This window comes from Camelus ferus, chromosome 6, assembly GCF_009834535.1.
Source record: "Camelus ferus isolate YT-003-E chromosome 6, BCGSAC_Cfer_1.0, whole genome shotgun sequence".
Lineage (NCBI taxonomy): Eukaryota > Metazoa > Chordata > Mammalia > Artiodactyla > Camelidae > Camelus > Camelus ferus.
In genome coordinates this window covers 3,878,179-4,121,971 of record NC_045701.1, presented here as the reverse complement: position 1 = coordinate 4,121,971, position 243,793 = coordinate 3,878,179, and the positions used below count along the sequence as shown (strand labels likewise).

General features: G+C 41.9%; 3 protein-coding genes across 4 annotated transcripts; 1 reads left to right on the top strand and 2 right to left on the bottom strand.

Moving 5' to 3' along the window:
• Positions 1-705: 705 nt before the first annotated feature.
• ZNF609 (zinc finger protein 609) lies at positions 706-184,541 on the top strand. 2 transcript variants are annotated; one of them, XM_032480954.1, is made up of 10 exons: positions 706-846; positions 22,030-22,903; positions 130,279-130,504; positions 173,638-173,725; positions 174,438-176,778; positions 177,664-178,030; positions 179,461-179,636; positions 179,868-180,084; positions 180,585-180,648; positions 180,921-184,541. In XM_032480954.1, the coding sequence occupies exons 2-9, from the start codon at positions 22,157-22,159 to the stop codon at positions 180,641-180,643; spliced, it is 4,221 nt and encodes a 1,406-aa protein (XP_032336845.1). In that variant the 5' UTR covers positions 706-846; positions 22,030-22,156; the 3' UTR covers positions 180,644-180,648; positions 180,921-184,541. The 2 variants fall into 2 exon arrangements, with proteins under 2 accessions (XP_032336845.1, XP_032336843.1); XM_032480952.1 differs by having other exon boundaries at positions 707-846; positions 180,570-180,648.
• Positions 184,542-186,631: 2,090 nt separating this feature from the next.
• On the bottom strand, positions 186,632-199,417 carry OAZ2 (ornithine decarboxylase antizyme 2). Its single transcript, XM_032480963.1, is given in 6 exon segments — positions 186,632-187,886; positions 188,125-188,210; positions 188,995-189,170; positions 190,410-190,490; positions 190,492-190,567; positions 199,202-199,417. Coding segments are annotated over 6 exon segments (570 nt in total). The 5' UTR covers positions 199,222-199,417; the 3' UTR covers positions 186,632-187,755.
• Positions 199,418-217,247: 17,830 nt separating this feature from the next.
• On the bottom strand, positions 217,248-241,746 carry RBPMS2 (RNA binding protein, mRNA processing factor 2). Its single transcript, XM_032480961.1, has 8 exons — positions 241,358-241,746; positions 226,795-226,872; positions 226,176-226,214; positions 225,390-225,452; positions 224,917-225,067; positions 224,259-224,404; positions 218,645-218,714; positions 217,248-218,400 (listed from the first exon to the last, which is right to left on the bottom strand). Exons 1-7 carry the CDS (start codon positions 241,442-241,444, stop codon positions 218,652-218,654), a joined length of 627 nt encoding a protein of 208 aa, XP_032336852.1. The 5' UTR covers positions 241,445-241,746; the 3' UTR covers positions 217,248-218,400; positions 218,645-218,651.
• Positions 241,747-243,793: the final 2,047 nt, after the last annotated feature.

Genomic DNA, 243,793 nt, shown 5'->3' with positions numbered 1-243,793 from the left:
GAAGGATTAGCAATGGGTACTTTGAAGAGGAAACCTAGTGATAATCCTAAAAAAAAAAAAAAAAAAAAAAAAAGAAAGAAAGAAACTGGAGAACAAAGGATAAAAAATTAGGGGGTTGATAACTTCGCTGAACCAAGGGATAAAATGGATGAAGCCACCAAGAGCTGGGCTCTTCTGTTTTTGTGGATGTCCACGTTCAGACCCCTTACCGCCCTTTCCTCTCCCCACGGTTGGACACCTACAGAATTGCTGTCTTCCGTGTTTAAGATATGATACTTCCCCAGAGACCTCTCTGCGAGGAAGTCTGGTCCAGCGAGAGTTCTTTGCACGAGGAGAGAGCGTTAGGTTCGAGCTCTCCAACCCAGGTCTCCTCGAGTTTATCTCTGTTTTAACCGGCTCGCCGGGTTTTCCAGCATTCCCAGAGCTACGAGTCTCTAATCCGGGCTCCCTGTGACCGTGCATTCCGAGACCCAGGATTTGGCTCCTTCATCCAGGTTCCGGGTTTCCCTTGTGCTCTACTGCTCCAGACTCCACACCAGCCCGGAATCCAGATCCGGGGGCCTGGTAGTCCAGTGTCCGGGTCTTCCGGGCGGCCCTGGTTGTCCCGGATCGCGGCGGCGGCGGCGGCGGTGGCGGCGGCTGAGGGACCCGCGGCCCCGGACACAGCGGCACCGGCCGGGCGGGGCGGAGCGGCGCGAGGAGGGGGCGGAGAGCCGGAGCCGAGGCGGGGTGGGGTGGGGGGGAGGGGCCGCGGGAACGGATGGCGGCCTGGGCCCCGTAGCAGTGGCGGCTCTACGGCCCGGGGCCCGGGCGGCGGAGGTGGCGGCTCCCGGGACCGGCCGCGCGGTGAGTCCGGAGCTTTGTGTGGAGCCGGGGCTGGGGGAGGAGAGAGGCGGCGGCGCTGAGGGGGCCGGGGCAGCGGCGCCTGACGGAGGAAGTGGGGGTTGGGGGGCCGGGGCGGAGCGAAGGGGAAGGTGTGTAAAGGCGGGGGTGGGGGGTGTCGTTGCGTGGGTGGGGGAGGGGGCGTCGAGGGGCGCGGGGTGAAGTTCAAAGCGTGGCCGGGGCCGGTTCAGGCTGAGGTTAGGGGTGCCCGAGAGGGGATGAAGGTCTCGCCAGGTTGTGGGGACAGGCCAGAGAGTTTCAGAGGCGAGTCTGGGTATCTTGAGGGGGCCCAGGGCGACTGGGGCTAGTCAGGGAGTTAGTGGGGTTCAGAGTGAAGGGCTGGGAGCAGGACGTGTGCGCGGCCCAGGAGGTGGGGAGCAAGGTGGCTGGGAGTGTGCAGTAAGTAGGTTGTGGGTGTGTGCTCCTTCCAGTCTTCAGGTCACATTTACTCCTGTCCTTTTCTTCAAGATGGAGGGATCCCTGGGCCTGGCCCTTAACTGCTGTCCTTGTACCCCCGGGAGGGTTGGTGACCCTGTCCTGTTTGGAAAACCCATGCTGCCCTCTTTTCCCTTTATGTGTAATTACGGTTGGATCATCTCTGTGCTTTGCTCAGATTCTCCTTCCTCCCTCTGGGGTTGAGGAGGAGGAGACACATCTGACCAATTAATGTGTGTTTGTGAAACAGGCAGCAGCAAACAGTCATTTCAGCTTCTAGGAATTAGGCTCACACAGGGTGGAGAGAGATCAGAACCCTTCAGGGGGAATATTTCTGAACAAATCACAGATGATTAAATTCTCTAAGAAACAGCTTTCTACCTAAATGAGAGTGAGAAAGATGGGGGAGAAAGCCTGTCTGTTTCCAGCCATGTGTCCAGAGCCCCAGGGGTTGAGGAGAGTCCCCAATCCCCCACAGGCCTCTCTTTTCTGTATTAGGCTTTGCTCTGCAGCCTCGAGTTAATTTCACCCCTGCTGCTTTGTCTTGGGGGAGGGAGTGCTGGTTTAGGCTGTTGTGAGGAGATGACTGTTCTGCTGCCACACACAATAGTCGTGTCATTTTATCGGGAGTGCTACCCCAGGGCTGAGAACTGCTGCTGCAGAGATAAACCCGTCCCTCTCACCCGCCTATTGTGTACACAGTGAAGGTCATAGGTTCAAGTCTTGTCTGAGAGCTTTGGATATGCTCCATCTCCCAGGCTCCTCAGTGCCATTTTCTTCCTTTTCCAGACTGGGGCTTGCCATTGGAGGAGGCCAGACAGAAAGGCTCTTCTTTTTGAGTGAGGAACAATGCAGAGCTCATTGGCACACATTTTTCAGAAGAATAGGGAATGCCAGCCATGTTGTGCCTGCCTCTTTGGCTAGCCTGTACTAAGTTGTGGAGGGATGGTGGCTGGGAGACTCAACCCTGATGTTTGTGTCAGATCTTTAAGGAAGAAGACTCCAAGGGGAGGGTTTTACTCTTGTTTGAGCCAACATATTTAATTCTTATTCTTATAGAGGTGGGACACTCATCCAAGGATTTTTGTTTTATTTGTTTAGGAATACCACTAAAAACCTGTGCAGGGTTAAGATGGGGAGTCAGGGACCAGGTACCTTTTTAATGGTGACTTCCTGGTCAGAATAATTGCATAAGTAAAAAGCCACAGAATTTGCCTATCTGGGTAAGGGCTGTGGAAACAAAACAACTTTCCTTTTAATCTTTGATTCTGATGAAAGGAGGTGACTTGCTCGTGCAGAAAGTCCATATGTGTTTCTGTATTAGGGGGAAATTTGCCAGAGAGATGAATATTTAAAAAAAAATCATTTGAGGTCTTGGAGGTTGTTAATGAGGGAAGAATGAGGACAAGCTAGAAGGAACCCTATCCTTATATATATTGCATAGAAGTTCCCAGATGGTATTTAGGTACTATAAATTGGGTAAAAAGTTTTTTGGGGCTGGAAATGAGGTTTCCATTTAGGACATTAAAGAAGACTTAAAAAGAGATGAGAAATCAAACTTATTGTGAGAGGGCAGTGGTACACAGTATACACTGTACGTGATAGCCAATCATTTCCTGTAGGATATTGTTGAAGAAGAACTTTAGCCTTTAGTTGTAGTAAAGGTCTTTCCAAGGTTCTGAGTCTGACTGTGTTGCCACCTTTATCTCTTTATTTCAGTGAGTTTCTTAAAAATGATGCCTTGCCACTTAGGTGTTGGGCTTTGTTGGGAGGGAACAGGTTGTTCTGACCTTCATATTTCTTGATGACAGGACTGTCTCAAGGTCTTACTGGAGGTGTTATCTGTCTTTAGACTGTTTCCAACTATATGTCCTAGGTCTCTGAGTGAAGCCTCAGCTAAATGAGTCCAGAGCTTTTTGCTCTTGGGCTTTTGGCATTCATTTCTGAATCCTGTCAGGTGACAGTGAAGGCAGAAACCTCAGATTAAATTTGCCCTGATTGGATTTAGTGGTTTCAGAGTTGGGCCCTTGCCACGAGTAGTCTTATGAATCTTCTGACTGTGACCATCTTTCAGAGAGCACTTTGGATTTTTCCTCCAGCTTCTTGTTAGAAAATGTTTCCTTGTGAGAGGTCTAGATAGCTGGGCAGATTAGTGCTTATTTTGTGAGGATATGGAAGCATAATTTTGGCTCCTGGTAGTAATTACGTTGCAATTAGCATATAGCAACTAAATGACTGGAACAGGATAATTTGTTGAGGGGTTTACTGATTGCTCTGTCAAGTAGAAGTGCCACTCCTTTCTTATTTGACTCAGAGCACCACTGCCTGGGCTCAGCCATGGAGACTTAAGTGCAGGAACGATGTGTGGTCTCCAGAAGTTCTCGCTCTGTTCTCACTCTCGTCACATAGCACCTTTCTAGTGCCACTTTCTCCTGCTCCAAAGGTAGCTAAGCAATTGTTAGTTCCCTTCTGGAAAACTAGTCATGGATGGGGATACTGCCAGACAGATGGGGCCACTCTGAGATGAGGCAGCCGTATGTTGTGTGGCAAGTTTTCTTTTAAGCAGCTTAATTCTGATTTTTAAAATTTATTTTCCTTTAGAAAAACAAAAAAAACCCCACCAACACTGAGGGGGGGAAACCCACAAAATACAAAATACAAAATCACACAGTGTACTAAATATGCCTTCATGATCTCTCTCATAAAGTTTGGCTATGACAGGCAGAATGAAGATAGGCGGTGCTGATTGGCAGGTTCTGGGCCCACTAAGTGTCAGTGAAGGACTCTTTTCACTGGGGAACAGGTAATTCACCAAAGCACCTGCCTAGCTGTGCTTGTGGAATTGGTAGCAGCTGTGCAGCTGCAGAGGGATTATTGAGCAGGTGGTTAAAAGAATCACATGCCACAGTGACAAGAAAATACTTGGTCTTCTGTGGTTTAGGTTCAGTTCATATGTGTGAAATTCCTCTTTGTTTCACATTTCTTAATGCCTGATACTGGTTTGTTACTGAGATGGTAATGGAATACAGAAAAGAGATTCTTCCTTCCCTGTGTTTCTTTTAGGTTACTGAGCAGCATGCCTTAGACATGGTCCTCAGCCCTATTGTATTTCTGTGAGTTCTGGCTTTATGCCCTGTGAATGGGAAGGAAATAATGGTAATTCAGTGTTTCTCGCACTTGTTTATTAGGGAGAAATGGGAAAGAGAAAATTCTTTGCTTTTAGTGTGGTGAAAAAGATTTAGCCCACTGGGAGGATATCCAGCAGGTTTTATGCGAAGGATGTTAATTGCCTTTTTGTGTTAGGTCTACCTGACATGCCTTACTCAGGACATTTGCATGTGTTTTTATTTTATGAATGTAAGTCTCCACATGAAGTTTGTGTCTCTTTGGTTGTTTTATTCCATTTTTAGTTTCTCCTAGCACCTTTATCATTCTTTTTTCTGGCTTTGAAATTAACATCACTTGTTAGAATCAGATCACCAGACGGTCACAACATGTTAAGGAAGTATTTCAACTAAATATTTATCTTAAAAACAAGTATAGTGTTTCCTATAACTTGAAGGAGGACTTTCTATTTTGAGGTTTTCTGCAAATTTCCAGATTTTTCTTCTCGGTTATTATCATCATCTTCTGTTAATATGATTTTATTTTTCTTTCACATGTTCATGCTACTATAGTAGCAGTGCCGTAGAGCCTAAAATTTAGAAGCAAGTAACTTGGTGTTTATTTTCTGACTTTTTTAGTGTCCTCCAGTCATTTTCTGTATTAGACTAAGCTGTGTGCTCCTTCTGTTGAAAAACACACACACGCAATCTAATTGAATTCACACGGTGTTAATTAACTGTTGATTGACAGGAAATAAGTGATATTAACCGTTTTAGAGTTCAGAAGTCTCTTTTCCAAGTGGAGTGAAGGCTCTGATCTGTTAGATCGAGACAGAGATATGGATGAATGGATGGGTGGGTGGATGGATGGATAGATTGATTTAGGGGAAAGGGAGGCAAATTGTGTGACTTTGATGCCAGGACCAGTGGGCCACTGCAAAGGTAGGGACATTTGCAAGAATCTGTTTAAACCTAGTTTGTAACCTAGCTTTAAGTAGGAGTCTGGTGGTTATCTGTATAGTATTCACTTCTTTATTTCCCCATATGAGCCATCATAGTTGGTTGTTTGTTTTAAACTGTTCGCAAACCACCACATATTTTCCTAGCATTCTCAGTAGTTTGCTTCCTCATGCTTTCCCTCCTCCCCCATCGCCCATTCTCGTTCTCTGCTCTGAAGACTTCTCTAGCAGCTTGGAAACACTCTAATTACTGTAGCTATTATAGTCACAACCCAGATCTTCCACCTCCTTCCCACTCACCCCTTTCTATCTTTCTTGCCCCTCCCTTTGCTCTAGCAGCAGGAGTTGAACTGCAGTCTTATGAGCACAGTCAGATCTGTGAATGAGCTTTATATCTTGTCAGGGAAGAACTCCAGATCCAACAGGGCTGATTTTCATGGTTCTCTTGCTGTTTGTTCTTGGATCAGAGTCCCAGAAATAAGAGATGACAAATACCTATTAGGTCACGTCTAATCTATCACTCAGGAGCAAACCTACGATCTTTCTCTTGTCTCTGTGAGAATTTTTTCCTTCTTTATGTTGCAGGTGAGAGCTGTCTGATGCCGGGCAAGCTCTGAAACTGCCTTCTTTTTATTGTGCTCTCTGGTCATTAATGTCAGGCCAGCTTTGCTCTCTTGGATTTTAATTCTTATCTCATTTTCAGGATTACTTCTTCCCAGCAAAATCTTTATCCCTTCAACTTCGGTCCTCTCTTCTTGATTGTTGGCACATTTGTGCTCCTTTTGTACCATCAGTTATGTGTGCCAGAAGTTACCACTTTTCAAACCTTTGCCACAAGGGTCATTGTGGCATCCTCTTGAGGAGGTGTGTTTGATGGAAGCACAGGACACACATCTCAGCAGGTGGTAGTTAGTAAGAAGGCTCAGGAAATATGTGCGAGGTTGTACTCTTAAGAAAGTCCTGTATTGTATGAACGAATACTGTTTCTTTCTCTTTGATTTGGGGCACTTCCTGTTCTAACCCTTGGTTCTCTTCATATGGATGAATTTTATTTTTGTGTGGCTTAGCTACAGTTCCAATTAAGTTATTTTCTGATTTAATAGTATAATATGTTTTATTTGTTAATGTAGCTTTTCAAAGCTTAGAGGAAAAAGCACAGAACTGGGAGTCATAAAACCTAGGTTCTGATCACTGTTTTGCCTCTAACTAGCTGTGTGACCTTGTGCTAGTCACGCCTGTGTTTTTCACTTTACGTATATGTAAAGTGAGCACATTAGACAAGATCATCTAAGGTTTCATTTAGTGTTGAATTTTATGTTAACAAGATTGTGATGGAAGAATGAGACAAAAGTGGTTGACTTAAGTGAGCAGTTTTCTATTGTTGTGTCCATATTCAAAGGGGCTTAGTTCCCGGGGGTTTGATTCTCACTCCTCTTTCTTATGTTTGTAAAGTTTATGCTCTGCTTTATTTTTTTTAAACTAGGCTGTCTTCTTTTGGAGGGTCTTTGTACCCTGCTTCTGCAGGTTCACTAGTTTACCAGGTGTGTCCTTTTCTAGCCTGCTCAAGCAGGCCAGGGTGGGGATCACAAAGCTGCAGAAAAAGAACCTCAGTTTGTGAGAAGGAAATCAAACCTGGAAGGATTTGCCTGATATCAATAAGAAGTAATTTTATGCATTTAGTTAGGAATCTAAGACCTTTAAATCTCTTATATCTGAAATCTTGAGCCAAATGGAACTGATTGTGGAGGTGGGTTAGGCATTTTTCCATTTTTGACCAGTTAGTGGAAAACCTACTTTGAATTAACTTTTTGGAATTGAGTAAGAGTTGCCCACTGTTTTGTTTAGGAAATAAAATTGTTATTTTTAATGCTCAAAATGCAAAATTTGGTGAAGTTTGACCGATGAGGGGATTTTCTGAAATACCCTGTAAAGGGGACTAAGCAATGGAAATGGTGGATGACTGTAGGAACTTTGAAATTGACAGTACAGGTGACCCTTGAACAATGCAGGGGTTAGAGCACCCCCCATCCCAACAGTAAAGTAAAAAAATCCTCATATAACTTTACAGTTGGCCCTCTAGTATCCGAGGTTCCAACCAACTGTGGATCATGTAGTACTGTAGTATGTATTTATTGAAAAAAATCCAGGTATAAGTGGACCTGGGCAGTTCACATCTGTGTTGTTCAAGGATCAACTGTAATTTTAGGAAATCTTTGCTTTCAAGCAGTTTAAAGGAATAAAATTGCATAACCTAGTTGTTAATTCCCCAAGTTAAGATTTTTACTAGTATTTCTCAGTTATTTTTTGGATTTGGAACATCCAGTAGCAGCTCTTTATTGAATGTTAAGAGGATGATGGTCTTTTCGTCTTTCTTTTTTTGGTGGGGGGCAGGCAGTGTTAATTTAGGAAAATCACATGTTTAATCTACCTTTGAACATTGGAAGAAATATTCATTGTTGTTAAATTTGTCCTTAAGACATCCATCAGTCTGTAATAGAAAAATTTGGTGGCTGCAACTACTGTTTATTTTTGACTCATAAAAAGTCCTGGGAGTGTTTTGCTTTATTTGCAGCCATCTGTAGCAGATTACTGATTTTCAGGTAATCTAAAGGTTATTTTGGGAAGTGCTTCACTTTAATGTGAGATTTTTTGAAAGACTTATGTTAGAAATATAAGTGGCTTTTGTAGGTAAGTTCATTCGTTCTTTCTTTCTTTCTTCCTTTCATCCTTTCTTCCTTTCTCTCTCTCTTTCTCTCTTGTAGAATTTTTATTGGAAAGTGGCCAGAGTAGGTGCCATGCAACCTTTGGAAATCAAACCATACCATGCTTGAAATCCAGATCTGGCAGTTACGCCACATTGCATGCTGGTACCACATTGCATACTGGTACTTGTAGTTTCTTGGGCTGTAGTTCAGTATTTATAGAGGAAGGCAGAAGTGTCTGCTCTAGTCTATGTACAAAGTAAAGCCAGTGGGTTTTTGGTATGTTACCAGAGTGTTCCTAGTAACATTCCTAGATGAGGACTTTGGATTTGGTTAGGATGAACTTTTATTTATGTGAGCAGAAATGAATGTTCAAGAATGTGCCTTGTAAACTTTAGTTACAAATTCTGAGGTTTGGTGTGAAACTCAGCATATATCTTTGTTGTGGAACTACTGCATCTAGAGCAGAGTCTTAAAGAATGGCATCAGAAATGGAACTGTAGGAAGAGGAATTGGAATTGTGAGGTTCATAGGGTGTATGAATCTGAAAGGTATAGAGGAAGGGGGAAATTTTTTCTACTTGGTGTCTGCTTTCAGATGTACCTCCAGTCCATCATTTCTGAAACTTACCCTTTTCTCCCCTAAGCATTATAGTTCTTCCACTTGCCATGGTACAAAACTTTGGCTTTGTATTTGTTTCTTTTTTCTTCCTCACCTCATCTAATCATTTACTAAATTTGAATCATTTAGATACCTTATCATTTAGCTTCAATTTTTCACCTGACCTCGTTCAGGCCTTTATCTGTACATTATTGCAGTAACCTCATGGTTAATGCTTCTTTCTGTGTTCCGTACTACAGACTGCTGCAATATTATTGTAATTTTTGTTTAGTTAATACAGGCATACCTCACCTTACTGCACTTCGCAGATACTGCGTTTTTTTCAAGCTGAAGGTTTGTGGCAAGCCTGTGTTGAGCAAGTCTCTTGGCACCATTTTCTCCAACAACATTTCTTCACTTCATGTCTCTGTGTCACGTTTTGGTAATTCTCAAAGGTTTTAAACTTTTTCATTATCACTATATTTGTTATAGTGATCAGTGATCTTTGATGTTACTGCTGTGACTCACTGAAGTCTCAGGTGATGGTTAGCATTTTTAAATTAAGGTTATGTACTTTTTTTTTTTTAGATATAATGCTATTGCATACTTAATAGACTACAGCATAGTACAAACATAAGTTTTATATGCACTGGGAAACCAAAATAACTTGTGTGGCTCTGTTTACTGAGATACTGTCTTTATTGCGATGGTCTTGAACTGAATCTGTAACATCTTCGAGGTATGACTGTGCTTATTGAGCACATATGTGCCAGGCCAGACATGATCCCTGTCCTTTCAGGACTTACAGATCTACTTGGGAGACCAGTGGTCAACTAATGAATGTATGGTTAGAAACTGAAGTGCTCTGAAAGGAAAGAATTTGGTTCTGGAAGAGTGTGCGGCAAGGAACCCCAGTGTAGACTTTTAAATAGAGTTCCGATCATTTCACTTCTTGCTGAACAACCTTTAGTGGCTCCTTATTGCCTGATATAGGCCAGCACCCAAGATCCCCTATAGCCTGACCAACCCTGGCCTCCTTCAATCTTATTTCATGTATTTCCTGTTCTTTTTACAGTCATTCCTTCTGCTTATCCTATACTGTTCAGCCTCAACACCTTAGTTTTTTTCTTTTCTTTTTTGTTGCAATGCCCTTCCCTGCTCCAAGGTATTCAGCTTCAAATCTAACCCTTCCTTTAACCTGCCAAAAAAATTTCATCTCCTTCCTGAAGACTTTCTTAACTCTGTTCTTCCCACCGACCTATATCTCCAGAATTGATTTCATAGCCCTCTGTTTCTCTTTGACTCTTTGCAGGGATCTCTGTCACAGCATTTTATCACACCTTGTCTTTAATTATAATTACATGTGAATATATTTTCTTCCTCTCTCATTCTAAACTCATAAGACACCTGTGTCTCCTCTGTTCCCTATGGCTTCCAGCCCAATGCTTTGAATATGACTTTATGCTCAGTGCTTTCTGAATTGAATTGGAATTTGATTTTTGAAAACAGAAACTTACCGTGATTTTTTTTCAGACCTCCTTGTATGTTAAGGTAGCCTCTGTTCAGCACATTTTATCCCAAACTGAATAACCTAGGAATAAGACACAGACTATGAAAGCCTTCAGAAATCCTTCAGACTCAAGGACAAGCATTTGTCGCCTTTAGTGCCTGCAGCAGTCTGTGGTTCCATATTTCCTAGCTGATGGAAGACTTGCAGGGAGGGGGAGAGGTAATATGTTGCAGACAGAAGCAATGTAGGTCAGTCACGGGAACCAGACTGATTCTGTTAGAGGAATATAGGCATTATTGGGCCCTCTGGGTGTTGTTGACCTCCAAGAGGTCTTTTTAGTTTTTCTTATTTACGTCTTTCACTCCATAAATATTTATTGGATTCCTACTATATGTGAGGTCCTCTCCTCACTGCTTAAAATCTATCAGTGACCAAGATAGACAAAAAAATCCTACTTCTGTGGATCTTGTTTTTTAACAAAAGGAGATAGAAATAAGCATAACAAATAAATAAATATATAGCATTAAGAGGGTGATGAATGATATGGGAAAAAATAGAGCAGAGTAACGGGAATTAGGTGTGTGGAGGAGGGGTAGGTGGGAGACGTGGGAGGTTTGCAGCTTTAAATAAGATGGTCAGAGTGGGCCCCTTTGAGAAATGTGGTGCCAGTGTGTTACTGGGTTGTTAGGCACTTTCCTGAGGTTGCAGAGTGCCCTCCTGCCTAGCAGAGAGGAAGACGCTGTGTCTGCGGTTGTTCCAAAGAGTCTAGCTGACACTGAGCGGGAAAGTACGTTCTTTCCTTCTGGCTGCTCCTCTGGCTGGCATTCCTGGAAGTTAATCATGGTGAAAATTGCAGTCATGTCTGGAAGACGCCAAGGGTAGAACTGGAAGCCTGGTAGCCAGTTCTCTGAGGAGTGGGGCTTACTCTTCTGCTGACTGGGCCTGGGGTGCCTAGAGTAATGGGTGAGTTAGGCCTCTTGAGTTTTCTCCTTCCTCAAAGGGAAACGCCCAATATTGTGACCTTCCCTTTTTCTAGCGAGACCTCAGCAACTTTGTTTGGTGTAGCTCTTTAAAAATAAGCTTTCAAGGACTGTACACTTTGCTCCCAGCCTAAAAATTGAATTTTAGGGTTTGTGGTATTTTGACTTCCTCTCAATACCTAGCTAGCTATGTTCTGGAAGTCTCAGTACCTAATTCATTAGCCTGAGGATGAAGATGTCTTCTGATGTCTAGATGCTCTCTTTTTTTGTTTTAATTTTTTAATTTTTAAAAAAAAATTATTTTGGGGGGGAAGTAACTAGATTTACTTAGTTATTTATTTTTAGGGGAGGATTGAACCCAGGACCTTGTGTATGCTAAGCATGCAGTTTACCCCTGAGCTATTACCCTCCCCTCTCTTGTTGGACTTGTGTTTTGTAAATTTTCTTATAATTTCCTTACTTGCTCTTTTCTAACCCTTGTACTACTTCATGATTTTTCCTGTTACTGTTCCCTTTTTTCTTTACATGAAGCTGATAAACAGAAATACCTTAGGCTAGACTGCTGTTTTGGTAATTGGCTGGAAGCTAAAATTCCTACCTAATATATAAGAGATGGAATGTCTAAGTTTTGTCCTTGGGTTATGTAGGATACAACTTATGGATGTCAGGCTTTCAGCCTGTGCGTTACACTGTATGTTATTTGAGGTAGCTGAGGTGCAGGGTACCTGTACATTCTGTTTTTAGTTTTTTATACCATCAGGCTGTGCACTTGCAGGACACAAGGAGACTTATTTGCCAGCCTTGCTGATGTATTATTTAAGAATAAAGGTTCTTAATGACCTTGGAGTTGATGCTGAGAAAAATCTTACTTTTAGGCAGATATGGTTCTAATTGTTAGGTGAGATTCTAGGCCGATTTCACATTACTTTTCTTGGTAAGGATTTGCTGCCTATCAGACTTGAAGTCATACATTCTCACCACATATGCTTAAGTGGTACAATAACACGTTACTGATATTGTGAACTTTAAAGCCAGTGACTGTTAATTCAAATGTGTGTTTTTGTTTTTGTTTTTCTTCAGTGGTTGAAAGGATCTCAGTTTAACTGAGATTGCTTTATTAGTAAAAGTGCTTTCACATAGCTTGCCTTGTTAGTGAAAGTTGTTTTTTCAGTAGTAATGTTTCTGTGGTTTGTATTAGTAGGCCCTTCCAGTCCTAGCAGAGCTGGAAATCCTAGCAGTGTGGATTTCAGATGAGTTCCATAACACTGTCTGACAGAGAGGGAAATGGAGGCCAGTGTCTGATAATATTCTTTTTCTTATGGAGCCTTTCTATAAAAAAGAAATTCAATTTTACCAGGGTCACATTGGGGTAGGTGATATAACAGTGAAGTGACATTTTCTTCCAACAAGTCTATAATATATTTTACCTGAAGTTGTGATTGAAGCATTAGATTTATTTAAGTGTTACATAAACATGGTGAGTGCCATTTCTGGCATCCTTATATAATTTTTTCCCCTTCTCCTTTCTTGGTAGGCAAAATAATGGTATAATGATTTAATTCACATCTCAGGTACTTGATGGAAGGAGACTGTTGAAATGTGGTGCTGCTAGGCTCTTCACTTCGCAGAAATGATATAGACTGCAAGAGATTACATTTTTATAAAGATTGGAATCCTTGCTTAAGTAAAAATGTCACGGTCCTAATCAAAATAATGTGACAGTTGAAAATGTTAAAGGAGATTGGAGAAGCTGCAAAATTAGGCCAGATAATAATAATGTGAAGTTTATTTACCTTTACATACATTGGTTAAATACTTTATGGAGAGCAAATGTGAAGATGTGGTTTTGAGTGAGACAAACTACTTCGTAGAGTTGGCAGTTTTAGAACCCACAAAGCAAAGAAATAACCTGGATTTTGCTTTGAGGAACAAATAAGAATTGATAAAGATTTCTGTAGGTCAACACTATTTGAGAGTAATCGTATCGTGATTAAGCTCAGCATTCTTCAGGGAGAGGAAGAATAAAATCTGTCATATGGGGATTCAGTTTTAAGAAATTGGGCTGCAGTCAAGTATGTACATTAGGAAAAGTGGAAAGAAAGATTTTAAAAAGCAAATAACCCACTGGAAGTTTAAAGACTTAAAAACCATTTTATTATAAAGGAGAGGATCAAAAGGACCATACAAGACAGATGGTCATTTGGCATAGTCTCAGAGACTGTGGAGAGGAGAAAAGCATTTTTTTTTAAAAAATTGGAAACATAAAATTCAAGGCCAGAGAAGCCCCCAAAGTAATAATGGTTAGTTACGTGCTACCTAGAAATTAGATGAAAGAATAAAAGATGAATTCGATAAGCTCTTTGCACAACTGATGGTATGAGTTTTATGTTTGTTTTTGCTTTTTTAAAAAAACATTAAAAAGGGAAAGGCAGCTAGGAGATAGGTAAGACTGCCTGATCATGGTGTGAAAGATCCCTTCAGGGATAAAAACATTAGAGAATTTCCACTTCTGTTTTTTGCCCCCTTCCCAAGCAGAGTAAAGCTTCTTGGTCAGATGATGATAGGTGCTTGACTTATTTTTTTTTTAATTAGGACATGAATTAATCTTTTTTAATGCACAAAAAGTATAGAAAAATGTATAGAAGCCCCAGGAATTATCCCAGAAATTAGTATTTCAAACATGTTTTTTCCTCCTGACTGCCAAGGCTTTTCTTGATCAGATCAGTACACTTAATAAGATTAAATTTATCTACCCAAGAATTTAGAAAGAATTCAAGGATAAACTGTAACTTTTAGTGAAAGTATATAAGTTGTAAGTGGCATGGTCATTACACTAAGAAACTGGCATAGATTTCAGATGTGATTCTGTTCATAAGAAAGGTCCGGAGGTGGAGGGAATAAAATCTATATTGGAAAATTGGTGAAGTGTAAATCAAAAATTGAAATGACTTGGTATCATTCATATAACTTACTGGGGCCAATGTGATGGGTTACTTTACTTAAGGAGAAGTCACATATGACATTAACAGTTGTGTATGGACGGAGTTGTTACCAATGGGCGTTGTTTAGTTTTGAAAGACTTTTTTAAAACTCAAACCAAAGACTATTTAAAAATTTTTGTCTTGGAATGGGAGAAAATGTTTTGTTGTGAATTAGCAAACTGACTTTCTGATAGTAAACACTTCTGTGTGGGTCCACAGCCCCTACTTTGCAGTTCTGAAACACCAAAGCTCTGAAAATGAAGTTTTCTTGTAAGATAGGCACAAACCTGACTTCAGCTAATGAGGCTATTTATATTCCTTTTTTGTTCTATTTCAGGTATGTATTTATTCATTTTGTTGTAGGAATATTAATGAGTTTGATGTCAGGGTGCTGTTCCAGTTTCTACTGAAAGTATACTGTGTATGGTATATTAATTATCTCAACCTTTTATAGGTGAGATAACTGAGACTCATATAAGTTCAGTGTCTTGCCCAAGATTCTTACACATCTAGGGGAGAGTAAACGGTAGAATTAAACTTTTCTTGCCTCCTCCCTTGCACCCACAAGTTTCCCTTATGCTTCTTCCCAGTTAGTAACCTCCTCCCAGACACTATCACTTTTCTGACTTTTGTCATCTTTGATTCATAGGTTTTTAGAATGTGATAACTGGATGGTTTACATCTGATAGAACATATCATACATTTAAGTATGAGGGCTCCCAGAGGTTTGTTATGTCCATGTCTATGATTTGTGGACTAGCCTTTTTTTGGGTAGCAATTGTGCATGGCTGAGACTGAAGGCTGAGAATACTCTGGAGCAATAAGGCTTTTTTTTTAAGAGATCTGGCAACTGCATTGTTTTGTAACTTTCCCTCTAGACTCTTAATAAATCTGTATCCTTGATCTAGAGAAGAGAGAGGAATCCAACACTCTGATCTAGTAAGTTTGAAGACTGTCAGGTAATCGATCCAGTTTATAACTATTGACAAATTAAACTCAGGTAAGAATGGAGAGGAGAAATGGCAGCCTGGACACTGTTATGATTCTGCCTATTGAAGAAAGCAGTGTTTATTCCCTCATTCATTGACCAAAATATTTATTGAGGGAGGACTGAACCAAACACTGTTATTAGGATACAGTGCTGACCAGAAGAGACACAGCCCCTTGTCCTCAGGGTGCATGCAGTCTAGTGGAGGAAACAGTTGTGAATCAAATCAGTACACACACTGGGAGGTAGGATGTGAGCAGGGAATGTCTTTGAGGTAAAAGCCAGTGAGACAGGAAGGTAGGCATGGGGTGCAGAGGACAGAGTGTGGCCATGAGGTGAAGCTGGAGAAGTTGATAGGGCTCAGATATCCTAAAGGGTGTGGTGTGTGAATTCCACCATTTTTTTAATGGTTAGTCTAACAGTGTAGATATGATTTTTAATAGAGAAGGTTTCTTTGTACACTCTTTAGAGTTACTATAGAATAGTAATTTTTAAGTAAGAGATTCAGGAAGGGAGGTGAGGTCTAGAATATAAAAATCGAAGTAATTCCTCGTTTTCTGAAAAATGCTTAGGTTTTTTTCCTTTCCCTCATCCCTATGAATTTGACCCATATTACTCTTGTTTGAGAGATGAGTAGATTGAGCTATACAGAAACTTTGACACAACAGTTCTGTGTGGAGGGCCAGTTTATTAGGTCTCCTGATTCCTAAGCTATCTTCACCATTCACTTTTTTCTTGAGAATTTGATGTCACCTCTCTCTCTTTAGTACAGAAAGTTTACCTCTGGGGCAAAGAACTAAGTTATAAAGGGTTACATAGCCCTTCAGTTTTTAGGAGAGGGGAGATGGTAGAGCTTTCTTGTTTACCTTAGATGATCTTTGCCTTCTACTTCTTGGCTGTCTTATACACAGACCGTGGTAAGAGTTTTCTCTGTAAACCAGTTCCACCAAATGAATCCCTATAGGGTTATTTACATGAACTGTTTAGCCTATTGTGAGATGAATGCTGGCACAGAGCAGTGTCAGCAAACACCAAGGCTCTAAACCTGAGCCCTGTTGAATAGCTATGTCTAGTGGAAGTGTCAGTTGCTTATGTAAAATGAAAAAGGTCAAGCCTCATAATCTTTGAGAACAGCAGCCTGTGAGAACGATAAAACTATTCATGAGATGCAGCATATAAACACTCAGGGACTGAGAGATGCTACACTTTTGCTGTTCTGTCCTTAGGTGACACATGGTCAGATGAGACCTGTTGAATTGGATCCATCTTCTCAAATTGGCACTGTTAGTCTGTCTTTATCTGATCCCCATTGAAGATATAAGCTGAGAGCTATGGTACTTGAAGAGATGACACAGTTCCTTTGTTACAGTAATTAATGTAATAAATTAAGGGAGAGACCCAAAGGAAAGTTGATTGTTTCTTGTTAGAGTCCTAGTTGGAAATTCAGTTGATTAGTGAGCTCTCATGGAGTGTGGCAGGTGGAGAGGGAGATGCCTGTTATTCCAGCTGGGTAAACTCAAGAGTCACCAAGGATGGTTTACATGCTGTACTAGCCTCACCTGAGGCTGCCTAAGTACCATGTGATTTCGGGGTAGCATCTGGAATTCAGGGAAAATGGTATAACATGCTTTTCTTCTGGCAACTTTGTTTTATCCCATTGGTTTATTGACAGTTCCCTAGGGCATCAAACCCTGTGAACCTCAAAAAGTTTAGATTTGAAGGCCTGTCAGAGGGATCAGCAACCTAGTGGATTGGAACAGTTGTTAAAAGAGATAGTCCAGATGTTAAAACCATGAACCTTGAGATTGGTACCTTAGCTCTGAGGGATTTTTGAAGCAAGGTGGAATCTTTCTGGCATGATAGTGTAGGGTTTTATGAGCCACATCTGAAGGTAGGACTAGCCTAAAGGGAAAACAGTTCGTGAGAGAAGATAGGATTGCCATTTTCTTTCATGGAACTCAAATAGATATCAGTACTACCTGTAATTTAATTTGTTAATTTTTTAAAGTATTTTTTCTTTATTTTAAAAATACTTTAGATTTCTGTACCATAATAACCATGAAACAGTTCTCTTTAAGTTCAGACACTAAAACATTATGAGACTCTTTAGGTCATTTTATATTTCTGAGTTGTCTTTTCCAGATTTGGATCCTCCTAATAGAACCATGATGGATTCTCCCTCCATTTTATAATAGGAAAATTAATATTTAATGAAATAACTTGGCTAACCACCTGGCTTGGGTCAGTGGAAATTTGAGTCCAGAAATCACATCTCTTGATTCTAAGCTCAGTGCTCCTTTTTCTACACCATACTGCCTTCCTAGAATTAAGTATAGATTTTTTCCTCTTTGTCCATACAGCTTTTGGTGGGAACTAGTTAGCCAGACTCATCACCCTCGCATTCAAAAGTGTGTGACCTGTGTGGTCCCAAGCAGATTATGCACGCTCAGACACAACTGTCGCTTGCTCAGACCAAAGCCTGTAAGAAGATTGATCCAAAACCCATAAGAAGAGGGGAGGACAGATAAATTTAGTGGTGCAGCATTGGACAGTTTGCTGCTTAGACCAGATTAGCTGTAGGTAGTTGTCAATTAAAGAGGAAAATATATACAGAAGCTCTTGCAAGTTGACAGTGCCTTGTGGTCTCTGTAAGGTATTGGTTATCCCGATTCTGTACTTTTTCTGCCGTGGAGGTAAGAGGTCAGTGCTTTTCATTTCCAGCTACCATGTTAGTTACCCTACCTCCTGTGGTTAAACATCTCTTCAGTGACCTGTCAGAGAGTTGATTATTAGCTGTATAAAGCCAGGGATGCTGGAGGGAACAGATGGAAAGTGGTTTGGCTGCTGCAGCCAGGCTGATTAAAGAATGCTTGGCAATTTTTCAGTATATCTTTGGAAAGGTACCACCAAAGTTACTATGAGACCTGCTGGGTTTGGAAAGCTGAATTTCTGAGAAGTCACCTGGTTGAAAAGTGGTCATTATGAAAACTCTTAACACCCTCAGAAATAGGAGGACAGTGACTCTGTAAAGAACATCAGGACAACTAAATATCATCCGTCAGGATATGCTTTCTTTGTTTGCATCCTGGTCATTCAGAAATTCTAGGTAGTTTTCTAGTAGGGAAAGCACTTTTTCATAGATATATTAATAGAATTTTAGATTTGAAGAAGGCCATAAGCGTGTCCAGACAAACCCTTACCACACATAGAGGAAATCTTTATCTAGTTTGCTTGACTGGTGATTATGCTTTTTCTGCTCACTACTTTCAGTGATAAAGATATGGTTTCATTAAGCATTGTGGGTCATTGTTGGAAATCTCAAGTTACTAAACTTTTTCCTGAGTTAAACATCCGTCTTTCTGTAACTTCTGCTAGCTGGTTCTGTTTGTGCCCGAAGTATCACAGAATACGTTTCTCTCTTGCACATTGGAAACATCATATACTTGAAGGTAACCAGCCTGACTCCCTTCCGTTAACTCCTTTCCAAACTAAAGAATACCCGGTTCTGAGACCTTTCCTCTTATGAAATGGCCTCTTGGTCTTGGTCTTTTATTATACCCTTGGGCATTCCTTTATTCAGTGAATATCTCACTTAAGATGTGGAACCTGGAAATGAGCATAGACCACAGATGTTCTTTTCATCTCCAGCTCCCTTTTAAGAAGAAGCACAATTAGAAAGAAAATGTGCTGGAAGTATTTCTTGCTTACTAGGAAAAACAGAACAATTTGCCGTGACATATGGAATTGGGACAAAAGAAATTTGAAGAAGTGTCTTTCCTTACTGGTGTTAAGACTGAACCTTTTGAGGTTCAGCATTATGAGAAGCATTGATTTTTGCCTCATCTCTTTAAAGAATGTCTGCACTGTTGCTCTTCACATTACAAAAAGCAGCTGGCATTTGTGTTTATAAGAAATTATTTGAATTTATGCTACACTGAACTGAGTTTAGTACTTCAGATAGTTTTTTAAATTTTTAACAAGGTGGATATATTTGTGTTCTTACCTAACTGAAAGTCTGTTGTTTTTACATGTGACAAACAGCTTGACTCAGCGTAAGACTCCTGACAGATAACCTTTTCTCTTCAAAATTCTGTAGATTTTTCATTCTCTTTTAACACTTAATATTGCAGAGCAGTCTGAAGTTGGGCTAATTTTTGCCCTTTGTAATTTAAAAATTTTGCCAGAATGTACACAAGTTTGGCTTTTTAAATTGATTTTGCTGAAAAAGTAGTGAACATTTTCAAGATTTTTTTAGCTCAAAATATTATTCATTTATTATTTCTTGATGGGTTGCTTTTCTCCCATTTGTCCTAGTCTCCTTCCAGTTTTGCTTTCAGTGCTGTTGAATACTTTTTCTTTCAGTTTCTCTTATTCTTTTCTTTTTCTTTTCCTTTGCCTTCTGGAAAAATATCTCAAGTTTTCTTGTAGTTTACTAATTCATTTTCCTCAGTTTTAGCTGTGTGCTTTTTAAATTTCTGTATGAATTTTACTTGGTATTGCATCTTTATGGTTTCCTTGCCTCTTCCTTCTTTAAAGATACTACATTCTTTTGTCAAAGTTCATACCTTTTCATTTCAGCCTAGTAGCTTCTTTATGCTTATTCTTCCTTACTGTCCTGCTCTGTTTACCCTGCTTCTTACAGGTCAGCCAGTGCAGTAGAGTGAGAACCGTCAGAGTCTCTCAGTGAGCACTAACATTTTAATGTCATAAATTATATCCTTTCCTTACTGTACCCTCCTAGAGTCTCTTTTCCATTACCATTCTGTTTTCTAGAGGAAGAGTTTTTATTTCTTTGTTTGTTTTTTAGAGGAAGGTCTTTTGGCAGTTGTATTGTTTTTCCAAGAATAAACAAGCATGGGGTAGTTCTACTGGTTAAATTACATACTGATGACAGTGCCGCTCTAGAGGAAGTAGGTAAGCCTCAGATGAAGGTGGGTTATACTCTCAGCCTAGCCACAGTCGCAGAGATTGCAGGAGTAAGAAATTAAGATGTTGGGAAGAACTATGCTGTAATAAATCCTCTGTAGTACAGATTCAATTGGCATTCCCATTTTTAGAAGGACCCTCTGCCCTCATGATAGAATTATTTTCAGTACCATGTTCCACTGCCTTAATTCACTCTCATTTGCTGCTGTATTCCCAGCACCTTGTTTAGCGCCTGGCACAAAGTAGGCAGTTTATACATTTTTTTTTTTTTTGGAATGAATGAGTGTATAGTATAGAGAATTCCAAACATTTTACTAAAGATTTCTTCAGAATTCGACATCATTTTCAAAGGTATTATTTCTCTAATTCTTGAAGAATTATGTTTACTTTACCTTGTGGCTGGCATTCTTTTCATAGTTCTTACATCATGTTTCCTCTCACACAGTTTTCCATCCTTTTATGAAGTAAGATCTATGTGGACTCAGTGCCAGCCATAGTTGGTTGCCGTTGGCGCTAAGCGTTCTACTTGGGTAAAGGATGTATTTTCTTCTCAGATCTGTAGCTAAATGGCAGATTAATGTGCGCTCCTTTCTCTCTTAAAACCCTGTTGCTATCAGGCATTTACTTGATATAGATAGCTCTGCTCTCTTAGGATGACATCTCTTCTTGTAACTGCACCCTTGTTCTGTGATGCTGCCTTGAGAGAGTAGGTGAAAAAGTACAATTTGTTTTATCTTTGTCCTATCTGTAGCATTTCCCTGTTAGATATTTACTTCGTAGGATTCATTATGTCACTACTGGTTTCCTCTTCGCTCCTTTAGCTTATGAGAGTTGTATTCTAAATGGTTATAGGAAGATGGTAAACAGAGGAGTGAGCAAGAACAGCACTCATTTGCTTTGTCATAAAGTAATACCTGGATAGTACATGTTGGCTGCCAGGTTTTCTAGATGGTAAACTCCCCAGGAGACTGGAGAGGTATAAATTGCCCTTTTTACCACCCAACCCACCCAGCCCCCCTTTTTAGGCCCCTCTGTTCCATGTGGTGAGGCCCTGGTATTTATCAGTACAGTGCCACCAGTCTTATACTATATGAGTGTGAAGACTTATCCTACAATCCAGTGTTAGGTTTTTTTTTAGTATTGTTCAGTTATTGGTAGTGTAAATTTTGATTCTCCGTGTGTTTGTGTGTGTGTGTGTGTGTGTGTCTTCATGGGTATTTTAGTGAGAAGTGGGGAAGATTATATTAAATTCTGCTATTTAGACATAATTTGAAACCTAGAGTTTAGTAAGTCTGGTTTAACTTAACGTAAGCTGATTGGTTGAGCCCTTTCTGAGGATTGTCTCTTCTAATTTCAGTTTTTGCCCCTGATCCTGATATTGTATTTTTCCCCTGTTCTGTTTGCTTTTCTCTTTTTTTTCTTGCCTACCCACAATGAGACCTCCTCCACCATCACACCCCCCACCCCAGGCAACAGTGAAATGACAAGGAATCTGTATTACTGTTAGTAAGGACAGGCCCTGTTAGTAGAAGGCTTCCCTTGGTCCAATGTTCTTTAAGAACAAGCAAGGAGGAAAGAAGTGTGTGTAAACTTGTGCTAGAACTTGAATCTGGGATGTGCCAGGGCCTGTATTGACTGAGGGAGGCTTGCCAGCTGGCAGTGGTAGTAGAAATCAGTCTCCTGGGAATGGGAAACTAACTCTAGAGGATTCCTAGTTAAGACTTACCACAGAATCTCTGAGCACTTGGAAATACCGTGCTCTCCCCTGGGGAGACGGAGTGGGAGTCACCTTTTCCCTTGGTCCAATGTGACTTGGTTAGAAATACAACTGAACCTGTTTGTCTTGTCCATTGTGATGTGATAGCCCCATAGGAAGGATCTGTTTTGTGTGGGAGTTTATTTCAGGCTGTCTCTTTGCCTGTATTGTTTCCTTTAACAGCTCTTTAAATTTTCTTTTTCCAGCAATGATGTTGTCCACTGGGCATGTACTGACCAATGTGGCAGGTCTGAGAACATAGCTGAAGCTGAAAATAGGAAAGCTGGGGGCAAGGAAGAGCCTTGAATCTTGAGGTGGGACGTTGACTCTAAGATGTCCTTGAGCAGTGGAGCCTCCGGAGGGAAAGGAGTGGATGCAAACCCGGTTGAGACATACGACAGTGGGGATGAATGGGACATTGGAGTAGGGAATCTCATCATTGACCTGGACGCCGATCTGGAAAAGGACCAGCAGAAACTGGAAATGTCAGGCTCAAAGGAGGTGGGGATACCAGCTCCCAATGCTGTGGCCACACTACCAGACAACATCAAGTTTGTGACCCCAGTGCCAGGTCCTCAAGGGAAGGAAGGCAAATCAAAATCCAAAAGGAATAAGAGTGGCAAAGACACTAGCAAACCCACTCCAGGGACGTCCCTGTTCACTCCAAGTGAGGGGGCATCTAGCAAGAAAGAGGTGCAGGGACGCTCAGGAGATGGTGCCAATGCAGGAAGCCTGGTTGCTGCTATTGCTCCCAAGGGCTCAGAGAAGGCGACTAAGGCATCCCGCAGTGTAGCCGGCTCCAAAAAGGAGAAGGAGAACAGCTCATCTAAGAGCAAGAAGGAGAGAAGCGAAGGAGTGGGGACTTGTTCAGAAAAGGATCCTGGGGTCCTCCAGCCAGTGCCGTTGGGAGGACGGGGTGGTCAGTATGATGGAAGTGCAGGGGTGGATGCAGGAGCTGTGGAGCCACTTGGGAGTATAGCTATTGAGCCTGGGGCAGCGCTCAATCCTTTGGGAGCTAAACCGGAGCCAGAGGAAGGGGAGAATGAGTGTCGCCCGCTAAAGAAAGTCAAGTCTGAAAAGGTAAGAGGTGGCCAGACCTGGCTGCCCACTGCCAGTCAGAACTGCTCTGGACTAACCGCCAAATGCTATGTGTACTCTGTGGGAGGCTCATTAGTTTGTGGGTAATGACCAATTACAAGGTCAGAGCAGCTGGTAATGATAATGTGGTTTTGTTCCAAATTAGGGATTCCCTACAGATTCTTTAACAGCAGGCCTGGACATTTTGGAGAAGAATATCTGTTGTTGGGGGCAGCTGCTTGATAGAATGAATTTTCAATAAGTCAAGAACCTCCCACCTTGTTCTTGTCCCACCTCAGACATTTGTTACCAGAAGCTGGCATCAGCCTTGATGTGGTTCCCAGCTTGACTGGCATTTCATCCTTATAGTCATTGATAAACTTAAGAACAAATTGATAAACCTAATATGCTTTCAGATGAGTGCTATCCTAAATGGGATAAATGGTGCTGCTGGGTCTCTGAAAGAGAAAAGGGTTAAATAAGTTTCATGACGTGATATCTACCAAGTGTTCTATTGGTGGCTGCCAAAGAGCAAAAGGACAGTTTGGGGCAGATAAACAAGGGAGCAGGAGGTACTGATTATACTATGAGGTACGTAATCAGGTCTTATAAATTAGTGTTGTGACTATGAAAGTTTGGTCTTGAAAGAGATTCTTTGGCCACAAAAGTATAGCTCTTGGCCAGTTATCTCCCTCAGTGATTGGAAATCAAGGTATCCTGGTGGTTTAATAGCTGCCAAACAGTGTAATGATACCTTGCCTTCTGCTTGGCTTGGAAGGACAGGTGCCTGCAGCCCCATGAGGGGTTCTCCTCCTCTGGGAAGATGATCTTAGTTCATCTCTCAGTAAATGGAGCTTGCAGGGCTGGAGCAGACTGGATGTGAGTCTAGGGTCAGCTCAGGCTGCCTTAAACTTCTGCAGCTTACAGTTTCCTGCAAAGCAGCTGGCCAGGTGATGAGCTGTTCATTGGCTCTTGATTTTCTGCTCTGTGTTCTGCTCACCCAGCGCTTTCAGCTGATCCCAGCAGATGCAGTATAAATTGATTTCTCTGTAATTACATCAGCTGCAACAGGGAGTGCCTATTTCCATATGTAAGTGTTCATAAATAGAGGCTGGATGTGTATGTGTGCATGGTGGTGTCCTCCTCTTGCCGGGATTCCAGTGGTAGCTTGCACTTTATTTGCTGTAGGTATTTTGGTCTTTGCCTCTGGCACATCTGTCGCTCTTAGCAACATCTGGACTTCCCTGGTAACAGGGCTGTGAATTTTTTTTCCACTAATAACACAATAGTTTGTTCCCTTTTACCAGTGGCAGCTGCCAGAGAGGCTGCCTGTGTTTAGGTGGCAGATGCTACAGTCCACCTCAACAGAGTCACGTTCCAGCTGGTTACTGGCATGGTGCATCCTGTGCTGGCTGTGATTTACCAATTTTCTCTGAGGTGCAGATGGATAATACTGTTTTAAAGAGGCCTAGGAGTACCAGGAGTTCTTGCTTCTGTTCCAGGCCCATTAGACTGTTCCCTACATCTGGCTTCAGTAAACTCTTGCCATATATCCATGTTCATAATCATTGTTCCTCCTGTGCTGAAAAGCGGCCACTTCTGAGGATGGCCTTCATTTTCCTTTCTGTTTAGAACTCTTGACTCGTTGCAGTCTTCTAAGCCCGGTAGTGTTTTGTGGGTGAAGGGATAATGATGCTTAGATTCATATTGGATTTAAGTCTAAATGTCCATGATAGTCTCCAACAGAGAAGCAAATGAAACCCGTTTTCTCATATGGGTCCAGGGCTGGATGAGTGGCTGCCCTTAAGATTATAACTGGGCTGAAAGATGCAGTCTGTTCAGCTAACAATACACCTTGGTGCCAGGGAGGATTGTCCCTTAATAATGTAGTTGTGTTACATTCCTTGTCTCCCCAAAAGACTGAGAATAGAGCAGTGGAATGGAAGAGAAAAGGAAGAGAGACTGTTTTTGTTCTTGGAGGGAGGATAAAATTGCTGAGAAGTACTTTTAGAAGAGAAAATTTGCTGTGCAATTTGATATTACCGTAAGCAAGAACCTGCCTTCTCAATTCCTTTCTCTGTTTCCTTAATTCTTTTGAACACTCTGATTCTTGGAGTGCCCTTCCATAAAACATCTGACCATTGAAATAAATAATTTAAATAAATGAAAGTTACTTGGAGATGAAAAACACTGTGCAGGGAGACAAGAGTTTCTGGAATGGGAGAGAAAGAGAAGATGCAAAAGGGAAAGGGAGGCTAGGAATCTTGGCCAGGAGCAGCTTTTGAGAAAGAAGAACCCCAGGGTTTGGGGCATAAGAGGTGTTCAGTCAGTGCTTGATGATTAGTACTACAGCTTATAAGCCCAGTCTTTGAAAACTTCACTAAGATTTCCTCTCTGAGATATGGACTTGCCTATGGCATAACTGGTTTGGAATGTTCCTTCCGTGTGGAGACAACCAACAGAACCAAAACAGCCAAACAGATGTTTTGATATAATCTAGGAATTGCATACTCTGAGCTGGAAACTGTCACAAAGAGGGAAAACTCATAAAATTTGAAGTGTCTTGGCTGGAGTCTACCCCCCATCCCCACCCCCTTACCCCCGTGGAGACAGGAGAGAAGACAAATGCAGTTTGTAGTGTAGGATAGAATTGTCACATGTCTACCTCTAGCTAATGAGGGATATTTGAATATTCAAATTATCTACCTCAAAGCCTTCTTTCTTATCAAGGTAGATATCTTAGTTAATGGCTCAGCAAATTTCTATCAGCCAAGGATGTGGACTTCCCTTTGTGAGATCCCACTTTTGCTCCACTACCTCTGGCAGGGCTCTCTGTGCTGTTTCCTTGAGTCCTAGGAGAGACCAGAGATGGCTCTTAGCAACTCCTGCTGCCCTGAATTGTTATTGAGCACTCCTGCCTCATACTTCCTGCCAGCTGAAGAGATGGAGGAGGGAATGTTGAGGAATAAACAAGACAGAGCCTTCTGGCTCCTGTCTGTTCCCTTGCCTTTGGTTTGATTGATAGGTTGCTAAATTAGGGATGGAAGGGGAGGTAGGAAAGAGGGAGAGTGCCTGTCTGAATGTCCCCAGCTTAGTGCTCACCTTGCCACTCTGACAGGCAAGAAAAAAGAATTTACAAACTACAGAAGGCAGTGATCTGTCTGTGTCGGCTCTGAGTTGGGGCTTAACCCAGGAGTTTAAGGTGAGACTCCTTTTTTTTTTTTTTCAAATCGTATAAAGCAAAGCTCTCGTGGCTAAAAGATCTAGATGTTTGCAACCAGCTCTCCTTGCCTTTTTAGCTGTACTTTTGATCTTGCAAGGTAGAAGCACTGCACTGTGCTTTCTCCATGTCTGTGTCTCAGCTTCTGCTGCTCTCAGAATGCTGCATACGTGTATTTAACACTTCCCCCATTAGTTTTGGATACAAAGAAAATGATAAAGAGTGCTCTTTGCTCTTTCGCCTTCTGATCATGCTTGCTGTCATATCCTGTGTTCTAAGAGCATCTTCCTTTGCCCTTGGATTTGTTTTCTTGCCCTAGTTTATGCTTTCCAGCTCAATTCTCTCATGTTGCAATCCCTCATTGCTCAACCAAGGTCAGGTCTCTTATTTCTTCTGATCCAAGGCTTTCTCTCTTAACGCCTTCATCCTTCACTAGCTGTTCTTTCTCAGCTATTGATGACATAGCAGTCAGCCCTACTTCCTGAAGCCAAATGTCCTCAAGCATTTTCCTTCATGGAAGAAATGAGAAGGAGTTGATATTTATGTAGGACAGAGATGCATTCTGTAACTACAACGAAGTCTGAGCTTTATTTTTCCTTCAGCGTCTCTGTTTCCCATCTGGGTGTTGTAATTCAAGGAGGGCTCTGAGAGAGATTATCTTGTCCAATCTCCTCACTATAAAAGAGGAAACTGAGAAGGGGGAGGTCATGTGACTTGCCTAAACTCTCACAGGTAGTGCAAAGCTAGGTTTTTATTTATAGAGTTCTTATGGCATATTGTTACTCTCAGATTCTTAACAAATCCTTCACTTTCCCCACATTAAAGACTACAGCAGAAACATTAGATGTAAATGTCCAATGCTCTTAAGACCATTGTCATTTGTTTTTTACATCAATTTTAACATTGTAGATACTCAGTAAACAAAGGATCTTTGAGTTTAGCTTTCTTGGGTAAGGTGATGTTTACAAAGACCAAATATTAATAGCTGACCTGAGCCTTCCCCATTATACATACAGAGGGAAAGTTGCTTTTAAACTGCTACTTTGAGCTTGACTTCTTGAGGATGTGTGTAAGTGTTCTGGAATATTGCATTCAGTCAAATTTTCATTGTAATCATCGAGGCATTAGCCAGTTCTCTCTTTGTTTGGCAGTTGCAGATATGGAAAACAAAATAAAACAAAACAAAACCAACCCTGCCTTTGTGCTTCTTAGTCTTATCACTAGTAGACAGACCTTAAATGTATTGTGGGTATTAAACTGTTTTGTAAAGAGATGTTGTTGGATACCATTATCATCTTTCATTCATTCAGTATATTAATTGAGTACTTTTTAAAAAACTATTTCTTTCTGTAAACTTTTTTTTTAATTGAAGTACAGTCTATTACAGTGTGCCAATTTCTGGTGTACAGCACAGCGTCCCAGTCATGCATATACATACATGAGTGCATTTTAAATCCCAGGTGTTGTGCTTGGTACTGGGTATACACTGGTGAATAGAACAGAGATGGCTCCTGCTCTTTGAGGAGCTTACAGTGCACCATCTAGAGCAGAGTTCCTGAAATTGTGTTCTGTAAAACCATGTGCATCACATCATCTGAGTGTTAAAAATGCAGATTCTTGGACCCTAGCTCAGATGTGCTAAATAGGTTTTAGGAGTGGGGGCTCAGAAATCTGTGCTTCCAAAAAGACTCCCCAGATAATTGCTATATACTTTAGTGTTTGTGAATTTCCTTTAACCATTGTTAATTTTCTTTATAAGGTGGGCACTGGGAGCCACTTCTAACCTGAAACACCAGTCTTCTAAACTTAAATTGCACATCAACTCTTTTGTATAAATTTATAAACTGTGGAGCTGGACTGGACTACCTGGGTTTGTATCCCAGCTTTGCCACTTATGAACTGAGTGGTCTTGAACAAGTTACTTAACTGCTCTACCTCAGGTTTCTCATCTGCAAAATGAGGAAAACAATAGTTCCTAAATAGGGTTGTTGTGAGATTAAATGAGTTAATTCATATAAAACACTTAAAACAGTGCTTGGCACATAGGGAGCATTCAGTAAATATTAGAACAAAAGAAAAACATGATTTGAGTAAAAATATGTCTCATTTTCCTCTAGGCAATAATGCGCTGAAATATAACAACATTCCACCTATACAGGAAGCCCAATATGAATAGATAAGCATGTTGGCTAAGACTTTCAGAAGTGCCAAACCTGGGCTGGGAAATTTGCATGCTCGTAATATGTTCTAAAGGCCCTGATATTTATAGTGGAGCTTGGTGGGGTAGAAGATGAGAAATTGGCTTCAAAGGATGTTGAAGTGGCCTGTTGAATTTCTGATTTCATATGAATTGCGTTTCCTTTCTGGCCATATCCCCGGTGTGGGGTTGGGTGTGTTGGATAGATGTTACCATGGGTTTGCCAGCATGTGCAATCTCATGTATGCTGGAAGAGCACTAAATGTTTTTGTTTCTACACAAGAGTGCATGGAAAATCTACGTCCTAGCCCTTAATCTTCCTCCCCCAGTGTGAACTTGTGTTTTTGCCATTTGGGTATAAGAGCTTGTACCAACAGAGCTCATCCAGGGAGGCAGCAGGGCTTGGGCTTTCAGGCTGGAGGTGGCAGTAACATGCACAGCTGAGATCCTGCCACTGCTGGCTGTCGGAGCCCTCCTCTCTGTGGTTTTCACTCTTCAAGCCATGCTTGAGTAACCCGCCTCCAGAGCTGCTGACAGGGCCGTGTTCAGAGGCTTTGGAAATTACACTGTTCATTTCCTTATCATCTCCTGACCTGCAGTGCAGAGCCTTCTGGTGCAGGAACAAGGCAGAAAAAAATCCAGACGGCTCCCAGCTAGCATGTGTCAAGGGCTACAAAGAAGGAAATTGGACTTGCTCACTTAAAAACCACGGGGTTAGGCTTTGATTTTTGGCTCCTGCCGAGAGTTATTTGTGTGTGCGCGCATGTTCTACCTCTGTGTATGTGTACAGAATGAATCTGTGCACGGCAAAGCTGGGGAGGAGGAGCATCTGAAAGTAGAGCAGAGGGAAGGTTGCCTTTCTCTTCAGTTAATTTCCCAGTTGTGCCATTGGGATGGCCCTGGAAGGATTAGCATCAGGAAGGTGCCAGGCCATATTAATATTTGAAAATATATTTCTCTAGGTACAGTTTAGTCATGGTTGAGAGCACTCACCCAAGTAAGAATAAGAAGCTTCCTGGACTGGCTGAGGAGACATTCTTAATGAATCCTATTCTCTGAAGTTGTTCGTCCTAGGTGACATAGGAAGTACAGACTTTGGGGCAGCCTTGGGTAAGAGGAAAAGCTCTTTTGAGATGGAGGATAGTGTGATAAAGGAGAGATAGGAGGAATTTATAGGGTTTTGTGATTTTTTTTTTCTGTTTACAGGGCAAAATTCTATTACATTTTCAGAACCTGTTGTTGTGTTTTTAGTGTTATGAAACAATCTACTTCTTTTTTCTTTTGGCATTTTTCTTGCCCTAGGAGACCCAAAGAAAACACCTTTCAGTCTGAAGAAGTAATATGTAGATGGTAAAGTTCTTGAGCAGAGTTTACGATCATTCTGACCTTAATTTTCCTTTTTCTGGATTTCCACTGTGTTAATGTCATTGGTGACATTGGAGCCTTTGTGAAGTGGGGGAAAAAAGAAGTCTTTTAGCTTGCAGGTCCTGGAAATGTTTTTAAGTCCTAAGTGTCTCTCTTGTTGGAAGTATTCTGCAGAGAAGTGTTTGGTGGGAATGTAAATTGGTGCAGCACTGTGGAAAACAGTATAGAGGTTTCTCAAAAGACTAAAAACAGAACTACTATATGAACCGACAGTTCCATTCCTGGTTATATATCCGAAAAAAACAGTTTGTTTTAACATTAGCTCTCCCGTTGATCATGATACACACTATTTGAGATCCACTGTTGTAGAGCACATTTCCCTCTTAATAACGAAGATCAAACTCACCAAAATCTTTAAGGGGTACAAAGTAACTCTGAACAGTTAGATATGATTTTTTTTTTCCCTGAGTGATGTTCAGAAATATCTTTTCTCTTTTTGGGCAGCCTGACAGAAACCTAAAATTGAAAAAAGTACTTAAGGGTTTGGGACTTTGAGAGCAAAAGAAATACTCAAATTATTTATAACTTTTCTAAGCCTCACTTTTATCATCTGTAATGTGGAAGTGAATAGTAGTACTGACCTCATAGAGTTATTATGAGGATTAGATTAGATAAAGAAGGTTAAGTACTCAGCACAGTGACAAGTATATAATAGTAAATACTGTATAAATGTTAGCTGTTGCTAATACAGTGTTATTAGCTATGAGGTGCAAGGCCATTGTGAGATTAAGGGGAAAGGCTATCCTTAGGGACTTTGAAGAATTAAGCCCCTGGAAGTTATAATAGCAAGTATTCTAAATCCTACTGATTTCCAAGAGGGCTTGGGGAGATATTGATTCAGAGCATTTGGAACCATTAAGGTTTGTGATTTTATCATTTGATTGGGTTTGTTGGACTCTTATTGGTACCAAGCTGATCTCAGGTTAAAAATCTTGCTTAGCTACTTCCCATTAAAGTCAGTTTCTTTGGTATACACTCAGGCCTTCTGAATTATTTTTCTAAGGATTAAAATAACATAATTGTTTTAGTTTAGAAAGTATTTTTCCTTCTGTTAGTCCTCAGAGAGTGCAGACTTTAGCCTTTTGAAGAGGTTAAAACTACAGGTCTAAAGAGTCAGGAGAAGAACAAGGATTGAGACTTCTTTTTTTGTGTGAATTCGTCACTAGTCGCAGGAAATAAAAAAGCAGTTCTCAGATTTTTAGGAGGTGGTGAGTTTTCAGCTTGAAATATTGTCCATTGGGAGAGTACAATTCGACTGTGTGTCTGAAAAAATACTAATTGAGTATTTTTGAACTTGAGACCACTGGGTTCCAGCCTCAGTGACAAATACTAGATTGGTTTAGATGAGCCAAACCTGACCATTGAATCCTTTCTTGGCCTTTTAAAAAACGGAGGTATAGTTGACATAACATATTAGTTTCGGGTGTACAACATAATGATTCAGTATTTGTGTATGTTGCAAAATAATCACTTCAGTAAGTCCAGTTAACATCCTCATTGTTACAAAATTTTTTTCTCTTGTGATGAAAATTTTCAGGAGTTACTTTCCTGTGTACTTTCAAATATGTAACACAGTATTATTATCCATAGTCACCATGCTATACAATGCATTCCCATGATCTATTCATTTTGTAATTGGAAATTTGTACCTTTTGACCACCTTCACCCATTTCATCCACCTCTCTGCCCTCTACCTCAGGAAACCACCAGTCTGTTCTCAGTGTCCATGAGCTCAGGTTTTTGTTTGTCTATTTGTTTTTAGATTCCACATATAAGTGAGACCATATGGTATTTATCTTTTTCTGTCTGGCTTATTTCACTTAGCATAATGCCCTCAAGGTCTATTCATGTGGTCTCAAATGGCAAGATTTCATTCTTTTTATGGTTGAATAATATTCCTCTGTGTGTGTATATATACAGACACACCACATTTTCTTTATTCATCCACTGATGGACGTTCAGGTTGTATCCATGCCTTGGCTATTGTAAATAATGCTGTGGTGAACGTGGGGGTACATATGTCTTTCAAATTAGTATTTTTGTTTTCTTTGGATAAATATCCAGAATTAGAATTGCTAGATCCTATGGTAGTTCTGTTTTCAATTTTTTGAGGAATCTCCAAACTGTTTTCTATAGTGGCTGCATCAATTCACCAACAGTACACAAGGGTTCCCTTTTCTCCACATCCTTGTCAACTCTTGAGGGGTTTTGTGTGTGTGTGTGTGTGTGTGTGTGTGTGTCTTTTTAATAATAACCATTTAAACAGGTGTGAGGTGCCATGTCATTGTGGCTTTTATTTGCATTTCCCTGATGATTAGTAATGTTGAGCATCTTTTCACATGTTTTTGGCCATCTGTATGTCTTCTCTTGGCCTCTGTTTTTGTTTAGTAATGGGTTCTCTTTATTGTAAAAAGTTTTTTATAAACTGGTGCCCACCACACTCAGCTCAGAGTTCATATTCCTAGTTTGTATGATTCTTAAGAAGTTAAGTACTTAACTCTGCACTGAATCAAACCTTAGTGAAAGGTACAGAGAGTCTTATAGAAAGGAGGTGTACATATTCATCATATACTAATCAAAGTAGTGTGAGGTTAGAGAAATTACCATTCAGGATGAAGAGTCTCTTGATGCTGAGGCTTGTCAACTGGAGGTGCACATCAGAATCCCTTTTGAAGTTTTTACAAAGTAAAAGTGTCCCCCTAAAGTAAAATCTTTAGGGCTAGGAACCCCAAGCATATACATAGTCTTTAAAATTTCAACAGGTACTTTTAATATACCTCTTGGTTAAAAACCACTGTCATTGCAGAAAGGACTTTGATTTCACTATAGAGACTCTGTAAATCCCTGCTACTCACCCTTAGACAGGGAACTTTTAAAGCTGTCCTTGCTTTTTGCCATTTCCAGATGGAGCAGTGCACTGCGGTTTAGATATCACATGATCCTCAAGTGTTTTACAGTGTGCTCAAGATTCTCCTCTAACTCTTCTTTTTCATTGCTCAGTTACTGTGTTGGGGTCAGTCATTTAGGAATATAGCTATAATGAATCTGACTTCTCATAACCCCTTAATTAGGAGAACTAATTAATAAATTTTTGATGGTTACAGCCTTTAAAGTAGAACATCCGTATCAGTGTTACTGATTCAATTTTAAATTACTGTTCCAGAATTTTTAAGGGAAATTTAAGCAAAATTCCTATGACTAGATACATTTTGCCATAAATAGGCAACTTGTGGTATTTTTTCTGTGTAAGTTAGAAGGGAGCAGAAGACAGGTTTAGATTCTCTAAATTTATTGCTAATCCAAAAGCAGCTTCTTTTCTCTTTAATTTGTGAATATATTTCTGTGCTTATGTTGGACAATAGGTGTTCTTAATTTTCCAGAAATCCATGACACCCCAAAATAAAATAATGCAGCTTCCCAGTAAAGACCTTACTCATGAGCCTGCTTCTAGACACATTCAAATTAAACATGCTGTTTTAAGAAGAGAGAGCATCACTTCACAGAAATAGTAGGGATTCCCTAAGTTCTTTGCTCTTTTTGTAAACAGATTATTTCTTTGAAGTCAGGAAGAGAATTAAATGTTTTTGAGTATAAAGTACCTCCCTGCTGGAATTTTAAGTCTCATACCTAAGGGAGCATAATTAGAATGCTTATTGTTGTCAGAAATGAACCCATACTTGAATATGCTGCAGATTTGTAAAGTCACTATGGAATGTCGTGTTTGGGGCAAAATTACAATTACATAACCCTAAAATTTCATATAATAAAATTTAAAACACGGTTTTTACTACTGATACATGTATTATCTGTGCTTTCAAAATTTGTTAATCTATACTTTAAATGGATCTTTTTAAACTTTGGGATATCTCAAATGCATATACCACTGCAAAGAGGAGAAAAAATTGGCAAATGTGGGGAAGAAGTCATCATATAAAGTGACTACGCATTTATATGCACCATATTAGACTGGATCTTAGTTCTATCAGTATGCAGATTCCTAAACATCTGGTAGAGTGTCTGTTTTAGATAAAATATGCCATAAGGCATTTTTCATTTTGTTTATACATATGTGCTTAGATTGAGAATGTGGGGACTTGAAGTCAAACAAGCTGATTGCTTATTACAATTTCAGAAAAAGGTTGAGAAATTCTTTCATTTTTGTTTGCCTATGGTATCTCTCCTGTCCATTCCCATCTCTTAACAAGGATCAGGTTCTAAAATCAGTACGGAGTACTTGGTCAGAAAGTACCCTTGAAAATTACTTAGAATGATGCCATGTTGGAGATTGACATACTGGCTTCAACACATTTTTTTCTTTAGCATTGAAACAAGCCATTATTTCTTCAGTTGAGGTCTCATGTAACAGCTGGCTTGTGTTTAAGGACTGTATTGATGAAATATATGTATTTGTAAATAGGAGAATTACCCTAACCCTGGCAAAATGCTTATACTCTGAGGAGACACATGGGAATGGGAACCAGATAAGTGAATAAAGCCAGTTCAAGTCTCCCGTCTCTGGCTCCCTCCAGACTGTATACTCAATGGATGGAATAACTGTGAGGCCTAAACCATTCACATTCGTCTTTCTTTTTTCTTTTTCTTTTTTGCCAGTCACATAAAGTTGATTGATTACATTAAATGTATATATCCAGTATATAAAAGTATTTTATGACAGAAGAAATCTTGGGATCCAGATTCTCTCTGTAGTGGAAATTTACAGGTCCATGGATTGAGTCCAGCCTAATATAATGATTATTCTTTGGTAGCATTTACTTTTCATTCCTAACTTTCATCTTCTTCATAATACCCATGAAATCCTTCTCTTTAGATTCCCCTGACCACTGAAGAAATAAGACCATTTCTGTATGCTAACGTCAGGCCTTACCCTGGAGTTACAACAAGAACCGTCCTAAGGGGCAGGCAAACTGAAGAACAGAGCTGTTCTCATCCTACCATCATATATCCTTGAAATTAGTTTCTCTTTCTTAGGCCCTGTGCCTTTGAGAACTTCTTTGAGCTACTCTTCACTTTCTTTCCTTTTCTGACTTTCATTTGTAATCTAAATCACGCTTTTTAAAAAATCCTGTAGTTTTAATAATTTTTTTGTTATGTTTCAGAGTCATTTTTACATTTGTTGTTGGTCCTGTCTTAACCAGATGGGATTATATTTAGTTATGGAAATTTAGAGAGGGGCTTTTCTCCTCCTCCCCTATTGAAAATAACTAACCAGGAAAAAATAGTCATTTTTGTGTGTTCTACCATGAGCATTCATTACAGTCTGGGCATAGCATTGGTTGTATCAAGAAGGCCACTGTACTATTGACTGTAAGTTTTTACCCATAGTTTGAAATTGCTGATTGCTGCTAGTTAGAGATGATACTGCTGTGAATAGGATACCTTATTTGAAAGCTTGGTGCCAGTGCTATGCTTTTAGCTGTGTGCTAGTGGCACTTCTTGGACAGAACATTGCAACTGTCCTATAGGACTGGAGAGACAGAAGTTTTCCTGTTGAAGAGCTAAGTAAAAATAATTCAGGGTATAGACCAATACATCACTGAAGAAAAAGAAAAGTACCTTTTTTTTTTCTTTTTTTTAATTGAGTTATAGTCATTTTACAGAAAAGTACCATTTGCTTCTCCCTGATGCAGTTTGGCCAGGGCATAGCTCCCAGTAGTGGAATTCTAAGCTTACCGATTTGGGAAGCTCTAGGTTTTTGCCTTTCAGCCTTTGTGAACTGGAGCTTTTCAAAGCAGGGGACAGGATGGGATGACTTAAAGACTTAAAATAATGTCACTTCCCAGCTCTATTCAACCCTTTAGAACTGAGCAGGTAGGTGTCCTCAAATATCACACACCCAGGAAAAGACTGTTGTTTAGAGATGAAGTTAGGACGTTCCCTAGCTTCTGCTGGATCAGTGACCTGAGGTGGCATTCAGAGCAAAGTCTGGGAAGATAATGCCTGAATGACATTTTTATATCTGACTAAAATTTTCAGATTTTTCATTTGCTTTTATTGCTAGTCACATTTCATCTTCCATTTCATATATAATAACCAAAAAGCAGGAACAAAGGGCAGGCAAATCCCACTTTAATCGTTCCCATTCCCTTGTCCTCACAGAGCTTTGATATTGGTAAAAGCTTGTTGAAACGAACTGGGAGCAGCCTGAGAGGTATGTTTGGAAGGTTGTGGCAGGAAAGAGCTAGTAGGGTTGGACTTTGAGATGGTGGGGTGGGGAATGAGTGCTTTAAATATAAACTTTGATGGTTTTTATTTTTAACAACAAGTAAATCTCAGTACTTTCCCTGTTACCTGTTTACTTGCTCCTGGCAAGCAAAACAGCAAATGGCTGGTTTATCACCCTTTAGGGATGGTTTTGGCCAGGAATATGAGATTAGAATAGTTTGGGAGTTGATAGCAAGAGATGATACCTTTGACCTAAATAACACCTCCCAAGAAACAAACTTTTAAAGGAAACTTAGATTTTAGTGTGGTGCTTACTTAGTAAAAATTATCTTTTCTTAAATGTTCTTGTATTGATCTTATCTTAGGGGAAAGATTACATTTATCCTGCTTATCTTATGTTCTTCTACATCTTTCAAAACCATTTCCAAAGTTCAACTTGCAGACTGCTGAATAATAAGTCTAGTTGGAGAGACAGAATGGAATCAAATAACCACGTGTGTATCAGGGTCAGGGTCAGAGAAAATATCCATGAAGAAGTTTGAGTAAACATCTGAAGAATGAATAGTAGTTAATTTGCCAGAGAGAGTTAAATGAGCGAACAACCAAGTGGAGATGTCCCTTAAGGTCTGGAGGTTATGAGAGAGAACTGGAAATCTAAAGATGTATTCACATGAACAGATAAATGGTAATTGATGCCATAAAGGTGGATGAGCTCACCCAGGGAGAATGTGTCTGTTGAATGAAACAATAAGAAGGGGACCTAGGATAGATCCCTGAGGAGCACCAAGAATGTGGCTAACTGAGATGGCATGTTGGGCAGTGCTTCCCGTGTAAAGGAGGGCATATAAAAAGTACAACTGGGCACACATGTCTACAAAAACATTTTATTTAAAAAAATTTTTTTATTGAAGTATAGTTGATTTATAATGTGTTAGTTTCTATTATACAGCAAAGTGATTCAAAGATATATGTATTATTCTTTTTCATATTCTTTTCCATTATGGTTTATTATAAGATATTGAATATAGTTCCCTGTGCTATATATAGGACCTTGTTGTTTATTTTGTGTATAGTAGTTTCTATATGCTAATCCCAGACTCCTAATTTATCCCTCTCCTACCCCCTTTCCCCTTTGGTAACCATAGTTTGTTGTCTATGTCTGTGAATCTGTTTCTGTTTACAAAAACATTTTAAAATTCTCTGAAAGGGGTTATAGAACTTTCTTGGTTCTGTAGTTATATTTGGTTTACTGGAGTGAATCATGCTTTAAGGAAAAGTTCCTTTCCCTATTTTTTTTAACCACTTTCAATATTTTTTCTACTTTTCACAGCCTCTTCCAAATAATTCCTAACTTCCATAATGGAATTAAAATGAAAGCACACACTTTGCAGTTAGACCTATATTTGAACCCCAGCACTGCCACTTAATATATGTGGAATCTTTCAGATTACCTCTCTGAATCTATTTTCCTTAAAATTTTATATGGATTAGAAGTATACTGTAAGTGCATAGTTTATGGGACCTGGTAGTTGTAAGCCAGCAACAAATGTTTGTTCTGTTTTCTTTTTTCTTCCTTGCAGCCTCTCCTGTTTTTCCAGACAGGTGAGTTTTTTCATCTGTGATCACTGAGGCTCTGTCCCACCTCCTTAAGACACCATGATAACAGCAGCTTTTCTACTAGGGCCAAAGAGTTTTGCATTTTAGTGGTACAAGTCCTTTCTGGATAGGAAGTAGAAGGAGGGTTTCTGGGTTGTTGTAAATCCAGGGTTTTCGACAATGGCACCATTGGCATTTGGGGCTAGGGGCAGTCCAGTGTAGTATAGGATGTTAAGCAGCATCTTTGGCTTTATGCTCTAGGGGCCAGTTGCATTCCCCCCAAGTTGAGATGACCAAAAATGTCTCTAGACACTGCCGAATGTCCCCTAGAGGGCAAAATCCCATTTAAGAACCATTTGCTAAAATACTTTTTTCTTGATGTGGGTATTACTTACATTGCTGTTTATGTGATTTTATGTTTATGAAAATGCACTGAGTTGCATAATACATGCAGCTTTCTGTTGTCAATGTTGTTTCCCCCCCTCCAAAAATGTTTTAAATCCTTTTTCACCAAGGGCAATAGACTCTAACCCATAACTGTGTCTGAGTATGTCTAGGTTTTCAGTCTCCCTCAATCCCTGAAAGATGGGGTAGAATTACGGGGAGAAAAGGATTCTTGGTAGGATGGAAAGGTAGCAAAAATAACTAAAAATCTGGCTTCCAAATGTCCCTTTTCAACTCCTAGTCAGTGGGGTGTAGAATGCTACCTAGGACGGTTTCCATTACAAGATTTCAGAAATAAGCTCTGGACACAGGACAGAGTTGAACTATCAGCAAAACAGGTATCTTCCTTCTCACTCTCTTCTGTACTGTGACAGCAAAGGAGAGGGTCACCTGATTTTGGATATTTCCACTCTTGTGACCCCCTTTTTGATGACCACTGAAGTTACTTCTCTTTAATATAAAATCTGCCAGTGTTTTTCTACTTTGTATGGGTGGGTAAAATGTCCTTCCATGGTGCATGGTGTTGACGGCTCTCTGAGAATATAGTCCCCAGAGAAGTCCTTGGATAGGGCCTAAGCTGGAAGCAGTAGGTAACCCCACCTCTGTCTTGAGAGGAGTCCAAGAAAAGATTCCGTTTTGAAGTTTGAAAGATCCTGTAAAGAGAGGGCAGGCCTTGGGCCAAGCAGCCTTTGAGGTGGTAACCAGCTCATAAACAAGAACTGGCATGTGCCAACAGAATCTCTCATCCTGGCTCCAGAGTTGGCTGAGGAGAGAAATGTGTGGAAGGCTCTGTAAGTGGGAGGATTGTTCTTGGCTTTGGCTGTAGTGTGGCTGGAAAGGGAGCAGGGAGGGAGCTTGGACCTAGTCTCCGAGTCTGGGCATTGCCCTGAGAGGAAGGTTTTTTCCCTTCCTTTTCTTGCTGCTGCTGTTTTTGTTGCTGTTTTCCCCTCCCCCACTCCCCTTACTATTAACATTTCAAGGTACAGGAAATGATTGGATATTGAGTGTTTTGCAACTCTTCCAGCACAGCCTATTGATATTCTGATCTGCCAAGATGAAAGCCAGAAGGGATTTAACTAGGTAGAATCAAGGCTCATAACTTTTATGAAAGTGCCCTGAGCAAGGTACCCTCAGTTTATTTGAAAGTGTTTTACTAAAATCCCATCATTCCAGCCTGTTTTTTTTTTTTTTAAGAGGATTGATAGCAATGGTGGCTAAACCAAGGAGACCAGTAAGACCTGAAGTTGGCAGCAGTGTTAACCATCTGAGACAAAAGGAGAGCGTTGGTATGGGAAAGAAATGCAGCTATGCCTCTGGACCCCTGTCCCCTCATTATTCTTTACTGGCCCTGGCAGCTGCCAAAGCTTGCTCAATAGAGTTGTGGGCTGGGGATTGTTTCTTAATCCCTGCAAGGAGTACCAAACTTCAGCTGTGTTATCTAGGCTCTGAGCCTCTGGCACTTGGCTAAGGCATCTGGTGACTCTAGACAAAAGCCTATTTTGTCAGTGAGAAGATTGGGGCAGAGTACAAGCATTATTATCTCTGACGCCTGCAGGGCAAACCGTCTACTTGGCAAGTGGGAGAGTCTTGACCTTGTGATTTATAGCAACTTGTCCACTTGGTTTTAGGTTTCTTTGAGATTATTTTCTACTATAGTGAAGTTTCCGCATTTAGGCATTGAAATCTACTATCAATGCTTTTTTTTTAAGTGTTAAGTATCATAAAAGTAGTAAGTGCTTTATTATAAGGTATTTGGAAATGCAGAAAGGTAAAAGGAAGAAACAGAATTTCTACCATATATACTTTCTTAACAGAAGAATTTATTTAATGTTGTGGAACAGACTGAGGTTCCTGGTTTTTAGGGCTGGCTTGTGCATGTCTATATGTCATGAATCTCAACCCTGTTCTCTTAAGCATCTTTTATTTTCCCATTTGAGAACTGACCTACATTTGATGAAATCTCACTCTGGAGTATGAAACTATTTTCTATATTTAAGTTTCTATAGCTTGTCTCAGGCCAAGTTTTTATCTTCATCTGTGAGTGCCTTTAGAAGGCCAGGTGTTTTTTATTTTTTAATGGCGGTACTGGGGATTGAACCGAGGACCTTATGCATGCTAAGCACACCCTCTACCGCTGGGCTCTACCCTCCCTCCAGGGTGTTTGTTTTTTAAATTAGTGGTGATGAATGAATGTGGAGAGGGGAATAGTTCCGTTATTTTTAAAGACTAGATGTTGACCTGCTTTCTCCCCTTTTTGGAATGAGGTGTCTGTGGTGTCAATTAACATGATAATTTGCTTTCATTGATGAGCTAGTCAAGAAAGTCTTTTGAGGTTTCTTGTTGTCTAAAAAGAAAAGGGCTGTTTTTCATGGAATCTTGAGACAAACCAAACTATAGGGGCTTTTTCTTTTCCCCAAGAGCAACATTTTAGTTAAGGTGACCTCCCAGACAGTCTGCAGAAATGGGAGGAAAAAATCCACTTCTTTTTCTGTATCACTTTCTATCTGGATTTGTATTAACCAGCCTGGCGCTTCTGCTTATTAGATGTTTACATAGATATTTAGATTCTCATTTAACTCTTAGAGGTTTGTGGTAAGGAAAATGGAAATCTTGTCTTAAGTAGGGAAATACATTTTGGACTTATTTTGTTCCTTTTTAATGTTAAAATGAAACAAGGGCTATCAGACACTGGTGTCTAAAAGTCTTTGACGTTTGCAATATCAGGTCCCAGAAGAGACCTTTACGAATATCCCTTATGATTTTTTGACAGGACAGAAATTGGGCGATATGCTAGTTGGGTATATTTTAATTTATATTTTCTGAAAGTATGCATTCTATACTGATGGGTTATTATTGTAGATTTTATTTAACATATACTCTCTCCATACAATAGGGGAGAGGGAGCTTCCAGTCAAAACAATTACTTGAGCAGCTCTGAGATGAATCTTTGGAACTGTTAGTGCTTTGAGTCTTTCAAATTTTGGTTTGAAGAAATCAAATCAGAACTGACTACCTAATAGTAGACTTTGACCAAGAGCCTGACTTAAGAATTTAAGGAAATCTGGGAAAATCTTTGAAAATCTTCCATGTGATTAACTTAAATTTCATTTGAATGAAACGTTGAGAAAGTTGTCTAGTAGTCCAAGCAGAATTTCTGCTTTTAGCATATTTATCATATGGTCTTAATGTTTCTGGCTTTACTTACTTGTTCTCGAAAAGGAGAATTTATCTATTTCCAGAACCCATTAATGACTGATAGATAGAAAATTTGGGGGGAAGAAGTAAGCTAAACAGGTGTTATATGGGAATTTTTTTTTCCTTATACAAGTTTTTAAAAATTAAGATAGTTACATTTATTTTTTCAAGTGCACAACTCTGTGCTTTTATATTCACAAGGTTTTTGTACAACCATCACTGTTACTTAATCCCAAAATATTTTCGTCACCCCCTCATTAGCAGTCACACACACACACACACACACACACACACACACACACACACACACTCTACCAGTCTCCCTTTCCCCCACCCACTGTCACCCACTAATCTACTTCCTGTCTGTGGATTTGCCTATTCTGTACATTTCATGTAAATGGATTCGCACAATATGTGACCTTTTTGTGTCTGGCTCCTTTTACCTAGCATAATGTTTTCAAGGTTCATCCATGTTGTAACATGTATCAGTACTTCATTCTGTTTTATTGCCAAATAATGTTCCATTGTATGGATATACTACATTTGTTTATCCGTTCATTATTGATAGATGTTTGGGTTTTCACTTTTGGCTATTATTAATAACGTTGCTATGAACATTCATGTACAAGTTTTTGGGTAGGCATATATTCATTTCTCTTGGGAATAGGCCTATGAACAGAATTGCTGGGTCATATAATAGCTTAATGTTTAACTTTTAGAGAGACTGTCGAACTTTTTCCTAAAGCAGCTGTACCATTTTCCATTCCTACCAGCAGTGTGTGAAGATTCCCATGTCTCCACATCCTCACCAGCACTTGTGATTATCCATTTTTTGATAGTAACTATCCTGGTGAATGTGAAGTGGTATCTTATTGTGGTTTTGATTTGCATTTTCCTAATGGCTAGTGATTTTGAACATCATTTCATGTGCTTATTGACCATTTGTATATCTTTGGAAATATATCTATTCACATTCTTTGCCTATATTTTAACTGAGTTATTTGTCTTTTTATTGTTGAGTCTTTATTCCAGATACTAGTCTAGCCCCTTAACAGATATATGATTGACAAAATTTTCTCCCATTTCTGTGGACTGTCTGTTCACTTCCTTAATAGTGTTCTTTGAAGCACAGAAGTTTTAAATTTTGAGGAAGTTCAATTCATCTTTAGTTCAATTTCACCTTAGTTGCTTGTGCTTTTGGTGTCATATCTTAAAAAAAAAAGTCATGAAAATTTACATTTATAGTTTCTTCTAAGAGTTTTATGGTTTTAGTTTTTATATTTAGATCTTTGATCCATTTTGAGTTAATTTTTATACATGTATGAGGTAGAAGTCCAACTTCATTTTTTTTACATGTGGATATCCTATTTTCCCTGTACCACTTGTTGAAGAGGCTGTTCTTTTCCCATTGGATTGCCTTGACACCCTTGTAGAAAATGAATTGCCCATAAATGTATGGGTTTTTACCTGGGCTCTTCGTTCTGTTCCACTAATCTACATGTATATTCTTATGCCAGTATTGCCATCTTGATTACTTTAGCTTTGTAGTAAGTTTTGAAATCAGAAATCGTGAGTTTTCTGATTTGTTCTTCTTTTCGAGAGTTTTTGCATTCTGAATTCCTTGCATTAACATATGAATTTTAGGATCAGCTTGTTGATTTCTGGGAAAGAAAAAAAAAAGCCAGCTAGGATTTTGACAGAGATTGCGTTGAATCTGTCGCATAATTTAAAGAGTTTTGCAGTCTTAACAGTTTTAAGTTTTCCAATTCATGAAGATGGGATCTCTTTCCATCTATTTAGATCTTTAATTTCTTTCAGTGATGTTTTGTGGTTTTCAGAGTACAAGTCTTGTACTTTTGTTAAATTTATTCCTAAGTATTTTATTTTAGATTTTAAGTAGAGTTGTTTTCTCAATTTCATATTTGGGTTATTTATTGCTGTGTATAGAAATACAACTGATTTGTATTTATTGATCTTGTATCTTGCATTTTTGATGAGCTCATTTATTAACTCTAATAGTTTTTGTGCATTTTTAAGGATTTTCTATATATAAGATTATGTCATCTGCGAATAGAAATACTTTAATTTCCTTTCTAAAATGGATGTCTCTTTTTTTTCTTGCCAATTGTCTTGGCCATAACCTCATTTATTGAACATCCAGTTTGCTAGCTATGTCTTTGAGGATACAAGTGTAAAAAGACTGAAGTCTTTGTCCTCAGATGAGTTTACACTCTGTGCCAACAACCTCAATTTTTTTTTTTAATCTGTGAAGATGGAGGTGCTGGGCATATGTTGATTTGTGGGCATGAGTTAAGGCTCTGCTTATTTTCAGAGTTCAGTATGGTTTCAGTGTCAAGACTGGCCTTATATGTAGATAGCATGAGTCCTACTTATGTGTCAGTCTCTTATACTCTTATTTTTTCAAACTACTGTAGTCACAGCAATGACTCCCAAATCTTTGTCCTCTGCTCTGACCTCTTTCTGAAGTTTGGCCTTGGTTTCCAGCTGCCTAGCAGATTTCCTTGATTGGTTGTCCCAAGTATACTTAAAATTTACAGTGTCCAACCAAAATTGTTCCTATAGCTCATGCTTTCTCAGTTTCAGTAGTGAGAATATTTCCTTCTGTTTATCCAAACTGGGGAACTTCTGAGTCATCCTTACCTTTTTCTCTCTGCTCACATCTAGTGTATCACAAAGGCCCTTTGAGAGACTATCTCCTATACAACTCTTGTTATGTCCCCTATTCTCTGTACTCGTTGCCACTTCTCTTGTTCAGACCCTCATCATTTTTTTACCTGGACGGATTCTACTCTCATCCCCTTTCTTTCCCACTTGGTAAATCAATTGTCACTGAGGACCCAGCTTAAATATACTTCTTTATGGCATATTCTTGTTAGCCAGCTCCTAAGACTTTGAAGTGAAATTAAACACCTTTCTATTAATATTATGGAAAATTTGAATATTATATAGGTATTAATAATGTAAGTTGTAGAATCATACAGACTTGAGTTTGAATCCTGGCTATTAATAGCTGTATGACCTTGAGCATATTACATAGCCTCTCAGAGCCTCAGGTTCCTATCTTAAAGTAAAGCTAGTAATTATGTCATAGAGCAGAAGTGAAGATTAAAGGTAATGATTATAACTATCATGGCCACAAAACATTGAACATCTGTTATTTGCTAATAAGCATTGAGCTAAGTATGATACTTGATACAAATTGCTCATTAAAATCAGTTTGCTTAGTGCCTACTGTATAGCAGACATTCAGCAAACAAAAGCTAGCGTTTTCTGAGGTGCCTTCCACTAAGCAAGAACCACGCCTTGTCTTTATGATTGACAGTATAGTAGGTCATCAATAAACAGTTGTTAAATTTGAATTTATTTAGTGTGATTTGACAGAATGCTAGAAGGTTTTATAAAAGAGCATTCCCTGCAAACTTGACTGCAGTTCCCTTGGGATTTAAAGGTTTTGAGTTTCCTGTTAAAGTACACATACCCCTGGAGAGAGAGAATACCTTGTGCTGTTGTCAACAGCTATTCTGCGGGAATTAGTTGTTTATCAGCTGCTTTCTAATCTGCGAAAGGATCTTGCAGGACGAGACAGGGTAGGGAAGAAGGGGGAGAGGAAAAGACGAGCACACAGTATAATGGGGAACAAAATTGCTATTTCCCATTTACCTCAGAATTACTCTTTTCTAATTTGTAATGAACTTCACGCCACCTAATATACACGGGCAACGTTTGGTAACCTTGGTTCTGCTGTAGGCCCACAGGATTAGACCATGTAAAAGTGAGTCATTTCTATTACTTGAAGGTCTGAATTAGTTATCACTTTGTGACATTACCGGCATGATTGCAGACTCACTCCCTGTGTATAAAGTTACTAGTTTCATATTGAGTATTGAAAAAGAATATTCTAGACATGGTCCCTAATTTTCACCAGCTGTTTATAAATGAATGCCACTCTCGCCTATCATATGAACTTCCCAGAGGATTACTGAGCACAACATGGGATGATAAATGTGAAAGCACTGAAAAGGCTACACAAACGCAAATTGTATTATTCCGGACTTGAACACATGACTTTGGGAAAATCATTTAACTTCCTAGGCCTCAGTTTCCTAATCTCTAAAATGAAAGACTTGGAAAAAATTGTTTCCAAGGCTCCTATCAGTTCTTAAGTTCTGGGAGACTTCATTCTGTCTTGCCTTCTAACTGATATCCCTTGCTTCCATGCAGTCTCAACATACCAGCCATAGTTATTCTTTGAAAAACTTGTCCAGTCAGTATCATTTCTTTCCTCAAAACCCTCCATTGGCCCGTCATTTCATTGAGAGAAAAAGCCAATGACTTGTCAAAGCCCTGATAGATCTTCTCCTTGCCATCCTTCTGTGTCCTTATCTATTTTCCCCATCTCAGCTTATTTCCAGCTGTTCCTTGAACATCTCAGGCATGCCTTAGGGCTCTTGCACTGAAAGTGTCAGCTTCTAGAATTCTCTTTTCCCAGATAGCAGCATTGTCAACTCCCACATCTCCTTCAAGTTTTTGTTCAAACATCACCCTGTTTTAAATTTGCAACAACCTCTGCACTGCCTCCCCCACTCCTTTACCCTGCCCCATTTTTTCTCAAAGCAGGTGTCGCCTTCTAATTTACTATGTGCATACCTAATTATTATGTTTATTATTTATTGTCTGACTCCATCTGCTAGAATATAAACTCTATTCACCCTTGTTTCCCAAGCACCTTTAATCGTACCTGGCCCATATTTGTTAAATATGTGGATGGGCTGTGCAGTGTGGTGAATACTAATCTTATTTTTAGCTGATATTAGCCTCAGATGACTCATTTATGAAAAGCTGGTTTTGATCTCTTATCTTTTATGTTAGAGGCTTTCCTCAGATACTTGATAGTCCTTGGCTGTCTGCTCATGTTTTAAACATCTTTAAGATGGTGCACTGAATGATTGATTGGAAGCTGAGTTCATCAACAGCATATTACAGTAGAATTCATGGTGAGATGATTGTTAAGTTGGCAAACCCTAGATTTCCATATCTTTAGGTCTTTCCTCATGGGTTTACCATATTCCTTAGAAAAGCTTCTTCTAATACTCCTGGATAGAAAGGACTTAGTGCCAGATTTCTTTGTGCCAAGTGGGCGAAAAAAAAAGAACTGGGGGCCTCATCCTTCAGCATTCAGTATTATTAAGTCCACATTTAATCTTCTTGTTTCAGGTATGTTCCTCATGTCCTGTCTCCCCACCCCACTCCCCGCCCATGCCTGGAGCACCCTAGTCCAGAAATCCTCTGACCCTTTCCAGAGAGTAAATCTCTATAGTCTTCTGAGTTGCAGAGGGTATCTGACTGAGAAGAGGGATTAAGGATATAACTGCTTCTGAAGTAATTTTCAGTCTTACTCATACTAAATCATCAGGCTAACACCCATCCACCCTCAGCTTGAGTTATCTGGTGCCACCAGTTCCTAAGCTCTTGGAGGGGAAGACTCTGTGGTGTTGATTGGCATAGTTGGAAGTTTTCTCTGTTGCAGGGTTTGTATTCAGCATTCTTTTCTTATGTTGACTTAGTCAACATACTTTCATTTGCTTTCTAGATTTTAGAATATTAACTGTTGCCTCCTCTTCTTCCCTTCCTTGTGGGTTTGTCTCTTAGGAAATCCTTCAGTGTACTTTTTAGTGTGGTTTTGTCTACGATATTTATTGGATCTACTTTCCTGTCTGTCATTTGTCTTTTGTTTTTAATTGACATTTTTATTGAGATAATTGTAGAGTCACATGCAGTTATAAGAAATAATACAAAGATCCATTGTACCCTTCACCCAGTTTTCCCCAATAATAACATTTTACAGAACTATCATGTAATATCAAGATATTGACATTGATACAATCTACCAGCCTTATTCAGATTTGCCTGGTTTTATGGGTGTGTGTTTGGTGGGGTGGGTTGCTGGGCACTATTGTGCTTGTTTCTATACAATCTTATCACATGTGTAGGTTTGTTTTTCCATCACCACTATCAAGATTCTTAAGCTTTCCATCACCACAATTAGCATAATTTTCTGAAGATTCATCCAGGTTGTTGTGTTTATCAGTAGTTCATTCCTATTAATTGCTGAACTTGTATGGTATGGGCATGTATGTGTCATAGTTTGTTTAACCAGTCAGCTATTGAAGGACATTTGGACTGTTTTCAGTTTTGGGCTATTATGAAAAAAGTTGCTATGAACATTCATATACAGGCTTTTCTGTAAACATAAGTTTTTATTTCTCTGGGCTAAATGCCCAACAGTGCAATTGCTGGATCATATAATAATTGTGTATTTAGTGTTTTAAGAAACTGCCAATTTTTTTTTCCCAGATTGGGTGTACCATTTTACATTCTTACCAGCAGTGAAGGGGAGATCCTTTTTTTCCCCCAATCTTTGCCAGTATTTAGTATTATCACTATTTTTACTTTAGCCATTCTGTTTGTGATATTTTGTTGTGGTTTTGATTTACATTTCCCTACTGCCTAACAGTGTTGACTTTTCTCACATATTTGTCATCAATATATCCTCTTTAGTGAAATGTCTCTGTATGTCTTTTGCCCATTTTATAATTGTTTGTTTACTGTTGTTTTTAGAGTTCTTTATATATTCTAGATCCAGTCTTTTGTGAGATATATGATTGCAAATATTTTCTCTCAGTCTGTAGCTTATCTTTTTAATACTCTCTATATGAGCTTTCACAGAGCAAATATTTTTAGTTTTGATGAGGTCGACTTATCAATTTTTCTTTTTATAGATCGTGTGTGTTTTAAGGAAATTCTAATTTTTTTAATAAAGTATAGTCAATTTACACTGTTGTGTTGATTTCTAGTGTACAGCATAATAGTGACTCATTTGTACTTACGTATATATTCCTTTTCATATTCTTTTTCATTATAGGCAATAACAAGTTTGTGTTTTTTCTGTGTATATATATATATATATTATTATTTATTTATTTATTTATTTATTTATTTATTTATTTATTGAAGTATAGTCAGTTTACAATGTTGTGTCAACATTACAAGGTACTGAATGTAGTTCCCTGTGCTATGCAGTAGGACCTTGTTGTTTATCTATTTTCTATGTAGTGGTTAGTATCTACAAATCCCTAACTCCCAATTTATCCCTCCCCACCCCCTCTCCCCACTGGTAAGCATAAGTTTGTTTTCTATGTCTGTGAGCCTGTCTCTGTTTTGTTTGTTTGTTTGTTTGTTTGTTTAAGATTCCACAAATAAGTGATATCATACATTATTTTTCTTTCTCTTTCTGGCTTACTTCATTTAGTATGACGATCTCCAGGTCCATCTGTTGCTGCAAATGGCATTTTTCATGGCTGAGTAGTATTCCATTGTGTGTGGGTATGTGTGTATGTGTATCACAACTTCTTTATCCCATCATCTGTTGATGGGTATTTAGGTTGCTTCCATGTCTTGGCTATTGTAAATATTGCTGCTATGAACAATATAATCTACATGTATTATAGATCATGTTTTTGGTGTCAAGTCCTAAGAATCTTTGCCTAGCCCTAGATCCTGAAGATTTTCTCCTGTGTTTCTTCTAAAAGTTTTATAGTTTAATGTCTAATACTTAAGCCTGTGATCTATTCTGAGTTAATTCTTACACAGAGTATGAGGTTTAGGTTGCAGTTCATTTTGTGTGTGTGTGCCTATGGATGTCAATTGCCCTAGCACTATTTTTGAAAAGGTTATTCTTCCTTCATTGAATTACTTTTGCACCTTGGTCAAAAATCATTTGAGCATGCTTGTATACATCTATTTCTGGGTTCTCTGCTCTGTTGCATTGATCTCTGTCTACCCTTCTGCCAGTTAGCACCACATTGTCTTGTTTACTGTACAAGCCTTAATGTAGGGTGAGTGATTCCCTTTATTTTTCTTTGTCAAGATTGTTTTAGCTTTGGCTTATCTGTATCTGCAACAAACCTTGCTCGGATTTTGATAGGAACTGCACTAAGGGGAGAATTGACATCTGTCTTTTAAGTTTAGTTAAGTGTTTTTGGTCTTATAGAAGTTTATATAATGAAATTAGTAGGTTTTCTTTTTTTAAAAAGACTCCTGAATTTCATGTCTAATTTAAATAGAACTTCCTCTCCCCAAGATTATAACACTATTAACCTGTATTTTCTTTACTCGAAGTATTTTGGTTTTAAAATTAGTTTTTTAAACCATCTGGTATTTATTTTGGTGTCCTGTAGAAATCTAATATGCTTTTTTTTTTTTGAACCCCATTGGAAAGTCAATTGCCTCATCATTTACTGATTATTATTCATAGTGTTTCATTGATTTGAGATGCCATCTTTGTCATAACCTAAATTGTTATATATATTTGGATTTGTTTCTGGGCTGTCTTGTCATTCCAGTAATCTATTACATCATCATATCACACTTTTAATGATCTGTTGTGAGCCTATGAGACATTGTAATGTCTAGAAGGAGGCATATCATGATAGTTAAGAGCTTGACTTGGTTAGACTGCCTTGTTGAATGCTAGTTCCACCTTTACCAGCTAGATGACTTAGTGCGAGTTATTTAAATTCTCCAGAGTTCAGTATCATCTGTAAAATGAGGATTATAATGTTACATACATTATAGGGTTATTGTGAGGATTAAAAACATTAATATATGTAAAGCTCTTAATGCTATGTAACATAGTAAGTGTCATGTAAGAGAGTTAGACTGTTGTTAACAGGACAAAGTTGTGCTCACATTCCTTCTTTCTAGACTAGCTTTAAAAAGATTTTTTATTCTTCCCGAAATCCAATTCAGCTGTTGATTGGAATTACATTGGCTTTATAGATTTAGTTTGAGGGAGAAATGGTCTTTATAGTAACATCATTATTGTTATCATTGTATAATACTGGTTTACTACCTAAGAACATGGCATAATATCTTCATTTTCTCAAGTATAGGGTCTTGTGTCAGTTCTGGCTTAATAGATAGAATATTTTTTGTTCTCATACAGTCCAAAACAAAAAGAGAGAAAATTATTGACATTATTGGCTTGCTTTTTCCCTAGAAGAGCAACAATAGAAAAGTCTGATGCCATAGACTACATCACTAGGTGATATATAGATGTTTCAACCTATGTTGGTTGGTTAACACATCTTCTCAGTGTTGTCTCACATTTCTTTATCCTCAAGTATGTGAGTGAGTGAATAAAGAAGAAAAACTCAAGGAATGTTCACCTTTGGAATGGTAATAATAAAGCTCAGAATGTATGTGAAGAAACATGTGTATATATATATATATATGAAAATTATAAGCTTACAGCTCAGTGAATTTTCATGATTTGAACACACTCATGTGTACCAAGATGAAGAAATAAAACATTACTAGCCCCTGAAAACTTCCTTTTTGCTGCCTTCTAGTCACAAGCCCACTAAGGTTAACCACTATGCTGACTTCTAACAGCATATGTTATTTGCCTGTTTTTATTTTTTTATTGAGGTATAGTTAATGTACATTTTATTAATTTTAGTTGTATAGCATAGTGATTCATAGTTTTTAAAGGTTATACTCCATTTATAGTTACTATAAAATATTGGCTATATTCCCTGATTTATACAATATATTCTTAAAGCTTACCTTATACATAGTAGTTTGTACCTCTTAATCCCCTACCCCTATCTTGTGCTCTGTTCCTTCCTCCCATTGGTTCCCACTAGTTTGTTCTCTGTATCTGTGAATCTATTTCTGTTTTGTTATAGTTACTAGTTTGTTGTAATTTTTAGATTCCACATATAAGTGATATACAGTATTTGTCTTTCTCTGACTGACTTGTCTCACTAAACATAATACCCTCCAAGTCCATCCATGTTGTCATAAATGGCAGAACTTCTTTTTTATGGCTGAGTGGTATTCCATTGTGTGTGTACGTACCACATCTTCTTTATCCATTTATCTATTGATGGACACTTAGATTGGCAATCGTAAATAATGCTGCTATGAACATTGGGGTGCGTGTATCTTTTCAGATTAGTGTTTTCTTTCTTTCTTTTTTTTTTTTTTTTTTTGATATATACCCAAGAGTGAAATTACTGGTTCCTATGGTAGTTCTATTATTTATAGTTTTTGAGAAACCTCCATTTTGTTTTCCACAGTGGCTGCACCAATTTATGTTCCCACCAACAGTGTATTTTTATTTAAACAGACTCATACACTTTTGAGCCTGTGAGAGTCATACAGTTAATTGCATGTAGTTGTAATTTGTTCACTTTCATTGATCTATAGTGTTTCATTGTGAGAATGTCACAATTTGTTTAACCATTCTGTTGATGAATAACTTTTCAGGGTACCTCTCACCCATTTTTTAATATTACAGGGACTATGAACATTTTCTGAAATATACTGATGAGGAAGTCTGAAAATTCTTATTTTAGTACAGAATTGTTTATCCCTAGGCGTCTATTTGGATGTACCTACGGCTACTTTGGGTGACAGTATTTAGATTTAAGTTACTGAGAAAAGTCAAATATTACCATCCATATATAAAAATAATTGCTGTTACTTCTTTCTGTAATACTTGTGTTATTTTAATTGAATATAATTTTTGTTTTCTTCTAAGGTACTATGCTTTTATTTAGAATGTAGTGTTTTACATAAGTATGTCTTTAATACTTTGGAAGATGGAATAATTCAATACATATAATGAACTTTTTTTTTTTTTATGCTGCCAATTATATGAGCCTCTGCCCTTTGGGGAATTTCCTCACCTTATAAGTCCAATGTCCATGGTAAAATCAGAAAATGCCAGATGCTTACTTTACCCTCTGTTAACAACAGGGTTTTGAGACCTTGACCCAAGACTCACCAACTGATTATGTCGTTCCTGATATTTTCAATCAGTCCCTGATGGCAGGGGACGATGGAAAATTGATTACAGTGGTAGAGGCAACAGTGTCCTTATCAGACTGATAATGTGGCATGATTTTGTAAATGGTTCTGGTTATGTAGTCCCTTCCTGTGCCTGCTTGTTTTCTGAGCCTAATTCTTCAGACTTTCGGGGAGTTCTGTGAATCGGCCACTTTCATCTTTTGCTCAGATCAGCCAGTTAGTTTCTGTAAGTAACCGTGAACCATGAGTAATACAGTAAGTAGCTGAATTTTGAGAGCAGAAACCACAGTACATGTTATTGAGAGACAAAACTCAAGAAATAGTAGATCTTTACTACACAGAAGTATGATAGTTTATATAACACAGAATATAAGTGATATAAAGAGGAAAACCAAGGGAAGAGTATTTGAAACAAGTTTATAGAGAAGGTGGAACTCAAATAGTGGGTAGAATTTGGATAGAAGAAATGTTAGAAAGATACATGTCTGTCAGGAAAATGTAATGTTAATTATTGTCACTGAGAACTTTTGATAATATTTAGGTAACCCTGCTTCATCCTGGGTGAAAATAGGAAAGGGGATATGTTAGGATTATGTGTTAAATAGGCCCGAAAAGTGTGTACTTTCACTATTAGTACTTCTCATAACTGTGTATAAGTGGGAGTGTTACAAGTCTGCCTGTGGAAGAATATGTAGACATTGATTTTTACAGAATTTTTTGTTTTCAAGTTCCCTGAAGCCTATCAGATTTTTTTAAGGTCAGGTAGATTTTGCTCTTCTCTCCTTTTTTAAACTTTAAAACAACTATTTGATGTGTAATTTACTTTTGAAACTCATACTCCCTGAAATCTCTTCATAACTAGTAATCTTTTTGTCCATCAGGTGTCCTAAGTCTCAGGGAACATATTGAAGCCTTCTCTTACTTCATTTTGTAAATATGTATTTTTTGAGTTTTTAAAATTGAAGTATAGTTCATGTACAATATTATATAAATTACAGGTGTACAATGCCGTGATTCACAATTTTTAGTTTATACTCCATTTATAGTAAATAATATAGTAAATATAGTGAATTTGGCTGTGTTCCCTGTGTTGTATAGTATATCCTTGTAGCTTATTTTATACATAATAATTTGTACCTCTGAATCCCCTACCCCTACATTGCCCTTCCCCTCCTCCCTCTCCCTACTCACTGGTAGCTACTAGCTTGTTCTCTGTATCTGTGAGTCTGTTTCTTTTTTGTTATATTCACTAGTTTGTTGTAGTTTTTAGATTCCACATATAAGTGACATAATACTTGTCTTTCTCTGTAAATTTATTTTTATAATTGACTTTATCCAGATAAAAGTAAAGCTTAGTTGAGGCCTGTTCTTCTGCAGCAACTGGATTGCAAATGATATCCTTTTTCTTTGCTCACATGATTATTTTGTACACTTTTTTGTAGCACTGATTTGTCTTATTCTGTTGTAATTTTTATTTTTATGTCTGATTCCCTCCCCTTCCGAACCTCCCCCATCCCTGTCTTTGAGCTATTTGATAAGGACCAGGACTCATTTATCTCTGTATCTCCAGTGTCTGCCTTATCATTGGGCTCTATAACTTTTTTTTTTTAAGATGTAATGAAATATTTCCTTTAAATGCTCTTTGGTAGGAAGTATGAGAAGAATTAAGATTTCCTTTAGCTCAAAGTTATCATGGACATTAAGTATTGTGTAGCTGACCTGCTATGCTTGTTTGTTTTTGTTTGTTTGAAAGATTTGAGAATTTAAGATACCTCAGTCAAATGTGATTTGGATGTCTAGCAATTTCTAACAATTTTTAAACAGATTTTTATCTTTTAGAACATCTTTAGATTTACATAAAAATTGAGATGATAGTAGAGAGTTCCTATATACCCTACACTCAGATTCCCCTACTGTTAATATTTTACTAATTAGTGTGGTACATTTATTAGTATTACTGAACCAGTATTAAAATGTTATTATCAACTAACTTTCATACTTTATTCAGATTTCATTAGTTTTTGCCAGATGTCCTTTGTCTGTACCAGGATCCCATCTAGGAGACCACACTGCATATAGTTATGTCTCCTCAAGCTCCTCTTGGCTGTGACAGATTCTCAGATTTTCCTTTTTTAATGACTTTGACAGTTTTGAGGCATAGTAATCAGATATTTTGTAGAATGGCCCTCAGCTGATATTTGTCTGATGTTTTTTCTTATGATTAAACTGGAGTGATAGGTTTTGGGAAGAAGGACCAGAGAGGTAAAGTAGCATTTTCATCCTATCACTTCAAAGGCAAAATACAGCTTACATGGTTTATCACGATTGATATTGATTTTTTTTCCCTTGGCTGAGATAGTGTTTGTCAGGTTTTTTTCACTGTAGTTACTCTTTTTTCCCTGTTTCTGTAGTCGTTGGAGGGAAGTCACCATGTGTGGTGACTTGAGTGGGGAGTCAAGTGCTCTACCTCTTTGAGGACAGACTATAAACTATTTGGAATTTTCCTGCGTGGGTGATTCTGTTATGCTTTTTTTTTTTTTTTTAGTGTTTGCATAACTTACTTACTTCATTTATTTATGTATTTATTTATTTTCCTGTTACGCTTTTTGATAACTGATTTATGGTGGTGGAGGAAGGTGAAAAGCTACATGGTGTTTGACAGAACTCCCTAACTCCAAGGATATTGTCCCAACATTCCTATTTCTGTAGATAAAGTCACGTTAGGTACTGTAAGTAAACACTGTTAGGCTGTGATTCATTTGTTGAACCTCTTTTTGCTGCCTTGACTTTCCTTAAAAATGATATTAGTGAGCCTCTGGAGAATACTGAGAACTTTGTCTGTGTACCTATGTCCAAAAAAATATACCTAGGGCTCTGATGGTTTCCAAAGATTTAACTTCAGTTTTAAGAAAGGAAGAGGAGGTTTTAATGACTACATAAAGCCACCTTGAACATTGAAAGAAAATATTTGTTATACTGCTTTAGGAGGCAAAGACCAAGATCCACTGGAGTGAATGAAAGAAGATATATCTTCATTTTTCCTTAAATGTTAATGTGTGATGCAGTCTCAATAACTACCGTAAATATTTCACTGGTTACGTCTATTAGTTTAGATCAGTGGCCCTCAGAGTGTGGGCCCCGGATTAGTACATCACCACCATATGGAAGCCTGTAAGGAATGCAGGTTTCCATTTCCGTTCCCAAATCTACCATCTTGGAAGCTCTAGGGTGAGGCCCAGCAATCTGTCAGTCTTAACAGACACACCCCATAGTGATTCTGATGCCCTCCAAAGTTTGATTATCTGGTCTGGCTTATTGAGTGTGCATGGTAACCTGGATAGCAGTTTTTAGGGCATGTTGGCTCTTAGTAGCATTTGCTTTTCTTACAGGGCCGTGAAAATCCTCTTTTTAATCAGGGTGCCTGATTTCTGAGGTGTCAGTTTATATTCTTTTCCCTTAAGATCATATTTGTGAGCTGTTATATCTAGAACAGGGGTTGGCAAACTACAGACTGCAGGCCAAATCAGAGCCACCACCTCTTTTTGTACAGTCTGAGCTAATTGTTTTAACCTTTTTTTTTAAAAACAACCTTATTGAGATATAATCCACATACCATAAGTTTCACCCATTTAAAGCATTCAATTCAATGGTTTTTAGTATGTTCACAGAGTTGAATAGTTCACCACTATTTCATTTTAGAACATTTTATCACCCCAAAAAGAAACCCAGTACCCTTTAGCAATCAGCCTCCACCTGTCCCATCCATCACCGCCACTCCCACCCTACCCTCACCGCCCTAGCCCAGGATAACCACTAATCTTCTTTCTGTCTCTATACATTTACTTTTTGTGGACACTTCATATAAATGAAATTATACGATAAATATGTTGTCTTTTGTGACTGGCTTCTTCCACTTAGCATAATGTTTTCAAGGATCATTCATGTTAATAGTATGAGCCAATATTTTATTCCTTCTTATTGCCAAATGATATTCCACCATATGGATATTCCAATTTTATTTGTCTCTTTGTCAGTTGATGGACATTTGGGTTGATTTTTACATTTTTAAATGGTTGAAAAAAATCAGAAGAATATTTTATGATGTGAAAATTACAGGGAATTCATATTTATTGTCCATAAATAAAGTTTTGTCGATATACAGCCACAGTTATTCCTTTATGTATTATCTGTGGCTGTTGTCATGCTCCAATGAGAGAGCTGAATAGTGACAAACTGTACAGCCTTCAGATCCTGAGTATTTGCTGTTTGGCCCTTTGTAGGATAGGTTTGCTGACCCCTGATTGTGAAGTGTCTCTAAGCCTTTTTCTTCATTATTATTTCTAAGGAGCCTTTTTAGACTTTTTTTTTCCCTACTTGCTTTCCTCCCTATGCAATTTTAATACTAGAGATACACTGTGTATCTGTTTGTGTACTGATGCCCTTTGGTGGGACAAAAACCATCGTACTATCCTATGATTTTTTGGTGTGTTTTTTGTCCTCTCAGGGATGATATTACCCTAATTGAGGCTGTCTACCCTAGAGTAGTGTGCTGGTTAGGTTAACCTTCCTTTGTTACATTAGGAGGTGAAAATATTTTTCAGATGGCTTAGATTTCCCTCAGAAATATTTCTAATGTTGAGGTATTTAAACAGTATGTTGTAATCTACTGTTAGATCTCTAAGCTAAGAGGTTTGTCTGCATAGCACACAAGATATTACTATATTGGTGTTTTTAAATTTGGGGAAATTTTGATGACTCTTCACCAAAATATTTGAGGCTTTTGCTTTAGTTCATAGATTTGTTTATAAGTAGATTTGGCTATAGGCAGAGACCAGAGAGTTTAATTTTTTAAAATTTTGTCTATATCTCCTCTAAAACAAACAAACAAATAAGTAAACCTAATTACCCCTCCAAAAATAAAATTTAAAAAATAAATAAAATTTCTCAAAAATTTTTGTCTGTAAAATGAGAATTTTTATTGCCAGCTAGCGTGTGATGCTAGCTCTCTGCATCTCTCCTCTGCCTTATAATACATTAGAAAAAAGATTCTTTTCTCTTATCTTCCTCCACCCCTCCTCAGCTTCTCTTCTTCCTTTGAGTGTGTGCTCTTAGAGAGGTAGGAGTAGGCAGGGCTTTGTGAGGATTTGAAGGCTGGAGAGAAGGGCTGGTCAAAAGAGGAGACTAATTTAAAGCATTAGAACACTAATGCCAGTTGCCTCTTTTCTTTTTGTCAATTGTTCCCTCCCCCTTTTTTAAAAAATTAAGGTATAGTCAATTTACAATGTTGTGTCAGTTTCTGGTGTATAGCATATTTCAGTCATCCATATACATATGTATATTCCTTTTCATATTCTTTTTCATTATAGGTTACTACAAAATATTGAATATAGTTCCCTGTGCTATCCAGTAGAAACTTACTATTTATCTGTTTTATATACTAGTTAGTATCTGCAAATCTCCAACTCCCAATTCATCTCTTCCCATCCCCTTTCCACCCTGGTAACCTTAAGTTTATTTTCTATGTCTGTGAGTCTGTTTCTGTTTTGTAAATAAGTTTGTGCCTTTTTTTTTTTTTTTTTAAGATTCCACATATGAGTGATATCATATGGTATTTTTCTTTCTTTTTCTGGCTTGCTTAGAATGACAATCTCCAGGTCCACCCATGTTACTGCAGATGTTTTTGTCAGTTGTTGATGGCTTTGTGTTTAGTAATCCAGAATAGGCCATTAATCTTTATGAAAACAGATATGTTTGTTAAATGTAGATTAAAAAAAACAAAGCAGCAAAAACCAAAATCCAGTTTAGTCCCCTTCGTTCTCTCCACTACATAGGATATATGAAAAAGTAGAAAGGAGTTGCATTTCTTTGGAAGGAGAATACTTGGTGAAATGGAACATTGCAGATGAATTGCACTGGGACATTAACTGATTTTATGCAAAGGGAATTGTTACCCGGGTGGAATCTCTTCTCTTTACCCTTGCCTTTTGGATCCTACTATTTACTGAACTTCAGTTTGTTTCTTCTCTTCAGTTGAAGTTTCTCTTGTGAAAGATGAGCCCAGAACTTACTCCCAAATATATGTTTTCTAAGCTTTATAAGAGTAGGAAAACTTAAAAATGGTCTAAAACCACTATTCCTCAGACTTTGAGCTTGTCTTCCAATGTTCATAGGTCTGTTGGGCAAAATTTAAAATATAATTTTGCCTAAATTTTTTAGAATTGTTTCACAAGTAGTTACTGTGAGAAACAGAAGAAATGATAACCTTTTTCAGGTTCAACTATGAGATTTAAACATTTTTTTTTCTGAAATTTCCTTCCTGACTTAATATTTCTCTATGTTATTTTCTCCCATCATCAAAATGAAGCTTCAGCCCTGTAATACTGAAATAAAATTTAAATATTGTCACCTTTCAAGGTTCTGTGTGCTACATTTCCAATGCTCATAATATTTTAATCAGCATGTCTAAAATAGTTATCTTTCTACTTAAACTTGATTATCTATTAATATTTCATATCTTGGTGATGCGTAGTGCACCATCCACTCAGTTGCTGAAGCTGAAACAGAGAATTTTCCTAGACTCTCTCCTTTTCACTTTTCCAGAGGTCACAAGTCCTGTGAATGATTCCTCTTAAAAATATCCTCTCTCCTCCTTTAAAGCACACAGTCCTTCAGAATCCCATCCCAGGCCTCTTTTCCCTAGCTTCCTCTTCTACCACGCCTGCTTTTTTTCAGCCTTACCAGAGTACTTGCAGTTTCCTAGACATGGTGTGGGGTTTTATGCCTCCTGTTGTTCCTGTCATTGTGCCTTTGTGTATACTTTGTCTCTGCCTAGAATACTTTTCTCTGCCATTTTTGATCAAATAACTTCTAGTTCTACATCGCAAATCAGTGGAAGTTTTACTCTGGGGATGTTTCCCAAGACCGCATATGTATTTGTGTGATAACATTTATCACACCATACTAGATGATCTGATTCTCTTTTCCACCTACACTGTACAATCTTTTCAAGGGCCAGTGTTGTGTCATCTTTATCTTAAGCTCACTGACTGAATCTCATTCATGTTAATAAGAGAAGAATTTCAGTGGAGCAGAAATGTTTTCAACTTGACCTTTGAACCCATTTATTCCAAGTAATATTTATTAGACCCAGAGTTCAACAAAATCATAGAATTTGAAAGGACTTGGGGCCTTTTGAAGTGTAATTTGATGTGCTTTATACGTTCACTGATTTTTTGGTATTCAGATTCATGCAGAATGTGATTAAGGTAAATTCTGTCAACCAGACAAATGATGCTGAGATTGGAAGTTCTCCTTTCAGGCTGGTTTTCCTTCCTTTGTGTTGAAAAAGCAGGGAGCATTTTTATTTTATATATATATTTTTTGTTTTTATTTTTTTGGTTATATTGAAGACCTGATTTCTTCCACAACTTCATCTGAAACCCCTTTCCAAGGCCATGGGTTACTGTCATACTTTGCTTAGAGTTTTCTCAACAGCAGTGCCAGGACTAATCCCTTCTCGTAAATCCTCTGAGCTCTCAGTAAACAAACCCCTTCTTACCAGTTTAGCATGAAATCCATGAGCTAGAAATACAGAGCAGGTACATGGTTGTTAAAGGGCAATTGGTTTTCAGTCTCTAGATTGCCAGTCATTGCTTTCTCCTCTGCTGTTGGGCCATCCATCAAATTGTAGGTGTTGTGCTGCGTATTTCAAGGTGGCCCTTAAATGTTGAACAATTGCAGATAGCTGTGATTTCTTATTATGAAAGAACTATGTACGTGTGGTTTCTGCCACTCTGATTAGTAGGTAAAGGAGAGTAAGACTGGCTGCTTTCAGGATTAAGTGAGACTATAAACCCACTTCTTTCTTGAAGCTTTTGTGTCACTCTTGGAGGTACTTTCAGCCCTTACTTTTGCAACCAGATCTGCTTGACTAGAGGAGGGAGGGGAAGGGGTTGGTATGGTAAGAAGAGGATCCAGATAATCAGGATTTTAAAAAATCAGTTTATTGAAGTATAATATCCATACAGTAAAAATTACACATTTTAAGTACACAGATTGATGATTTTTGACAAATGAATGCATCTCTGTAACCATCACTCAAAGCAAGATGTAGAACATTTTAATTTCTTCAGAGAGTTCTTTTGCAACCAACCCCATTGCAACCAACCACTAATCTCATTTTTTGTACTACAGATTAGTGTGCATTCCAGGATTTTGCATAAAAGGAATTACACAATATCTACTCTTGCTTGTTCACCTGTCTTTGAAATTGTCCTCATTGTTGCATACATTAGCAGTTTCTTTATTGTTGAGTACTGTTTCATTGTATGGATAATGGATATACCACAATTTGTTTATTCATCAATTAAAGAAATGTGATAAATTTCTAACATTGGGCTTTTATAAATGAAGCCGTAAATTGCTTTTTATGGGTTTCATTTTTCTTGGATAAATACCTAAGAGTGGGATTAACTGGGTCATATGCTAAGTGTTTATTTAACTTTATAAGAAACTGGCAAACTATTGCCCTGAGTGGTTGTCCTGTTTTATATACTGATGAACGGTGTAGTAGAGTACTAGTTGCTGCAAATCCTTGCCAAAACGTGGCATTATCTTTTTCATTGTAGCATTCTAGTGGGTGTGAAGGTAATATCTCATTGTGATTTTAATCTTTCATGTTTTTATGCTGTTCTAAATGATATTTTTAAAATTTCATTTTCCTTTTTTAGTATATAAAAATGCAGCTGATTTTTTTATATGACCTAATATCAAAGTCATTTATTTCTTCTAGCAATTTTATGTGTGTGTGTGTGTTTTGTTTTTAGATTTCCTAGGATTTTCAATATAGCCAGTCGTGGTGTTGATATTACACTTATTTTATCCAACTTTAGGCAGTAAGGATAGGATCCATATAATCTGGATTTTTGGCTTATTTCGTTTTCTGGATATTTGAAGGCCTTTTCTTTATAGGTCTTCGCATACATGTTAGGATGACATAATTGAAGTGTGAAGCATGAATATGAGGTGGATAATACTTACATGTAGTGTATAATAATTATATGTAGAATTGGCATGGCAAATGGTAAAGAAGGGTATTTTGTTGAAAATTTGAAAAGAGGGCTCTTTTTTCTAAAGAACAGTAAAATTGGGTCTGGCCTAAAAGAAGCACTTCCTAAAACCTGGTTACATCGGAAGATATTGGCATTCCCTCTGGCCATTTGTAAGGCTGTTTACCAATTCATTCACTGGACAAATATTTAGTGAATTATGGGGGCAGTATAGCTCAGTAGTAGATTGCGTGTCTAGCATGCACGGGATCCTAGGTTCAATCCCCAGTACTGATATATATAGATATATCTATATATATCACACACACACACACACACACACACAAACCTGATCACCTCCCCCCAGAAAAATAAAAATTTTAAAAAATGCAATGAATGCCTACCTGATACAAGGCATTGTTTTGGTACTTGGGATATCCTAGTGAACAAAACGTTAAAAAAAAATGTCTGTTTTGACTACATTCTTGTTGGAGAAATACACAGTAAACATTAAGCATAAAAATCTGTCTTTCTGTCAATTTAGAGTGAACCGGGCTTTGGAGAAAAATGAGGTAGAAAAAGGAGTAGGGGTATATAGGAAGTATGTTAGTTTGTTGTTTTTAAGGCCCTTATAGACTCCTTGATTAAAACTAGAAAGGCATAAGATTCACCCCAAAACCCAAGTAGCTGGAAAAAAGGTTAATTCACAATTAATTATTCAGTCAATGATGATCTTCTGATGAGGACTGTCTCAAATTTAGATATGTTTTCCCCAGTGGTTTTCTTCCCAACTTAATTGTCTTACTTGCAAAGAGTTTTCAGAAGAAATGGTTCCAAGCAACTACACTAATCCCTCATCCCAAAACATCTCATTTTCACAGAAAAAGATAGGCATTTTTTCAGCATCTACAAACAAAATAAGAAACAGGTCATAGCCTTACACAGTTGCAGGATTGTTTATTTTACCATCTTGTTTAGAAATGATCAATATTGTGTTTGAGATCAGTGAAGAAAAGGAAATAGGAAAGATGCCACTTTTGAGTAATTCTACTTGTGGACTTTGTGAAACATGAGGTGCCATAGAAACAACCCTACATAGAAAGCTGTTAAATCCATACTTTTCATTTTAGATTGATGAATCAATAGACATTAGTAAATGTGCCCAGGTAGCAGTACTGGTTAGAATCTCCGAAGAGAAATTCCTAAAGCATTGTTTGTTCTCTGCGTATCTGCTGAAACAAACTATTTGAGATGAAATACTCAAAATTGTAAATGAAATCTTAGTAAAAATATAATATTATGGATATCTTTCCTCATTTTGTATAAATAAATGGTAGTTCTACTTTATATGAAGAGTTCACCCGATAACCTTGAATGCAAGCACATGAATTGTTTTGTCCAGTTTTGCATAGGAGAAACTCCATTTTGCCTGGAGACCCGACTTCCATATTAAATTGTATTTTCAAAATGGTGACTCTAATAATAATAGCAAACACTTTAAACTAGTATTCACTGTGTGCTAGGGCTGTTGTGAGAAGTTTACATATATTTACTAATTTAATCATCACAACGATTAATGATGTAGGTACTATTAATGTCATCCCATCTATAGCTCAGCAAATAAGGCACAGAACAGTTAGGTAATTTGCCCAAGGTCACGTAACTAGGACATGGCAGAGCCAAGATTCGAAGCCAGGAGATCTGTTAACAAAGTCTATACTCTTTAAAAAACAATTTTTTTGAAAAATTGTGGTAGAATATACATAATCTAAATTTGTCATCTAACCATTTTTAAGTGTACAGATCAGTAGTGTTAAGTGCCTTTTGTTGTGCACCCAATCTCCAGAACTCTTTTTATCTTGCAAAACTGAAACTATATCTTTTAAATAACTCCAGATACTTTTCTTCTGCTGCTCATGGCAACTGGTGTTCTACTCTCTGTCTCTGTGAATTTGACTACTCTAGGTACCTCATATAAGTGGAATCACAGCGTGTTTTTTTTTTTGTAACTGGCTTATTTTATGTAGAATGTAAAATGCAATCTTGAATGTCCTCAGGATTCATCCATGTTAAAGCGTGCGTCAGAATTTACTTCCTTTTTTAAGGCTGAATATATTTTATTGTATGGATATACCACATTTTGTTTATGCATTCATCTTTCCATGGACACTTGGCTTGCCTCCACCTTTTGGCTACTGTGAATAATGTTGCTGTGATCATATGTGTGCATATATTTGCTTGAGTTCCTGCTTTAAATTCTTTGGGAGTATATACCCAGAAGTGGAATTACTGACTCTTGTAATTCTGTGTTTAATTTTTTGAGGAATTGCTGTATTGTTTTCCATAGCAGCTGCACCATTTTTTATATTGATACTAACACTGCACAGGGGTTCCAATTTCTCCTCATCCTCAGCAACGTTAGTTATCATCTGTTTTGTTTTGCTTTGTTTGATAATAGCTGTCCTAATATGTGTTAAGGTGATATCTCATTGTGGTTTTGATTTGTATTTCCCTAATGAGTGATGTTGAGCACCTTTTCATGTGCTTATTCATTTATCTTTGGAGAGTTGTCTATTCAAAATTTTTTGCCCATTTTTGAATTGGGTTGGGTTTTTTATTGTCATTGAGTTGTAGGAGTTCTTTATTTATTTGGATATTAATCCTTTATTAGGTCTATGGTCTTCAAGTATTTTCTCCCATTCTTTTCACCTCTTGATACATAAAAGTTTTCAATTTTGATGAAGTCCAGTTTATTTTATATTTTGTTGCCTGTGGTTCTAGTGTCCTAACCAAGAAATCATTGCCAAATCCAGTATATCCCCTATGTTTTCTTCAGAATTTTATAGTTTTAGCTCTTATGTTTAGGTCTTTGATCATTTTGAGTTAATTTTTGTACGTGGTATAAGATAAAGATGCAACCTTTATCCCATGGCTTAATTTCTGGCCCATTGTTTTTCCTTTCAGGTGTACTTAACCCTCAATTTAAAGAGTTGGCATAAAAGATTTAGGAGAAGTGGATGATAAGAAAGTGGCAGTAGCAAGTATAGATTACTCATTTAGAAATCTTAGTAGTTAGAAGCAGGAGAAAAGAAAAAGATTGCTGTTTTTTAAGGAGGGAATTTTTTTTGAGTTTTTTTAATTGAAGTATAGTTGATTTACAATGTTGTATTAGTTCCTGATGTACAGCAAAGTGATTGAGATATATGTATGTGTATATGTATATTTTTTCTTTTTCATATTCTTCTCCATTATGGTTTTTTAAAATTGAAGTATAGTCGATTTACAGTGTGTTAATTTCTAGTGTATAGCATAATGTTTCAGTTATACATATACATAAGTTCCTTTTCATATTCTTTTTCTTTATAGGTTATTACAAGAAAATTGCACATAGTTCTCTGTGCTATACAGTAGGACCTTGTTTATTTTATGTATAGTAGTTTGTATCTGCTAATCCCAAACTTATTTATTCCTTAAGGAGGTAATATATTTTTAAATTACATTCTCATTGAAAAAAATTTGGGGAAGTCAAAAAATTATTAAGAAAAAAGGTAAACAACATGGATAACAATATATAATGTTTATGGATACATAAATGTATAATAAATGCTTAAAATCTATGCTTGGCAATGATAAACCCTGAATTAATAATAGTGGTTTTTCATGAGGTGTGGGCAGATGGAGGGGAACAGGGTGAGGGGAGGGTACATAGGAAGCCTCCATCTGTAATGTTTTAATTTTTTTAAAAAAGAGATGTCTGAAATAATATAATACTGGGTTCAACCAGAGTGATTGATAGGTGGAAGGGTATTTATGTTCTTTATTCTTATCTGTTTGAAATATTTTATAATAAAAATAACTTAAATTTTAAAACAAGCAACACAGAAGAATAAAGCCTAGAAAGTTTAGTTACATCAGAGGGAGGATTAGATCTTCCTTTAAGATAGAAGCGGGTGGAGGAAATAGACAGGAACTTTGAACTGAGAAGAACAGAAATTTAAAGGAGCCCAGGTCAGATAATCTTAGTCTCATTTTAGTGGCAAATCAGTTGCTGAGGGTAAGGTGGGAGTACTGGGATAGTTTGGGGAGTTCCAGGTTGGTTGGAAAAATTTGACAGATTCAGGATAGGGAGACATGTAGAAAGAAATAAACTGATTGCTGAATAGCATTAAAGGGCTACCGAAGGGTGGTTGTCAGGAATTTGTTGTTGAGCAAGATACCACAGTTATGTGGATTTATTAGCATTGCACTATATAGCCAAGGAGAAAAGTAAAAAGAATGAAAAGAAAACAAAAAGTTGAATGATAAGGATTGGATAAAGTTTATATTAGAAATAATTGGATTGTGAAGAAGAGAAGTCCGCTCTAACAAAAGTCAGTGGGGGAGTTATTGTAAGGCTTCAGGGCACAATCATGAGGGCAACCAAAGACAAAAGTGTAGCTAGACATCTGTTAAGTACATTTATCTCTGCATCTTTTCTCTCCTCTTTCTTGACTGGCCTGTTCTGCACTTGGTGCTATGCATGACTGGCATATAGCACTTTGCATAAGTCCCCACCCTCCTCATGAATTGCAGATTTGGGCTATAAAATCAGTTGAGCTGGTTGCAGTCAGCATTTAAAAAAAAAGAAATTCCATATAATTAGTAAGGTGAAGTTGTATGTGTTTGAATGCTTACTTATTGCAACCTAAAATTAATTCATCCCTCTTAGTGCCGACTCTGTGCCAAACAGGGATACATTAGTAAATAACATCAGATCCCTGTCCTTTGCTCCCTCCTGCTCAAGAACCTCTCAGAATAAATGGCAGAGTAGGCAGAGTTCATTAGCTGTACAGGGCGCGAAGGGGGTCAGCGCAAGGGGTAGGGATAGAAGGAAAACAGAGGTTGTCTCCCACTGGGGTAAGCTCCACCGCTGAAGTTCAGGTGCATGTGGCCTGCCTAAGACTGAAACTAGAGGAAGAGAATCCTGTTCGCACCACTAGCCTTACACTGAGTACCCTGCAACCGCAGTCTGCCACTGGGGCAGGGGCAAGAACATGGAGAGACACCTGCTCCTTGGCACAGGTGTTTACGGCCTGCTGAAAACTGAGGATGGAGCAAGAATTCAGTGACAAATTCTCCAGCTCAATTTCTTGCCCTAAAACATAAGGTGTATTGTCAGTTTACCATTAAGAATTGGAACCCTGTGGTGCACTGAAGCTAATTAAAGCAACAATAAAACCCAAACCCAGCTCACCTACTCACTAGATTGATTCAAACCCCACCCTAATGGCCTGGAAGAAACACATGTCCTTATTTCCAAGCATAAATATTGTTTTCCTCAATCCCTACTTTTCTTTTAGGCACACATTAGGAGCTACATTGAAAAGCAAGAAAAAGCAGTGCAGAACATAACCAGACCCAGAGGTTGTCCAAATGGTGAAATTATGACATAGTGATTTTAAGTAACTGGTAAAGAACCTAGAGGAAAAATTCCTGCCTTTATGGAATTTATTATCTGATGGACAGAGAAAGACAGCAAAATAAATGAATGTGTGGTGTGTTAGATGGTGATGAGTGCTGTGGAGAAAAATAAAACAGAGGAGAAGATATGGGGGATTTTTGAGGAAGCAGAGCAGAGAAGATGCCGTTTGATAAATGACCTAAAGGAGGGTAAGAAAAAAGCTGAGAGGATGTCTGGAGGGAAAATGTCCTAGGGGGATTAAAAACAGAAAGTGCAAAGATACTGAGGTCAATGGGTACCTGCACATCCAAGGAACAACAAAGGAATCAGTGTGACTTAGAGTTAAGAATGTTGGGGAGGTAAGTAGTAGGAGATATATATAGTCAAGAAAGTAAGTGGTTGGGGTGGAGTACATTACAAATATTTAGCTGTCTGTTCTGAGGTTGGAAGCCATTTTTATTAAATTTTTAGAAACATTTAAACATTTTAATTGCTTTGTTATAATTCAATGAACATAATAAATTATACATATTTAATGTGTACAGTGATATTCTCGGACATACATATATACTCATACGTAAATATACCTGTGAAACTCACCACAGTCAAGATAATGAATATATCCATTACCCAAATAAACTTCCCTGTGCCCGTTTGTAATCTTTTCCTTCTTTCCCTTTCTGCTTTTCATCAGTCCCCAGGTAACCATGGATCTGCTGTCACTATACATTAGTTTGTGTTTTCTAGAATTTTATATAAATGGAATGTATACTTTTTTGTCTAACTTCTTTCAGCATAAATAATTTGAGATTGCATGTATCTATAGTTTATTCGTTTTTATTCTGGAGTAGTATTCCATTGTATAAAATATATACTATGATTTGTTTTTCCAGTTTATTACTGGGCATTTGAGTTATTTCCAGTTTTTGGCTATTGCAAATAAAGCAGCCCTGAACAAGTACAGCTCTTTGTAGGGACATATGCTTCTGTATCTCTTGCTAGTATTAGAATGGCTTGGTTACTTGGTAGTTAGTGTATGTTTAACTTTCTAAGTAACTACCAAATTGGTTTGGGGGTTGGTTGTGCATATCACATTCCTATCAGCAGTCTGTGAAAGTTCCTGTTGCTCCGTATCTTTGCAAACACTTGGTATGGTCTCTTTGTTTTTTGGTTTTTGGGTTTTTTTAAAGACATTCTAATGGTGTTTAGTTGTATTTCTTTGTGATTTTAATTTGTATTTCCCTTTTCACTAGTAATGTTCTCTTTTTATGAATTTGCTTACTGTATTCTGCAAGGAAATGTCTCTTTAAAATCTTTTGCTTATTTTTAATTGGGTTGTTTTCTTATTACTGATTTTGGAGGGTTCTTGACATATTCCAGATACAATTCCTCTATCAGATCGGTGATTTGCAAATATGGTCTCCCAGTCTGGCTTGTCTGTTCATCATTTGATCAGTGATTAGAATGGCTTAATTAGAGCAGAAGTTCTTTATTTTGGTGTTCAGTTCATCAGTGCTTTCTTTAATGGGTTATGCTTTTAGTGTCATATCTAAAATCTCTGCCAAGATTACAAAAATATTCTCCTGTTTTTCCTTCTGAAAGTTTTATAGTTTAGGTTTTATGTTTAGATCTTTCATCCATTTCGAGTTAACTTTTATATATAGTGCACGATATGGATCGAAGTATTTTTGTTTATGTCTATTCAGTGTTCCAGCACCATTTGTTAAAAAGACTATTCTTTTTTTCCCACTGAACTGTATTTTCACCTTTGTCAAAAATCAACTGACCATTAATGGTTCCATTAATAGAACCATACATGTGTAGTTCTATTACTCTATTTTGATTCAATTTATTTATCTTATTGCGAACGTTACATTGTCTTAATGGCTGTAACTTCATAATAAACCTTGAAGTCAAGTGGTGTAAATCCTCCAACGTTTTTCTTCTTTTGCAAAGTTGTTTTGGCTCTTCTAGGTTCTTTGATTTTCCTGTTAATTTTAGAGTCAGCTTATCCATTTCTTTCAAAAAAAATCTGCTGGGGTTTTAATTGGAATTGCATTGAATCTGTTGATAAATTAGGGGACAGTTGACATGTTAACAATATTATCTTCCAATCCATGAATACAGTATCTCTCTCATTTATTTTAAGTCTTTAATTCCTCTGGGCAGTTTTTTGTTTTCAGTGTATAGATTTTGTACATTTTAGGGCAGTTTTATTATTAAGTATTTCATATTTTGATTCTATGGTAATTCCTGAGTGTTCATTGGTATGTAATAGAAATAAAATTTATTTTTATAAATTGATCTTGTATTCAGCAACCTTGCTAAACTCATGTATCAGTTCTTAGTAGCTTTTTTGTAGATTCAATAGAATTTTCTAGCTAGATCTTCTTCAAATTAAGATCTTGAGTTTTACTTCTTCCTTTACATTTTGAATACTTTTTAATTTCTTTTTCTTGCCTTCACTGCACTAACTATAACCTCTAATGCAATGCTCAATAGAAGTGATGAGAGTAGCCATCCTTACCTTGTTCCCCACCTTAGGGAGAAACCATTCTGTTTTTACCAGTAAATATAATGTTATCTGTAGGTTTTTCATAGATGTCCTTTATCAGATTAAGAAAGTTCCCTTCAATTCCAGGTTTGCTGTGCATTTTATCAGGAATGGATGTTACATTTTGCCAAGTGCTCTTTCTACATTTACTGCAATGATCACATATTTAAAATTTTTTTTTTCTCTCTTGGTGGTGAATTACATTGATTAAATTTCAGATGTTCAAATAGTAGATTCCTGGGATAAAACTCAATCATGATGTAGTAACCTTTTTATATATTCTTGGATTTGATTTGCTAATTTTTCAAGAATTTTTACATCTATAATTATTAGGATATTGACCTAAAGTTTTTATATAATGTCTTTGGTTTGGATACCACAGTAATTCTGGCCTCATAGAATGTGTCAGGAAGTAGTCTCACCTCTTGAATTTCGTGGAAGAATTTGTGCAGAATTATATTATTTCTTCCTTTAATGTTCAGTGGAATTTACCAGAGAAGCCATCTGGGCCTAGAATGTTTTAGGTGGCGGACAGTTAGGGAAATAGGAATGGGAATGCTTAACAAAAATTTTGTTTAGCTGATGGAGGACTATTCAGATTATCTCTTTCTTCTTGAGTGAGCGTTAGTAGTTTGTGTCTTTCAAGGCTTGCATTGTTTCTGTCAAATCTATGGTCACCCTTATGTTTGTTTCTCTGTATGTGAGTCTGCTTTCAAATTTTAAATAAAATTTGAGCAAATTTAGGGATTAAATATTTTCAAGCTTGGCTACTTTAAAATTTTTTTTTTAAAATCACTCATTTTAATGCGGTTGATTTTGATGTGGCCTTATGTGTTTTCTTCATGCTTCTTGTGCTTGGGGTTTGTTGCAATTCTTGTTGTGAATTTATGGTTTTCATCAACTTTGGAAAATTTTCAGCTATTATTTAAATATTTTTTCTTCCCCTCTTTGCAGACCTAAATTACATATGATTCTACTTGAAGTTGTCTTTTTTTTTCAGACTTTTTTTCCCCCACTGTATTTTATTTTGGATTATTTCTGTTGCTGCATTTTCAAGTTCACCAACCTACCTTTGTTGTTTAATCTGCTATTAATCTCTAACAGTGTCTGTTTCATCTTAGACATTATAGTTTCATCTCTGAAAGTTTTATTTATATCTTTTGTATTTACAGAATTCCACTTAACATGTTTAATCTTTTCTCAAACTTCTTGAATGTATGGAATATTAAAATGATTATTTTAGTGTACTGCCTATTCTGTCATCTCTGTCATTTCTGGATTGGTTTTGTGATAGATTAATACTTCTCCTCAGTATGGGTTATATTTTCTCACTTTTTTGCATGCCTAGGAATTGGATGCCAGGTGTTGTGCTGGATTTTTTTTTTTCAGTACTTTAAATATTCTTGAACTTTGTTCTAAGTTGTGGTTAGATTTCTCAGAAATAGTTTATGTCTTTAAGCTTCCTTAGTCAGGACCAAAGCAGTGTTAAAGCAGGGCTGATTTTCTCCACTACCATAGCTAAACCCTTATTGGATCCTGTCTGATTCTCTGTGAATTATGAGGTTTTCCTCCCTGGTGGTAGGAATAGGTACTGTTCTTGTCCTATGGGCTACAAGTATCTTTCTCCCCTAATTCTTTTGGGTAGTTCCCTTCCTAGCCTCCTAGGTAGGGAAGTAGTAATGAGGATCAGGGAAAACATGGAATATGATGGAGAAACCGAAGTGTAGAGTTCTCCAGTGGCTGAAAGCAAGGGATTGTGGGGACCTATCGGACCAAGGGCCTAGAGAGAAGGAATTAGAATTATAGTCAGAGGGATTTTGTCATTTAATATCGTAAAGGTGAGACAGTTCAGAGCGATGATGAAATCCATAGCATAACAATGTTTGTGGGGATAAAAGACATTGTGAAAATTTCACTTTATAACTTGGTCCTTTTTTCTTTATTTGATGAGGCTATAGACTGTTGGGGCTAAACCAGGTTTTTTTAGTACATGTCTAAAACAAGAAAAGATCTCTTTACTTCCTACTGACTTTTGATGAAATCTAAACTCAGGATAAAATATTTGTTTTCTCTCCACTGTCATCTCATTCTTGCTACCTCCTTGTTCTTTAAAAAGATGTTTTTATTGGAAGTGTACTCCGTGTAGTCTGGAAAACAAGTAAAAACTGTCACTTCAGCTTACTGCCAGCCATACAGTTGTAGGTCCTAATTGATTTTGGTACAGCCTTTTTTTTTTAATTTAAAAATTTTTATAGACATTTTTAGTTGTTACTAAATATTCCAGAGTCAGAGTATGTCATAAATTACCAACTATTCCCTTAACTTCGTAATGTTAAGCTTTTAGAGCTATCTTCAGCTTTTTATTTATAAATAAAATTTCAGATTCTTTTACTAGACAATTTTATCTACATTTATTTTGTGGATAGATTCTTAGATATAAATACATCCAGCTGACATCCTGTTGTGTGCATTTTCATTTACATCTATTTTCTTTGTTGGGTAGATTCTAAGAAGTAGAATAATAGGGTTAAATAATTTTTCAAATGTTTTGTACTTATTTATATTTTTTCTTTTGTGAATTCTGTTTTGATTTTTCATTTGGGTTTTTGGGTTGTTTTGTTTGTTTCATCTTTGAGACATTGTGGATCTCAGGTTGATTGTTGTAATTTTTTGTGAGAGCTCTTTATTACGACTACTAATCTACTATCAATAACAACAACAGCACTTGTTAATTGCCAGGTATTATTCTAAATTCTTTGTGTGCATTAACTTATCTAACCCTCCTGATAATCGGATATTGTATTTTTATGGAAAGGTTAAATAAGTGATCAGTTTCCTAAATAAAAATTTAACATAGAAATCTTTGTCTTTCTGTCCTAGCCACTAGCACTAATAACACTGCAAGTCTTTGGCATTACACAGCTGTGTTTCATTTGTTTATAACCTCATGACATCATGTTGACTGGTACTCAGTTGTTATTATATATAATGTGTTTAACATCTGTAACGTTAGCTAGGTCTATCGAGATTTTTTTCGTAATGACTAGATTTAGTATACATTTAAAGTTATTCACCACTTGCGAGAATTTTAAAATTATTATTTATATCATATCTGCTTTGGCAAGAGATTTAATGTAACTTGCAATAAATGAGACATACAGTAGGACCTTTAATCACTTAATATCCAGAAACTTTAAAGAGGGGAAACAGGATAACTATACCTAAAATCTAAGTAAAATCTAGATTTTAGGTATAGTTATCTAGGGTCATTTAATACTAAATTTAGTTCTTCCTGACATTTTTGGTAAGAATAAAAATCTGTCTCTTGAGGATAGCTCAGATTTATTCATTTGAAATAATAATTTGGTATGTCATATTATTCTAAATGCTAAAATATATGCCACTGAACAAACCTGAAATGTAGTTTTTAACATACTTTCCATTAGCTGGTGGTCAAAGTTTTTTAATACATGTAATGATTTTAAGGAGCAGTGAAAAATATCAAGGAGCTGTTTCCATAGATTCATTCTTCATCTTCTGTACCCCCTCACAGAACTGTGAAACTGTACAAGTGTGATAAATATATTTCTTGCGGTTGAAGTATGACACAAATGTGAAATTGAAATATTTCTTCCAAATTTTTATTTAGCAATGAGTGTTTGTTCCAAGAGCAAAGAGTAATTCTGTCTAAGGCCCAAATTTGTGGTTGGGATTGATAGGAAGCAAAGTTTCAAAGAGAGATAGAAGCTGTTTTACAAAGGCTCAGTGATTTGAAATGATCTGTAGTCAACCAGTGGAGTGCTGCCAAAGACTTTTTGAACAGGGTAGTGATATCTTGAAAATGGTGTTTTAGGAAGTTAAATTCTGGTGGTTATATAAAGAAGATTGTCTCAAAGGAAGAAACAAAAGAAATAACTTAATAGCCCACTGCTGTAATATACACTAATGATTCTTGAGTTTGATATTACATGCCTTAATCCAAGGTATAAGGAGCCCCACTTTAATCTGGTTTCTCTTAAATTTCCATTCTTAACCTCTTCCAGAAGCCCACTGTACTGAACTTCCTTCAGTTCTTGCTATATCTTTTCTCTTCTCCAAGTTTTAATGCGTGCCTTTCTTTGTATGTTGCACTTTCATTTCCTCTTTTCCTTACCTTCTGTTTCCAACCCTCCCCACTCCTGTCCTATCTTGAGATAGAGATAGAGATACAGGCTCTAAAGTACCTTGGTTCTAATCCTGGTTCTGCCCCTTCATCGCAGTGTGACTTTCGCAAATTGTTTAATCTCTCAAAGCCTCAATTTCTTCATCTGTATGAGATAGGTAATAATAGTAGTTCCTACTTCATAAGGTAACTAGGAGAATCAGTGGGTTAACAGGGAATATATACAATACTTGGCACTTAAAAAGCACTATATAAATGTTATTGTTGTCTGGCTCATATTCATTTTTCTGATCTCACCTTAGTTTTTTTTTTTTTTTTTTTTTTTAATGGAGGTGCTGGGAATTGAACCCGAGATCTCGTGCATGCTAGGCATGGGTTCTACTACTGAGCTATACCTACTCACCACAGCTTAGATTTTACTTCTAGAAGTCTTTCCTGACCCCTAGCTGGGTTAGATAGTACTCCCTTGTGTTCCCACAGATACCTTTACTTCCCTTGCCATGTTGTATTATTATTGCCTAGCTGTTTCACTACCACATGTTCTTTTTCGACTACCATCACAACGTATCCTCCTTGACTGGCACATAGTAACTGCTCAATAAAAATTTGTTGTCTAGCACACACATTCAGCTCAAATGCAAAACTACAATTGACTATAATGTAGGGAAATTTTGGTATTTGAAGTAAACTATTGAGGTTTATTTCAGTGTTTTATTTTACAGATTCCTTTCTATAGCTTTGAAAGTTTAAAACTTTCCTTTTTTTCTTTTTCTTTCTTTCTTTTTTCCTTTCCTTTCCTTTCTGCTCTTTTTTATCTTTTTTCTTTTTTCTGTCACCGTTTTCTTTTAGTCAGCAAATCTTTCATCTGGACCTTGACCCAAGAAGTTAAGGTTTTTCAGTTTTACCCTATTTCCATCACCGAGTCTGAAATCAAGCTATTGTACTAAGTGACCTTTTTAGCATCTATGGGAATTCATGCATTTGCAGTTGAATTCCCCCCTTTACCTTTGACTGGAGTATGACAAAATGCTCAGGGGGATAGCTCCCAAGCTGGGGCCCTAACCTCATGAATTATTTAGCATGGAACCTCAAAGAAATTTTTCATTTTAGATCATGGAGGTGCTTGTTATTCTGCCTTAATTGCAATGTCTGTTTTGGAAAGAAAATATACCTCAGCTGAAAGATGGAATCAAAAAGTGATGCTTGTAATTTTCAAGTCCTGGAGCTAAAAAGTGAAGAGCCACAAGTTGATCTTCTTGGTTAGTCAGGCAGGGATGGGGTAGAGGAAAACCTCAAAGATTAAAGTAGCTAAGCGGCAACAACCAAGAGGAAAGGAAGATTGTCTGAGGTCCTGAGGTCTATAGCAAGAAGGAGACTGACTGGACCACTGGTAGCCAAGTCAGGACCCTGCGGTTGAGCACTGGAGAAACCTTGTGGGAAATATTCCTAACACTGACATTTATTTGTAATCTGCTGTGTACCAAGTACATTGGTCATTGTTAGCGGAGATTAAAAAATGATATGGACTCCTAGAGAATTTCAGAATCTGATAGGAAAGATGGATATATAATGAATTCATTATATTAATAGCTGCTAACATTCCTCACCACTTCCAAAAATATAAACTCTGTGAGAACACAGGCCATGTCTGTTTTGTGTCTGGCACATAGTAGTTGCTCAACAAATATTAACTGAATAAATGAATTTAGTTATTTAATCTTTCCCAGCTTACTGATATCTCATTTAGTATTATACCTTTCTCTCCTGTTCACCTACTTTGTGGTGTGCGCAAGATGGATAATAGTATCCATAAGAATAATAGTATAACGTAAGACAGAATAAACTGAGTTAGATAGAAGTTTAAACATGAGACTATAAAGAAGAAAAAGTTAATTCTGGCTTGGTAGGGTCACAGAAAGCCTCTCTAAGGACATAGTCTTTTTACCAGGCCTTTTAAGGAGAATAAGGTTTTGATAAACAGAGAATAGAGGAAAACAGGAGCTTATGTAGCCATAGACTCATACCATGTGGGTGGTTATATCTCTGTCCTGGATCTAGAGTAACCACATACTATAAATTTCATTTATTATTGTTCTTGTATCACTAGTGTTTTGTTTTATTTTTATCAATAAAGGATCATTTGGCTTTCTACAATCCATCAGATGCTGTTCCATCTAGATAGAGTTTATATATTCATTGTTCATATTCCTCTCTTACCACTGAATCCCTTATTTCCTTTTCTTAGAAGTGAAATACTCTTTTGTACTCATGTCGATTCTAACATAGAAAACCCAGGGACCTCCCTACAGGGTTATCTCTTACATTTTCTGTGCATTCATATACATGAGCACGTGATTGGAAAAGGGGGAGTAAAGAATGGAGATGGAAAAGATTTTGAAGTATGATACTTGGCAAAAAGGAATAAATAAATGATGATTATGAAGGAAATATTGGCAAGACTTCTTAACTGACTGGATTAGGGGAGCAAGGAATAGAAACAGGTCAAAGACGATTGAAATCCATAGAATGTGCATTTTAATTTAAGTTTTAAACTTCCTCTGTACGTTTTTCATGAACTTTGAACGGCTTTTTATGAACCTGGGAACTTTAACCTAGGAAAACAGCATCTTTAGATTTCAGTCATAGTCTCAGTGTCATGAATTTCTCTGCTTAAAAATCTTCTAGTGACCCACCAAATTAGGATAAAATCCAAATTCTTTTACGAAGGCTAAAAAGTCCCATATATCTGACTGTGACTGCCTATTTAAGTGAGTTTAGCCACTGTTGTGCATTTGTGTACCAGCCACACAAGCTTTGTATCTGATCTTTCCTCAGAGTTCGTACACTTGCTTGTCTCTCATTCTGGTTGCGCCTCCCTAATACCTGGTTTACTCACCACTCAACCATCAGTTCTTCCAGAACCAATTCCTTCTCCATATATTCATAATATAACTCATTATCTTCTTTAATTTTTGTAGTAGCACTTACCATTTTCTAAAACTGTTCTACTTACTTTCTTGTCAGTCTTTCTCTTCTAAAGAAATCTTTTTGGGGGTTGGTACTTGTCTGTTCTTCACTGAGTGCTGGAGTCCCATTGCCTAACCTTCTTATTGTATCAGTCTTAACACAGCAAGGTAAAATAGAGTAGATCTTAATTTAAAAAAAAAAAACAACAAACAACTACTTACTGAGATTTGATTACTTCAGACTTAAGATTTCTGTTTTCTACCTCTCTTTTTATAATGAAAAATGAATTCTCTCATAGTACTTTTCATTCCTGATTATTTCATAACTGATCTCCAGAGAAAAACTTGTCCCTACCGAGGTCTCGAGGTCTTATGGCCAAAAACCAATCCTAGGTAACAGATCAAGTATTGACATTATGCTTCCTCTCCTCTGAGGACTTGGAACTAAACATTGTTGTGTTTGGGTATTGTGAGGATGAAGGTCATTCACTTAGTTTTTTTCAGGGTTACTTAATGCGTGCCATTTTGTTAAGCTACCTTAAGAACTGGAGTTTGTGCTCAAATTTAAGTGAGATAAAAGGTCTACTACTGCTGCCTATGAAAATTTTGATATTGTGTTTAATAATGTATCATCTGACATTTGAATTATCTTTTTGAGTTTTATAAATCTCCCAACTTCTTATAAACTCCTGAGAATAAATCCCAGATGCTGGTATAAACCCTAATAATTTCACATCAGCCTTTTCATTCTCCAAGGTCCACTTTTCATTTTTTTAAGTACAATCCTGTTTATCAGTTTGGCATAGTACCAAGGATATTGATGAAAGTTGGTTGCCAAATAAATGTAAAAAAAATCTCTTCACTGAAAGTTATTGTAATTAGTTAATAATAGCAATCATCTATTCTGAGTGCCTTCAAAGTAGACTGTGCTAGGCAATAATTTATCTTGATAGTCTCACAACTTTGACAAGTAGGTGGTAACGATTCTCATTTTACATTTGAAGAAACTTTGGCTTAGAAACATTTACTTCCCCAAGATCACACAACTAGAAAGGAGCAGAAGTTGGTTTATCACCTACGTCTGTGTGTAACTTCAAAGCTGGTCATCTTACCACAATGCTTGGCTGCCTATACTGTTTAATTTGATGGAGGCACTAATATGACACCCACACTGGGCTCATATGTTACTAATAATCCCTCTGTATCACAGCCACACACATTCTTGGAGTTTCTAGCTGAGATAACTCTATAGAATTCTATTGAATTTCTCAAATTTAACTAATGGTGCTAGACAAATAGGAAGTAGTATTCGTTTATTTGTGGTAATCTCATGATTATTATAATTAAACAGTAACGTGAGTTTATGGTTCAGAAGCAGAAGCCAGCAAAAACTTAACCTTGATGTTAAATTAGCAACTTCGTGTGTGAGAGAGAGAAAGAGAGCACGCGAGAGCCTGAAAGGAGAAGAGAGAGTCGTTACTATGCCAAGTAAGAGATTTAAAGTCTAATTATCTAACAGGGTCGTGGGGTGGGGGAAATGAACCTATATTTATAAAAGGGATTAAGAAGATAACTAACTATATACTAAACAATATATGGCCAGATGAGTGATAGTCACAATAACTGCCCCAGTGGTTCAGAGAAAAGTGAGCCATTGTGGTTAGGGAAGCTGCTTGTTACAAAATCCGCTATGGTGCAGTATAATCCTATAAGAGGAACTGCAAGCATACTGAGCGTTGTGGCTTCTCTGGTCTTATTTAAGTTGGTGTCGTCATAAGGGAGAGGTTAACATTTAGAGGCTGAGAGCAAACAGTGAAGGTTTATTTTTACTTTTTACAGCACTTGAAGTAAAATGCATTTTGTTTTGTTCTCAGGCATAATGATATCCATCCCTTAGTTAGAATTGATTCTCCATGGTATTTTGTCATACCAGACGTATGTTTTGTTGTAGCGCAAGTGAAGAGAAGAATGCACGTTTCAGTGTGGCTTCATTCTGTATGACTCAAGTTTGATTAAACTGGTTGTATATAAGAACATGGCAAACTCAACCATTACCCTTCAACCCACTTAAATTACAGTGAATGACAGTATTATCACTGATCCATTGCTGTGCATATTGCTCCCTCAATATATCCTTTTATCCACTAGTAATTCCTTAATTTTCTAAGTCCTTGTCTCTTTGCTAGGATAAAGTAAGTTCTTTATTGATAATTTATAAAATTGCTCTATATTTACCCTTAATGTCTACTTAGGCTACTAAGATAAGATTGCCCACTAAGTTACATAAACATTTTAGTAAATGAATTTAATGACTTGAATTTTAGAAGCACTGAATGCAAGAAGGAAATTGGCAAAAGTAATTCTGGCAGTTTTGAAGTCATCACTGTGGTGGTTTTGATCATCTCTTAAGAGAACCAAAATACTAGAATAAGCAACCTTAATATTGAGCTAAGTTTCTTTTTTGTGTCCCTTAAAATTCACCATAACTTTTTTTAAAGGAAGGAGGTCAGTAAGTATCCATTTAACACTGACTTATATATTCATTTAGGTACCTTTCTGTTGTGTTTTAAATGAGTCTCCTGGAGGTAGCCGTGGAGGAAAGAAGTAAGCATGACAAGTCAGTGGCTGACATTTGAATTGTCTAAAAAGTGGACTTGATTTTATAGAAATTTCAAACAAGACTCTGTAGGTGGATACTTTAGAATATGTGTGTATGTAATAGATGTCAGAATAGGTGGCCATGATATGATTTGAAGAGACTGCTATGAGCCAGAAATTCTAGCCATTTCTTAAAAGGCCAGTTAGTGAGTGAAACATATTTAATTAGAATTATTTAGTTGACTCACAGTTTAGAATTAAATGAACAGATACAGAGGAGACAGGGAAAGGTTTAGAATTGGAGCATCCCAGGCTGCCAGTGGACGGGAGTGGTAGAGAGTATTGCCTACTTCCCTGTTTTACCTTGGGTGACCGTAGTCACAGTTGACTAGTTCTGAGCTGCTTTTGAGAGCTAGTAGAGAGAGATCGTATTACAGCCTTGCAGTATGTGAGTCACTTCTACTAGAGGCCACCATACTCTTCCAGGTCATGGGTGGTATCACTTAGTGTCATTCAGAGGTGAGGACTATTTCATGGCAGGCAGCCTGAAGCTGCTGATAGGCACAGAGACCTTTAGTGGTAAACTTTGAGAAACCTGATGCCCATAAAGAGTAAACATCGTAAACTCTGTGGAGTGTGTAAGTTTCACTTACTACGTAGTTAGAAGGAAATAACAGGCTAAAAAAGGATCTGGCGCAATAGAATTGAGAGAAAATATTTATAAACAGACTAAATATTTTAAAAGTAGATTTTTATTTTATACTTTGAATAGAGATACGGCGAACTAGCACCTCCTTATAAGAGCCTAGCATTCCAACTGAAAAATTACCAAGACAGCTTTTCAAATATAGTGGACTAACTATATCGTGGCAAGAGATTTTCCCTCCCCCAGCCTTTTCTTATGAACAATTTTAAATATACAGAAAAGTTAAGAGGAGTAAATGATCACCCATCACCTAGATTTAATAATTGCTAAAGTTTTGCCACAATTTGCTTTGTCCATATATGTATGTTTCATTTGTTTTGTTGAACAGTTTATAAGTTTGAGGCTTTATGATGTTTCTCTCCTAAATACTTTAACATTCATCTCCAAAAAATGAAGGCATTTGCTTATATAACCAAAATACCATAACTATATAATACAATAATTCCTTAATATCATCTGTTATCCTTGTGTACAAGATATTTTATATAACTCCTTATTTAAGAATGTTTCTCCTTACTCAAATAACTCTACTTCCCCCAGGGCCTTATTTTTCCTTATCACTTCGCCATGGACCTGATGACCAGCAGCAGTTGATGAATTGTTTTCCTATTCATATGGTTTTAAATTTGAAAATATCTACAACAGTGGTTCTCAGCTTGGGATGCACATTAGAGTAACTTGGGGAGCTTTTAAAAATTTGAATCCCCGTTCATCCCAGACCACATACATCATAATTTCTGGGGGTAGGAGACTCAGGTAGGAGGCTCAGGTATGAGTATTTGTTAGTTTCCCAGGTGATTTCCAGTGCATGGCCAAGATGGGGAGTCACAACTATAGATTCTGCTAATCTTCACTGAGACTGTTGAGAGGTATTTGAATGGACAGTTGACATTTTTCTGACCAGTACAGAAATGAAGAGTGGTATGTGAAGTTGTTTAGGCCTTTTCTTTTTCTTTCAATAAACATTCGCTAAACATGTACAGTGTTTAAAGCACTGAACTAGGTTCCATTCATAATGATGAATAAGATATATTAACTATGGTGTTCTGGAAAGATCGTGGACTTGGGGAGGACATACTTATTTGGGGTTCAAGTCTAGTTTTGCTGGGAAACAAGTTGTGTAACTTTAGCTAAGTCCTGAATCTCAATGAGGCTTCAATATGACCTAGCTAGCTTTTCTTTCAGAGGTTATCTCTACCACTTCTGCTACCTCTCTCTACGCTCCAGCAACACTGGCCTTCCTTCTGTTCCTCAAGCATATGAAGCTCATTCCTACTCTAGGACCTTTTTACTGGCTTTCTTCCCTGACTAGTACTGCCCCTCCCCCCCGCCCCCAGCCTGCAGCCTGGAACACAGTCTGGCCCTTACTAGGTTGTCTAGGTGTCAGTTTAAATGAAATCTCCTCAGTGAGGCTTCCCTTGACCACCTGATCTAAAGTAACCTCCCAGATAGTCCATATCACATCATCATGTTTAATTTTCATTTTGGCATTTACCCTTCTAGAAATTTTATTTTGTTTGTTACGGACTCCCTCCCTTTTCTACAATGTAAGAACACTATGAGAGCCAGGACCTCATCTGTTTTGTTTCCTGTATTCCCAGTAACTATGGGAAAATGCTTGAAATATCAAGGGTACCTAATGAACATTTGTGGAATAAATGAATAAGTAAAGTGGTTACAGTAATCCTACCTTAAGTTTGAGATAACTTGTAAAAAGCTCCTGGGGACATCTCCTGTCAGTCCTCACATGGCCTTTCCCGAAGGAGCATCTTTTCTAATGCTGAAAGTTTAGCAATTCTAAGCAGGTGGGGAGTTTCTGCTGAATGTGTAACGGAGTATGTTGGCTCTGCCATGTCAGTAGCCCCTTCCCCAGACTGGGGTTATAGTTCTCTCACAGTGAATCTCCTTATGAAAAGGCATCAACAGGAATTGTGCTATCTTGATGCTTCTCCCTCTGAACAGGAACTTGCTGTTTAACCTTTGGGTAATGCTAGAGAAATAGAACGTATTAAGCCAGTCTTTCTTTGTATATCACTAAGAGTCAAGGAGGCAGCATTAGTCAGCTAGTTAACTTTCTGTGTTGTCTTTTCCAATCTAAAAAGTAAATGTGTTACACGCAGAGATAATGTTCTTGACTTTTTTTCTCTAGAGTATTTTTTTAAGCTTTAATTTATTGGTCTTGTTAACCAAATGATTAAGACACATCTCACAACATACCTATGAGGTAGGAACTATTTCGTATTCTTATTTTATTTATGAGTCTTACAAAGTTAAAAGGAATTTGCTCTAGTTGGCAATTTATAGAATCAGGATTAAAATCCAGGTAGTTTGACTTTATATTCCACAGTTTTAACCATACTGCTTCCTATTATATCCTTTTCTTGCCTACTCTTTATCATTTAAATATTTCTGTAAAAGACATTTGACATGGCTCAGGGTAAATTTATGTAAGAAAGCAACAGATACCAGGATAGCAGTTCCCAGTGGCCTTGCTCAGAAATCATGTTCCATTCAATCAAGATTCTTGAAAAATAGTAGCATCTACATTTTTTAATGTGTGTTAGTGGGTGAGTCTAAAAATAGAACTGAGTTTTTGGACTTCCACTTTCTTTAAGCCTTCTGATTATTTTTTGGTATCTGTGGTGTTTAATGGAATCTAGGCTGTGTTTAGCAAGGGATCTAAAAGGAACATTTATATTTTGAGATACTAATATTATTAAAATGAGTTAACTCCTGTTATTCTTATGTTACATTTTGTGGGATTAAAATCAGCCCAGATTTGTTTAAATCATCAACTTTGTTGCTAAGTTTAGTTTAACATGAGGGAAACCAGTCTTGTGTGACACTCTGCTTTCCGAATATCATCTTGCAACTTGTGTGTGTTTGCGTAGATACTCAATTCAATTTTTTAAAAATATAACTGTATGTAAGAGAAAATAGGTATTTATGGTTTTGAGTAGGACAGTCCAACTAAAAGATGAAGAAGAGTGAAACTCAAGAATATATGATCCTTGTGCTAACAACATCTAGTTCCCCTTCAGTATCAGTGAATTTCCTGATCTTGCATGTTAACGTTATTTTTCACTTCATTTCCACAAACATTTATTAGAGCCTATCACTGTCGTGAGTGCTGCACATCTCACTATACTTCAGAAGCTCAAATTTAATCGTAGTGTTCTGTGTCAGATGTTCCTAAACTTTCCTGGTTGTCAATGTTCTTAATGTCTTGATTTTTTTCATAGCACACATCTAGGTCAAAAGACATATGTATTGGCCCTATATATCAAGTATTAAGTCTAAAAACTTAATAAGTATTTACATTCTAACAACATAGTAGTCATTTGTAAAAATAATACCCATAAACTTTAAAAATAAATTTTATTTCATTCTTAAATAAGCACAATTACTTAACCTAATGAGATGTGTACACCTGTTGGGATGTGCACACTTCTGAACTCTTGGAGTCAGATTAGATGGACGTCACCAAACTCGTTTCCCATCCTCTACTGATTTTCATGTACTTGCTATTTATCACAGTGGTTAAAAATCCAGTTTTGTAGAGATAAGACGTCAGCAAAGTGTGAGTATCAAGTGATCTTGTGTTGAAACTATGAACTGCCTCATTTGTGTGGTGAATTTGGTGTAGGTTGTGTGGTGTCCCACAGATATTGAGCCATTACTGTGGTTCCCTCAAAATTTTTAAATATTCAGCAGTACCTTTCTGAGTTTTTTGTGCTGCCCCAGGACACCACAACACATAATAGGTAAACACAGCCTTATACCAAAAAAAAAAAAAAAAAAAAAAAAAAGCTCCTCCATAACTAATTTTATCTTGAAATGCTCCCCTGCTGAAACTTTCTACTTCAGTTCCCCCAGAATTAAAAAAAATTTTAAATATTTGCCTGTATACCCCATTTCTACCTCTGGTATACGCCATTCTTACTATCTCACACTCACCCTTCTTCCTCAATCTCCTTTCCCCTTCTTTTCTTCCAAACCTTATTTCTTCCATCCTGAACTCTAAGACCTATGTCTTTAGACTCTCGTTACCACTCCATCACCATTTTTCATATTCTACTGTGGTAGGCTGAAAAAAAGTGTCCCTGAGACAGCCACACCCTAATCCCTGGAACCTGTGAGTGTTACCTTATATGGAAAAAGTGCCTTTGCAGATGTGATTAAGGATCTTGAGTCAGCAAGGTGATCCTTGATTCTAGGTGGTCTCTAAGTGCAATCACATGTATCCTCACAAGAGAGAGACAGAGGGAGATTTGAATACACACAGAGAAGGTAATATGAAGATGGAGCAGAGATTTGAAAATGCTAGCCTTGAAGATTAGAGAAATGCAGCAACAAGCCAAGGAATGCTGGCAGCCACCAGAAGCTGGAAGAGTCAAGGAACAGATTCTCTCCTAGAGCTTCCCGAGGGAGCTCAGCCATGCTGACACTTTTTTTTTTTTTAACTTTTTTTTATTGATTTATAATCGTTTTACAATGTTTTGTCAAATTCCAGTGTAAAGTGCAATTTTTCAGTCACACATGAGCACGTGTGTATTCATTGTCACCATGCTGACACTTGATTTCAGCCCGCTGAACCTGATTTCGGACTCTGGCCTTCATAACTGTGATACAAAAATAATTTGTTGTTTTAGGCCACTAAGTTTGTGGTAATTTGTAACAGCAGCCACAAGAAACTATGCATCTGTCGTCTATATTAATTAGCACTCTTGCATATAGTATGTCTAGTGTATTTATTCTTTATATAGCCCAAACCTAAGAAGTTCATTTCCATGTTGACAAAAGTTCACTTTGATCAGATTGACTTGCCTTGAAAAATGAACTTATATCTAATTGGTTAGTTACTTCATTTATTTACACATTCATTCAGTGAATTTTTGAGAACTTGCTATATGCCAAGCACTGTGCCAGGTATCATTTTCATGACTAAATATTTCCTGAAAAAGACATCCACTTATAGGTGAATTACTGTACTCATTTATTATAAATCATAATTAAGCCTTAGTAATTAATAATCCAAGCTGCTCCTTTCCCTCTCTTTTCTCTTGTTTTTCAAACTGATAGAAAGCTGATCCTACTGGAGCTTGTTTAGAAGGGAAAATAAGTTGTTAATCCTGAAAGGATGTAATGTTCTTTTCTGTATTTGGCTTCAAATCCTATATTGTTAATGCTGAAAGGCACCTTAGGAATAATTAGCCTAACCCTTTCTTTTTCCATGTACAGGAGCTGAGTTATAAAGAGAAAAAGTGACTTGCTTGAAGTCATAAAAATAATGGCAGATCTAGAATTCTATCCCAGTTTATCCTTCTTCCCACTACAGACAGAACTAGTTTACTTTAACACTGCCTTAGAATTTTTATTTAACTCTGGGAGTTTTGTGCTGATGGGTGTTTTCCCCAAAATGGGGCGATTATTTCATTACAGCTTTTAAATTTCACACCTATACACTCAAATACTTCACTCCTCTGGATTCAACTCTGTTGCCTTCTAAGCTTTAATCTAATGTTAAAAGCCTAAAAGTTCCCAAAATTGAAAGTTTTGTTTTAGACTGTATTTCTTTCTTTCTTGATTTCATTCCTATTAGAGTTACACTATTAGAATAGATTGAGGAGAGACCTCGTCTGTGATGAACAAGTTCGGTTCCCTTATTCTCCAGGTGGTCACTTTGATCTGGTGGTTCTGTGGAGTAATGGGAAGGGTGCTGGGCTGGGAGATGAGAGATTTAGATTCTGGTTCCACGTCCATAATGAACTAACTATGAGTAACAAGGCAAGTTGGCAAATAACTTCCTTTCTCTGAACCTCATTTTATTCATGTGTAAAATGAAAGACTAATCTGGATAACCTCTAGCATTACTACTTGCCCTCTAGAGACTTGCAAAGTATATGATACATAAGGACAGTCTTACGTCTTTTCCTTTTTTTAAAGTCCATGCCATTGCCAGGAATGAGAGATCATTTGCACAGAATGAGTGCTGAAGTAGATATATATAAATTCCTTCTATAGACTATTAATCCTAACAGGAAAATAAGGAACTTTTGGGCATAGAACCTTCAGTGGAGCAGAAAGTCAAGCAGAGTGCCTAGATACTTCAGTAGAATAACTCATAATGCCCCTGATGATGGTAATAATGAGAATCACAGGCAGCATTTCTTGACTGTGAGCTAAATAGAGTGCTGAGCACTTTAAATGTGTTAGTTGAATGGATTAAATGAGTTAATAAATGTAGAACACATAGACTAATGCCTGGTACATGGTAAGAGCTGTATAAATAATCATTGTTATTATCATTTTTATTGGTGCATTATTGTAGTGGTGGTGGTTGTAATTAATCTTCACAGCAGCCCTATAAGGTAAGTATTATTTTTACCCATTTTGCAGGTGAGGAAGCTAAATGCCAGAAGTTAAACCAGGAAATAGAATAGAATTCAAACTGTATTCTATGTAGTTGAGTCTTCATTTGGTTAGGAATACCTAGGGATATTGGGTAGCTGTTTACTTAAAGCAGCCAGGGTGAAAACCCCTTTTAGGAGGTGACATTTAGGCTGAAATTGAAAGATAAAAAGCTAGCCATGCAAAAATGAGGGTGGGTGCACCAGGAGGCATTCAAGGCAAGTGCAAAGGCCTGAAAGGGAGAATGGGGTGAAAAAGTCTCTAAAGATAGAAATGTCACCTTCTCAGTGAGTATTCTAAAATTACATGCCTACACAAACTTTATATCCCCTCTTATTTTCTCCCTAACACTTCTCATTGTCCCACAGACTATGTAATTTATTTTGATTTTGTCTGTCTCCCACACAATGGGATATAATGTCCATGAGGGCAGGGAGTTTTGTCTGATTTGTTTGTCACTGTTCCTAGATCCTCTCTAGGCCATGGGGCTCCTTTCAGCAAATTAGAAAAAAATCTCCTTTCTAAGACGTTGCATCCCCATGCCAGGGCAGGCAGCTTAGCTTGAATAGCGTGATCTGGACTTCGGCCTCCTCCTGCTTCTTCAGCCAGGAGACCTTATACAAGACATAACTGAACAGCCATTACATGGCAGTCCTGTAGGCATCTGTAGTACCTACAACAGAAGTGTCAGCATGTAGCAGGCACTGAATAAATATTTGTAGAATGTCAGAATAGTTTAGAGTGAAGGGGTTTATGAGATGAGAAGATAGTCAGAAACCAGATCTGGGAAGGACTTGTAAAGAAAAAAAATTTTTTAATCTAATAATCAGCGAAGACTACTTTTAATTGACTCTAATCTTCTGCATTTTTAATAAGCAGTGCAAGTAGTTCTGTAGTAGAGAAAGGCCTAGGCCAAGTTAGTTGAAATCCAGCTTTGAATACTCTTGGACCTTGGCCTCGGAAATCTGTCTCCTGCCTACTCTAGCCTTGTCTGTTTGCCATTGCATTTCGCCTGCGTACGTATTTTGGTTTATCATGTTATATCAAGATCTGTGTGAGGGGCTTTGGGATAAGCTATATATAAAATAATCATTTTTCTTGCAACCTCAGATCCAGACACAGTAGGATAGAACTTTTCAATCAGGGCTATTGCAGAAGACCCAGGACCTCTGATCCTTATGATTGAATAGTGACTGAGTGGGGAAATGCGGGTATCTGAAAATTATCCTATTTAGGAACTTCTTATGTGAATTAGTCGAGACCATTCAATTTTTCATAAGTTCCCACCCTCACCCCACAAAAAAAACCCGCCAACCTTCACAGATGTAATTTAGGGCTCCCTGTTCACTGAGGAGATGACAGCTGGAATCTTGGCACTAAATGACCGTTTGAGCTTTTGTTTCTCTCTCCTGCTGATGTTTTTTTGGCACCCAGGGCCACATTTGAGAGTTCACTTTCTCTCTGAGAGGTTTTTGTTGGCAGTTTTTATCTTACTGCCTTTCTCTTCTTTGATAGGCTAAGGATATATCTTGAAAAAGAAGGAAACTTGCAGGAGTTTATTGATGGAGTTCCTGCCCCACTGTGCCCAGGCCTAGGATGTGCATGTGTCTGATGAATCACTGCTGCTAGTATTTGGTATTTACTGATCTTCATATCCTAGTATTGTGCAAAAGCACAGAATCTGTCCAAGGGACTTAATAGCTGAATAACCCACTTGATCTCTTGGCTTTCTCCCTCTCTTATCTTTGTTGGTGGCTACAGGGAGGAATATGGGAGGTATGAAACTGTAAGCAAGAGGAAATCTAGACTATGTAGCTTTATTGCTGCCTGGGAAGTGGCCTGGGAGTTCACATGCAAGGATTCGATACTCTGTGCAGCTGCCATAAATAACCTGTTCTCACTGGGGTGAGGATGAAGTATTTCCACATGGTTGCTCAAGTCTCTTTTCTCTTTGCCCTGATGCTTTGTCTCTTTCATTAATTGCTTAGCAGTTGCTGATGCAATTAAAATGAGATGTGTCTGCAGCCTCTGTGGTTTGCTGTCAGGGCCCTCTCTCTAAGGTCTTCATCTTGCTGCTAGGGATGGGTGAACATCTGATTTTGAAGCAAGAGGAGGCAGGGACCTGTGGCTACAGTTAAATGGGTTTTTCTAAAAGCAGCAGCTTGCAGAGCTAGATTCCTCCTGACACTCTAATCATTTTACCAAGCCAAGCCCTAGTCCCTTGTGCTGCTCATTAATGGAGCCTATGTTTGGCAGCACAATATACAGAAATGAATTCTGCTGAATTGCTTTTGTTGGTGATACAGAAAGTGCTTTTCATTTTTAAGTAGGTGAAAGCAAGATGGAAACAGCAGTCTCAAAGTGCCGAAGAGTCAAAACCTAATCCCCGGGTTTCTATGAAAAACAAGAACCTGGAGATGTTAAGAGCACTGGATTGCAACACTCAATTTGTTTGAGGTCACTGGGTAGAATATACACTACACCTGCTGTTATGTATGTCTCTCTACTGCCAGCATTTTCAGCCTGCCTCTGACTTCTGTTCCTTTTTGCTTATCTTCGAAATTGCTAGGAAAAGCTCAGAGAATCTACCCATTTTCTACTCAGTTTCTGGTAGAGGAGGGTTGGTTAACTGCTCTTTACCAGTGGTGCTTGATAATCTTGCAGCAGGTGGGTTGTTGTGAGACATGAATTCTCTATCTGCTTACTTGCACCCCAGACTACTGTATAGAAGTACAGTCAGTTACAGTGTGTCAATTTCTGGTATACAGCACAATGTCCCAGTCATGCATATACATACATATATTCCATATATTCGTTTTCAGATTCTTTTTTATTAAAGGTTAGCACAAGATATTGAACATAGTTCCCTGTGCTATGTATGCATTTGACATGTTCACAGAGGAATCACACTGCCTACCATGGTAATACTCAAACTTCAGCATGCATGAGAATCACCCGGAAAGCATGTTAAAACAGATTTTTAGGCTGAACACACCAGAGATTCTGACTGAGTAAATCTGGGGTGAGGCTATTTGGCATTTTTAAGAATCCCCGGGAAATGCTCATGCTCCCAATCTGGAGAACATGCTTAGAGTCGTATTGGCCTTTACACATAGCTAAGACTCAGTGTTTGTTGATTTGATTTGATTTTTCTAGTAGTTAGTTCTGTCTTAGGATGTGATAGATTCCAAAGATTTTTATATGCTTTTACCCTCTAATGTCTATTGAAATTATCTGAATTTCTGACTTTCAGCCACCCTCTGGCACAGATCTCTTACCAGATCATCCATGTTTGTTGCTAGCTGTATATCTGTTAGGGTGCTTGATTCTGTTATGCAAATATGTAGTTACCTGGAAACTTAATATTTTATATGTATTTATGATTAGACAACTGATCTGATATTATGTGCCTGGAAGACAGGTTTTAATTTTTTCCTAAGGTAGGAGAAATATGCCACGTGTGTTTTTTTGTGAATTCTAATTTGTTGAAGTCCTTCACCCACCCTGATTTGGTCAGATCACATTCTGACCTGGCAGCAGAGATCATTATTATATTTTCTTTTTCATAGACCTTTTTTAGAACCATTTTAGATTTACAAAAGAGTTGAGAAGACAGTATAGAGAATTCCCTTATATGCCTGTACCCAGTTTTCTTGTTAGTAAAATCCCGTATTATTAGATGACGTATCTGTTACAATGAATGAGCCAATATTGATTTATTATTATTAACTAAAGTTGGCATCTTATTTAGATTAAGTTTTCCTTTTTCTGTTCCAGAGTCCCATCTAGAATACTACATTTCATTTAGTTGTCATATTTCTTTAGGCTTCTCTTGGTGGTAGCATTTTTCCAGACTTTCCCTGTTTTTGATGACTCTGACAGTTTTGAGGACTATACTGATCAGGTATTTTGTAGGAGGTCCCGCTATGGGAATTTATCTTGTTTTTCTCATGATAAAACTAAGGTTATGGGTTGTTGGGAAGGTAACCACAGAGGTCAAGGGCCATTTTCATCATGTCATATCAAACATACATACTATTAACATGATTTATCACTGTTGATGTTTAGCCTTGATCATCTGGCTGAGGGTTGTCAGGTTCTTCACTGTAATGTTACTTTCTTTTCTTCTTCTCTTCCCATATTGTACTCTCTGGAGGAAAGTCACTAGGCATAGTCCACAGCCTAGCAGGTGAGAAGTTACACGTCCCCTCCTTGAGGGCAGAATATCTACATAAGTAATTTGAAGTGTTCTGCATGGAAGATTTGTCTCTTCTTTCCCTTTTATTTGTTTATCCAATTATTTATTTCTATCAGAATGGACTCATGGATATTTGTTTTATATTTTGGGTTAATATCCGATATTATTTTATTTTGCTGCTCTAATTGTTAGAGCTTTGGCTATTAGAAGCACTATTAGTTGGTTTCCACATTCCTTTGACATATTATCGTGTGTGTGTGTGTGTGTGTGTGTGTGTGTGTGTGTGTGTGTGTGTGTCCCTGCGCATACAGGGTCATGCATTGTTATTTGAGCACTTTTTCACTCCCTGGTGCTGTAATATGTGGTAGACTCATCTTATATATTTCCTACCCCAGTCCTAGAATCAGCCATTTCTCCAAGGAGCCCTGATTCCTTTTATTAGAGAATGGTTTTAAAAAACAAGATCTTGGGGGAGAGTATATAGCTCGATGGTAGAGCACATGCTTAGTATGCACAAGGTCCTGGGTTCAATCCCCAGTACCTCCATTTTAAAAAATTATATATATGATATGTATTTACATAATAATTGTATATATACATACAATTGTTATATAATATATATATACACACATAAGTATATATAATTGTTATACAATATATATATACACACATAAGTATATATAAATCCAGTTATCTCCTCCCCCCCCAAAAAAAAAAACAAAAGAAAAGAAGATCTGGCACTAGTCATAGCTCCTTACTACTGAAGTGGAGCTGTTGTGTTTTAAACAAACATTGTTCTCATTTTATATTTTTAATAGTAAATAAATTTGTTGTTGCTGTTAACTTTAAATAAATATAGTTCTTATAGAGGTTGAGACTACATTGTATGTAATCTACATTGATCCTTCAAATGTTTGTTAATATTTCACATACCCTTATGTAGCTATATGAAGTTAATCAAATTTCTCCCAACCCTTAGTTTAAATCTCTCCTTTAGTCTGAGAGATTTTCCCAATGCTGAGCTTTGACTTACACATTTGAGAGTGCTGGGTTGATTGTAGACACTGATGAGCAAAAGACATCAGGAAACCAAGGGAAGGCTAGAATGTCCCCAACTTTGATTTTTCATTAAATGAAAATTTATGTAAATTTATTTCAGTTTTCATTAAGGGAGAAAAGGAGAGAATTTCTTTCAACATCCGTGTTTTGGACATTAACACCTAGAGATTGGGTGTGGGGAGGGGAAGGAAGAAGAGGGGAGAAGCACAAATTGCCTATAACAATCAAATATGTATGACGCATTATGCTTATGAAATCTCTGGCAATGTGAATGTTTTGGAGACAGACTGGGACTAGCGACCATTGAGGAAATTCTTTTGTTTCCTCAGAGTTGCTACATCTTTGTTTTCTTGATACTGAATTCCCTTTTCCTATTCAAGGTTCTTACGTACTATTAAATTACTTAGATTATTAAGATGCTGGGCAGTATAACTGTGTGGAGGACTGTATGTTTACAAAAAGAAGGTTTTTACATTTTAGCAATGTAAACATAATGATGCAGCCGCTTGAACCTTGCCAAAATTTGCAGTTTAATCTGCATTCCCAAGAAACAAGCTGGCTTTACCCAACTGAGAAAACAAAAATACAAGAAGAATTACTTGATATTTTTAAGAAATTAATAAAATTAAAGACTAATCAGGATTAAGCATCTTGAGAAACCAAAACCCCTGATTTGGCTTCTTTTAGGTTGAATTTATCTACTCCATTTACATTAGAACCTACAGATACAAATATGGTTTTTGTTATGAATAATAATTAACATTTATTCAGTGTCTACTTGCTGCCAATTTCATGAGGCTTTCTTTAAACATTAACAGGCTAGCTTAAATGTATTATAAATTCTGACACAGACTTCTGTAGTCATGTGTTTCTCAGTTCCTATATCAATTCACAATTAATCATCAGATTTAGTTCTAAAAGTTAAAAAGAAAGTTAGTACACATCATTGTCAGAAATTGTATCCAACAACAGGGCCTAGAATTTTTTTTTTTAATTCAGCCAAACTATCAACCATGTCTGAAAAGTAAACTTGCAATGTCTCAGAAGTTTTACTTCATTCCCATACACCATTCTAGAAATCTACTGGAAGATGTTCTCCACCAAATAAGATTATAAATCAAGAAAAAGGGAGAGATGTGATAGAGGAAACAAAAGGTCCAATAAACAAGAAAGACTAGGGGATTCCTCAGAATAGTGAGTGGAGATTTCATGTAGTTTACCAGCACTGAGAGGGCAGCCAGGCCAGATTGGAGAAGGTTCAAAGCTTCCAAAAGAGACTCCTTTAAGAAGATAAGATATAATACTTGATGGGTCTGAATGTCTTGAGAGGAAATTTAAACAACTGGCAAAGATTTGGGGGGGCAAAATATTGATAAATCCATAGAAGTCTAAGCAAATGAATAAAAAAAGATAGTATCTAAAAAAAAAAGTTGTACAGGAAAGGAAAAGAAATCATGGTTTACCCTATGGCTCAAGTGTGAATAGGCTTATGTAGTTATTACAATATTCACTGAATACTGAACTAGTCAATTTATAGTATCATTATAAAGAATAGTTGGGAAGATAGACAGCATACATGTGTATGATGGGTACAGAAAGAAGAAAAGAGGTCTAAATTACCGTCTTCCAAAGGGTGAATGGATAATTTCCAAAGCTGAAAAATCAAGAGGTAGCAACACAAGCAGGTCATTCAGAAACATGGAGATCACTTTCAAAGTAGTTACCTAAAAGATGTGCAAGTGGTTTGCCTCTTGGGAGTGTTAGAAGTGGGACAGCAACAGGGGTAAGGACAACTGTTTGTTTGTTTTAACTTTGTAGAACTCTTAACTCTTTAAACAATGTATATATTTAACTTTAATCTTTAAAAAATAGTTATGTGCCTAGGAGGAAAATGTTAAAGGGAAAAATTTTAATGCAATTAGTTATTCTCTAAACAATAATTTCTATTATGGTGAAAATCCTGGTTTAGTACATAGATCTTTGTCCACATTTCTGATTTATCAGTTAATATGCTTTTGGAAGCAAGTAGCAGAAAACTCTGTTTCTCTTTTTATTTATTTTATTTAAAATTTTTTATTTATTTTTCTTTTAGTGGAAGTACTGGGAATTGAACCCAGGACCTTGTGCATGCTAAGCACGCACTTTACCACTGAGCTATACCCTCCCCTGGAAAACTGTTTTTATTAAATGGCATTAGGAAATTTCTTATCACTCATAACAAAATTTCAGAAGTAGGTCAGGATTGGGTTTTTTGTTTGTTTGTTTTGGATAATATGATGACTCCAGCTTTGTAAGGATTTTATCCAAATACCACAACTTGAGGTTAAGAAAGGAAATCTGCTTCTATGCCTTAGTAGCCAGGAAGCCTTTCGCAGAAGCTCCCAGCAGACTTTTATTCTCACATCTCTTTGCCCATAACTGGGTCATAAGCCCTCTTTTAAACTAGTCACTGACAGTGAGAGTGATATTTTAATGATTGTCTTAGACTTACTGTCTCAGGTGATGGATGTTGGGAGCCAACCAGAATGTCTACTGCCTATTAAAGTACTTTTTGAAAAACTCTCTCCTCTTGCAGGGAGGGTATAGCTCAGTGGTAGAGTGTGGGCTTAGTATGCATGAGATCTTTCCTGGGTTCAAACCCCAGTAACTCCATTAAAAAAAAAAAAAAGAAGAAGAGGAAGAAGCTCTTTCAAGAAGCTTTACTCTATAGTTAAAGGTAAAAAGAAAATGAGTGGATAAAACAATTTATCATCAATATGGACAGTGCCACAGGTACTCAGTCAGTATTCATTGAATGAATTAAGTGAATGTAAGTAAAATGTTTTGACATAGATATAAGTGCTTTAGGAGTTCTAAATAAGGGTAAAATACATGAAAATAGTTTAGTAACTCGATCAGGAAGCTTCTTAAAGAAGACTCAAACTACTGTTTATTCATCAGCTAGTCACAGTGCTGTCCTACTAGAATAAATATACTTTTGTCCACTGGTGTGCTGGTAAATATTTAACCAGCTTGGAGGAGGGGATTGGGCTTTTTGCAGTGTTTACCAATTTCCATCGTGTAAATAATCTTACTCTGGCCAATTTTAATCTATTGGCATGGAGACAGCTGCCTTGCACACCACTTCTTCTAAGACCATTTTTAAAATTTCTAATTAATCTACTGAGATCACATATTGATAAAAGCAGCCCTTCACTTTTTAGCCTTGTAAATATCAGTAATAAAACCTAGATTACCAGTATAAGGTAGATGATTTTGGTGTTTTGGACAGTGATGTATTAGAGAAGTAATTTTAAGGTAATATTAAATATTGGTCTTTGTAGACGTTGATAAATGAAAAAAGCCTTACTGTTAACTTTAGGTAGTATGGGGAAAAGGTACTAATTCAGTTTTTATGGAGCACCCACTATGTGCTCAGTACTATAAAAACAAAAGTAAATAAGACTAGAATCTCAAGGGCCTCTCTCTTCAGTCTATTAGGAAGACAAAAAATTATCAACAGATCACTTGTTGAGCTTTAAAGTACCATAAGACGAAAGAGAAGTCTGTTGAATTTGGGGACATCATGGAAGAGAGTGTTTGAATTATATCTTGAAAAGAAATAGGGGATTTGCACTGAAGAAATGAAAGGAGGCAGTAAGAATAACATGCTCCTAATCGAACATGTTCTGTACTTTTTTGTGTGTAATGGTGCAGGTAAAGCCCAGGGTGAATGAAATACAGAGAAAGGAAAAGAAAAATAAGCCAAGGCTAGATTGTGAAAGGCCTTAAGTCATATTAATGGAGTTTGGATTTCCTTATAATTAAATAGGAAACTTCTTAATATAAATAAGATTTTAGTATAGAAGTTTCTGTTTCTTCATATCTTTAACCAAACTGAGTGTTATGATTGTTTATAATTATGCTAATTAATGGGGAGATGCTTTGTCATTTTAATTTGTGCCTTCCTAATTATTAGTGTGGTTGAGTGTTACTTTTAAAATGTTATCTATTGGTCTTTTGTATTTCTTCTGTGTATTACTTGTTCATATCCTTTAGACATTTTTCCATTGCATTGTTTGGTTTTCTTAATGATATGTAGGAACATTTTTTATAAACTATTGATATGACTCATTTTAAGGCTTTTTAAAGACTATCATTCTAGCCTTTATGGTGGATGGATTGAGAAAAGGAGAGACTATTGTCAGTTTAGCCAATTGAGAGATACTATAATAACGTATAGCTATAGACCAGAGATGATGAGGAGGTGAACTGTGGCAGTGGGGGGAGAGGGAGGCAGATTAGAAATCAAGCTGCCAGCCCATGACTTTGTAGTGGAGCTTGGATTAAATGTCAGTACAGCTATTTCAGTGATTTTTCTAGAATACCCATTGTCTCTTTTACTCTCCTTTTCTTCTGATTCTATGAAAGAAAAATAAGAGAGTTTTACACAACACAGTCTATAGTAAGGTTGAAATGAACTGAGACCCTAATGTAAGAATCCTGTATGTAAGAGCGAAAATACAGGGGGGAGGGTATAGCTCAGTGGTGGAGGTCCTGGGCTCAATCCCCAGTACCTCAGTTAAAATAAATAAGTAAATAAATAAACCTAATTACCTCCCCCAAACAAAACAAAACAAAAAAGAGAAAATATAGATGAATATTATTTATTGATACTCGGGATATGACTGAGTTTGTAAGCATGAATGCTAAAGGAAGAAATATAAAGGAAATGACAAGTTTTTACTAAATAACAATTTTAAATTTCCTTGTATCAAAAAAATTCATAAACATCTCCACAGGATCCTGCTTCACTGCAGTCCTCTCAAACCATATGTGTCCTGTGCCTCATGTTCCTCATACCAGTGGACCTAAAAGTAGAATCTTCTTTTTCCTTTCTTGCCACTTGCAGATCATCCTCTCTCCTTTTTCTCTAAAACCTCCTGGGTTTGTAAGCGTTGTCATTTGTCTATTTTAGTAATTGTATAGACCCTGAGTTACTTCCCCTCATTCTTTAATTGGAATGTTTAATTTGTTTATATTTAATATAATTACTGATAAAATTTATATCTGCCATTAATTTTTCGTATGTCTTATGTCTTTCTTGTTCCTTATTCCCCACAACTTCTGTGTTAAGTGGAGATATTCTAGTGTACCATTTTAATTCTCTTGTTGTTTCTTTTAACATATATTTAGAGTTATTTTCTTAGTGGTTGCCCCAGGAATTACAATTAACATTTTAATTCATAACAATCTAATTTGAATGAATGCCCATTTAATTTCAGTGGTATGCAAAAACTGTATGTGTGATAGGCAGAATAATGACCCCCTAAAAAAATCAGTGTCCTAAGCCCTGGAACCTGTGAATGTTACCCTGCATAGCAGAAGGGATTTTCTAGACGTGATTTACTTAAGATTTTGAGATGGAGAGATTAGCCTTAATTATCCAAGTGGGCCCAGTGTAATCATAAGGGTCTTTATAAGGGAAAGAGGGAGGCAGGAAAGTAAGAGTTAGAGATTTAAAGATTCTGTGCTGTTGGCTTTGAAAAAATGGAGGAGGGGGCCACGAGCTGAGGAATGCAGGCAGCCTCTAAAAGCTGGAAAAAGCAAGAAAAAATAGTTTCCCCTAGAGCTTCTACAAAGAAATATAGCCCTGCCAACATCTTGATTTTAGCCCAGTGAGAACTTTCTCAGACTTGCAACCTCCAGGACTATAAACTTATGTTGTTTTAAGCCTCTAAATTTGTGCTACTACATTGCAGCAGCAATAGGAAACTAATACAACTATGGGGTTATTTCCTCCCGTGGATTCAAGTTACTGCCTAGTGTCCTTTCATTTCAACCTGAAGGATCCCCTTGAAAATATTTCCTGAAGGGCAGGTCTGCTAGCAATGAATTCTCTGTTTTTGTTTACCTGGAAATACCTTAATTTCTCCTAGTTTTTTTTAGAATAATTTTGTTGGATATAGAATTCAACAGGCAACTCTATTTTAGTCTTCACTTTCTGCTTGTGCAGAGCCTCAAGGTCAACCAGAGGTGAGAGCCGAGAGCCTTCTCAGGCCTCTCTTGAGCATGTGCTCAGCCCTGGGCTTGCGTGTGGCCTTCTAGATTCCCAGGAATACATCAGAGCTTTTCAAAGCCCCTGTGGCAACTGCTTCCCTAGCTTTCATTTTAAGTTTTTTGGTTAGTCTGTTAGTTGCCTCAACCGTTATCGACTGTCTTTGGCAACCACAAAGTTAAATATTTGCCTGTGAATATTTTTGCCCAGTGCTACCATCCCCAGGGAAAAGGCTTTTCACACTGTGCAAGCTCTGAGTTTGGTCAAATATGGACAACCTTGCAGATGTGGTCTTTGGGAAGCCACTAGAAAGGTCAAATAATGACAGTTCTTTGGGAGTGAAGCTGAGAAGGCATCCCATCCCTGTTCTGCCCCTTCCAGTGGCTGTCAGGCTGCTACTTTCCACTATGATTGTAAGCTGTTTATTTTCTGAGCAGAGGATGGGAATAGAGCAAGTTAAGATGCCACAAAGGTCACTGTTTTTATTGAGATTCAGCTTATTTCTTGAATAAATGTTTCCCAGATTGCTACAAGCCTTTGGTTAATTTCCAGAATTCTGAGAAACTTGATTCTGACCTTTTTTTTTTTTCCTCTTCTCCAGTTTTCTTACTTCTTTTATGGAGGAGAGGCTTTTCAGAGATCTCTGCCATTTTTGCTCATGTGTTTCCTCATTCTTGAAGAGTTTTAGTTCCTGGCTCACATATGCTTTCTCCAACACTACTTCTGGCTTAATTCTTGGTAAATTCACTGTCCTTATTAATGATCTTGCCAACACTTTTGCTTCTTAGTTCCTTGACCACATCTCTCCCAATGGTTTTGTTCTCCATCCCGTCTCAGCTACTAATCACATAGTCATATCCTCAACCAGTGCCCCTCCCAAACTATGTATTTTTGTAAATAAAATTTGTTTAAATACAGCTTTGCTCCTTAATTGATGTATTGTCTGCAGCTGCTTTCATACTACCATGGCAGACTTGAGTATTGCAGAAGAGACAATTGGCTCTCGAAGTCTAAAATATTTACTGTCTAACCCTTTACAGAAAAAGTTTGCTGGCTCCTGCTCTAGACCTAGTCATTTAGATAGCTGCATCTCCTCTGTTATCTCCATTTCAAACATTCCATTCTCCATTTATCCCCTCTTTAAAAATTTGTTTTATTATTTATTTTTACAGCTCCCTTGGACAAGAATCTCAGTTCCATCAGTCCTTTAACCTCACCACCTTCTGTACTGTGCATCTCGCTTCTCACATCTTTACTTCCCTCCTCACCCTCACCTCCTTACATTATGGTTACTTCCTGCTATACATTCTTAAATTGCTCATTGATAAAACTCCAGCCATGGTTAAATCCAAATTTTGGCTTACCCCATGCTTGCACCTTGGCATCTAAATGTGGCTAGAGAAAACCACACTACTATTCTGCCTGTTCTCATTTTAAGTTCATGGTCATTAGCCATAAGTAGGCTTGTAATACATCACAGCAGTCCTACTACGTCTTCCTATCTATTCACTCTTTATACCCTCATATTTCTTCAAACTTTCTGCCTCTCTTTCCCATCTTCACTCCCACCTTGCTTACTGTTTCACTGAAATAAAAAAAGAAGAAGAAGAAGAAGAAGAAGAAGCAGCAAGAGCTTCTACTCATTCTACACATCTTCCCATTTATTTTTTCTCACATGGACCCAGTTATCTGTCTTTGCCCATGGGCTGCTTGTGTACCTGTCTACAGCTAATTTCTCCTCTTATATATACAAGATCTCTTCTTCTTGTCTACTCAGGGACTTCACTTCAGCATATCTCCTTTCACTCTATTGCAGAATTAATTTTTTTCTGTATGAAGATTATTCCCATCAGCAGCAAACATGCACTAAATTTTTCTAATCTTTTAACAACAGCCTCTCTTGATCCTACATCCTCATCCAAAAAGTGCCCAATATTTCTCTGTTCCTTTTGGCAAAATTTCTCAAAAAGCAATTTATACTCCATTTATATTAGAGGCTCAATTATAGTCTTTACAATCATCTCCATTCCTCTCCTTTTCTCTCTTAAACTAACTCTAATTTGGCTTTTTCCTCTGCCATTCTACAGAAACTGTCCTTGTCAAAGTCATCAATGACCTCCACGTTGGTGAATCCAATTAGTTCTCTTTTTTTTTTTTTTTAAGTAATAGCTTTCTTGAGATACAATTCACTTGCCATAAAATTAACATTTTGAAAGTATGAAATTCAGGAAATTTTAGTGTATTCACAGAGTTATACAACCATCACTGTTATCAATTTTAGAGCATTATTGTCACCCCAAAAAGAAACCCTGTGCCTATTACTAGTCGCTACACATTCCTGCCTTCCTGTAGCCCTCGGAAATCATTACTCTGCTTCTGATTCTATTAATTCGCCTATTCTGGATATTTCATATAAATGGAATCATACAATATATGGCCCTTTGTGTCTGGTTTCTTTCACTTAGCATAATGTTTTTAAGGATCAGCCATGTTATAGTATGCATCCATACTTTGTTCTTTTTTATAGCCAAATATTCCATTGTTTGGATATATACCATATTTTGTTCATACATTTGTCACTTGATGGACAAATTTGAGTTGATTCCTCTTTCTGGATATTATGAATAATTTTGCTATGAACATTCACGTACAAGTTTTGTGTGGACATATGTGTTCACTTTTCTTAGTTATATACCTAAGAGTGGAATTGCTGAGTCATATTGCAACTCTGTTTAACATTTTGGGAAAGTGCCAAATTTTCCCCAAGTGGCTGCACCAATTTAAGAGTCCCACCAGCAATGTAAGAAAGTTTCAACTTCTCCACATCCTCATCAACACTTGTTACTGTCTTGTCTTTTATATTTGAACCATCTTAGTGTGTGTGAAGTGGTATCGCATTGTGATTTTAATTTGCATTTCCCTAATGATTAATGGTTCTGAGGATCTTTTCATTTGCTTATTGGCCATTTATATATTTTCTTTGGGAAAAATGTCTATTCAGATCCTTTGCCTATCTGTATTTGGGGTGCCTTTTTATTGTTCAGTCATTAGAGTTTTTATGTGTGTGTATATACCGGCTCTTTCAGAGGATTTGATCACTTTATCCTATACTTTCTTCACTTGATTTCCAGAACACCACATTCTCCTGATTTTTTTTTTTTCTCATCTTACTTTATGTCTCACCTCAGTTTCCTTTGCTGCTTATTTTTAATCTTTCCAACCTCTAAACATTGAAGGGCCCCTGGGCTCAGTCCTCAGACTGCTTATTATGTCACGCCACTCTGTGTTATCTCTTCCACACTCATGTATATGCTGACAACTTCACATTTACTATCAGTCTCATATATTCATCTACCTACTTGACATTTTGGCTTAGATATCTAATAGCCATTTCAAACTTAAAATGTCCAAAACCAGGCTCCTGATTTTTTTTTTCCTCCAAAACCTGATCCTCCCTCAGTCTTCCTCATCTCAATAAAAAGCAATTTCATTTCTCTAATTGCTTGGTCCAAGGTGTCATTCTTCTCATTCTTTCCCTGCCCACATACAATCCACCAGCAAATCGTCCTGGCTTTACCTTTGGTATATTTAGAATCCAGTTCTTTTCACCACTTTGACTAACACCAGCTGGTCCAAACCACTGTTTAACCTCTTCTGGATTATTATAATAGCCCTTAACTAGTCTCCCTGTCTTTACTACCTTATAATTTTTTCTCATCATAGTAGTCAGAGTGATCCTTTTGAAGCATGTCAGGTCATTCAACTCCTCTACCTAAAATCATGGAGTGGCTTCGCATATCATTCAGAAGCACTCAGCATTCTTACAATCACTTACATCATCTTGCCCCTGTTTTCCTTCTGACCTCCTTTACTCCCTCCTTTCCCTGTCTCTTTTCCTTAATATTCCTCAAATGCTCCGGGCACATTCCTACCTTATGGCCTTTGCGTGTGTTGTTCCTTCTGTCTGCAATGCCCACCCTTCTGTTATTCATGCATGTTATTCTGTTATTCTGTTATGTCATGCAGAACCATACTGGAGCCAGAGGCAAAAGGAAAACTCAGTAAGATCAGTCTAATCTTTATTTAAATTTAATATTTTTTTCATTGTGGATTTTTGCATAGCTTACTTTTTAAAAATACTACATTAGAATATCATTTATCTTGATTCCTGAGGTTTTTGGTGCCCCTTTAAATTTTGCACCCATGGTGAATACTTCTTGTGCCTTATTTGCCTATCATTTGCCTCACTCTGCTCAGGAAACTAAGAACAGAAGGGAATTTCTTCCTAATAAAGGGCATCTATCATAAACCTACAGTTAACATTGTAGCTAATGTTGAAAAACTGAGTGCTTTTGCCTTAAGATAAAGACCAGGGTAAGGATGTCCTCTCTTACTACTTCTATCCATCATTACATTGGAGATTCTAGCTAGTGCAATAAGAACAAGGGAAAAAAAGAAATGAAAGGCATCCAAATTGGAAAGGAAGAAGGAAAACTATTTATAGATGTTATGATCATCTATGTAGAAAATACTAAAGAACCTACAAAAAAGTTGTTAGAACTATATAGTAATATGGAGTTTAGCAATATTGCAGGATAGAAATTTAAAGTATGAAAGTTAATTGTATTTCTATATACTGGCAATCACATTGAAATTTTTAAGATATAGTTTATAATAGCATTAAAAATATGAAATAGGGACAAAGCTGAAAAAGATGTACAAAACCTATATACTGAATACTATAAAACACTGCTGAAAGAAATTTAAGAAGACCTAAATAAATAGAGAAATATACCATGCTCATGGATTAAAAGACTCAATAGCATTATGGTGTCACTTCTCAGATTGATTGATAGTCAGTGAATCCTAATTCTCAGAAGTCTTTTTAATTTCTTTAGTAGAAATTGACAAGCAGATTTTAAAATTCATATGCATTCATACTGACTTCAGTTTGTATTATAAATCCATCTATCTATTATAAATCTAGTAATTGTCTTCATGGTGTTATACATGTCAAAACTTATAAATTGTATACTTTATATTTGTATGGTCTATTATTTGTCATTTATACTTCAACAAAATTGGTAAATAGACAAACTAGACTGCCCATTGTAATCAGGATATGAAGCATCTCATGTTCTGTTACTAGGAAAGTTAACTGGTACAACTTCACTAGAAGGCAATTGAAGAATATGTATTGAAAATGTTTATACCCTACAATTCCACTTGTAGGATTTTATCACAAGAAAGTAATTAGAAACATTTTGCAACACTATGGACAAGGATATTTTTTTTGAAAAATCAAGCAACTCCATATTCTAATTATAGGAAGCAAGTTAAATTTCTGTGTGTGTGTGTGTGTGTGTGTGTGTGTGTGTGTGTGTGTAACATTATGCAGCCATCAAAAACTATATTCTCAATGACATAGGAAACTGTACATATAAAAGTGAAAAAACTGATTAAAAATAAGTATACTGAGTATGCCTAGCTTTTTTTTTTAGACAAACATAAAAATATTTATAGTGACTTTCTTTAGGAATGAGCCTTTTGCTTTCTTTATACCTTCATGTATTATAAAATATGTTTTGCCAGAAATAGTAACCTTACATTTTTAAATAACATTTTAAAAATAAATATTGGCTCTAATATGGTTTGGAAGAATCTAGAAGGCACCTTATGGAAAGGGATGGTTTTCATTCTTGAATAGAAAGAAAATCTACAGCTTCATGAAACTGCCATATGCCAGAAGCAGTGGTTGGTTTTTAGGAAAAAAAACAAAGACCTTGCATACCTATAAACACACTGACTTATTTTTATTTTTATTTTTTAATGGTGGTACTGGGGATTGAACCCAGGACTTTGTGCATACTAGGCATGCGCTCTTACCAGTGAACTGTACTCTTCCCCTGACTTGTTTTGAGAATGTAGAATTTTTTCTACTTTGAATAATGATCACCTTTATTTAAAAAAATTTTTTAATTGAAGTAAATTGGTTTACAGTGTGTTAGATTCTGATGTATAACAGTGATTTAGTCATGTACATATATATACATATTATTTTTCATATTCTTTTTCATCATAAACTATTACAAAATATTGAATATAATTCCCTGTGCTATACCATAGGACCTTGTTGTTTATCTATTTTATATGTAGTAGTTTGTATCTGCTAATCCCAAAGTCCTGATTTACCCCCTTTCTCCTTTGGTAACCATAAATTTGTTTTCTATGTCTGCAGTCTGCTCCTGTTTTGTAAATAAGTTCCTTTGTCTCTCTCTCTCTCTCTTTTTTTTTTTTAGATTCCACATAGAAGTGATATTTGTCTTTCTCTCTGAATTACTTCACTTAATATGATGATCTCGAGGTCTATCCATGTTGCTGCAAATGGCATTATTTCATTCTTTTTTTATGACTGAGGTAGTATTCCATTGTATATACATATAACACCACTTTTTCTAATCATCTCTCAGTGGACATTTAGGATGCTTCCATGCCTTGACTATTGTAAATAGTGCCACTATGAACATTGGGCTGCATGTATCTTTTCGAATTTAGAGTTTCCTGCAGATAAATGCCCAGGAGTGGGATTGCTGGATCATATGGTCATTTTTAGTTTTTTGAGGAAACTTCATACTCTTCTCCATAATGGCTGCACCAAATTACATTCCCACCAGCAGTGTAGGAAGGTTCCCTTTTCTCCACACCCTCTCCAGTATTTATTGTTTGTGAACTTTTTAATGATGGCCATTCTGATCAGTGTGAGGTGATACCTCATTGTAGTGTTGATTTGCATTTCTCTGATAATTAGCAATATTGAGCATCTTTTCATGTGCCTATTGGCTATCTGTATGTCTTCATTGGAGAAATCTTTGTTTAGGTCTTCTGCCCATTTTTTGATTGAGGGTTTTTTGTTGTTGTTGTTGTTGTTGTTGTTATTGAGTTATATGAGTTGTTTTATATTCTGGAAGTTAGGCCCTTGTCAGTCGAACCCCTTGCAAATATTTTCTCCCATTCTGTAGGTTGTTTTTCATTTTGTTTATGGTTTCCTTTGCTTTGCAAAAACTTACAAGTTTCTAATTAAACTTTTAAAATTAATTTATTAAATTTGCTTTTATTTCTTTTGCCTTGGTAGACTGACCTAGGAAAACATTGCTGTATTTATATCAGAGAATGTTTTGCCTATGTTCTCCTCTAGGAGATTTATGGTCTCCTGACTTATATTTAAGTCTTTAAACCATTTTGAATTTATTTTTGTGTATGATGTGAAAGAGTGTCCTAACTTCATTGATTTGCGTGCATTATATGGGATCTCTTGATGTGTGATTTTTAGATGATTAATTTAGATGGTTTTCTAAAAAGGTTAGCTTTTTGTAACTGAGGGCTTTTACATGCAGGTTATTTGATGAGATTATGTTTAATTTGGCATGCTGCCTTGAGCTGTCTAATTATTAAAGTAGTATCTGTATATAGTTTTTAAAGTTAAAAGTACAACTTGGCTTGTAATAGAACAGTCCCATGCTACAGATTCTTGCTCCCCAGGGGCAACACTTTTACATCTTATTGTTGTTTCTTCTGGTGTTAACTTACATAGTTCAGAAAACTTGCGTATTCTGCTATTTGTTTTAATACTTCAAATGTATTAAATTATCTATTACTTACTGTGATGAAAGATGAGATTTAGTTCTCTCACCCTTCCCCACCCCATCATGTGCATTCTGTGTCTCTTTTGCTTCCTTTCTTGCACATAGCCTTTTGTTTTCCCTAAATTGTTTTTTGTCTGTTTGCTTATACTTTTCTGTATCCATCAGTAATTCATCTCCAAACTCTTCAATAGAACTGAAAATCTTTTCTTGATATGTTATAAACATACTTGATTTTTTTTCCTCAGGTGTTTTTGTTTTTTCCTCCTTTTAGAGACATTACTTGCTTGAATGCTTTTTCTCTAAATGTGAACTTTCTAGGCCAGCTAAATAGCCTTTGTCTTGGAATTTCCTTCTGTGTTGGAACCTTGCCTTTCTGGATGCTGTATCTTCCTCTTTCTCAGTTTATTTCCTTGTGATACTAGAGTACATCTTCTAGTAGTAGCTTTCTGAGAAAAAGTGTGGGAGGAAAATTTTTTGAGACCTTATAAGTCCAAAAAGTTTGTCTAGATATTAAATTCAAGGTTGGAAATATTAGGTTGAACTGTAGGAAATTACTGCTGTTAGTTAACAATTTTTGGCCTGCAAAAGTGGTGATTTGATAGTTTGACCTAATAATTTTACCTGATGTGCTTTGGTGTGGGTTTCTTTTCATCTAGACTACTAGTAGCTAAGTTCTAGATAGCCATTTCAATCTAGAAATCTGTATCTGAACTTTTTTAGGTTCTTTTCTTTTTTTAAAATAAATTTCCTTTTCCTTCTTTTTCTTTATTCTTTCTACAACTCTACTAGTTGCATTTCAACCATACTATACTGCTCTTCTCAGTTTTTTGTTTTTCACCATTTTGCATCTCTGTCTTTTATCTAGTAGATTTCTTCAACTTTAGCCTCCAATTTCCTATTTTTATGTATGTGTATACACACACACACACACACACACACACACACACACACACACATATACATATGTATAAAACTTCCACAGTCTCCTTCTTATACTCGGAATACTTTTTCATTGTCTCTTGTTCTTGTTCCCTGGATCTTATGTATGATATCATTTTTCATTTTGTTTTTTCTGCTCCTTGCATTGTCTCTATTTGCTATGAGTTTATTCATTATTTAGTTTAGACTCATATTAGTGGGTTTCTTTTTTTAATCAGATGTCTTGCCATTCTTGATTATTCACTTATATTTAAAAGCGAGACACTACAGTCCTGTTTTAGAAGCTCTGTTTTCATTGGTGGGGCTTGTCAGTTGGTGGAATTTACTGTAGGGGTGATTTGACTGTTTAGGTGAGGGTCACCCAGTTGCCAGCATCTTTAGGTCTTTCATCTTAGGGCAAGTCATTTTTCCCTCAGAAGAATCACACAATCTTTTGCGTGCTTTCACAGAGCCCAGTGAAGGGAAAGGAGTTTTGTGTTTCACTGTTGCTGTCAGTGTTGTACTTTCCAATAAGTTACATTTCCAATTTATTATATTTTTCCAACATAGCAATTGTGAATGCTTTTTATTGGGTTAAGTTACACAGTTTTTTGGTAAGTATTCCCATGTATTCCCTTTGAATATAGCAATAAATAAGTTTCATTTCTTAATCTTGCTGTTTCCGGTGTAGCTACCTAACACCTAATTGGGTGTTCAGTATCTTTAGTTAATGCTCAATTTCCCTTAGGGCTCATTGATCCCTGTGCCAGCCATACTCAGTAGATTCTGGCATGAACGAATTACTTCAACATTCTGAGTGCTAAATTCTTGTTCTGTAAAGTTACTCACAGAGAAGAAAACCTAGTATAAGATATTTTGAAATGCATGTCTTTAATTGGGATAATATACAAAAGGAAATGTGCCTGGGAAGTCAAATTACTGATGACTTTGTTAAATTTTCAGGGAGAAGTTAATCGCCTAAGAAGGCAATAGAAACAAAAGTCGGTTTGGAGTGATACTGGTTGTCCCCTTCATGTCCTACCTAATTATACTAATCGTCGTCTTTCCTTTCTTAACTTTTAGGTTGGCTTAAGGAAGAAGAGGGGAAGGAGAAGGGAGTCAGGAATAACTGGAACTAATAGATGCCAGCAGCATTCTCTACTGTGGTCTTTAAAGGAATGCTGGGTAGAATATGACTATTGAAACAGAGTAAAAGTTAGCAAAAGATTTTAAGTTCAGGAAAATGAAATAGTTCTCAAGCTTATTACAACCACCATTTAATGCTTTTTCATTAGTTGTCTCTAATTTTAACCTTTCCCATAAATCATAGGCAGAGAGGCAGCTGTAATATAGCCCTTCTCTTTTACCTCCAGAATAAAGATGTTTGTCTTCAAGATAATAATTTCTTTCCTTTATAGCTTTTCTTCCTGTGAGTGATGTCTCTGCCTGTTGCTTTCTAGAAGAGGTTCCAGAAGGACAGTGCTCTGCTGTTTATTTGGTATTTTAGGAGAGGCTACTCTACAGAATAAAGAATGATATAATTTAACCCACAAGGATGGCAGAGACTAAAGTAATTTGTTCATTGTTTAGAGCAGCTGAAGGAAATAGCAGCCCATTGTTTTCCAGTGTGGATCTTGCCACCCACCATTTATTGAAATCTCAGCCTTGCCTTTGCATACATTTCAGTGTCATAAGAGATCAGAAGGGAAAATCCTATCCTACCATTTCCTTTATACCATAGAGTGGCTATTATATAGATAAATGAGACTTTGTCCATCCTGTCAGTGCTATATTTTCGGCACCTAGCACTTACAGTAGGACCTTAGTAAACTTTCTTGCATAAATGCTGAAAAAACTACTAAATCGTGGGGCAGTGGTTCAGCAAACCTCATATCAAGTTTCTAGAAAATTGTGGTGTGTTTTCCTACATTCGTGGAGAGATTAGTAAAAGTTACCCCAGCCTAATTAAATTCTCAAAGTCACTTATTTATTCATTGATTCAAAAAGAAATTTATTGTCTACTTAACCATGATCAGGCATAGTGCTAGACCCTGGGATAGGGTGTTGAAATAGGAAATGCCCTCCTTCATGGAATTTCCAGTTTATCATGGAAGGGAGACATTACAAAAAGTCATTTTGCATGAGATAAATGCTACAAAGGAAAGGAAACTTATACCTCTGAGATATTATGAAAGTGGACTCCCTAGCTTAATTTTTCTGAAAACTAATGTGGTTAGCCAAATCTTTCCACAACTAAAAGGCGTCATCAGGAAAGCTTGGCATGTTTCCTCCTTGTGGCATTGTGTAGACACTTAGATCATAGGAATAACTGGGTATAATTTGTTTTCTTCTCTTAGTTTTAAGCTGTGAAATATATCCTGTATATTTGAATAACAATAAAAAGAACACATGTACATGTCACCCACCTTAAGAAGTAAAGCATTAATAACAACACTGTAGGTTTAGAACCTCCTTTGTGACCCTTTCCTCATTGTACCCTCTCCTTCCTCTTGACCTCCCACTATCCAGCGTTTTAGTTAATCAGTCACCTGCTTATCTTTGTTTTTCTGTTTGTCTGTATTACTAAGCTATCTTTCTTAGTTTTGCCTGATTTTGTTCCTGATTTAAGTAGAATCACATCATGCCTGTTACTATGACTTGCTTTTTCCTTGTCCATGTTGCTGTGTGTATTGTAGTTAATTTATTTTCACTGCTTTTAGTGTTCCACTGTAAGAATATATGAAAATATGTATTATCCATCTGTTGATGGACATTTAGGTTCTTACCAGCATTTTTGCTATTACCAACATTGCTGCTTTGAACATTGTTTTATCTCTGTGCACAGGTGCCAGGGTTTCTCTAGCATATAAACCTAAGGGTGGAGTGCTAGGTAGTAGGATGTGCACATGTCCTACTTTACTAAGTAAGGCCAGTTTGTGAAAGTGGTTGTACTAATAGTTTATGCCCCCACCAGCTTTGCTTAATCAGTACTCTACTGTCAACTTTGAAAAATTTTGCCAGAATGGGAGGTGCATAAAAGCTTTTAAGTATGGCCAGTAAGGGGGGTGGGTATAGCACGAGTGGTAGATTGCCTGCTTAGCATGCATGAGGTCCTGGGTTCAATCCACAGTACCGTCTCTGTAAATAAATAAACCTAAGTACCCCCCAAAATGTAGCCAGTAAGTGATTAAGGACAAGTGAGCACCTATCAGTATGTTGTATACTCACACCTGTCTTTTCTTTCCCTTACTCTCATTCTTTGAAAGAAATGAATCCAAATAGGAATACAGGGATGGGAATTTTAAAACTCTCAGGGCTTCAGGGAGGACAGGGGGAAGGGAGGGCAAAAAAAATTCTCAGGGCTTACTCTAAGGTTTATAAGGTGCAAAGTATTGCTTCCTCTGAGTGTTGTGAAACAAGGACAGTGTGCTAAGATAGCCTCCTTTTAAATATGTGTATAGAGACTTTCCCTCTGAATGGAAAGTAGCCTTACTAGGATGGTAATGAAATAACTTGGTACTTTGCCACATGGCTTGAAATAACTGTATGAAATGAGAGCTTCTTGGAATGTGACTTTTTTTTCCTCTCTTTCTGCAGTAGATTAGAAAAGAAGTTGATATACTGTTAGGCAAAATCTTAGTGTGAGGGAGTAAGAGAAAGATGTGTTTTGAGGGCTGTTGATGTGATCATACTGTGACACAGAACAGTGCATGTAGTGAAATTTTACTAGGAGTTTCTCTTTAGACCAGTGGAATTAACTGAATGTTGATTAAGGATGTGAGGTAAACAACAAAGAAGTTCAAAAGGCATGTATTTTTGCCACAGGTACTGTGTTAGAAATGTAAGTATAATATATCTCTTCTGTAGTGATCCCCTCCTCCCTTCTGGCAGTTGTAAGTTAATTTATTTAGTCTCTTGCATGTATGTGCCTGCTCTCTCATTCTAATCTTTTTATTCAATCAGATCAACCCAGGCTTTTTTTAAAAATACAACATATAGTCTATATTCATCTTTATTAGAAACTGATATATACATTTTGATATAAAAAATGCAGTGACATAGCCTAGTTTTCAATATATAAAAATGAGATATCTATTTTGATTCATGTGTAAAAAATTTGCTTATTCATTCACATTGTATTTTAAATGGAGCTCATTTTAATCTTGATTTATAGGTACCATCATATAGTTATAAAGCTCATAAATCCCTGTCTTATTATTATATTGTCAAGATCAACCCAGCATTTTGTCTGGAAATCCATTCTAGCAACCTGAGCAAAACCTATAAAGGAAGAAACGAAAGATTATCTTTAAAACCAAACTCTCAAACCCTGGAGATGTGAAAACCATACCAAAATAGGTCATTTTAATGTTTCATAGTTTGAAAGAGGTTATCTCATTGCCTGAGGGATAAATGCATCTCGACTTCTTCACCATTTATTATATTTGAAATACACATAACTCTATGGAGCTCAAAACTGTGATTCTTCCAACATGTGTCTTGCTTAGATCCTAAGCCTGATGTTAGTCCAAAACCACTGTGGTTTAGGTGCTGCTTTTATCTTATGCATATCATTTCGGAGAAGTTCCTCACTGGCAGTGTTTTATTTTTGTACTGAAAATGTGTGTCGGAACGTAGAGGTTTTCATTTTGACGAATACCTTTGTAATAAAGCTGAAGTTAATAGCAATGCTATTAAGGATAGCTTCCCCTGACAGTGATACCAGTTTGGATTTAAGCAAGATTAGAATTAGAAGACTAAAATCCTAGCTTTTTTTTTTTTTAAATTTCATAAGGAAACTGAGGTCAAGAGTGCTTACATGACCACAGCTAATGTCTAGAAATCTTGAGGATGCTAGAAAAAATCCTTCGCAAAATTAAAGTTTGCTTGTTGTAGAGAATATGGAGGAACAGACTGAGGGAAGGCCTCCCTGATCTTTTGAAAGACAGCTAAAGAATTTGTGCTGTAGGTATTTTCCCGTTATTAGAATATGTCTCACTCATTTATTTTTCCAAAGGTCCCTTCTCCAGCAGGTGATTAGCCAAATGCCTTCTTGAAGTGAAGATTCAGTGTTTTCTCTCTAACTCCTTAGAGAATTACAGGATTAGTACCATTTGTCGCCTGCTGATCAGTTTTATCTGCTTAGGGAGACTATGTGCTTGTAGGTTATACAGTGTCTTCTACAAGAAGGGGACAGATGTACAGAGTACTGGAAATTGTGGCAACCTCTCCATAGTGCAACAGGGACCATGTTTCAGCTACCCATATTGGGCAAATAGTTTACACACCAGAATGTCATTTTGGGACTTTCGACTTTCTCTCCTGGGTTTGTTCCTGGCTTGCTCAGATGAACATTAGCAAGTTCCATTTTAACCCTTCTGATGGCACCCACTGTAGAGTAGTACAAGAATTATGGAAGGTGCGCTCACCTTATGTGCACATGTTCTGACCTGAAATAAGGATAGGCTAAAAATGAGAAAAACTTTCTTGATTTTTTTAAATTGATGATTTAGTAGCCAACTCCTGACCTGCTTTTAGTCCAAAAAAGAGCTGCTGAGATCTGGCTTGTGAACCCTCTAGACTTTATTCTGTAGTAAAGGTCAATGGACAGTGCCCCGTTGGAGGATCCCTAGGCCACATTTAATAACAGCAACTGCAGCAGCAGCATGTTTAACATTCATCAGGGTGTGTGCCAGGCAACAAGGTTGAATGCTTTTTACATGCTGTTGCATTTAATTCTCACAGTAGTTCTGGGAGACATGTATTACTATGATTTCCATTTTATCTAATGGGAAAACTGGCTAAAAGAGGTTAAATGATTTGCCTAAAGTTACACAGCAGTAGTGGAGGATCTCTTTCTCTTCCTCATCTTTCTAAAAGACTTCCTCTCAGTCATCTCCTTCTACTTATCTTCACCCTTTACTTCTGTTTGAAGAAGTCTTTCACACCCTTATCACAATCATTCTTAAACCACAGCTCTCCTCTACTACTTCCTAAAAAAGTCCACATCTGTGGACTTTTTCAGGGATATTCTTTTATGTGAGATTTTCTTTTCTACAAGGTTCAGATTATAAGTAAAATGGTTAAGAAAATTTACATATTGGAAACAGACCCAGAAACTTAAGTTTTGTTCATACAGAGATTTGGCAGGAAAAACTCTATCCTTTTAAAGAAGCTCTTGGTGACATTCACAGACAAGTAACTGAAAACTGAGACTGATAGATGCTGATAAAAAATTAGGTGGTATGGTTGATCCTACTGGTTATGGTAAAAGCTAGAACATTATCGTAGTTTCCTAGAAAGTCAAAGAACTTTCAGGAGAAGTTGGAAAGAAGAAAAAACAGACTGTGCATGGCCCACATTTACATTTATGAACTTAAATCTTTCCTGTCTGCTGATTAGAAATCTTAGCTCCCAACCTGAACTCTCAGAAATCTAGCTTTTTCTTATCCTGGCTTAAGAGGGACTCAGACTCTGCGCAATATTCAAGCTCTTGGACCTGAAATGTTTGAATATTACCTATGGAAAAATGGATAAATATAAGGTCATGCATATGGGAGGGGGGCATGAGATAAACTGAAATATATGTACATAAATATATAATGCATATTGTATGTTATGTGTTATATGTCATATATATTTGGATTTTGAATAGTCATTTGTAACCCAGGAAGGGAATCTGGAAATTACTTTAGAACTCCTTAAGTGAAAGCAAGAGCAGTGGCTGTGTGTTAATTTACAGGGTTATAATCAGGAAGACTTTAAGAACGAACAGAAAATGTTATCCTTTGGGGATAATGACAAATAAGTTTAAAAGTAGAATATTTTGAATATTCCTGGTAATACCTGAAAAAGGTCCTGAGAAGGGTAATTTATCCCGAAAATACAGGCAAAAGTATAGACTTTTTTTTTTCTTTTTTAGCTCTAGAAAGCCTGAAAATTGATGGAGTAGTGTGTATCAAAAATCCTTAAAGTATACATACCCTTTTACTCACTAATTGTCAATTATTTAATAATAATCCAGAATATTCTGATGATCCAACCGTATCTCATTTCTGTAGTAGAATTGAGTAGATGAGAAGGATTGGTTTTTGCTGTCTGGCCATAGTAATACTTTTGGGGTGGAACACCTTGACTATTCAAGTGTTTCTTTTGAGGCAAATGCAAAAATTCAGTACTCTTTAAGAGCAGGAAAGGTTTGAAGGGTTTTATATCTTGAATAGGCATATTAAGGATGAAGTATGACTCCACCTTCTAAAAAAATGAAATAAATATTCCATCAACAGGTTATTTTAGAAGAAATAAATAGAAGCTGAACTCACTCCAGAGAAGGTGACTGGAGAGGCACTATGATTGCCTGTCTTTCTAGGATCACAAGGATTGGGAAAGGGCAATTTTCTATGAAAGATGGATACTGGGTGTACAAAAACCACATGTACACTATGGTTTTAAAAATTAAAATCTAAAAAGACAAAGACTTGGAGGCAATATGCTCAAATGTATATAAAATATAAAGATTATAGAACTTTTAGGGACATCAACTCTTAAATTCCAGAAGCTTGTCCATCAGAATGAACTTCAGGGTTTTTGTTAGTGGTTAGAAAAGAACCTGTCTTTTTCACTGAGCTTGGAAGAGCTTGTAAAGCTTGAACTGCTGCAGCTACCCAGGAGGAGAGCCTCTCTGAACATGAAGCAGGACCAGAGAAAACAGCATCAAGAGAAGGAGGGATAGAAACTAGGCCTCCTGGCATCATTTGAGTCCCTGTATCAAGCCATGCCTAATTTGGAGTTTTTAAATTACCTGATAGCCACCAAATTCCCTTTTTGCCAGTTTGGCTGTGGTTTTCTGTTACTTGTAACTGAAAAAATCCTAATACAATCTCCTTAAAGATCATAAAGTCCAACTATTTCATTTCCTAAAATCAAAGTACAATGAATTGTCTAAAGTTATACAGCTAAATGTACACAATGTGTCTTTTGGAATGACAGTGACTGCTATTGGCAGAGAACTGATCCCAGTATCGTAACTCTTACTATTTTTCCAAACTATTAGATAAGTGTTCTGTCCATAGACCATAGCATTTCATGATTGATATCTTTAATGACTCAGTCATGTGTGAACTTAGTGGATAATATTTGGCTAGCTGTTCTCATGTTGCCCATTTCCTGGGCCTCCTTCAGCTTCTAGAATAAGCAGATTTAAACATTTTTCCATGGGCTTGTCTAGTAATAAGAAATGAAATATGGACCTCAAATATATGTCAATATATGCTTTCCTGCCTTAAGGGTTTACATATGCTATTCCCTCTGCCTGCATTGCTTATCCCTAGGTTCTTCATGTCTTCTCTTCTTTTAGGTGTCAGCTTAAATCCGGCCTCTTCAGAGATGCCATCCCCTACGACCCTAGGCAGCTCAAATTGTCCTCTCACCTCTTACCACTTGCCCTATTTGTTCTCCAGTAGGTTTCTGATTTGTATTTATTTACCAGTCTGTTTCATTTACCACTCCATACCAGTGTCTAGGACAGGACCTACACGTGAGGGATACTCAATAATTACTTGTTAAGTGATTGCATTGTAAGGTATTCAGAGCTTAAAGAAAAACAGTAAAAAGTACTAAGTATTTGGGCCCTTCCCCAGCCCTGTCCCAAGTACCTTAATTGCCCTCACACCTCCACTGACTGAACAGACAGCATGAATCCTGAAGAGAGTGGAAACTAAAAGCTGTATTTAACCACTGGTCTGATAATTGTCTCAGGCATTTCTGAGTTAATATTTTATTACCTCTATTCTTCAGCTTGTCATGTCTTGCTTTTTCTCTTCTCTGTGACTTCTCACCTACCCACTTGACTCTGACTCAGATTCCTCACACTAAAAGGGTGTATCAGAGAAGTGAGGCGGCCCTGGGAGCAGGCGAGGAAGGATGAAATGACGAGGGCCACTAGAAATCTCTTTCAGGACTCTTACGCGCTAAGGTCGCCGTTTGAATCTAGAATGAGAGGGACTTTGAGTGCCTCTTTTTCTTGCTCAGTGCCCTCAACTTGAGTGCTTAGCTGGCAGGCGGGCACCTTTTCTTCCTCAGTTACTGTCAGAACAACATGAAGGTCAGGCAGAGAGAGACAAATGAGAGCAGCTCAGGGAAGGGAGGTTACCACGGTAACAAGCCGGCAGGCCTGCTATTTGGAAACAGGCCTAATCTTTCTCCTCCTTCTCAGCACAAGAAGATGGGTATTGTTTAGCCGACCTGCATCCTTGGGGTGGGAACCATAATCCCTTTCTGACAGTTCCCAGTGACACTGGAATGAGCTGCTTTGCATTTTAATTTGATAAGCAGCAGCCGCAGTTTTCTCAGAAGTGCTGGAGACATGGCTTTTTCTGGCCCTGTTCCAGGTAGGATTCTGGTTGCCACAGAGAGGAGTTTGGGATTATTGTTTATTTCTCAACAAAGAGTTTGCATATTTGCACATGCGTGGAAGATGCCACTCAGTCCTTGATCATTAGAATCAAATGAATACAAGCAGTCCCTGGGTAAGAATATCTGCCCTGCGAAGATCATAGAAATGTTGCTGTGGTACTTGCCATATCCCCAGCTCTTAGGAGCCACCCGACTGTTTTGGGCTAGTCCTATGGCCCGCCGTCCCCGGGACCTGTGCAGTGGAAGTACCTACTTAAGGTTGTTACCCTTCTTCCTCCCCTTTCTACTTACATGCCTCACTGTTCATACTCTTTCACCTACCTGCCTATTTCCTCATTAACCTAAGTCCTTTTTCTTATAATAAACCTAAACCTTCACATATGTAAATTTCTCTCCCTTTTCCTATAAAATAAAAACAGCTTTTTTAAAAACTAAAATAAATTCTGAATATAATGAAAAATCTGATACTGAAAAATATAAAAGAGAAACTCAACTTCTGTTCTGACTTCTGATCGACATATTGTACAAGAGTTGTATATAGTTACATAAAGATCAGTTTAACATTAATGGGCTAATTTAGCACGTGCCGTATTGTAAACTTTTTTCACTCAGAAATATGATGTCAATATCTGTCCGTGACGGTAGATCTGTGCTACGATGGACATTCAGATTGTTTCTGGGATTTTGTTAGTTTGGGTGTTAAAAACAACGCTGAAGCAAACTGTACACCATACATCTTTGTGCACTTGTCCTGTTACCATCTTAATATAAATTCTAGAAGTGGAATTTTCGGACAAAAGAGCATGTACATTTTACATTTTAATACCTGTTATTGCCAAATCACCCTCTCCAGAATTTCTGCCAGTTTATACTCCCACCAACTAATATTGAGTAAGAGTGTGTTTTTTTCTGTGCTCTTGCCAAATTGAATATTGTTCAACTCTCATCTTCGCCAGTCAGATAGGTGGAAAATCATACTGTGTTTTCATTTGTACTTACATATTTTTCTGAAGTCCTTAAAAAATACTCAGAAGACCCTTCAGATCCAGCACTGAAGACCCACCTCCTTCTTCTAACACGCTTCCCATCTTCTTTTCCTAGAATGCTGGCAACTGAACAATTAAAAAAACAAAATAAAACTGATCTCATTCATCTTTCTCCAGCCTCCCCAAATCAAAACTAAAACCTGTTTGTCCTTTTTTTCTTTCTTCCTTCCTTTCTTTCTTCCTTCCTTTCTTTCTTCCTTCCTTTCTTCCTTCCTTCCTTTCTTTCTTCCTTTCTTTCTTTCTTTCTCTCTTTCTCTCTCTATTTCTGTAATAGAATGCTATCCACTTAAACTTAAGCTCCAGAGACTGGGATTTTGGTCTTTTTTCCATCACATATCCTCAGCACCTAGAATTGTGCTTGGCATGGATTTGGTACTTAGTAAACATTTGTGGAATAAATCATCTCCCAGCCGTCTGAATCAGAAATTCTAATCATACCTGACTGCTTTACTGATTGGTTACCTACATGTCTGAAACTTCATGAAGTAAGGTTGCTTATATGTCCTGAATGTCTCTTGAGCCCTTCCCTTGCTTCTTTCTTACTGGGTTTATTGCAACAGGCAGCTAGCTAGGAGCCCTCTTTTTAAATTTCTTTTAGTCTACCCTCTTCTATTAGTTTTACTCTTAAATATGCAAATCTGATAACATTACTCCTTTGCTTTAATTCTGCAGAAGTTTCTTAATACTTGCAAGTTAAGTCCAAATTTTACTGTCCCTGTACTCTCTATTCCAACCAACCTGCGGTTCTTTGAATATACTGTTTTGTTTGTTCATGCCAGTGCACAAGCTATTCCTTCTGTTTGAAGTATGCTTTCTTATTCTTTTCTTGGGAAACTCTTACTTATCCTTTAGGTCCACTGCACTATGAAGCCTTCCCTATTCTCCCTGGCAGTTGCTCCCTGAGCAGGGTACTTGCACCCTTTGTTCTCTCTGTTGTGATTATTTGTTTATCAGTTCGTCTCCTAATCTAAAATGAAGTTTTGCAAGCAAGGATACAAACTTTGTATTGACTCTATAAATACAGGATATCATTTTCTGAGCCTTATAGAGTTGTGTGGTTCTCCTTCTTATTATTACTCTGTTGAATGGATTTGTGAGTGTTATAAGTGCTTTGACATCTTTCTAAGTTACAATATTTAAGAAACTTAACTTTTCTGTCTTTTGAAAGATAAGTTGCCCCTTTCAACTTCTGTAGGATTTTGTAAGCCCTGTATGTTAAGTATGTTCTACAAATTCTAAATTTCTTTTGTTACTGGGAAAAGGGAAATAAGAATTACCTCATTTCTTAGTCACCTGAAAAAAAGATTTTTGATGAGAGACAGCGTGATATAAGCAAGATTTTTAGTAGTGAAGTAAGAGTAAAAGATAGTATACTACTGAGAATTGGGAGCCAGCCAATCCAAGAGAGGAAAAATGGCACCGCTCCCTCGTTTTTTCCTGTTTTTTTTATATCCTGGTTTCGTGATTGATTGATTGACTGATTGACAGCTCAGGTTCCTTGTGTTCTGGATTATTCCTTTCCCCGTCCTCTCCCCCTGCCCGGTACTGATTTCTATCTAAACTACCTAACATTTTCAGTGTTGTTAGTTGGTATTTTCCTTTTTGTTGATTTATATTAGAAGAGCTAAGCTAAGGAATTGTTGTTGAAGAGTAAAATATAGTTTAGCAAGGCTTAATTCTGTCGATAGGTATTTTCAGTTCCACTTCAAAGGATGTTTATACTGAAGAATCAGAACCATGTTATAATGGAACTTTAAGCAAGAATCAATATATGAAACTTAGGATTTATCATTACTAATGTGCAAATCTAGATCTAAAAAGTAGATTTAAAAATTCTTGAACAACTTTTGTTCTTTTTTATAAAAGATGAGTTTGCTTTACCTAAGGACTGTTCAGTGGCAAGTATCCTCTTTCCTGTTTGTCAAACCACCTCAAGTTTTTAAAGTTCAAGTGTGTAAAACCACATTAATCACAATGGAAAATATTAAAAGAGTTTGCACACGTAGTCAGTGATCTTGTTGTCTAGGGAATCCTGGTAAATGGAGAGAACCAGAAGGCTGCAGATGGCAAATGTCCAAATTTTCAAAATTGTAGACAATTAAACTTAACATTGATCTTCAACAAAATCCTGAAACAAAATGTTGAGCAAATAGTTTCTGAAGTACTGGCACTCTTCTCCCTGGTCATGCCTAAGCTCCTTTGGCACAGCGTGGTGTAATGAAAAGAGCTTAAGTTTTAGAGCCGGACATACCTTGGTTCAAATCCTGACTTCACCACTTAATGACTGGGTCATTATGGACAAATCAGTTAACCTTTCTGGGGCTGTGTTTATTTTCTGTAGAACAGCGATGTCATCTACTTCACAGGGGTGTTAGGAGATTTACTGAGATAACATGTAGGACTCCCAGCACATGGTAGACATACAGTAGCTTCTAATTATCTTCCCATCACCTCGTCATGCTTTCCTTCACCCAGTGCAGTTTAGCTTCTGTGCCTTACCCTTTTCTGCAAGTTCATCTTAAATAACACCAGTCTGTTTTCTTCATGAAACCCCATTTCCCCTTGACTTCTTGTGATACTGTTCAGATTGGTTCTCAGTTCTTTATTATCACATGCGTTCTAGAGCCAGATGGCTTCAGTTTAAATCCCATTCTTATGGCTTAGTAGCTGTGTAACCTTGGCCGAGCTACCTAACCTATGTGGCCTTAGTGTTTCATCTTTAAAAGGAGATATTATGTTAATTACCACAGAGGGTGGTTTTGAGGAATACACGTAAAATGCTTTGAAAAGTGCTTGGTACACACACACGGTAAGCAGTAATTGAAGTTTGCTTTTATTGTTATGGTTGTTACCATTTTAAGCTGTTTTGTGGTCTTTTCTTCTAGGATGTAAGCCTTTAAATGTTGATAATCCTTACTTTCTCTCCTCAGCTTTCTTTTTTTCTCTCTCTGTCCTCTGTCCCTGGGCTGTCTCACCCAGGCAAGCCCATGCCCTGACCTTTCTCCTGAGTTCCAGCTCTGTATACCCAGCTACCTGTTTAAAACTCATGTCCAAAGTTGAACTTGTTTTCTGATTCTGTCCCACCAACAGTTTGTTATTGTTGCTTTTTCCTTCTATCTCCTGTCCTGAGATAATGGCACCAGAAACCTTGAAGTCAGGTCAGATTTTTCTACCTCTCTGATATTAAGCCAGTCACCAAGTCCTTTGATTCCATTTGTAACTCATTCCTTTCTTTCCATAACAACTACTGCTGCTTTGGCTCAAGCCATCATCATATCTTACTTAGACTATTGTAGTGGATTTCTGCTTGGTGTCCTTTCCTTCTGATGAATCTCTCTCAAAGCCAAGGTAAAAAATTTTAAAGCTTATTGGATCATACCACTTTCCTGCTTAAAACTCCACAGTGACCTTCTTTACTATGACATGTAATCTTCCACCACTCCCATCCCCTCCATGCCAAGCTATTGTGGTCCCCTCTCAGGCCTTTAGTATTTGGTACTGCATCTGACTAAAATAACCTAATTTTCCTTTCCTTTCTGTTGAACTTATTCTGAAGACTCAGCTGAAGTGTCACCTGTCTCTCTCCCAGATGGACATAAGTGACTTTGCCCCCTTTGTACTTACCTCTTTTGCATCCTTTATGACATTGCTTTAATTACTTGTTCACATTTGTTTACCGAGCCTGACCTAGGGACAGGGATCATATTAAGATTCATCAAATGCCATATGCAGTGCTTAGACCATAGTAAGTATTTATTATTTCCGAATGAAGAAAGGAATCCAGAAAAAACAATGCTTATTAGAAACCAAATTAAGTTCTAAAGCGAGGCACTCTAAACTTTCTTTCTCTTTTCCCAATAGAGTTGTTGGGTGGGTAGATTGGAGTGCCTTGCTTTCTTTGAGATATCTGAAAAAGCCTTTCATGATATTTTTGATGACATATCAATGAAATATGGCCTGGATGGTGATATAGTTAGGTGTCTTTGTAGTTGGCTGAGGAGCTATATTTAGAGTATTGATTACTAGATGTTTGTCAGCTGGGATGGAGGTGGTATACCGTAAGACTCTGCCTTTCATCAAGTCTTGTTTAGCATTTGTATGATAACTTCTTTGGCTAAATACAAAATATGCATATAAATTTGTGGGCGATATATAGTGGTCAGGACTTTCTCAGTTATGTTAGAAACCTGGCTCAAGCTAGTTTAAGCAAACAAGGAGTTTGTAGGTTCCCATCAATGGAGTTTGATAGTTTCAGTCAGGGGCTCAAATAATGTCATTGGGATTCTGTCTTTGCTTATCTCCCTATCCTACTTCTCCCTGAATTGGCTTTGTTCTTAGACAAGCCTTCATCGTATGTTAGGAGAAATAGCTACTGGAAGCTCCAGATTTAATTAGTCCTTCCAGCTTAAGTGACCAGGGGAAGAAAGAATCTCTCTAGCTTGTGGAGAACCTATTCCATGTAGTCTGGGTGGAATTGGGCACACTCCTGTAGTGGAATGAAGTTGGGAGAAATGGATTTCCCACAGGAAAGAGAAATTCCTCTATCAGAAGAAGGAGGGAAAACATAATGAAATCAAAACTATACTGGAATGAACCACTACAGATGTTAAGTCAAGTACTGAATGTCTGACTAGCGATTGGCAATGTCATAAGAGACTGAAAGATAGTAATAATGCCAATATCTGTAATTTAATTCTGTCAATCACTATCATTATTGTTATTAGCTGTTATTTACTGAACTTCTTCTGTACCTTGGGCACCATACACTAAACACTTTATATTCAGTTAATTGCTACAGTGACCATATGAAATACAGGAACCCTTGATGTTTTAAACCAGTCTGTCTTTGAAGAAGATGAGCATTTAAAGTTTAAAACAGTTACCTACATTTTTTATTACATAAACAAATAAGGTACAGGACAGCCGGTACATATAAGCAAGCAAATATGTAGGCATTGTGTTGGCTAATTCTGGGAAAGGAAACTGCAGGGGTGGTAGGAGATGGAAGAGAATGTTTGCAGAGTTTGAGTAGGAAAGATCTAGGGAGTTTTAATACATGTGAAATTCAGTATGAGCTTTCAAGTGTGACCACTCTTAGAGTAACTAATATTGGCTATCATTTGAGATTGCCAGAATACTTTAGACACATTGCTAGGCACTTGACATATGTTAAAGAATTTAATCTTTTAAGCTACCCAGTAGAGTAAGAGTTATTTTCTCACCACAAGTGGTCCCCACCTGATAAAGTTCAGATAGGTGTTTTATGACTACCTGTTATAGAAGAGATTTCATCCTTGAGTGGTGAGGTTAGTTAGATGATTTTTTTAAGGCTCTTCCACACTATAATGCTATGATTTTGTCTGTGCATATTCTTTTAGGAAAATATATGTGATATAAAATTAAATGCTACAGTGTAAACATGATCTCTAGGAACTCAAATAGCTTTGTTGCTTAAGGTACTTTCTTTAGATAGAATTATCTCTCATTGGAATTACCCACTGTTTCCTGTCAAATCCACAAGTCTTATGTGGAAGTTAAACAAAATCAGTGGCTATTCTGTGACCTTATAGAACACAAAGTTTCCTAGGAGACACCTGGGCATTGAAGCCTACCTAAGCAGATGGCCATTTCCCACTTGGTTAACCGTGCTAAGGTGTCCATAATCAGGAGTTAACCCATAGTGTACAACACCCTTCAGACCACTTTGAGGTTTTATCTCTATACCTTTAGCTTAAATACAAAGACAGGGAAGAATTCTGTAGGAAATGATGGCTTCTGGTTAATTAAGGACCCATTTAAAAATTTCTTTTAGATAAGGCATGTTTAATTTCTGAACTACTAGATTACAATTTCAGAGAAATCTTATCCTTGACAATTTGAAAACAGATACTCAATGGAGCAGTTGATTCCCCCGCCCCTTGCAAGGGAGAGGGTCCGTTTTATCACTTGTTAATGACCAGCATTTGTTTGTCCATTTTATAAACAATTAACTGAGCCCTTTATTCTCCCAGGTTTTAAAAATACTCACTTATTACTCAGTTGCTGAAATTTCTTAATACCTCAGTTGTGAATGTCCCCTACTTATAAAATCATTAGTCTGTGGATCTTAGAAGTGGTCTATCCTACTCCACTCTTCCTAATAATTTTCCCTGCCTTCGTGTCTCTTTCCTTCACCCTCTTTCCAAATTGCCTGGTTGTGGCAGACACACTTGTTTGCCTACTGAACAGGCAGTCTCTCTCAACTTCTTTGCCACAGAATCCCAGTTTTGTTGAGCAATCAGGTGGCATATGCTTCTTGGGAAGCTGATCGTTTACCCCATCTGACAACATGAAACTTAATTAATTCTCAAAATATAGCATGCAGACACCTAAGTATCTTTGAGACCTTTGCAGAGGTCCTGCTAGGTCAAAACTGTTTTCATAATAATGCTAAGGCATTATTTGCCTTTTTTCACTCTGTTGACATTTGCACCAAAGTTGCAAAAGCAGTGGTAGATAAAGTGGCTGACATCTTGGCACAAATCAAATCAGTGACACCAAATAGTACTAGTAGTCATTACATTGTTCACTGCTATGCCCTCACAGTTAAAGGTAAACATTTTTATAAAGCCAGTTGCACTTTAAAATATCATTACTAAAGCAGTAACAATGATTAATTTATCAAATCTCCACCTTTGAGTACATCATTTATGTTCTATGTGGCAAAATGGGAAGTACCCATGAAGCACTTCTGCCGCATGCCAAAGTACAACTGCTTGTCTCTAGCAACAACATTTGTGCAATTGAGTTGCGAGCTGAACTAGCCAGTTTCTTCGTGGAATGCCATTTTAACTTGAGAAAACTACTGACCCAAAACAACTTGGGTGTTTGGCCGACATTTTCTTAAATTAATGAAATGAGCCTAGGAAAAAAACTATTAATTATTTGCTGTTAATGATAAATTTGAGCTTTCAAGCTAACAGTATAATTTTGGAAAATTTGTACCTGCCCCTCACCCCCATGAGTTTGACAGCTTACCAGTATTTAAAGAGTTTTTTAATGAGCTCAGAGATAATGTTAACAAGTAAGACTTTTTGATATTAATGGAATATGTCAGTATTTGAAAGAGCTGTATAACTCAGTGAACCAGTATTTTCCGAATGACTAATGCATGATATTTAAAAGAAAATCATGCACGTAAAGAAACATTCCAAGTGCAAGCTAGACCAAGGATTGTAATCTAAGAGTACAAAAAGTTTATTGATACAGTTTCAGATTCCACATTGCCACTAATCTTTAAGAACTATCACTTGTTAAGTTTTAGTATCATATCAGAGAACAATATCCGCACTTATCTGTAAAGGAGATATATATCTCTGTGAGATCAGTTTCCTTTATATACTTCAACCAAAACAGTTCACCAACAGATTGAATGCAGTAGACATGAAAAACAAAATCTATGTATAACTGAATCACTTTGCTGTACTGCAGAAACTAACGCATTATAAATCTACTGTACTTCAATAAAATTTTTTTAGAAAATAGCAAAGTAGACATGAGACTCTAGCAGTCTTCTGTTAAACCAGACATTGAAGAGATGTGCAAAATGTAAATTAGTGCCACTGTTTTTTCCCTTTCTTTTGAAATATTGTAGCTATTTTAATTTAAAATGTTATATATATATATATGTTAATACATAACAGGTTTTGAAATGCTATTTTGAACAAGTTAATGCATATTAAATTTTTTCTTTTTAAATGCTAGTATGATAGATATCAATAGATATATTCCACATAAATGAAAGTTCTTTGGGGGTTCTCAGTTTTTTTATTAATCTTCTTATTTTGAGACAATAGTAGTCGACATTAATGCAGTCCACCTGTCTTGTTCAGATTTTCACCATTTTAGTTGTCCTTGTGTGTGTGTGTGTGTGTGTGTGTGTATTTAGGTTTAGGATTTTTTTTTTTTTGGTGGGGGAAGGTAATTAGGTTTATTGATTTATTTTAATGGAGGTACTGGGGATTGAACTTAGGACCTCATGCATGCTAAGCACGCACACTACCACTGAGCTACACCTTCCCCCAACGTGTGTGTGTTTAGTTCTGTGCAGTGTTATCACATGTCTCGGTTGGGTGTCTACCACATAGTCAAGATGCAGTTCAATCACTGCTAGGATCCCTGTGTAGCTTCCTAACTATACCCACCTCCTTTCCTCCTCCCACCAACCCTTACCCTGGCCACTACTAGTCTGTTCTCTAATTTTGTCATTTCAGAATTATTGGTTGTTTTGAATAAATTAATTAGTACATACTAAAAGCTTTCAATTTTAATTTCTAACACAGTAAATATCAATGGATATACATCAATACATAAATAAAAGCTCTATAAGGTTCTCAGTTTTTAAAACTGTGAAGGTTTCCCAAGACCAGAAAGTTTAAGAACAGCTGGCTTAAAGCAGGGAAAATCATTCCCATTTTCCCTGTCCAAGCTACTACAGAGCAAGATGTGGTTTGTGATGTCTCAATTAAAATTCTCATGTTTCCTCATAGGACTGTCAATAGGAATGGTGATTAGGTTCTTTAGCAGAGTTTGTCCATCCATGTTATAGCATAGAGAAGTTGATTCTTTTCTTCCACCATCTGTGATTCTGAATGATTTGGAGAAAGGCTTTAGCTTTCTGTTGTATTTACTTTACATAATGGTGTAGAGAAGACATGCTCCAGCCCTGACTTTTTAGGAAATGAGTATATGAAAGAAAGTAAGAAGTGTGTTCAGGAGAGGAAGTAGTTGCAGCCAAAGAATGAATTTTTCTCAAATTCTTTATTCTTGAGAAGCTAATTTTAGTGCTTTCCTTGGAACAATACAGCAATAGGAGGATGGATCATCAACCTTTCGTGGGAAAAAAAAAATGTAGTCAGTTTCAGAGGTAGTATTAGGTCTATTTCAACATTCATCAGCTACAAAGTTAACAGCATTCCTGGAGGAAAATGTAAATTTCAAGCAGGCAGGAGAGTGTAGTGAGAAGACTTAGAAGAGCAAGAGATACTTCATTCAGTAAAAACCTTTGCTACAGTAATAGACACTGCGATGTGATTTGGGTTGTGCATTGATTTCATTTATGAGATTTTTTTTTCCTTTGTTCAGTTTCAAGCATAATTCATTCAGTCCCACACATTGGGAGTTTTAGACAGGCGTAAATATTAGAATCATTTGATCTGCTATCTCCTTTTCTTTACCACAAGAGGTCTTTAGAGTCTCAGCCTGAGATAGTATAGGGATCATTGCAGGAGAACTCCCTCTGGCTAATCTGTAGGTTATATGTTCACTGCACTTGCATTTTCTAGTATACACTGGAACAGCCTTCACTGCTGACCTTGACCAGGTGCTGATTGGTTAAAATTGAGTGCTAAAGTAAGTCTTCTGTGAATAATGGAATACGTAGCTTTTAAGAACTGTTTGATGTTTGACTATGGTGCCAACTGCTATGTCTTTCCTTGTCTCTTTTTCCTCTTGGCCTTCTGCTACAAAATGTCTTGGAAATTAATCAGAGTAACAATCAATTTCTTTTTCAAAGCAGCCCAAGTGAAATCTGGAAACTCAGCAAAGCAGCAGGCCTCTTTTCTCTTCCCCTCCTCTCGCCTCCCTCCTCCTTCCCTCCTTCCTTCCTCCCTCCCTCCTTCCTTCCTTCCTTCTTCTTGGACAGGCACTTAGAGAGGTACTTAGTTTTTGAAAAGGGGCTGATTACCTCCTTCACTAATAGTTAGATGTTAAGCTGTTTGGGGATGTACTTGGAATATTCTGCTGCATTCTGACAACAGCTTTGTGGAGAGGAAGAATTTGGATTTCTGCCTCCATCTTCAGTTATTCTGATTTCCATCCATCAGCCTCTCACAATAGAGAATTACTGATTTCAGAATGAGCAAAAATAATTGCTAATTTTTTTTAAATACAGTAAACTTATTTTGTCTCAAAATGCCAATCAACAGAAGGCAGTTCAAATAACTGAGTACTTTCCCCCCTGTTTTAATTTGAGAGATAAATTACCTGCTCTTTTTTTTTTTTTAAGTAACTCACAATAAAAAGTTTCTGAGCAAATCAAGTTTAATACTAATACATCGGCTGGAGGAGGACTTATATGTTTGTCCATGGATCAAGAATGTATATTACTGTTAGTATTGCTAATGCCGAGTCACTGAAATCTTGAAGGACCTATGAAGTTATTGACAAAAAAGAACATCTTATTAATTACAGTGTTTAGTATATTTGATGCCATTCTACTTTCTGCACAATCTTTTCTGATAAATCTGAGCATTCATCTAACCATTTTCCCCAATAATCTTGGATAAAAGGGAGTTTCTTAGAGTTATTGCAGTTATCAGTAGAACCAGCTTCCTTTCAGCCTTTTGACTGTGAAGGTAAAAATGTCAGACTCATATTTGTGAAGAGGAGAGTCTGTTCCAAATATTTTTTCACTGCATTTTCTACCCCTAAAATTATGTTGCAACCTTGACATTTTTCCTCTATTAGTGCCTCTCAAATGTGAGAAGCAGCTGAACTCAGTGTATAATTACTTCTTGGGGGAAATTAGTGGCTCTGGCCTTTATTCTCTCCAGTCCTCATTTCTGTGTCACCTGCCTATCAGCACTCAGATCCCTTAATAGGTGCTAGTAGACTAATATCTAAAGGTTTACTTAAAAGAAGTATTATTAAAAGATAAAGGACATGAAGTGCTGGGAAACTTAAGAGATTTCCATCTGTAACCTCTATGTCTGTTTACAGGTTTTTCTTTTGTTGTTGGCCTTCCCATTTCAGCGAGCCCCATGGTCCATGGTGGCACTTCTTAGCATTTTTGAATATGAGAATTGGCCCAGCTTTTATTGTTGTCATAGTTGTTAAGACATTTAATGACCTTGACTTTTTATATTTCTATTCCTTATGTTCCCTGCTGGCATCAGTCTCTTGACAGTCCCTGCTCTTATATCCTAAGTATGTGGTAAAGATGGCAAAATGAGTCATTTTTAAAAATTTTTACCCTCTTGGAGAGTGATAAATGAAGCTGCGTTTGTTCCAGTGAATAGTAGAATTTGAAATCCCACAAAGCCACCTAGGTTATTAGATGAATATCGCAGAGCTGCTTATTATGCACTATGGCTTAATGTAGATTATAGATGTGACCAAACAGTAATTAGCAGAGCTAGAGCTGTAATTAAACATTATTGTGCTGCTCTGTGATTTCTCCTTAGATTTCTGTTGCAAAGTAGAAGGAAACTGAGTAGTCGTTCCAAATCCGTAGGTGGATTTCCTCACTTTTTCCCACCCCCAAAATCTCACTTAATTAGCTAGATAATTAAAGTCATCCTCACACAAAGATCCTGAACTCTACTTAGTAACTTAACTCTGATCAGTAAGGGCAGCTTGATGCACACACACGTTAATCAGCTCCTTCCGTGTATTGTTATACTTAGTGATCAGTTCAGCTAAGTTTCTTCTCTTCAGGTTTAATTTCGCAATGGTGTTTTGTATTTATATCTTAGATGTTGTTTTCTGGATCTGTCAGTATAGAATTGTGAGCCTGGTTGCCTGGTTTTGTCTAGAATGTTAGTAGCTTATCTTTCCCTTGGCCTCTCAGCAGTACTGAATAACCTAAAGCCTAACAGGAAATGAAACCACCTCCAGAAAAGAGCTGTCTGTGATGGCTGAGAGAGTGTGCAGGGGACCCCCTGCAGACTTACCTCCCTGGGTACTCGGGATTGCTGCCTCAGCAATGAACTGGGTTGGCAGTAGGACTTGCCCAAGTGAGGCAATCAGGAAATTCACAGGAGTAACCTAGAAGGTTTAGGCCAATTTCTGTGTCCAACAAAGAAGACAAAAAAATTTCTCTGCTAGTAAAAGAAAGATATAAAAAAGGGAACAAACTGCAAGCAAAGGAAATGCACATACTGTCAAGCTGCTTCTAACTCAGTTCTCCAAGAGAAAGAACCAAGACATAGAGGTACGGCCCCTTTCTAGTATCTCTCACGGGTAAAATGTCCAGGAACCTTTCTTTCCAAAGAGTTAATGAACCGCTTTTTTGTAGCTTTCCTGAGAGGGCTTAGTGATTAGAGCCAGAATCCAGCACTACACAGTAGCAGCAGGAAATCCGGTTTACTTTTTTTGTGTTGCTTTCACCTTCAGATATATTCATAGTAGTTTTAAAGGGTCTTTCAAGGTTTCAGTACCTCCCAAGAATGTTGCCAAGTTAAATTATAAATGCCTGATTTTCAACAGTGCAAAAACCAAAAATACCTTTTGGCATTTACCGTTATGCAGAAGATTCATCATTCAGGCTTCTACTTTCATTTTATAAGAAGAGTGGAGTTAGGGAAGTACAGGGTGGATGCATGTAATAACAAACAGATAAGGATAATGTTTTGGCAGCTTTTCAAGGACCAGAATTAATCAGAATCAGTGTTTTGGCATTCTGTGGACTCTTGACAGTGATGATCTGCAAATAGCACTGACTTCCAATCCAAGACGTCAGAGCTGGCTGTAGAGAATGGGTCCAATACCCAGATCTCAGCTTCCAGGGTGGTATTGGAGGCCAGGAAAGTGTGTGTTCGTGCATATACGTGTTAAGAAAAGGGAGATGGATTATAGTAGGGTGGTGGTCATGCAGTAAACTATTCTAGAACCAGAGTTCTGTTGCAGAGTTGCCCAGCAGCTTGATTTATGGGTGCATATGTGCTGGCTCTGAATGTAGGTATGTTGAAGGAGTACATTTAACCTGGAGTAAAAAGTCTTCACAAGGGAAACAGGGTCCTGAATCCTTGACTCTCATTTTCTAGGTCTTCTGATTGATTTCATACTTAATCTCTAGGGAAGATCAGTCAGTGTGTGTACTGAGGGCTTTTGCACGTGCAAAACACTGTTTAGTTAGGATGTGGGCACTGTTAACTCAGTGTTGGTACTTTGTCAACCTGATAGATGCTAGGATTTAAAGAGTTAAGGGATTATTACTCTTTATTACATCTTTTCTTCTAGCTCTAGATGTGTTGCTTTCTTCTTGGAATCCAAGGAATTGCATTTTTGGTGAGAGGTTCTAGTTTTGGAGGTGGATTGCTGGTTCTTGTGGTTGACTATTCCTGTGTATGTGTACGTAATCGACTTCATCTGCAGACTGCTATGGATTGGCCTCTAGATAGTGACAGTACCTCCTATTTCTTACAGATAAATTTAATGTTAGATTCACACTCCAAAATGCCAGTCTCATTAACCAATCAGTGTTATAATCTCTGTGGGTTAAAAAAACCCCATCAGATTACTCCCAGTCCTCCTATAACTTTTAAGTAGATTTCTTCTACCTGAAGATGAACTAAAGATTTAGTCCGCTTTTTGTTTTTTTAACATTTCTTTTTAATTTTAATTTTTTGAGGGGAGCAAGGGAGAAGGTAATTGAGCTTATTTATTTTTAATGGAGGTACCGGGGATTGAACGTAGGACCTTGTGCGTGCTAAGCACGGAATCTACCACTGAGCTAGACCCTCCCCCCAGGTCTAGTCCTCTTGAAATGGCATTCCTGGGGTCTGGATATTTCTTCCCCTCTTGATCCCCACCTGTATTCTTGGATTTTATACCAGATTAATGTATTATTTGTTGAATGATTGGAGGGAAGCAAAGTGGTAGCAGTAAAACATGCCTCAGAAGCTGAGCCTTTGTCATCAATCTATGTGTGCTGTTGCTGTTGAAATCTAGCGCTGATTCTCTTTCAGTAGAGCTTTTAAAATAAGATGAGGTTTGGGGTTTTTTTAATACACTTTTGGCCAAGCACAGTTTATGAGGAAGATTGTTGATAAGAAATAGAGCTTCTCGTAGCCCAGGGTGTGCTCATCTAAACCCCTAGATTTGTAGTGTTATCATGAGCTAGAACTTCACAGTAAGGACCGAGTCTTATATTTAAAGCCCTGTGCACTCTGGCAGGAAAAGATGTTGGACTGGATTAAATGCAGAGAAAATATTTCCTCTAAATGTTCTCGCAACTCAGCTACAACTTTCTCTTCCTCTGCAGATGGAGTCCCCTGTCTCCACACCAGCAGTGCTGCCACTGCACCTTTTGGTGCCAGTGGTCAGTAATGACATCTCATCCCCCTGTGAGCAGATCATGGTTCGTACCCGATCAGTTGGGGTCAACACATGTGATGTGGCTCTGGCCACAGAGCCAGAGTGCCTGGGCCCCTGTGAACCTGGGACAAGTGTCAACCTCGAGGGCATCGTGTGGCAGGAAACAGAAGATGGTAAGTGCTACGTGCGGCTTTCCGATCCCTTCTCAACCTGCTTCTGTCAACAGGGGCTTGTTGTTATAAATAATACCAAGTATTTACTAGGAGTCACAAGTGACCATAGTTTGCTGGTGAGACCTACCCAGAGGATTATAGCAAACTTCTCTGAAATTGCCCAGCTTCTAGAGATTGCCAGTTTGAAAAATCAGTTATCTCCCCTTCATAGCTATTCAACAGTGTTGGCCCTGGTACTTACACACACATTTGGTAGGTGCTGGCCATGTAATTCAGACTGTGTCTGTACACTCCATTTTCCTTGCTATCATTTTATGTAGGAGAATTTGAATATACATGAACTTTTGGGTCAGGCTTAAAGATGAAAAGTAATAAAAGGGCAGCTGTGGGAGTCAAGGAAATGGAAAACAGGCACTCTTAAGTTGACTTAGTGTTGGCTCATTGAATATGCAACTCTTGCCGTTTTTAACACCTGGAGGTGCAGCCAACTCCTTCCCACTGGTTGCCTCATTGCCCAGCCACCCACACCACTTCATGCATCTGTCACTTAGTGCAGATTTTATAGGCCTAGGCAACAGGGAATACTGTTTACTTGGTCTTGTTTTCATGCATCTGCTACACAGTTGGCTCACCGTATGGTGCTGCTGCCCAAGGCTACCATCTAGACTTCCTGTATGTTCCATTTGCCCCTGAGAATGGAATCTCTTCTGTTTTGTAAGTTCATAAACCTGAACAAATAGGGGGCAAAGGGACCTAACCAGGTATTTCAGATCCCTTGGTACCATCTGTGGCAATCTGATTTCAGTATATATTCTTTTTATAAAGAATCCAAGTCCTTGTCATAGAATGTGTGGTTAGTGAGGCTGGCCCTCAGAGTCCCATCAGGTCTCTGCATCAGTAACCAGACTTTCAAAGTGTCCCCATTCTGAGGAGTTTCGAGGCCCAGAGGAGCACAACTAATTATCTCTGATTATCATAAGCTGTCTTGTCAGTCTGCCCATAGAAATTTAGGCATTTCATTCTGGTCATTCTAATAAAAGTCTGTTTCTCTGAATATTTTGTTGTGATTCAGTATTTAAAGTCTTCATGCAGTAGGTGCTAATGTGACACAGGTTAAAAATTCTGTGTTCTTGTCATTAGCAATATAGTGAAGTTTAAGCTTATAGAATAACAAACATTGCTGATGAAGTTTTATTGTGTGCCTAAGACCATAATGCAAAAAGGAAAAGAAAATAATCCTATTGTGTTAGAAACTGATGCAGAGACAGCAGAGAGAGAGAGAGGTTGATCTAGCGGTTGACTCTATATGTGTGTATACAGTGTGCAACCTAAAATCACAGGTGGCTGCCTCTGATTTTTGAAAAATTCATCTGCCTTTGGCCAAACATCTGAACAGCCAGAGTCTGTTGGAATGACAAACATATACAGACCACAGCTCTGGGCCGCCAAGCAAACTTCGGGGCCTGTTGCCTCATCATATTGAAAATACAAAACATCAATATCCTGCCAATTTACTGTATTCTGCTCATCTGTGTGATCATGACTTTCTCCAAGGGCAGTGTGCTTTTCATGTATGTGAATCTGAGAGTTCACACTGAGAGTGGGGCTAACCCTTTCACCCTCCTGAGAACAGTGGTTACCTTTTTATCTGAGGATCCTGTTCTCCCTCCTTGTCAGTGGGGATGTTGGTGCAGTTTTTTGTTTTTTGTTTTTTGCTTTTTAATTATTTGCTCTGAAAGACTCTGGTTGTTGCTGGCAGCCTATTACCAAGATCCCTGTTACACACTTTAAATTCACGCTGTATTTATATCATAGTTTGCAGTGTTGTATATAATTATACTTTTCTATTAATGTCTTTCTCTTCCACTGTTCTTAAAGTTCTGTGAGCTCAGAAACTGTGTTTTGCTCACCATTATATCCCTAGTACTTAATGCCTGGCACCTATCGTAGGCCCTCCAAAATATTTATTTGAGTGAATGAATGCTTGCACCTGTGTGATTGTCATTTCTGGATCCATTCATATGTATCTAATAGGTACTGTAATGTCAAATACTTCCAAAATTCTATACCTTCTCAAACTCAGAATAAACATTACCCTCACCAGGTTTAAGATCACTCTAATTTATTTAAACCTATAAGATGTTTAGTTCTCTTAGTTTTAACACCTTATTTTCTCCCACTTATATTGTGTTTCAGAGCTTAGTACCTCACTTCTTTCTTTTTCTTTCATCCCAAGAGAAAGAATCGTTCTGCAATTTTACACTCTGCTTTCTGGTCATCCCAGAGGCCCTTCACCTGAACTGGCTGTTGGCAAAGGTCTGAATTGGAATCAGAGTTGGTTCAGATTCCTTTTGATCTTTAGATAACAGATTTTCTGCAAAGATCATTCTCTCAGATATATAAGAGCTAGTGTACTGAATCAGTTCTCAAGTTAATAATAAGAACTATTTACAGATACTTAAAAAAAAAATCCTTCTAGCCTTCTAGGTTTTTTGTTTGCGCTCCAACTCTTTGTACTTCTTTCTGTCTCTCTGTCCAACATACTTCTTCAAATGGAAGAACCTGTACAGCTTAGAGAGAAGCCATGAGTGCTTGGCCTCTGAAGGGAAATGAGGATCCTGAGGTCCCTGTAAAACTGAGCCACCTTGCAGAGAACAGGTATAGGGGTCATGGCCTCAGTTCTTCCTCATTTCTTTGTTCACCTGTCTGGCAGCCTTGCTTCTTTCTTTCCTAGCTCTCACTGTAAACCTTGTCTGGAGGCATTTGGAAATTCCTGCAGATCCTATCTCTTTTTAGGCCATTCCTAATTCAGCCAGCACTACAAAGATCCTCCCTAGGTTCATCAACCTTAGGACTATTAAGAAGACCGAAGTATAACCTGGAGTGTTTTCCTTGGCTTGAGACTTACTCTTAGCACTTACACAGAGGCCTGATTCCCCTTGATTTCACTTTGTCCCACCTCACTTCAAATCAGAATTAACAGGTCCCAAGACTATTTTTGGTTCACAAGTCTTACGTTGTTTCCAGGACCAGGGTTAAGGTATCAGAAATCTTAAGGCAGACCATATACTTCTGCTGAGGCAAAATTGCTTACTGGCTTCTATGGTATTTTAAGGAAAGGCAAAGCTGACTTACTAGATAAGAATTCCTGAAGTGCTACAGGGTCTCCTTTTTAGACCGCAGCACTAAGTCGAAGGCCATCACTAACAGCATATTTCACTTTGGCAGATATACTTTCTAGAAGAATTTGTGATACAGTGAAAAGAGCTCTGGAGAGAAAATCAGGAGACCTCTATGTCCTTGCCACTATCATTGTGACCTTGGACAAGTTCCTTAACTTCTTTGAACCTTAGTTACCTCATCTCTTAAATACAGTTGAACTAGGTGACCAGTGAGGACATATCCAGCTTTTAAGTTACTACACTTAAACCTTAGAGTCAGCATGGATCCAGTACTACTTGATTATGGCATATACCAATGGACAGTTTCATATACTACTCATGAGAATGAAGACTGGAAAATATTAATACCATTGGTGAGATTTTATTGTACACTTGCTTCTATAGATTTGTTTAATCAGAAAAATTGAACTATTTACCTTGCCAGTCTCAAACTGAAGAAATATCCACCTCCCATTTTTCAGTACCTGACCCCAGACTGACAAGTGAAAGAATTCACAAAACTGAGCTAGTTGGTTTTGATACAAGTTTATGCTAGCTGACAGAAGCTGAGTTCACAGTACCGCTTAACAGTCCCTTCATCTGCCTGTTACGTTCACACTCCCCAGTACTTACTTCATTCTCAAGATTCATTAATCCATTCCATTCTCTCTTCAGGCTCTTAAACAACCAAGGTCAAAGCTACCCACCTACATCCTCCAGCTTCCCTTCTATTTATTAAAATGTACTTTTTATTGTTATTTCCTTTTTCTCTTCTTATTCTGAAGATTCTTTGAGACTTTATACCATGAATTTTATCTACTCTTCTTCATCTTCATTCTTTCCTCTCCTGTTTAAACTCTTTCCCACTGTGACACTTCCTTACAGTGAAAATACTTTCCTCATCCTTGCTACCCCTTTGAACTACTGACCTCTCCCCTTTTCTTGCCTACTTGCTATTGCTGTTTTCGATCTCTTTTTACCTGCCCGGTATCATATAACACCTTGCCATCAGATTTCTTCTGCCACTATTTGAAACATTTCTCATACCAATGATCATCTGTTTTCCAAAGGTCTTCTCTGTCTTTCCTTTACTTTTAGAAGCTCTGCTATTTCTTCGTTCTTGGAGATCTTCTCTCTTGCCTTTGTAATATTGCACTTCCCCAAATTTCCATGTCTCTTTCTAATTAATTTTTCTCTTTATCTTGTGTCACTCCTTCTTCTTTCATGTATTCATTAGGTTAGAAACTCCTAAAACTGATGGGTTTTAGGATGCTGAAATACTGATCGTTACTGTCCTGTTGTTTTCTAGATGGGACCTGTGGCAGCTGGTGCCGCACTCCCTTTGCCTGACAAGCAGCCTCATCCGCAATATATTTTTTCACTTACGGTGTGTGCCATGGTGAGGGAAGTTGAGGAAGCATTGAGTTAAGGATGGGATTTGGCTGCTAGGAACAGAAAATGAAGTAATAATGATTTAATGTAAGAGAATTCTGAAGATAGGCAGTCTAAAGCTGTTACAATGGCTTCACAAGGAGTTCCAGGCTCCTTACAGTTACTTATTTTTGCAAAATTGCTAATCTAGCTCTAGCCAACATGTGTACTCCCCAAGTTTGAAAACAGAGGAGAACGGTAAAACAGCATCTGCTTTCCACCTAATCTGTTTCCCTTTGACAAGCTTTTGAACAGTTTGCAAGCCTCTGGTTTTGTGTATTACACCTAATACATTGAAAACCCCAACAGACCACTGGAAAAAAATTTTTTTTAACTATAGTATAGTTGATTCACAATGTTGTATTAGTTTCTGGTTACAGCAAAGTGATTCAGTTATATGTATGTATTTTTTCATATTCTTTTTCATTATAGGTTATTATAAGATATTGAGTATAGTTCCCTGTGCTATACAGTAGGACCTTGTTGGTATTTAAAAATATTTCCCTTTCAATCATCATATATGTTTTAAATAATTCAGAAGAATCGTGTATGACGTTTACCCAGACAGTTAACATTTCTGTTGTTCTTCCTCCATTCCTGATGTTCTGAGAGTCCCCTCTATTGTTTTCCTTCTGTCTGAAGACTCTCCTTTGGTAATTCTTTTAGAGCAGATCCACTGGGAATTAATTCTGTGAGAACGTCTTTATTTTACTTTTATTCCTAAACGATATTTTTTCCTGGATATAGAAATCTAGGTTTACATTTCTTTCAGTACTTTAAAATGTTCCGTTTCCTTTTCACCTTCATGATTTCTGAGAAATATACAGTCACTTAAATTGTTATTTGCCTATAAAGTAATATGTCATTTTCCCCTGTTGTTTTCAAAGTGTTTCTGTCATTTGGAGCATTTTGATTATGATATGTCTGACATGGATTTCTTTGAGTTTATCCTGTTTGAAGGTTCGCTTAGCTTCTTGAATGTGTAAATTTGTCTTTTTTCAAATCTTGGGAGTCTTTGGCCTTTGCTTCTTCATTAATTCTTTTTGTTTTGTGCCACCCTCTTTCTCTTCTCCTTCTAGGACTGCAGTGTCATGACTATACACCAATCCTTATTTGTTTCCACCTAGAATTTCTGTGTCTGTTCTTCTCTATTAGACTATAAGATGGTTAGGCCAGGAACTGCATTTTATATATCACGATATTTCTCCAAGGATTAGTTCAGTCTTTACACAGAAAGTAAAATAATCACTTAATATTTGATTAATAAAATTGTGTAGGTAAAACTTGTCATTTTTTTTGGTAACCTCTCTTGGGCTCATTTGCTAGTTATTGATTAAAAATAATGAGGAATTTTGTAAGGTGCTTTCTTTTTTTTTTTTTTTTTTTATAACAGTTGCTCCCAGCACCAATTTTTTGAAATTACAAAAGTCAGAGATAGAACCTCTAGAGATTTTCAGAGGAAATGGTTTGAAATTATACTCTGAGGAACTTGAGCATGGAGGAACCTCAGAAGCAGTCATAAATAAGGAGTGAGGGGTGCTGAGTGGACAGGCCCCAGCCCCCACCTCTGCTACCCCAACAGATGAAACCCAGAGGAGTTCTACTTTGGGGTGACTTATATGTTAAGCTCCCTTGTAAAACTATGTTTGAAGAGGAGTCTTCTGTTTTGATAATCATTTATCTAGGTTCACCCTCCCACTCCACGTTGAAATCCTCTTACAACATCTCTGAAATCAGTCTGGTCTTCTTTTGCCGGAATATCAGAAAGACAGAAGTTGTAGTGCTGTACCACGTTTTTGAAGCTGAAGTGAGTGCAGCTGCCTTATATGCCAGAGTGTATGAAAAGCTGAATTCTAGCTTAATGATTTGGTGGGGAGGAGAAAGTTTTCAAGTTTTGCACTTGGTGAAGGTTTTGTTATATATATGGGTAAGCAGACATGGAAAAGCTATGCATTTCCTTCTCCACATCAGGGTGTACATTTTTATTCCAGCAACTAGCAGTGTCTGAAACTGAGAAGAATTGTGTCCAGGAATAATAGTGCCTTAAAGGCATAGTCGTGCAGAACAAATATCTCTGAATTAGAGTCAAGAGAGTTGGATTCCAGAACAGATTATACATTTAGCTAGCAGTGTGATCTTGGATAACTCTCTGAACTTCTCCTGCCCTTAGATTTCCTACTTATAGGGGCTTGGGCTACATCTGCCCTACCCAGTAGAACTTTTGGTGATGGAAGTGTGCTCTCCAAAATGATAGTCCAGTGACACGTGGTATTGAGCACCTGAAATGTGGCACCTGGAACTGAATTTTTAATTTTATTAAATTTAAACATTCACACATAGCTAGTAGTTTACCATATTGAACATCTTATGGGCTAGATGATCTTTAAGTTATATATACCTAGAAGTGTATATATGCTCTTGAGAAGAAGAGTCATCTGTGGGAGGATGAAGAGACTGAGTAAACAGCTGACATCTACACAGACCAGGGTGACTTCTGTGTGCTCTGTGTGCTGTTACCTGGGAGAACATTTGGCTCTGCTTCAAACTCTGTGTTTGAGCCCTGTACTTTGGTCTGTGGGCTGCAGCTTTCTCATTATCAGAGTAATAGGCAGTGGTTTTGCTTAGCAGGAAGTTAGTTTGCCTGTGGTAGCTCCGCTGAGAACCTGTCTCAGCCGATCTTCATCCTCAGCTGATTGCAGATCCCAGCTGTGGGCCTTTGTCCTTCTCACTAAAAGGAAGAGGCTGTCCATTAACCTTTCATGGAAATCGTAACCTTAATAGTTACCCTTGGTTTATTCTGTTTGATTCTGATGTAGGAAGTTATGTGTGTGGACCATGAAATATCTAATTTTAGCTACTTATACCAGAAAGTAAAGATGGTTCTCAGCTACTGATTTTTCTTTTTCCTTGGCTGTAATTAATGCTCTTTCACTTTCAGTCTTGCCTCAGGCAGCTCTTACCTGGAGGGAGATGGTGTGCAGTGACCAGGGTTTCTCTACTGCTTAGCCAGCTGCTTACTAGCCTGACTCTTGCAGAAACAGCTCTACCAATAGCACAGTCGTAAAGAGCCTAGCAGCCATTGTCTGGCACCACAAGTCTTCATAGCAACAGACCACCACATGGCAACAGCAGCCACACAAAGAAAGCATTAGGGAAATCAATACTTACTTTCTCCCAGCCCCTCCTCCACCCAAAACAACAGCCAACACATTCTTCCCACCTGGCAGTTAACTCCCAGGGGATGCTTTAGGGCAGTTACGTGTTTGTGTACCCTTGTGGATTGTGTTATCTGTCCACTGTCTTATATTTAAATCTTGAAGCCCTAAGGAAAAATTTCAGTTACAGACTTTTTTGCGTTTCATTTTGCAAATTGCAGAATAAACTAATCTCCCTTTTGTGCACTCTCACCTACCTCCACCCTCCCCTCCAGCAAAGGAGAGTCAGGCAGTGAGTTGGCCAGGCTGCAAGCTTGCCAGATATGTAAGGCTTGTTTCAAATGAGATTCTTTTGATATTTCAGTAACAAAACCCTCTCAGATGGGTTCAGAGACATACCTCTGTTGTTGTTAATGCCATCCTTTAACAAATAATTTAGTTCATCTACTTCTCTATGAACCCCAGTAAGTGATACCTAGGCAATAAATACAGTTCTGATATAAACTGGGGCTAATCACGAGCCCCAGCTAATTTAGCTTTGGCATGATTCCAAGGGGAAAAGGCCCCATTTGAGAGCCTTTGTGTTTTCTTGCCCCGTTGATAAGGTTATTTAACTAGTCTGGGCCTCAGTTTGCTCATTTACAAAATGAGGAGGTTGGACTACATCTCTTTGTGGTCCTTCCAGCTCTGATATTTATAACTGATCATTTCTGTGGGACAGAAGAGGGAACTGTCTTTATTAATCATGGGTTGTGGTGAGGGCTGCTGGAAGATGTTGTTGGACCCTCCTGTTTCAGTGCTTACACTGCTAAAAGCAGGTCCTGGCCCTGCCCTCATTGATAAAGCTGATGGGCAGAAGCTGTTAACAAACTTGGCAGCTAGCCTTTTCTCTCATGGCAGCAGTTTCATACCAGTTCAGGCAGAGCTTTTCTCCAAAGTCACTGCTACTGCCTCTTAATGATACCAGTGAGATATTTTCTCTCTCCCTCTCTCTCTCTCTCTCCTGTCTCTCTCCCTACCCACACCTCCTCTCTGTCTCTGACTACTCCAGTGAAACAAGACGCTGTTCTCCACCTCTTCTGCTACTTTGTTATCCCATCTCCCATAAGCTCTACTGAACAAGGAAATCGTAGGGCATCAACTTTATAATTTAGGCAGCTGGAGATAATTTCCCCAGGATAGGGTGGGTAGGTAGCTGATTCCCCTGGCATGAGGCAGCATTGCTAAATGGCCTTGTGTTCTGTCTGCCAGGCTTTGGCTTTGTTAGGCCCATTGAGGCCTCTCTGTATTTGAGTTAAATTATAGTGGCAAACCAGGCCCATGTACTTTTAGAGGGTTAGGGGTTAGAAAGAATGGAAAGTGTGTCATTTATAGGCCCCTGCTACTTGCTAATTGCATAAGGAATCCACTGTCCCTGTGCTTACTCATGCCGGATCCTTTATTTCCCTTCTCCACAGCAACAAGCTCTATGACAAAAAGGCTATGGTGAGAAATTGAGTAGCTCCCCTCCCACAAGTTGTACTCTATTTTCTCTTTAGGATGTCTAAAACAAGCCTGAAAGACTGCTGTCAAATAATTTTCTACCTTCATTGAACTAATAATCAAATGAAACTTTTAACCCTGAACGAATTCAGTGAACAACCTGCTTTCTCCTTATTTGACTCTAATTATCCCTCTCTTTTAAAAGTTTTCCTGTATCATCTGTATACTTGAAATACTGTGCATCTTCCTATTTACCAAGCTCCCCTCTGCTTTTTAGGTTTTACCCTACTCGTTAGAATTATTATATTTAAAAAGTCTTCCAGAATCAAGTATCAGTATGGAGAAGGAATGGGTGAATAAAGCAGACCCTGCACCACCACGCTCACCCCCGTATGCTGTTGCTTTAGATATTAGACTGGTCTCCTACCCTGGCAGTTGGACAGACTGCCTTTGAAGTATAGAACTTGTCTAAAAGTATAGAACATTTCAGATGATCCTGACTCTGATGTACAGGAGTCACAAACCCAAAGATTTTGTTTTTGTTTTTATGTTAATAGATCTTTCAGCAACAGTATAAAAATATAACATTGATAGACCTAGAGATTATCATACTTAAGTGAAGTAAATCACACAGAGAGAGATAGATTTCATATGATATCTCATATCTGGAATCTAAAGAAAATGATACAGATGAACTTATTTACAAAACAGAAATAGACTCACAGACATAGAAAATAAACTTATGGCTTCCAAAGGAGAAGGGGGTGCAGATAAATTAGGGATTTCGGATTAACGGATGCACACTACTATATATAAAGTAGATAAACAACAAAGACCTACTGTATACCACAGGGAACTGTATTTGATATCTTGTAATAACCTAGAATGGTAAAGAATCTGAGAATATATATATATACACACACACATGTATGACTGAATCACTTTGCTGTACACCTGAAATATTGTAAATCAACTATACTTAAGTTAAAAATTTTAGAAACAACAACAGAAATATGAATATGTGCACAAATCATAAGCACACAGGTCACTGAATTTTCAAAGTGAGCACACTCCGTGATACCAGCACCTAAATGAAGAAGTGCAGTATTACCAGAACCCCAGGAGCCCCTTCATATCTCCCTTTCAATAGCTCACCCCTCAAAGAAAATCAATTCTGACTGCTAACATCGTAGATTAGTATTATCCATTTTGAATATTATATATGTGTATAGAATCATTACAGTATGTATTTTCTTATGTGTAGCTGTTCAACATTATGTCACTGAAATTCATCCATGTTGCATATAGTTGTACTTTATTTATTCTCATTATTTTATAGCATTTCATTATATGACTATAACTAATTTACTCAGTTGTTATTGGGCACTTTGGTTGTTTTTAGTTTGGGGCTGCTGTGAAAAATGTTGCTGTGGAAATTTTTGTACATGTCCTTGGGGGACTATCTGTGCATTCTTTTATTCTCTAACACTTAGGAGTGGAATTCCTAGGTCATAAGATACGCATATGATCAGCTTTAATAGATAGTGCCAGTTTCCCAAAGTGTCTGAACCAATTTATACTCCTACTTCCAGCTAGAATCCTGTTTGCGCTGCATTCTTGCCAACACTTGACCTTATGTCTTTTTCATTTTAGCCATTTTGGTTGGTGTGTAACGGTATTTCATTGTGATATTAATTTGCATTTCCATGTAAGTTATGAAATTAAGCACTGGACACTTGGAAATCTCCTTTTATGAAGTATATTTTCACGTCTTTTAGCTATTTTTAAATTGGGTTGTATGGTTTTTTCATACTGATTTGTTAAGAGTTCTTTGCATATTATGGTTTTGAGTCCTTTGTCAGATACATGTATCATAAATGTCTTCTCTATCTTGCCTTTTGTCTTAATGGTACCTTTTCATAAATGGAAGTAAGTTCTTGTTTTTATGAAGTCTAGTTTATCTTTTTCTTTTATAGTTAGTGCTTGTTTGTGTTCAAGAAAACTTGCCTTTCCCAAGATAATAAAGATATTCTCCTGAGAACTTTGTTGTTTCTCTTTTCATATTTAAATCTATAATGTATCTGAAATTGATCTTTGTTTAGGATGTGAATTGGAAGTCAAGATTCTGCCTTTCTCATATGGATATATAATTGACCTAGAACTTTATTGAAAAGACAAACTTTTCCCCCACTGCACTGCAGTGTCCCATTTGTCATAAATCAAATGACATATAAGTGGATTTATTTCTGGGCTCTTTCTTCCATTCTGTTCATCCATTCGTCTAGTCTTGGGTCAATATTACACTATCTTAATAACTGTAGCTTTATGTGTCTTGCTTGACATTTAGTAGTATAAATCTCCAGCTTTATCATACTTCAAGATTGCCTTGACTGTCTTGGCCTTTTGCACTTCCATATAAGTTTTAGGATGAATTATGAATTTTTATGGAAAAAAAACCTGCTGAGATTCTGATTGGGATTATATTGAATCTACAGCTCAATCTGAAGAAGCCTCGAGGTTTTATCCTTTTATATTTTAATAAGCTCAGTTGTGGGGAGGGGTACAGAATCAGAGCAAGTCAGTAATATTGCTTAAGGAGATTGTTTAAAATATATGTTAGCTACCCCCTACTTATATTCTGAATCATCAGGTTCACAGTGGAGCTTGGGCATGTTTATTGTGAAATAGCTCCCCAGAATTTATGATTTGCTGCCATCACCACTGTTCTCCACCCACCCCTTTGGCAACCACTGACCTAGACGGTAATCTCCTTGGCTAGCAGCAGTAATTCACGGAGGATAGTTAAAGTGAAATCTGACTGGCTTAATCAATACTGGTTTGAGGCTGTATTAGTTTCCTAAGGCTACCATAACAAAATCCCCAAAATTGGGTGGCTTAAAACAATCAATTTAGTGTCTCATGGCTCTGGAGGCTAGAAGTCAGAAATCAAGGAGCTGGCAGAGCTGTGCTCTCTCTAATGGTTTGAGGGGAGAATTCTTCCTTGTCTCTTATAGCTTCTGGTGTTTGCCAGCAGTGTTTGGTGTCCCTTGGCTTGTAGATGCCATCACTCCAGTCACATGGCTTTCTTTTCCTTCTGTGCTTTCATATCTTCTCTCTGGTTGTGTCTGTCACTGTATTGAAATTCCCCCTTTTTATTATGATACCAGTCATATTGGATTAGAGCCCACTCAAATGACTTCATTTTAATTTGACTGTCTTTGTAAGGACTCTGTTTTCAAATAAGATCACATTCTGAGATGCTGAGAGTTAGGACCTCAATATATCTTTTTTGGGAGGGAGGGAGGGAGGGGGACACAATTCAACCCATAACAGAGGCCATCAAAAATTTCAGAATAATTATTGCCACAAGTTAGAGAAAGGAAGGAAATCTAGTACTGCTCATAATAATGAGAAACATTGCTTCCCAAGCCGGTCTGGGCAGAATAGTGTCCACCCTCTGATGCCGGCTGTTCCTCTCCTGCACTAGTGTTTCCCGTCTCCTTAGCACTGAGGGTCTCAGTGTGGTTCAGTTCTGCTCTGTTAACAAACCCTGAAAATGCCAAGTGGCGGCTGCCAGAAAGAAAAAGAGGCCTCAGCAGTTAGCTGCATCTCTCAGCCTCCAGCTGAAAGGAAAAGTACCCCTTGGAGGCCAGCCCCTAGCCATGCTCTTATCCTCATTCTTCCTGCCAGGTCATAAAGCAGTAAAACTGTGGACAAGTGTGATTCCATCTCAACCCCGGGCAAATATTTCTTCAAAGCTGTCCCACTGAGATGATACCTTCCTTCTTATTCCCAGTGGTTTTCCGACAAGGACTCCAGCTGGACAGCCAAAGGCACGAGGCCTCTGCTGAGCCACCTCCCACTGTGGGTGTACGTCGTGAGGCTGCCTCACTAAGGGGAAAGGGAGAATGTGAGGCTTACGGGTGTGGTGAACCAGCCCTTGTTGCACTTAAGCAGTTTCCGTGGTGCGGGAACTTTTCTGTGGGAGGAGGAACTGGATCAGATCTTTAGGTTTCCTCCCCAGCCTCCCAGTCCCCACAGCCTGGGGGGTGGAGTGATTTACATCTGGTGGATGTTCCACTTTGGCCTTTCCTCTCTAACCTACACTAGGTCATAGTTTTCTTTTCCTGCTTATAGTTTTAGCGGCAGCAGATCTACCTAACCACTCACCAGACCGGTACTTGCTTGATAATGGTTTCAGGTGGCCTCTGTTACACTTTTGTCTGAAATTCTGTGGAGGGAAAATAACCATAGTTCTGTGAAAATGGCTCCAGGATGATGGTTATTACCTTTGTGCTTTCTTTGGCTTATTCTTCCCCAAAAGATCCCAGGGTTTCGGATTTTTGTTTCCTGTCATTCCTAGAACTGAAGGTAGAAAAATTTGAAGACACCAGCATTAGTTCCTGGATTTTGCTGCACATTAGAATGTGGGGGCGGGGATTTACGAAGTCCTGATGCTCAGGTCTCACCCAGTTAAACGAAATCGGAATGTCTGTAGGTGGGAGTCAGATGTGTCAGTATTTTTAAAAGAGCTCCAGGTGTATCCAGTATGCAGCAAGTGTGGGAACCACTGCTCTGTAGGTTTCAGACATTTCTGCAGAATACTTTATCCTAAATTGCTTATTGGATAACCTCACAGATTTCTTCTTAGAATGTTAATAAAGAACTCCTGGTAAGTATAGATTCTCTTTGGAAGTATTCTCTCTAAAGGAATAATAATCACATTTCTGCCTTTGGGTTTCTGGTTTTAAAACCTACACATGATTTGGTCCTTCCCTACAGTCACATCCATGCCTTATAGATGAATGGATTGCCAGGATAAGTGAGATAAAAACTGAAAATATTGCTGTTAAGCTGATTTTAGTTTCTGCCTTCATAAGTTTTGCTAAAACGTAAGAATTTATAGCCTAGCAAAGCATTCTCTCTAATAATTTTTACTTCAGTAGACAAATTTGGGACTGGAGTTTTCTCTGAAATATGGCAGTCTACCAAAGTTTCTGATATTACTACATGGCAAACCCATAACATAAAAAGTGGTTTTCAGATAACAAGCATTTTAGGAAAAAAATCTTAGCTAGAAGATGAACCATAGATGGTCCTAATTTTCCCTCATCTTTCCATTTCTGAAGGCTATTATTCACTCTTGTGAATTTCTGATTATGTTCACCTTTTCCCTAGTTCTCTGGTTTGAACTTTTGTCTTGGAAGAAACAGTGCTCTGAAGTTTGCATAGTCTCTAATCACATGGCAAGATAAATATTAGATAGTAATATACCGGAGATCAGCTGTAAGCAAACAGTTCCTGCATTTCCCCAGCTGGGGCTTCAACAGAGGTAGCAGTACCCAGAATTACAAACTGGCCTTCCTCGCAGGCATCCTCTTATAAATCTCTCTCTTCTCTGAGTCCTAGACAGTTTCCTACATTGTATTGCTATTGGCCAAGCTGCAGCTATGCTTACAGGTTTCCAGAAACTGTGACTTACTTTCATATGATCTCTTCCTCCACCCTGTGTCTAGAGAGGACTGGAAAACCAGAAACTAGTATTGACTGGGAGCTGCGATATTTGTTGCAGATGCATCCTCCTCCTTCTTGCCCCGTCTCCTAACATCAGTAGACAAACATGTCTGTCATTCTCCCTTAGAAAAAAATTGGAACTACACAGAGCCCATTAGCAGACTCTTGATCATTTAGTGGTGGCTAAAAGGACCCTTGGCTCATATAAGAGGCTTGAGGAGAGTAAAGAGGACTTTACCAGGAAAGCAAAGAAGAACACAGCTGAAGACGTAGTCAGCTTCTAGAGAACAGGACTAAAGTGGACACCAGTCTGGCACCAGAAAAGTGTGGTGAAAAGTGAAAAGTGTCAGCGACAACCATTAATGTTTATTGTTAACCACTCCCATTAGCATTGGACATTAGGCTTAGCTCTTTTCTTTTTTTTTTTTAAGGTGGCAAGCAAAGAATTTTTAAAAAGAAGAACAAAGAAACAGAAACACAAGTCTTTTAAAAATAACATATATTATTAGAACTGATATTTACATATCCAGGAATAAATCTCTACCAGAGCTCCCTTGAGTTGTGTGTGAGTCTTGGGGGTCAGTTGTAAACTGCATGAAATCTGTAAAATGATTTGATACCAAAGGGCTGTTACCAAGTCTACTAGTTTTTAAGTCCAAAGTAGACACTAACTATACAAATGATCTGGCCTGCCATTTGTAGATGGTGAGCCAAATTGATGAGCTCTTGATCCAGTGGGTAGCTTTGTTTTCATTATAAAAGTTGATAAGTTGAATGTTTGAAGCAAATAATTTTTTTCAGAAACAACATATAGATTGAGTCTTGTTTCTGCAACTTTTCATGAAAGAGTATATTCTTCATGATCTTAATTTTGACTGTTTTTAGCAATCTTTTTTTTTTTACAAGATTAGATATAATCCTCCTCACGATGGTTTTCATAATCCCCAAAACATATTGTAACATTAATTTATTTTATGTCTGTCTTTCTTGAGGTATAGTTGATTTATGAAGTAGAGAAGCTTTTATACGTATCTTTGAACCAAGAGATCCTCTACTAGGTCATGTTCTAGTAAAAGGAGGAATTTGGATCCTTAAAAACCGTCTTTGTTGGGGGAGGGTATAGCTCAAAGTGGTAGAACACGTGCTTAGCATGCATGAGGTCCTGGGTTCAAACCCCAGTACCTCCTTTAAAAAGTAAATAAATAAACCTAATTACTCCCTCCCCCCAAAAAACTGAAAAATAAAATGTCTTTGTTGTAAGTTGTATTATACTGTGCTTTGAATTCAGAATGAGAGGCAGTAACTTACACCTGCTCCTACATTTTCTGTCCCACTACTAGCAACTACTTTTTCCCCTGATATTTTTCAAAAATTACTTTTTTTTAACTGATTTAAAAACTAGTACTTGGTTCGTTAGATATGACACCAAAAACACAGGCAACACAAGAAAAGATAGATAAATTGAATTCTGTCAAAATTTTAAAATTTTGTTCATCAAAAGACACTATCAAGAGAATGAAAAAGAGCTCACAGAATGGGGAAAATATTTGCAAATCATATATGTGATACGAAATTAGTATCCGGAATATATAAAGAACTCCTACAACTCAGCGACAGAAAATCCAAACAGTGCAATTCAAAACTGAGCAAAGTAACCTATAATGAAAAAGAATATGAAAACAAATACATGTATGTATATGTATGACTGAACTATTATTCTGTACACCAGAAATTGACACAACATTGTAAACTGACTATACTTCTAAAACAAAACAAAACAAAAAAACAGCGAAAGACTTGAATACACATTTTGCCAAAGAAGATATACAAATAAGCACATGAAAGGATGCTCAGCATCATTAATCATAAGGGAAATGCAAATCAAAACCACAGTGAGATACCTGTGGTTCACACCCTACTAGGATGACTTTATTTTAAAAATGGAAAATAAGCGTTCGGTTGTGGAGAAATTGGAGCCTTTGTTGACTGCGGGTGTGAACATAAAATGTTGTAGCCATTGTGGAAAGCAGTTTGATGGTTCCTCAAAGAGTTAAACATAGAATTAATAAATGACCTAGCAATTCTGCTCCTAGTTATATACCCAACAGGTGTTCAAACAAAACTTGTACATGAGTATTCATAGCAACATTATTCACAATAGCCAGTGGATAACCCAGTGTCTGTCAGAAGATGCCAAAATGTGGTATATACTTAGAATGGAATAACAATAGAGGGGAATGAAATTCTGATACATGCTACAGTGTGGATAAACCTTGAAAACATTTTGCTAAGTGAAATAAGCCAGACACAAAAGAACTAATACTGTATGATTCCACCTATATGAGGTATCTAGAATAGGCAAGTTTTAGGGACAGAAGGGAGGCAGTAGAGTTACTAGGAGCTAGTGGGCAGAGGGAATAGGGCATCATTGCTTAATAGTTACAGAGTTTCTGTTTCAGGTGATGAAAAACTTTTGGAAATAGTGATGGTTCCCCCCAAAAAGTAACCACTTTTTATTGTTGGAAATTTGGAAATCAGAGAAAAAGGAGAAATCCTAAATTACAAAGAAGAAAATCATAAATCATCCAGAGATAAAACCACTATTATGATTTTGTTATATTATACATACACTTTTGTTTTATTTTTTTAACAAATTGGTACCCTTATCTGTGTATCTGTAATCTTCTTTGTTATAGAGGAATATACCATGAATTCTCCTGTAACATTAAATGGTCTCCTATAATATTTTAAATAACTATACATTATTTTATGTAAAGGGTGTATCATGATTGATTGATTTAGCTAAGCTACATCTTTTTTTTCCCTTAAGGCTTTGAAAAAAGATAATTCTGAAATTTTCCAGCTCTTTAGGAACTGAGCTTTGTTTCTCATATCATCAATAAAATACTCACAGACAAAGGAAACACATTACAATTGGCCCTCCATATCCACAGGTTCCGAATCCACGGATTCAACCAAACATGAAACAAAAATATTCGGAAAAAGAAAATTCCAAAAACCAAAACTTGAATTTACCACTCACTGGCAACTATTTACATTGTATTTACAAGTATTTACATAGCTTTTCCATTATATTAGGTATTACAAGTAATCTAGGGATGACTTAAAGTATATGGGAGAATGTACATAGGTTATATGCAACTATTATGCCATTTTATATAAGGAACTTGAGCATACTGGGATTTTAGTATTGGCAGTCAGGGGTGGGAGTCAGAGGGCCCTGCAACCAGTCCCCCGCTGATACTGAGGGACAACTGTATATGTTTCATAATAACCTTGCAGCTTTGAACTTTTGAGTTTCTGTCCCCTACTTCTTTTTCTGTTTCTATCCTCTTCATGCCTTTTGCTTACTTTGACATTTTCTTTTCGCTTCTCGTTGCTGCTTCATGTATTTTTCCCTTTGCCACCAGTATGCAGCTTTATTGCCACTTCTATTTCCTTTCTGGTAGAGAGAGAGATCAAACATAAAATCAATAACCTGCTTCTCAGCCAAAAATAAACCTACAAGTGTTGATATCTTTCACTCTAGTCCACAATTTTATTTTCAAGTACAGTACATGGACTATTTAGTGTTTTACACCTGGAAACGTGAACTGCCGAGAACCAAGAAAGTGTATTCTCATCTTGTGAGATAGTGTAGTTAAAAATACAGACTTTAGCCAGACTGATTTGGATTCAGATCCTGGTTTTGCATTTTATTTAGTCTGTAGCATTGCAACAGATTGCTCTAAGCTTCCATTTCTTCATCTGTACAATGGGAATGATAATACTTGAGGAGTTGTTGAGAGGATTAAATATGAGATAATACATGGAAGGCTCTTAAACCCAAGAAATGGAAACTATTATCTTGAAAGCCATCAAGGCTTCATATAAATATATACACCCCACTGCTGAAAAAACAAAACGGAACAAAATTGGAGAAAACAACAAAGGATTTAACGCATTGTGTATGGAACTAAATATCTTTTTGTATCATTTGGATTTGGGAAACCTCTTCCACAACTTTAATGGGATTATATTGGAGTCTAAATCTTAACTGAATGGGCATGTTCAGTGTGTGATGACAGTTAAGGTCTAGAATGCTTCTGATGGTTCATCTCACAGATGAAGGAGGAAGATGGACGCACATTGCAAAATCTATAGTAAACTGTGTCTGACAACAAGACATAAATAAAAGACAAGAATTTGAACTGACTGCAACTTTGGTTGGACAGATTCAGGTATTTACTTTTAAACGTGAGCCCAATGAAATAAAACATGTTGGGCTTTTATAGTCAGTGTTAACTCTTAAATGATTTTGAGAAAGTAGAATTGTAACTTGAAGCATCAGAATCATATAGGATCCCCTTTAGTTGTATTTGTGGTTTAAAAAAAAAAATCTAAATCTTTGCATTTTAATGCCATAAACTCATTATTGCCATATAGGATGGTTTCCTTTGCTGTGCAAAAGCTTCTATGTTCAATTAGGTCCCATTTGTTTGAAATTCTTAAGTAGTTGAGGAGTTCCTATTCTGCTGTCATCTCATCAGCCAGAGATGAGATCTGGTGCTTATCCAAACGCTGCCTTGATGAGTTGAACCAGTATTGGGGTTATCTATTCTGTTCAGTAGTTACTGAGTTACCTGCTAAGTATTTAGCTAGGAAAGGAAAAAAATGTAGATGTTACCTCTTCTAATACAGGAGTTTTCAGAGGGGTCAGGGGTTTCCATTTTTTATACACATACATGATGTGGCACAACATACAAAAGATACCTCCCCCCGAAAAAAGAGAGATACAAAAAGGGTAGACAGTAGAAAGTAAGTCTTCTTCCCCTGTTTTCTAACCCACCTACCTGTGACAGCAACAGTTACAATTTCAAAGGATAGTTATTAATATTATTTTTAAAGTCAGAACATTTATCTCGAAACAGAAATAGTATAGCAGGCATAGGGATACGTTTTAGGATGTCAAGATAAGAAATTAGGTAACGTAAATGATTGATTTCCAAGTCAAATAAGTTAAGTCGCAACAGACAACATAAAATTTGTACCCAGAAGTCTTAGGGCTTTGAGGATTGAAGATGGATTATGTTTAGAGGAGGTATAGAAAATCCGTAAGAGAAAAATACCTGTACTAGGGCAGGATAACCAGTGAACCGGAAATGTATAAGAGGGAAAGAGGGTCCTCTCTGCTCAACTCCAGTAACTTGTCTTTAACATCTCAACCTCCTGAAAGTAGGAAGCTAGGGCATTGGGCATAGGTAGAGGGAAGGACCATTACCAGAATATTTAAAAAGGAGACTGCAAAATTTTGAGGAAAAACCTTGCAGAATTTACATATTCACCTAAGACTGAGAACGGTTAACACGATTGTGAAATCGGATGTTTATTTAGTGTGTACAGTATGTATGTTGAGGGGTGAAGGGGAAATCCTTTACCATTTATTTCAAAGTAATTAAAACCTATTAAAAAATACTGTTTCGTATTAGCTCAGCAGAACTGATTTGACAGTCCAGAAACAGCCCCTAATTTATAAGCAAACTTACAAATTAAGGGAAATGGAAAAGATTTTTCAGTAAAAGGTATTAGGGAAACTCTCTATGAGGGGGAAAAGGTTGGTTTACAGGCCCATTTTAAATTGTCTAACGTAAGTTTATATAAAGGTATACATATCTTAAATCACCACACTGTACATATAACTTATAATTTTATTATACTTTAATAAAAGAATTTTTTAATAAAAGTAATTTCCAAAATAGAAAAAATAAGTTTTTATGTGTGTATATATGTATATAAATATACATACATATATATACACACATAAGCATACAAGTTCAAGATTCTTAAAGAGATATGTATTTGTTTGATTTTTGTAAAGCCATTCAATTAAAATAATACATAAGTAAATATCCAAATTTCTAGATTAAAAAGCTAAGCAAAGTGATGGAAGAAATCACAAAAGAAGATTGATGGATTTGCTTACATTAGAAACGTAAACCTTTATTAAGTCAAAGAACATCTTAAAACAGCTTTGCCGAAGGCTAGTCCTGTTTACTTTCACATAAGCCAGAATGAAAAGAAATTTATACCTTGACACATTTTTGCCATGTAATGCCAAAAAGATAGCTTTACGCAGAGAGAATTCAAAGGCAGAATGGACAGGCCATGGTGACTGGCTTTCATCCAGATGCCACAGAAAGCCAGCTCCGCTTCCTGCTTTTTCAGCCCATAATCCCTCTTGGTTTTACCCCAAATTCCCTGCTTCCTTTACAGATCATCAGTTGCCTCTCTTGGGGTCCAGAATTCTCATAACTTAGGAGAATTCCAGCTGGGCAGGCAGATCCCCAGAAGGCAAAACTGACAGCAGTGGTAGGACTGGCTGTTCCCCAACTTTCTGTCTCCCAGGGTGAAGACAGCAGCAGGTTAGTTAACACCTCTATAAAAAGGCAGAAAGAAAACAATGCTTGGGTGGTACACCTTAAGTCAGCAGTTCTAAAACTTTTTAGAGTTAAGACTCCTTTACACCCTTAAAAATTATTAAGGACCTCTAAGAGCTTTTGTTTATATCTATTGATATTATATTTATTGGTATTTGCCATAATAGAAATTAAAACCGAAACTGTTAAAGTATTTATTTATAAATCCATCTTAAAATAATAAGAATAGATATTACATGTTAACATATCTTTATGAAAAATAACTATAGTTTCTAAAACAAAAATATTTGTTAAGAACTGCATTATTTTTATTTTTATAAATCTTTTTAATGTCTGTCTTAATAGAAGACACACTGGATTCTCATATGTGTTTCTATATCCAGTTTGTTGAAATTTCATATAATGCTTCCTCTGGAAAACTCTTATGTACACTCAAGAGACAATTAAAATAAAAAGCCAAATTTGTCTTAGTATTATTATGAAAACAGTTTTGACTTTGCAGCCCCCTTGAAACTGTTTTGGGACTGCCAGGGGTCCCTGAACCACACTTTGAGAACCACTGCCTTAAGCAATGTTTTTGAGTTTTTCTGTCTAAGAGAGTCTTAAGATCTATATTTCATTTTATAGCCATGTCTAAGCATTCTTGGCATCTATACTGAGACCCTCATTACCTGTTGGTAGAGATAACATACTTGAAAGAAGAATAAAAACAAATCTTCAATTTTTGACGATTTGTTTATTGGACATGAATCACATACACCTCACACTGCATTCAAAGCTCACTAACAAACTAGTTGTAGGGAGTTACCAAAAATGGTTTTGTCTGACTGATTCCTTTGGCTAATAACTATAGAATTTTTCCTCATGGGCTTTGAGTTCCAAATATAACAGACTGTTAAGACAGTCATGGAGCTAATTGTGGAATGTCAAAGACAGCAAATAAAAGGACTTACAGGACCTGGTGATACAGCTACATTAGTATTGACTCCCTGATTTCCTCATCTAAAGTAGATTATAAGAAGGAAGTTGAATGATGATAAGGAAAAGACTAGGACTGCAAAAGGTACATGTTAATGACAAAGAGTGACTGCTGACAACCAGAGGGAAGCCTGAAAAGCGAAACACAATTCAGCAGAGAAGTCTGGTCACAATTAACAGAGGGTCATCAACCCTTCACACTTCAGTAATTTTTAAAGGGACATTCCTCTACCACACCATAGGATAATCATACCTAGAATAATGTCCCTGAATCATCAAGAAAAAGATGAAAATATCCTCGGTATTGTTGTAAGTTAAGTCTTCAACTTATGAATGGCTTGTGTTCCAAAGTTAATTTAATTTTCAAAACAATTTTTGGGAATTCAAAACATTTTTCTGTAGAAACAGTTAAATAATTGTTATTTTGGGTCCCAGACAAGCTACTTTTTCAGTTTATCTGTTCAACAAACAACTTTTGAGTGCTTAATGTCGACAGAAGCGTTTTATTTAGCTCACATTTATAGCTTTGTTTCAGTGAAGTAATGTATTCTGAGGCCAGGCCTGGGCATATGTACCATTCCCCTCTGGCCTCCATTATTTGCTTTATAGATGGTTGATATGAGGGGTCAGCAAATTACCGTCCAGGTGCCAAATCCAGTCCACTGCCTATTTTAGTAATTTTATTGGAATACAGCCATACCCATTCATTAATGTATTGTCTGTGACTCTGTGCTACAGGACTTGAGAAGTTATCCCAGAGACGGTATGGCCTGCAAAGCCTGAAATATTTACTATGGGTTCCTTACATTAAGTCTGTGAAGCTCCGTTCTACATGATCGGCCCGCCCTCGCCTCTCTGACCTCTCCTCCCGCTCTCCCTGCACTTAACTCCACTGTAGTCTCACTCTGCTTTGCTCTTCCCGAAAACTTGCCAAGCACATTCCCCCTACAGGGCCTTTTGTACCTGCTTTTTCCTCTGCCTCAGATGTTCTTCCTTCTAATTTCCTCATGGCTCACTCTCTCAGGTTTCTCTGCTTGAATGTCACCTTCTCAGTAAGGCTCCTCTTGACCTGCCCTTTATAAAATACCAACATGCCTATCCCTCGCATTCTTTATTCTTTTGCTCCTGTTTCATTTTTCTCCATAGGGCTTAACCACTAACATATATTTAGTTGTTCATTTGCTTATTGTCTGTCTCCCATCACTTGAATATCAGTTGTATAAGAGCAAGGTTTATGCACTGCTGTATCCCTTCACCTTACAACAGTGTCTGGCTCAGAGTGGGTATTCATTTGTTGAAGGGAAGGACGGAGGGAGGAAGGAAGAGAGGGAGGGAGAAGGGAAGGAAGAAACCAAGTGTACTTGCACGCTAACCTTCCCTTTATTCAAGGAATAGTTGTCAGCATCAACCAGGATTGGAAATTGGGACTGAAACAAGATTCAAAAGCAGCATATAAGTAAATACTGCTGTTTCCACTTGAAAACTCAAAGCTACTGGCATATTCAGTCACATGCAATCTCTTCTCCCTAACCTTTCTCTTTTTCAGTCTTACGTTGAGAGCAAGCAGCTGGCTTTATTTATCTTTGTTCTCCAGTATCTAGTCCAGTATAGACTCTTAATAAATATTTGCTCCCAACCCAAGAATGGACCTTGGTATCTTCTTAGCTGTTTTTTGTAACTTTAGTCCTTATCACAGTGCCTGGCAAATAATAGAGGCTCAGTAAGTATTTGTTCCAGGAAGGAATAAGTTAAATGAATTCTTTGTCTGCTTAGGATAAGGCACTGTTCTAGATTATCTGTTGTTACGTAACAAATTACTCCCAAATATAGCAATCTAAAACTTACCTCATAATTTCTGTGGGTCGGCAGTTTAAGAGTGGCTTAAGTGGCTGGTTCCGTCTCAAGGTTGATCATGAAGTTCCAGTCAAAATGTCAGCTGGTCTGCCATCTTCTGAAAGCTTACTCGAAGATCACTTCCAAGGGGCTCACTCACGTGGCCATGAGCAGGAGGCATCCATCTCTGGCCTCCTGGACGTCTCCATAGGGTGGGCTACTTAAGTGTCTTCAGAACACCGCAGCTGGCTTCCCCGAGAAGTAATGCAAGAGAAGAAAAGAGGAACCCACAACCCCTTTTGTCACCTAGTCTGAGAAGGCATTCACATCACATCCAGATGCTGTTTCTTAGAAGCAAGCTGCAAGGTGTGGGGAATTAGACCTCACCTTTTTGAAGGGAAGAATATAAAAGAATTTGTGGACATATTTTAAAACTGCCACAATCACTTTGATACTCTGAATTGAATAAAGAGAAATTGCTCATTTACAGGAGGTGATACAGGGTTTCTGGGATGAGTCTGTCCTGCCTCTTATATGCCCTTTTCAAGTATAATACTGCCTGTATGCTTTCCTAAAAGGAAAAAATTTTAAACATTTTAAAATAGTCATACCAAAATTAATAACTATTTTTGCTTTTTTTTTGAATAGGCAACACACATATATGGTGCAAAAATTCAATACTAAAATGAGTATACAATGAGAAACAAGTGTCCCTCCCCTGAATTCCAGCCAACCATTTTCCCTTCCTGGGGAAGCACTATTCCTAGTTTATTTATCCTTTCAGAGACCTACTGTGCACTTCTAAATTCATATTTGTATGTTTTATTCTATAGTTACTATTCTGTACCTTGCCTTTTTTCCCCCATTTACTTGTACATCTCAGAATTTGTTCCATATCAGTTTATTTTTAGTTCTTTTTGATGGCTGCATGGTATTCCATTGTGTGGATGTACAGAAGTGTATTTAATTGGCCCTTCATTGAAGGACATTTAGTTATTTTCCCATCTTTTCCTGTTATAAACACTGCTGCAGCAAGTACCTTGTTCATTTTGTACACTAAGAATATTTGTGAGTAAATACCTTCAAGTGGAAGTAAATACCTCACAAGTTGGGTCAAAGAGTATGCGCTTTTTGAAAGATGATGTGAGATTGCCACCAGAAGTTGAACCAATCTTATACACCCACCAGCAGTATATTAATGTGGCTCTTTTCCTGTGCCCTCTCTAGGCATAGTAACAGTAGAAAAAGTCAGGTATTTGACAATTTAAATATCTTGAGATTATTTCTTTCTTTCCTTTCTTTTTTTTCTTTTTTGAAATATAGTCAGTTTATAATGTGTCAATTTCTGGTGTACAGCACAATGCTTCAATCATACATGAATATACATATATTTGTTTTCATATTCTTTTTCACTGTAAGCTACTATAAGATATCAAATATAATTCCCTGTGCTTTACAGTATAAACTTGTTTATCTATTTTGTATATACCAGTCAGTATCTGCAAATCTCAAACTCCCAATTTATCCCTTCCCACCCCCTTTCCCCCTGGTAACCATAAGTTTGTTTTCTATGTCTGTGAGTCTGTTTCTGTTTTATAAATAAATTCATTTGTCTCTTTTTTTTTTTAGATTCCACATATGAGTGATATGGTATTTTTCATTCTCTTTCTGGCTTACTTCACTTAGAATGACATTCTCCATGTCCATCCATATTGTTGCAAATGGCAATATTTTATTATTTTTCATGGCTGAGTAGTATTCCAATGTATAAATATACCACAACTTCTTTATCCAGTTATCTGTTGATGGATATTTAGGTTGTTTCCATGTCCTGGTTATTGTAAATAGTGCTGCTATGAACATTGAGGTGCAGGTGTCTTTTTGAATTAGAGTTTCCTCCAGGAGTGAGATTGCTGAGTCATATGGTGAGTCTACTTGTAGTCTTTTGAGGAATCTCCATACTGTTTTCCACAAAGGCTGCACCAAACTGCATTCCCACTAACAGTGAAGGGTTCACTTTTCTCCACACTCTCTCCAGCATTTATCATTTGTGGACTTTCGAATGATGGCCATTCTGACTGGTATGAGGTGATAACCTCATTGTAGTTTTGATTTGCATTTCTCTGATAATTAGCAATGTTGAATGTTTTTTCATGTGCCTATTGGTCATTCATATGTCTTCATTGGAGAATTGCTTGTTTAGGTCTTCTGCCCATTTTTGGATTGGATTGTTTTTTTCTTATTAAGTTGTGTGAGCTGTTTATATATTCTGGAAATCAAGCCCTTGTCAGTCTCATTTTTGCAAATATTTTCTCCCATTCTTTAGGTTGTCATTTTGTTTTGCTTATGGTTTCCTTTGCTGTGCAAAAGCTTGTAAGTTTAATTAGGCCCCATTTGTTTATTCGAGATTATTTCTTAAAATAAGCTGGAAAACCTATGCGGAACAGTGTTGCCAATAAATGAAGCATCATTATACATCTTTTACACTTTATGCCCAACACAATCCCCTAGTACATGTTGACACCAAAAAAGTGTTGATTAATCTCAGGGGAAATGGACTTTATCTGTGGAAGTTTACTAATTGAATTGGTCACTATATTCCAGAGACTTTTTAACTCTTAGGTAGAGTAGAATGCTGAGAGAGAACTTACTGCCTGCTGTAGATTGCTTTACTTAAAATTTTATTGAAGTATAGCATAAATAAAGTGCACAAATATTAAGTACATCATTTGATGAATTTTTACATACACATATAGCCATGTGACCACTACCTACATCCAGAATTAGAACATTACCGGTACACCCAGAAGATTCTCTCATGCCCTCTGCAGGCAATGCCATCCCAAAAAGTAACCATCAGTCTGATTTTTATCATCATAGATGAGTTTTCCTGTCATGAAATGTGATCACATGGTATGTATACTCTTGTTTGGCTTTCATTTAACATTATGTCTGTGAGATTCATTCATGCTATATAGTGTGTAGCAGTAGTTCATTTTTCAGTGCTGTGTAGTATTATATTATGAATATACCACTATTTATTCATTCTACTTTTTACAGACATTTGAGTAATTTACAATTTGAGGCTACTATGAGTGAAGCTGCTATAAACATTCTTTACATATTTTGTTGAGTATAAGTTCTTGTTTCTAAGAATTGCTGGGTCATAGGGTAGATAGATGTTTAGCTTTAGAAGATTTGCTTAGAAATATATGACTTTGGTAGAAATAAAATAGTTTTCCAGAGTGCTTTTATCAGTTTATACTTATACTCAGATAAAATTTTTTCTGCCAAGCAAATAATGTCTGAAATGACATGCCTTATATTTCATGCATTGTATTTTCTTTAGCTGAAGTCTGACCATTGTTAAAACTCCATGGGAAACAGCATTTTATTAGTCATTTATACTTTTAAGTGCTTGAAGTTTCACAGCCTTTCATGGAAACAGAATACTACACATCTAGTCCAACCAATGAGAATAAAGTAGCTTGCCCAGAATCATACAGCTAGTTGCTGACTCAGTTGGGTGAAGTAGATTCTTATTCAAGTCACAGAATAAACCATTATTGTTTCAAACCACTAGTAAGACTCCCATTATGTATAAGCCCCATTATATATAAGAATGGAACTACTTGTAAGTTTTTCTTTTATTGACCTAAAACAAATAAAACTACCAACTACTTCTCCAGCAAAGATGGGTATATTCAGGATGGGCAGAGAATTGCATTCGGGGATCTGTAACCATGGTGACCCACATGCACGTCCCCACATGGCAAGGGAAGGGGAACACTTTTATAGAGGGGGAAAGGAAGTTGGGAGTATTATAGTAAACAAAGAAACCATGATTGACTCCTTGCCAGGAAAGAAGAGGAGTTTTTCTTCTTCTGTTGGGCTCTGCTATCATTGCAAGACACAGGAGCTCCTTCTTCCCACCTCGCAACTCTACTTACTTGAGGTTTCTGTTTATTAATTTTTTACATTTCCTCCTTTTGCTTCAAGCTCTTTCTCTGAAAGCGTTGCTGTCCAAGAGTCAGGTTTTCTAGTTTCAGCAGCTTTTTGTCCTTCAAATGCCAGGAAGGACCTTTCCTCGGTGTAATATCTCACATCAGAGGGAAAGTGCACAGATTGGAAACCTTCTGAGCTCACATTTGAGTAACAAGGAAGGGTAGAAGGGAGAATTCTCAAGCAGTTTTTAACCAATGTCCATATTTTACCAAGATCATAAACGTTTGAGATCATCTGAAGTGTTATGTCAGTCATCAAAGATTTAGCAGCAGACTTCCAACAGGGCTGGTCCAGATATCTTGGGAAAGCTGTCTCATCAAATGTTGTCTACTTTAATTCTGAGAAATCTTCACTTTCAGGTAACCAGATAATGTGCAGGTCCAGTCAGGGTTTGGTGTTTTCTTTGCTTGTATCACATGAATCCAAGAGTCTATTCCTTGGAGTTTGGTAGCACAAGGGTTGGTTAGCAGTACCTGATAGGGGCTTTTCCAGGGAAGTATAAGAGTTCTTTCCAAATAGATGAAATCTCCAGGTTACAAGGTGTGATGCTTAAGATCTTCATCCCCCCATAGTGCACTGTGAAAAAACTGCTCTACCAAAGCATAGTTATTTTTAATAGAAGCAACTAGGACTTTGCAATATTGGAGTCTCTCTCCTTTTATCAGTTGTGGATTGAAAGAAGCAGGAGCCAAGTGCATTGGACATCTTATGACTATCTCAAAGGGTGAGAGTGTGTGAGTTCAAAAAGGGCTGGATCTGAGACTTAGAAGGACCAACAACAGTGCTTTTGGCCAAGATACTTGGAGGGCCTCTACACATTTTGCCAGTTGTGTTTTAATAACATGGTTAGTGTGTTTGACTAAACCAGTGGATTGAGGGTGGTAAGCATAGTGAAACTGTTGTAAAACCAGCCAAACAGCACAGACTTGTTGAAGTACCTGACCGGTAAAATGGGTTCCTAGATCACTGTGAAGTTTGAGAGAAGTTCCCCAGGTAGGGATAATCTTTTCCAAAAAGACTTTAGCCATAGATGAGGCAATAGCCTGTCTGCAGGGAAAGGCTTCAGTCCACTGTGAAAACATACAGACCATGACCAAAACATACTTATATCCATGAGATAGAGGGAGTTGTATGAAATTCGTTTGCCAAACCTCATATTAAGCAGTTGAAAATGTCCAGGAGCAGTACAAACAGGCGTCCCTGGGTTGTACTTTGGACAAGTGGGGAAGTGAGGTAGTCACTTCTTTGTGGCCTTGTTAACGTTTCCCCACTCATACTGTTTCATGAATACTGTCATTTTGTCAGTAGACCAGTGGTTTAATCCAGGTACAGTGGTGGGGAGTGGGAATTTTAGACTCCTCCCTAAGGCTGGGTTGTTACTCGGTTCAAGTCAGGGCTTTCTTCTTTTATCAAACCAACAGTTGCTGCATTTCCTTGCTTTTCCTTCTCTGAGGACAGCTGTTGGGCTTCTCTGGCCAGGTTATGTAAGTTATCATTTGGGGGCAGATCCTTTTGAACCATGACAGGTTTGGCTGCTTTCAGTCCCTTTCAGGGCAGCATTCCTTGTGGAAATGTCAGTAAGGTGATTTCTCTTAGCTTCTAGAGAGTCAAGTTTAGAATGCCCTGGAATCTTAATAATAGCTAAAGTGGCAGGTATTACATCCATTAATTCCTGAACATAGAAGCCACTTTTAATTTTATTTCTGCTGGAGGTAAGGAAGCCACATTACTTCCACAACATTCCAAAATCATGAGCTGCTCCAAAATCCTGTCTACTGTTAGTGTAAGTATTGGTAGTTTTGTCCTTGGCTGAAGTACAAGCCTATATAAAAGCATATAATTCACTCTGTTGGACCGAATTAGCCAAAGATAAAGATGCTGCCCAACAGCACTGAAAGCGCACCCAGCACAGTGTTTGCCATTGTCACTGTGTAAGTGAGAACCATCAGTGAGCCACGAGAAGTCAGCATTGCCCGGAGGAATTTCCTTTAGATCATGACAAGTAGTTAGGAGGTGATCCATCAATGATAAGCAGTTGTGAGGGACTTCGTAGATGATGGAGGGGAGCAGAGTAACAGGGTAAAGTTTATCACAACGTAAAGAGTTACGTGAGGAGCAGTTAACAAAAGGACTTCATAGGAGGTGAGGCATCTGACTGAGAAGTGTTGTGTGATGAGAATTCAGGAGGGCTGCTTCTACGTGAGGTATAAAAATGGTTAAGGGGCATCCCACAGTGATTTTCCAGATGGCTTTAACCGAAAAGGCAACCACTGTAATGGCTCTAAAGTGGTGTTGGGGGAGGATTCCCGGGGGTTCCCATGCCACAGAATCCAGCTGCTGGCTATAATACCCTATGGACTGATGGTGGTACCTTGTTTTGAGATGAGTACCCCAGGGGCATTCCCTTCATTTTCAAGTACAAAAAAAGAAAAGGGGAATCTGATAATTGGCGTGCACAAAGGCAAGTGGATTCATCAAATTCCCCTTTAAGGCCATAAAGGCTGTGCTGTCTAGTTCTTCCCATAAAATTGGGTCAGCGTTATTTTACTGAGTAAAATGTACAGAGGTTTGGCCATAAGAGGGAAATTAACAGTCCAATGTAAGCAATAACCACCTAGCCCAAGGATAGCTCTCAGCTCTTAGTTCGGGGTTTGGGGAGACTTAGGACACCGTGCAGTCTATCAGAATCTAGTTGTAGCCCTTAATTTGAGATCAGATACTCTAAATATTGAAACTAGGTTTGGGCAAACTGCAGTTTTTCTTTGGTGACCTTAGTCCCTTTAAGCTTAAAAGTTTTAGCAAACTTTTTCCTCTCCTGTGAGAAAACTTGAGAAAGAGAACAAACATATCATCTACATATTACAACAAAACAGAACCCCTACTGAATTGTGTATCATCCAGCTCAGCCTCCAGGATTTGTGAGAAATGAAGGGCTCTCAGTAAAACTCTTGAGGCATTACTGCCCTGGTAAATTGTTCTTCTTCCCAAATGAAGGCAAAAAGGAATTGACTAGCTTCATCAACTGAAATACTAAAGAAGGAACCATGTAAATCAATTACAGTAAAGAATTTACTTCTGGTGGGAATGGAAGTAACATACAGAGGGTTAGGAATGACAGGGTTGGAGGGATAATAATGTGGTTTATTGCTCAGAGGTTCTGGACCTCCACCCTCAGCCCTTAGGTGTTTTTCCCCTGGGAAAACAGGAGTGTTCCAGGGGCTAGTACAAGGGATTATGAGGCCTTGAGCCTTGTAATCTATTATGGGCTTTGTGCCTTGAAGGGCTGCTTTACTTTATAAGATGTTGATTAATTCTAGGGAAGAGGTTTTGAGGAATCTATATGAATCTTGACGGGAGCTGCACTATTTTGCCTTTATCATTTGGAGATTTTGCCCATAAGGAAGGCGGTAGTTGATTCAATAGGGACAAGTGATCAGTGTTTCCAGAATCAGGTGTACTGCTGTCAGAGACAGAAGAAATAAAAAAATCAAAGGATCATTTAATTCATCTGGTTGGTGACTTTGATATGACTACTGACAAAGTCTAGAATTATTTTCCCCTCTTGGGAGAAAGAAATTTTGGCATGATACTTCTCTAGAAAGTCTTGGCCTAATAAGTGGGTAGGGTCAGAGGAACTAAGGAAAAATGGGTGTATTTCTAAAGGCCTAAACACAAGGGAGTAGAACAAAAGGAGATAAGAACCTTTTGGGGTTTATTAGAGATCCTCACTGTTTGAACCGTTGTAGTATTCCAAGGCAGGGGCTGCTTTGTACTAGTTGGGTTGAGGACCAAGAGTGCTCAAGCACTGAGAGTGGCTCCAGCGTCATTTAGGACTGGAAGATATTCATCCCCAATCTGGAGAAATGTTTCTCCAAGCCAATTAAGAGAGAATTGGGAAAAGCCCCTGTCATTCCCCAGAGCCCCACCACTGAGAATTGGGAGAAGGTTGGAAAGGCTGGTTAGAGAGCCAGAGGCGCATAAAGTGCTTACATTTGTAACAGTCTCTTCCAGTGCCCTGGCTTTTTGCAATAACAGCAGTAACTAGGAGAGTTTGGGTTTCATTTGGGAGACTTCATTTGCTAGATCTGTAGATTACAAATTTTGGTGGTCTCCCTTTTAGGTCTAGAGTGCAAGAGATTTGATTTTCAGATGAACTAAATCTGTAGTGGACATAGTTTCCCATTCTATCCTGGTCCTTTTTACTAGAAGGGGAAGGTCCTGGTTCAGCCCATTAATAAGCACAGTGTTAAAATTAAAAACTACCCAGGTAGAATCAACATGTGACGGGAAACCAGAATTTTGTTTAAAACCAGTCTGAAGTCAATTGTAATAGTCAAGAACAGCGTCATCAGATTTTTGTGTGCAAGCCTCAATTTTGTTCCAATCAACAGACTTTGGAAAAGCCCTAGTATTTGCTCGATGAAGTCGCCTAGCAATAGCTTGAGCCTATTCTCTAATAAGTTAGTGGGCTGGTCTCCCAGTTATAATTCTAGAGATATTTCAGGATTTTCCCAGTTAGCCGTTTTCATCCAGTGCTGGGCCTGGCCTTCACTGACAAGTATATGAACTAACTGGTGTGAGTCAGAGAAACCAGCTTGGTAAGTTTGAATGACTATATTCAATTCCTCAGCAAATCTGTGAGGATCTTCAAATGCTTTGGGAAAATCTTTGACAATGGCTTGGGGTTCAATATAAAGGAGTGTAAGAAACTAAGGGTTTAGCTTCTGGATCTTCAGAAGGCTTAATTTTAAAGGGACATGTTCTGACAAGTTGAGAGGAAGAGGGAGCAGGGGGAGAGAATAAGTATGAGGAAACTGAGGATACAGAAGAAGGGATGGAAATGGTGCCAGAGGCAGAATCTGGCCACAAGGAGGTGAAGGAGAGCGACAAGTGGTGCCAAAGGTTGAGCCTGAGACAAGGAAGCCAAAAGGAAAAGCCTGAGACTTTGGGAGCCATTTTAGCTCTCTTTAATCATTTATTTGCCTCAGTTAGTCTTTTTTTTTTTTTTTTTTAATGCTTTTAAGTTTTTGTTTGTTTGTTTTGGGGGCATAATTAGGCTTATTTATTTTTAATGGAGGTACTGGGGATTGAACCCAGGACTTTGTGCATGCTAGGCAGGCACTCTTCCACTGAGCTATACCCTCCCCCAACCCCAGTTAGTCTTAAAATCTTATTTTGCAGAGAGGCAATTTTAGGTTCCTGATAATGTTTGGAAGTTTCAAAATACCAGTTGAAGTAGTCATGGAATTCAGCTCTGTAAATTTCTGAGCTACTGTAGTCCAGTTCAGTTTTAAGGAAATGAAGTTTGGGGATGGTCAAAAATTCCCCATAATGGCTGTTGATATTCTAAATTGCCTTTGGACAGGTCAGTCCATTTAGTTAGAAATGCACATGAGGAAGGACTACAGTTTTTAAATAGAAAATTGACCAGAGTCCCAAGGTGAGGGGGTACGCTCAAAATATTTAGATAACTGAGATCCCATTTCTTAGAGGTTTTTGCTAGAGTAAAAGAACAATTTTCAAACAGCTTGCAACTCAGGCAGCCTGTAAGCTAATGCCAGCACTCTAAGGAAATAGCTTGGTCGCGGAGGAACCAGGCCAAAGGATTTTCAGCCAGTTTCCAGAGAGCAGTCCTTATTCCATAGGAATAGGCCAGTGGCTGAATGAGCAGTTTCAGTGAAGCAGCTCCTGTTCCTGGAGGAGTGGGCCAATGGCTTTTCACCCAGCTTCAGTTAAAACAGTCTGATCTCAGGGGGAGGGTATAGTTCAGTGGTAGAGTGCATGCTTAGCATGAACGAGGTCCTGGGTTCGATCCCCAGTACCTCTGTTAAGTAAATAAATAAATAAATAAATATAAATATACCTAATCACCCCCCCAAATAAAAAATTTTAAAAATTTAATTAATAGATTTTATTTTTTTTAGAGCAGTTTCAGGTTCACAGCAGAATTGGGCAGAAAATACAGAGAGTTCGCACATAGCCCTCCCCACCCACACATATACACTCCCCTACCCTCAACATCAATGTGGCATATTTGGTACAATCAATGAACCAACATGGACGCATTATTATCAAATTATTATTATTATTAAAAATTAAAAAACAAAAACAGTCTGATCTCAAAATCACACTGAAGTGCCAAACAAATACTCACATATAGAACAAAGCTTTAACCAGAAAAACAAAACCTTTAAATAGATCCTGAGTAAAGCCTGGAGAGCTTCAAACACAAAGAAGGCAAGAGCTCGGATTCAGGAAAAAGAGGTACCTCCAAACTCCGCGGTCAGCAAGAAAAGCAGTGAGCTCATGGGATCAGTCGTGGGCACCTCACCTGTTTGCTCATCAGCCTTGGAGCCTTCAGGGGTCTTCGCTGGTCCTCTATATATGGGCCACCAAAATGTTGAACTAAAACAAAGAGACTGCCACACACATCTCCAGCAAGACTGGCTTATTCTGGTTCAGCAGAGACTTTGCAGTTGAGCATCTGTGAGCCAATGCAAGTTCCCACACAGCAAGGGAAGAACACTTCTACAGAGGGGAAAGGGGAGTTGGGAGCACTATAGTAAAGAAAAAAAGTCCATGACTTCATTGGCTGAGTCCTTGCCAGGAAAGAAAAAAGTCTTTCTTCCTCCTATTGGGCTCAGCTCTGTTTAACTGAAGTTTCTGCTTATCAGTTTTTTTTACACTTCACTTGAGTAGAGTTTCTGGAGAGAAATAAGGAGCATTCAGTCATTTAGCATATGTATATTGAGCACCTACTATATGCCAGATATATTCCTAGTAGTTCTAAAAACTACTAGAAAAACTACAGCAGTCAAAAAAGCTGACAAAAATCTTGGCCTTCATAAAGCTTACATTCTAATGGCACTGAACAGACAATAAGCAAGATAAATTAAATTTCTGCTGTGTTACATACTGATCAATATTATGGAGAAGGGGGGAAGTATGAAAAGGGAACTAGAGGGAATATATGTCGGGGGTGGGAATTCCTGAGATGACTTTTGAGAAAATATTTGAAAGAAATGAAGGGAAAGTAGCTTTGAGAATATGGGGGATGGGGAATGGGATTACTGGTAGATGGAATTTCAAATTCAAGGCCCTAAAATGGGAACATGTCTGTTGTGTTCAAGGAACAAGTAGGTCGCTGCGCCAGAACAGAAAATGAGGGCCAGGATAATAGAAGATGATGTTGATCAGAGAGGTAATGAGGGCCAAGATCACATGAGTCCTTAAAGGTCACAGTAAGGATGTAGGTCTTTAATCTGGGTAAAATGGAAAGAATGTAAAATGGAATGTATTCAGTAGAGGCATAATAGGATGTCATTTAGACTTTAACAGGACCTCTGTGGCTCCTGTGTCGAGGATAGGTCAGAGAGGGATAAGGATGGAAGTAAATTAGGAGGCTGTTGGAATAATTCAAAGAGTGCTTGGAGTCAGAGAAGTGGAGATAGATATAGTCTCAAAGTCTGGATGTATTTTGAAAGTTGAGTCAACAAGATTTGCTGACTGTCGGATGTAAAGTATGAGAGTAAGAGAGGAGCTAAGTAGGATGGAAATGCCTTTACCCGAAATGGGGAAAACTCAGAGCACGTTGCTCTTGGGAGGGGAGCGGGGCAGTGGGGGAGTAGGGAGGTGGGAGGGCAGAGGAGTGGTCAAAGGCAAGTGGGTATCAGAGTTCCGTTTGGGTCAAGTTAAGTTTGAGATCTCTATCAAGGCATCAACTGGAAATGCCAAATTTGCAATTACATGTATGAATCTGAGTTCAGGGGAAAGTCTGGTGCTGGAAATAGAAGTTTGAGTCATTAGTTAGTTATAAAAAAGTAATAGCAAACGGTGCTGAGACACAGCGACCAGAACAGTCAGAAGAAAATCAGGACAATGTGGTGTCCTTGTTCTGGAAGCCAAATGAAGGAAGTGTTTTCTAGAAGGAGAGTGGTCAGCTGAGCACGAGGTTACCAGATCCGTGAGAGAAAGTATGCACTGGCTAGAAATGGTAAAAATGAGGGCCCTGGAGGTAAAATTTACACTCTCCACTACTGTGCTTAAGATCAGTCTTGACTGCACAACTGATTTGAAGTTTTGCGTTGTCCTCTGCAACGAAGCAGTGCTGCTTTGGCACTGGATTTTGTTTTGTTTTGTTTTTAATTGAAATATAGTCAGTTACAATGCGTCAGTAATGTCCCAGTCATAGGTATATATATACATATATTCGTTTTCATATTCTTTTTCATTAAAGGTTATTATAAGATATTGAATATAGTTCCCTGTGCTATACAGAAGAAATCTGTTTTTTATCTATGTTTATAGATAGTATGGATTTTAACATTGCACTCTTCCTGTGACCTGGGGGAACCTGACTGCTGCCTCATACTCGTACCCAAGTCATTTCCCCTTTACCTTGCTCCACTGTTGATCATCTTTAAGAGGGGAGAATACTCAGCACTCTAAAACTTAATAATGTTTAATGAGATTATGTCTGTGAGGCCCCTGGTAAATATGAAAATAACCACCTAGAGAAACACAAAGCACTATTTATTTACTATTTTTGGCATTATTATTCTGATCTTCACACATGCCAGGCCTTTCCTTATTTTGTGAACACTTACTCCAAATTGGAAGCTTTCTAAAATGAAAACCAATTTTTCTCTTTCTCTTGAGCCTACTTGCTGCCCTAAAGCTAGCCCCTAATAGAGAAACTAGGTCTGTGAAGTGTTATTTCCTGCTTTTCCTTCCCGCCCTCTTACTCTCCCAGCTGTCTCAACTCGGAACCTTGTAGGGAGAGAGTTACACTTTAGAAAACTGTTTGCTTTGACATTTAAACAAGCCTTCATTTTGTTTTTCCATATTAGACTCTTCCCTCTTCCCCTTCCATTTCTCGCATTTTGTTTGACCAGGCTTCTTTTCAGCTCATTCGTTATTGCTAAAATTTGCAGATTATACCAGAGGAAGGAGACAAATTCATAAACATGTGTTCCTGCCCAGCTGTTTTAAGACTAGGAATAACACTCCTCTTCTCTCTATACAGCTGTGCTCATCTGCTCTTGTAAGGAGGTGCCTGTCTCTAAGTCTTACCTTGCCTAGAAAGAAAAGGACTCTGTTCCTATTCAAATTGGTTATGCAGGAATCAGAGAAGCCCATCACTGGGAGGGATCGTCCAGTTGAATTCACTTTGCTAATAGCCAGAGAGAATGTAGCCCAATTGCTTTCTTAGGAGGTTTTCCATTTCCCTTAAGATGCCAGGGCCCTAGAAAGGGATTTGGAATCCTGTCCTTTCCCCCGTTAATGCCCCCGCCCCCGCAATCCTTTATGTATCTTTTATCCTAAGATGAAGATAAAGGGACATTTTAAAGAAATTGTGTAAAAACTCAGAATCCATTAGAGATAGCTGTGTAATGCCTTCAAGATCAGACCGCTAATAAATGGAGACCTTCAGTAAATTACTTAACCTTTCTGGGTTTTCTCATTTACAAAGTAGCTTTAACAGTCCCTGTATGGCAGGATTGCTGGGATGGTTGTGCCTTCTCTTTATGGACTGCCCTGTTTAAAAAAGTTATTTAAGGCTGTGAATATTTGATAAGATAATGATTATGAAAACACCTAGCACATGATAGATGTTTGATGAATTTTTCAATTAGAATCCAGTTGACTGAACCAGAGTTCTTTCCTGCCCTACTTTGTAGATTGAGACTTTCTGGTTGGATAATTTTCTTCTTTCTTTCTCTTTTTGTCTCAGCTCTCCTGTCTGATCTGGTCTTATGATAGAGCATTCTAAAATCTGATTCCAGGAGTTCAAGACTCAAGTCCTGATACTCCATGGTTTTGTCTTAGCACTCTCTTTGTTTTGATTTATTGAAAGGCTACCATGGGCTAATTATCTAATTTAATTATCTTATCATTTATTTTTGTTTCAGTCTTGTAATATTGATTAAAAATCTGAGATTCATAGTGGTTAAGTGACATGTCCAAGGTTATCTGTAACAGAGCGAGGATTTGTACTGAGATTTTCTGAGTCCCAGTTCACTGATCTTTAGACAGCATTCTACATCAAAGAAGAAAATGAATATAGGTGAGTTACTACAGATAGGCCCTGGGAGTGCTTAATCAAATAGTATTTTATTAGTGTATGACCAAAGACAAACAAAAGACTAATTCCGGAGTCCCCAGACTTATTCCCTAAATACTTTACATAGAAAATGTACCTTGGGACTTCCAATCAAGATGAATTACTGTATTCAAACTTTTGACACATCCTTTCTGTTCTGAACACATACCAAGAAGTAAAATATATAAAGTGAAAGTCAGCTGGTGAATGCTATAACAAACGGTGGTCCATCCACACCGCAGCATATCACTCACCAATAGAAAGGACTGAGCTATTGACACACACAACAACCCGGATTAACTCTCCAGAGAATTACATGCTGGTAGGGGGAAAAAAAATCAGTCCTAAAAGATTATACACTGTATGATTCCATTTATATACTGTTTTTGGAATGACAAAATTATAGAAGTGAAGAACAGATTAGTAGATGCCAGGAATTCAGGAGGGGTGGGGATGGGAGGGAAATAAGTGTAGCTAGAAAAGGGCAATGCCACGGTATCCTTGTGTTGATGGAAATATTTTGTATCTTCATTGTATCGATGTCAGAATCTGGGTTGGGATATTATACTACAGTTTTGATGGAAAATGTTAACCATTGGGGAAACTGGCTAAAGGGCATGCGAGATCTCTTTTATTACTTCCTACAACTGTAAGTGAATCTACAATTATCTCAAAAATTTTTTAATTAATTTAAAAAAATGTAACCATCAGAAATTGAATGCATACCTTATGAAATTAATGTATGGTGCAAAGACTATAATAGGTATGGTTAGAATTCTTAAAGAGAAATAATAATAATGTCTATTAAAAATAAAACTATGAACCAAACAGCCAATAATTAAATAATGGCATGTAGACATGAAAAATTAACCAGTTTAAAGTCTTGGAAATGAAAAACAGTCATTGAAATATAATTATATATTATAGTCATTGAAAATGTTTTTAAAACTCCATGCATTAGATAAATTCTAAACTGCATGTACTCAAAGAAAAAAATATAAATTGGAAGAAACAAGCACAAAGAAAAAAAATTGAGAGAGCAATATGAATCCTAGAAACAAAAAAGGATGAAAGAATGTCAAAAAGAATACATAAATCTATAATAGGTGATAATTTTTCTGAATTAGAGAAATTCTAATTAGAAACTTAACTATTTAAGTAGGTTGTACACTCCAAGTGCTATGTGCCAAACAAATAAAGTAAATACAGTATTCTGGCTAAATACGGCAGATTGAAAGTACATGTTTACCTCCCACCTTCCCCCTTTATAACCCATTCAAATGTCAGTAAAGGGATTTTGTTTTCTAAGATACAAACTCACAAGCTAAAGACAGAGAAGATTGCTGCAGACAGGTATAAGTCAGAGAACTTTGGAAACTAGAAACCAGATGCACAAGTGCTGATTTAAGAGACCTGAAAAAACAAAAGCTTAGTTTTTTACTTGTTTCTTTGTTTGTATTTTTACCTGAGGTTGGGAGGAAGGAGAGCCAAGAATAAGGAGTTTGTACCACACATATCTAGAAATATTCAGGAATTGGAAATATCAGAGTACCTCTGAACACAAGGGATATAGGATGAAGCTGAAAACGGGAAGACTGGCTGAAAGTCTATACAAGAAGCAAAAGCTGTGCATTATTATCCTCATTCTACACAGCTATGCAGCCGCCACTCTGCATTACAGTAGAAAACTGATGTTTACTCTCTGGAGAGTTTCAACCAGGGGAGGGACACTGGGCTTGGAGGAAGACAGGATGCTGTACCAAGGACTAAGTGAAAATCCATAAAACAGAGAAACTGGCAGGCAGGTAGGAGGTTGAAGAGTTCCTCTCTGAAGTTTCCAAGTCCTGGAAGGAAGGAAAAATCTCTACCAGTATTCATAATCATGGCTTAATGGAACGGACCACATATAGTGCTTCCAGTCCAATTTTTAGTGCCTTTCATTTGAATAGGAACAGACCCAAAGATCACCAAACTCTTGAGGAAAACCTGAAAAACAAGAGAATATAGACCAAAACAAACAGAGGAAAAAGGAGTTAGAGGGAAAAGACTACTGAAAGAGCAAAAGACTAGTGAGAGAGAGAAACAATTACAATTAGTATCTTCAGAGAGAGAAAATACTGTATCCCGCGAGACAAGAACAGGATACTTTTTTAAAAAATTAAAACAGTAAAAATGAAAATTTCAGTGTGTAACCTAGAACATGAAGGAAATCTCTTAGAATATACAACCAAAAGACAAAGAAATGCAAAACAGGCTAGAAAGATAAGGAAGAGTCTAGAGGTACAAATAGGAGTTCCAGTAAGCAAGAACAAGCAGTAAGTGTCATTGATAAAGAAGGCAGAAAATTAATAAGGATATAGAAGATTTGAAAAACATTATCAGTCAATTTGACCTATCATTTTTAGGCCATCCAACAACTGGAGAATACACATTTTGAAATATTCTTTTTGGGTGCATTTGGAATGTTCTTCAAAGTAGACCATATTTTAGACCACAAATTAATTCTCAATAAATATAAAAGGATTGAAATCATATACAGTATGCTCTCTGACCACAGTAGAATTATGTTAGAAATCAATAACAAAAAGATAACCTGGAAAATTTCCAGGTGTTTGAAAATTTGACAGTAGTCTTCTAAATAAATCCAGAATCAAAACAAAACAAAACAAAACAAAACCCCATGGAAACTAGAAAATGTTTGACCTGAGTGATTAATGAAGACATAACAAAACTTGTGGGCTGTTAGGGAAATTTATACCCTAAATGCTTATATTGGAAAATAAAGAAAGATCTAAAACAGGGGTCGGTGAACCTTCTCTGTAAAGGGCCAGATAGTAAATATTTAAGGTTTCGCGGGCCATGCAGCCTGTTACACATACTCAGGCTGTTACACATGCCTTGTGGTGAGATCAGGCATAGACAATGGGCAAATGAATAAATGTGGCCATGTTTCAGTAAGACTTTATTTCTGAGCTATATTGAATTTCATGTAATTTCACATGACATAAAATATTCTTCTTTCATTTTTTTCTACCATTAAAAAATGTAAAGACCATTCTTAGATTGTTAATTAACCTTTAAAATATCTTTTTATGACCTTGTGAGAAGACATAAAAAACACAAACCACAAAGGAAAAACTTGATATGTTTGACTTCATGAAATGTAAAACTAGCCAAATATACTTTAGAAAATAAGCCACAAAAAAAAGAATGAAGAAGTTAAGTCCATGTCAGACATTTTATACCAGGTTAAATTCCATATGGATCAAAGATTTAAATATTAAAAATCAAGCCATAAAAATACTAGAAGAAACCATAAGAAAAAACTGTTAATAAAGTGATGGAATGGGGAAAGCCTTTTGAAATATGACAAAAATTCTGAAGCAATAGAAGACTTACAAACATAACAACATAAATAATTCCTGCAGAGTATTAACCATTGTTAGCAAATGACAAACTGGGGGAAATATCTGATTTGTATTACAGATAAAAGGCTTACTTTAGTATATTAAGAATCACAAATAAGAAAAAGACTATAATTCAGTAGAAAAATGAGCAAAGGATATGAACAGACAGTTCACTAGAAAGGAAATACAAATGTCTTATAATGGTATCTTGTAATGAAGTACAAACTCATAATAAGAAACATGACATTAAAACTACATAAAACACCTGTTTTCCCCATCAGATTGGCAAAACCAAAAAGTTTAAAAACACTGTTGCCAAAGGGAAAGAACAGCAGGTGTTCTCATGCGCTGCTGATAGGTATATAAACTATAGGGCGTTCTGGCAGTCTTACGAAAAATCCAAAGACAAATGCTCTATGATTAGCAATTTTACTTACAGGAATTTATCTTATAGACATATAAATGTAAGTAAGATAAAACATTTGTACAGGTTATTCATTCAGTATCATTTGTAATAGCAGAAGAGTGAACCAACCTGTATATCCATCAACAGAGAACTGATTAAATAAGTAATGGTACAATTTGAAATCATTCAAATGCAGCCATTGAAAAGAATGAGGTAATTCTGTGTATACTGATATAGAATGATCCAAAATATATGGTTACATGGAAAATGTGCAGAACACTGGTGTGTACTGCTACCCTTTAAGGAAGAATGTATAAACATATTTTCTAATAAATATATGAAATACCTCTGGAGGAATACATGGATATCCATGGATGTTTCTGAGTAGGGGACCTGAAAGGCTGAAGAACAGTGACAGGAGGGACACTTCATTTTATATTGGGGTTTGCTTGAGGGGTTTTGGTTGGGGTTGTTTGTTTTTATTTTTTGGTTTTTTTGCTACCTTTTAAATTTTGGAGTGTGACCATATTGTCTATTCAAAATTATGTTTAAATAAAATGAACATACCAGGAATGTTCATTGTGATGTCATATAAGAGTGAAAATGTGCCCCCCAAAAATCTAAATTTCCATCAGCAAGAATGTGTAAAGTGTGGTCAAATAATGCAGTGACATACTTAAGCACAGTTAAAAATAAGTAGTTTAAGCTTTTCATGAAATTCGTAGATAAATCTCAGATGTGTAATGTTAAGTGAGATAGGTAAGTTACACTCCCAGCATGGTCCTGTCAATGGAAAGTTTGAAAATATAGTAACCATTGCTTTTCAACTATGATATTCTAGTCTTTAAAAAAGAAATTTCATGTAAGTATAGCACAAAATCTTAAATCCATTGAGCTGGGTGGTGGGTACATGAGTTTTTGTTAAGATGTCCTTTGTATTTTTTTAGTGTGTTTGAAATACGGCATAATTTTTTAAAAGTTAAGGAAATGTTTCTTAACTGGACCATGAAATCCGTGCAACTGTTGCCCATCCTCAAGGGCCCAGCAGTGTTGTAGGCATCTCCAGCGGGGCTATTCCAGCCTAATCCTTTTAGGCCCTCTGGGACCCAGAATACCCCTAAAGCCCTCCTACAGGAGCCAGAACACTATTCAGATGGAAAACACTCTTCTCAGCAGCCAGCATGGCCTCTACTGTCTATATCTGAGTGTTCTTGTCTTCCAGGCATGTTGGTGGTCAATGTAACATGGAGGAACAAAACTTACGTAGGTACCCTTCTTGACTGCACGCGGCATGACTGGGCACCCCCCAGGTAAGCATTCTGTAGCTGTTTAGTTTACACTTATCTGAACCGCCCTAGCCAGTGACCCCTTATACCTTTATCCTGCTAGAGTTGGACAGCTTTTAAAAGACACCCAGCTTTTAAAGGACATAATGGTATAGAGACAAGGGAAGGCATTGTATTCACCTGGCGTTCAAGAATAATAAATGAATTAGGTGTTGAGGGGTTGGGTAGAAATGGTGAGGATATCCTGTTTAAGGCTTTGTCTGCAGTTACTGAATTCTGGCTTCTACCTGTGGTCACCTTGAGAGCAGGTGAACAAACATTCATTGATGATGCTTTTTTGATAGTAGCTATCTCTCAGAAGTGTAAACTCAACATTTTCAGTTCTGTAAACTCCATTAGGCAATCTGGGTTTCACAAGGGCCTGTTCACATTGCAGTTGACCATAAGACTGATATTTCAGTGAATATGATCTTACAGCTTGTTCCTAACATTAGTTTCCAGTTTGCCAGGGTTTGGGGAACCCAGATCTTGGGGAGTAATTGATAGTTAGCATGCAAGTAATATCCTAGGAGCTCACCAGTTAATGCAGTTACCATGCTTTTAAAAGTTCCTTTAACAAATCATATTCATTCAAGATGATAGTTACCATCTGGGCAGTTCTAGAGGTTGCAGCTAAACTGGTTTGAAGATAGCTTCTTTTCTTAATAATATCCTGTTGTGTTTGTCCTTTGCCAAGGTTCTGTGACTCTCCCACCAGTGACTTGGAAATGCGCAATGGTCGGGGTAGAGGCAAACGCATGCGTCCCAACAGTAACACACCTGTCAATGAGACAGCCACAGCCTCTGACAGCAAGGGGACCAGCAGTAGCAGCAAAACCCGAGCCGGAGCCAATAGCAAAGGCCGTCGGGGCAGCCAGAATTCTTCAGAACATCGCCCACCTGCCAGTAGCACCTCTGAGGATGTCAAGGCCAGCCCTTCCTCAGCTAATAAGCGGAAAAACAAACCCCTTTCAGACATGGAGCTGAATTCTAGCTCAGAGGACTCCAAAGGGAGCAAGCGTGTCCGTACAAATTCCATGGGCTCAGCCACTGGCCCCCTCCCTGGGACCAAGGTGGAGCCCACTGTTCTGGACAGAAATTGTCCCTCCCCAGTCCTGATTGACTGTCCCCACCCAAACTGCAACAAAAAGTACAAGCACATCAATGGACTTAAGTACCACCAAGCTCATGCCCACACAGATGATGACAGCAAGCCAGAAGCAGATGGAGACAGTGAGTATGGAGAGGAGCCCGCCCTCCATGCAGACCTCGGGAGCTGCAATGGTGCATCTGTCTCACAAAAAGGTTCCTTGTCCCCTGCCCGCTCAGCTACCCCCAAAGTTCGGCTCATAGAGCCCCATAGCCCTTCTCCTTCAAGCAAATTTAGCACAAAAGGCCTCTGTAAGAAAAAGTTGGGTGGGGAAGGGGACACAGATCTCGGGGCCCTATCCAATGATGGCTCCGATGATGGACCCTCAGTAATGGATGAAACGAGCAATGATGCCTTTGATTCTTTGGAAAGGAAATGTATGGAAAAAGAAAAATGTAAAAAACCCTCTAGTTTGAAACCTGAAAAGATTCCTTCCAAAAGTTTAAAGTCAGCCCGGCCCATTGCCCCTGCCATCCCCCCACAGCAAATTTACACCTTCCAGGCAGCCACCTTCACAGCCACAAGCCCAGGCTCCTCCTCAGGCTTGACCACCACGGTGGTCCAGGCCATGCCCAGCAGCCCCCAGCTCAAGCCCATTCAGCCCAAGCCCACTGTGATGGGAGAACCTTTCACAGTCAACCCTGCCCTGACTCCAGCCAAGGACAAGAAAAAGAAGGACAAAAAAAAGAAAGAGTCTTCAAAGGAACTTGAAAGTCCTCTGACCCCTGGGAAGGTGTGTCGAGCAGAAGAAGGCAAAAGCCCCTTCAGGGAATCATCGGGAGATGGGATGAAGATGGAGGGGCTCCTGAACGGCTCCTCAGACCCCCACCAGAGCCGACTGGCCAGCATCAAGGCCGAAGCTGACAAGATCTACAGCTTCACCGACAATGCCCCCAGCCCTTCAATCGGAGGCAGCAGCCGCCTGGAGAGCACCACCCCTACCCAGCCCATGACGCCCTTGCACGTAGTGACCCAGAACGGAGCCGAAGCCAGCTCAGTGAAAACCAACAGCCCTGCCTACTCCGACATCTCCGACGCCGGGGAGGACGGGGAGGGCAAAGTGGACAGTGTCAAATCGAAGGACCCTGAACAGCTGGTTAAGGAAGGGGCTAAGAAAACCCTTTTCCCCCCTCAGCCGCAGAGCAAGGACTCACCCTATTACCAAGGCTTTGAGAGTTACTACTCCCCAAGTTACGCACAGTCCAGCCCAGGGGCTCTGAACCCCAGCAGCCAGGCAGGAGTGGAGGGCCAGGCCCTGAAGGCAAAAAAGGATGAGGAGCCTGAGAGCATAGAGGGGAAAGTGAAGAACGATGTCTGTGAGGACAAGAAACCCGAGCTGAGCAGCTCCAGTCAGCAGCCGTCCGTCATCCAGCAGCGCCCCAACATGTACATGCAGTCCCTGTACTACAACCAGTATGCCTACGTGCCCCCCTACGGCTACGGCGACCAGAGCTACCACACCCACCTCCTGAGCACTAACGCCGCCTACCGGCAGCAGTATGAGGAGCAGCAGAAGCGCCAGGGCTTGGAGCCGCAGCAGCGGGGCCTGGACAAGAAGGCCGAGCTGGGCCTGAAGGAGCGGGAGGCGGCGCTCAAAGAGGAATGGAAGCAAAAGCCGTCAATTCCACCAACTCTCACCAAGGCCCCCAGCCTGACAGACCTGGTGAAGTCGGGACCCAGCAAGGCCAAGGAGCCAGGGGCGGACCCTGCCAAATCAGTCATCATTCCCAAGTTAGATGACTCTTCCAAACTCCCCAGCCAGGCCCCGGAAGGACTTAAAGTGAAGCTGAGTGACGCCAGCCACCTAGGCAAGGAGGCCTCCGAGGCTAAGACAGGTGCTGAGTGTGGCCGCCAGGCAGAGGTGGATCCAATACTCTGGTACCGACAGGTAACTTCTGGAGGGAAATAGATATACTGTGTGATAGTCTTTCTTCTCTTTCTCTAATTAGAGCTGTCCTTATGTAGGGAACCAACAGAATACAGATTAGAGAGGAAATCTATAATTTCAGGGATTCTTCACCTTTGTAAATCATTTTAATGTTTTTTAAAAGCACTTTGACACCAGTAAAAGGTGTTATTCCCATTTGACAAGAGAGGCCCAGGTAGGTTAGCGTGGTTTGCCTGGGGTTACTTGAGACGTCACTAGGAGAGCCAGAGCTAGAACCCAGGCACCTTGATTCCTAGTCCAGTGTCTCTTCCACTGTTTGGTTCCTAATGGAATGGAGTGGTGATCCCATTTTTTTAGAGTAGGCCAAAAGCACACAGCTCAGACTGAGCTACTCTCAAGACGGGTTTTACTGGCAGAGTTAGAACTGAGAACTTGGTCTTACGTTTTGCTCTGTTCACACAACTAAGAAAGACTCCTCTTCCCTCTTTGTGCCGCAGTTAGACTGCCCCCGAGCCGGGCAGCACCATCAGCTCTGTGCCCCGAGCTTGCTCTGAAGAAGTGACAGCCCACATACCCCTGGAGAGGGAGTGGCTTCTTGTAGTCAAGGAGCCGTTTCCCCAGAATGCTCATCTCCCAGCGAAGACCCACGGGTGGATTTTCCTTTTCTTTCCCCACATCTTGTTTCCTTTGAGGGGGCTGGGGAGGCGGCAGGCATTTAAGCAGGAGGGACCAGAACTGGTTGTAAACGAAGATCAATAGAGGCCAGGGTCCTGCCCCGGCCCAGGTGTCTAGTATTATCTGCTGTGGTATTTCTACTGGGACCCAGGGCTTGAAATCTCTCTCCCATCTGTGCAACACTCAGAGCTCCCTCTGTGATTGCTGCAGGAAGCAGAGCCTCGGATGTGGACGTATGTTTACCCTGCCAAGTACTCAGACATCAAGTCAGAGGATGAGCGGTGGAAGGAGGAGCGGGACCGCAAACTGAAGGAGGAAAGGAGTCGGAGTAAGGACTCTGTTCCCAAGGAGGACGGGAAGGAAAGCACAAGCAGTGACTGCAAGCTGCCCGCGTCCGAGGAATCCCGCCTTGGGAGCAAGGAGCCCCGACCGAGTGTCCACGTGCCTGTGTCCTCCCCGCTCACCCAGCACCAGTCCTACATCCCCTACATGCACGGCTACTCCTACAGCCAGTCGTACGACCCCAGCCACCCCAGCTACCGGGGCGTGCCTGCCGTGATGATGCAGAACTACCCGGGTACGGCACCTCGCTCCCGTCGCGGTTCCATCCGCCGGGGGGGGGCGAGTGAAGCTCAGGTTCAGATCCAGAGTTTTCTTGCTCAGCTCCAAGGCTCACTGAGGCTCAGGCAGATGACAGCCCTTGTTTGAATGTGGCGCTCTGTGAAGTGGTCACTCTAACCGTGAGCTCCCTGAATGACCCCCTAATTACAGTCTGTGGGACCTCCTCTCCCTCATTTGCTTCAGTTAGAGGGTCGACTCTACAGCCAGTTTTCGTGGATAACTAACTAAAGGCAGAACGCCCTCTCTGCTGTCTTCCCTCAGCTGGGATTTTTTAAACACATCCTCTGCATTTTGCAATTTGCTAGGCACTGTGGGGAATACAAAAGAAATGGAGAAGATTAGTTCCCCCCCCACAAGGAACTTACAACTTAATTGTAGCCCAAGAGACACATGGAACAAATAGAATTCAAACCAGGATGGTACATGTATTCATTTGCAAGATCATGTTTAGCTGTGAGGTCAGGAGGCAGTCGGTGAGAGGAAGAGCAGCTGGAAGTCAGACGGAGGGGAGAGTCCAGCCAGAAAAGGCTCAGTTTGGGAAAGATAAGCTGTTTATACTGCCATCCGTGAGTTCTTGGGGAGAGGGCCACAAAGTAGGAGTCCATAAGTGTTTTTTAACTTGTAAGAAGAAAATGCTTTTCAATTCCCGTCACTGATTTCTGCTGCCTGAAGAGCCATGTGGGATGCTTCTGGGGTGGAAGGGCCCTTCTCTCCCTCCTTAGAGCTCCCACCTCCCTGTAGGAGAGCAGCCGAAATAGCCTGGATACTGACATTATAAGGCAAATTCTAAATAGGACGAGTAAGCTCTTCAGAGATAGGAAGCTGTCTCGCCCTGTAGTATTCCTTCCTCCTGTCCCCCCAGTCCTGCTGTGTAACAGCAGCGGTTCCACTCGATGAGTGCCTGCTCGGGCCAGACCGGACTAAGTGGTTTATGTACATCAGCTTATTTAATCCTCTCCGTCACTCTGTAAGTCAGTATCTTCATTTTGATGATCAAGAAACTGATTAGCTCAAAAGGCTATTAATTTGCTCAGGGCTACCCAGCTGGAAAGTCTCACAGGTAGGATTTGAGCCCAAGGACATCTGACTGCAAATCCAGTGATCTTTCAGATCCTATGGCTGTCTGTCACATACAGATGGAGCTCTGAGATTGGGGCTCTAAGGAAGTTGATTCCCCAGAAACTGAGGGCCACGTTCCTACATCCCATAGCTGTTTGCCTCCGGAGCTCAGTAAAGGAGAGATACACTAAGCCGCAGGCTGAAGACACTGTGGTAGAAAATAGCCCAGCCTGTGCCTAGGAAAGCTGGTGCCCACCTAACCAGGCTCAGGAAAGCAGAGTTTCTTCTACCTCTCCCATCTCTGACTGCTTTATTTCTCTCCCCCAGGATCCTACCTGCCTTCCAGCTATTCTTTCTCCCCGTATGGCAGCAAGGTCTCAGGGGGTGAAGATGCTGACAAGGCACGAGCCAGCCCCAGCGTCAGCTGTAAATCCAGCTCCGAGTCCAAAGCTCTGGACATCCTGCAGCAGCACGCCAGTCATTACAAGAGCAAGTCTCCCACGGTAAGGGAAGTGCAGTGACACTGGCTGTTGTCACAAACCGATAAGGCCAGATCCAGGGTCTAGGAGAAGGTGGGCGAGTTCGGGTCCTAACCACAGTGCAGTTTGGCTGACCTGACGTGAGTTCCACCGGGTGCCTCTTGACTCTTAGGAGGAGTCAAATGTGGGCTGTGGGCACCTTGCTTTCATGTGTGTGTCTCACAGTAGTGCTTTTGTGTCTGCTTTCCTTTCCAGATAAGTGATAAAACTTCTCAGGAGAGAGATCGGGGAGGCTGTGGGGTGGTTGGGGGTGGTGGCAGCTGTAGCAGCGTCGGGGGAGCAGGTGGGGCTGAGCGGAGTGTTGACCGGCCGCGCACCTCCCCGTCTCAGCGCCTGATGTCCACGCACCACCACCACCACCACCTGGGGTACTCGCTGCTCCCGGCACAGTACAACTTACCCTATGCAGCAGGTGAGCCTCATTCCCCGCTTCCTGTCTTTCCTACTCCATCTCAGTAGCATTGCCCACAGCAAGGGGCCCATGGCAAGAATCCTTTTTTGGGGGGGGTTTTGGTTTGGTTTGTTTCCTTGAGCTTCAGATCTGTCCAGAATCCTAGCCTCCTGCAGACAATCATTAAAGCATAAGAAATTTATTTCTTCCCTTGGTGCGTGGGGATTCTCAAACCCCTCCAGATAAGTGGCTTTGATACTCAGAAGAATAAGGAACAGGTGTTCCCACAGCCAAAGAGAAACCAGCCACTGAAAAATAGAGCCTTACTATCTATCCCCAGCCACTGTATCTGACCAAGTATCAGGTTCCCTTCTGTCAGCACCCCAAAGCTCAGTGGAGCTAGGAATGTAGAGAGGAACTCCTCCCAAGAGCCCCCTAGCCAACCAAGAGAAAGCGCTTCACGGCGGGTCCTGGGAGTGCGACTAACGTGTCCTCCTCCTCATCAGGGCTTTCTTCTACAGCCATTGTTGCCAGCCAGCAAGGCTCAGCTCCCTCACTCTACCCACCCCCCCGGAGGTGAGAACGGTAAGTGACTTTTCCATGTGGGGCAACAGAGAGAGCAGGGGTAGTTGATACCTGGATCACAGAATCCCTAGGGAACCTCTGTGAGGGACAGCTCTGTGGGCTCGGTGGTCCAAGACGCCCGTGAAGCCAAGTGCCTCTGGGGGGAGCTGTGGAACATCTCCCCTGGGGACCAGGACCGGCCTCCCCTGCAGTTCATGTTCTTGGAGCGCCACCTTGTGGTTGTTTTACCAGCAGGCCGAGTGCCTGGTTATCTGTCCCTGTTTCCCTTGCAGAACACCAAGTGCCCGGATAAAGTCAGCTTCACGGGCCCGGACTGGCTCACCCAAGGAGGGGCTGGAGGTGCCATTTAGACATCAGTTAAATGGTGTTGGTCATCCTGTTTGCCGTTCCCACCGTGACTGAAGGCAGACCCTTGGCTATCGCGCCTCCACCAGACCCCTGGACTCCCTGACCCTCCCTCTTCCTCAGGAGCTGGAGACTGGTACTTAGCAAAAATATTTATTCTCTCGGCCACAGCTGTGACTGTTGTGGCCTCTGTGGAGATGAAGGCGTGGGGAAGCAGCCAGGGGAACATGGCCTCAGCCCAGAGAAGTCACTGCTCTGTTCCCCAAGCTACTGGTCAGCTGCCAGAGCAGTAGCAACCCCCCCCCCCACCAGGGAGGGACCCTCAGCACTGGGCAAGGTCTGAAGACAGCACAGCAGCCATACCCCCTCACCGTCATTACCACCATCACCAGACCCTGCATCTCCCCAGTGGCTTGGGCCCTGGGAACTGGCAGCACATGGAGGAATTAGAATCTCAGGAAAGAAATTGGGGGCTGTTTTCTCTGCAGTTGTGAAGACAAGGTCTTCAAACATGAAGACTTCTCCCCTCTCACATGAGCACATCTAAACGCTCAGAGCCCAGCCTCGAGAGGGAGACCAAGGCATTTGCTCCACCGTGGCCTTGGGCTGCCTGTCAGGCAGAGGGCCGGGGTCCCAGTACCGCCCCAGGGCTCCCCGGGGACACCGGGCGGGAGCTGGAGCCGGAGCACGATGGAGCCTGGGAACTGGGAGCTGCACCCCGCTGAGTCCTGCGCTGCTTAGCCCCTACTCCTTGCCCTTTTCTCACTCCCCTACTGACCCCTTGGTGCCTTTCCCAGGGGGATCCCCACGCTGATCTCTCCTCTCTTCCACTGCTTGGCTCTTAAGACTCAGGCAGGTAAAACAGTATCCCCCAGCTGGGGGAGCTTTGGAATCTGCCAGGTCACCTGAGGGCAAGCCCGCAAGGCAGGCCCTGGGAGCACCCAGCCCTACTTAGAGATGTGCTTTCCATGCAGCCGTCCAAGTGTCATCTTCATGTAGGGCCACAAATCTATACAGCCCAGTTTCTCTGTACACAACTGCACAACTTTACATAGCTCAGTCTGTAACCCGTGTGTGTGCCAACATAAGCCGTGTTTCTTTGTAACACATGTTTTTGTTTGAGGGGCCACTGACCACGGGAGGTTGTGTTCCTTAGACCCTGGGAAAACACATGCAAGCCATTACTCCTTGGAGCCACGGAGTACACTCACTGGAGCTGTGCTCTGAGGCAGAGATGTTTCTCTGTTCTTAGAAATGCAGTCCTAGTCCAGGCTTTATGCTCTTGTACTAGGAAAGTGACAATGATTTGGTAACTTTATTGAAGTCACTTCTTCCCCGAGGTGTGGGGAGCTTTAGCTCTTAACTTTGTTTTTGAGGTACCATCCCTTTGCCCTCCTCCTCTCCTGTCTTTCCTTGACCTTCTGGATTGAGAGAGAGATGAAGACTGACAGGCACCAGCCTAGGTCAGAGAAGGTGTTTGTGACCAGAGTGCCAAAAGTGACTATGTGAGAGCAAGGGCTTGGCCCTGGAACAGTTGGGGGCATGGGGACCGAGGACAGTAAGCACAATGCCCAGCGGAAGCTGCTTTCCGAGATCCCCAGAGCCCCACTCCAGAGAGGCTCAAGGTTATTTGCCCAAGATGAGCCCCTCGGTCCTATAGCCCTTTCTTCTAGGTTTCCATGTCCTTGTTTTTGTTCAAGTTGGGTTCTGAGCCCCTCCCAAAATACCCACTGTTTTAGACCTCTTAGCAGGCCCCAAGCAGCCTCTCTCCCCCATCATTCCTTCTGCCTCCTGCTGCCCCAGCGGGCAGAGCTCTGAGCAACGACTTCCTGTTCACCCATGGAAGTAGCTGGTGTGGACACCCTTGACCCCACCTAACCTGAGTCATCCCCACCAAAATGATGGCTCTCAACTTCAGTCTGATTATGCCCTCCCAGGCTCCTGTGGGGTGGAGCCAGGGGCCCATCTGTTCCTGTTTGTTTTTAAATATTGTTGTGTGTTTTGTATCTGTGGCGCTAGCTTACAGCGTGCTCTGTACATATTGTGAAGAAACTGTTCGGAGTAATTTTCTTTCCCATTGGACAGGAATGGCCCCACATTCCTGCCCTTTCCACTTTATTCTGTAACAGAGAAAAGGAACTTCTGTATTAGCAGGGCAGCCTTGGGTTCTGCAGAAGGGAACAGCCTTTTCTTTTTCTTTTTTCCTTAAAAAACACTTGGCTCTTGGATCCTTACATCCAAGTCTCCCTTGAAGAGCAGGAGCTAAGCTGCCCAGAAAGGCAGATGGAAGCAGCAGTAGCAGCATGGCACTGCCTTTTCCTGATCCCTGGTCCCCCGGCCCCTGACCCTGGCCAGGCCCAGCCTTCCCTCCCTGAAGTAACACGCAGCAGCAGTGATGGATGCGAGAGATCCTTGACGAGAGCTGAGTCGAGGACTTGCTGTCCACCTCTAGCCTCTCCACGTGGGTGGGGAGGAGGAACACGGGGCGGCGGGCAGTGTACCTGTGGCACTTGTGACCTGGGCCCAGGGTTCAGACACTCATCAAGGATTCCCACCCCACCCCAGCAAAGGCGGGAAGAGTTTGCTGCTAAGAGCCGAGACCACCAGACCAAGGCTCTCTCTGAGCCACCCCTGCCCAGTTCTCTTGACAGACATTGCTCCTCCGGGCCCCGACAGAGAAGCTAGAGGGAAGAAGCCTCGTCCCCAGGTAGGACAGCCAAGGCTCGGAGAGCTGCTCTGGAGGACTCACGTCTGCTGCTTCCTCATTTAAGGTGTGCCAGTTCCCTTCATCCCTGCTCCCTGCCCGTGCATGTACGTGCACACGTATGACATTTCCTCCTCTTACCTCACCCTCTCCACATATCTCAAGGTCAAAGGACCACATGCAGAAGGGTTAAGAGGGCACTCTGTGAAATGAAACGATGCTTCTGAATCTCTTCTCTCCAGGCTCCAAGGAAGTGGGGGCGAGAGGCTTGGTTTGGGAATGGGAGGGGAAGACTGCAGAAGGGCTAGAGTCATTGTATACGGGCTTTGACGTCACCTATGTCACTTACTGTCCCATACACCCAATCACCATCTCAGTGTCTACTCTGATGCCCCCAAGACTCAACTGGGCAGCTAGCTGGCCCCATAATTCTGGGCCTTTGTTATTTGTTTTATTATTAGGGCATCCCAGGAAGCTTTCTGATGATCCTCTGCCATGGGCCCCTCCTGGGATGGAGACCCTCCCAGGCCGTCCCCAGCCCCTCCTGCCCCAGCCCACCCGCTTGCCTTGGTGCTCAGCCCCCCACTGGGAGCAGGTTGGGGCGAGCTGGAGGCCCGGGCTGGAGGGGCAGTGTTGCTGTTCATAGCTTTTGTTCCATTGGCGTTGCTCTGTTGAATTTAATTTCAGTCTTCCTGATTCTTCCCTTCTGTAAAGTGTACATTACCAAGTTCCTTGTTTTTTTTATATATATATATAAATATATATATATACAAACTGTACTCTTTTTGCCTTTGTACATTCAGGCAAGAAGAGAAAATAAATCTTTTTAAGAGACAATCACAAATCTGTGAGGGCTGCTGGTTATTTCTCCCGGAGTTTGCTGCTGAGCTGCCGCCTGCCTCCCCACTTTTCCGTTCTCCCTCAGCTTTCCTGATCTTCCTGGTCCTGCTCCATATGCGTCCTGAGCTCCACCTTCCCTGGCTGACGGCAAGCTGTTGAATCCAGTGTCCAGACTACCTGCCCTGCAGCCCTTTCCTGCCCAGCAGTGTTTCTGGCTTGGCCACAGGCCTACCCAGGAGCTTTGTCCTGTGCCTGGGCCTCTCCTGTCTTCCCCCATAGATCCCATTCACCAAAGTGGCTTTGGACCCTGGGTACCCTGGGACCTGTCTCCCAGAAGCCCTGGCTTTGGGCACTCACCTGTGAAAACTATGCAGCTGGGAACTCTGCCTAAGAGTTTGCGCTACTTAAACCTGCCTGGGAGCTAGAACAGATGGTTTTTAGGAATGAGTAGGAAACTAGCCCCTAATACTTCCCCCAGATTCCAGCCTCCAAAGTTCTCTGGTCAAGAGCCCAGAGAATCATTCCTGGCTGGTGCGCTCCTATGGCTACCCCATCAGAACAAGGGCTAAGGGTTTGTGGGTCAAGAGCATTTGATCAGAATTTCAAAGGGTGGTACATTCTGAAACACAACCCACCCAAACCACTGTTCCACCTCTTGAACTTTCCCCCTTTCCTCTGATTTCCTCCTTCCCTGTTTTTCCCTCTTTCTATTTCCTTTTCTTAATTGGCTTTGGAATTGAAGTATATTTTTAAATTATTTGTTGTATTTATTGAATAAAGTTTTTAATGTCCCTGTTCTTAAATTTAGACTTAGTTTGCCTTTCACATCTCTCCCCTCTGCTACTCCAAACCTCCCACCTCCAAGATATTCACCTTCTAAGTTGCTTTTTAACTGGAGTACAGATCTGGGGTACCATATTTCTTTTCTGCCAGCGGTGTTAGTAGCAAGTGTTTTCTTTTTGAAAGAGAAATCTTAGCTGAGTGCCTTTCTAACTCCAGCTGTATTAAAGAGGATCCATCAGCAGATGGCAGCAGACCCCCAGGCATGCTTCCGGTCCACTCAGCTGGCTTTATGGACAGTGACTAAGTTTTTCTTGTTGTTTATCCCTGTATTGTAGAGTCCTTGGGTATGAATTTAATATCTGAAGCCTGAACTGCCTACATTAATTTGGCCATTGTCGGCACTCACGTGGATCTGTTGTAAATATCTCACTGTTAATGACCACTTTTCAGTCAGACTTTATGCTGCCGTTAGGGTTTATCTGCCCAGTGGGAGACAGGTCAAGCCCTTCTCATGTCAGTTGACTGTCTCCAGGTGCAGGCCTTCTACAATTCTGTGTGGGGTGGAGGTGCTGAGCTCAGTTCTCTTGACGAATACCAGTGGAGTCCAAGGTTAATGACTTGGCCCAGCGTGAAAACACAAGTAAGCTCCACACAGAACGATGAGAAAATGGGCCAGACTCAGAGAACCTAAGGACAGCCACAGCTCCACAGTTAGTAGTTTCAAAGCTGCAGGAGGTGGAAGAACATGCCCAGGCACTTCATTTGGGAAAAAAGAAGCAAAAGGAAAAAAGTACTAGTTAAACCCTTGAGAAAGTAAAAAAACAGAACACAGGTGAGGGGAATTCCAGTCCCGCTTAGGGCCCCGAGACATCATCCACCAGGCTGGTGGTGCAGGGGGGTGGGAGCCGCGCCTCAGGGCACTGGGCTCCGAAAGGAGAAAACTCTCTTCCTAGGGAACGTTCCTCTCAACGCCCCCAGGGAACCCAGCTTCAGGCCCCAGCCTTCTACACAAAAGGAACCACTGAGAAGGGCTTGGGTCCTGTGCGAGTAGCCTCAGTTCTGGATGAAGCTGTGTGTACGTACCGGGCTCTAGAGGGCTCTGGCATTCTGCCCCGGACTCCTAGCAACCCCGCGTTTTGCAGTGTAATGTGGCCCCGGAGACCTCGGCCTGTCCCTTCATCTGTCCTGATGCGCTGCTGCTTTTTTCCTGAGAAGCATGTATCACACCCCTCGCTGGGTTGGGCTCTAGGTTCAAAACACAGTAGGAGAAGGAAGCTGGCCCTGGTATAGGAATAAAGAACAGACCAACCACAACTTTAAATCAGTTTATTGACACAGTAACACAACATACTTGCCTCCCTGACACCCCCACCCCCCTCACCCAATCTAGATCTCTCCCCCTTAGAACAAGCTGTTCAGTGAAACCAGAAAAGGGCAGGCCGCTTCTACACCCCAGTCCCAGCCCTAAGCCCTGTGAAGCAGGGGCTCAGGCACCACTCAGAACCTGTTAGGGAGGTAGGGGGGCAGTCAGCACTACACCCAGCCAGGCAGAGGCATCTAGTCCCTAAGAACAAATTCCCCCACAAGCCCCAGGCCCTGAGTTGCTATTCCTCTTCCTCTCTGTTCTTTGTGACCCTAGGAAGGAGACACCGTGGGGCCTGAGCCTGTAGCCAAGAGCAAGAACTCGTGGCTGTCATCTGTGAATTGGAGTTTGGCTAGTGTTTTTTAAGGCCCAGGCACCCCAGAAAAAGCCCTGGTGGTGGGAGTGAACTTCAATGTCCCTATTTTAAATGCATTGAGAACATGAAACAGATTAAGCCAGCTTAACCAAATGCCAGAATAACACTAAGCTGTAAAGAAGGAGGGGAGGGGTCAGACCTGCGTTCTCCAGGCCAGACACAAAAGCACGGAGAGAAGCCCAGGTGGAGTGTCAAAAAACAACTCAAGGACACTGCCCAGGGGCTGAAAAGCCTATACTCAGGAGCCCCCAGGGTGACAGGAAGCAAGTAGAGAAAATACACAAGTCTTAAAAACCGAAAAAGAAAGTCCAACAGCAGGGGAACCTCAGCCTGACAGTGCTGTCCGCCAGCCCCCGAGGCCTTGCCCATCGACCCAGACAGCCCCTCCCCCTCTAGGCAGTGTCCTCCCCTAGGCTAAATAGAGCACATCACACAGCGCAGTTTAAAAAGCTTCTAATGCCAGTTCATAAACATCTTCATTTACTATTGGTGATTACATGTGAATAATATGTTTATACTGTTCTTTATGGAAAACAATTTCAACAAGTCAACTCCGAGAACACAATAGGCAACCCTCACCCTGAGCCCCTCAGCGTCCTTCCCTAGACGGCAAGAAGCCCCCTCCTCTGTCCCAGGGCTGCCTAACTTCCCCTCTTCCCCCACACTGGCTCTTGGGCAAAGCATCCTCTGTGACCATTAGTCCTCATCGGACAAGTTCCGGTCCAGGGGGTAAACCATGAACATCACATCTGGCCGAGAGGGGACACAGGGATGGCCTGGCTGCACAATCTCAAAGCCCAAGAAGCTGAAGGTCTTCAGGAGTGGAGCTGCAGAAGAGAAGAGTGTAAAAAGAACTCTGATGAGAAACAAGGGAATATTCAGGTCAAGGGAAAACCCAAGACAAAGATGGAATAAATAGGCGGTGGGTCTTTACTAACTTTGGACTCTCCCAGCCCCGTGCTTCCCCGGGATCTACATGGCAGTCAGGAGCCCAGCTCGCCACCCGGGAGGCCCCTTGCCCCTCCGCAGCCCGGGCACCAGGTCTCGGGCTGCTCGGCCCCTCACCTCTGTCTTCCCGGCCCTTCCTGAAGCAGATGAAGACGTAGTTCACTTTCATCTTCTCTTCAGCAAACTCTAGCAGCGCTAACAATCTGCAGGAGGCAAAGAAAAACAACTCAGCCCACTGCCACCCTCCAGACGCCCGCCGCCCCTGCGAAGGCCTTCCTGAGGCTTACAGCCAGCACTGTACAGGGGTTTTAGGGAGAAGGCTCCTACTTCAAGACCCCAGGAGTCCTAACTAAATTCAGAAAAAGATAAGCCACAATCCTTCAGAAAAATGTTATTAAACTATCTTTTCCTGGAATAAGAGTTCTTCATCTGAAATTAAAAACTAACCAACTTAACTAATGCAGTTCACAAGCACGTATGGGGCCTAGAAGGGGAAGCCAGTTTCTCAGGGGTCCTCCCGAGTTGCCAGGTGTGGCGATGACTGCCTGCTGCGGAGAGGGACTCTGGGCCCTGACACTGTCTGAAAGGATTTCCTCAAGCGGCTGGAGCCACTCAAGAGAACTCCATCCTCAGGACTGTTTCTTAGATAACCTGGGTGCTTGGAGGGCCTTGCCCAACCCATTGAAGCCCCCCAGTAAGAGCTGCTGGCCCGTAGAACCGCACCAGTGTCAGGTGGCTCGAGGGGGATGTGACGTCCACTGGGAAGAGCGAACCACTGGGTGACTACATGACAAGAATCGGGTTAATGTGATAATGATCTGCTGTCATCATAACCTAGAGCAGGCCTGCTTTACTGTTAAACGGTATCTGCCTGGGCAGCCTACAGCTGGGGGGGAAGGCAGGCTCCCGACCCATCTGTTATCCCCAGTGAGCATGCGCCCTTCTGCACCACAGGCTTCCTGCCCTTCCCCGACACTTGCTCCTTACCCTTCTTTGCTCCCATCAGCTAATAATCCATCTGGGATTTCTATAAACAGGCTCTGGCTGGACAGGACTGCATCCCAGGAAGAGACCTTCACCTCGGTGACCTCATACTGGAAGTGGACGATGTGAGGTTTTCCATCGTTCACAGGGAGGTCCTGGGTCACAGTGAGCTTCTCGTCCTGGCAGGCGATGAGATCAGAGGACCAGGTCACTACTGCTTCTGGCCATGTCAGAGGCTCCCTAACCTAGACACCAACCTCAGGGTGGCATGGCACAGAAGGCACACTGAAAACGTAAAGCAGCACTGTGGCTAAATGGAACCACCACTCATTGGGCACTGAGACCAGCTGATCTTGGCTAAAAGCCAGCATGATGGGAAGGGAACTATTTACCAAGAGTCCACTAGATGCCAAGTCCTGTGCAAGGTACTTTCTCAGTCTTCAATCACCACAGCAAGCACCTGAGGTAGGCACCAGTATCCCCACTTTAAATCTAAGATACCAGGGGCCCAGAACAATTAAGCAACTGACCCAAAGCTCCACAGCTAGTAAATGGCAGAGCTGAGATTCACATCAGGCCTCCCTGACTGAAAGCCCATAGTTGTCTCCCCAGCCATGCTCCTTCCCTTCCCTCCCTGAAGGAGAAACCTCAAAAGCAAGTGTGGGTGTGCGTGCGGGCTCGGCTGCGGCCCAGGGCAACCAAAGCTGGCTTCCAGGTGACCACAGGGTCCATGCTGCCTCTCCCCTGCCAGCCTCAAGACACCAGGACTCTGCTGCCCCGCCACCCTTCAGCGCCAGCCTTAGGGAGAAACTAAACCAACTTCTAGGCTCATTCATGGGAGATTAAAAGGCAGCAGAGGGCTAGCTGCTCCAGCCCAGATCACTCTCGGGACAGATTCCCAGGGCCCTCTACAGCTCCTGGGCTGTGCCCATGCTGCCAAAGTGACAGGTGACTGAGATGCAAGGCCCCCTCTCCTTACCAATCCCAACGCTGCCCTCCCCACCACCTTCAGACTGGTAAGGGACAGAAGGCAGAATGCCCACGAGTCAAGGACAACGGGAAAACTCCTGGCCCTTGGTATTTCTCAAGAGAAACTGAGGGATAGCACCAGGAAGAGCTCTCACGTTCCTTCACGCCTCGCTCCCACTCCGCTCTCCCTCCACTCAGGACCCAGAACCAGCACAGAAGTGCTGACCACTAAGCTGAGAGGACAGCAGGGTGTTTGCTCGGTGCTAACATCTTCCTTCTGGGACTCCCCAAAGGCCTCACAGCAACCTCAGTTCAGAATGTCCTTCCCAACCCCACTACTGGCCCGGCCTAAGGCTCAGGAGACTAAGGGCAGTGATCACTGCCCTTAAGCAGACGCTCACTGGTGTCAGAGGCCGCTGCCCGAAGCCTTCCACCCGAGTCCCCCTTACCTTATATATTAGAGCTGAGAGAGAAGGATCCCTGCCGCCCCCTCGCCCACCGGGGATCTTGGACAGTGGGTGAGGGGCATCAGGAGCACCACAGAGGCCCCGGAACAAGGTGCCTGCAGCGCTGGAGCTGGGGACAGTTACTCAAAGGCAAAATACTACTGCAAGAGAGAGAAAGTGAGACAGTAAACACAAAGACTGGAAGATTTAACTCGGCATCCCAGCCAACCCCTGCCCTGGCGCTCCCTAAGCAAGTGCTCCCTCGACAACTGCCTCAGTGTAGCCCAGCCCCAGCGCCTTTCCTTACACCAACAGTGTGTCAACAACCTGCGTGGCAGGATCACAAAGCCTCCACGGTCACTTCAGGCTGGAGAGGCATGTGGGCCTCAGGAAGTCACTCTGGCCTGGGTACTGTGTCCCTGAGGGACTCCCAAGGCCACTTCCAATGATGGCTTCCTCCCCGATCTGAACAATGGAACTGGACAAGAAATTACTCACCTAAATCCCTCTAGGGTCAAAAACAGAATTAAATCCAGGGATTTACCTCCCCAAAAAGAGGAGGTGCACTACAGTACGGAGTATTACGGTACATGAGTTTGTCCCTTCTGTGCCACGAAATGCTGTCTCCTTGCCCGTCTTTGTTGGAATCTGGCCTGGGCGTGGGCGTTCAGGTGATACTGACCTGGTCAGAATGGACACTGAACTGCCTGTATGTTGTGGGCGTGGGAAGGAGGTATGCATGCTTACTGAGTAAGGAAACCAATTATCAGATGGATCACAATTATCACAAGACTCCTAAAAGCGCCTGTCACCTCCAGGTGTGTCCCTTTCTGACCACCATGATTTTCAGGTGGACCCACCAAGGGCTCCAGATCTGCTCCACTGCTTTTGAATCTAATTCACGGGCTCTTTAGGCTGAGATGTAGCTTATTCGACAGGCCCAGGGCAAGTGAAACAAGGAAAGAGGAAAACTGTGCATGTGACACCATGACTCAGCAGCAGGCCTGGCCCTTGGCCCCCGCACACCAGCCTCAGGGCAACTGGAACACCAGGGGTAACATTTATGGGAGGGTGTTGCAGTGAGGTGCTGGAGCCAGCTCGCCCAGTATTGCACCCCTCTTCCCAACTACGCATTCAGCGACGGCATGTTGGTAGCATGAATCAGCCGATGGAGTATTTAAACCATAGAAATCAGCCCACGCTATAAATCAAGGCCGTTCCCCCCTGAAAACCATTTGTAAAATGATGTGAGGCACCCTTCTGCTCACTGTCCTGCTTTAAGTGGTATGCCAGACTGAGGCTCAGAGTGACAGAGATGAACTCACACGTAACGTGGCAACGGTACGATAACCAGAGGTGCAGCCCACTGAGACAGACCCTCAGTACCAGGAGACCCATGCCAGCATTCCAGCTGAGACAGGAGGTCCAGACCCACCCCTGCTCTGGCTCGGTTCCTCCATTCTCTCAGGGATTTCAATTGGTGCCTAAAATTACACTTAGAAATTTCACCAGGAGATCAAGTTCCCAGGACAGTGTCAGTGGGCCCAGAGACGCATCAACGCCTGGGGATGCATCACCTCCAGCCTCCTCTGGAAAGCCTCAGGGCATCCTCACCTCCCCTACTCTTGGCCTCACCACCAGCCCCTAGGAGAAGGGGCAAGACAGAGGACTGTGCTACTGTTTTCAAGAACAGGACTTATTTTCTATTGGAGACAATGAGCTGTTTAAAAAAAAAAAAAGCAAAAAACCTTCCAGTGTGTTAAGGGATAGAACCATAGAATGTCCAGGCCAGAGAAGAAGGGCGGAGGTTTCCCCAGGCAAAGGTGCACACCTGCCCCTAGTGAGACGGTTCCCTTCCCCGTTCCCTAGTGACCACCTCTCGGCCTCTGCTGAGGTTCATGCAGAAACACCAGGAAGGCCGGGCCACTGGAGACAGCTGGCTGGCTTGGTCAGTGGAGCAGCCTAAGGACTGGGCGAACCTCTGGGGTAGACAGATGAGATACAGCCTTGGACACCAGGAGGACTGCATGGGTTCACACAACTGGATCACCAAGGCCCCTGCAGTCCTAGAATTCTGGTGCTAACTCACTTCCAGAGAAATTATCCCTCAGTGGTCTTTAGTAGGGAGCGCTATATTCAACCCCTGACCTGCATTCCAACCACCGTCTTGATTCTGAACTAATTTTTCTTGAAAATAGCAGAAGTAATGGGGCCAACCCAATGAAAAGATCAGAATAAGGTGGGTTTTCTTTTTTTAAGATCCAGAATCCCCTGTCTTCCTAGAAGTAATCCCTAGGGTTACCCTGTGTCCAGCACTAATCTATGACCATGTGATATTTCTGGTATCACGATCTCACTTCTCTTCAAATAAAATGTAAGAAGTCTGTTCCATGGTAAAATACCATTTACTTCCCCACTCACACACAAGGATCCAGGGAACTCTTTCCTCCTCCACAAAGTCTGCACAGAAGGCAAGTGTGAGTGAGTAACGGGTGGAAGGGTGTTCTAGGTCCCCACCCTGGGATCCAGTTCCAGTTCCGTAAGAGAAACAGCTGGGGTTTGGGATAAGCTTAGTACACAGATCACAATCAATAGTTATTTTCATCATCCATCATAATGGATCTGTTTTTAGTTACTTGCTGTGTCAATGGCAAACCGTGATCTTTCAAAAAAAAAAAAACAAAAAAAACCCTGACTGTCATTTCTGGCATGAAAAGGGAAGGGATATGAGTACACATATGGTGGGTAAAGAAATCAAGGGGCATAAAATTGGCCAGCAGTGGCCTTTTCTTCTTGTATTGACTTAAGTGTTCAAAATGGTGTTGTGGCAAAGCACGCCACCAACCTCAGTAGGAATAGTCAATCCTGGAGGAACCTGAGCACAAGACAAAAGTGGCTTTTAAACACAAGTCTTCCTGTCACAAGATCCATGCCAGGTTAGGTTTCACATTCAGTTCGGTCATGTTGCTACTGGCTCCCGTGCCCAGCTTCTTCCATTCATTCCTTCCTCACATCCTGCTCACTCTACTGGGGGGCAGGCATACTTTAATCCCTACCACCAAAGGATGATTTAAGCAGCTCAACCTAGAGGCTGAAAAGATCAGGCTGATTAAGGAGAATCAAACGTATTAGACTGAACTCAAACATCCAGCTGAGCTGGTCCTGCTTCTGGAGAAGAAAAATATAAACCATGCTGGAAATGAGGGCGTCAGCTATCCAAGTTAATACGGAAGAGAGAGGAGATTTGAGCCAAATCAAAAAAAGCCAGTGCCTTTTATTTTCCCAGCTGTTATCAGACATGCCCTTGGAAACACTCCTCAGGATACTTAAGAATGCTACCAGCTTCCCACATCCTGCTGCCTCTAATTCACAGCATTCTGTGAAACTGGTGTCTGAAAAGTCCTTAGCAGGTTATAATTTCATACACTGGCTACAAACAGGCAGTGTATGCAGCAGGTGTATTCCTGGGGAATGCTGCTGGTAAATCAAATTTTTATCATTCAAATCTGATTTTTAAATCTCTAGGGTGCTTACTATTTAAAGAAAGTAGCCTAAAATCTCTCGAGAAAGTAAAGGATCTCCTGTTAAAGAATCACCTTCCAGTAGACTTTATGTCAGTTTTGATTTTTACATTTAGTTTGCTCAAAGCAGGGTACAGCCTGCTACACAGAGGTTTAATATCAAAGTAATTCCATGGCTAACTTCCACTCAGCTACACTTAACAAATATTTGAATTCATATTCTCCTTGATACACTTTTGATCATCTCTCTCTTGAATCAGTGGCCTGAGCTTGTTCAAGCCTGCACCCTTTCTGCTGGTTTCCATTACCTGCTAGAGGAGGGTCAGATGGCCTTGGCATTACCTACCCTGTAGTATCAAGTGAAAAGACATAAAAACCACACTCCCAAACATTCTACATCCATTCCTCTCTCTCAGCCTCCTCTGCCCCATTCCGGTCTCAGCCCGGCCTACAGAGCACTCTCTAGGGCGCCCTAACTTCCCTCACATAGGCTGCTTTTACTCCGAGGCTAAGAAGGTCTCTGATGACTAATCCCTACACAGCAAAGAGGGACCAACCCAGGGCTGCCATCGCACTCAGCTACAAAGAAAAAGGAAGAAAGGTGGGAGGTGAGTGGCCACCTCCAGTCTAGTGTGAGCACAGAGGCTGGTTTCCAGCTGCCAATTCCCTTTTCAGATGAGAAAGGAGCCCTGGTCAGATGCCAAGTGTAAGTCATTTCACCAGGGCTGTTCTGTGCGCCAAAGGGAGTCTACTGGGTAAGCACGATTATAAAGAAAATGACATCACCATTCTGAATCACAGACTGAAAGCAAAACTGGGTTCTGGTTGATTTTCCACAAGAAACGCACTTACGGTGGCAGCTAGAATCTCTGTGCCTCTGAGGTTTGTTTATCTTGTTACACAGCTGATACCGATAATCTTCCACCAAAGGCCGGCACAGCCACACGTGCTGCCAGAGGTGGGTAGAGAGCAAGGTAATCGTGCTTCAGCGTAAGACCTTAATTTTACATTTCAAGTACCTCAATCTTGTTTGTATAGAAAGCCCATCAGCCAGTTCAGCCCCTCTTCCAGGATAAAATTACTTCATTGTTTAAACAATACCAAAGGCCTAGGAAATTTTCTTAAGGCTTACCTTATACAAAGCACTTTATTCTGCTGCTGCTACCCGGAAAATACCTGTTTTGTTCACTTCAAGTAACAAAATTCTTGTCACCTACTTGGCCACTTCTGGTCTACAGATTTCAATTAGGCTTCATAGCCTTCCGAACTATGGCACCAACCTGAATCAACACTGTGTACTGTTTCAAAAGGGATGAATTACTTTTTTTCTAGAAATGCACATACAGAACATCCCGCTACCCCACTCCTCAGTCCCCTTTTTTATATTTCTGAGCTGCTCTAGAGCTAAACTTGGATTTCTTGGCAGAGTAAGGAATTACTATTTTTAGTCTACACAGCTTTCCGAAGCATACCTCCAATTTGGGGGGATTCCTGACTACACCAGGAGTGTCTTTCTCCATGGGATGACCTTGAAGGCACATCACAGGAAAACTTCCTCTCCCTACCACCCCACACCCAGTGAGCCGCAGAAGGAGTAATCAAAATCAAATTCTTTGGGGGAGAGACAGGAACTCCATCACCCAGGGAGCCACCGGTGAAGATGCTCGGGATAGCTAAGGCGTGCCTTGTACCCTGGCTGCCCCCAAGAACCACCACCTGTGGAACCAACTGCTTCTCTTCAAAGCCCATCAGACACACACTGATCACAACACGGATATCAAGCCAGGGCAAGCTCTCCTCCGCACACCGTACTGTCACAAGGTACTAAGCAAGCCCAAGGCAGAGACTATATTCCTGCCTCCGCAAATCCAGGGAGAGAAAGGTCATCCTTGGGTTTCAACCTGTTGTTCAAAAACCATAATAAAAGTTCTTGTACTTGCGTCTTCTTCCCTCCCCCACCATCTGGAATTTTTGACGTTTCTGAGGTAATCTGAACAAAACCAGAAAGGAAGAGCCTGGTTTTCAAAACATGCTGCAGGGCTCCTCTGCAGCTACTTCTTCCAGGAAACCAAGCCTCCACCTCGAGTATTTCACTGGGGCCAAGGAAGCTGGAAAGCCCATCCCCCACCAACAGGCCCTCAACTCCCAGCCGGCTCCCCGCTCTGTGAATACAAAACACCAAGGGCACTGACTGGGAAGAACATCCGGCTCTTATCGAAATCCCTAGTTCGAGCTCTACCAGGATTCCTTTTAGAAAGTTAGGGGCAGGCCTAGAGGAGGCTTAGAAACACACTATGGAAACAGGACTGCCATAACTCAAAGAAACCAGACACCCGGCACACACCACCCCACCCCCAGGCCAAAGTGGAGGAGCCTGATCCAAGGCCCTGCTCCTGCCCAGGCCCTGGCAGGCCAGCTGGCTCCTCCCTCCACCTGCCTTTCATACAGCCAAGCCCCTCAAATTACCAACACACCAAGCAAGGGCCCTGGAGACAAGCAAGCCTGTTTTGCCACTTAGGAATCTGGAAGGAGGCTTCAAAGCGAAGCGAACCCAACTCCCTCTTTTTACGTGTCAGCCCGCTGGCAAAGCCAGAACTAGAGCGCGGGTCTCTCAGCCTCACAGTGGGTGGAGACCCTTACGTGTGTTGGTCCCAAGTGCTCCATTCTCAGGGCTCGGCCTGCAAAGGACTTGGCACCCAGACCAGTTCAGTCCAGAGGACTCCAGAGAAGGCCGCCTGAGACCATACCACTTTCCAAACCCCACTGCGAAGACAAAACCATAAGACTAAGTAAGAAAAACCCATCTCACATACCCCTGGGTTTTCCTGGAGGTTCCTCTGCTTCCCTCCGCCCCCGCACTTCATCCTACCCTCTCATACCTGCAATCTACCCTCGGCACACAGAGCCTCCTTTACCACAAGTAACACCTCTTGCATCCAGCACCATCTAAGTATATATCCACATCCACCTCCTCAGCTCCAGAGGGGCTGGTTTAGAGAAGATGAAATAAGAGGGGACTGCAAAGGGCGATGGACATGGAGGGTCTCGGGAAAGGAAAATAGAGCAGAGAATGGGACTCTACTAAGAGGGCTTGGGAGGCGGGTGTAATGGGGCCACAACAAACCAGAAACGAAGAGGGAATTTTCCTTCTGCATGGAGGGAAGACACGAGTGTGTGGGAGCCAGGTAAGAGTCTAAGAATTTAGGGAAGAAAATAGGTAATGGCTGAGAACTGAGTGACTGGAGGCAGGTGAATTTAAGAGGCTGTTGCCTCTTAAATCTTGGGTATTTCTGGATAGTACCTGGGAGAGAAATACCGAGAAATCCGAAGACAAGACCCTTTTCAGCAGAGAAAGGACTGACACCCACTAAAGGAATATGACGAGAAGGGTCTTCTGGGGTGAAGGGAGGGGAAGCAGTGTTTCTCAACTCCAGTTGCCGATTAGAATTACCCAGAGAGCTTCAAAAATACACACTAATAACCAGGCCCCACCCTAGGCTAATTACACCAGATCTTTGAATGTGGGGCCCAGGTGACTGATTTTTCACATGTGCAGCCAGGGTTGAGGCACTGAGACATAAGAAAAGCGGAAAACCCAGCTGGAACATTTAAGGATAGTGCTGCTAAAGGAGTGGGAAATGGCAACTTAGAGATCATTTCTGTGAGAAGGGAGCCCGAGTTTGAGAGGAACCTTGAGTGATAGAGCCGTATGTGAAGAAAAGCAATTAAGGAAGGCTCTGTTTATAAGAGGAACTAAAGTCCAGTTTCGGATAGACCAGGGCACAGTTTAAGGAGGATCTGCAGGGAAGGGATCTGCTTGCAAAACAATGAGGCCCAATTGAGGGGCAGAGGCCATAAGGCCAAATCTGGAGACAAAGGGTCTGGTGTGGGGAACTAATGAGCTTTGGACTCATTTTGGAGGGGACAGCAACAAGTCTTGGGAAAAAATGAGTAAGAGAATTAGAATCCAAACTCTAAATGAAAGCCATTCTGATGTGTAAGCAGCAGCTGGGGTTAAAAATTGTGGGGAATCAGGAAATTAAGGGAACAGATTCACAGAAGAGTTTAGGGCAGAAAAATGGGATATGTTTGAGGGAGAGCTGCATGACGTAGGGCTGCCTTGGACAAAAAGAGGAGCGGGAGAGAGAAGAAAACTGAATAAAAAACTGAATAATGAATTTTGCCTACTTTGGGCAGGGAGGAAGCATATATGAAGCAAGTTTAGAAAACTACTGTTGCTCATTTTCAGAAAGATGCCCAGCCTTTCTCTCCAGTTAATGGGGGGAGGCTGGGGTCAGGTTTTGAGGGAGGAAACTTGCAAAGGCCCCGTGTCCTGAGTATGGGGACTGATTTGAAAGCACTGGAGGTACATACAGGTAAGAGGGTAGGCCTTCAACAGAAGTAGGATGGGCTGAGTTCTGTGATCTAATGATCTGGAGATGTGGTTCAGGTAAGATGGGAGGAGTAAGAGTGGAGATGACAGAAAGTGTTTAAAGGGTAGGAATGTTTAGAAGCATGTTGGGGGGAACATTAGCAGAACAGGATGGAGGACAGGAGTCCAAAGGGTTTAAAAAATTAAAGGAATGAGGTGGGAGACAGGGAAAATGGGGCCTAATTGGGAAAGGGGTACCAAGGGAGGAAGGGAAGGAAAAGATTAAGCTGGACTTAGGGACCAAGGGGAGGACTGGGCATCACTGTAAAGACTATTAGGCCTGGGGGTTGAGGGAGAGGATGACAGGTGGGGGTAATGGGTCCAGTTGAGAACTGAAGGACGGAGTCTCACCTGGGGAGAGGGGTAGTGATAACAGAGATATCTGGTTGGAGAGGGCAGTTTGAATTAGGGAAGGGATTCAAAGAGAAGGGCTAAGTGACTTATAAGGGGGAAGAAGAAAGATTTGGGGAAGATGGGAAACAATTCAGGGCGGGATGAGAGAGAAAGCATAATTTCGGGAACGGGGCACCGTTTGGCGGGGCCTGAAGGGAAATGGGAACTGGATTAGAAGGCTGGGTCCAGGTTTGTGGGGGCTTTACGAGAGGAGGAAGCCCGGATGAGGGGGATGGGCCGGGCTGGGGGGAGGGGGTGGCTAAAGGACGGAAGGAGGCCCACTTGCGGGGCTGGGGCTCAGACTAGGGTGGCTGAAGTAGGGAAGGGACCCAGTGGGGGGCGGATGGGGCCCTGTAGGAGGGGTGGGGGCCTTCTGGGTGGTGGGGGAGGAGGCCCTCAGGAGCATATGAGGGGAGGATGGGGGCGGGGAGCCTGGGCCGGGCCGTTACCTGTCCTGGGTGTTTATCATCCTCGGCGGCTCTGCTCAGGGTGGGAGGAGGCGGCGCAGGGAGTGGGTAGGTAGATGAGTGGGTGGGTGTGGGGTCGCGCGCGCGCGGGGCCGATCTCTGCGGGCTAAGTCCCTGTCAGGCCGCGGGCCCAGAGCCCTCCTCCTGCCTCAGCGAGCGCCTGCCTCCAACTGACCCTCCCCGGCCGCCGCCGACGCCGCCGCAACCGCCCCGCCCCCGAATGCCTCATCTGCATAGCCCCACCCCAGAGCCGCGCGGTGTCCTGGGAAACTGGGGCCCACAACAAAGGGCAAAGCACCGCCCCGCTTCCGCGCAGGCGCGTCAGGGGTTGGTAGCGGAGGGGGCCTGGCGGAGGTCCCGCTGAAGAGCAGCATCGGGGGTGGGGGTGGGGGTGGGGGGGTGGGAGCGGGGGGAGGAGTCGTGGCGGTGGCGGCGGCGGTGGCGCAGCCCGAACGATGCGTTGTATTTCAAGTAAAGTTTACTGAGCGTTGACCTGACGGTCGTCGTCCCCAGCCCTTGTTTGCCTGATTGGGCTGAGCAGGGCTGTGTCATTTGTAGGCCTGGTAGGATATTTTATTAAACAAACACAATCGGCACTACACACATTCTAGACTAAACCAGACCCACAGATCCCAGTTACCGCAGCTCATAGTGCAGATCAATAACCTCAGCTGTCAGCTGAGCTCAACAGTCTTTGCTGGAGACAAATCTCCGTGGGTCAAGATCCCAATTACCAGACAGCGGTGGTGGAAGGCTCAGATGCTGACCTGCTTACAGTCACTTCAGATCACAATCATGCAAGGTTACTAGTTAACAGTCACCATCCCTGTTGGTCCTGAGCACACATGCCAAGAGGTCACAATCACTGGTGCACAGACCCTTCAGGTCAGTCATTCCAGGCCACAATCACAGACACTACAACACAATCATCAGAGCTTCTGACTCTGTTCATAATCAACCCAGACTACAAACAAGAGAGGTCACATGATCTCAGGTCACAATGGGTTGCTGTCACCTCAAATCCCATTCATTCATTTATTCAACAAGTAATTATTAAGCAGACACTTACTATGTGCTTCTGGAGTCCAGGAATACTCAGTGATCAACTAGGCAAAGTTCCTGCCTTGGATGTCACAATCTGATCAGAGGGAGGGACACAGAAAGTCCATCATAATGAGGTAGGTGCTCAACCTGAGGGAGGCCACAGAAAAAGTAACTAGGGAATTAGAGAAGGCTTCAAAGTAAAGGTGATCACAATCACTCCAGATCAAAGGTCACTATGACTCCCAATTGATAACAGCCCCAAGTCACAGATATCCCACATTAGAGCCATCTCTGGTCACTGTAACTACTTCACATGCTTTTGGCTGTTAGATGAGGGGAATTTGGGGATGGAACAAAAATTGGAACTGCCAAACTAAGGCTTTTTCAGCAAAAACTGAAGTGGTAAATAATACCAGAACTGCCAGGTCATCACTGATATTAAGCAAGACTGGTCCCATACTCTGGCTCACTGCTTCTACCCTGTCCCCTTGACTATCCCTACCTGCTTTCCCAAGTTCAAGCCAGCGATGTTCTTACAGTAGTACACAGCAGAAGTGAACAATTAAATCCAGCCCTGATCCACCCCATCTCATAGTCCCAGAGACCTGGGTAATCCTCCTGCTCCCGAAAGGGAGCTGGGGTGGCTCCTTTCTGCCAGCCCATCCCTGGACAAGTAACCCTGTGGCCCAAAGGACAGTTTCTGACCAACCAACAGATACAAACTCACTATGTCAGTAATAGCCACCCTTTATTGAGCATCACGCTGAAGCAGTCATTTTTACAACCGCTCCCCCATCCTGTTTCATGGATTAAAAGAATTAAACCTCAGTGAGATCTTGCCAGCTAATATTTTTGTGGGCCTATATATACACCAGCAAGTTAATTTTATTTGCTCTAATGCAAAGCTAGTAAGTGGTAGAGTTAGAATTTGGGCCTAGAGTTGCCTGCTCGGCTTTGTCTGGATTCATGTACGGGAGGAGTGAGAAGGTCTCTGCCACAATTTGCTACTTGAAGGAGTGACCATCCTGATGGCTGCCTGGGCAGCAAGTGAAAAATTCATAAAAATGGGAGCCACATTCCTGTAGTCTGTACCGTGCAATGCGATAGCCACTAACCACATGTAGCTATTTAAATGTATTATTTTTATATTATTTATTATTGTATCATTTATTTTATTTTGGGGGGAGGTAATTAGGTTTATCTATTTTTAGAGGAGGTACTGGGGATTGAACCCAGGACCTCATGTATGCTAAGCATGCGCTCTACCACCTTAAGCTCTATCCACACCCCCTCTCTCATTTCTAATACAACCTGCAAATCTATCTGCCTCGCCACCCATCTGTATCCTTACCCCGAGAAGTGCTCCCCCTCCCTTACCAAAGACCAGCCAATCCCTTTCCCAGAGCTATGGGGCCCATCATTTCTCCCCTTTTCAAGGACCTGGCTTCTACAATCTAATTTTACCCTTCAGCACACAAACGTGCTCTCCAATCCTTAAAAAATAGTAACACAGCCATTCTGGAAAACAGTTTTGTCAGTTTCTTAGAAAACTGGCCATGCAACTATCAGATGACCCAAGAATTGCACTCCTGAGCATTTACCCCAGAAAAATAAAAACTCATGTTCACATAAAAACTTGTACATCTATGTTCCTAGCAGCTTTATTTGTAATAGCCAAAAACTAGAATCAGCCCAGATGTCCTTCAGCAGGTGAATGGTTAAATCACTTGGTACATCCAAACTGTGGAATATAATTTAACAATAAAAAGGACAACTATTGACTGATACACACAACAACCTGGATGAATCTCCTAGGAATTAGGCTGAGTTTTAAAATGTTACATACTGTATTATTCCATTTATATAACATTTTTGAAATGACAAAAATTTTAGCAATAGAGGACAGATTAGTGGTTGCCAAGGGTTTGGGATGAGGGGGTGGAAGAAGGCAGGGAGGGAGCATGTGTGATTATGAAAGGGCAGCACGGGGGAGCTGGTGGTGGCGGAATTGTTCAGCATCTGACGTCTGACGGTGGTGGTGGAAACATGCACCTACAGAGGTGCTACATTGTACAGAACTAAACACATACAGGCACATGCTAACAGGCACAAGGAAAACCGGTATAACCTGGATTAAGATAGATGTATTACATGAATGTCAACAGAAAACAAACTTCTGGTTACCAGTGGGGAAAGTGGGTGAGGAGGGATAAACTGGGAGTTCAAAATTTGTAGGTACTAACTACTCTATATAAAATAAATAACAAGGTCCTACTGTGCAGCACAGGGAACTCTATTTAATACTTTGTAATGGCCTATAATGAAAAAGAATATGAAAAGGAATATATATGGGGGGGAGGGTGTAGCTCAAGCGGTAGAGCGTATGCTTAGGTCCTGGATTCAATCCCTGGCACCTCCTCTAAAAATAAATAAGTAAACCAAATTACCTCCCCCTGCCAAAGAAAAGAAAAGGAATACACACACACACACACACACATTTTATATATATATATGTAAATGAATCACTATTCTGTACACCAGAAATTAATATAACATTGTAAAAGGACTACGCTTCAATAAAAATAAATAAATGAATAAAGGCTATATGCTGCCATGTGGCTCAGACAAATCTGAGTTGGCTATTTCCTGGCTGTATGACTTTGGACTAGTCACATGGCTACTGAGGGCCTGTCTCCTCCCCAGTGAAAAATGAGCCATGGCACTTGCCCGCCAAGACCACGGTCGGATTAAATAAAATCGTGTATGTGAAAGCACCCAGCCCACTGGTCTAGAAGATGTTCCGTAAATGTAAATTCTGTGTAAAAATCTCTCTAGAAAAGATTTGATAAAAGCTAACTTATAGTGATGAAATTCATGAGTGCTCATTAATGCTCAAAAAGAAAAAGCGAGAGAAAAGGATTAAAAAAAAAAAAGAAATCATTGACTACCTTTAGAGAATTCAGAGGAACCAATTCCTTTTCTGAAAACTGGTAAATAAAAGGAGAGAATCAAATCAAGCATCTAACTTGCCTTTCTTATATGAACTGTACTTCTGGTTAACAAAATGGTTGATGAGAGATAAAGATTCGGAAAACTGTTAAGTGTAGGACACAAGAATTCAACCTGATTTTCTTCACAAACATGCCTCAAGACAGCCAGTCAGGTAATAAATGAAGAAGGAACAATAGAACATCACCATTTTGTAAACCCTTAACGAGATCGTGATTACCAATAGCTGTTAATATTACAAAAGAGAGACACATGAATCTTATGCACCTCCTGATGACAGGATCACCACCTATGAGATATTCTTGAAAAAAACTTGAACCTGAATCAGAGCAAGCCTAACAACAGTTTACAGAACATAAAAGGAGACAAGGAACTTGTTGGAAGGCATCACAGGAATGCAAAATACAATCAGCAAAATCCCAAGTGTTGGAAACTTTTACAGGACAAAAATTTCTATTTCCTCAAAAGAAAAAAAATAAAGGGAGGAGAAACCTGATTAAAACAGACTTAAGAGACTTATCCACCAAATGTACCAGTGGACCTTTTTAGATGATGACTCAAAGAAACCGTTTAAAATACACACACACACACACACACACACGCACGCACGCACGCACGCACGCACCTGATGGTGCGCCCCGAGGCACTCAATGAAATTTTTTTTAATTGTGGTAGAATTCAATCAACCTTTTGTGAAGCACTAAGGCTTACAGTGTAATTGGAGAGCATGATTTCCATGTATGAAACAACTAGGAAGAAATGGGGACGGCATGGTTTGTGCAGAGGTGTGCTGCTCAGCGGAGTGTAGAATCAGCCATAGGTTCTTTGCTAAAAACACAGTTCAAATATCACCTTTTCAAGGTGGAAACAGAGCCTGAGGCAATGAAAAAGGAGATAAAAAGAAAGGTTCTGAAAGGTCCAAGTGAGAAGATCAATATACCGAGAGACTGGCATTTCTTTTCTGTTCCCTCCCAGGGTTATGCCAAAGCTGCCTTTGAAAGTCATAGAAGGTTACACAGAGACATTGCCTACGAGGTGGAAAACTGAGCGAACCACCCCGCCTCCTTTACTGGCTGTTGATCTCCGGCAAGACGCCGGAGGTTTCTGTGCCTTGGCGTCTCACCCAGAAGCCAAGGCTGGGAGCGGGCTCTTGAGGGCCCCTTCCCACTCTCAAGAGCTTTTAGGTTTCCGAGTGACAGCTTGTCTACGATTGAGGGGCATAGGGAGGGGCAGAAATCACTCACAGGGTCACGGGAAAACCACTGGGATTCAGGACTCATGTCACCACGTGGTGGAATCACACTGGGTGTGGCAGGAGATGGGCCTATTGTCACCTAGCCAGTGAACTGCGTCCATCCCACTCCCGGAGTCAGGACCCAGGGGAGAGAGCGGACACTGGCTTTCGGATGCGGCAAAAGATTTGTGAGGAACCCTGCCCCGGGCTGCCAGGGCAGGAAGTGCCTGGCGGAAGGGAAGGCGGTTGAAAGCACCAGAAATGAGAGAGCCGGTAAGGGGCAGGCCGGCCTGGGGCGTGGGGTTCCGGCTCAGGCAAAACATTATTTTAGGCCAACAGGAAAAACAAAAGTCGTGGTTCCCACCAGCTTCCCAGCCCCTGGGAACTGGGCATCGCTAGTGAGGCACGGGCCTGCGGACACTTCCACCCGCTCCCGCCCAGGCCTCCGTCCTGGGGGGAGAATGAGCCCCCGGGCGCACTGTTCCAGCTCCATTCTCCGGGTTTGCTTTCACCTCTGGAGAAAAACTTTAGGGAAAAAATGACCCTTTCTTCCTACCCACCCCCACTGGCCAAAGTTTCTGCTTGGCCTCAGTCGCTCATATTAGGAAGTGCACCCAAGTGGGAGTGTGGCCATCGGGGGCTACCACACGGTGGGGGAGGGGAAAGAGAGGTGTCAGCCACCTGGAGTTCCACGGATGGAGACGAGATAGGGAGAAAGGTCGGAGAAAGGTCTCAGGAAGACCGACCTGCGGGGAACCCGACGGAAGGGCGGCCAGGCGAGGGGGCCAAGGACCGTCCTGGGCCTGGGCTGGGAGCCCGCTCTCTGATCTGCCACATTGTTCAGCTATTTCCTTCCCTGGACATAGTAAGCGGGTGGAGGGGGCCGGGGATCGCAAGGCCGGGAGTGAATGGAGCAGGATGGAGCTTCCACTGGGGGAGGGGACCGCGGGTCCATTCCCATGACCAGCTGCCCTTCCGGCGGCCCCGGGACTGCGTGGGAAAAGGTCTTGGAAGTGCTGGGGACATTGTGTGTGTGTGTGTGTGTGTATGTGTGTATGTTTTCATTTTTGTCTGACTGCCTTGCTTGGCTTTAGTCACAGGACAAAGTCCTTTGAGAAATAGCTACCAGTCTATGTTCCCACTGGGCTGTGTCCTGGGAGAGGCGTAAGGACCCGCCCCAATGCCTGAGAGGAGGACACCGGAGGCCTGAGGTCCACCTCCCTGGAGGAATCTTGGCTTCTAGTGAGTCTAGATTGGCTGACTTCCTGGATTTATGAAGATGCTTCTGGAACCTTCTGCTAAGCTCCCAACTTATGGACAGAGCTCTATTACTAGCTGGATATTGGAAAGCAGGTAGGAATTGGACATGGACAGTGAAGTCAACCATTCCCAAAGCAGCTCCCTAAGAAGCCCAGACTCCTTCACAACCACCTAGACCTCAGCGCCAAGCGGCCTGCCAGGAGATGATGTGACAGGCCAGCGCTCTGCCTTCCGGCAGGATGCCTTAAAGCAGAGATCACACAGGAGCAACGCACAGGCCAAATGCATCCTGCAGACACATGCCTTGTTTGGCAAGCACGGCGTGTAAGAAAGTTTTGAGCCAATATTGAGAGATTTCACACAGAAACCCCAATTTCTAGTCTTTTGAAAAACCAGGCAATATGACTAACACTGATGCCACATTCTCCCAAGACAGCAGTAGCCATTGACCCCCTAAAGCCGAAACTCCTCAGCCTAGGGGTGTCTCCGGAAGAGAGCTGCAGCACGTGCACGTGAATCCATGGAAACACATCTGAGGGAGTCAACACCAAACTGAAAACCAGGCTCACCTCTGGGGAGGTGGGGAGGGGACCAGAAATGGAGGAAATGGTCCCAAGCGCATCCATAAAGTTTTACTTTTGTACAAGGAGATTATAATCATATGTAACTTGCATCATTAAAATTAACAAGAAGCAGAAATGCCTTAGCCTCGTAACTGTTAGTTTGACCTCAACTTACCTTTCCAGTTTGTCTCCGATGACTCTCCTCCATGAACTGGTCCCTCCCAGTTCCCTGAACACGCCCTCTTTCTGCTTATCTTTTCTCTCTTCTCCCCACCCACAGTGCCTTTCTCCTCCTCCTCCTCTGCCAAGCCAAATCCAGCCCATCCCCAAGGCAGTAAGTCTCTCAATAATCTAGCTCACGCACACTCTAAACAAAATTTTAAATTATGTACCCCTCAATAAAGCTGTTTTTTTTAAACTATGTGTTCTCTTGAAATTTTTAAATTAAAAAAAATTTTTTTTCTCCAACCAGGTTTAAATAGTCGCAAAGGATGTGATTTGCGGTATCCTGGAAATACTGACATTTTAAAATACAACTGATGTGAAATGTATCCAGTGATTTGATTCCCATCATCAACCGTTCGCAAAATACATAAACAAGCTCCCCTTTAACAGAGGAAAATTGACATCATTTGCTTTTCCCCCTTGAACTCCTATTTTTCTCCACTTCCCCCACATAACGCTATCCTATTGTCACGTGTAGTTTATGCTTGAAAATCTCTTACTGGTCATCAAACCATAGTTTTCTGCCATGAAATATATATATTAAGTGTATATATATATATATATATATATATATATATATATAATTAAAACTGTAATAAATGGATAAACTGTGGTGTGTGTGTGTATATATATATATATATATATATACATACACAATGGCATATTTTTCAGTCATAAAAAAGAGTGAAGTACTGATACATGCCACAAACTTTATTATAACTAGATGAATCTTGAAAACATTATGTTAAGTGTAAGGAGTCAGGCACTAAAGGTCACATTATTGCATGAGTCCATCTATAGGAAATGTCCAGAATAGAGAAGTCCACAGAGACGGAGCACAGATTGCTGGTTGCCAGGAGCTGAGCAGAAGGAATAGGGGTGACTGCTTAGTGGATATGAGGTTCTGTTTTGGACGGAAAGGCTTTGAACAAACAGAGGTGATGCTGTGAATATACTAAACTGTGAATATACTACATGCCACTGAATTGTTTACTTTAAAATGGTTGATTTTAGTTTATGTGACTTTTACCTCAACAAATTATTTTTTTAAAGCTTAAAAAAATTAAATGCATATTCTTTCTTTCTTTCTTTCTTTCTTTCTTTCTTTCTTTCTTTCTTTCTTTCTTTCTTTCTTTCTTTCTTTCTTTCTCTTTTTGTGACCATAAGGCTCTAGAGTTTAACATTTTCGTCTGGATCGACTTACCACTATAACAACACATACTGCAGATATTGATAGGGAATTGTTAAACATTAGAAGTAAAATTGTATAGGAAATGCAACTTGTATTGAGATAGATGCTGGACTGAGACAGTGATCAGCATCGATTTTATCTTCACATTTCATTTTTATAGATGCTAATGCTGAAATCTTGTTCACACAAGAAAGTACATGGGAATGGGAGAAATGCCGGCAGAGCTGCGCAATGCCACCCAATCTTCCAGCAGGTGACAACTGAATTTGTTTTACCTCCTTCAACTGTTGAAAGCAAAATACTGGGAAATCTTTGATTTACAGGATTCATTACCCAGTCATTTTGAGTCACTTTAAAATACTGAAATCACTATTTTAAGTCGTTTCTTGTTTTGGAGGCTCAGAGATGTTTACACACTGAGGCAACATACCAAAGTAAGATTTAGGATGAGTGAGAGCTCAGCCTTTTAGATAGTGTAAGCTAACTTATGCTGTAGTAACAAGCAATCTCCAGATCTCGGTCCCTTAAACCCACACAAGTTCGTTTCTCCTCCACCCCATCCCTCAACTCACGATACACATCCATCACAGGTTGGTTGGAGGTTCTGATCCGTGCCATCCTCACTCAGGGATCCAGACTCCACCATCTGAAATGCCATCCATTGGTCAGCACAGCAGAGGGAAGGTAAGAAGGCGAGTCACACACTGGCTCTTAAATGCTTCCACCCAGAAGAGACACAATTTGCTCCTATTTCATTGGCCGAAGCAAGTCACACGGCCACACCTAACATCTAGAAGTTGGGAAAGGACCTGGCAGGAGGAGAATGGGGAAAATGGGTGAACAGCACCAATGATCACCACACCTTCCTTCTGTAAAGAGGTTGTTTTCAGGAAGGGGGAGAGGCACTCTCAGGCATGGATGGAATAGTACTTCTTGACGATGTGTTCTGGAAGTGGGGTCCCTTCAACACAACCCTGCCACCTACCATTACAAAAGTCCTTTCGTATCTCCAGGGAGACACGTGCCCAAGTGTGAAGACCACTGCTGCCTTCGGCAAGCCTTTCACTTTCAGGCCCTGGGGCCTCCCCTGAGCGCCCGCTGCCATTACTGCCTGTACTGCCAGCAACTGGGAGTGAGTCACCTTTTTCTATGTGTGTATCATGTTTTCCTAACAAGCTGTAGTCTCTGAGGATGAGAACCATATTGTCAAGTTTTTATACCCCTCACATCACCTAACAAGGACGGTCAGAAAACATAGGAGTTCTGCTCCATGGCTGCGTTGCTCACTTTTCTCTGTGTGCTTCAATCTCTTCTGTGAAATTGGAATTACGAGACTGGCCCTTATCATCATACAATCAAGATGATAGAAAAGCCCCTTCCACTCCTTTATTCAACAGGGATCTGCATCTCAACACTGCAGCTCTGAAAAGCTATATAAGATGATGAGCCATTGAAGGCTCTTGGAAGGGTCTGTGGGAAGCAGGGCTTAGGCAGATCAGTCTGGCATCAGTGATCGCTGGGTGGTGGGGGGCATGGGAAACAGTTTGGGGCTGGGGGAGCTAAGGGCAGGAGGTCCAGGTAGAAAGTTTCTCCAGTGATACAGAGGTGAGGTGATAGCACCCACTGGGAGGTGAGGCGGGGAATGGCAAGACACTGCACCCCCAGGGAACTGACCCCATATGCTGTTCCCGAACCCCCAGACCTAAAACTCAAGACAGATCTGCAATCTTGGCAGTCATCACAATCCTCACGCCTCTGCCAGCCAAAACCAAAGGTTTCCTGCGCCCTGCCCCCTGGTGGCCTATGGAGGCATTGCTGATACAGTGTATCAGGGAAGCTGAATTCTGGTTCCTTATGGGGAGATCCGGGATTGATGTGGAGGGAAAGATGGCCAAAGTTGCTTCTGTAGAAAAAGAAAGGAAAAAGAAGGGGAGAGGAGGAGGCCATATGGATTGGGGGTAACTGGGCTCTTGGGGGCAGTTTGTGTCCCCAGACTCACTGCACAAAGTGAAAACTAGAAGGACTCTCTGAATTGTAAACAGACAGCACATGGATTGTGGTTTAGCCCCTGCAACAGTTTTAAATATTTTTGGTCAGTTGTCAACATCCAGAATTAAGAATTTCCACATTAAAATCTTAACATCCAGTTTCTCTTGAAATATCAAGCCAGTGGGGCCTCCATCCTGCTGAGCAGGTGACCGGAGCTAAGGAGAAACCATAGCCCCTTTCAGTGGGGCACGAGCTCTCCTGCCACCCAGGCACCCAGGCTGCCTCCCTCAGTCCCGTTGCCCCCTGCTGGGAGAATACAACTCCTAACTAAGGTGGGCAGGTCATGGTGGAGAACAAGGTCAAAAAACATCAGGACAGGGGCCAACCAGTCATCCAGTGTTTGACCCGCCTTCGGAACAGCCCCACTAAGCATCGTCCAGCAAGCATATGCTTGAAGACGTTCTGGGACAAGAAAGTCATTGCCCATTAAGGCGGCTCACAGCACCTTCAGATAGCTCTGACTGCTTTCACAGGGTGGGAACCTCTGTGGAGGCTGCATTCCCATGAGGACACTTGTCCAGAGAGGAGAAGAGACTTGCCAGCTATGTGTCCCAAAAGGGAAGTAGCCAGTTAGCAGGCTTCTGTTAGATACCACCAGGTGCTCTAGACTAGCTGGTGAGTGAGGATGGCATGATCTAAGCCCTAATGAAACTTCCTGTCTGGGCAGGGACCAGCAAGGTTCACACAGATGAGATCAATGCTCAGCAGTGCTGGAGTGATACCTGGGAATAGTACACTGAAAGCAAACCCCCAAAATCTGAGGCCCCAAGGAGGTCTAGCCCTGCCATCCCCGGGGGTAAAAGGTCTCCCAGGTATGAGAAAAGCTCTAAAAATATCACCTGTGGTTATTAAACCCTGTGCCATTCCTGGCTTATTACTATGGACATATTGGGAGTTTAATCAGTGAGATGGAAAGGGATGCAGGTAACTGGATAATCTATGAAACTGAGTCAGGACACCTGCATAATGGATGAACTTGGGCACATCTCTTTGCCTCTTTGGGCCGAGGCTTCTCCATCTGTGAACTGAGGTTGGTGAATCCCATTTCTCGAGACCTAATATTCACTTTCACATCCCCAGTGCCAGGGCAGGGACCGGCTATGTAGAATATAAACTGTGTAGGAACCCCGTAGGTGCTCCGTCCACGTCTGTGAATGACTGCTGACTCTGCCTCTGAGAGCACTGGTCAGAACAGAGGCGCCCAGACAGCCCAGAACAAATGGACCCTGGAGAACTCTTCCAGGCAGAGTTCCTCCTGGAAGATCAAAAAGGGAAAATATCTGTGTGAGGCATGTGAGCATTTTTGACCACAAGAGGGTGCCCCAGCCTCATTCCTCCCACCCGGCACCTGGGAAGAGAGATGCTTCTATCAGAGGCCAAATGGATATAGTGCTGTCTTCTGGGAGCAGAAACCTCACCTTGGGTATCACTGGCCAAGAAGAGATGCCTGAGATATAAACACAGGTGGACACGAGACAAAGGAGCAATGGAGGATGCCGGGGACGCAGGACCAGGAAGGGACCAAAGCGAGATAAAGGGACTTGCTGGGGTCATAGAGAATGCCTAGACCTGGGGTGAGGTCATGCCGAGTTCCCCCTCGAAGATGAATGTGATGCTCAATCTCATAGGAAAAAAAAAAAAAATCTCTCCTTGTGGGTATTTCAGAGCCCACACAGTGGTCAGTACATGTCCGGACTTGAATGCACAGGGAAGAAGGGGCCAGAAGCCAGACTGGGGTGGGTCCTATATACCTGACTCTGGCCATCAGCCCATACGCCCAAGAGAACCATGAAAGAAAGTTCTTTGAAACTATGAAAGTATATTTTGGCAGGGGGAGGATATAGCTCAGCGTTAGACGCATGCTTTGCATGCATGAGGTCATGGGTTCAATCCCCAGTACCTCCATTAAATTTCAAATAATAATAATAATAAATAAGTAAACCTAATTACCTACCCCACCAAAATAGTGTATTTTGGCCTCTGGTGGTTATAGGCAAGAGAGATTTAAATATATATGTCCATAGGAAGTATACGCAAAGAAATATTTGGGAGCATGGTTTTTTGGGAAAATCCTAGTGGAGATCATTGCTCTGGGGGCTGTCATTCCCTCCTTGTCCCCCTTTTATGGTGCTTCTCCCTCCATCTCTTCTGAGACCCAAGCTAGTTTCCAGGAGGCACACTCTGCTGGTTCCAGGAATGAGAACCTGGGTCTGGAGAGAGAAACAGGCATAGCTGAGAAGCCTCTGTTTTGAGAGCTCACCTTCAGCAGGGGCTGGACTCTGAGTGTCCTGCTCTGGAAGCTGTGGGGTCGCCTTGGGGTGGTAATGAGGCCTCTCCCTCCATGCCCGCCTCTTAAGCCACCCACATAGCTGGCCCAAGAAGCGAAGCACAGAACTGCAACAACACAGGCCCACAGTAGGGTCTGGACTCCTGCGGGGAGGAGGCAATAGGGCAGCATCCAGGGGGGAAAGGAGAAACAGCCACTTGGAACCACTAATTCTTAAGTCTTCCCCATCCTGGTTACCTCTCACTTTAGTAGCTCCACAGCCCAGCCCCCCAGACCCCAGGCCGTGCCCCCGGGAACAATGACTATGCCTTGTCCTTCACCTTGGCACCAAACACAGGCTCCAGAGAGCAGATACCCAGCAAGCGTTTGCCAGAAGGAAGGAAGACTGAGGAGAGGACAAATGGGCAGACACCAAGGGGCTTCCCAGGGCGACGGGGACCCAGAGCTCAGGGCCTTGGCTTGGCTCCTTATTGCCAAACAGGACTTCAGCAGCTCTCCAAACCTGAACCTCCTACCCACGAAATAGAGGTGGCTGGTCCGCAGACCATGTCCCAGGGCAACCCTGAGGATCAGAGATGGGAGGACTTGTGGCTAAGGCTGCAGGCTGAGGTCCCTCCTAGCCCCGGGATGTTACTGAAAACAACAAACTCAAATAATTCATTGTGAGCAGTAAAAACTAGTCATTTGGGCAACACTGCCAAGAGGCAGCCGCTCACAGACTCTAATGAGATAATCAGATAGGAGGAGTTGATGTTGGCACATGAATAATCCTGCTCTGGCCAAATTGGGAAACAAGTCCACCTTAAGTGCTTTCTGAGTTCTGCTCACCCCTATGCAGGTCCCTGTTTCCCCTCCCACATACCCACGTGGCTGTAGCCTTTGTTTGTTTGTTTGTTTTTTTTTTGCTTGTTTGTTTAGTCTATTTCTTAGCTAGGTTACTGGAGAGGTTTGGGTAACACTGGCCCTTCTTCCTGCCCAAGCGGGTCTCCTCTAGTCCCCGTGAGGCTCTCCCAGAGGCCTCCAGGATCCCTGGCCTTCGCGGGACTCTGTGGCCCAGAGTTCCAGAGAATCACTTAACTCTGGATGGGAAAACCAGCAAGCCAGGGTCTCGCCATTTGCTTTCTGTGGGACCTCTTTAACTTTGGTTTCCATAGCTGCAAAAAGTAGATAATAGCACCTTTCTTGTTTATCTCATAGGGTTTTTGAGGATCACCAGAGATGGCATATATGAATGTGTTTTGTAAACTATCAAGCAGTGTATGAAGGTGTTACTGTTACTGCTGCTACTGTCGGCAGAACTCTGGAATCCTCAGTGGTTTAATCGAAAGGCGAGTTAGATCTGAAGCTGCTGAGAGCAAGTTCCGCAGGGGCTTGTAGGCACGCCCCGCCCTCTGTCCCCTCCCCCTCTCCCCAGGTAGGGAAGAGGCTGAACACCTTTTGAGTATGAGCACCCCACTGGAAAAATAATCAGGGAGGGAGTAAATTAGAACCAACTTAATTTCATTTCTTGTTAGGGATGAAAGAACTAGCAAACTGTGTTCTTTAAAAAATAACTATAGCCAACTTTTGAGTACCTACTTGGTGTGTGGTATGATCCTGTGTTCTCATTAACCCTGCACAATAGCCCTTAATAAAAGGGCAAAGGTTCATAAAGAAGTAGATACGCATTCCGTGGAGGAAAGATGGGCTTTCATGGAATGATGGAGCCACTCCTCAGCTCTTAGACTCCTCCTAAATTGTGTTGCATTTTTTCTACCACGAGCAGAAATGGAGATACGCTGTCTTGGTTCCTGCATGCCCAGATGGGTCCTGCAGGTCCAATGACCCTGCTCCCTAGGTTAAAAGGCCAGAGAGACTGCACGGGGCTGGGCTGAAGCTAGACAGATCCCAGAGGGCTTCTCTGTGCCCCTTAATCAGGGAGCAGCACCCAGGAACCCAGGGAAAGATCAGGCCAGAGTGTTGCAGGCAGGAAACCTGAGCTCTGGTCCTGGAAACTGTGGGAAGAGGCCCTCAGCCCATGGCCACCCTGAGTCTGCTGCCTGTCTGCCCATGTGCCCGTGTGTCTGTGTGGTTCCGGAACGGCCATGTCGGGTGGTGGAAGGCAATGGACTGGGAGCAGGAGACACACCGGGAGCAGGAGTACACGTTGGCCATGGTCTTTGTGACCTTAGAGCAAAGCACTTGACCTCTCTGTGCTTCAACTTTCGCAGTGGGAGGGGGGACTGGTCAAGAGGCTACGTGCCAACATTCTGATTCTGGTGGGCAAGAGCCCTATGGGGTGGTTTGCTCTAAGGTCATGAAGACCATGGCCAAGGGGCACCTGACCTTACTGAGTGACCTCCCTTCAAACTCCCAACCCAACCAGAAGCCAGAGGGCAAGGGAGCCTGTCGGTGTTGTCCACACAGAGCAAAGGGCGTGGGTGGGCAGCGTGACGAGCAAGGAAGTGGGGAAAACAGGAGCCTCTCTCCCCTCACAAGGGGGGTCCTCAGCTCCTCCAGCCCCTCCTCAGTTCCCGAGGGAGCAGGGCCTGCTCTCCCGGAGGGGGTCCCCCCGTCCGTCCACCCGGTGGAGGCCTTGCTGGATGGACAGAGGCAGGGTAGGCTGCAGCTGGGTGGAGAGGTTTTTGCTCCCTCCTCCCGATACTTTGCAGGAAAGTACTTCTTACCCCATTTTTACTTCTCTTCCAGGGTCCCCTCCTGGCACTTTCCCTAATCCTGCTCTGAGGGGCTTTGCCCCATTTCTCAGGGATATCTGCATTCTGAGAGAGCTCCTAGAGACCAAAAGGCTTGACCCCAGACCTCATTAAAGGGGGCGAAGCAGGGCGTGACAGGCAGGGCAGGGTGGAAAGGGTGAGGGGCAAGGGAGCCTGGTCCCTCCTGGGACCGCTGGGCCCCAGGGAGCCTGAGCCCTTGCCAGCACCGAGTCCCACAGGAGCTCTGGGAACCTGCTCACCTGGAAATGCTCCACCGGTAAGTCACATGCCTAAAAGTGCTGGCAAGGCAGCCGCACCCAAGAATGGCCCGGTTCGGGTGATAAGCATCATTCCCCGTCCTGGGAATTAGAGCCAGCTGCAGCCAGGGCACAGGGTGCAGCCGGGCCCCCCGGGGCCTCAGCAAGCATCCACTCAGCACCAGCCTCAGCTGCGTGTGAACCTCCATGTGAAGCAGGACGGGAGGCGTGTGCACCTGTGAAGACGAGCCGGCCGCCTCTGCCGTGGGGGGGACTTCAGTGCTGCTGGAGCAAAAGGGACCCTAGTGATTCCAAGGCCTAAGATCTTTCCAGAAAGGACAGCAGCCTTTCACCTGTCATCAGAGCAGGAATAAACACTTCTGGAAAAGAAGAAGGTGCTTTCAGGGAAGAGCACTGGATGGGGAGTCAGGACCTGGCTGCTTCTGACCCCAGCATACTGCGTCCTTGCCAGGAAGCCCCGTAAACTACTCAAGGCCTGTCATCTCCACACTCAGTCCCAACACGACTGTCCACCAAGGCCTTTCTGCAGAGGCCTCACCCTGAAGAAAGTCCCCGTCCAGCTGGAGCGCCCGCTCTGGGATGGCTTCAGGGCCTCCCTCCCCTCCCCGGCTCCTCCTCTCAGACGCAGGCCCTGCTCAGTAAAGCATGAAGGAGGCCCCCCAGGGAAGCCGGAGGAGCGGGGGCCTTTTAAATTATGGAGCAGCTTTCTTAGCCCTTCTCAGAAAGGCCCAGGTGCCCCAGCTAAATAATTCACCACCTCAGGAAGACCCAGTGGTTCCTGCCACAGCTGAAGTAGGTCAGGCATCGGCTTCGGCCCCAGGCGGGGGCTGCAGGCCTCTGCGCAGCTTCCCCACCAGCACTGGGAGGGGCGCAGGCTGGGAAGGCCTCGCTTGCTGGGCACGTGCTTGGCTGGTCCAAATACTGCAATGAGGCGAGGACTACAAGGCAGGAAAAGCATCAACCCTGCCCCCAACACCCCCTTGCTGGAATAAACACTGCCACCAGCACCTCCCCACCCCAGCCTCCCTCTGGAGTCCAGATAGCCCACCCACCTGCCACCCCGTTACCTACAGGGCCAGCGGCTGGCTGGGCTCCTCGTCCCTCACAGCACCTGGCCGGGGTGGGGCAGGGGTATCCTCTCTTCACATGCAGGTACCAGCTGGGGCTGCAAATGTCACCCATGAGCCTTTAACAGTGGACATATCCATCAGCAGAACACCTTAGACACAAGTTGCCCAGCGCAGGCCTGGGATTCAGGAGAGGGGTGAGGCAAGGAGTGAAGGGCACCAGGGCCACCCAAGGCGCAGGTGAGGGCGTGACCAGGGCCAGCCACAGCCACTTCAGCTCCGCTCAGAGCAAGGCTAGAAGGAAACCCAGCAGGAGCGAGGCTCGGAGCCTCTCCTGTCCTCCCTTTCTAGGTTGGGCTCTGAGTCGGCTGTGAAGGGCGTGAGGGTGGGGGAAGAGGGCGTAGACGTGACAAACAAACAGCCATCAGTCAGGTCAGTGCTCCAACCCTCAGGAGCTGGAAAGGACTTCAAACCACCATTTCACAGATGAGGAGACTGGGGCCCCAAGTCACAGACGGGCAGGATCAGGGTCAGCTGCTGGCATCCTGACTGGGTCCAGGGCAGCGCAGGCTCTCACACCACCCTGACCCCCCACACCCATCTGCTCTGCCACCCAGCAAAACCCCTCTCAGCGATCAGAGCGGCAGCTGCCTACAGGGTGGGCAGGCTTAACCCCTTCCAGGCCAAACTCCTGGGTCCTCTGCTTCCCTCCAGCACAACCTCATGTGACACACACCAAGGACACTACATGGAGGAGCCCCACCTCTCAAACCAGTCTTCTACTCTAGGACCTGGAAAGGCCACAAGACAAAGAATAAGATGGAAAGAATCAGGCCTACTAGATAACGCATCTGGACAAAATGAAGGTCCCAAGCGAGTGCTCACTCTGAGTGTAGGGGACCCCCGCCCCTACCCTCAGAATAGAAAGCGAAGAATGAATTAAACCCAGGCTGCATGGACCCTGATGGGTCACCTCCCCTCCAGACTCAAGACGCACAGAATTGGGCAGGAGGGAGAGGCGACGTGGGTTCTGAGGTTGGGCCCACCTCGCTTCCTCCTGCCTGTAACTCCCGACACCTCCGGGCTGCTGTCTACGTCCCATGAAGCAGAGGTCAGAGAGCAGTAACTTTGGGTGATTTTTTTTTTTATTTTGCATTTCATATATTATCCAGTTTCACATTCTCACAGGATCAGCAATTACAACAGCCACCTCGTCTCCCACGTCTGAAAACGGCAAGACGGCCACGGCTGCGGCCAAAGGCAGAGCACTGACGTGCTCATGAAACAAAAAAATTGCACAATTTTTCCTTCATTTTCCTTAAACTAACGGCTGACGCTAAGGCTCACTGCTGGAGAACGGAAACCCTTTTTCTCTTCACGCCTCAAACTAAACGTTAAACTTCTCTGACAGGGCGGACAAGGTCTCTTCAATAATTAATTGCACACGCACACAAAAAAAATCCTTTATGATGCATAAATATTTTGTTACACAGGGTACAAAAATACTTTCACTTTTTGGTTGGTTTCGAAGTTTGGAAAGAATGCGGGGCCATGGCAGGGGTGGGGCGCGCCGTGGAGAGGTAAGCAAAACAGGGGGGGTGGTTCTGATCGGTTGTTGGCCCATCTGAGGAGGAGGAAGCGGAGGACCCCGATTTGAAATGACCAAGAAAACGCTCTGCCTTGGCTGGGTGGTCCTTCCTGTTCAGCCTGGAAGTGTGGGGGGTGGGGTGGGGTGGGGTGGGGGGCGCCAAGCGGAACCGGCTGTAGGGCTTGGTCCTCAGGGAAGCAGGGTGGGTGCTGGGAGGGGTGTGGGGAGAGGGACCCGGAATGATGAGCCATTAGTGGCCGGGACCTGTTGCTATGGCGACACAATGTGAGAACAAACTGTACACTCACATACACACAAGTTTAAGTGTCTTAATTCATGCCAGAAAACATGCAAAATTAAACGCCTCGTTTCTTTGAGGTGGAGTTTCAGACGCAAATTTGGACTGGAGGTCAGGCCTTGCTCAGTCCCAGTGAGGCCTCCGAGCTGGGTCTGGGGGTCCCAGCAAGAAGGCCCCTGAATCCTACTGTGAGGCCTTGGAGAGGGGTTTTGTGGGCAGGACAGGGCTGAGGAAGGGGAGAGAAAGGAGACAGGAAGCAGTCCACTGAGTCAGGCTTAAAATTCACAGTCTTTGGAGGGAAGCAGCCACTCTGCACAGGCCGACTGAGGGCAGTGGAAGCTCAGGGCGGCTTCCTCCCCCGTGGGCTGGGGGCTTCGAGCTGTGGTGACAAGACCTGGAGGGAGGGGAGAGAGGTGGCCATGAGCAGAGGCATGGGACTGGAGCTGAGCCCAGGCCTTCCCCTTGTCTGGAGGCTGCAAGACGGAGGGCGGGGGGTGGCAGGGTCGGGGTGCCCCAGGCACAAGCTCAGGAGGGGGCGTAGCGCCAGCGAGCTCCTGGCTCAGGCAGAGGAAGCAAGGCCCTGCAGGACACCAGGCTCTAGGACACCTTCCATCTCAGACCTCTGGGCCAGCACTTACTGAAGAACTAACAGAACTGCCGGTATTTCCATCCTTGCTGGGTGGGATCAGAGGAAGGGTACCAGCGCACCTGCAAGAGAAGCCAAGGTCAGGAGCTAGCTGTGCAGTCCTTTTGCTTGACAAGGGGGCTGGAAAACATGGCCTTCAGCGCCCCTGTCGGTGTCCTGGTCCTGTCACTGCTGGCAGAGGTCAGGCCTGTTACTCACCTCTGGGCATCAGTTTCTTCTTCCTGAAAATGGGAAAGCACCGCCTGACCTGCCTCCTCTGCAGGATGGAGGTTCAAATGAGAGAATGCTTAAGAGAGTGTTTACTCTCCACTGAGCCCGCGCGTGTACCGGGTGGAGTCCTGGCAGCCCTTCCCCCGTGACTGGGAGAGTGCAGAATTCCTAACATTGGGAGGATCACTCTAATCCATTTTCGCTCAGCTTCTCTGAGTCTCAGCGTATCCATGAGGATCAGACACGACGGAATGTAAAAACACATCAGAAACCCAAGTCAGTGTGGTCTCCAAGGGGTCCAACGCCCAGACGCTGGTCCTGTCTTTGATTCAAGGAAGTCACAGACGCAAGCCAGCTGACATTCCTCACCCCGCCACCCCATTTTGACTTCTCCACCCATTCTGTTCCCCACTGCAAGCCTCCTAAGTCTAGAGATTTGTCACCTACCAGCTGAGCCCCCACAGTGGGGGCCTGGCAGCTACTTCAACCCCACCACTTGCCAGAAGGCCCCACAGAGCAGTAGCCCCAAAGCAGGATCCCCAGAGACAGGCCGGGAAACAACAGGCACCCCCTTCCCCATGGATGGTGAGCTGTGCTGGGTGCCAAGCCAAGGCTGCATGGAGGCTGCCTGCCCCAGTTAGACAGCACGTCTGCCCCAGCCTGACCCATGGCTGCCTGGGAGGGGTGGGGGCAGGGCATCACAGGACCTTGAGTGAAGGGGCAGGAAGAGAACCCAGAGATAAGAGCTGGGGTCCCCTTAGGCACAGGAGAGCTGATGTGGAAACTGAGCAGCAGCTGAGCACATAGATGACCTCCTTGAAATCGGAGCAGTCGGACCCAGTTACCCAGTTAGCTGCCTGGAATCCCTGCCTGTGAAAGCAGAGATTTTGAGCAATGCCAGGCTACTGGGGGATTGATGGAAGCTTCCTCAGAACTTGCTCCCGTGCCCCATCCAAATTCTACGTGCTGTTCCGTAAAGCACAGGACTCTGACCACCCCATACTCAGCAGGACGTCAGCGGCTGATCACTCTGAGATGCCAGGACACTTGGCACACAGCAGGACCCGGGAGGTCCAAGGCCACCTGACCACTGCCGGGATTGTCCTTGGGCTCCAAGGATGTGCCACTGCCGACCCCCAGCTGTCCGGACCACAACAGCCTCCTCTCGCCTTTGAGACGTCCAGTCTCAGAGGCCACTTTATTTTCTCTCCTGTCTCCTCAACTTCTGGAGGCAGTTCCCTTCTTTCCTGGCTGACAGCTGAGTGGGAGGAAGCCTCTCCTCCCCTTTGCTGAGCCCTGGGCTGCCCTCTCAGCTAGAAGCCCCGCTGGTCAGCAGAGCTCACTTCCCAAGAGGGAGGACGAGGAAACCAGCCCCGCTGCCGCCAAACGAGCCTGCACTGGTCCAGCTCAGGGAAGGCCCCAGTGGGCCCTGACCACCGCTCTTCACCTGGCCTCCGGCTGGAGCAGCCCCGCGGCAAGGAAGTGCCTGGCAGGCTGGGTGGACCAGGCAGGGGAGAGCACTGGGCAAGAGTGGGAGGGACCCTGGAGGCCTCTGACTCACCCCCTCCCACTCCTGGCTGCTAAGGGGCCCCCGCGGCAAGCCCGTCCCATCCGGCCCACTCCCTCCACTAGGTGCTGCGGCTTGGGCCCTGAAGCAGTGGCTTTCCCTCCAGCCCAAGATGGGCCTGCCGCCTCCTTGGGAGGAAGCAGAGGAAAGCCCTCCTTCCTGAGCTCGGGATGGTCGTGCCACCGAAGTGGTCAGAGCTTACTCAAGGGCCTTCCTTTCTGCCTGGCAGAGGTCAGCTGCCTAGGTCCTTTAAAGAAGCTTGGTCCCTTCCTGGCCCGGCCCAGGACAAGAAACCCCAGGCTCAGGGATCCCAGGAGGGAGCGAGCAGCCAGTCCCCTCTCAGGGCCTCCAGTCGTTCACAGAGGTCTTGGGAGTCCTAAGAGGCTGCCCCACAGGGACAGGCCTACGGGCACCCAATGACCACGGCTCCAAGAGGGGCAGCAGCCAAACAAAAAGAAGGGGGGCCCAAACTCGGTCCTCTCAGATCTGAGGATGGACCGACTGAGGCGATACACCAAGGAGACAAAGGAATGAATCCGCATGAGAAGAAATATGTGCAGCCAACAAATACACGAGCTTCACTCCTCGCAAAGTCAATTAAGACAATGCCCATTCTCACTTAACCCTGACTGGCACGTCTCCATTCTGACCTGCACAGTTCCTGGAATCTGCAATAAGGAAACGAGCAGGACAGGTGCCCAAGGAGGTGTGCACACGGGCAGCCGGGCACTCAGCCTGTCGGGAGCAAAACATTGTGCAAACAACCTCACCTGCCATCTTCGGGGGGCTGGACACGCACACAGAGGGAGGCCAGCCAGGCAGCCCAGGTGCAGAGCCACATGTACTGACATGGGGGCACACCCTCATATTTAAGTTTTTAAAAGATTAAATGTGTAATTTTTGTAAAAGATTCATACCTATGGAATTCATTATACACTTGTGCCCAACTACTGACCAAGTCTAAGGACTAAAGTAGTGATATTCTGAGAGCAGGATGATAAGCAAAGGGAAAAGAGAGGAAAAAAACCCTGTCTTTTTCCTCCCGTAAGTGCAGACCTCTAACAGCTAATGCCCAGAGAGCACTCGGCAGGCGCCCACGCTGCTCTCAGCAGCTTTCACGTACTAAGTTCATTTAAACCTCAGGAAAACCCTGTGATGTCGATGCTGTCATCGCTGCCATCCTACAGGGAAGAAAATAGAGGCAGGGAAGTTCCTGTAAGTTTAAGGTCAACAATAAATGGCTGAGCCAGTGTAAGAGGGAGGAAAGGGCTGTAGTGAAAGACCCTTGGGCTGAAGTGGAAAAAGAAGTACAGGCTGGGAGGACCCCGGGGTGCGAGGGGACGTGGAGAACCCCTTCTGCCAGGCCGCCATCTTCATGTGCCAGGCAGACCCCAGTGTGCTCCTGCCACCCACTCCCTCTGCAGAACAGAGGGTCCAGCAAGATGGCCTCATGCCAAGACACAGCAGGACTGAACCATCTCCCAGCCCCTTCCTGCAGGTCTGGTCCCTGCAGTCACACGCCAACGCTCCAGCTCAGGCTGAGCTCCTGGCAAAGGGCATGAGGTCGGTGTGTGCATGTTGGGGTACAGAAAGAATCAGTTTTCACCCCACTTTGTCCATTAGCTGCTGCCTTCTCTCCAAGTCACCTCCTTACCCTCAGGCACAAAAAAAGCAGTGTTCCTTGTCCCCTGGGTTCAGAATAATCCCCTGAGGATCAACAGGGTCCACTTCCCACATTCAGGCACCTACAGCCTCCACCTCTGGGGCGGGAGGGGCAGGAGGCAGGGAGGGGCTCTTGGAAGGTAAAGAAAACATGCCACTACTCAGGACAGAACTAGTTACCACCTGATCCAATCGCCTGTCATTAACCTGTCTCCCCGCAAAAAAGCCAGTATCCTTTGAGGTGCCCTCTTCTCCTTCCCAGGGAAGCCAGAAGACAGGAACTCAGGCACAATGAGGCCTCTAGCCTCAGAGAGGACCCGGTGCGGGGAGTGGGGGACCTAGGAAATCATATTAAATAATAACCAAGATACTCAGCATTTCTACAGCACTCCCTCTGTGCTAACATGCTACCAACAGCCCCATAAAGTAGCCATGATCATCATCATTCCACAAAGAAACCGAGACACACAGAGGTCAAGTCACTTGCCCAAGGTCACACGGGTGTTGAAAGAGAGCCAGGATTTGGACTGAGGCAGATGGACTGGAGGTGGACGACCACTGGGGCGTGGGTAGCGGGAAAAAGCCAGAAAGGAAGACAAGAGGAGGGCACACAGCCCTGCGGCGTGGAGCTGAGGAACAGGTACCAATGCACCACTCCCAGCCAGCTGGGGGCCGCCCCACAAAGGGCAGAGGCGGCAGCTCTCCTGAATAATCTGACACCCTGACTGTCCCTGGCTCCCAACCTCTGCCTTATCATTGTCACGGCCCAGCATCTCAGAGCAGATGGGGTAGGACCTCTCCACCCGATCTGGTCTTGCCCTCTCGTTTTACAGATGAGGATACACATGAGGCTCAGAGGTGAAGTTACCTGCCGAAGACCAGGAGGCTAACTGGTGACAAAGCTGGGATCAGAGGCAAGGAGTCCAGCAACACCTCGCAGGGCCTCTGGGGCTAAACTCCCAGCTGGGCTGGGAGCATCATCTGCCTTCTACACTCCGCGAGGTCAGAGAGGACCAGGATTGTCTCCACTCACCGTTCTGTGCCCACCGGAGAACGGGTTTGCAGTAAATACCCAAACACTGCCTCTGGAGAGGAAGATCCTCCCCACCTTCCTACCCCCAATCAATGTTCCCGTTGTCTGCGGTGCGCCGCTGGGGACGAGTGCCAAGCTGACCCTTGCATCCGCCCGGGTACCGCCCAAGTTGCCAAGGCAGGAAGGACTTCACTGCGGGGGGAGCAGTTCGAGAGGGTAGCAGCCCAGGAATCTGAACTTTCCACCTGGAACTGGGCGATCCCAGGTCACTAAGCCCTTCAGAGGACCTGGGATGGACGCATACTTGGCCCTCCCTCAGGTAGAGCCCCCGATTCCTCCCACTTCAGCTTCCAGTTTCTGCCAACTCTCCCTCCTGGCTTTTCATGTCCTTTAATTCCTCATCCCCTTCCACTGTCCTGGCCAGGTGACCTGTCCCCTCCCTCTCAACAGCACAGCACACCCCGGCCCGGCCACCCTGGCCGCTCTACCTGAGCCTCAGCCCTTGGTCACTTGGCTGATGAGAGGCTGAGGTGGACTCACACTCTCCCTGGCCCTCCTTGTCACTGTGTCACAGAGGCACGGGCCAGTGTCTGGCCACCTGCTCATGTCACAGCAGGACAGCACCCACTCTCCAGGAACACAGGAGCAGACACTCACCGGGCACCCTGGATGCTCCGGGCACAATCCCAGCACTTTACACATCTTAACAACCACCTGAGGCAGAGAATACTATTCTTATCTTTCTAGATGAGTTAAAAAAAAAATCCACACAGAAATCTTCCAGAGCATTCTAAAGTTCATAAAGACAGGAGGAGGCAGAGGCAGGTAGCCTGGCTCCGGGGACCACACTCTGGTTGGGGTCTGAATCACAGCCCTGTCACCACAGGCAGAAAGGGGCACAGCCTGCCCGTGGGTGTTCGGGGGCCGTGCAGCCACGCCGAGTCTCTCCACACTCAGCCTCCTGCCAAGAATCCTCGATGGGGTCTCACGCCTTAGCCTCTCCTTCCTCTGTCAGATCCCAAACCCTAACAGTACTGTCCTGGAAGGTCCACGGCAGCCCTGGGGAGATGGGCAGCCCTGGCCAGCTTAGACCTTCATTGTCCCCTTTCCTGCTTCTCCTCCAGACGGGCGTACCTGAGCGTGGAGGGCGGCGGCGGCAGTGGCAGCCGGGTAGGTGAACGCAGCGTGTGAGATGGCTGGGGTCAGCTCTGTGGTGTAGAGAGGGTAGGGGGCCCAGGCCTCCGGGGATGCGGGGATCAGAGCAGCTCCCATGAGGTCATCTGTAACAGGAGACGACAGCCCCCAATGTCAGACCACTGGTGCCTCCCTCTGCCACCCCATTCCAAACAGAGAATGGGACCCAGCACTATGGTTGAGCACAAATTCCCTACTCAGGCCAGGCTCCCCTCAAGGACCCCAAGACTGGGGAAGAAGCCATGTTAACTTGGCCAGGCTTGGTGAACATCCTGTCTGCTTCAAGAATCCTGCAAGAGGCCTCTGCTCATCTCAACCAAGAGAGATCAGAGAAGGCTTCCGGGAAGCTGGGCAATGCTGACAGCTCAGGAGCTCAGTCTGAGGTCCAGCAAAGGCTGCAGGGGAGGAAGGAAGTGTGGGCCCTGCAGGGATGAGGGATGATGGATGCAAGAAGCCTCCTGGAAAAGGGGCAGGCAGGCAGGACTGATTCCCTCAGTGAGAGCCCCAGCGTCCACCCTCTATGTGCAACTCCACCCACTAGGGCCTGCAGCTCAGCCAGCTCAAGGCCCTGCAGGCGGCTGCCCTAAGTGCCACTCACAGGGGTCCCGTGCGATGAAGTGTGCTCCTAGGGCGGGGTGAGCGTTGGTGGGATTTGGTGTAGCCATTAGCTTGTTCTTGGCCATCTTGGTGTTGGCTTTGGCAAACTCTAGCCTCAGGGTCTGCGGGTTCTCAGGATCAAAGCGAATACCCTACATGAGAAGGAAAGGAAGAGAAAGACTTCACTCTGTGGGACCCAGACTGTCCACTGCAGTGGGTACCAAAGGGCCCCAGAAATAATCCAGCCTGAAGGCCCCACCCACATGGGGGCCAAGAGAGGACACGCTACTTGGGCCTTGCGAGTAGTGGCATTTGGCACGGGTGGGGCTGCCAGAGACTCTGCCCTGGGATGGCTGGGGAAGGTACAGCCGTGGGCCCTTCCTGTAGGCGTGGAGTGGGGGAAGGTTTGCAGAAGACACCCGTTCCCTAGAAGTCTGTGGATCAGAGAAGGGCCTATTCTCTCCACCTACTCACGTTCAGTGCATTCTTGGCTGCTTCTGCTCCTGCCCGGCTGTCAAAGATCACAAAACCAACAGGCTAGTAGGAAAAAGAGAGAATACCCTTGCATCTCTCCCAACATCCATCTCCCCCTCAAACAAACACACAAACAACAAAGTACAAAAAATACGTATTCTTGTCCATGTCCTCCCTATGTTCAGCTGGAACAGAAGAAGGTTCTCGGGCACCAAAACTCTCCCACCCAGGTACCACACTGTGGGAAATGATGCCCCAAAAGCTTCCTCCCACTGTATTAAACTTCACCCTTTCAGTAAAAAAAAAAAAAAATTTAAATGCATGCAGAGAATTATGAGTAGATTTCAGTGTCTTCTCCAGCAAGAACAAGGACACCAACATATCAAGGACATGGGAGGGCTGCAGGTCAATCAAGGGGCAACAGGTTCAAAACTTCTCCAACTTCAATTTGCCAAAGTTCAGTCCAGACCCGAAATGGCCCCTGAAGGCTCTGGGCCTGGGACTTCTGGTGTCAGAAGCCAGAGCACAGTCACCACCTCTATGATCTGCAGCCTTGGAGCCAGGCTGCGGTTTCTCAAGAGCCAGAAAATGAGGACCAGGAGCTGACTGGTAAGGAGAAGGGACCAATGGAGGCCACCCTTTAGTCAGCCCAGGACAGAGTCGGGGTGACAGGGCACAGGTCTCAGCTGCCAGATGCCTCAAGATTGAGGAAAAGACAACAGGCTGGGTTCCAAGCCCAGCAGTTGACCTGGGCTGGCAGGAAGGAAAACCTTGGAGAGAAATTACCTGTCTTGATGTGAGCTTGATCAGGGACCCTTCATACCCCTGCAAAGAGAGGTGGTCATTAACAGGGAAGGTTGGAAACCTTTGTCGTGCTCCCCTGGCCCCCTGACCCCTGACAGCAGCCCCACCTTTCCCCAGCGCTCGCCTGTATCACGCTCACTCTTCCCCTCACGAAGGCGACCCTCCCTGACCTCCACCGCTGCTGAGCGCCTCGGCCCTCGTGTCCCACATCACGCGGCCCAGCACACAGGTGAGCATCACGCGGCAGCATCCATCCTCTCACGCGTAAACTCCCCTTTGCTCCATTAGCCTGTCATCTGGAAGCAGACCTTACCTTTTTAAGTTTTCTTATCTGCAAATTGGAAATGCTACACTGAATCTCGAAGATTTCTTACATGGCAAAGCCTACTGAGACTCTCCTTTACAGATGAGAAAACAGAGGCTCAGAAGGGTTTTAAGCAACTGATAGAAAGCAGTGTGTGAATCAGCAGCACCGGGACAGAGAGCCAGGTCTGCGATCATTTTCTGATAGTTTCCTGCTACCCAATCCAGGTCTGAGATTTACCGCGGACACTTCTCCCCCATCCTAGGCTCTGCCCTCGGTGGCTGGGTCCAGACTCACCTTGAACGGCCTGAAGAGCAGGTAGAGTTCTCTGGGTTTAATGTCCACAGGAAGGCCACTGACGAACAGCGTCCGGACCTGGGGACAGAGACGACAGTGGTCAGAGCCAGGCCGACAGAAGAACAAGGATGACAGCTCTCCCTTCAAGGAACTGGAATCCTTCCAGAGTTTAAGGAAGAATTCAGGATTTCCCGGGACTCCTTTGGAGGCCGAAGCGAACAAGCACCCAGAGTCTCACAGCATGTCACTTTTCAGAGCCCTTACTGCACACTCTCCTTTCTCTGGCTCATCCTGCAGGTGCCACAGCAAGCCCCCGTGAACTCGCTGAGCATCTCTGTGCAGACTCTCTGCTGCCGAACAGAACAACCAAGTGCACAGGCCAAGGACCCCTCTGAGCCCTGAAGAAAGCCATGGTGTCTAACCTCCAAGCAATGCACAAACAGGAACACCTGTTTTTCAGAAGATGCCCACGGACCCCTGGTGGAGAGGCTCTGTGTGGTCTGGGGGAGAGGCAAAGCTGTAAACTTGTGCCCGGGAGTGAATCCGGAGGGCCCAGCACTGTCACATCCAGCTCCTCCTGCTTCCCGCGCTAGATGCAGGCTCTTTTGGCCGGGAATGCACTGTATTCTCGCCTCTGTGCCTAGCTCTTAGCACGGTGCTGGTACTGTTTACTGAATATGGGACCCGGGGAAGGAGTCAGAGATGGAACAATGATGCTAGCTTTTGAACAATGAGTAGGATCTCATCAGCTCCAAGAGAGGCACAGAGAAGATGCTGTAAGTTATGAGCCTGGCCCTCAATATGGTTACAAGTTGGTGGTGAAACCAGGTCTCGACAAGACACCAGGTGTCCAGCCTGTGACTCCGGCCAAGCCTGACCTCCTGAACTGTGGATGAGGTCCAAGGTCCAGGAGAGGGCTGACAGGAACACCTCCCTAATTCTCCACTGCTGGTTAAATGCTGCTGGCACCCAATGCTAACTACTGAGGCCAGATCAGCCAATAATTATAATGGGGGAGAGAGGATTCTCCATAGTTCAGATCCATTAAAAATACACCTTGAAACTGTGCTTTCCTGAGCAAGGAAAAATTGGAAAGAGTAGAGCCCCATACACTGAACTCCTGTTTCAAGTCACATCTCCTACCGCTAAAGCCAAACTTGGGTCTTCTCAACTCATCACTGTTGGTTTTAACAAGTTCACGTACCGCAGCCCACTCATCCCATGGCCACTCCTGAATGCATTTAGATGCCCTTCAGTGGGCCACACCCCTCTCCAGAGGCAGCAAAGAACTTCCTCCAAACTCTAGTGATGGCCTGCCGAGTGGGCCCCAGGCAATAGCCTTTTTGGGGATAATAGCTTAAATCAGGGACCCCGGAGCAGTCAGGTAAAGTTACACCTAACAGACACACACACCAATACACGTCAACAACAGAGCCAGAAACGGCAAAGGAAACCAGCCCCCGGAGCCACCCATAACCAGTGTCACCACCCCAACCCACAAAGGAATGGCTCCCAACCCGCAGCTGGTAGCAAACAGGCAAGGACGGCTTCTTCCCTCACGTGAGTTTTTGCCAAGAAGCAAACCCAGCAGAATCCCTTGCCAGTTAGGGTGACTCTCCCTGCCTTGGTGATGTCTTTCCTCGCCAGACACGCCTCTGCTCCCAGGCCCGGGATGAAGGCTGTGCACCTCTCACGGCCCTTGGCAGCTCTGTGTCCCTACACGCACAGCTGTCAAGTGCTACCCTGTTTCAGAGCATAGGGGAGAAACTGGGGAGCCCAGGCTTCAGGAGCTCTGGAGCTCCTGGAATCCAGACAAACACCCAGCTGTCCTTGGAAGGAAGGCCTTTACTTTATATGTAAGCCCCCAGACAGAAGTGACCCGCTCAGGTTACACAGCTTGTTTTTTTAAAGGCAGCAGACTTAGGACTCCAAACCCAGGTCTCCCTCCTGACTACTCACCCGGACTGGTAGAGACGGCACTTGCTTCTGGGCGCCAGGACTTGGGTGCCCGGCCCACCAGAGAGGATGGAGTACCAGCCAGCCCGCGCCCCGCTGGACCGGCCTGGATCTGCGCTCCTCCTCCTCCCTGGGCTGGTGGGACGTGCTCTGGGTCAAAGATGAGGAGCCAGCGCTGCCCCATAGAAACCTCTCCTCAGTTCCCCCCAGTGGCCACCCATTTCACGCAGGCTAATTTTAAACCCTTCCTCAGATGGCTCCTTTTCGGCCAGACCTCCCCAGAGGCCCCCTTAAATAGAAAGTTCTCAGCACAAAGTTTCCTGCTTAGGGCAGTGAGCACAGGGACTCTTTCCCTCATTCCCAGCTCAGACCCTTGTTTCCAGCCTTCTCTCTGGGCTAGATGGCGCTTTTCCTCCGCTTTCCACCTTTCAGGTTGTAAAGGCTGCAATACAGGTCTTATCTTACCCCTGGCCACCCCCCAGGAAACAAGCGGACTTCAGTGCAGTTACAGGTTAGGTGGTAGGTCTGCAGCGCCAGCTCACAGACCCTTGGCTGGGTGGCTAAGTCACAGGGAGTCTGACCTGAAAGCTCTCCTTGCTTCTTACATGACCCTGGACACCCCAGCAGGTGACATGCCCTTGTGCAGACAGGGAAACAGAGGCCCAGAAAGGGCTCATGCAGCTTGCTTCAGCAAGGAGCAGAGCTGGATGAGCCCCAGGAACCCTGGCTCGGCTGTCTGTGCTGTCCACCTGGCTGTGGGGACAGAAGCAGCTGCAGCTGGGCGGCATCGTCAGCCCCGTGGATGGGGACCATGATGCCGCACATCTCTTCAGTAGCCAGTTCCTTCCTTGGGTGCCTGTTTAGGATGACAGCAAAGCTGGAGGGACGGGAAGCATGAGCTCAGCAGGCTGGCCAGCCACAGGCTGAGAGAACAAGAAGCTCAAGTCGTCCCCCGCTACCCCAACCCTGCCAGCCCATCTACTCCAGGCTCCCAACAAGCACCCCCCACAGGCCTGCTGCAAGGCAGCTGCTCACGCTGCCCCTCACCCCTCCCCTTCCACCTTCCTTTAGAAGGGCACCCAGCCTTCAGGTCCCTCTATTTCAGTTCCCCCTCTTCCTTCCTCTAAAGTCTTACGGGGCCCTCAGGACCCTTGTCTTATACTGCTCCCACCAGTCTGAGCTCACCTGGACAGGAGGCTAGTCTCAAAACTCTCCTACTCTCCGAGGTGCCTAGTGTCTCAATGTTCAACCTCCCCTATTCCCAGACACCTCAGGCCCTCCAAAGAGAGGACTCACAGGCAGAGACAGACGTGGCCCAGCATGGCAGAGACATGCCATAAATGGGAACGGCTTTAGTTAGTGAGACCAGAGTTTGCACCCCGGCTTTCTGCTTGGCTTGGCAAAGGGTGTCATCCTCCTGAATCTCAGTTGCTTTATCTGTTCCACACGGATACCATCTACTTCCAGGATGAAGAGCACACTTTCCTCTAGGCCCAGCACCCAGGAGAGGCTCCACAAAATGCTTGCTCACTTAGGGTTTCTATAATCTCAGCATTCACCCGTGCAAAAACTTCATCCTATCAGGCACTGCAAGCCATTTAGATAAAAGGTTGCCTAGTGAGGCTGGATCGGGTCCAGACCAGCCTGGAGCTGGAAATGTGGGTGAGAAGACCTAAGGTAGTCACTGGATTCTTTAGTGACCCTCTTCCCCAGGGAGGTCATGTCCCAAGTGGAAAGCACCATGGAGATTAGGAGTTCAACACTCCCATTTTACAGACGAGAAAACTGAGGCTCAGAATAGGCGGTGACAAGGCAAGCTAGTGGCACAGTCAGGATCCTTAGGGATGGGAGGGGCAGAGACATAACAGTTACTTTTCCAAGGCCCAGCTAACTAGTCCTGTGTCCCAGGCCAGCACTGGAGACCAGTCCTCCCACGCTACTTGCCGGGGCAGCCCCAGGGCAGTCAGCTACAATGTTCAGCAAAGAGGCTGGGTACAGACAAGGATTCAGAATCCAACCACTGCTGATGCCAAGGTAGAAAGATCAACCAAAGAGCCTGCATCCTGCCTATTCCACAAGTTTATCACAAGAATTCAATACAAAAATGTTTTAAGGTACTTGAAGGAAGTGTAAGGGGGGGTTCACACCATCCCAGGCTGCTAGAAGGCACCTGGGCCCTTCTTCCATACATTCACCCTTTTTCCAGAAGCATCCAGATAACCCAAGGGATTATCTCCCTCCTCTCCTGAAACATGGAAAGCAACCACAGTCCTGTTAAAATGGTCACCTTCGTGGCAAGTACCAGCAGACAGGGCTGGACCATGGCCACATCCCTGGCATAGTTGGAAGTTTGGAACAGGGTTGAGAGAGAGGGTTTTGGGGAGAGGTAGAGAAAGGGTAGAGAATCCTTAGAGGCCAGTGAAAGAAGATACATGTTGAGGAACCCACTGGAAGTACCAAATTCAACATGGACAAGGAACTTAGCCAGACAGGTGTCCCCACACAAGGCATCACAGGCACGGTGTGTGGCCTTCATGATGGTCAGGAGCAGCCTTGGCCTTGCTGGAGGTCCCAGCCAGCGCCAGGCCCACCTAAGGCAAATCACCTGGCCTTTGGCACAACCGTCCAGCACGGCTTTGGGGGCTCCCAAGGCTGCTCTTCCCTCAAGCAAGCCCGGCTGCCTCTTTCCCTGGGGTTGCTGGGAGGGCGGGGTGGGGATCCAGACTGCAGGCTCTCACCGTGGGCAGACCTCCTGGGCTTGTCCAGGTCTTTGCTGTGTGCTCTTGGGCCCTTGCCCTCCAGCCACTGCTGGACCTCCAGTGCCTGGGGCTCCTCGCCTCCTCCGCGAGAGTTCCCCCATCTCACTCCAGGGCTCCAGGCATGGGGAGAGAAGGGCGGCCCCTGAGCCACAAAGGAAGTGGCGGCCCCCACCCTCAGCCTTATTCTTGAGGCCCCTGGGGAGGGAACGGCCCCTTCAAGGAGCCCCTCCAGCACATTTTCAAACACAACAGAGGACCAGGCCCCCGCGCTGCGCAGCCCTTCCCTTGTCAAGTCTTCCTCCTCCCGCTGCAGCCCTCCCCAGCCCAGGGGCAAGATGACTTTCTAGAGAGAAGCAGGAAGGGTCTCTGACAAACTCATTCCTACCTGTGTGTCAGTAATGTTCTTCCTCCAGACAAACTGACAGTTGTTTACAGATCTTCAGAAAAAATGAAATCAAACAAAAGCCTCCAGGAGCAAGGTGACAGTGACACCTGAGGCATCAGCCTAAAAGCACAGATCCAGGCTTCTGCAGAAGAGGCTTCCAGGCAGGACTTGACCTCTTTTTATCAGCCCAGGTGGACAACTCTCTCGGCCTGGACACCCCCACCGGCACGCCTGTCATTCCGGTGCCCCCGGGCCAGGCCAGCTCCCTCAGCAGTGGCTGCCCAGAGGTCTCCGTCTTCCCCTGGGTCCACACAGGGCCCAGCTCACCCTGGAGCCCTGCAGGAGTTAAGGGAAATGGGCTGTCGGGCAGGGGAGAGGGCAGGGGGTGTTCTACACAGAGGAAAGCCTCTGTGGGACAGGACTAGGGCACAGGGGCCATGGGGCCACGCCATGGGGCCCTTCCTCCTGCAGCGGAGGGGACCCCACACTCAGTCCGGTCAGGCTGGGGCCCGGCCGCTCCACCTGCCCCAAGTGTGTGCCCTCCTCTGTACGGCTCCGTAGCTCTGCCTGCCCCAGCCTTCTTGACACAAAAGATTGCCTTCATACCGAGCAGTAAGCACTCAACTTCTCAGTTAAGAGGGGCGGTAGGATATTGTGGCTGAGAGGATGGGCTCCGTAGGTACCAACTTTTAATAGAGACAGAAAGGGTAAACACAGCTGTCAAAACCTGCGGTATATCCATTGATATTAACCCCCTTATCCTTTAACTCCAAAGGACAAACACAGCTTCCTCCCAACCCCTGGCCTTGTACTCTCCAGGACAGCACCCAGGACTCCAGGGACCTCCCTCCTGGGAGACAGACCTTTGTCCACAAAGGATGCTGCGGTAGGAAAACATTAGGGCCACCCTCACCCTTCCCCCACCCCCAGATAAATCCCACAGTCCACCAGGAACACTCCCCACTAGAAGACAGACTCTTAGCTTCTAGGTGAATCGTTGCCTCACAAGGCTGGGAAACTTGACTCTGGGCAACAGAAACATCATACCAAAGAGATAAAAATGGTTTTTGAAAATTGATTCTTTGTAAGCAATCCTTTAGCATCTCTGAAAGTTAGCATCCAATGTGCAAAGGAAACTGTTTCAATTGTCCACTCCAACAAAATGTTCAAGAAGCTGCTCGCTTTGAACCCTGCCTACCAGCAGCTTAGTGTGGGGAGTTCTCCTGGTGTCATCTGCATGGAAAACACCACTTCCCGAAGAGGGAAATCCCAATAGGGAAAAATAAGCCTCTCATAAGCCCCTCCCACATCCTTTCCCAACTCCCAGCCCTCTGCAACAACCAAAATGCAGAATATTTGAGTTGGAAGAAACTTTATTTTTAGGTGAAGAAACCAAGGACCAGGGGCCCAGTGAGTCGCTGGCAGTCACCGAGCACGTCAGAAGCATCCCCAGTATCCCCAGGTGCCTGGCTCCCAAGTCAATGCTCTTGCAGACCTTGATCTCACACCAACCCACTCAGACCCCCGTGGGGTCAGCCTTAGGCGCCCAGAACAAGTGACCTTCAACTTCTGAGCCAAGAAGGCAGAAACAGTCCCCAGCAGAAGGCTGATTGGGGGTTGGGGGCAGGGCTGCAGGGTCCCACTGGATGATCCTACGGTCAGTCCTAAACAACTGGTTACAGGGAGGTCAAAGGGAAGACTTTGACCTGGGAGACAGCCAACTCCCAGCAGCTGAGTGGGAGCAGCCTTGCGGGGCAGGGGGCTAGAGCAGGGCCCCCTGCAGCCCCAAGAAGCCCTGAGTCCAAACAAAAGCCTGGGCCATCCCATCTCAGTGTCTCACTGCCACCCACCACCAGCCAGATCACAGGAGTTTATGAGCTGCAGCCTGCATTATATAAAGCTTGCAGCTTTTGTGATATAAAGATACTGAAGGTCCTTTTTAAACTTGTACCAGCCATCGTCACACCCAGCTCAGCTCTGGCTTCTCCAAGGGCAAGTGTGGAAAAGTCTAGGCTTAGGGGCTGCTCCACAGTGTCTGACTGCCCCTGCTAGTTCCAGCCCCAAATCCCATGTATCAGGGCGTGGCTCTAAGGCCCCGCCCTGGGCAGTACTCTGCAGTTCCAGTTCCTTTATACCTACCATCGGCATGTGAGCCTGACATGGAGAACCAAGACGTGGAACTCAGGCTCTGCAAACACACCAGATGTGGAAGCAAACAAACAAAAAAGAATTTTAAACCAACTGTCAGGGAGGCTGGGTTGCAGTCCCAGCCTGGCCGCCAACCAGGCAGGTGGCTTCATGGCCTTCCCTGCTGCCTCAGCTCTAAAGAGGAGGGGTGGGCTAAACTCAGGGTCCTTCACCCTCTGAACTTCTAAGATACCAGGGAATTGGGAGAAGGTGATGGAGTCTCAGGATAAGGCTCAGGCACTGCCCTCCATCTGCTCAGAGCTCTGATGCTTTCCTCTTACCCACAGGAAGGCAAAGAAAGTGGTGAAGGAGACAGATTGAGAGGATGAGAGAGCAGGATGTCAGGAGCCAGGCCCCGGGCTGAGTTGGGTCTGGGGGTTTGAGAGGGGGTCTCTGCTGGGGCAGCGCTGTGGCTGCCAAACAGAAGCCTCAGAGCCATCACTCTACCCCTAGAAGATCTCAGTGGCCCGTGCGTTTCCTTTTGTGCATGTACGTAGGGGGTGGGGTGGGGGTTGGGTTCTGCCTGGGTCTCATGCTTAGGCTTGGCACTGGCAGGTCACTCTTACCCCTCCCCGGGGAAAGAAGTCCCTCTGAGTGGGGCCACTTGACGAGAGGTGGATGGAATGTGGTGACATGGCCCGCAGACCCAGGACTTATAAGGGCTGAACAAGGACACAGGGAGAAAGAGCAGGCAGATACAGCCTGACAGTACAGCAAGCAGATACAAACACACATGCTCCCAGAGCCCTGTGCCTCCCGGGTCCCCCAAGGAGCTCTGAGCTGCTCAGCTCCCAGGCTGGGACCGCCCAGATGCCCTCCAGGCAGCTCCCACTAGGACACCACCAATGTCATCAGAGTCTGACCTGGTGTGGAGAAGTCCAGGCTCAGGGGCTGTTGCACAGTGTCTGACTGCCCCTGCTAATTCCAGCCCCAAATCCCATGTATCAGGGCTTGGCTCTAAGGCCCCGCCCTGGGCAGTACTCTGCAGTTCCATGGGCACCTGAGCCTGACCGACCTCTGACGTCACAGGCAGAGTAGCATGGGCCCATCCTACGGATGAGGAAACCAGCTTGGGAATTAGGTGCCTAGTCAGCCAGCAGCAGAGCTGAGGGTCAAGTCCAAGCTGCTGGAAAGTTGAGGCTCTCCCTCTAGAGCCTGCAATGTGTCCTAGAGTTCCAGTGTGTGTGCAGGGGTGGGAGGAACCAAGCTGAGTTAAATAAGGCTTCAGATGACATTCTCCAAGCTCCGTCTAGTCCCAGGAACAGACGGCTTCATGTCTCAGGGACACATTTGGTCAAAGCCTGCTGCAAGCCCTGCTTCACACCACAGGTAGGGAGCTTGACCAAAGGGCACGAACTGTGCTGTGCAGACTCCCTGCTACCGGGCTGGCTGGAGGCGGGTGAGGGCGGGGCCTGCTTTCCACTTGGCTCCAGACAGAGCCAGGGAACAAGGCTTTCAGAGGCAACTCAGAGGAGGAGGCTCACAGGGCCTCTAGCATGCAGCTTCGGAGCAAGGCTCCCTTCCCTTCTGCGCCATCCACTGCACCCATCCCTCCTAGGGCTGTGGGATCAGCCAGCACCAATCTACTGCCTCTTCCCTGTGGCTGGCAAAGTTTGTAGTTGTCACCACTGCCACACCCCACCCCACTGATTCAAGATTTCACCTAGGGGATTCTCACACCCTTCCCCTAGCTCCAAAACCAATACCTCCAACCCTTAAACCATGCAATGTTAATCCAGTGTGACCACACGGCACCATGTGCTCCATAAACACATTGCGCTGAGCCCACCACACCTGTGCACCACCTGAGGCAGGTGAAGACTTAGAAAAGATGTTTCCTAAAGGGCTGCTCCTGCTGGGAGACGGTCTCTGTTTAGGGATGGAAGCTGCTTCAGGGACCCACATTCTGGTTTCGAATTCCCCTGTCACAAACACATTAGGACCCCTCCATTCCAAGTGGTGCCCAGTTATGGCCACAACTACACCTAAGAACAGACATCAGTCTGGATGGAAGTTATCCACAACCTTCATAGCAACAAAGTGCCCAAAACCAGTCTCAGGTCCTATTCCAGTATCTTCTCCTGATCTCCCTCAGTTAAACTCACTTGGGGAAGGAGAGGCTGGCTAACCACAAAAAGGAGGTAGGTGCTCCAGACACTCATACTATGGCTTGGTCCTGGTCAGGCCCTCCTCTTTCTCCCTGAGTGTCCGAGGCTTGTTGAGAACTATACAGGTGGCCTTGATGACTTGTGACAGCCAAGAGCCTCTGCTCAGTCAGCTGTAAATGACGGACAGGTGGGCCTCGGCAGACCTTCCCACTACACCCAGCCCCTGCTATACTCTGGACATGCCTGGCATGGATAGATCCACAACTGGACTCTTCACAAAAGAAGGACCCAACAGTCCTGCCACTTGTCTAGCCTTGGCGTGTTTCAGAGGTAACCTTGTTCTTTCCATTCAAGGATGGACTATGGAAAGAAATAAAGAGCAAGGAGGCCATGCTGGTCCCTGGACAGGCAGGAGACAAGATTCTGCCATACGAAGCTTTGTGGGCTGCCTGCAGTTGCCACCTCGCAGCAACGTGGTTTCTGAAGTAAAAGAGATGGGCTCTGCCCTACTGCCTCGTGGCTTTGCCTGGGGTGTGAGGACCCCTCCGAGGCAGCCGTGGTCAGGGGGTGGCAGAGGAACTAACAAGGCACCAAATGCTGCTGCCTGAAGTCAATGGCTGAGCAGAGGCTGGGGGCCTCCGGGTGGTGCCAGAACTTAGCACCTTAGCTCAGCTCAGCTCTACCAGAGGTGGGTGGTCTCGGGCCAGGAGCTCAGTCCTCACTCAGGGCAGGAGAGAGGACTCCTCTCCTGTACCTCTCAGGACTGTCTGGAGAACCAGTGGGATAAATGGGTAGACAGTATGAGAGCAGAGCGAAGTATCCCGCAGTTCATGTCTGGCCTCTATTTACAGCACCTGCCAGCCTCCTCCCTCGCCCCATCCGAGAGATGGAGATGACAAATCAGAATGTCTAAATGATGAATGGGATTTAGAAGCTGGTTCTTACTGGGGTGAACTAAGCAGGCCTGCCCACATACAGGGAAGGAGGAGATAAGGAGACCGAAGAGAATGACCCCCACCCCCGCAATGACAGGCAGTCACTTTAGAGTAACTTTAGAGTAAGTACCATTTCTTTAGTTAAAATGCCCAAAGCAGCAGGGAATCAAGGTGGGGCGCGAAGGCTGGCAGCCCCAGTACAGGCAACAAGGGGGTGTACTGTCTGTAGAGAATTGACTTGTTCTGGTTTTTATCACCATGCAATGACAATTCTAAACAGTATCTATGATAAAATACTCCTCCTGCAGGGGCTGACAGCACCCGTCACCCAGTCTTGGGATGCCACCAGCCCCAAGAGAACTAGCCTAGAGCCAGTCCCTGGGCTTCTACTTGGGACCGTGGCATCACCTAAAGCTCAGCCCTAAAAAGCTTCAGTCGCAGTTCCTCTCTTCCCCACTGTCCCCAAGTTTCATCAAAACCCCCAACAGGAAACAGAACAGCAAGTACAGGGTGCTGTGAAGAGCAAGCTCTGGGTTCAAACCCCAACTTACCCACTTACCAGCTACATGAAAGCTATTTAACCTTTCTGTGTCTCAGTTTCCTCATTTATAAAATGGTAATAAAATAAGTACTTCATAGTGCTGTTGTGAAAGTTAAATGAGTTAAAATGCTCAAAACAATGCCTGGCACAAAGACTATATATGGGTTTCCTATGATTAGCACAGACCCTCCATTAGGTTATCTGAGCAGAGGAGACAAAACCCCCAGGGAGGAGGGGAGCCCGACCTACCAGAATCTGCTGGACCGACCTGCCTGGGTCCTACTTCCAGGTAAAAGCCCAGAAGTGTAGATGCCTCCCTCTTCTTCTACCAAAAAAAGCCTACAGACAGAGCACCAAGATGTCCCAGGTTCTGTCAAATGCTTTTTGATGGCAGAGAAAAGAAAAGGGGTGGTGTCCAAGGCACACACTGGACACTAGAATTCCTTCACTCACCTGAGTGCTAACTGTGGCCCATTTTGCCAGGGGCCAGGGGCCTAGCTAGTTCCTCAGAGACCCCTGAGGACACATGTTGCACCCTGATGTACCGGGCTTGCAAGGAGCCACCTTGGCCCAGCTTTGGTGGATGCAATGGACAAGCAAAGATGGGGTTGGGAGGGCAGCAGGAGCCAAGACCTTTAAGTCAGGCTGTAGCTCCCTTAGCTGCCATTAATCCCTGCCTTCCTACAGCTTACCATTAGGCTGGCACAAAACTTCTTTAACTTTTAGAAACTCAAACTCCCCCACCAAGATTCCAAATATGACCCTCTTCTCAGGGGCCCCCAATGAGTACTTACTGTAACTTAATATTACCTTGCATTATAAAAGTAAAATCTGCATTTTCAAAATAGAATATGCTTTCAAACCACATATACCCCTCCGCAGAAACACTATAACCATCAAGCCATTCCTCAAGAATCACTAAGACATGCTTGGGTCTGGGGTTAGGCAGCATCAGAGGCAAACCTGCCTTGAGCAGGGTCCATGTGCTGCTTCACCTTCTGGAGCTCAGGAACCAGACAGGACACACCTGGGGGAGGGTATAGCCTCTAGATTGAAAGGGACATTTAGCTCCTCCCCTTAATTCCTGACTGTCCTCCTTAGCATTCAAAGGGTAATGGGTTAGATGTTTTCAAAGCTTCTTTACACATTTCCTTCCCAAGTGGCAGAAAAATGCCAATTTCCTCCCAAGCCTGCATGATCTCAGGCTGTTCATAATGTGGTCCCCATTATTACTTCAACACAGCAATTCCTGGGAGTCACCCAAACAAGCCATGTGGTTCCACAATCTACCCCCCACTTTTATACATGCAATTCCTTCTTCTTGGAATGCCTTTTCCATCCCTCCGGGTCAGACAGCCTCCTATTCTGCCACATCTCAGGGGGTGGTGACCTCTAACTTCTTCCTCGGTTTTCTAGGTTTGCTCTAACTCATCTCCAATAGCCAAAAGGGAAGAGCCAGCCTGGGTCAGTCGTAAGAATAAATCACTACTGCTAATGCAGATTCCCTCAATGGTGGCTCTTGAGAGTTGCAGAACTGCCCACTTCGGGGGCATCTAAGCTGAAAAGGAGTCCAATTCCTGCTCAAACCACCAATCCAAGATGAAGCCCTCGCTGAAGAGCTTTTGGCCCGCTGTTCAGAAGGCTAATGAGGAGAAGGGGCCAATTCTTGTGCTTACCTGACAAGAGCAGACGCTAGGCTCCAGGAGATTGCTGGGGCCCTTAGTTTATACCTCTGGTAACCAGGAGCCTAGGCCCCCTACCCTCCCAGCACTAGCAGCACTGACTCCCCCCAAAATACAGGGCTGTAGCCTGCCTCTGCCCACAAGGCAGGATGACAGGGGTTCCACCTCTTGAGGATTCTGCCCTCCCTCAGAAAAAGCACTTAGAAAAAAGTGACCAATATCTCAAATGCTTTCTCTAAGACTTTAGACTGGCCACATGGTTCACCCTTCCCACGTCAAAGGGGTGGATCTGAGAGTCTCTTGGGTGAAAGTAAAGACCCTGCTGAACTCAACCCTCTAGCAGAAGTGGTTCTGGGTCCTTGCCCAGCTTCACGGGAGACAGCTTCCCTCCCCCAATTTCAGCAGAGACCACACACACACACACACACACACACACACACACACACATATACACAAGCAACCCTGTCACCCTCCCCCAACTCTCAGGCGAGTTTCTAAACAACCAGGTAGAGTCAGGATGGGATCCCCAAAGTCAAGGGCCTGTCGGCATCAAGGTCTGAGAAGGACAAGGCCTTCGGGAGCCAAAAGAATCCCAGCCCCCTAGAGCCCACACCACGCTAGTGGACAGATGTCAGGCCCTCCCTTGCCACCCTTCAGAGTGAAGGGTTGTATATTCCTCCTTTCCTCCCCAACAAAAAGCAGGATCTAGACCTAGATTCTCAAGATGTCATGCCATTGGTAGACAGGGGCTGGCAGCAGGCCTCTGAATTGCTAAGAGTGGGAGCTGGCAGTGTGACCCTCCCACCATCCCTCCCACAGTGAGGAGTCCAGCCCAGCCCAGCCGTGGACCAGAGCGACCATTCTGCACCAAACCCGTAGTAGCACGGCAGGCTAGCACCCACCACTGCAATGGAGGCAGAAACACCAACCCCCACCAGGGGCTCTGCGGTTTCTCCCCTAGACCAGGGGGAAGGGAGCTCAGGGTGGATAAATGGTCCTTGGTTTCCTGGGCAAGAGCATGTCAGGGTGCGGCAGGAAGGGTCTCTTTAGTCCTAGAGTGACACAGCAGAGGCTAGAGGCCCCTAAGAGAGAACTGAAGCCTGTTCCCTTTCCATACCAGTTTTTGTCTCGGGCAGCCCAGCTCCTGGTCTCCATTCACTGATAGCCTTAAGACTTATTATATCCACCGCCACCCCCTCCCCACATCCTCCAGGATTTTGTCATCCAATTAACCACCCAGCTGCTTGTGATCCCACGAAGCCGCTTCATACTCCCCCCTCTTAAGCACATGGCCGGTGGACATCACTCGCGGAATCCCACCAGGGCCAGCTTTGGGGTCCTGGCTTGGCTGCCAGAGCAAAAACCCAAAAGAGGAGAACCGGGAACTGAGTGTCTTTAGGCATCTTCTTCCCAACTCTTAACTAAATACCAGCTTGCCTCTTTGCCAAAGCCCAGGTTCTGGAGACGTGAAGAAAGTCCGTCCAACCCCCTAGACTACAGCTCTAGTGACTTAAAGTACCGCGCGGCCCGCCCGGGCCTCCAAGGTCACGGGGAGGGGTCAGGGTGGAAAGTGCAAGGCAGTGAGGGTGCCGCCCGTCCGCCGTGCTAATCCCGCTCAGTTCCTCCCAGCCAAGGCGGGAGTCCGGGCCACGCGGGAGGAGCGCCTCGGAAGAAGGCAGCGAGCCCGGCGAAGAGTGGAGAACGAAGAACGCGCGGGCAGTAGGCGTGGGGCGGACGCGGCGCCGCTCGCCCACCGCGGGACTCACAGACGGCGGCCGGCGCGCTGCCCGCCCCGAGCCCTGGAGGGCGGGGAGACAATGCCCGCCCGGCGGGGCAGTCCAGGCCGCACGCCCCCGCCCGCCGGACACGGGCCGCTCCTCCCCAGCAGAAGGGCAGCGGCGGGAAGGCGCCGGGAGCAATTGCCAGACCGCGCGGGGGGTCCCGCGCGCCGGGTCCCCCGCCCACCTCCGCGTGCACTTCACCCGACAAGTCCCGGGGGCGCAGACCCACCTCTTCCTCCAGGGTGCCGCCGGAGCCCGAGCCCGTGCCTGTGCCCGTGCTGGTGCTGTGCTCGCCGTCCGTCTTCAGGTTGCTCATGGTGCGGGGGGTGGGGTGGGGGTGGGGGTGGCGAGGGGAAGGGAACGCGGAGGGCGAGCGCGGCGCGCGGCGCCCGGCCCCGGCGAGGAGGTGGGAAGGGGCGCGGTGAGTGGTGCGCTCCGGGGGGTGCGGGGCGGGGTGGCGGTGGGGGGCGCGCGGTGCGGTGAGAGGGGCAGCCGCCGCGTCGGGCTGGGGTCACATCAAGTTTGGCGGGTGCGGGAGGCGGGGAGGGGGTGCGGCAGGGGAGGCACTGGGAACCGGAGCGGAGCCGGAGCGGCCGCCGCCTCCGCCTTTTCACTGCGACCGGCGAGTGCGCCCGCGGCGGCGGCGGCGGCGGCGGCGGCGGCGGCGGGGGGCGGGCGCCGGGGGAGGGGGCGGGCGCCGGGCGGCGGCGGGGGGCGGGGGCCGGAACCGGCCTCAGCTGGGGCCCGGCCAGCCCCCTCCCCCTCCCTCTCCGCGGTCTCCGGGGGAACGCGCAGCCAATCCCCGCCGCCCACTGCGGGCTCGCCCCGGCCCGGGCCGCGGCGCGCCAGCCTCCGGCGGGGCTTTTCCCCTCTCTCCCTCGTCCTTTCTCTTCCTCTCTCTTCTCTCCCCTTTCCCTTCTCCACGAGTTTTTAAACTTTGATGAACTCGCCCAGCGAACTTTCTTAAAGGGACCGCGAGCACTGCGCTGTCCCAACCCGCGGGAGGCGGAACTGGGTGCCGGGCACCCCGCACACCCTCGTCCCTGTCCCTCATCATCCCCACTCGGAGGGCCCCACGCGAGGGGGCGCCCGAAGCGGGACTCCTGGATCCTCGGCTTCAGAAAAAAGTCTCCCCTTGCACTCTCATCTGGGGTTATAGGGTGTACCACGCACTTTCACCCCCAAATCCAGTCGCCCAGTCCCCGTCCTCTCTCTCCTGCCTCCCACCCAGCGCAGGGCTATTGGGGGCTGGGTTCTGGGGATGTTGGAGGGTGGGCCAGACACCTGGGCTTTGGCCTCGGCTGGGCGTTGTTTGCTGCGTGACCTTGAGGAAATCACTTCCCATCTCTGGCCTCAGGCTTCCAGCCCAGAGGGTGGGACTTAGATCTCAATCTCCCTCCCGCCCGCAGTCACTGAATAGGACCCAGAGCGGGGAGACTAGTCTTGAGAATAAATGGTTATTAGCTCCGGAAGCGGGGTACCTCGAATGACCGAGAAGGTTTCATTCGCCCTCCCCCTGCCCGATCATTCCTCTCCTCTCGGCTTAAATACCACCCTACACACAGACGCGTAAACACACCTTTTCCCCTCCTCCTATTCAGAGCCCGAGGCTTGGGCGGGGCTGTGGTGACTCCCCTCCGCGGGTCTCGCAGGCGCGGTCCCCTGGTCAGTTTTCCTCTGATTTTTGAAAACCCGCGCCGACTTGGGGCGCCCCCTGACGCCACTTTGTAAAAACCGCGTCCACCTCGGGTTGTGCTTGAAGCGTAGCAACCCGGGGCTGCTGGGGCTGCTGGGGCTGGGCGCCTCCCCTGCGCCCCCGCCCCGGACCTCCAGCTGGGCCATCCCTGACGAAGGCTCTGTCGGGACTTGGGAAGGCACTGCCTAGAGGTGAGGGGAGTCCTGCGGGACCCCCGCCCACAATCAGCCCTATCCGGGTGCTGTCTGTCACCCGGCGCCTGGTTTCTGTTCCGACTTTCCCCGCTAATAAACCTGGTAATAGCACCTGGATTTTTAGGTTGGAAGTGATGCACAGCGTCGGTGGAGTGAGACAAGCTGGGTTTGCAGTCATGGACCAGTTGGGATCCCAGACCTTGGACAAGGGACTCAAACCTTTCAGAGCCTCAGTGTGCCTACCTCTAAACAGCCAGCACTACCCTACAGGGGTAGGGTATGGAGTGTTTCTGTGACTTCCTTTCCCCAACAAGTTAGCATCTCTTTCCTATCTTTTTCCTAACCTGCCATTTCACAGATGAGTAAACTGAGGCTAGAAATGTAAATGATGTCTCTCCCAATGACACTAACTTAGTAAAGAATTGTCGAGCAATCACTGTTTGTTTTGGCCAGGCCAGGGACACCGTGGTTTCCCACCACCTGTATTGCCAACACTTTGCCCAGGCCCTAGGATGAGGGACATTGCCTCCTATGAACTTTGTGAACCCCTGAATATCCTGACCGTCCTTCACAAGCCTCAGTCCAATCTGGGTCTTTTCCCCACCCCCACTCCTTTCCCTAGACTAGATCTTTTTCTATTGGGCCATGTCCCCAACACGTGGCCCAGCAATGTTCTACCAGCTTTACCCCCCCACCCCACCCCCACCCCCGTCCCTTCCTCCCTGCTGCATCAATCCAGATCCTCCCCTCCCTCAAGACTCTGTTTTAGCCCCAC

What these genes read in the sequence shown, in the direction of transcription:
- ZNF609 (XM_032480952.1), top strand. Translation starts at nt 22,157, where the DNA reads ATGTCCTTGAGCAGTGGAGCCTCCGGAGGGAAAGGAGTGGATGCAAAC. An exon ending in GTGGCAGGAAACAGAAGATG is followed by an intron (nt 130,505 to 173,637) that starts GTAAGTGCTACG and finishes CTTGTCTTCCAG; the next exon opens with GCATGTTGGTGGTCAATGTA. An exon ending in CAATACTCTGGTACCGACAG is followed by an intron (nt 176,779 to 177,663) that starts GTAACTTCTGGA and finishes TGATTGCTGCAG; the next exon opens with GAAGCAGAGCCTCGGATGTG.
- RBPMS2 (XM_032480961.1), bottom strand. Translation starts at nt 241,444, where the DNA reads ATGAGCAACCTGAAGACGGACGGCGAGCACAGCACCAGCACGGGCACA. An exon ending in GCGGCACCCTGGAGGAAGAG is followed by an intron (nt 226,873 to 241,357) that starts GTGGGTCTGCGC and finishes CTCTGTCCCCAG; the next exon opens with GTCCGGACGCTGTTCGTCAG. An exon ending in CTTCATCGCACGGGACCCCT is followed by an intron (nt 224,405 to 224,916) that starts GTGAGTGGCACT and finishes CTCCTGTTACAG; the next exon opens with ATGACCTCATGGGAGCTGCT.